This window comes from Anopheles moucheti, chromosome X, assembly GCF_943734755.1.
Source record: "Anopheles moucheti chromosome X, idAnoMoucSN_F20_07, whole genome shotgun sequence".
In the NCBI taxonomy this organism is placed as follows: domain Eukaryota; kingdom Metazoa; phylum Arthropoda; class Insecta; order Diptera; family Culicidae; genus Anopheles; species Anopheles moucheti.
In genome coordinates, this window is record NC_069142.1 from 7,529,802 (window position 1) to 7,809,746 (window position 279,945).

A 279,945-nucleotide genomic window follows, 5' to 3' on the forward strand; every position below is an offset into this window, starting at 1 on the left:
TAACTAGTCTACAATCGCATTTTGTTATAGAAAAATGGAAAAGAACTGAACAAATTTGTTCTCATCGCAGCTCAAAAAAGAGACCGAACTGAACTGGTTCGCTCAAAGAGTTGTCGACACTACCTTTAGCCATATAAAAATTTAAAAAAAACAAATAACTGAACTAAATTACTCCAAAAAAAACCGAAAGCCACTTAAAGTATTGCAATCGGTGCACTAGAGAGTGGTGATGAGAATAAGCAAGTAGTGGAAGGTAAGCCACGACCCAAGTAACAAAAATGAGCTTCAAGAAGCTTTTGCAAAATTGATAATTTATTTATTAAAGAATCTAGGATAATGCTCTATTCCATTCTGATGGGGACGGTTGCCCGTGTGCCTCGATAGTGTTGTGTTGACTTAAAAGGATAAATTCAGCGTGGGAACGATTTTCTTTACAACTAAGCTGATTTCTAATAAATGTTGTAGTTGTTGTTGTGTCAAAGTTATCGTTAAGATCGGTACGATTATTACACCATTTAATATACGTCATATTTTTTTTACATTTTTTTTAACAAGAACACTCAAACTGGCATTTTCTTATTTACGCAATTTGTTTGCTTAAATTTCATGAAATTTTTAGTACTCAGATAAAAAAAACTTGTCATCGAGAGTAACAACTTACATTCAACCCTTTATTAACAATTAATATGATAAGTAAGTGCATTAATAATTGATATTTTTACGTTTATTTCGACAATTGGGTTAATTTTTTTACCAAAATTTATTGTTTTTAATATTAACGTATAACGAATTTTTGGGAAATTTTGAAATTTGACAAATAAAATATTTAATTCCTCATACAAAATTATACGTACGGTCAAAATGGAATTCGCGTATCTCAAAATCGCATAACGCGGGAAATGATTGTATGTAAACAGCATACTATATAGGATTATTTTAATTTTCTCGTAAAAGAAGGAACCCACTAGGTTCATTCCATTCCTTTAGGAATCTTTAAGAACCTGGCTCCGTTTCGTTCCGACAAAACGTGGGGGGGGGGGGGGGAAAGTTGGGATCGTTACTAAAGAGACAAGGTGACAGGTTGTGGCGAAATTTAATCAGTTATTTGGTGTGATAAATATCGAAATTTAGTTGAAAAAATATATTTGTCAAATTACCGTCGCAACATCGGTCTTAAGAAATAGATTCTTAGAGGATCTTACAAAGTGTCGCCTACTGAGCCAAACAAACAAATTGTTGCGGAGGGTCCCCGTGCACTGCAAACCCATTCCGGTCGATGTACGCCGTCTAATGGTGATAATTTCAAGTCGCATTTCGCACCGGCAGACCAAGTTTGGTGCAAAAAAAAAGAGCATACCGGATGCATGCAGACTTCACACACAAAACGGCGAGTGCTTTCTCCAATGTGCATCCCCTCCGAACGCAGCGCGCGGATGCAGCAAAAGCCGTGCCGTGTTAAACCGGCAAACTTTGCCCGGGCTGTTGGGCGATAAGCGTTCGTCGGGCGAAGTGCTGTACGCGATGCGATGCAATGCCGCTAACCGCAACCCCGTGATTGATTGTTCACGCGAAAATAAACGCTACCGCCACGCTTCCCGTCTCGGAGGGCCGTGTTTCCCATTCAACGGCAAACAGGCGGTAGCAGCAACTCGGAACCACCATCGATAAAGCGAAGAGATGCGATAAAATGCGCTGGGAATGAAAATGAACCGGGTCAAGTTCGTAACCCACTAGCGGCTGATGTAAAGGATCAGACGAACGGTATAGCTTTTTTCCACCCTCTCCCTCCCCCTCCTCCCCCTTTTTTCTTCGCCCCACACCCACACCCATTCACAACAGCAGGGCGACGCGCTTCGTAGTTTTCGCACATCACGGATGCAAATCAACCATCCGGTTACTATTTATTGCCAACACATTAATTCTCGAATTGTTCGCCCTTTTTTTTCGGTGCGTCAGTACAGTGTAGAGCGTTTTTTTTTTCTTCTTATTTTCCCCGCTTTCTCATATCGCACCATTATCCTGATTCGTTTGTTTGTTTGTTTTTGTCGGTGTTTTGTGTGAGAGTTTGATTCAATACGGGATGGCAGCATGTAGAATTTGTTTTTTAATCCACTTCAGTGACGTCTCAAGCCGAAGAACAACTTGTTCCATTGCCAGGCACCCACTTTCGGTGCCGCCCCGGTTCCGGTTCCGGTCCAATTGCTGCGGTTATGAGCTCGCAAACATTCCTGCCCCTGTGTACGCCAAATGTGCAGCGTGTGTGCTCCGGGGGGAGGAGATGATGGAACACCGTGGTATTGGGCGATGGTAGATGACCACATCGTTCATCATCCAGCCACCGACCATCAGTTTCCGGGGCTAAGGGTTGCAAACCCCACCTCAAAATGCTCTCATTTCGGCCTTCTCCTCAATGTCTGCCCGGTGGTTCCAGGTCACCCGGTTCCGACATCCACCGGGACGCACCAAACTTACCCTAAACCCCTACCTAACCTGCAGTAGCACATCGAGAATTCACTCAATTTCCCCAAAAAAAAAAAAAAAATAACTCCCAAAAGTTTCCAACACAATCCGTGTTTCTGATGCCGAAACCGATATGGGGGACAAATTTGCTAAAGTTGCGTGGTGGAAATAAACACCCAAAAAAAAATAAAAAAAAACAACGTCACGTAACGCCGCATGCAACCTCGAACGCACTCGACAATGCCATCCAACGGCGCTGACGTAGGCGTCTTAGTAAGACACCCTCAACTCCATTTCGAAAAAAACACACACACACACACATCCCTTGGAAGCTTTTCCGCTCGATTACTTCCTTCGGGGTGGCTTTATTTTAAATTGATTTCCGAAAGCCAACCGGTGGTAGCAACTCGTCGACTCGGCATTCATTTAGACGTGCCCGCTGTCTAAGCTTCACCGTGGGTGTTTGTTGTTTTTTTTGTTTGGTTGTTGGGCCTTGCCGTAATCTTAGTAGACGGCAGGTTTGCTAACCCAGCGCACGTCAGCACCTTCGTGTTCGCGGTGCGAAGCAGTACTTTGTGGCCCTACGCAGCCCCGTCCCATCCGGGTAAGGGCGTTCCATTACTGATTGATCCCGGGCTGGCGCTAGAATTATCAACATTTATCAAAATCTTCAGATAACGGATAGAGCTGCCACGTTTGCTCGGAGTTCCTGTATATATATTTTTTTTCCTTTACTCACCGCCATACCATTCAACCATCGCAGTACTTTTCATTTCGAACGATTAAGCGACGGTGCGAAGGATAATGCCTGAACGATATCTTCGCCTTTTTGTGTCATCTTTTTCTCTCTCTCTCTATTTCTCTCTTTACAGCCAAAAATGTAATCATGTGAATTGGGGAGTTTTAAGCATACCCCCACGGAAAAACACACACACATATATTCGCACACGGTGCCAGCTCAATTATCCTAATCTTTGGAGCATGAGCACAATTCCGGATACGCGAAATTGCTACGTCTCTTATCTGACTCGCAACATTAAATAGCTGCTTCGAATGTGTGTAGTGTTGCCATACTTACGAAGCTTTAGCGCAAATGTGAGGTTGTGGAGGAACAAGGGAGGAGGTGAATGAAATCCACCCGCTAGATACTGCACATTCCGGGCAGGGGAAAATGAAATGGAAGTTACGCGTTACGCTGTTTGTAAGCCGCACAAAACCGAAGCTGGATGATCCGGAGGGTAGTGGTGGAGCAAATCGCACCGGGCGCGCGTATAAAAATTAAACTCCATTAGTGCACCAATTTATTGCCTACCGGGACAACATTTAAACAAAGAAAAAACGCAAACGAAACAAAGAAAAAGCTTCTGCTGGCTTGCGGCATGCATACCTTTCAGCGGCAATCCAGGACTACGTTTCCTGTGTGGACTAGAGATGTGCGCACTCCGTAAGAGTGAGTGAGTGAGTTGAAATCTTCAAGGGAGTGGAAAAATATAATTCAGCAGGAAAGAGTTTTTATTACTCCTTTTGCTACTCTTTTCCGTTCATACTCACTCTCACTCTCTGTACCGACTAGAAACTCACTCAGGAGTGAGTAAAATTGTTTTATCACTCTTTAGATTATAATCACTCTGGTGTGTGGTGGTGGTGTGGTTAATAACTCTTTAAATAATTTTAATATACAAATGTTTTGATTCCAATATATTTTTGTGTTTTTACAATCCCTAAAGCGTGATCATATTCTTTTACTCACTCTTACAGAGTGAGTGATTCAGAGTGATTCTTTACTCATCTAAAGAGTAATACAACACCTTCACTCACTCCTGAGTGAGTTTCTAGTCGGCATAGCGAGTGAGAGTGAGCATAAAAGCAAAAGAGTTTTAAAAACATTATTACAGTGTAATATTTTTTTTAATGAATCTCCAAAGAGTGAGTTAACTCACTAGATGCATTCAAATCACTGAAAAGAGTAATTATTCCCATCTCTAGTGTGAACGGTATTTTCTACCTTCCAGGCAAAGTTTTTCTCACGGGTACAGATATTTAAAGTAATGGTAATAAAAAAACAACAACAGATAATACCCCTCCCCTCCCTCCACTCTCTCTTCCCCCCTCCTCTTCCATTTTCAGTTCGGCATGGTTCGTTATGCCGAAATATGTACACCGGGGCGAGCATAATTTTCGCTACCGATGTCCAAACGGCCCAAAGGCTAAGGGAAGCGGTCAGTAAGAAAAGGGGAAAAAGGGGGAGAGTTGTACATACATAAAAAGAAGGCAACAGACGAAAAAAAAAAAACCCGAAGTGTAATTGCATTAAGCTCGAAAGCTCCCTATGCGCCGTACGAGACAGCGCCATTTTCAAAGATTTGCTTCAAGTTCTTGTTTTTTATTTTATTATAAGGAAGAAGTAATGTAATAAAGTTTGCAAAAGTGCTTTGACGTTTAGAAGGTGCTTGTCTCTCTCTCTCTCTCTCTCTCTCTCTCTCTCTCTCTCTCTCTCTCTCTCTCTCTCTTCCTTAACTGAAAATGATCCACGTACGGGGTGGGTGGTATCGATGGAGGCATGGTAGGGTCGATTACGTATCCGCTCCTCAACAAACTTCCTTAACTCGCAATACACTCCCAATACCAACATGAATGTATAATAGGGTTTTAGAGCTTTTTCACTCTTCCTTCTTACGGTAGCGGTATGTGGTATGCTTTTACTCGAAATGTCAAAAATATTCTGTTTTTGCAAAAGGGGAGAGGAGAGAAGAGAACAAAAAAAAATAACACAACTAAACACACAAAAAAAAAAACCCAACGTTAGGTAAATCCTACGAAACGATGATTGCACGGAAATGGTCCCAGAAAAGGTTTTGCGGTTTTTTGCGCATATATATGCGTTATGTGCGGTGGACTACTTCACCTCCACCCTCTTTCATCTCCTTGACTGTAACGTTCTGTCACTCTCTCTTTCTCTTTCACATTCAGCTTGTGCTTGTCTTGACATCCAAATCTCTAGAGGTTCCTTTTCAGAAGTCAGGAGCTTGATTAATAGCAAACCCTTCCGTTGTCGGTTGTGCGTGCGTGGTCTAGCTTAGCTACACGTTTCTCACTCCCCAAACCAAAGCTAGACAGACAGAGAGAGAGAGAGAAAGTGAACGAAATACAGCGAAGGGAGGTAACCAACATGTATCATCCATTAAAGCCCATTCGGTCACCGGTACATTTATTATACACCCCTCCAAAAACATATTGCAACCTTGCGGGCAATTCCTTGCATGTGCGTTGCTTTCTTTTTCTCTCTCTCTCTCCCCTTGTTCACATCCACAAGGTACAGCTTTGGGATCTGCGCCCGAAACGTATGCAATTGTCATGGCACCAAGTCAAGTAAGTATTTTCGGGCGGTCGAGTAAGTGTAATTAGTGGCCCGTCGGTATGGATCTTCGGTTTTGCACGTTGCACAAGATTAATGAACCTTTATCGTGCCGATCATATGTTGATCCTCCCGGGAAGAAGAAGAAGAACAGTGACATTTGACAGGTGTACTAATTGGTAGTGTCCATAATGACATATGACTCTCTCGCAGCGTGCCTCGCACACAGCCTAAGTTTGATTGCCTTTCGTCGTTTGAAAAGCGTTAATTCACCAAACGGGGGAAAAGAAACGTGCAAAATCCCCAGGTTGACGTTTCGAACCGATCCGTCCATACGGTCGGTCACATTTCCCGGAGAGCGTACGGATCATTGTTAAAAAGTTCTTTCCAGTAGAAACGTTCGACTGCGCGTAACGTAATTGATTGGTCCGGTTTTTTTGGAAAGTTTTCTACCGATCACCATCGTCACTACCTTACTAACTTTTCAGCCAACTCTGGAACTAGACTTCTCGTCCAAAGACGGATCAGTAGAAAGTCAGTTCGTCGCTCAAATGAACAAACGTTCAAGATTTGTGTCAGTTTTTTTTGTGTGTGTGTGCAAAGTTTACTGTTGGAGAGTTGTTTTGCTACTTGCACGCTGACGTTTGTTATTCTCGCCTGGGTGAACTTTGCAATAGCGCTCACCACCTCTCGAACTTCATCCGCCGCTCCTTCCCCCACTATACACTGTAAAGCTTCAACAAGCGCAGTGACCGTAGGGAGGATGTCATTAAGGATATCGAAGTGAAATGAATTTCTCTTACCGCGCGGGAGAACGACACTAACGGCACGGTTGGCCCACCACCCAGCCTGTGAAACGAAAAGTCAAACGAAAACTGTTTGAAAATATCGACATTTACATCTCCATCACTTTCGTGACCCGGTCGTGCCCGGTTCGATAGGAAAATAAAGTCCTGGAGAGCCGAAAGCCACGGACCAGCCCAACACTCTGCAGCAAGAAAGAGCGGAAAGAAACGTTAAATAAATCCTCGTACTTCACCATAAGAATGGCCTAGATCCGTTCTTTAAATTGTGGCGCACTTTGGTCCCGAAACACACACACACACCCACCCACACTGACAAACACCAATTTAAACTGGGTCGAAACACGAGATTACACCAGTGGACTGCGTTTTTTTTTGTTTCTTTCGATTTTTCAGCGCCCGCTCGCATCGGTAATGAATTGAAACCCTGGCGCGCTTACGGATTCGATTCGCTTCCATCCAATTTGGTCGCGATTTCGGTTTCGGTTCGGTAAAGTTTTAGTTGCGCGTAACGTTTGAACGCGCGCGTCCGGAAAACTCTTTCCCCAACTTCCCGCCAGCCGATGCGCATTATTGTTTCGCCTACTTTCGCTCCATCAAAATGAAATAAGATACGATTTTTTGGCTGGATTATGGATAACAGTACTTACTCCACAATTCGAACTCGAAAGTGTATCGATGGAGTGCAGCAATGCAAAAGAGACGGAAACTGACTATTGCTTTCCTTTTATAAATGGATGTGTGTGTGTGCTTTTGTTACATTTATTCAGCTTCCGGCCAATTGAGCAGCTCAGTACATGCAGATCAAGTGCCATCGTTTCACGCGTGCTGCGAGTGTAAATGTTCTTTGTGATAACGTAATGAAAAGTTACCGCTTTAGCGTATTAATTCTTTCGACGGTTCCCCTTGGGCTAACTTTGAAGCATAAACGCCTGAAGGTATGCAACGAGAGTTTAGGAAGCCACTAACGCTTCCCGTTTTGCATACTTTCAGGGGTTCAATAAATAAGATTGCTTTTAACATATATGTCGAGATTCGAGAAACTGTTTATGGTTCAGTTCACTTTAATTTATTAGTTATTATAGTTTATCCTGTAATAAATTATAGCCTTGTGATACTCTCTTTTATTTATTGATAAATTAATATATTTATTTAAATATTTATTGACTTTTTAATTATTTATAACTTTTATTATTTAATATAGATTTATACTATAGCTTGACTTTAGCATAACATTTTGCGATATTACTTACCCGTTGCAAAATAGCGATCTGAACGGTCAATCATTTCGCCTTTATATAATGAAAAATATGCATCGGCAATAAAGTTGTGTGCTGCCCACACCCCAACACACCATCGTACGCTCTGTTGAGATTTTCTTTCCCGGTAGACTTTTTTTTATTTCAAACTACCTCTGTTCTGCCACCCGGTAAACCAACCCGACAGATCAATTCAATAACTCATCCGAAAGATCTTAAGAACATGTTTTCCCTTATGTTTCCCTATCTTCCTCGCCACCGTGTACTGCTGACAAAATTGGAACCATCTGAATCGCTAGCTTTTTCAATAAAACCGGATAGTTTCTTTCCGTTGCACAGGCCTCCGCCGTGATGCTTCTCGTTTTGCACATCTAATGCAGGCACAGAAAGTTCTTCTACCTGCTGCTACAGCCCCACTCACAGCACACACTTCAAGAAAAACAGGCAACAAAAAAAAATAATGCCAGCATGCTGCACCTTAGCAGCACGGAGCCTTTTGCAGTTTGGTGCACACACATTTGCATTTTGATGCACCGCCTGTTCAGCCCCCAACCGGCACACGCCGCTTGTACATCAGATTTGCTTCTATTTTCTCTGTGTGTGTGTTTTGTTTTGCCTTCGTCAGCACAAAACTCTGCACCGGCCAGCGACAAAAAAGCGGAGGGAAGCAAGAGGACGTTAAAATAAAATCGTAACTAAATATTGACAGCGTGGGCCGGTTGGTGAAGGAAAATCTTCTTAGTGCACAATCAGAGACAGATAGCAGCGGTGCAATAGCATTAGAATGCAGCTGTGCGCCGTCGAAGGTAAGGGCGAGGGAAAGCGGGAACGGAGTGGGCCGGTATGGGTGGGAACCGGGTTCAGGGAGGTGACAAGCGTCTGCATGAATATGAAACATCTGCACGCTTCTTCCCCCACCTTGCACCATATGTTTGCTGCTTGGCCGCCGACCGACGACACCTGGGTAGCGACGGCTTTCAAGGTATAGAATGGACTTTCAGTACCATATTCCCTTTTTTTTTTGCTGGTGTATTCGATTTATGTCTCTCTCTCATTTTTTTTTGCTTCATTCTTTGCTCCTTCCAATCAACCAACGCCAGCACTTCCAGCACTTCATTTCATTTTCCTTTTCCGTATTTTTTTTTAATTATCCGATCATATTATGCAAATCGGTATTTTATTTCACCACGACTGCACGATTGCACTTCGAACAAGTGCAGGATGATTTTTTCTTGCCAATTCTCGGACTCTCCCGTGCGCCCGTTTCCGTGTTCCAATTTTCTTTCGTGCCATTTATTTTTCCACCTGATAAGCGACAGAAGGGGAAAACATAAGCATAGAATGAAGGAATTGATTTGGAATTGAACCACTTCGTTGCAGCTCCCGGGAAAAGCTTCTTATATGATGTTGTTTGATGCCTTTGTAAGGAAATGATCAGCAGCTGTCGTCTGAAAGTTAATAATCGGCTTTGTCAAACCAAAGAAGCGAGTTTTTAATTAGGTTTATTATATTATTTAGCTTAATTCACTCAAATATAAAAATAATTATATTTATGTTGTTCCTTCAACCTCTTGTCAACTTATTTATTACTATTAAAGATGGAAAAAGTTATATGATTTTAGGACATTTTAAGCAATTTCAGAGGCCAAACTATAAGAAATTAAAAATCGCATCATCCCTTAAATACGCTCGGACGCTTAATAATTTATATCCAAGTCTTCTTTTAAAAAAATAATAATATTACTGAAAAAACAATCTATTAGACTTTCGGAAATCTCATGAAATTAAACCTACTTTGTTTTATTAAAATTTATTATTGATTTATTAACTTCACTAACACTTGAACCAACACAAGAGTATACCAAAAACTTCACGAAAGCATCACCTTAAATTGGGAGCCTGTGATAAAGGAATAAAAAAAACATGTTAAAAAACGAAACAATCAAGTTAATATTACGATGTAAATTCTCATTGTAGCTTCTTTATTGGTTGGCGTATTGATGTATGAATTTCCTGATATCCAGAACACATTTACCCCAAAGAAATACAGAAAAAAACATGTTTACCTTAAACTAGAATGGCTAAAGGTACAATTTTATCCGAACCTAGTTATAGTCCAGGAGAAAAAAACTTTTCCCGGATAAAATATTTTCATTCGAAATTTATAGGAAGCTATAAAGGAAATATCTATGTGGACATTTCGTTTTACCATTCCCTAACATGCTCCACGATTCGCTAGCGGAATACAAAAGTCAGTTGCGAATTTGTCACAGATCCTTTCATGATGCGATAAATGAGCCATGAAATTCGCAAGAAATAATATTCCGTCCTGCCTACTATGTAAGATGTGCATATGTAATGTGTTTCTTTTTATTTTTTTTTCTGGCCCACCCTTTTATCTGTTTGATTTCTTTGAAGGATCTTCTTTCTTATGAGCTTACACCGTAACATAATAAAAGAAAGGAAGTCGTCGGATTTGCTTCGATCTCTATAATCGAATCCCGTACTACTCCATCCAGCGAACCCCCTCCCCCCGGGGAAGGATCATCGCTGTGACAAAGTTGCAGGCAAAGATTTGTCCGAAAGACCGAAAAGCAAAGTTCGCATGAAGTTGTGCCTTCGCTTGAAGAGTGGTCGTTTTGGAAAGTTCCGATTATTGGACTGTTTTTTTTTTCTCTTTCCGATTTTCTTTACTTTCGCACACACACACACACATACACACTCATACATTGTTGATGCAATTGGTATGTAAATCAAACGATCAAACTTACCGGTTACCGGCTGATACATCATTCACAATCTGAGTGGGATCGAATGCATCTAGGGCAGCGTCTGCAGTGCTCCAGGATTGATTAACGTTTTATTTGAAGATGAGCTTAACTACAAACCAAGTACTGCTTTCTTCGACCGTAAATTTTTAAGAACGTCTTTAAAAAGTTTTTCGATAGCATCGCTTGTTAAAACAGTTGGTTGGCAGTGGGAAAGCACAAGAAAAGCGAATGGTACTTTTTTGTTGTTCGTTCGTTCTTCATCTACCAAAACGAAGTAGAGCACCGTGGCTTTTCTCACCTCTAGCCCCAAGCCACCGGCCATATTATCCCATCTCCATTACATTAAGACACTCTCCGCCAAACCCAACCATTTATCTTCCGATCAGCCGAACCCGGAAGGAGCTTGCTAAAGCTTGCTGTGGAAAACCGAAAGGCGAAACCCTTACCCTGCCGAATACACAATGGACGCTTAATCTCTTTTTCCCAATTTCACCTCCAGAACGAACGCAAAGCGCAAGGGGTGGGAGCGAGTAAAATAAAAAAAAGGTAACTCCACACACCGATCGATCCCAGACGGATGGCAAACGACTTAACGACTCATCCGCCCACCCTCATTTCCATCCCGTTTTCTGCACCCCTTTTTTATACCTTTCTTTATAACGTAAAATAGCCCAACAAAACATTTCCAGCACGGTGGATATAAATGGTAAAGACAGAAAAGGGGGTGAATTTTGGAAAGGAAGGAAGAAAAAAGTGGGAAACAAATAAGGATGAGAAAACGGTGAAAAAACAAAGCGGAAAAAATCAGACAGTGAGACAATGCAGAACGATCGTGCTGCTGGAAGTTGTCAAAGGAGTGAAAAACATATTTTTTTGCTCCTCCACCCCCACCATTGTTGTTTTGCCCTAGCAAAGAAGCAACAGAGGAAAAACACACCCAGTGGGGTGGGCCAAGGAAGAAACAAAGTCAAACCTCAAGATCCGCTCGAGCCTATTTTAGCACCCAAAACCCCTTCACGGGGGTTTACCTTTTCCCTCTAAACCGCCCTCCCTCCCCCTCTCTGCTCTAACTCCATCACGCACGTCATGCTGCAACCCAAATATGGGCCTCAAACGACAAATGATTATGATGCGGACAGGGCATTGTCGAGGTGAAGGTGCGATGAGTGGGGTTGGGGGGTTAGGCGTCGAGAGGGCGAGTAGAAAAGCTTGTGCAAACAAAAACACACAAAAAAGGAAACGAACAAAGCATTCAAACAAAAAAACGCACACACACACACACAACATTAGGGGTTGCTTCCGGAAGATAGAAGTAGATTCGGCAGGCACACAAAACGATCGGGATCGCGAACGCGGGGGAGGGGGGGTTGGGTTCGGAATGGGGATAGGATGGGGATGGGTTGAGATGAAGTAATCAACGGACACATCTGCTGCTGGCTCGAGGCACCAGGCAAGCTGTTCTCGCCAACCCCTTACCTTAGCCCACCCCCTGCCCTTATCGTCGCCCCATAAAATGCCCGTGTTTCGGTCGCCAAAAGTTAACCCTTTTTTTCCCCCTCGCGTTCTTAACGAAGGGGGAAGTGGAAGATGTGCTGCACTGCTGTAAACTAGCGACCATAATCGGGAATCGGGTAATAGACAAGATGAAGGAGTGCAACAACAGGAAGAACAAACAAAACAAAAACGGATACGCACACGGAAAAATCGATTTCCACTATCGGAACCAGCTGCGAGTGGGTAGAATTAGAACGGAAAAGGGATGAGCTTTGGCGGGTAGAAAAAATCATACACACACGAACACACACACACACGTTAAATGTAACGCAGCCATCTTCCCGAACCGCTGCTGGCCAGCTGGTGAACGTTGGGGAAATTTAAAATCGTTTATCCAATTATTTTTCTCTTCTTTTGAATTTTATTTTTCTTTGTACTTTTGACTCACCCTCTGTCACCGTTCCGGAAAGCTCGTACCATTTTGCCACCGCTCCGGGAAAAACCTCCCGAAAATACAAAAAAAACCCGAGCGGAACATACGAACGCAAAAGAAACCGATACCGCGCCCCGCCCGGCTTGGACCGTTTCGTTTTCACGCGCGCCCAAAAATAAACGCAGAAAAGCCAGCAAAACAAAATGGCAACCCCGTCGCACTGTCAATCGTATCCAGTGCCGTCGGAAGCACTTTCCCGACGCGGACCATTATTTTATTTTTGCGTTCCATTTTTCGACCTTTTTCGCGCGTTTTGCTTTCCTTTTGCTGCGCCAACCACCGATTGAGTAGTCATCAATTAGAAAACAGGAACCGCTGAACATGAAAGATGACATTAAACACTCTGCGCTGGAAAATCGAAGGGAGGAAACAAACCGGAAGGGGAGGGGATTAAAAGGGAAAACAAGGGAAGATAATTGCATGGTACGGAAGATGAGAAAATCAATTTCCTTCCAAACAATGACCCAATGGACCGAACTTGCATCGATTGCAGTGGGACAAAGGCGAGCGAATGAAGTGACTTTACTTCCTTTTTTGTGATTTCAAAATTAACGAATCTTTTATTTCAGCTCAACAGAACGAAATGTTTAATTGTAGTTGTATTAATATTTATTATTATTATTTTGATTATTATTATTATTATTATTATTATTATTATTATTATTATTATTATTATTATTATTATTATTATTATTATTATTATTATTATTATTATTATTATTATTATTAATTCTATTGATATTTTCATTGGAAGAAACATTAGGAAAGAAAATAAATATTTAAAAAAAAGCATAACAACGTACACAATCACGCCTGTTGAAGCATAACAAAATGAAAGCTCACAATCGGTTATTAACTATTTATTGTCACATCGTTGTTTATATCGTTTTATTATGACGCAAACAGGGGAAACCCCAGTGTTCGCGGACCCGCGTTAACAAAGAACAAAGCGTGAACCGTACATTCGACCAGCCCCTTGTCCATCCACCCCTGTCCACTAATGAGCAGGAACGATGGATGGTTTTATGTGTCTTTGTGTCCGCGCCTTTTGTTCGCTACCAAAAACAAAAAAAAATGCCAACAGAGTGCGAGTGGTTTGATTACGGAAATGAGAAAATGGGTGAGAATATAATGGGTGGGTGGGAATGGGGAGGGAGGGGGGTTGATTTTAAAATGGCTTTCACTGGAAACGCACCATAAATATGTAATTCAATTTATTCATTTTCACAACTATCCCTGCAGCGGTAATGTTATACAGCGTTTCCCCTCCACCTCCACCTTACTGCATTTTCCTCTGCATTTTCTTCTCCTTCCACGCGGAAAAGTTCAACCCCATGCAGCACACCGACCCCTTTCGAGAAGGTGAAAAGTATGAAATTATAGCTAAAAACACAGCAAAACAAAGAAGCGGTTCAAATCACGATGGCGCACAGTTTTCCGCAATTTTTGAAGAAAAAAAAATATAGACGTCTTGGAAAGCTTACAAAGCAAACAAAACAAGAGGAGAAAAAAAATGTTCCACTTCGGACACCCCTACCTCCAACCCTTAAACCTCGAATATACGGCGTTAAGATTCTTTCTTTGTATTTTTTATTTCGTTTTTCTAGTTCATTTTCCTTCGTTTTCTTATGAGCAATTTATTTATTTTTTGTTTGTTTGTTTACATTTTTCCCATTTTGAAGTGAATGAAACAACAAAAAAATGCACTCCACGAAAACACTAAAAGGAATCGGGATAAGACGGATGGTTTGTGCGCTTTTGCAAAAACAAACAAAGTGCATTGGACAAAACTAAGCAGCAGCAACAACCGGAAGAGGGGAAGAGGAAAAAAAAGGGCTCACTCGATGGTATTTAAATGAAATCTTCTTATCTTTTACACACACACACACAAACAAAAAATCTCGTCGCGAATGCGTCGGAAGCGTGAACGGCATCACCTTCCACCCCGGGAAGGGGGAGGGAAATGGCCGGAAATGCTTTCGGAAAACTCGGCCACCGGAAGCGAATTCGCATCATCATCCTACAGCCCGGCGGCGAGGATGCGCGCACTGTCGCGGTGGCATGTATTGCAATAAAATGAAGGACCAAAACACTCACACACACCCATACACATACACATCTATACACTACCCTTAACACTGGACAGGAACGAATATAATCCGACTAAAGAAGCGAGGGGACGACAAAAAACAAACAAAACAATGATGCCACGATGACATCGGGAACATCTTTGCGGAGCTTTTTATTTACTTATTATGGTTTTCGTACTTTTTTTTTTCTTTTCAAAATAAATTTTCCATTCGTTTCGCTAAGGTATTTTGTCGATTTCTGGACCGTTTCCTTTGCACCGTTTGCATCGTTTCTTTAAGCGCCTTTTGGGTTTGCTTTGTTCGGCTAAGGGGGCACAGCAACAGCAACAGCACGTCAACGAAAAAAAAACGGAACGCTTCCTGCACCCGAACCTTTCGGGAAGCCTGGCGCATCCGATAAGAAATGGCCCGAGTATGGCAGGAATATTAAACATTCATTCATTTTCCACCCATAAACCTATAAAGGATGCTGGCGTAGAAAAAAACCCGGGGAAAAACTGATGCTGCAGTGCGCGGTTCGCTCGTTCGCTAAATGAACGTAGCGTTGTCGCGATAGGGCTGGGATATTTTTTTTTTATTTTTGACGAAAAAAATCATTCGGGGAGAATAAAACCATGCGCCTCCATTCAATTGGTTTCGTGCCATCCGATGGATTCCAAAAGCCCGCGGACCAAGGAAAATCGGCATGGATGCTTTGAACGGAGCACAAAAACGCTATGCGCTAATTTGGTTGAGTTTTTCACCGTCCAAAACCAAGACGGAAGCGAAAGAAGCACATAAATACAGTAAGAAAATAAAGCAGGCAAATAAAACACGAACAACCCCTAAGCCCAGCGCCGTTGTAAATTTTCGCAAGGTTTGGAATACGAGTTGAAAAAAAAACCAGCACCACCATTGAAATTCAATTGCATGAATAAGTAATCAGATATTTTACTCGCTTCACCTTTTCGCTACTGTAAAAGCGAAGCGAACGGGTTAAGGAAACAAGCAGCAAAAGAAAGAGTGTTTATTTTTTATTTCATTTCGCTGATGGTTTGTTGTTGTTGTTGTTTTTTTTGTATTCCATTCCTTCCAGCACTCCACACACACACACACACCCGTTTCGGTGATTTGGTATTTTAATCACATTTGTAAAGAAATCACGCCCAACACCCACCCAACAGACGAAGCCCGGGACACGGGAGTTTGTGTCGAAAAAATAAACAAAAAAACAAACGAACTGAAACGGGACGAATAATGCAACACGTTGCAACTCGTTTACGGTTGCCCTTTGATCCGTTAAAGATGGCAGTTATTTATGAACTAATTTGTGTGACCTTAATGGGGCGCGCTTGAGGTGTTTTTTTGTTTCTTGTTTTTGAGTTTCTCTCTGCTTTGGGGGTTTGTTAGTGTGCTTTACGCTTGGTTGAATTTCCATTTTTGCATGACGGTACTTGCGGTGTGTTTGGTCATCTGTTTTGTTTTAACACATTTTCCTATATTCGTTTACAAACACAATCCCTAATGAATAACACTACATCAGTACAGTGCGTGTCGAAACTATAAGGGCCAAAACTTAATATTATTTTATTAATATGAATTAAAAGCCAGACAAGCGCGATCTTCCACAAATGTGATCTTCTATAAAAGAAAAAAATGTTCTATGTGCTATACTACTTATACAAATACTTTTAACATTTATCTTTATTTGTTTCATTTTTAAAAGCAAGAATTCACAATAAGTTGTAGATTATCATATGAACCTGTAGGTATTTGAAATTTTGTGATAAATAAAAAAAACTCCCCGTGATCATATATTTATGGTAGCAAGTGTATAAAAATAAAATCACAAATTTTATAAACCGATCTCTGATGGAACAAAGTTAGAAAAAAATAAATTGTCCTTGTAACAACCCACCTCGTCCCTTCCTCCTACGCCCCACGTAGCATACAAAATCAATCGATCGGTAGCGGTTGGGTTGAGTAGCTGCACCATAAGCCCATCAATCAGCAACGGAAAACCAATTGACCGGTTCATGCACTAACGTACGCAGCACGCATGCACACAGCTCGATGACAGCTCGGAACGCAGCGCAGCGTGATTATAAATGAGATTTCTCGAATTTCATAAATCCCTTTAACACCTACAAGTGCGGGACAGTGCGAAAAAGGAAGGGGTAAGAATGTGGGCTGGGGACAAGGGGCACATATCATCGCATAAACCACTGAAATCGATCCCCTATTCAATAGATAAACACAGCGCGGGGATGGTGATTGAAGGGAGGAAAGGAGAGAGGAAATATGAATATAAAACAGTGGAGGACGGGACGTGTGTGCGATGCGTTCTAACTAATATCCCACCTTTTTGAAAGCGGTGCATGTTTTGTTTCTTTTTTTTTTGTTGTATTGCTTTGTTTTTTTGAAATTTGAACTGAATTTATGATCCGAATATATCGGCCGAAGCTTTTTTTAGCAGTGTTATTTATTTAACTTTTTTGCTTGTCGCTGTTTGCCCTACATTTGACACCTTACGATACCATCGAGAACAGACGATTTTTTGGCTTTCTATTTACACACACGTACCCGGCAGGGGCTTATAGAAATGCCGTGTGCATCGCGATGGAGGCGCCTGGTGTTTCACGCTAAATTTATTATTTAAGCTCTGTCGCTCACAATTGCTGTACAAAAACAAACGTATATTAAACGCAGTCAAAAATATGCATCGTGTTTTTTTCATTTAGTTTATAAAAATATAAATGAATTATAATTATATAAAAACACAATAATGCATTAAAAATTAATAAAACATGTAAAGCATTGTTAAATTATTCTGACAGCAGCAAAATATAATAGAACTCTCTTTATTGAACCTTCATAAACTTGGACAAGAAAATGAAAAGCACATAATTTTGATACTTATTCAATATGGTGCTGCTTGCCTAATCTACCAAACCAACCATTAATAGTGAAATGTGCAACGACACACACACACACACACATACACGCACCCCTTTTGCACTTATCTCGCTGTAACAGCATTTTATAGCCGACCATAAATTACCTACCTTAACGAGCTGGCTTTCTATCAGCTAATCGAGATCGATTGTTTGCTCGTAGCAAATCGAAATTCGAACAAATGATCACATTTAACGCCATCTCGCACGCTCGCACCCATCGTGAACCGTTGGTTTGGCAATTGAATGAAAAGCCAATAATAAAGGGGAGACAAATGAAAAGCAAGCGGGCCGAAGGATGCGGTAACAAAACACACACACACACACACAGAAGAGCAAAGAAAACGAGTTGTTTGTATGTGTTTGCTACATGCAACGATTGTGCTTCTGCTCTGCATGCTACCCAAACCGTACGGTAAGGTGTACCCCGGAGCATAATTGAAAAGAAGCATGCAATAGAACGAGAAAAAAAACGAGTTCAACCAGCGAGCAAGAAAACAAAAAAGAGGAAGAAGAAACAACATGTCCTTTTCCTTGCATTTTCAATTTCTTGCCCATCTTATTTGTCTTCTCAAGGATGCAAGATCGGGATACTCCCGTGTACCGTGCTTGAGTAGTGTCAATCACATTAATCTACATCACACACTACCACCGCCGTCAGATAGAAACCATTCTACCCCTCTTCTCTCTATCTCCTCCCCTCTCCCTCTCGCCCACGCTTTGGTGACCCCTTTGTGTTCGTTTCTTTCCGTGCTTCTTCCGGCGGTTGGCTTTTTTATTTCTTTTACGCTTTTCCAGCTTGCCACAGCATTTCGCAGTTGCATCCCCGTACCCGGATGCACAGTTGGGACAGTTTGAACCACAATTTATGCGAATGTATCCTTCCGTCAATATGATATTCCCCCGTTTGCCCACACCTTTCACCGGCCGCTTCGATACGGGTAGTATCGCTTTTCACATCTCATTCTTGAGCGCCAGTATAAAATGAAATTTATTGCCCACACTTTCCCACAACAACATCCCCTTTCCCCCCCCTCCTCCCCCTCCATCCCACCGCACCGCCACAAACACCGAACACACTTCAAATCGTTTGAATTGAACAGAAATCGACAGGCAGGTCTAACCGGATGGTGCTGGTGGTAGGAAATGGCTGCAGGGGAAACGGTGTTATCGTGTTAGCTCCGTGTTAGCAACGGCCATTTCGATGTGTTTCGCTGACTTTACCACCTTGCAGGTGCAACCGTTGCGGTGCAGTTTTCGTTGTACTCTTCTTTGCTTTCCTTGGGTTTTTTTTCTCGCCTTCCCTTTGCAAAATATCACCCTGAAGGATGTTGATTACCGGATACCCCTTTCGGGCCCGGCCCGGCTCCACCCGGCCCGGCACGATTCGATCATAAATTTATTTTTAAATGAACCACCCACCAACGTTCGACATCTTGGTACGTGCGAAGACACCGCACACGGACCGTACTTGCCAGGGGGCCAGGGGGTGAAGTGTAATGAAAATGCATAAATAATGCCATCGAGGGGCCAGGCGGGCAAAAAACCCTTGTGCTTCAATCCAGTGCCTGCATGGAATGGGCCTGATAAGGACTAATGGGAGAAGGCGGAACCAAACCAAAGGGAACGGTCGGGTGGTGAAGGTGGTCGGGAACGAGCAGAAAACGGGGTAATGAAATCATATGTCAGCTTCAGTTTAATGCGTTTGCGCACGTGATTAGAGTGATTGATGGGGTTGCATATTGAGCCACCACCGATCAATTAGGAACCCTTTTTTTTTAAAAAACGAAACCAGCAATAGGATACCGGCGCGGCAAGACGAGATTGAAAAATGGGCAAATGGGCAAAAAAAAGGGTTACCGGAAATCATTTATTTTGTTCATTATGCGCTATGGAAAACATAAAAATCACCCGTTTACCCGGTGAATGGGTGGGCCACGAGGGTGAGCAGCATACCTTCACGCGTTTGGGTTGTGTTTCACATTAAATTAAATCTTTCGTTAAGGTGTGCCAATGAAAATATGTCTTAAAATTAATAGGTATTGTTTACCCACCTATCGACTCTGTGGTTTTGCAGGCGATGAGCTTTAACGCTAAATAAAAAGCGGCTCATATAAAAAGCTTCGAATGCTGTTGTTCCTGTTACAAATTTCAAAATTGCCTAATGGGAGCTAATAACTTTGACAGTTCAATAGAATTATAATTAAAACAGGCGCTGACAAACACAAAAATCATTGCAGAAATAAGAAGGGAAAGTGAGTTTTCCATCTCAGTAGGCCATGGAAAACTTGATCACAGTAGGCGCTGACCACTGCAGTCATCTCAGTAGGCTTTGGAAAACGTGAGAACTCTCGAAAAATATTTTTAAAAGTCTCCAAACAGAACATCTACAACAGTTAAGCGTTGAACAATATTTATAAATACAATAGTCGTTGAAAGATTCATTAACACACTCAACATCATTTTCAACCGAGTATATCTGTCGATGTTTAATTTTAATAGAATTCTTAGATTTCTATAAATGCTTGCAGTACATCGTTGTACATCACGTAAATATGTCTGCTGCTCCATTAAGGCATGCATAATTAGCGACCAAAACCCCACCGAACCGAACCGTAACGGGCTGTCAGCTTCCGTTTCGGAGCGTACAGTTTGAAATGGAGCCCAAAAGTTATCAAATACCCTTTAACCCTACACATGCACAACGTCAGAACATTCTTTGCCTCCTCTCTCTCTTGAAACATTCTTTTTTTCTTATTTTTTTATCTTTTTTTATCTCTAAACAAGCGAAATCAGAAATGCTGCTACCACCACCGGGCTGAACGTGAAGCCTATCGCAAACAACCGAGCTGACGAACTTAGTTTCGGGAAATGCGATTTTTCCAAGCCCGTGTGCAAAAAATTTTCCAGCCCATTTCCTTCTCCATCTCCCAGCATGCGCGCTCTGTGTGTAATTCGCTTCTACGTAAAGTAGTTGTAAAATGATTTAAGAAGGGAAATGGAGAAAAAGCAAAGCTTCGCAAGTCGCTCCCGTAGCAGGGCAATAAAGAAAAAAGTCAAAACACATACACTTTCTTGCTGTGCTACGCGCACCTGCTTCGCTATTCGCTACCGTTGCTTTGTTGCACCAAACATAAGCAAACACAAGGGCACCGAAAGGTTAGCCTTAATTTAGTGCCAAAACACCGTAACACCCTCTACACCGTTCCACGGGAGTCCGGATTGCGGGGGGGGGTCCCATTGTTATTCCTCATTGGCCGACCTTTAGCAACTTTCTCATGTGGGCTGGACTTACCACCATTTAGCCCGGTCATTACCCTGCACGGCTGTGCTCAAAGGGATGCCAGCGAACATGAATACTTTCCGTTAAAATTGCACCACCTGTGTCGATTGCCAAGTGTCAAATTGTATAACTGCTCCTAAAGCTGGAACTTTGTCGCGCTGTAAAAGCAGTGAACCGTCATTTTTAGTGGAGGAGGGGAGGGGATGAAAGGAAAAGTGGGCGGAAAACTCTTCAAGTTGGGTAAGAAAAATCTTTCCCCTCCTTTCCCCCCCTCGTTCCGCTTTGCATCAAAATTGTTTTAAGTCGTTTGCAGGAATGCAACACTTCAACTTCACACAAAGAAATAATGGAAGATTTAGGGGTTGAAGGCTGAAGGTGGGGGTGTAAGTTTTAATGAAGAGAAAAAACACGAATCTCAATGGACGTCAATGTCTAGTATCGCCGACACCGTAAAACAGTGTAATACGGGTAATTTGAAAATTTGGATCGCCGGACTGGTTGTTGTTGGTGGAAAAAATTAACTACTCATTGCCACTGTATGCCAATCCCTACCCACCCACAGCAACCCCTACCCATAAAAGGGCTTTTCTTCGGTGTTACTGCACTTTATTTTATTGTTTAGTAAAACAAACAAAAATAACACAACTTAAAATGGGTGCCACCTCACCTTGTTGGTAGCGTAACCAAGCTAGGGCAAGCACTGGTAATCCTTAAAGGTAACTCACCCCTTAAATAAATCCCGACTGAAAACAAAAAAAAAACAACGCAAAATAAAGAAGCGAGCGAGAGAGCAATGAAAATAACTGCCCATAATATGTTAGCGTGCAGCTGTATTTAACTGCGCTTGGGTTCAATGGATTTAGTAACATTTTTATTTATCTCCTCCTACTCCACTAACCTACCACCCCTTCTCCCCCACCCACCTCCACCTTTACCACCCCTTTCTCTTTTGGAAAATTTCACCCCTCTTAATCGTTAACAGGTAACTCGTCGTCAATTAAACGAAGAAAAAGAAAATTACACCCCATCCCCACATAACCTCCCCCCCCCCCTCCTCACACACACACACACTTCCCCTACTAAGGATAATTTATTGGAACATCTGTCTCACCAAACGTGCCGGTACGCGCCCCAAGCTAATCCATCGCCCATTTGAGTGGCGCCATTTGGATGGAACGGCGGGGGTGAAAGGGTGAGATGGGGAGTTATGGGCCGAAAAAAGGCACACACAGACACACACACACACACAAACAAAACCAATGGGAAAACGAAACGTGCACAACGCACAAAGGCCGGTAAACTTTTGCCCAGCCACGCGATGGAAATAGTGTAATAAAATAATCCTACCCCTTCCTTTTTTTTAATGTGATTTTTTTGTGTTCTTATTGCACTATAAGGTGAGTAAGGGTTGGTGGATTTTCTTTTCCTTTTTTTGGTGCTAAATTCCGAAGGATGCTCTACAAGGGCACTTAGCAGTGTTCTAATACTGCCGAAGCCCGAAATGACTGATACGCGCCCGGTTGCAAGCCGGAAAGTGGGGATGACAGGCAACGATGGGGTGGGGAGGGTAACTTACCCCTTTTTTCATTTAATTTTCTGCAACGCGCCCCTGCCTGGTGCGTCGAGCCACTTTACGGTCGTGTGAAAGTTTGCTCACCACTCGGCAGGACCTTACCACACAACACAACCCCTGGAGGTGGGGGTGGGGAGGGGGTTGAAACTCAACCAGGGGGTGGTACTGGCCCGATGGAGGCCCATCATAAAGCAGGCGAAAGTAATGGAGCTCACCCGCTTTTGCGCGCTTTTTTACGCTGATGGATGATGGCTCATCATTATCATTAGCAGCTATGTCGTTTTCCGTCGTGCCGGGCGCTTCTATTCCTCGCTGCAAACGGTTGCAGGATGTTTGTCTGTTTGGCCAGCTACGGTCTGTTCCGTACCCCGGTCCGATTTGGTTTGTATCTCGCTACTTCTCTTTATCTCGCTGTCTTTATCACCACGGTGACGCTGGCAACAATTGCAACTGGGTGGAAGGGGGGTTCAGTGTCTGGGAAAGGCGGATCGCGGGGTGAAGTGGGTGGAAATGGAAAGCAAGAAGCGATGGAAGTGGCAGGAAAGAACCCATCATCATAATCCACGGAATTACTCATCCCGTGCTCGACCTCGTTCTGCGTCGAAATTCCATCGATGATTTATTTTTTTCTCTCTTTCTTATTTTCCCCAAACCCCAAACCCACCCACCCAGCATGTTGTGTTGCTAGCAGACTGTCTACCACCTCCATGTGCCACACCATGATATCAGCACTGCAGCTCCGTACGGATTTTTACTTTACGTCCTGCGTGCCGTCGTAGGGCCCCCCTGCTGCAACAGTGCTTACCGGGGCCATTTTCTTTATCCCTTTTCTTTCGCTTTGTTGCGCTGCCCACGGCCAACAACAAACATGCGGCCTGCATAAAAATGGCCAATGTCCGTACGTTTCCGCGAAGCGTCCGTCGTGCTGCGCGTAATAAGTTATTTTTACTTTATTTGCATTTTGCCTTCGTACGTTCGCCTCGGTAGCAGAAGTAGCTGAGTAATGCGCTTAATGCGAGCTTACAGCGATGAGTGCAGCGTCGCTCCGGTTCGCGGTACGTTGCTGCACGGTTGAGCGCCGTGGCCGCATGATTGGTTTTTGCTTCAATATTCACAATCAAATTTTGCTCTCAATAAAAACGCACGGAAACGGTGGCGGTCGTCGGGTATCGTCGGGATTTTCAATTATGGCTCCACTGTTTGCCCCTGTCGGAATTCGCCTCGCTGGACACCTCCTTATCGTGTAGCAGTTCGCTTCCTGAACAAAGGGCAATCAAATATATTGTTATTTCATTAAACAGATACAATTTTAGACGTTTCCTTGCTTTCATGTTTTTTTTGTACATGTTGCAAGAGCTTTTTATTTATTTCTCTGTGTTTATATTACTTCTTCTATAATATGATACAATTGTAACTGTTTCGCATTATTTTATTTTACCTAAGATATCTGTAAGCACTAAACCAACACGATCATGCTCATTTGCTGATAGTTCGCTACGGTTGTTCGGTGTCATTGTCGACCTTTGCCTATTATTATTTTTATCGATCAATACAGATCGCCCTTACTAGAAGCAACCGTTCAACAGAAATCCTAACATTAGGGCATCACATTAATTGGTTGGAGTTAAATAATTCCACAGTAGTCGAAACAGTACTCTCAAACAACTTATCGTATCCACTCTTCAGCAATTTTCATAAACTTATGAATAATTGAATCAAGTTATTGACTCAGAACCTCGAAAAAGAGCCCGAAAATTGGATATGTCTGAAGTATATTTAGTGAAAAATTCATGTCAATGGGGTTCAAGGTCTCCAAGTAATTCTGTATAACAAAAAAGGGAAAAGTTGTTTAAAGAAAATTTAGCATTGAATATATGGTTACGAACTCCTCGAAGCTGTAACTTTATTGTTTTTCTTTATACTAATTAGAAATTTGAAGCAAACCTTCGACAAAGTACAATAAAAAAACAAAGCCATCCATCAGTTGGTCCATCAGGTATTTAAATGTTAATTGAGGAATAATGCGAAGATGTCTAATTACTTACTTGCTCAGAGGACTCTCAACTCAAGGATTTTGAGGTAGTTGAGGAGTTCTACTACCTTGATGCGATCGTATCTTCGGACAATGCGCATTGCTATGGGGAGTGCCTACTATGAACTCCACAATCTTCTAACATTTCCTTCCAGATGAAGGACTTCCAGCAATAACATACAAATTACAGCATACAGCGCACTCTAATACGTCAGGTAGTCCTGTAGGACTATTTTTGGCGATGACGAAAGGACGTCGGCCACCGAGCGCTCTGCAGGTAAACTGATCTGGAGGGAGAATTCTGCAAACCTGGCCATGTCAGCACGATATGCTCAACAGTGATTGGACCAAGAACGCTCAATGAAGTCAAAAAGCGCTGACCCCAATACATATCAACTAGAGACAACAAAACTCACTGACTTACACTGCTGTAGTGCTGTAGAACATCCTGAAAACAGATGATGAAATTCACCTATGCTCGAATCTACTGGATCCAATTTTATTGCTGTAACTGTAACAATTATTCCTCCAACCCACAAGACTCTTACCAATGCAACCTCCTCAAAAACATCGCCGGAATATTCTGTCTTAAAAACCGACATTCTTCGAAACCGTTTGCTTCCAGTAGGAAACTTGCTGCCGAACCGTTGCTGCTATGTCTCGTCCACACTATTTCCACACTTTATATTCCATACCTTATATCATATGTTTATGTTTATCCCCGGATCCCTACCATCGGACACGCAGCATCGTCAGCAGGACAATTGGCAGTACCGCGTGCATATTGCTCTAACCCGCTCGAAGAAAACATGTCTCTTCGGTCCTTAGCTTCATCCGCACCCCTTCCCACACTTCTCTAGCTCTCTAGCAGGATACTTGGATACGCGTGCAAAAAGGGGTTTTCATGCGAGCTCGGGCACAAAAACCCCATGCGAATCTCACACTACTTTCGAGCTGCTCAAGCATGCCGGTGCTGGAAAATTGGAAGCGGTAGGGCGAAGAAGTGGTTGAGAAATCCCATGAAACAAAGGCGAAGAATTGCCATGAAAACTGGGCAACACACAAATAAATACGGCAACATTCCACTACCGACCCATGCCATTAACGCCTTTTGCCTGTGTGTGTGTGTACACACAAACACACGTAAGATGCATGTTCACGGTCTGGTGACGTACATATATTTTAAGCATTCGGAGCATAGCTGGAATTTTAAACTGTCAGTTCCATTTCCAGTACACTTTTGCGTTTTTTTCCTCTATTTTCCCATCATTTCCCCTCCCTGATGGCATTTTCCATTTGCAGCATTTGATCCTTTATATTGGGTGTGTATTGGGATGGCAAAGTGCCTTATGTGCTCCGCAGTAGTAGTTCCAGTTCGTGGTCCGTTACATAATTATGGTTAATCAATCGGAACCATCCTTTACATGCTTTGCTGCTTAGCTGTCCTAACCACTGCAAAAAGGGGGTTGCTTCTTTTATTGTTTTGCCTGCGAGATTGTACAATGTTCTTGTGCTCGTTCCACTATCCCTGCGTCCACCAGCCGGGTTTTGGGTCGGTTTCTTGCACAGTCGAGTAAGACTTCGGGCGTTCGGGCCACATTTTTCCGGTCGACGGTGTGTTAATTTCGTATTTCGCTCACATATCGTACCGGCATCAGTGGTACTTGCCCAAAACGTGAGCAGGAAAAGGATGTCATCACACCATTGGAAACAAATTCCGAACTACACAACGTTTACTTTCTTTACGATCGTTTCCATTTTTACATTCGTCCATATTACAGCCAATTTCCATCGTATTCCTCATCGTACATTTAAACGCGTACCACTTCATCGACAAAATTGTGCCTGTGTGCTTGTGATTTTTTCTTTATTATTGTTGGTCTATCTTACTCCTGCCTAAATTACTTCCAGATCTAAATTCTACGGTTTTTTAGATAAGAGAATCACTGGCAACAGGTACTTGAGCTAATAGGTGTCCCCATCAATGCCACCAATTGAGTTGTTACCTCTTAGACCCCTTTCAAAATCTTCAAAAGACACATGCGACTGATCTATCAAAAAGTGTTCAAGAATTGGAGATTAAAAAGGATTGGACACGAAGGATTCCTAACAGTTTGATCACTTAGCTTACAAAGCTGCACTAGGAGAGGTCCGGTCTCTCAAACTTCTTGGCTTCGCGGATGACTTTGATATTGACGGGCTTCACCATTTACTGAGATAAAGAAGACTTCGAGACCGCACGAGACCGCAAGATTTATCGCAAACTGATTCGCCCGGTAATGATCCTCTATGGATTCGAGATCACCCTAAGATTACCAACTTCAGGGTCTAAATTCTGATTCACAAGGATAGTGTAGGACTAGGTGGAGTTACCCAGGATATTCGAGCGTCTCAAGGTCATCAACATCAATATCTTAGCTCTGATTTATAGAATATTGTGACACTTGAAGAAGTTATGGCTATATCAGATATAGATGCGAGAGGAGTCAATATCAGGAGTACCAGAGAACCTTGTTTTAACTGTTCGTACTTAATGTCGATCTAGAAGTAATAGAATTCTAACAATTTCGCTATTGGGAGGACTATGTGTAGTAGTAATTTGTGATTTATTCAAACCATTATTTCTATAACTTCAACATGATAGCTTCTAGAGACGACAATCATGACAATAAACAGTACTGGGAGGCACTTGAAAAAAATAAGAACATCAGCTAAACGTTTTAGCTTGGGAAACCACAATTTAGGGTCGAAAGATACACACGCTCACTCCGAACCCAAACGTGTCGGGATAGCAACATTCCCGGTCCCCATTCGTGTGTGGTGTAGCGTAAAATTTTTGGATAATTCGCTAAAATTCCTCACCAAACTGAAAAGCTTAATGGTGAGGCAACGGGCAAGCGTTGCACCACATTAGATGCGCACTCAAAAAAAAAAAGAATTCCTACGAGTCCGTGAAGCGCAAGCACTTTCGACTTTCGGAAATTTTCCCTTTTTTCCCCCCTTGTGGGAGGAGACAGAAATATGTTGCACTGTTTGCTTACCCCGCATTGCCCGATTGTTTCCTCCCGCAAAAAGGGAGCCCTTATTACCCAGCGTGCTTCCGTTCCGATGGCACTAGTGTTTGACCAGCGTACGCAAGCTTTATGACATTTATGTTCAGTGAGCTTTCTTTTTTTTTATTCCTATATCCTTCAGAAATTAAAGGCACCCATTGTTATGGGGAAAGGCAAACACACTTTTCGCAATGTCAAACCGTAAAGCGAATTGCTTTACGCGCTGATGCACACAATTACTCTGCACGTGTGTATCTTGTTGCTTTCTCTACCCCCTGTGATGGCGTACGTCATATAACATTTTTAGTTGCTACACTTTGCCAGATAACCAACAATGGCGAAGGCGAGCGCAAGTAAGCAGTAACAGAAGCGTTATTAAAACTGACACTGATGTTTCCTTCTCGTCTTATTATTTTTTATTTTCGTCTTCTTCGTGGAAGTTTTCTCTACAAAGGAAAATATTACACACGGCTTTAGATGTCCAATTTGTGCGCTAAACAAATGGCATCCTTGCCTTTTGTGAGTTGGAAGAAATTTCACCAAGCACAATGAAGGAATGGATGTACCAGAAAAGGGCACCCCAGGAGCGCAATCAAACGCACCAAGCGCACCGAGTGAATGAGCGCCTTTAGAATAACCGCAATCCCAAAAAAAAAACGTCACAACAGTAAGGCAAACAATGGCGTCCAATGGTTTCGGAACGCTGGGAAGTAATTTTTCTAACAAATGTTTCACTCAACGACTCACTCAATCAGTTTTAGGTTGGCATTTCCTTCTCACAACCGTATTGTTAAACACCTTCAGATGTCCCAGTGTTATTCCAGAGTGAAATAGGGCTTAGTACAACACCTTCAAGGTGTACCAGGAGGTTAATCAATTCTCAATCACGGTTGGACATTGGATAGTTCTTCCACTCCGGTACACGGTGTTACTTAGCAGCCGAGATGTGGCAAAGGAGTGAGAGATGGAAAATCGAAAGGCAATTTATGTTTACTGCCGTCGTCGATTTTTCACATCCATTTTTTCCGCATGAAACACTGCCGAAGTTCATCAACGCAGATGCCAACCATTGCAGGCAGTTTATATAAATATTGTTCATTGCAACCTGCTGTTCCGGTTCTCCCAACGCATTTGGGTAGCGGCACAAGAAGGTAGAAACACATCAAATCAAGCTGCCACACAGCGGTAAATATGAGGCATAAATGTACCAAAAGGAGATGAAAAATGTACACCGAGCATTAACCGTAGGCACTGGAGCCTGTTGTGCTGAAGAGATCTCGGGCAGTACAATGTATCGTACAATTAAAGTTAGGGCCATATATTTCAGCCTAGTAGTGTACGCGTATCCACCGTACCATCACAGCACACACCAGCAGCAGTTTTCGGAACATTTCGGAGGGGTTTTGCGAATGAATTATAGCTGCCAGAATGACCAACTGAGGCGTGATGATTGATTCGTTCACGTCGGCAAAATGGTGGCACTTTCTTTTGGCCATCAGAGAACTGAAGAAGAGTGTAAAAAAATGAATGCCTGTAAGAGTTTGAGCGTAAGGTAATTTTATATAGACATTCTGCCGGGGATCATGCAGTTTTTTGGCCTATATAAATGTCTTCTTCTGAAGTAGCTTTAACTTACATCAAATCTATATCATTTTAAAGTAAAGGTACATTTTTTTCTGGGAATTGTTTGACATCACCTAAAAAACCGGACAGTTAATATAGCTAGGTAGCTACAGGAGTACAGTCCGGATGGGATTGTTTTCCAGCTCTGTCGTGTAAAACAGGTGCTCTTAACAACTAATCCGCCGAGCCACTTTATCCTCCAACTACTGGGCTCTTGTATCTTATGGAATTACTGGATCTCTGAGTTTTTAGTGATCTCCAGGTTCTCCACTATAGTGATGTCAGTGATCACACATACTGCTATAATAATAGTATTGTCTGAGCTCGATATTTACCTATACGCCATAACTACCTCAGATTACTATGAAATGGTTGTGTAAATGACATACATAATTGCAGATATTGGAGACAGTAGCAGAATTCTTGTCCATGGAGACTACATGTATAAGATAAGACAGGAAGAGTCGGTAGAAATACGAAAGAGTCTTCAAAACACCTTTATTTTCATCCCATAACCCCAACACCTTAGCTCGTAGCACTGCAATAACCTGAAAGGACGTTAAAAGGTCCCACTCGGGGCCGCTCCATTGGTAGCCTGCAGCGCAGACAGTGCTGCCAGTCCCTGCTGCAGTACAGCTGATCCACACATTTTGTACTGCCAGATCTGCTGGTGCGTCTCCAAACTGGCAGCACACGCGTCTAGCTGCTGGTTAGCCTCCTCCAGTACGACTGCGACTGCCGGTGCACTTTCCGCCGGCAGACTGGTGGATCGGTTTGCAAGCACCAACAATACCGTCGCCTTATGTTGTGCTGCCTGTTCCTCCAACGTTTGTCCCGCTCCACCATCGGCAGCACTCGGTGCCTGTGCCTGCAATACGGTGCATTCTACCGTCAGTTGTTGATCGCAAACAATTGTGGATGTGTTGGAAACAGGAAGTCATACCTTTGCAGTGGTCCAAATTGCCACAAATATGACAGCTACGGAGAGGATCGTCTTGCCCAACATTCTCGTTTTATTTTCCCGAGGTGCTTTCGTAATTTCAAACCTTTTGCGCTGTGTGCTGATGACAGGTATCCCGCTGTCACACCGCTGTTTGCTAAACTTTTCTAGCACTTTTAAAACCCCGCACCCGCAGATCCCGCGAGTTCACTTCCGCTGCTTTTCGTTATCGCACAACCTGCACTATTCTTTTCGCCTTCGGCACGCTGCAGTACAACGCGGTATGTGTGTTTGGTGTCCACCGCGAGCTTACTCACCAAATGCCAATTGTGGGTGGTCTCCGGAGGGGGAGTGAGGCGTGAGTAACACGATATCTAAAGTAAGCGAATTAAGATCCGACAGAAGTTCCGAGATAGTTTCCCGAGGCGAGCAAAAACTTAATTAAATGCCACGACTTCTTTACTGCTCGTTTATATAGTGGCTTTTGTCATTCCATCCTTACTCCGTTCTACGCACTCCTCTTATCTCACCGCCACCTTATTCAGGTGGGGTTAGTCTTTCCGACCGGTTTACACTAGGAATGACGCGTCGGTGCCTCCGAAAGTCCACTGTCACACGTGCCATTGTACGTGGATGTGAAAAGGGAACATTAAGCAATGGGGAGAATTCTTCCGCAACAATAGTAACTCCACCCTTATGCACCGAAGAATCACGGTCCATTCCATGTGACCGTCCCAACACTTGGTCCACATGGGGCGGTTTGTCGCTCTTTGGGAAAAAAATGCCTGAGGTGTTATCGCTATCTATTGTATTAATTACGATCATAATTTAAACTTCGTCGGTACGCGGTTTATGGCACTTAAGAAAAACACCTTACGGAAGGTGAGTTGCACTCTACTTTTGATTTGTACGTCTTGTAAGTGCAATGTTAAACTCTTAATTATGTCGCGCTATAGATAACTCTTTAAATTCTCGATACGTATTTTAGGTTTTTTAAATATCCTAGAGATAAATTCGCCATTATCGGGGTAAGAGGTGGAACTCATTATCATCCTGATATCATGAGGTTGAAGCTCTCTACGGAACATCACTGTACAATTTTTTAAATCTTTTAGCTACCTTAGAATTTCTCTTCCCAAGCAGACAGTTTAAGAGCTATTCAACATATTAGAAATAAAACTAGACATGATGGTCTACAGTCCTCAAGAAAAGCGCATAGCTACTCGATTACTATTGTTGTCAAGCAATGTTTGACTTCTTCAGTTTATGGTGTACACATATTATTCTCTTGGCATGTCCGGATGAATATTTTAGCACGCCTATCCAAGCAAGAAGCAGCACTGTTACTATTGACAGACGACCTAATGCTCAGCTGTGCCCCTTTCCTTTATCACTAATCGACTGCAGCGTCTTAGATACAGGTGATCTGTGGGGGGGAAAAAACACTCCCACTGACAACATAGCAACAGCTCATCAAATAATCAACACCGTGAAAGATGGCAACAAACGGAACGGTGCGGAAGTAACGTTCCGATAACCGCCAGCGATAATGCGCCCGCAAACATTCTAACACCCTCGGCATACAGCCGAGGGCTAACCGGGCACTTTCCATGGCATCTGATAAACAACTCGGCCCGGGGTATATGTATTGCCGGTCTGCGAGCTACTGCTGCACATACCTGACCAAACACTCTGCGTGACATAATGAATAGCTCCCTGGCCATTTTTGCCATCATGGCATTCGCCCTAGCGGTAGCCCAACAGGTAAGTTGTCTGACATCGCCCCATCGGCTGCAACAGCAACAGGACACCGTTCTAACATACTCTCTTCCCTTAGCCCGAGGAATCGGCCCTAGCCGGTGGTGCCGTCGGTGGTAACCCGAATGTGGGCCGCCCTTCAACCGGTGGTGGTGGTGGTGGTGGTGGTCCCGTAAATTTGGAGCAGCGTACCGTCGACCAGCAGAACCAATTGCTGGCAACGGCATTCGCCCGCGCCTTCCCGGAAGATACACCTGCCGAATTTCAACCAATGGTGGTAGCACTGTACGTCCGTTGCCAGTCAGAGCTGGACAACTGTGCGGACTTTTTATGGGAAACCCATCTGCTGCGGGAGTACCGCAACTGTGCCATGACACAACGGCGGCTCTGCACGCAAGAGGTGCAGGAACTGCAGGCCCAGCTGCTGGCAATGGCCGATGCGAACAACGAGCAGTTTGAGCTATCCCCGGAAGAGCAGGAACTACTGGCGCAACTTGAATACTAGAAATGGACAGCTGAATCACTCAACTAAAACAGCCACTAAAAGCCACAAAACGAAAGAGCAATTGCAATCTAGTCGATAATGTTTATTGCAAAGCATCAATCAGTCCAGTAGCTAGTAGCTTAGTATTTTATATGTACGAAGGATATTGTAATCAATAACCCACTGTCGAAAACATTAAATACACGAAATTTGATCTTTAATTCTTGATTGCTTTGATCCGGAGTTCCTAAATTTCCATTTGCTTGGAAAAGAAACTTGCTATTTAAAGTAGCCTAAACATAAACAACATTTAGAATGTCCTGAGCACCACAGATATTTTTCATGTTTTAATCGTTACCTAAAAGCGTTATTTGCTGTAACTTTAAAATATTTATTCCAAGTAATGTTCTGTTTAGGTAACGGTTGCAAAATTCGTTAATAAATTCAACTCAAATCTGACATCTCGTGTGCCCATGCGTTGCACCACTAGGCACCTTCAAATGTCAAATGACCGCGAAACGTCAAAACGGCTGCTCGTACCAGCAGCAACAATAGCAAAACAACAAGCCGATAACACAATGGACACGCATTAGCAGTGTGCATTTTCTTTTGTCTCCTTAAACATTTATGGAAGTGGTGTATAGTATTAAAAGTGCAATAATGTTAAGATAGAAACAATTGTCAAGCTGCCGCGAAACGTCATAACGGCTGCTCGTGCCAGCAACAAAACAACAACGAGCTGGTAACACAATGTACACGCACTAGCAGTGTGCATTTCCCTTCGCCCCCTGAAACAAACATTCATACCGTGAAAGCAACGAAAAGTGAAATGATATTAACTTAAAAAAAGCACGATCCCAAGCCAATGTTAGCCTCCCGTTTATCACGCCCCCCAAACAGTGTGCTGTTTGCAAACCCCTCTACAGTGTGCGGTAAGAAAGTGAGAAAAAAAGAAAATAGAAGAAGTGTGTCCGCTGCGGATGCACTGACTCAGCATTGCAGAGGAAAAGAAAGGGGTAATTACAGGGGGGGTGAAACGGTGAAACAAAATTAGGCCAACGGGTGCGGGTGGTTAGGACATCATTCAACCTTCTTCAACAATAAACTTTCGTAGCTGCGTCGTAGCGTGTTGATCGATCTTTTCGGTAGTGAAACACAGGCGTCACGATGGGCAATCAGCTGGTGGCACTAGCTCCATCACAAATCTTCCCCGTGGAACATTACCTCACGGGGACGTTCGAGTTTGAGCTGCAGTTTGAGAAAAGGTAACTTCTCAACCGTGCCATTTCTGGTTTGTTAATGTTAATTCAATTGTTAATCTCACTACAATAACGTTACAGCATGGGCAGCACACGATTTATGAAGGTGGCCAAGGTGAAGGTTGATGAAGGTCCAGCGGTAGTGAAGGTCTTTGTGCGGCACGATCCATCCTTACCGCTGGAGCAACACCTCGACCGTATCGAGTACATCAAGAAGCATCTCGCTAACGCGGTCAACTGTTTACCATTCCAGAAAGTGCTGGTAAACCTATCCAAATCAATGACTACGAATCTAATTTTAATTTACATAAATTCCCAAAAAAAACCCTTTTTTTAGAAGCTTATATTTATAATTTTTTTAGAAATTCATAAATCACAAAGGATTCATTTATCTAAAGAGATTCATTCCGTTTTGAAAATTCAGGGATCTATTCAGGAATATTCTTTAAAAATTTATCAGAACGAACTGCATATTGAAGATTCATACGATTAACGAAAAGTTAACTAAAAATTCCTAATTGAAGATTCGTATGAATAACTCTTATCAAAAGATCCATTAAGCACAACAACTGTTACTCACAACCTTTACACAGCTGCCCGTTTTCTTTCCCCTGTCACACAGACGATGGAAAAATCGTGCCTTATCGTGCGGCAGTACGTGAAGCACAGTCTGTACGATCGCGTATCGACCCGCCCGTTCCTAACGCTGATCGAAAAGAAGTGGATCACGTTTCAAATTTTGTGCGCGTTGCACCAGTGCCACAAGCAGAAAATTTGCCACGGTGACATCAAGCTGGAAAACATACTGATCACCTCGTGGAATTGGGTGCTGCTGTCGGACTTTGCGTCGTTCAAACCGACCTACCTGCCGGAAGACAATCCGGCCGACTATAGCTACTTCTTCGATACGAGCCGCCGGCGTACGTGTTACATCGCGCCGGAACGCTTCGTCCGCTCGTCGAGCGGTGAATCTATACAGCCCAAGGATGGACCACTGGTCGGTGATGGGCAGTACTATGCCGGGCAACTACTGCCCGAGATGGATATCTTTTCCGCCGGTTGTGCACTGCTGGAGCTGTGGACCGAAGGTACGGCACCGTTTGAATTTTCTCAGCTGCTCGCTTACCGCCGCGGTGAGGTGGATCTCGTACAGAAACACCTGGACGGAATCGAGAACGAACGATTGCGGGAGTTGGTCGAATCGATGCTTAGCTTAGACGCGCGCGAACGAAAATCAGCCGAACTCTACTTGGACCAGGACCGCGGTAAGCTTTTTCCGGAATATTTCTATTCTTTTCTCCAGTCGTACCTGCAGATGTTTTCCACCGTACCGGTGGTACCGGCCGATGAGAAAGTTTCCCGCTTGCACAGTGATATTGGGCAGATTATTAAAATTCTCACCGGAAACGAACGCGAACGAACGGTCGAACCAGCGCTAGAAGCATCGGAAAGTGATCGATTGTCGCCGGGTTTTGGGGTATCGCGAACGGCCGCCATGAGCCATGAAGCATCCGACGACGATGGGTTGATACTGATTACGAGCGTCGTAACGTCCTGCATCCGGGGGTTAAGCTTTTGCCGCTCGAAGTTACTTTCACTGGAAATCCTGCAAGCCCTCGCCGAAAACACCACCTCGGAAACGATCCTCGATCGCATTCTGCCGTACATACTGCACCTAGCCCAGGATGCAGCACCCCGGGTGCGTGTCTGTTCGCTCAACACACTCACGCGCTGTCTGCGCATGGTGCGCAAGCTGCCCCGAAGCGATGCGAACGTGTTTCCCGAGTACATATTACCTGCGATCGCACCGCTCGCCACCGACAGCTCGACGTTCGTGCGCATGACGTACGCAAGGAACATTGCCACACTGGCCGACACCGCGGTTAGCTTTCTCGAGCAGTCACAGCACAGCTGCACGTCGGAAAACATGCCACCGCCGCATTACGAGACCGAGCTCAGTGCGTTGCACGAGATGTTACACCAAACGGTACTGTCGCTACTGACCGACCCACAGTCGGCCGTGAAGCAAACCCTTATGACGTCCGGTATTACGCAGCTGTGCGTGTTCTTCGGTCGGCAGAAGGCGAACGACGTCATCCTGTCGCACATGATCACGTTCCTGAACGATAAGGAAGATCGGAATTTGCGTGGGGCATTTTTCGACTGCATCGTCGGTGTCGCGTCGTACGTTGGATGGCACTGTGCACCGATGCTGCTGCCGCTGCTCCAGCAAGGTCTCACCGATCCGGAGGAGTTTGTCATTGCGAAAGCAATCCACGCCACCACGATGCTGATTGAGCTCGGTTTGATACAGAAGCAGGGCACGATCGAGTTTATCGACGAGTGTGCGTGCTATCTCGCCCATCCGAATCTCTGGATCCGGCACGAGGTGGTCGAACTGATTGCGACCGCCGCCCGCATCCTAACCGCGATCGATGTGCAGTGCAAGGTGCGACCCGCGATAGCGGTACATTTGCGCTTTCCACTCATTGAAATCACCTGTCCGGAGCTGCTGCTCGACTGCCTGCTGCCACCGATACCGCGCAACATCTACGACGCGGTGCTGCGGTACGGGCCCGACATTGCGCCACTGGTCGGTGTGCTGTGCGAGCGAAAGATGGCGAGGAATCGCAAGCGCACGACCGAATCGGAACCGGCCCAACCGGTGCAGACATCGAACAGCGATGGGCAGATGGCACCGGCCATACAGCAGCTACTGCGCCGCCTCACCACGGAAGGTTTGACGGAGCAGATCGAAGAGCAACTGCTGGCGATGCGTGCGCACCTGATGAAGCTGCACCACTACAAGCTGGCCGAGATCCGGCACTCGCACCAACCGTCCGGACGGATCGTGCTCGAGTACTATCCGGACGTGATGGGCGAGGTACAGCTTGCGACCGAATCGACGATCGCCCTCACGAAGGGAACATCGGTAAGGCACGGGGCAGGCGGCGGCAGTGGCGGTATGGATGGGCTAACGCCCGGGCTACTCGGCAGTGACCTTACCAAACCCTCCGGTGGTGGACGCACATCGCGCAAAAGCGAATCGGACAGCGCCCAGGACTGGCAGCATATGCTCAGTGCGATTGATTCCCATTCGCCCTCACCGACATCACCGACCGCTAGCGAGCTTACCGTGGCGGGTACGGTAATACCAGCGCCAACGGTAGCCGCCACCGGAGCATCCGTTCCGATGGCCGCAGTAGCTTCCGCCCTTCCGCCAATCGTGCACCATTCCACACCCACCTCCAGCCTGGTGGAGTACAGTCTCCCCGAGCGGACGACCGGCTACCAGGAGCGCATGTCCGATTGTCGGCTGGAAATGGAAGCGCTGGTAGCGAAGTTGCGCACCCGGTTTGCCACGTACCAGCGGCAGCGGGAACTACGCGAATCAAACCAAACGATGCCACCGCTGCCGCCCAGTTGGCACCTCACCGGTACGCTTGTCGCCCATCTGGCCGAACATAAGGCCGCCGTTAGTCGGATGGCCGCACTGAAACCCCACACCGGCTCACTGTTTGCGAGTGCCTCGATCGATGGGACGGTACGGTTGTGGGACTGTAACAAGCTCGATGGCCAGCAGTCGGTGAATCGGTCGAGGCAGTCGTATCATGCCAATACGCCCCTGCATGCGGTGGCCGCCTGTGACGCTGGACAGTCGCTAGCGGTGGCGGGCAAGGACGGTACGCTGCTGCTGCTCAAGATAGACACCAACTCGAGCAAGATGGCACTGCAGCAGGCACGCCACTTTGATGCGGATACACGCTACTCCACCACGACCACGACATCGACCGGTGAGATTGGACCGGACGATGGCCCCGTGGTGGAGATGCATCCGCTCGACCAGGGCGCCCAGAGTGTGATCGTGTACGCGACACTGTACGGTGCGCTTGTCGGTTGGGATATCCGCATGCCGGACTACGCCTGGCGGCTGCAGAGCGATCTACGCAGCGGCGTCATCACCACGTTCTGTATCGATCCGTCCAGCTCGTGGTTGACGGTCGGTACGAGCAGCGGACGGCACGTCTGCTGGGACCTACGCTTTCAGCTACCGATCGCGGAGATCAAACATCCGCACGATGCTCGCATACGGCGCGTTTCGCACCATCCGACGGAATCGTCCTGGCTGGTGTCGGCCTCGCAAGGGAATAGTGAGGTGTACGTGTGGAACATTGAAACCGGTCACCGGCAGCAGGCGTACTGGGCCAGCTCGAGCCCACCGCTCTCGAATAGTAACGCTTCGTCGCATTCGGTCTGTGCGCTGCTGCCCGGTATTAACGATGGCCACCCGTTCCTGCTGACCGGCGGTACCGATCAACGGTTGCGCTACTGGGATCCGGTCAACATCGAAAACTGTGCCCTCGTCGTACCGTCAGCACGGGATTACGCACCACTCAACGTTACGTACGAGTGAGTACTATTATGTTTTTTTCCAAACCCCGAAAAATTGCATTACGCCTTAAACTCGCCTGTAACTCCTATTTCCACAGATCCCGACTAATCGATGGTACGAAAGTAATTTCGGAAATACACTGTAACAACAACAGCAACAACGTACCGCTAAATAACAATAATGCCAATACCAACAGCAACAATAGCAACAACAGTAATAATACAGGTGGCAGTGGTAGTGCCGGTAACAATACCAACACGCAAACCGGCGGTAGCAACATTGGCGCTGGTTCCAGCACAGGCACTGGCTCCGGTGAGCGAGGAACCCGTGCGGATGATGATCATCGCGTTGGGCCGGAAATGCCGGCCCACGGTCACAATGATGTTATCAGCGATCTGCTTATGTGCCGCACGGCGAAGCAAACGTTCGTCGCATCCAGCAGCCGTGATGGAGTGATCAAAATCTGGAAGTAAGTATACCGGCACTAAACCCGCGCATCCTCTAGCAGTTTCACAGGGAAGTATTTGTTAAATTTTTGATATTTCTTTCCTTTTGTTTTGATAATCTATTTTGAGCCCTTCTGTGGCTCACCATCGTGATGTTTTAACTAGCAGAAGCAATAACCTTAATAAGGGAGTTACACAGCTCAGCAATGTTCGAAAAAGTTTTGTTTGTTTATTCTCTGCCATTGTTTGTCAAAGTTTCAGAAGTATATATCTGAAACTTCAATTCAATGTATCGACTATTGTCGAAGATACTTCAATGTATTTAACTAATTCATTTTAGAAAGGTCAGAGTTGCTTATACCGATAACTTTATCTATCTTTCAATTCACATTTGTTGGGAAACACATTTCCTTCTCCGAACCGTGAAAGGGCACCATACCCAAAGTGTGCTCGGTTGAAGTTATTTCTATTTAATATACCGACACATGGCGTTTTGCAAATCCGTGGTCAGTGTCTCTAGAAAATCTGAGAGTGATCGATTAGTTTAAGATTTTCTCTATGATTTTCTTTACCACCATTTCTTATTACACCTAATCCCAAAGATATTGTGCACTCTTTCTAACAAGTTTGCATAACGAGCAAATCTTCTATTCTATGAATATATTCCCTTCAAATGGCAAACATATGGCATAATTGGCACTAAGATTGCTTTATATTTTTATTTTGCATCAAAGCATTCTAAAACTATGCTTATGAAATCCTCAACTTGTGTTGTGTGTACATTACGAAACCACTCCTTTTTGCATATCGGGCATACTTTTTCCCGCAAATAATCTTTGCGTTCTGTTTTTGTTTTATTCGAGCTTCTGAGTGTATACCTCCCCATAATTATTAATTATTACGTACAGGTGATGTTATTTAGGATGCACTACAAACCAATAGCATTGAATTTTGTTTGTGTTGGTGATATTTTTTTTTGTTGTTGTACAAATCGCTAACGTGAACAATTTCGAGCTTTATTGCGTGGTTGCATCCTGTCCTCAGCTTAGGTTCTACGCGAACCATTATATATATTTTATTAATACGAGTATGAGTAATAGTTTTGCTTTATTGATTAGCAAACAGCCGTAAGCTGTTTATTTTGCTATAATCTGCTATCGTGTTATAGGCTATGTCCATTAAAAATGAAACCCATCTTTAATCTGATTGCGATGAATCACGCATCGCAAGAGTATAAGGATGTGTGAGATGACTTTTGTTGTCTGCAAATTTCGTCAAGAATAATATCACAGAAATGATGTGAAAAGAGAGTGGTTGATGGGTCTTGGATAAGACAAAACCGATGCCCAAAACACATCCGGACTATTTGTTCAGCTTCGGGTAAATGCCATGCAAATGGCACACCAAGACCTCAAGAGGTTCTAGTATCTAGTAAGAAGTAGTTTTATGAGGATCGTGATTATTTTTATTTTCCGCACCTAATAGCCTATTCAGCATATATAAAGTTTAATCGAAAACCTCTGGAAAGACTTGCTATCCAAGAAACTGGGAAAAACATGCTACACAGTAGACAAAACAGGCTGGGGTACTTACCGCTATACTATCGAGGAAACAGCAGGCAAGAATATTTGCAAACATTACCACATCTTCACGATTCACTGTTCTGTGGAACGATTAACGATTCAAGACGGTGCACATATGGGGAGATATGTTATTACCCAATCAATCAGTATGCAACGGACGCGTGCCTTTCGCTGTCGCGTGTTGCGTCACAACCCATTCCCACAACCTCCGAGCGCATCCGAGATCAGAGCGACGGGCATTTCATGATGCCTTCCTGTCATCCGGACCCGGTTACGAGAAGAATTGTCTTTGCGCTGCCTGGGGGATTCTACTCTCGGCGTGCCAGAATTTATAGTTCGTTCGGCGGCGTTAGACTACTGGCCGTGAATCATAATGTCCTGTTCTGACGAGCGTTTATGTGCCGGGAATGTCCGACAGACGCGGGGATTTTGAGATTCCCTGTTCTGAGTCGGTGTATCCCGGGAACTACCCAAGGTACGTGCCGGCGTGTGTCTTGAGGTTCTTTGCAGCATGTGCTTGATTGCGCATGCCATCCAACACACCTCGGTGCCCGATGCATTGGTTTTTTTTTGCTTTGAGCACTCTTCCGCTGTTGACATAACCTTGACCGACCTGGCACGATCTAATGGCGTCGAGATCTGTGGCGCGAGAACACTCGCATTTATCACGCTCTTCCAAAGATCGCACTGTGTAGATGTCAAGTCTACGACACGAACCACCCTGAAACTCGTCCTAGAATCGTTTGTGCTACCTTTCCCAAAACTTCCAAGCCCCATTAATTACCGGTGTTGGCGCGTAAATGCCGATCATTAGCTGTTTGCCTGCGATCTCATCTTACCCCCGCACGCGGTTGCAAATCTGGTGGCACCGCAACTGTCGCAGTCCGGTGTAATAAAAATGGCCCCACATAGTGTGTCGTTAACCTAAGCCCGAAAAGGAGATCAGTAATTATGAACGTAACGCCCTCCGTCACCGTGGGCTTTAATGAAGGATTTACTTTGCTCTGCTTCTGTTACAGCGTGGCGAGGTTTCGTGTGCATTACCAGGTTCTGGTTTTTCTCGCCCACTTGTGCGGTACCTTTGTTGTGATGTGTATTTTTTCTATCGCACATTACCATAACCGCAATATGGAGTCCGTTGGTCTAGTTGCGACGGTCGAAGGACCACGTTCCTGCGCCTGGCTCGTTTGATTGCGGTAAAGGCGACTTAGATCTTCCCCAAAACCGTGCGCTAGATGCTGGAATATGTTGACCTCCGCCATTAAGACCAGACGCACCCAAGAACCACCCTTTTGTCGGGAGTCGGAGGTTCGGGCAGGCGCTATTAGAATGTACATTACGCGGCGAGTTTTAATGCTGTTTACAATGCACCCTGAGGGGCTCGTACCGACTCGGCTGTGACCGGTAGCACCGGTATCGTAGACACCGTGCGGACGACCTAACCATAAAGCCTATCCACGTTACGGGGACGCATGAGCATTAGCTAACGAATTGGGAACCGGTTTCCGTTTTGATTTATATATTCTTTTTTTCTTCTTCGTTTTTGTTAATGCACTCTCACAATGATTCGTGCACGTGCAAGTGCGCCCTTTCGCTTGTGCGCGTCGGCAGCATGGATACGATGGCACAGGCCTTATACTAGTTTAGCCTCACCAACCCTCCTTCGCGTCGGTTACGCTATTTTTAGACCGCCCGGTACCGAAAAGGGCGAAAGGAAAATCGCCCAGTGCCCATGTTGGTAATGCGAACGCTTACGGAGCTGCATCAGTTACCGTCGGTCGTAATCTGGTCAAGATGGTGCATTACTTTGGCAGCCACTGCTGGATGTTGCCCAGCATCACACTATCATGCAGGTCAGAGGGTGATGCGCACCGAAACGGTGACCGTGAAACAGCTGGTCGTTCGTTCAACTGACCAGCGTCATTTTGAAAAGACGATCGACAGCAGTATCTGTGGCCGTTCTATTATGCGGTGCGATTATTTTATTTGTCGTGTTTATTAAACCGCTAGCAGTAAAAGTCAAGGACTGGTCACTCAGTGCTCTCTGGAACTCTCCGGGGCGGATGAAAACAGCAAAAACATCAGCTCCACTCGGAAGTCATCAGTAAAATAGCGTGACCAAAACGCAGTAACAGCGTGCGTGCAATGCGACTCATTTTTCGGATGTTTAGTGCCTAAGATGGGAGGGGAGTAGTCCTTTCCGAGTTCCCACAACCGCGAACCATGCACCATTATGCTGCACCGCTATTTTGCACCTGTTCCGGTTGGAAAGATTTCCACTTGACCAGGGGGGAGAGGAGAGGAAACACGCTGTTGTGGCGTGTGTGAAATCCCTTTCTCTTTTACTTGAGCCGCGTGTTATCATTTCCGGCGGCGAGCCGAGATGAACGGTTTCAAGGGCAGGTTGTTGAACATTACCGTCTACTTATCACTCTCATCCTCGATCAACAACATCATCTTCATGGTGGCTGGTGGACGGTATGTTTTTGTTGTTTATGTTTTTGTGTGTGCTGTTTATGTTCCGATTTGTTGTTTTCAACACCAGTTACGATCGCCAATGTTGTGTACAGCTCGCTGTGTTTAACAATAATTTCAATGGTGGAGTGTTTTAATTGATTCATAACAGAAATGGAGATTCCCTCCAGATATTGGGAGTTTCGATTAAGAATTCTATCAATTATTGTTTGCCGAAATGATTTGACAATATGAACTTATGTAACTAACCTAAACCTAATGCTGAAGTCTAATTTAGGTCTGAGAAAAGACAACTTAGACAAGAAGGAAAAATCAATTGGACATAAGGAGAGATAAAAGCACGAATTGCACCCAGTAAAGGATCTCTACGTCCTACTGCAATGATTCATTTAAGTATGAAGTAGATGTAGAGATCTAGGAATATCCCCGAGATCCTTCAGTAATTCCATAATGCACGACTCATCAACACGCAGACCTGAGTACAAATCTCAACTGGACAATGTAGTTCTCTTTACGAGAGAGGAAGGAAGATTCATTTCAGTATGAATCATTCATACAACTAGACGTCACATAGATATTTAGGAATATCCCCGATATCCTTCAGTAATTCCCTTCTCAATTGGACAATGTACTTGTATGTATATGACCTGAGGTGACTCACCTGATCCAATGAGCTGAATGACAGGTGTACATGGAAGGTGTCTTTGTAAGGCAGTGTATTGTCTAATATTCTAATCACCTTACTAATTCCTTGGGGCAAAGTTCCCACTGAAATCCGGATGAACATCTCACATTGTCCATTTGAGTAACATCTCAAAGACTCTGTTACATTGGTGAAGTCACCGAAGTTATCACCAAAACTGCCTTTCTTCCTCCAGCATGATCCGCAATACCAGAAACCCTTTACGAAGTTCACCATTAGTGGGCTGGAAATGGAAAAAAAAGCTATCTGGGCAAAGTAGAAACATCAACCAAAAACAAAAAGGAAAATGGCAAACCCCAAGAAGCAACAAACGGTGGGGTTCCAGCTAAAGGGGCACATTATGGCGAACGAATGAAATGGCATTCCGCGCGTACGGGCCCCCGCCGCGTGTGCGATGCAACCAACCGAACGGTGCATTTCCTCATGCCACTCTGTGTGTGTGTGTATGCTGGTCTTGGGTCTCCCACCGCGTCCCTGTTTGCCGACACGCCATTTCCTCGTGAACCAGCTTACGGGGCCAGTGCCAGTTTCGGTTGGTGGCTGGTTTGGCACGGAACCCTTATTTCTGCCCATTGCGTTGATGAATTGAAGTACGCGCGCTCGCGGCTTGTTTTTGTCTGTGTATCGGCTCCGGAATCAAACCATCTTGGCTGCTGCAGCTACGAAAGCGTTTCAAACAGATGCAGGTGCAGTGTGGGTGAATTTGTACTCAAGAATTTGCTTTCAAGAGTCATCACCACATGGTGAAGAGATAGAACCTGATCGAGGTGTGCGGAAGTGAAGATTACAACTTCCGGGACAGGTCGACGCAGGTGTGACTCTGCATCCCAGAAGTCGAACGAAACGCACTCGCAAGAACAGCTGATTGGAGGAATTAAAGCAAACGAGTGAAAATGGCATGCTGCAGAGATGAGGTAGAACCAGCAAGAGAAGGATAGAATTAAGAAAAACCTGATCCTAACGGCGTCTCTGCACGGTTGTAGCGGTGTCGACCTCTGGCAAAGTGCGTCGGGTAACTCCCTGGTCACTGCACTGTTCGCGACTCAAGGTCATTGCGACGCAAATCGTCACCGCACGCAAGAAACAAGAGCAACGTCTGATGCTGTGACGCACCTACTGGTAAAGCGTGTGCGAACTCTGCCCCAAAAGGATCGTGCCGGGATTCTCCACCGCGCGGTCTCCAATTCTGCTGCGAGCGCAGCCATTCGGAGAGAGAGAGAGAGAGATTGTGTTGTGATAGAGAGAGGCATCCACTTGATCATCACATCCCTATAAAAGCACACCGCCACAACGGTTCATTCGTGCAGAGTAACGTCTATAGTTCGTGCGATTAGAAGAACAAACTGAAGTAGACTGTGAACCAACAACCGGGCCCAGCATTCAGAACGATTTGTTTGGTGACGAGAGCGATCAAAAACAAAGCGTGAAAATCAGCTTTATTACACCATTCCGTGCTGCTGCTGTTGGTGTGTTTCCTACTGCAATCAAAGCTATTTCAAATTAGCGCCCTTCGAGTTGTTTTTACGGCTTCTGTGTTTTCTGCTCGCTTGACGATCAACCGCCAGATCAACCGCAAAAAATATAAAAAGCTTTGCTCGGATGTTTAGCGTGCGGCTGTGATAAAAAAGAAACAACAGTACGATACAGCAATTCGTCGTCGTGCACAGGTGTGTGAGGTGTGTTACCTTCCATCGACAACGGTCGTGAACCAAGGGTGTGAAGCCGTCGCTAAACAACCGTAACTGACAAGCCTCCGTACGGTTAGCTTGCTGCTAGTGTTGATCGGAAGGTCGGAACTACCTTTATATTCACACAAAATGTACACGGTCACCTCAGTCAGGAGGTTGGTGGTGATGGCCATGCTGGTCGTACTGGTGACGCTACTACAGTGTCCCACACCCTGCCAATCGTCACCGGTCATGCTCGACAAGCTGTTCGGATTTGCCGCCTATCAACCGACCTACTCCGGCGGCGGTTACGGTGGCAACCAGTACGGTTACTATGGTGGAGGCGGTGGTAGCAGCAGCACCGGCACCGGGTACGGTGGTCATCACCGTGCAACGGCCACCTCCGGTCACAAGCGGCAGGCGAAGGGACGCGACTACAAGGACATCTGCCGGGTGGTGAACCCGGCACCGTACGCCCTGCCCGGGAGGGCACCGTACCCAGCGGCACCATTCTGCCCATACTAGCGTATTAGATTAGGAGTTTGGTTTGATTAGGATTAGATAAGATAGTTTATAAAGCCGGAACGAACCAAGTTTACCTGTGGGGACCAAGGCAGGGTAGGCAAAGCTAGATGTACTTACGGCCCCCTTCCAAAACGCCCAACTCGCAACCGCAAGATGTCGTTAAAGGATGAAGCATTTTAACTGCTACACTTGTGCGAACAAAGTATGCGAATCTTTTGTTGTTTACAGCTAAAGCACTCTTTGCAATAAACAGTGGCAGATATTATTGAACTTTATGTTTCAGAGAAATACAAAGTAACTCAAGAATGAAGCTTAGCTTTTGAAAGAAACCATTTTTTCAAGGTTAATGAAGACGGGGCATTACGAAATGTTACTAACGATAAATTAAATCTTCGAGAGCTTTTGAAAGAGTAGGTCAGACCTTCTGCAGCAAAAAAAAACATATAAAAATTCTAGTAAAACTTCTAGCAACTTCAGATGTAAGCTTACGTATACGTTCGCGAGATTGGTTTATGCTTTCTGAATGTTCTTACTGATTGAAGTTCACTAGAATAGACATTCGGAGCTAACTCCATGGAAATCGAAGATGTTTTGAGCAGTAACACTGCAACACAACAACTACATGTCAAGTTACATATTACTTTGTTCTATATTTTTGCATCCTTCGATCAAATGAGAAAGGCACGTGCAATATCACTTAAGCTTAGCTAAACTTTAGTTATACTTGAAATGAGAATATATCATGCTAATATATTTCGTTTAAAGACGGATGTATGGTTTTTTTTAAACTTATTACGACGCATACTAATATCGAAAATAGGCGTAGCAAAGAGGGATAAAAAGGGGGTTACGTATAGGCATCGCCCGCAGAAAACCCCATTTTGTGTGTTTTCTTTATCACAGTTGATGAGAGAAACATTTGAAAGAGAGTTTTTAAACAACATCGGTCTATAAACATTCGACACCGCTTTCATTGAATTGTGCTCGGCCAGGTTTACCTACTCGCACAAACAATCGCACGGCAGCTTGGGCATCTTGTTGGCCGGCCACGGTAGGTAGCCGGCGGTCTTGAACACCCAGTAGTCGTACGACACCTTGCAGACGAGTGCCAGCAGCAGCAGTATCTCGGTCGCAATCAGATAGTAGATGTAGTCGGTCCAGTCGTGCTGGGACTGGCACAGCTTGCTCTCCTGTATCGTCACCAGCTGCGGCAGGTTGGTGTTGCCCTCGCAGAAGATGTCCTCGTGGTCGGGTACCTGCGCCTTGCGGCTGAGCAGCCAATTTTTAAAACCCTTCGCCGCGTTACAGTCGCACGTCATCGGGTTACCCTCGAGAAAGATGTACGAGCCGAGATCGAGCGATTTGGTGAAGATGTACGATTGGACGGTCTTTAGCTTGTTGCGCCGGATCGAGAACAGCGTGAAGCGGGAGATAAAATCCATACCCTCCAGGTCGCTCAGCGAGCTGATTTGGTTGTCGTCCGCGTGCAGACGGAGCAGTGACTGGTACGGCGGTGTATTTAACGCCTCCAGGCTGGTTATCTACGGTGGAGCGGTGAAATGATTAGCAAAACTCCTAATTAAACCGCTAAAATCTCACAAGGAACGCAGTAATTTACATTGTTGTTGGAGATGTTGAGCGTTACCGTCCCGGCTGGTAGTCGATCGGGGAACTTGGTCAGCCCGAGCCCGGTACAGGCGACACGCGTGGTGATCGTTTTACGTTCCGTATTATTCAGATCGAAGTTTAACCTATCCAGCTCGCAGGTACAGTTCTCCGGACATTCGTCCTGCACGCGCTGTATCGTTTCGAGCTGATGCAGCGGCAAACTGTCCGTCGAGTTAAACCAGTTGAAGGTGCGGTTCGTTAGGCAGAAGGTTGATTCCGGATCCTTAAACTTGACTCCACTTTTAAGCGATTCCAGCAGCGATTTACACAGCATCCCAACGTTACCACTGTGGAAAGCGAAACATTAGCTAAAACACACAACCCCAATAAACCCGACAACCTTACCGTATATCGAGCCGGAACTTCCCGTTTGTGGACGGTATGGTGGACAGATTGTTGTACGAAAGATCAAGCATGGTGAGGTTACGCAGCTCGCGAAAAGCGCGTGGCTCTATTTCACTAATGTTGTTGTTGGACACATTAAGGCAGACGGGCGATGAGAACCGGGCAAACGATGTGCTAATGCGCTGTATCGTGCCGTCGGTAATGGCGAGCGATAGTAGCGTCTTGATGTACCGATTCGACACATTCAGTGCCAGCTCGCGCACGGTCACATTGCGCATATGTAGATACTTCCAGCTGGCCGTTTCCGGTGCGTTTGTGACACACCCGATCGCTTTGTTAATGTCTGTTACGTTGCAACAGTACAGGGCGGCTGGTACGAGCGGATCGATACTACACTCACAATCGCCACTCCTTCTTTCCGCGCAGAGTTCGGGTTGCGCGTGGTAACATTCGATTGACGGTGTGGCTGGAACGGTGCGCGAATTGCTTGATGTGGAGGTGGCTGGCGGAACACCAACAGCATTCGGTGCGCTAGTGGAAGTTGTCGTAGTGGACGTTTGGGTCGTGATCGTACTAGACGTGCTGGACGTAGTGGTCGGTGGCACGGTGGATGAGGTCGTGACCGCGACCGTACTGGTGCTGGTTGTTGATCCACCGCTCGAGGAAAGGGTCACACCAGAACCACCGATCGGTACGGAAGATGAGACCGGTGAGCTACTGGATGCCATCGGAACCGTAGCAGATGGTTCTGTAGCTCCATTGCCGTCACTTCCCGGTTGGTGGTCGATATTGGGCAAATTGGTTGGTTTCGAAACACCTGCAGCCCCTTCGAGAATTCCGACGGAAATTGGTGGCTCACCAACGGCCATATGCATCGGAGTCGTCTGGTCAGCTACATGGGACAGTAGCGGTGGTATATCGGTGTACAACACATTCGAACCAGCAACGTTATCACCGACAATGCGGCCTGCGACCTGCAGTGACCATTCCGGAACGGTGACACCTAGCACAAGCAGCAAAACGGCCACATTTCTTTGCGCGTGTCCCATCACAAGTGTCTAAAATGGGTAAAAGGATGATTAGGACCAAATGCTATTCAGACCGTTTCGACGTAAGTTAGACTAACTATTCAGCAGCGAATAATTAAAGATCAAGAATAACCAAAAATGACAATCCAAGATCACTGAGATAGCAGTTATAATATTATCGGCCAAGTCGCCAAGCAAACCGGCAAAGAGAGCTGAACAACTCCTTAATTAGTCTGTACTAATGTTGTGTATTATGAATCTTTTTAGCAGAGTAGATATGAAACTTTAATTTCAAAATAATCATGAAACTAATTAGATTTATGAATCCCCAAAGATTCATAAATCCTTATAGATCTATAAATCACCTAAGATTCAGAAGTACATTGTATGTAAGAATTTTTGTTCTGATGAAATTATCCTAGTGCTACAAGCATTCGATTGTTTAGGTTAATTGAACATAGTTAATTTTACCAGTAGCTATCCTAGTTTATAATTCTCAGATTACCATTAATAGGGATGAATGAATCCGTAGGATTAACGTAGGTGGGGAAAATCTCCCACCATGATTATACAAGTATCATACTGTCGGGAATAAAACCAGTTTGCCTGCACCTCGTAGTTTTATTGCGTGACCTATAACCGGACCGTTGTAGCTAATAAAACAATAAATAACACTTTCCTTGCTAATAACGGTTAGTTGTATAATAACATCCGACTGACACCATTGTCGTTTTCGTCTGTTTGCCATTACTAGTAGTAAATTACGATCGTTAAGGCAATATAAAAAGGGTTGAATGCACACCTTTAAACAAAGGTAAACATCCTGCAATTAGCGCAGCACTACACGTTGTTGTCGCGTGCCAATTTATCGCATCTGCACGCGCGCTAACTGATGCTAATTTTATTACCAATCGCAGAACGGTTATTGGATCGCTTTGCCATCAATTTCTTACCGTAAACAGATGAACAGGTGATAACAAACAGCAGAGGTGTGTGTTTGTTCCTGTAGAAGCAATTCTTTTGCCGGTAGTGATTCTGAAATAAAATGAAACTTTCTAATGCTGCATCACAGCCGGAAGTAGTAGCAGCAAGGTGAGCGAAACGGAACGTATGACGACGTCATTTCACAGGCCGAGCTAAAAATGGATAACGCGTTACCATTAGTTTGCCATACAGAGAGTTCTCGAAACCGAAACATTCTCTTTGTTAAATTGCTACCTTTTGCATTTCTTTTACTTACTTCTCCTGCGGGATGTATTTAAAAGATATGACGAGTACTGGCGTATCGGTAAAGCAGGTTGCTTTGATTGTAGTCTCAGTGTTTATTTTTCGGTCCAATATCCCCAACCCAAATTGCTTTGATTGCAGCGAATTGAATTTACATAAAATATAAAACCAAAACAACCTGTCTGATCCAATTTGACAGATCGCTCTACGCAGCACTTGTTTTAATATAACTCAGGGGTGTCAAAGGTACCAGGAGGGAAATTTAATGCTTAGAAACAGGTTCACGTTATTTTACACGATTGTTGACACACTTCTATTGTTTCTTTTGAATATGCACCTCACCTAGAAGCACCTTTCAACATGATATATCTAAATAAAAGTGCTAAATTATGCACATTCGTAAGTCCTCGTTTGACAGTCCTGAGAAAGCAATAGAAAAAATGAAACGATCTTCAAATTGATATGCCTTATCGCACTTCACTGAACGGCTGAGATGAAATAAACGTTTTCATCAGGCAAGATGATGTGTCCATGTCCATCGCGTAATAGCGTTCACATTCGCTTCACCATCATACTCTATTTCTAGACCAAATATCTTCAGCAAAAACCACAACGGATGATGCACTCGACGGACAACATTCCAACAAACCGTTCGAAACGACACTTTGGTTATTGCTCGTGGCAGCTTACAAAGACTTCCTTACAAAAATACCGCACCGAAGGCAACGACTTTCGCGGTAAGAATGCTCCAGCTCGGGCTCGTTCGCCAACGGAAGAGGACCGCATTACAAGCGGTTGCTTATCGATCCAGGCCCAACCCTAAGCTTGAGTATTCCAAAACCCCAGCCTCGGCTGATGTTTGCTTTTGCCGTATCTTTTCTGCTGTTGTGTTGTCTGCTGCTTACCTATATCACCCCCACGGTGAAGTTAATTATGTTGTCCGTTGGCGGTAAGCGTGTTGACTTTGAATCATATTTATAAAAATTGTTCTCCCAATAAGGAGGGCTGATGTTGCGTAAGCAAGTGTTGGCTTTCTTTGCAAACATCATTCTCCTGATAATAACTCTAAGAATAGTATCGCCTACTAGCTTGGGAAGGAAAGAGTTAAATGCGCAAACTACAATTCATCTCAAATAGTGGTTTGAAATATCTATTCCAAATATGATCCTCAAAGAATTCCTCAAGGGAGCTTTAAGTCAAGGCCACCCGTAACGACACTTACAAAGTGTTCTCCTTCAAACAATTGTTATCTAGAAATGAGGTACATCCAAAGCCTAACGGTGTGCTGCACCGTCGAGCATACATGGGAATTCTTTACAGCATTTCCTCAATGCCTTTCACGTCAGTTGTTGTCCTTCTAAACCAAAAGCGGCATTTGTTCTCAACCATTTACGGTATGTGAAACAGTTTACAGCATGCCATAGATCTGTTTCGGAAGCTTATAAACGAGCGTAAATTGGTAAAATCACGTTAGTTAGTAAATCCTAACGACCTGCGAGTGCATCTGTGATCTGTGCGTGAAGTTAAAATGAGTTTAGTTAGTATATTGAAAAAAGAAATCAAATGACTCTTCTACCAAAAAGTTAAGGTTTGTTGGTTGTTCAACGAAGAACTTTGTGCAGTTGAAAATATCAACTAACAAGAAGAATGTTCTTAAAAAGGCCAATATATCGCTATAATGTAGCAAGGCAGAATATTTATTTGAAATGGAATGAATCGGCTCTAATCCGACCGTTTGTTCATCGAGTCGTATTATCCGTGCCTTTGAAAACGTAATTTCCTTTTAACCGGGTTGACAAACAAACACACCCAAAATGACATTCACGTCAAGGACTCTGGCTTTTGTTGTTGTTTGCCTGCTTGCTGCTGTGAATTGTTACTCATTTCATGTAATTAGCGCAATAGATTAGTTTGTCGAAAGGTACTAACGAAAGGTGAACTTCTTGTAGGAACTTTGGCTGATGTGAATTTTGTGTCTGGTTTCATTTCTAGCGCGCATCCATTCGGTTCGGAACGATCGGGTGGGCACGATGACGTCCCCGGTGCAGGCCGAAGCACTGCGGGCATCCGAGACGGACGGTTCGAAGTTGTCGACGATGGTCGGGCAACAGCTCGATTATCTGACGCGGACGGACGAACCAAGCCACGAGGTGACCCGGTTGGATATTCTGCTCACCTTCATCTCTATCCTGTTTCGTCTGATCAGCATCAGCCTGACGCTGCTACTTTCCTACGAATACTACCGGCTGGACCGCAAGGTTTACTTTGGACTAACGCTAATCGGGCTATTCATTCCCGCCATCATTACCACCCTGCTAAGCCTGCTGATGTATTTGGACGATACGCGTCGGAAGCGCCGGGAACGGGAGCCCTGCTGCAGTACGCTACTCTGCATCGTGGTGATGCCGTTTTTCTGCCGCTACTGGCACTCGTTGCGACTATCGTGGGCATGCTATGCCGCGAAACGGCGCCAAGATTGGACCGGTCAGAAGCGCGCTTACGAGCTGTTGGTGCAGGAGGACAGTGATGTTGCGCTGTTGCGTATCTTCGAGTGTCTGCTTGAGGTGACGCTGCAGAAGATCCTTCAGCTCACCATCGTTCTATCAACCGGACCCGTCACCGTGCTGCAGATGCTATCAATCATCAGCGCGATGGGTAGTATCGCGTGGTGCATGGCGTCCCATTATCGGTGTGTGCGCTTCGCCCGTCTCGACAAACGTCACATCCCCTGGTCCGGTACGATCGTACACATCGCGTGGCAGTTTTCCGTGACGGTGGCGCGCGTACTTGCCATCGCGACGGTCGCGAGCGTGTTCCCGATCTACACCGCGTTAGGATGTGCCGCGCATGCCGTCCTGATGGCGATTTGGGTGTTTTGCTACGAACGTCCACGCTTCTGCGGTGACTCCATCGCACAACGCAGCCTACTCTCCTGTGCCTTCGGGACCGTGTTCATCTTCAACTATATTCCACTGCACGAAGGACCGACACGGCTACGCTACACGCTGTTTTACGCGGTCTGCTTTCTCGAAACGGTTGTGTGTGGCGTACTGTACGCAATGTTCGTACGCAACGCAACGATCAAGCGTTCGATTTTGTGGACGTACTTATTAAGTTCCTTCCCGACCGTCACGTTTTTGATCGGCATATGTCTGATGGTGGTGTTTTATCGCTACTGTCACCCGAACATTACCTCACGCCAAATGGAGGCCAGAACCACCGAGTGAATCTGCATCAAGGGGTCTGCAACCAAAGAATCTACAGACGCGTTACGGAATAATGGGAGAAATATATCACCGTTGCACAGAGGCCGCTTTAACCACTACTCCCCGAATCGGCAAACGGAACAAACTTGAAGACTGACTAGCCAGAATAACCAGAGAAATTGAAAGTTTTTTATACATTAAGATAAGTATCGTAAATCATGTAACTTATCCAGTGTACATATCGTTAGAAAGTTTGTAAAGAGTAGTATTATCGTTTAATACCGTCACCACCACAGTATGTAGTAGATGTAGGAAATTTGTTATCTTAATCTTTCTTTTTGAAAATGAAGTTATAGATTAAGAGATTAAACTGGCGTTAGATTAGAATGAACGACTCCGAATCTTTCTTCCAGATATTTTTTTGTTCTCAAATGTTCAGGTATCTTCAAAGAATCTATATTGTGAGAGTCATATTATCACTGACGATTTGTTGGGATTTTGGAGCATCGCAATGAATCTTTCATTATGAACAACACGTTTCAATACAATTTTATTAATCTTTATAAAATACGTTAGGGGTTCCTAAGTCAATCCTTTCCTATGAAAAAGTAGCTAATAAACCGCAAACAGAAAATTTTAAATTCAAATAAAAGTCTTTGGGATTTGCCTGTAATTTTACAACACGATCACGAGGGTGGCTAGCTGTGGCACCTCTCGTTCGCTATGAGCACACAAACGAAACCTTCTGTATATGAGCGAAACGTCAAAATTACGACTGATGGGAATATCATAACAAAACAATCGTAATCATTTTCGGCATCGCGCGATTCACCTGCGGGAGAAGAGAAACATGTTGCAAAGCACGAAAAATCTTGTCTGGAATTTGCGTTCGGTAACCAGAATCGGTTATGTTCGTTCGGCGTAAGTTGTTCTATTAAACTATTGATTTTAAATAGTGCTTTTAATAAGACAGGGGTTTTTGTTCCAGTAATTTCCTCACCAGCAAAGCACCGTACAGCACACTGATGGTTGCACACAGGAAAAACAATCTTCTGCACACGGTAGATGGGAAATTGATGCCACACAGCGTATGGAGAAGGGGCATGTTTATCCAGACACAGGACACACCGAACCCGGACAGTTTGAAGTTCCTGCCAGGAGTGTCCGTGCTTGAGAAGGGACAAACTATGGATTTCCCAACCGTGTCATCGGCCCAGTGTAGCCCACTCGCAAAGCTTCTGTTCCGCGTCGAAGGTGTCCGGTCGGTGTTCTTTGGCAGTGAATTTGTAACCATCTCCAAGCAGGAAGATGCCGAATGGCGCATCATCAAACCGGAAGTGTTTGCCGTAATAATGGACTTTTTCGCGTCCGGATTGCCGGTGGTAACGGATGCAAAGCCCAACCCGGACACGCAGTTCAACGAGGACGACGATGAAACGGTGCAGATGATTAAGGAGCTGCTCGATTCGCGTATTCGCCCGACCGTGCAGGAGGACGGTGGCGACATCATCTTCGTGGGATTCGATGACGGGGTAGTAAAGCTGAAGATGCAAGGTTCCTGCTCGTCCTGTCCGAGCTCGATCGTTACGCTGAAGAACGGTGTGCAAAACATGCTGCAGTTTTACATCCCGGAGGTGGTATCGGTCGAACAGGTGACGGACGAGGTGGACAAGATAGCGGAAAAGGAATTTTCCCGGCTGGAGAAACAGATTCGCCAGAAGGATGAACCGACGGCGGAAAACAAAACTTAGTCGAGTCAAGATTTAGAACAGTTGTGAATTCATTTTGATTATATTTCGCTTTAGCTTAGCGTATCTGGTTTTGTAATGTAATGAGGAAATACAGTAATTAACAAAAGGAACATAATACTACTAGATGTACTGATTAGGTGGCTCAATCCGAACATTTGTCAACAGTATCTGGCCGTTTTCGATGGCGGTGACATCGATTCATCGCTGTCCTCCTTTGCAATAGCACTTTGCTCCCAATCATCCGGCGGTTCATTGGATGCACTAGCACCAAAATCGATGTTCGGCAAGGTATAAACTGCTTCCGTTTCATCATGTACGTTCTCTTCCATCTGACATCCATCATCGGGTGATAGCAGCGAATGAAGGTATTGCTTCTTCCGAGTAGCATCCGTTTCATCCGCCACAACATTGAACCGAATGTCTTTTGCTTCAGGCTGAAAGCTGCGTAAAAACTCTACCAGCTCCATACTACTAGCATGCGACGAGTAGCAAACAAACAACAGATTCTTTCTGCCCTCCGACCAAAATGGATCGTCACGCTTCAGATTGCGCCACTTTCTTGCAGACGGCCGTATCAGTAGTACGTGTTTAGGGTTCGCCTTCTCTATACGGCAGGATATTTCGCCCCGCACCGTTTTGCCGTTGCAGGCGTGTACGCGTGTACTCATCCGATCGTCGGTAAAAACGTCTTTAAGCATTTCAAAATGGTTGTACGTTGCGCGCTGGGCCTCATAGATGTGTATACGGTGGTGCAAATGTGTGTACAGTTGGCGAAACAATTCCTCCGTACCGTACGTTGCTGCTGGCCACAGTGACACGATGTTGCGCTGGTCGGCTTCGAGCCACTGCGTACAGATCGCTATGATGCGGTTTATGCTCTCTTGGCGCGTCGGAAAGTACATATATTCCCTTTCGAGGAAGGTTGAGTCGAGATAAATGATTCCGGGCTGGATGCGATCCTGCTTTATAACGGCCATACTGTCGGCAGATGGCCGGAAATCTCCCGTGTACAGCACGCGGACGGTTTTTGTCTCGAAGTAAAACATTACCGAACCGGGACAATGTTCCGCTGGTACGGTGCGTACGCACAGCTCGTACGTACTCTCACCGGTCGGTGCGGTGATTAACAAGGTGATTCGCTCACTGGACGGTAACAGGTACACGGTTTCCTTCGGGTAGCGATGACCGATGATGACCGCCGAGTGAGGGCTCATATAAAGCGTACCGGGCAGTGGCTGGCTCGTAGACAGCCCTTCCATATGATCCGCATGGCAGTGCGAGAGGAAAAACACTCTGGCCCGGTCCCGTACCGTCTCATCGAACCGATCGATCCCAATACCGGGCAGCTCGGGAATATAACCCGGAAAAGTACTCATTTCGCTGATGGTTGCACGGGCTGGCTGATATTAGAACGGAGCTGGCAGAAACTACGGAAGAGACGAATGTTTTAAAAGGTTTTGAAAAGGTTTATCGACGATGGTTTCGTTACGAATTTGAACTCACTACCAAGTCGACCGGGTGTCGTGGTTGAAAAACCTAGAATGACAGCAGCAGAAGCAGTTTGGGGCGAGTATGTTTTTGGGGCGAGAATTGAAATTCAAAGTTAACAGAATTGAGTGGTTCACATCCAGGAAAATGTTTCTTCAAAGGCTGATTTTATGTTTAATTTAATTAACTCTATTTTGACGGCCAAGGGCCAAGGTAAAGCTTGATTATAAACTCAAATTTGAACAAAAAATCGACAAAAAAAAATTGTCCTCGGAGCGGATTATAAACGTTCCCAGAATGTCATCGCAAGCGAAACATTTTCGCCTTCCTTTTCGCCCCAACATACACGCTCCATTTGATTTCCTGGAATTTAGCAAACTTTGTAGGGGCTTTGGTAGGGGGGGTAGGGGCTTTGGTAGGGGCTTTGTTTTCATTCCAAGCAAACAACGAAGCGACAAAGTGCTTAAAACAACGAGAACACGATCAATTTATTACTTACTAATCAAGGGAGTTTCGCTAGTTCAAAATGATAGCAAATTTGATTATGTGTGCATTTTAAACTAAGAGTTTTCTTGTTCAATAAGTTACTCGACTTGCAGAAAAACGGCGCTCTAAAAGTTATATGTTTGTGGCATCTCTTTCACACCAGCAGGGTGACAGGGTTCTCCGTAAAATTGATACTTTTTTATTTTCGTATCCATAAGTTTAGATAAAAGTCACGTAGGTCAGTAAATTGGCGGCCTATACAAATTAGAATTATCTTTTTGATTCCTTGTATGTAATATAAAAACAATGGTTTGCGAATTGGTTACACGATATTTTAGTTATTTTTGAAATAAAATTTTTATCATGTTTTTCTTAAATTTCGTTGATTGGTCCTCTACACTTCAAGTAAGATATTTTTGGAACTGATTTTGTTATATTTTTGGCAAATGATAACACAAGTCCTGCGAACCCTGTAACCCTTATGGGCAAGGGATGCCCGAGTAGCAACCGAGTCCAGGTCTGGCGAACCGTCGAAGAAACCGAAACCGTTCGTCAGTGTGTGCGAGAGCATAGAAATTGCGCTGTGTGCAAGTACGGGTTTTCCTTCCCACCATAATCATTTCTTTTCTTCCCCTTGGTGGCAAGGGTAATGTTTCCGGTGTGGTGAAGGTAGTGACGGTGGTGTATCATCATCTCGGTGAAACGTTGTACCGTTGAATCATAGTGGCAACCGCGACCGTGCCGTGCACAGTACCACGCGTCGTGCAGTGCTGGTCGTATCGTTCCGTGTTACCAGTGAAAGTGCGCGTCGAACATCAAAACAATACGCCTTCACTTCAATCAACCAACAACAACTAGAAACCACCGACCGCACCAACAGAGTAGGTGGTGAATGGACGAGCACAGAACGGAAAAGGAAAATTTCGCTCCGTCACGAGAAAAACGCCACCAATCGTTTCGGTGTGTTTTAGGGGAAGGAAGTGCGGTGTGGAACAGTGGTGGTGTGCAAATTTTGCTAGCAACAACCGAAACCCCACCGCGGGGGTTACATTTGCTCGTCGGAAGAACGGTTCAAAAAAGAAAAAAAAGCAAGGGAAAACGTGTTTTGTTTGCTCCTCGGCGAAAAGAGCGTGAAGATAACATGTGAAGCAGAAAGAGTAAAATTACCAGCATCAATCGTGCGATATAGAAGAATCAACACGCATATCGTATTCAATAAAAAAAGAATAATAAGAGCCAAGGTTGAGAAGGCACCCCCCGAATCGTGCGTGTGTTGCCTTGGCGACCCCTTTAGTATTGCCGTGTGTAGAAGGAAAAGTGTGGGGGCCGATTCCATTCGGTTCCGGAACGCATTTCGCCCTCGTAAATGTGAGGCTTTTCCTCCTTTTTCCAGCCCAGTGTGAGCAAGCACAGTAGCAGGGGGTTTTTGCTTAAAGGGAGTCCCTCCCCTTTCCCTGAGCAGCATCTTTTATAGCCGTGTACCCGTCTGCGGGTGCGAGTGTGTGTGAGTTTTCCACGTTTTCCTCCAGCGGGGACGGGGCGGTCGTTCGGTCGTGCGTGAAAATTGTGTGCACGGCATCATGGCGGCCACGGCCGAAAAGGAACCACCGGTGGGGACGGTGCCGACGGCGGCGGCAACGGTGGCGAACCCTGCACCAGCAACAACCGGAGCGCCCCGTGCACGGTCGGCCAACAACCAAACGCAAAACAATCAACCGGACGAAATACACTACGTCAACCCGTTCGTGCACAAGCTCGTGTGGGATGATCCGGTCGACAAGGCGAAGGTAAATTGCGCTTTTTTGTTGTTGTTGATAAACCACCCCTGATAACTGAATTGGTGTCAAATTGGGCGTCCAAATAGTCCAAGATTCCATAAAAAAAAAACAAGTTATTGCTTTCCATCCCCTCACCCCGGTTTTCGCGGTCGGATACACAAGGGTTTGCTCAAAAGCGCAATAACGAAGAACCACCCTTATGTGTATCTACGTGGCTGTGTGTATATGCGTGTGTGTGTTTATTTGCGTCGTTTCCAGCGCCTTCTCCGTTGTGTATCGAAATTTCGCAGATGTTTTTTTTTTTGACAGCCGGACAGACAACAATACACTGTGACTTATGCGGATGCTGATGTCTCCAGTTCTTCTCATTCTTTATTCTGTTTGCCACAAAGAAGTAACTGAGCAACTTGAAGAGATAATAAGAAACAAGTTACTGTAGGGGTTTCCACTTCCGGTTACCAATGTTAGCAGCGTGTTTAGGTGTTGCATTTCCGCACGGCGGTGGTTTAGGTGTGCGTGGGTGTGCAAGCCATAATAGAAAGTGACGTTTCTGCCACTTCCTGCAAGTGGATCACTTTGATGCAACTCCCTTCCGCCTGGGCTTTTGGTGGCCCCCGGATGTTTCCTAACAAACCTGACGCACACCCACGTAAACGTTCCACTCGAACGGGAGGAAATGTTTTCGAAGACAACCGGACATCTTCTACCCAATATCTGCAATATCGAACACCCTGCTAGTTGAGGGTTTTCTGCATAAAATCCTCATCCTTGTCCATGTGTCGTCCGTCTGTTTTGATGCACTTTCACACCCCAGTCAGCCTTTGCATGATTTTTATTGTAGAAAGTCAGCGATGAAAAGAGAGAGAGCAAGTGACAAGTAAACGAAAAAATAAGAAAAAAACACCTTAGAACATCTGCAATATTCGCCGCACCCACTCGAAGGTCACCAGTTTGCTGCATCCAGAGTAACATATTGCATACGACGTTTCACCAGAAGGTTGGGGAAGGTTTTTGCGCTTCGAAAAACCGGACTATTTTTAGCCATTCGCCAAACGCACAATCGGCGAACCATTTGTTGCTCGGCGAGATGCATACGGGGAACAACAAAGTGCATCCATCCTTCAGGTTGTTTTATAAAAATAGGAGGTTAAAAATATTTTCACGAAGAATTCCACAGGAGTTCCGTCCAGACATTGAATTCTACAGGCTCTCAAGGAACTACGCCGCAGATAATACTGATATCACAAGTGCTACTTCCTTTCCCTTTCTTCACTAGACCGCACTGTTAACGGTGATACTGCTGCCATTCCGTGTCGTGCTAATTCTCGTCTGTCTGGTGGTGGCGTGGGCCCTCGCCAATATCGGCCTGTACGGACTGTCCAAGGAAGATCTGCGCACAAAGCCTTTGGCGGGCTGGAGGCGGTGAGTATTCCACAACTGTTAGAGGTGTAGAACGTTAATCTCGGTTAAGTTACTTCGCTAATGTCACATTATTGCAAGGTCTTCTAAATATCCCAAGGAAAGAATCCCAGCAACTTTAGGTCTACCACGTCTGGATTAAGATTCGTTCCGACACTCTCACTCTTGCAGAAGATCCGTACACAGAACCGTAGCGCGTAGAATACTAACCGAATTGATGTGTAGTATAGAGAGTTGTACTAATCGTAATGTCTATAGCACCAAATACTAACGCAAACGTTGAAGCACTCGTCTAAAAGTTTCAGCTCATAACTGCAATCAAATGGTTCCAAACTTCATTTGATTGGCGTCATACAGTTGGTCGGTATGTCCGGCTGGCCGATGTAAAACAATATCCGTACAACTCACCCTACACCGCAGGTCATCCGGTTGGGTTGAGGTATACGACCCACTGAAGGTACGGGCAGAGTTCGCGAGTTTAACCTCCTGCTCATTCAGTTTGCTTCATTAATTCCAAACAGAACACTCGACCGTGCCGCTGCATTAGCTACGGTAGAACGGTGCAAATGAACATAGGTTCCAACATTTGCCCACCATGCTGACGGATGTACACGGCCATTTTTTATATCTCCGATTGGATTCGCTTTCCCACTGGCAATACGTTTATGTCTCCCATTTACTTCTAACATACGACTAACACCCAACGAGATGTGGTGGTGAAATTATGTGTTCCCACCCGGGAGGATTTCCACCGTCCATTGTTCGATTGCTGCCCACGTTCCAGGGATGTTTTATTTTCCTTTTTTATGTGGCTAACTATCCTTAACACTCTCGCTATGTATCTGCACCAGCAATGTAAAATGATTATTGGGAGTAGCCTCCGAAGATATAATGGAAACGACAGCGGTACCGCAATTGTCTTGCGCCAGCTGGTACCCTAGGGAAAGTAGCGCCATGCAAACTTTGTCATCACTGTTGAAGGAAGTTGACGATAAAAACTTTTTTTTTTAATTAGCTGATCCAGCCGTTCCGGGGCTTTTTTGTCTGGCGGATGACAATTGTTCATGCAACAGGCGATGCGCTTTTCAAACTACACTGTACGCGTCAGTCTAATTAGTTCCCTTACAAAGTGTCCGCTTGCTGGAATAGTCGACAGGTAGTGATGAGTGTCTGGGTGGTTTCAGAAAGGTAGATAAAGGATATGACAGCTTATTAACCGTATCCATTGTGCAACAGGTTTGCTGGAGACAAGTTGTCTGTTGTTTATTGAAATATTGCCGTGTCTAATGCTGACATCGGTTTCAATTGCACAAAAGAAGTCGATCTAGATTTCATTAGACATTTCCGTTGAATTGTTGTTCCTTTTGTATCCCTTATTAATTATCCCAGCATGTTTCGAAAATGAGTTCCCAATGAGTAATTCTGAAATATTGGCGAATTTGCTTTCAATTCACTTAGTAACTCTCTCTACATGTTTCCCAAGGAATTTCTTCTGAACAATTCTAGAATATTGCTAAAATCTCTATCAGTTTACTTACTATTTATCCTGATCTACTTCCAAAGGAGTTCCCAGAGAAGATGTCTAGGATATTGAAGAATTCGCTTCCAGTTCGCTAAGTAACACTCTCAGCCTGCTCAAAAATGAATTCCTACTAAAGAATCCAGGAATATTACAGATTTCCTTATCAGTTTATATATCATCTATCCTGACCTACTCTCTAAGGAATTCCCAGAGAAGATGTCTAGGATATTGAAGAATTCGCTTCCAGTTCGCTAAGTAACACTCTCAGCCTGCTCAAAAATGAATTCCTACTAAAGAATCCAGGAATATTACAGATTTCCTTATCAGTTTATATATCATCTATCCTGACCTACTCTCTAAGGAGTTCCCAGAGAAGATGTCTAGGATATTGAAGAATTCGCGTCCAGTTCGCTAAGTAACTCTCTCAGCCTGCTCCAAAAAGAATTCCCGCTAAAGAATCCAGGAATATTACAGATTTCCTTATCAATTTACATATCATCTATCCTGACCTACTCCCTAAGGAGTTCCCAGTGAGGAGTTCTGAAACATTGGAGATTTCGCTTTCAGTTCGCTTAGTAACTTTTCCTGTTCCTGAAATATTGGAGAACTCGCCTCCAGTTCGCTAAGTAACTCTCCCGACGTATAAGCAAAGCAGTTCCCAGTGAGAAATTCTGGAATATTGAGGGATTTGCAGCTCGTCCGTAAATAGGCACTCTGCCGGATGGGTAGACAACATCCATCAAGTCCAATTTCTCAACCGTTCTTTCTCTTTCTTTCTTTTCCCTCATCCTCACACCGCGTTTAAACTTCTCACATCCTTCCCCGCCTCTCTACCCTTCCATCATCTCTGCAAACATCTCACCATCATACAGACAGCTGCGCCAGCTAACCGCGCTCGTGATGCGCGCGCTGTTCCTGTTCGGCTCGTTCAACTACATCCGGTACAAGGGTGTGCGGGCATCGCCAAAGGAAGCGCCGGTAATCTGTGTGGCGCCCCATACCGCCTTCTACGATTCCGTTTGTGTCGTCCTGTTTGGACCGTCGGCGGTCGTCGCCAAGTACGAGACGGCTTCGCTGCCATTCTTTGGAAGTAGGTTGTGCACCACCGACATTGTTGTCGCTTTGTGTGTGTATGTGTGTTGTTCTTTACTGCTTTCTTTTACCCACGTTCCCAACCCGCATCCTGTCGTCCCCGAACCACACCCTTCTTCCCACCAAACCTTCTTTTCTCGAATTTTCCATCCCACACACTCCCAGCCACACTGCGAAACGGACCGAACCGATGCTGCTGCTCTGAGTGCATACACGTAGGGTGGGTTAGGAAAATGCCTTTTACCCCGTGCGAATGGGAAAAGTTTTCTGGGAAGCCGGATGAACCGGAAGAGTGCGCGAAATGGAAAAATGTATTGAGTAGGGTGAAGCCTTCTTTATCACCTTTTTTGTCATTTAAGTATTGATCCCTTCCTCCCCCTCCCCAGTGGCCCTGGTGAGAGTTACACTCACAATAATTGCATTTTTCATCCCTTATTGCGAGCAGGGGGAAATTTTTCCATCGGGGGTTGGGGACTTCCACATTGCATTTTGATACTGAAATGTGTTTATTAAACGTAGGATGTACGGTGTTTGCGTGCTTGTTTAGTGTGTGTGTGTGTGTATGTGTGATTCAGTTTGAGTTCCAGCAACGTGTACGACGGGATGACTAAACCCATTTGCCATTCGCCATCGATATTTATACATTGCCAATTTATCGCAGACCAAAGCTGACTTGCAAGACATTACTAAAAGGAAAGCAGCCATAACAAAACAACAACCCTCCAAAGGGAAAAAGAAAAGAAAAAATAGGAAACGAAAAAACACCCGCAAAACGAAACTGCATCTCCCTTTTTATTTGCCGTACAATCTGCCGTGCATTCGTCATCTCCTCTGTGCACGAATCTCTGTCTCCATGCATGCACATTTTCTCTTTGCATTTTTCGCTTCCAACTTCTTTGTTTCCTCCCCCCCCCCACCCCCTCCCCCTGTCCCCTTGATACGCGGTTTGCGCTGCTCTGCTCATGTGTGCGCGAACCGGACAGCCATTCACCATTTTGACCCAGAAACATTATTCATCATTCTACCTCATGCTAAATGGTTCGATAAATAATTTACCTTCCGATCGCTCAATAATAAATCAATTCAATTGCTTTTCTACATTGCTGATGTATATATTTTCCATCTGCTCGAAAACTGAAAATTAATTTTGCTACATATACGCTTTACAAGGTACTTCTCCGCAATCGATCATTTTTGGGGGAAAGGCTAGGGTGCATAAGCTAATGTACATAGCAACCAACTCCCACTAACATAATCACTAATCGATATCAGGTTGCTTGTTTCAGTTTTGTTTATGTCCACAAAATGTACATACTTTAATACGATTTTAGTAAAGTGGGCTTTGTTTTAAATAATAAAAAAAGACTTTGATGAGCCTGTGTGAGTGGGTGTGTTTGTACGTGTGTCGATGACCTTACGCGATGGAATGCGTTAGCGAAGGTTTCATTTGTCACCCTTTTGCTGTTGTCTCGCGCGGGGCAAAACATGCGAAAGCTGTCATCGTGCCGCGTCAGCTGTTCGGTTGCACCCATTCCCAGATGGTTTGTGTGTTGTATTGTGACTAATAACTAAAAAAATATATGTATACATCCCCGCTCCGTCTAAAAAAAATATGCTGATACATCATAATTCGCTGCTGCTACGTTTGTTTGCAAAATTTTGAAAACGATTTGTCAAGCTTTTACAGGCATTATTTTATTGTTGTTATTGCAATTGGAAGGCAAGAGTTTCTTCCAGCCCTCTTTTGTCTACCGTACATCTCTACCATCCCGCCATCTTTCAAATCTCTTGGATATGACAGTTTTGACAGTTGGTAGTATTTACAGTTCGTTGTTTTGACAGATTAGAGGGTGTATTTTTTTTGGATTTCGTATATAGATACTTTGAGCCAGTAGGGCTATATTAGCCCAAGATCGATTACAGATCATTGGATATGGAATGTTTTGACAGTTAGTAGTTTTGACAGTTCGTTGTTTTGACAGTTCGGTGGTTGGACAGATTGAAGATTGGTTTTTTTTCGTGGATTTTGTTTATGGAGACTTTGAGCCAGTAGGGCTATATTAGCCCAAGATAGATTGCAGATCATTGAATAGTTATCTGTTCGATTGATCTGCTTGATATATGCGGAAGTAGCAAACCTCATCTTCATACTCGCTCATTCTCATGGCGTATTTCTTTCTCTCTCTTTCTCTCTTTCTCTCTCTTTTTCTCTCTTTCTTTTTCTTTTTTCTCGTTCCCATCATCTGTGTATTGGGTTGTGTGGGTGGTGGTGGATCATCGGGATCCATTTTCGCATCTCTACATCTGGTGGTGCTGTCTAAAACCCCAAACCATATCTTTGCAACGTGGTTTTACTTCCCCTTTCTCTCCTCCCTCCCCCTCACCTCTACGTTTTGGGTATGGATTTTATTTTCGATGCATTGATGTCGCAACATGTGCGTAACCTCTTTGTACATTGTAATCGTTACCTGATCTGACGCAACTCGTTCAACAACAACAAAACACATTGGATCACATACGCATGCACCACCTTGTTAATACTCATCCACACCCATTTCGCTCTTTCTTTCTTCATTTTTCTCTCTCTCTCTCTCATACACACACATACTTGCAAACCGACCATAAACGACCCCGGACCTGTACGATCGCTGGACGGTACGTGGACATCGGACGTAATCGCGACTGTCGAACCTTCGAACGTGGACAACTCGATTGGACCTTGCGGAACTACCACTGGGACCGCGCTCCGCAACTTCTTCCACCCCAAAAAAACATCCCCCCTTTCCTGACTCTAAACTCCACCGGGTCCACTACGGTACGGACGGTGTGCGAATAATGTCGCGCATCTACATAAAACCACCCACACACGAATGCGCGCGCCCGCCAAAAATCCCGACAAACCGGAGCAGGCGCCTAAAAGGGCCGCTCGGTGAGTTCGCCACGCTGGCGTACACGTGCGCCGGGCTCGGCATTACGATCCGCGGACGGCAGGCGAGCCGGGCCGAGGCGCCAGTGCTGGTAGTGTCCCCGCACAGCTCCTTCCTCGACGCGGTCATCATCTACCTGACCGGGTTGTCCAGCCCGCTGGTACGAAACGCTGACCGCAACCTCGGTAGTAAGTGTCCGAACGCATTGATTATTTTGTGTCGATTTTTTGTTTGTTTTCTTCTTCCTTCAATTCTCTTTTTCATCTCCCGCGAATATCCTGCCTTCTTTCTTTTATCTCCCATTTGTTTTACCACCATCCTGCAATTGTTGCAAGTTTTTTCATGCGCCGTAGATCCTTGCTAGTATCGCTAGAACTTTTGATTCTTAAAACTTAGTTTGTGGTGTTTTATCTCAGGAACTTCGGAGATAATGTACAAATCTTCGGAGATCTTCCAAGACTCGAAGATCTCCGGTCTAGAAGGTACTAAATCTTTCACATGTTTTCAATTATTTTCTGCTATTTCATACCCATTTTCTTCCGTATATTTCACCTGAAATTCACCTGAATTTTAGAGTTATTTCATTATTATTTCCACTATGACGGAAAAAGGTCGTATGGTGGACATAGTTAACCGAAATTAAACTTCGGATGATTGATCGGAATTTTTGAATTCTTGCCAATTATTTTGTACTCTGGAAGGACTTTGGAAGGTCCATTAAGGTACGGTTCAGATCTTTTGAGATCTTCGGAGATTTTCGAAGATCTCCGAAGATCTCCGGAGATCTCCAATTAATCTTGCACAGTTAGTAATTCTTTAGTGACGTTTAAGATGTCCATATTCCATTGGAATTTGAATCTTTAAGAATATCACTTTAGATAGTTCCAGTCTCAGAGAGAGTTCTTTGAATGTTACAACATCTTGTTGGAAAAAGACCTCAAATATCGCACCTTCAACATTTATTGTTTTTCATATTGAAATCATCAATTTGTTGTAGATCTCCGGTAGATCTCCTTCCCAGTTTCAAATGTTTCTCTCCCGAAATAGTCATAGTACAATACTACATAGTACATAGTACCAATCATACAAGTTCTAGTTGTAATCCTTAACGAGTTCCACTCTAGTAACCAACATTTCCACCAGGTCCAAGAAATCATCAATAATAGTAACCTACCCTTTGATCCATTTGAGTACAACAAGTTGTTTTCTATTCTGGGTTCGAACCCGTGTGAGCTCTGGCTACTTGCCGAACATTCCCAACATATCCACATATCCATCGCCTCACCTATCCTCATCGCTTTCGCTTTGATGCGTCCCTTCGCAACGCTTGTACACGAAGTGCCTGCTCGAATTTTCTACCGACTGTCTTATCATTTTGTGTGCTTGTGTGCGTGTGACTGCGCGCGTGTGTGTGCTCTTGATTTTGTGTATTGGCCAGGCCATTTGTTAAGTTGTGCACTCCGTGCGGGAACATCCGCAACGTATGTAGCTCGTGTTCGGTTTGTTTCGTCTTGTGCCACGTGTGCAGGCGAAGTGTGTTTGTGTGGGACAGAAAACGGGAGGGTGCTTGCCGGCTAATAGCATTTTCTAACCGTTGTTATTTTTTTTGCTTCCTTTTGCCCCGTGTGGGGTTTCAAACGTTTAAAACGTTTATCCTGACCAAAAACAAAATCCGAAAACAAATCAAAACCCGCCCGCTTTTTAAGAACTGATTGACTATGCCCAACCGATCTACGTGTGCCGGGAGGATCCGCACTCGCGCCAGACGACGATCCGGGAGATTATACAGCGCGCCAACTCGAAGGAGGACTGGCCCCAGATACTCATCTTCCCGGAGGGTACCTGCACGAATCGGACATCGCTGATCAAGTTTAAGCCGGGCGCGTTCTATCCGGCCGTGCCGATCCAACCGGTCCTGATGCGCTATCCGAACAAGATCGACACCGTCACCTGGACCTGGGAGGGCCCGAATGCGTAAGTCTTCGCCTTTGCAAGTGGTGGCAAGGTTTTACAGATGATAATATTACTCTTTCCCTTCAGCATTCAACTACTGTGGCGCACACTGACGCAATTCCACACGTTCTGCGAAATCGAGTTCCTTCCGGTGTACTACCCGAACGAGGCGGAAAAAGCGAACCCGAAGCTGTACGCCGACAACGTGCGTATGCTGATGGCCAAAGCGCTAGACATCCCGATCTCGGACTACACCTTTGACGACTGCAAGATGATGACGTTTGTCAAGAACGTCGGTATGCCCCATCCGGCAGCAATTGCAGACGTCGAGAAGCTGCGCGAAACACTTCGGTAAAGTCCCCGAATTGTGGGAACTACTTTGTTTGTGAGTCAGCTACTGGTGACAATAGAAACTAATCTCCTCCTCTCAATACAACAGAATTGACGTCTCCGATCGGGAGCGTACGATTGTGAAGAGCCAGCGCGAGTTCACCGACGCGAACTGTTTGCTCACGTACGCACAGTTCACCGAGCAGATGAAAATTGATCCATCCGAGGAGGCCGCACACAATCTGTTCCATAAATTGTACAGGGTAACGTATTGCAGCCAAACAACATCCCATCTTTAAGTTTGTATCTTCACATTTGTAGAACTGCCTATTTCTTTTTTTTTTACAGCCTGGAACTCCGGACGTTATCGATTTCAGAGAGTATCTTTTACTTGCCTTATTTCTGGTGACACTGTACAAGCCGAAGTTAGTTTTTGTTGAGTTACTTTTCCACGTAAGTGTTTGGCATGGCATGGTTTAATAGACGGCCTTCACATTAATCTGTTCTTCCCATTTTTGCAGCTTTACGGTGTGGATGGACGCGTGGATCGTAACCAGCTGCACGATACGCTCAAGTATCTCGTGCGTATTGCGCGCAAAGACGTAAACAGTATCTTCCAGCAGGCGGATCTCGACAATCTTGGAACTATTGACTACAGTGCGTATGCGTTACCGACCGTGTGTTGGCCGAGCAGTGGAGGAAACGATTAATTTATCCTTTTAATTGCATTTCCAGATCAATTTCTAAACGCAATCGAGCATAATCCGCTACTAGCAAAGCTGCAGAAAAATAACGATCCCAACAACTTAAGACTGGGCTAAAACAATATTCATACTATCACTTGTGCTACGGGTGTTCCCCATACGGACCACAACGGTTTTTATGCTCGCCGGGGATATATTTTGGCGTATTTCCTACTTAATGTCGAAGCGAAAATGGAGTCGAATTGGAATCTTCAACCCAAGAGCCGTAAAAGTACGGTTCTATATATTTCATCTAAAAAAAAACCGATCTTCTAGGGTTAATTGATTGTCAGCTTTACGTAAACGAGGGAAACAATGTAGAAGAAGCTACCCTCGAGCAGAATTGTAATTATTGTGTGTTCATCCTTGTTACGTTTAGGTCACTGCTTACTTATGCATGAACGCATCCGAGAACATGTAGCAGCACCACAGTACTGTCCAGCGTGTTTATGGTCATGTTTTCAGCGCACCTTTGACGTAATTGGACGTTTATTAATGTTTCGGGGCTGTATAATTTCCTGCTCGGAGGCGTTCCAAAGCGCGAAACGGAAGGACGATTTGTGTCGAGCTAGGCGTAGAGTGAAGCGAATATTGAATGCCAAATGGTTTATCGGACGAGAGATTCATATGTGGTAGGAGTTTGTATAGGGTTTTTTTTTCGTTTCCTTTCACATGTGCGGTTTACTTACCTTCCTCGTAAAGGAATGGTGAGCTTCAGCTGTTAGCAAACGACCCAAAACCCCCATACACCACTTGCACAGAAAATTGCCAATCGTCAAAACGTACGTCTAATCAAAGAACCATATACTTAACAAAAAAAAAACAATGGCATGATAACTCTAGCACAATATTACTTATAGATGGATAATGTATGCGTGTGTGAGAATGTATGGGTGTATGTTTGTTTCGGGCCCATGTAGATCCCACTCTTAAGAAGCAAAACAAAAACAAACGCGCAACTGCAGACAAGAAAATACAAAAACTAGTAAAACTTTGACCGATAGTAAACGTGATAAGACAAAACAAACAAACAAAAAAAGAAGAAAGTCGTAAAACAGCAAACAAACAAAAAAATATCAGAAAGTTTGGTAGCAAATCAAATTTGCAACAAAAAAAAACAAAGCAGCCTAAATGTGAAAGCGTGTACAACAAACAAAAAGAAGTGGAAACAAAACAAAAAAAAAGCAAAAGGCACACACATCAGCAGCAGCAGGCGATGGAGGCGTGACGAAAGATCGCACAATTTGCGTTTAGCGTAAGGCAAAGAGATATTTTGAGTATTTATTTATTTAGTAAGTGTCTAGTTGTGTTTTTTTGTTCGCTGTGCAAAGCAGAATGTGCCGGCATTGCATGCCAGGAAGCTACTTAAATTCAGTATCAAAACAAAACAGAACAAATTACGCACAACACACAACAAAGAAAGCAAAACTACTACACTAAGCTAAGGCGCTGCGAGGGCGAACGATCGCGTAAGAAAAGGGGAAATGGTGGAGTTTTTTTTTTATTAAATATGCTCACCATTAAATCCCACCCTTGCGATGATCGGTTCAGATTTTCATGTGTTATACTCAGTGTGTCCTCAAAGGAAATGGAAACTAGAAAACAAGCATGAAACAAGAGAGAAAACTATTTAGAAGAAATATAACAAATGGGAAGTCAAGAGTCAGTGAAGCGAAACGAAGAAAATACATACATATACAAGCTGTTAAAGTATGTTCGGTAAAAAAAAAAAAAACAACAAAACCAAATCATGCCCCGTGTTCAGTAATAATGATAAATATGGAAAGAACGTTTCACGATTATTTCCCATCTTCTCAGGGAAGATTTTTTTTTTTTTTCATCAGGGTTCTTCCGGACGACTCAAGGGGATTAATGCATGTAATGTAGGATGTATAATTCGCGCAGGGAAGAAATGTTCACGGTCAAGATCAACACACGGGCAAACCGGCGCAAAACGAAACAAAATTACTTCAAACCGTCTATTTATATCACTTTCCACCAGTTGTGCCGCAGTGACGGTTGAGAATTTTCCGCGCTCCGAGAGCACATCAATATCGCGTGCATGTCGCTCTCCGTCCGATGGGATTAGCTTTTCTACCACCACTTCTCGGGCGGGGCACGAAATGGGGCCGGTTCCTTTAAGGCAGGAACGCACGGTGAACGCCGTCCGGGGGCGACACAGCAGTGCTACGCAGCAGCGCACAGTTAGCATCTTGCGCTTGAACCGGACGTGCACATTTCCCATGTGCTCCACACATGGTGGTGGTGTTTTTGCGCGTGTAAAACTAATTTCGTGAACGGTGAACGTGCACATTGTAGCAGCTTCAATCAAACACACAGTCGCTGGGCGTGGTGAGGGGTTGTATAAAGCGAATAAGCGATGGACTTTCAACGATCAACGACCATCACGAGCACGGTCACTCGCATACCGGAAGATGAGTATGTGAACCCGTTCGTGCTGAAGCTAGATCTAGATGACCCATGGGAAAGGCGGAAGGTATGTATGATTGTCAGTGAGATTTCACACAAAAAACACCGCCGATAGCTTATCGTTCATTGGTCTTTTCTATTGTAGACTTATCTAATGACGCTGCTGGTGCTGCCGATTCGTGCCCTACTGATGGGTGTTTGTTTACTGGTGGCGTGGGCGTTCGCCTCCATCGGGCTGTATGGGCTGACCGAGAAGGAGCGTCGTTCCATACCGATTTCCGGCTGGCGACGGTAGGTACCGGGTAAACAAGACGTAAACCTCCACGTGTTCGAACACAAAAACAGAACCAACAGAGAGAGAGAAAGAGTGCCTAGAGAGTGGGATGTATGTACACAACAGCTGAGCAATCGAACGATACCATCGTGTCGGATCAGCCGAGTCTTGCTAGACCTTTGTACCGCACGCACTGTATGTCAACAGCGCGCGGCCGTTATCAGTGCAAAATACGCACCACACATAGCGTTGGATTAGAGCAGCGTAGCAAGCACGTTTCCGCGCATCACGCAATCACTAAAACAACACCACTCACCAGAGCGAGACGAAGCTATTTTTAAAACAACTCTCGTGCCAGCAAGTGGCGTGATCTCGGTGTGTATTCCACCCTTGCCGAAGGCACCCCAGACACAGCGCAAGCAACAACAGCAAAGCAAACCGGCTTGCTGCGCGCGCTTAACCCACTCGCGCACAATCTCTCGCTAAAGAGAAAGGAACTTCCTGCCCCCCAAAAAAAAAAAAAAGATTCGGATATTAATTGTCGTACGAGATGCTGTTTTTCTGCTTGCGGTGCACAATTACAGCAGCAAGCCAAAAATGAAAACTCACTTACTGATGTTAGCAGGATGAGTAATCGCACTCGTTCTTGAGAGAAAAAAAAAACACAACAAAACATTTACTAGCTGCGCAAAACTCGGCTGTGTTGAGAAGCAAACAAATCGTACATATTTTTAGTACACCGGGTGCACAATAATAATGCGGAATAATTTTTGCGACGGTACTTGCCAAGGATTGATACGCCTTGACGGTAGGGAAAGCGAAGTGTGTTCATGTGATCAACGCAAAATGGAGCATCCTCACGTTTAAATTGTTGGGAAATTTGTCAGATGTTGGGTTTTTTTGTTGGCTAGCGATCTATTACCAGTTGTAGCTATGTCTCCCAAGTACGAGATAGTTTAGACTATTCTCTAATATCCTAAAAACGCCACCGTAATCCGTAAATTCCTTTTAGGTCGTCCACATGGACAGAGGAGGTGTAGGTAGACCCAAATGTAGCGGGAGTGATGGATGGATTGACTGCTGGCGGTTTAGAGGACTCTTTCAGCAGGTCAAGACTGCGAAGAGCCTGATAAGTAGTAATATCCATATTATTTCACACAATGTCTAGACGATGATGATGACTTCTCACCCAAAGTCTGGTGTAAGTCTTAATATCTGCTCCAAAATCGCAAAGTAAACTCTGACCCTGAAGTCTATCAGGCAAAGTTCAGAACTACAGATGAAATAAAACACCTTCGGACATTAGATTCAGATTTCAGAGTTCCCGTGAACACTTAGAATAACAAGATCTCCTCAAGGAAATATTTCTATACATCTCTCTCTGTATTTTGACTTCTATAAATCTCGACATATAATTTGGTTTTGGTATGTAATAGTGCGTTCTATATAGTTTTTGACTTATTCTCCAAAATTCTCCTTTTTCAGTGAAATGCGTGAGCTGACAGCACTGGCGATGCGATTTCTCTACTTCTTCGGTTCATTTCACCGTATCAAGGTGAATGGTGTTTGTGCATCTCCCCGCGAGGCACCAATTGTCGTCGTTGGTCCCCACTACAGTCTGTTCGATTCGATCGTCGTAGCATTCTGTGGTCCATCCACCGTGGTAGCGAAGAGTAAAGCCGCAGATCTGCCTCTTATTGGCAGTAAGTGTTGAGCCCCTTCAGTTCTAGTCCACGAATTCGCGTTGTCTTATTTGACTCTCTTCTGTATATCTTCCAGAAATAATCGACATCACTCAACCGATCTACGTCTGCCGGGAGGATCCAAACTCGCGTCACATCACGCGCCATCTTATTATTGAGCGCGTCATCTCGAAGGAGGACTGGCCGCAGATCTTAATCTTCCCGGAAGGTACGTGCAGCAATGGCAATGCGGTGGTACAGTTTAAACCGGGCGCATTTGGACCGGGACTACCGGTGCAACCGGTCGCGATTCGTTATCCGAACCCAATCAACACGGTGTCCTGGACGTGGCAGGGTCCTGGAGTGTAAGTTGTTTACGAGTTGCAAGACTGTATCGCACAACAGCTCACACATGTTTCATATTATAGGCCGGTACTGTTATGGCGCACTCTAACCTCCTTACACACCGCGCTCGAGATTAACTTCCTGCCGGTGTACTATCCCAACGAGCAGGAGCGTAACGATGCGAAGCTGTACGCGCTCAACGTCCGGAACTACATTGCGCATTCACTGGGAATTCCTGGCACCGAGCATGGGTACAACGACTGCAAGCTGATGAACTACATGATCGCCATCGGTATGCCGTACTTTGCGTGGAGTCATGACATTGGAAAGATGCGCAAATGGCTGGGGTAATTTAGAACGCAGTCAACGGCAAGGCATTGCAAAGACATCACGAAACATTTCTGTTTACTTGTAGACTTGCGGATGGAGCCGTCGAACGGAGTGTACTAGACCAGTACGGACCTTTTACGGAGAAAAACTCCCACATCCCGTTGGATGAATTTGCCGGTCGGCTGAACATTTCCGTGGAGAACGATTCGACGAGAATTTTGTTTAAAATATTCAACAAGGTGAGTGGAGGAAGATTTTTAAAACAGAAAATATGCTCAACTGTTGTTGTTGTTTTATTTGCAACAGGATAATGATAGCGCAGGATTGATTGACTTCAGAGAATATCTACATCTTGCACTGTTTATGTCCACCCTGGGCAAACCAAAGCTCGATCTATTGAAGTTACTGTTCAAGGTATGCTATTCCGACATGACCTTGAATATTTGGTATTTATTTAATTATTCTGTGCTTTACCTAGCTTTACGGCGTGGAACAAGGTCTGATAGCAAGAGATGGTCTGTACTCAGCAGTTAAGCATCTATCCTCTATTACGCCGGAACAGTGCGACCAGCTATTCGTAAAGGCAGACAACACCAATCGAGGCCTCATTACCTTAGGTATATGATTACAAGACGATTTGACATATCTCGGAACATTGCTGAGTGCCTATCAATTCCGATTATCGTTTTAGATCAATTTGAACGAAGCATCAACTGTCACCCGATTCTGATCGATCTCCAGGAAGTTAATGAACCAAAGCCGTATGCAGCACCGCAGCAGCAAACGCAAACCAGCTAGACGAACGGGAGACGGTTGCAGACAGTGGAACACTATTATTGCCAATTCCGCCATGCGTGTTGGCCAGTTTGATTTAGTGGTATTAGCGTAATGATAATGATACAGCTACAATTATGTTCCTTCCCCTTTGTATTGTGCACGTGCGCGTGCCTAATCGGTTTCCTGCTGTACGTCACACTCCGCGATTCGGCACACCAGCGGCACATCGATCAACCGCGGCAGGTGACGCGGCGCATGCACCAGCAGAAAATCATCCACCAGCTGTCGGCGGTACCGGTGCCAGAGCAGCTCGTTGAGAAACCAACGGAAGAGCCGCTCGCGCGATGGTTGCCGCTGCTCGAGAAAGATCCTGATGCGGTTCCAGATATTTCCACGGTTTTGCGGTTTCTCCAGCAGCCAGTAGCGCGGTATCAGCAAACACTGGACGTGGGTGCGTGCGAACACAGCCCGGTCGACCATATGTTCACCGATGCCGAAGACCGACCCGCGACTGTACGTAGCAATGTCGACGAAATGGTGCTCGAATTTGGTCGCCTTATGTGTGCTACAGCAAAAGAACAGTAGGAATAGTTAGCTAGGAAGGAAATACGTCGAAAGAGCATAGTTTACAGAAGGTAGCAGACGACAGGAAGAGCAGTTTTAATCACACTATTGTTAAACATCGGTACAAAATTTCTCAATGTACTTAGTACGCCAAGGTAACACAATGGAAATATCAACCGTTACATCTAGCGAAGAACGTTTACATTAATGTACCTTATCAGGCTTCTGACGAAATGGTCACAGTTACTTAGGGTATACAAGAGAGAGTGATGGAGTACATCATGCTTTTTTTAAAAGAGTTTAATTTTTAAGGTAAATTTTAAATCATTCTGTTTGCCTCCAGTGTATTTTCTCAGTTTTGTATTGATGGAGCTCACTAGTTTTCGATCTTGTATCACGTAAACCATTTAACACTTTTAATTATAGTGGATAATAATATTGTGGAATATAAAATATAGACGTGCAGACAACTTTCAGTTACTGTGACGAACGGAATGACGGAATACTTTCATATCCATACCTGGCCGGGTGTTCCGCTGTTTGCGATTGTTCCACACCCTGCTGGCGACGTCGGCGATGGAACCGTGTAATTTCATCCTCGGTCGGTTGCGCCCTGGACAGCCGATACCTTTTCGCTCCGGTGCGCCGATCGCGGCGCCGGTGAAGCATCAGACACTGCAGCAGGCCACACTCACCGCTCAGCATGAAGTGTGCATAGTTGACGGGTGCCTGCCCCTCGATGAACACGGTCTGGTCCGGTTCGAACTGACGGATCTGGGCCCGGTGGCAGCAGTCCCGCCGCTGCTCCTCCGACCACCGATCGAAGTAGGTGAACCGTGCCAGCGCATCCAACAGGTCCTGCCCGTCCGGCGTCAGCTTGGCAATGGACGGCACCGGATCCAGCAGTGCACCTGCCCCAGGACGATGTCGTACTGAGAGGGCTTGGCGCGTGAAAATCCCAACCGAGTGTGGTCGAGGTTAGGCAGGCTCCCACACCCAGGAACCGATATCGCGTGTGTAACAGCCCGGTGCGCGATTGCTGTCGATGTGAAATTTATGCACCGATGGTTTGCAGCGCAGCGAAAGGGCGAACGAATGGAGCATGCTTCCATGGAACGTGACCCCAAAAAACTGGATTGGTTATAGGGGCCTGTCGAATCCGCCCTTGAGCCATGCGATGCGCACCACCCTATGTGACCACGTGCTTGCCTACATTTAGGCGTTTTATTTGCCTCCCAAAATGCAGGGCGAAAGCTGAGACGCAAGATGGGTGCGCTTCAACAGCCGTTGATGTACGGCGAAAGTCACGCGATTTGACGCCACCACCGTGCTATGCTAATGTGACTGGCCATAAACATTGGGCGGTATCGCAATAAATAGCGAGCAGGTAAACGTGCCTCTAAACCGATCAGGTTACGGCAGGCTGGCGAAGTTAACGGTGGACTTTTGGCAGTTATTGGCACTGTCAGATACGGGGCTGAAGGGGATATAATAGTAAATTGTATTCCGAAAATATCTGCAACTTCTACAGATATTATGGCGAAATGCTAACGGCACACCGAAGCGAAATATGGACCACTTTACCTGTCGGTTGTCTCAGTAATAGTAGCCTTGGAGACCCTTAGCGGTGTGACAGTTGGGGTCTCTTAGGGCTTAGTAGTTGGGGCAGGTTTTTCAGGTATTGTTGGAGCTCGGAGCCCTCACGGTCGCTTAGTTTACGTGGGGGGGTATTCCACACCAGCTCAGCAATATCTTTTCTTTCAAACATTCAACACGGTGAAGTTCCATCTCTATATATCTCAATACACTGCTCTAAGATAACCAACACCGCACGGTGACCATGATCTTATTTAAAGTACCATTTATTTGAGAGAATTCCCGATCGATTGAACCGACCGGTGAGCAATACAATATTAAAGAACTACTTAATAATCTCCTAAAGCAAAGCTGACTGCGATTCTGCCGATGCCCAAGCATACCCGCGCAGTGGACTTTCACCACAATAACAGGAGGGTTGCAGCATCTTATCAGCTACCATCCTTAAAGTGGCTCCAATTTGCTTTAACGCCAACACGTTCAGTACGTACTATTATTCTTACATTGCGAATGAATGAATGACGAAGAAGAAAGAGAAAGAGAGGGAGAGAGTTGGTGGAAGCGGAAAAAGAGTGAGATAGAGAGAATACTTTTGTTGCTCGATGAGGATGATGAGGCCGCTTAGACATCTGTGAGATTTGCCATTGTTTATAGTGACCCGCACACCTCGGCTAATGGAAGTGTTAGCGACAGGGGAAAGTGGTAAAAGGACATAAAAGGAGGATAAGAAATGAACGATATGAAGACAAAAACACGCACACGCATACAACTGCGGATTGGGCCCCATTTGCGAGTTGGGGCCCATGTCCGGCAGTTGGGACAATAATAAATATGGCAGAGATGAGGTTAGCTAACCAAACTTACGAGCACCACGTGCTCTCACCCCGGGCACAGACTGCCTAGCTACATCGCTCTCGCTAACTCGTATTAAGAGGGGTGGGTGGGTTGGGGAAAGGGGAGAAGGAAAGGGAGTTTCTGGCTCACTTCCGGAACAACAGTTGCCGCTGCTGGTCGGGGCTCAGCTTGGCGAACATGCGCTGGGAGGATGCCTGCGGGATGCCATGGTTGAGGGCGAGCACCTTCGTGATGATGTTGAAATCTTCCGCCGAGCGGGACGTGATGCCAGACTGGAAGAGCAGATTCTGCAGGTTCTGACTGTCGCTGAGCGCACCGGCCGGTTGCCCATTGAATGCGAGCGGTTGCGACGGTCGGAACGGTGCCTGCTGTGGTGGGCCAACGTTCAGACCGAAGTTACCGGTGACCGGTTCCTGGCGGAAGACCCGATTGCGCTGCTGCAGCGGTGGCAGCTGCTGCTGGTCGAACGGGCTCGGCCCGATCAGCAGTGGTGGCAACACCGGGAACAGATTGAACGGCTGGAAGGGTTTGAGCGGCAGCGCCTGTTCCCGGGCGAGCTGGGGCGGCTGGCTGATGGCTTTCACCTGCTCGACGGAGGTGGACGGGTTGGGTCCCTGTTGCGACGCCTGCTGCTGCTGCTGTGGCGGCTGTTGCGGCTGGAAGTCGACGGCTTCCTTGAAGGGAAGCTGCTGCTCCACCGAGATCGGGATGGGTTTGCCGCCCGGTAAGCTAACGCTCGGGATGAACTGTACCGCCGGTCCCGGTCGGGGCAGCTCCTGGACGAACGTGGGCTGCGGAGCCTGCTGCTGCTGGAGCGGGAGCGGCTGGGGCTTGAACGGTGGCAACTGTTGCACGGAGGGTGGCTGCTGTTGGAACTGTTGCTGCTGCTGGAACTGCTGCTGCTGCTGGCGGAAGAGTCGCTGCTCCTGCTCGAACCGCTGAATGCGCAAGCGAGTCTCCTCCTCGAGACGTTGCTTCTGCTGCTGGAGCTGTTGCTGCTGCTGCTGAATGATGGCCTGCTCCTGCTGGATCTTTGCCCTCAACAGCTGTTCCTGGGCGCGCTGCTGATTCTGCAGCGCAATAAGCTGCTGTTCGAGTAGGCGCGTCTTCTCCTCCAGTGCCCGGGTGCTCAGGCTGATGGGGGACGATGGTGCTAGCGGTGCCAGCAGTGGTTGCGTGGATGGCGCAGCTTGAATCTGGAGAAGCGGCACCGATGGTGTGGCGGATGCGGAAGCGGCTCCACCTACCGGTAAGATCACCGGCGAAGGTTTGAAGTCTTGCGCACCGGGAGATTTCTGCTTGGGCGGTGTTTGGAGCAGTGGGATAACGTTGCGCGGTACACCGAGCTGATCCTGCTGCACGGTGAAGGCGGCTACAAGCGGTGCCTGGAATATCTTGACATCTTCCGACTTTACCTGCTCAATGTTTTCGCCATCCTCGTTGTGCGTCGGAGCGGGCGTGGTTGGTACGGGAATGCCCGTCGTCGTGGACACCGGAGGTTGCTGCGTGCTGCTGCCAGTGACCGGCAGCGGGACTTCTGTCGTACTGGCCTCTACCAGCGGTACGATCTCATTCTCGGACTCCAGCTTCGGCGCAGTGAGCGTTACCTTCGGTTTCGCGATAATAATAGTCTTGATGATTTCGTTCGCATCCGAGGATCCGATCGTTACCGCACCGGTGTCGCGCTGTTCCACCTCGCCCTCGATCGTGTCACGGTCGTCCTCCTGTGCATTGGCCACAAACGTGTGGTAGTCTACACCGGACGTATCACGTGCGCGTGGTGCGTTGCTATCCGCCACCGTGCTCTCCTCCAGCAACTCGTCCAAGATGGTGGTCGCAAAGTTTTCCTCCGTAGTGTTCGCATCGCCCAGCAGCTGTTCCTGTTTCTCCTCCTCCTGGCGCTCCTTCAGGTGGCGCAAGGCACGCAGCAGTGCCTTGCGCAGGGCTGGATCGATGTTTAGCTTCCGCTCGGCCGTACCATCCTTCGCCGTCACAACGATGACCACCATCAACAGCACGCCCACCAGCAACAGTGGTCGGAACATCTAAAAAGCAAAAGCAAAAAAGAAGAGGCGAAATCAACAAAATCACACGGTGGTAGGTATGGAATAAAATGAGATGACGAAAGCAAGTCCCCCCCCCAAAACAACATTCGCAAAACAACCTTAAATGGCACGCAGCTCTCACGGTGGGTGTGTGTGTGATTGTGGTGGCTGCAGACGAAAAATTCAATCTCGACCATCAGAGCATGAAATGAAGCGTTAGTGCACCCCCAAAAATATGTTCGTGCACATCCGGTGGTGTTCTTCTGGCTGTTGCTTCCCATCGCTCCGCTTTCGCTTTATTCCGCCAAAAAAAAAACAAACACTAACCAGATGCGTGTGCGGAGTTCGCTTGGATACTTGCGGTTCCGCTTAATGAGAATCTTCTTCAGCTTTCCCATCTGCCTTATCTCAAGCAGACGTCAATCGAATTCAATCGTTCGTTGTTTACCTGTGCGACCCGGTGTTGCACGATCGCAAACCATCTTGTGCGTAAAACAACGAACTACTTGGTGGAAAGATAACAGTCAACTACCTCTTGAGCTTCGGTGGTTATGTCATTCGTCACTTTGGTACCGTTTGAGTACTAAAGCTTTGCTCTGTTTATGTAGATGGGTTGAGTTCTTAAAAATCTCTCGAGCTTTTGCTAGCACTAAACGAAACCATTCATGCTTATCGATCGTTTATCTGTTGATGGTTTCTTGATTGACTAGTCCGATTGCAAACCGAGACGTATTTAATCAGCTGAAAAACTGTTTCTATCTTGTTTTGCATCCCGCAAACGATAGCCAGCGCCTACAGATCATTTCTTACCAGTCTGGGGGTGTTTTTTTCTTTACCTTTCGGACCTTCAAGACACTTTTCCAACGTCGACAACGGCATCCATTTGCAGACGAAAAGCGTGATGATTTGCGGCAAATGCTAGGGTAAATAGTAAGCGCAACGGCAGCAAAATGCTAATACCGCACATTAACTTGCCGCGCCGGTTAATCAAGGTTTTTTTTTGCGGAGCGGATTGGCGCGTGTAGTTGAATTACCCATCTCCCAAGCATACCGCGAAGGTGTAATTTTGACAGCGCTGGGAGCATAATCGGATAATCTGTGGCGCACTGGTTATTGTCCACCATTTTGGGATACCTTATCATTTTCCCACTGCACCGGCAGGTACGAAAGATATGTCGGCCCGTGGGTCACGTCTTGCAAAGCAGACACACCAAACAAAACAAAAAGCGTTGCCAAATTTTGCAGATCAGCTTTTGGGAGTAATAACCCAACCCCCTGTTGTGCCGTCCAGTGTTGCCAGCGATGTGGATTAACAACAGAAAGAAAGAGGAGACGCACCGAGAGCAACGACAAACTGTTTTTGGGTAGCGAAATGGATAAGATTGCCAAAAGCCGCAACTGTGTTCGGGTGTGTTTGGCTGTGCTCGGTGAGAACTCGCCTTTGTGACAGTCCAGTTCGAGTAAAGGTAAATTATGGGTTTCGGTGATGACAAGCGACTTCATCGATTGCGAATCGTCGTTCGTTTGCCATTACGTGCAGTGTTCGGTGTGGTGCCGGCCGTGTTTTCTAAACGGCAAGTCACTCAACAATTGGTTCAACAGTGAGACAGTAAGTATACGTTTCATAAAGTAATCATAATAACGTTTCGCGTTCAGCTTCGCCCATTTACCAGGGCAGGGAGCATTACTTACTTTAATAGAGGGCACTTTGATTGGGTTTCAGACATCGAAAAGAAACCTTTTCTCTTCCGACCTGACATTTCACTTCACTTGGAGAAACATAACCATCAACAAAAAAAAAGATTTGGAAGGATGTTTACTTAATGTTACTGCCATTGCCTGCGAGAGCGCCCTCTAGGAGAAATTCGATATCTCATCTTTCCGCACGACGTTCGCGACACTCACACGCACCGCAAAGCGGATGTGTTTGTTTTGTTTAGGAAAGTGGTGATAAATTATCACCAGTGTCATGTGGTACCATCATCCATCCATCCACACAACCACCCGAACTACAAAGGCCGCAAATGAAATGGGCGAAAATCTGGCACCGGTCGTAAAGCAGATTTGCAGACAACCGCAACAAAGTGTGTTGCTGGTTAAAAGCCACCATGAACTTTGACACGGGAGGGAGAAAAGAAAACCTAAACAGCGAGTGATAACTCACCAGTACCTCTGCCCGGATGGATGGATGATACCAAGCACATGCGGAGGACTCATTGATTGTATTCAAATTTAACCTCACCACAGCCATTGCCTCCCACTCGACTGCCACTTTACGTAAGCTCATCTCTCGACCATCGACAGCTACGAATATCGCGCGGTATTGAGGTTTGCTCCGCCAGCAGAAGGAGCTCTGCTTGCTTGCTTGTGTTTTTTTTTTGAATTTCAATAAATTTCCTACTACTTCCTGGTACCGAAATCGCACCGGGAACATGAGCAGAAGCCGCACGAAAGAGCCTCCTGCATGCGATCCGGATCGTCAGAAAAAAAAAAATAATCAAACAGCAGGTAGGGCTATTGTGTGGCTGTGGATCTACCAATGTGTCTACGCGGGTAACCGCGAGCGTTCGAGTTTGCGATCAGGTTTTTCGTGTACACCGGTACACCTTCAAAAACCCTCACGTCAGCATTGCTAGGAAGCATATGGGAAGATGCGACGGTGGTGCAAACTTTCTCCCGTGCATCATGCGAAAGAACTGCCCGGCGGAGGGGAAGATCGAGTCGTTCGATTAATGATTACGTTTATCTTCCTGGTAGGATTAAATGGCTGTTCATCAATGGTGGATCGTTTGTGTTGCTTCCGGTGCGATGGGTATTCACCAAAACCAGCTGGCGGAGCAACATCACAACATCACTGTAAGTCATCCATGGGCGTCTGGTATAATCACGGTAGGCAGGCAAAAGGCACCCGCATTTGGTGATCGAACGCAAATCAAAAGGGTCTTGTTTATATTGCTTAGTTTGACGCTTAAGTTAGCTATCAATCTCTGAGGAAGATCTGAGCTTATATGCAGAAACATAGTAAACGTCAATCGATCAATCTACTAGAACAGCGCAACAGGAGAGGCAGTCGTTCGATGTGCGGAATGTCGGCATAATTACGTCCTATTATTTCGCCAAACGCCTACCTTCATTGAAGATGCATCGCATCTCACCTAGCGCCGTTGGAGTTCGGCTGTTGTTTGTTGCTACTCGAACCCATTTGTGTTGCCGTTCGGGTCCCCTATCACTCGGAGAACCACTACAATCCCTTCTCCTTCTTCTCGCATAATTTCGTGTGTGAGATAATGCAGCTAGCGCATCACGCAGCCAAACATTCCGCCGCACCACAATTAGCGCTCCATCGATAGATGTTACACATTCCGTACTTCAAGCGACCTGAAACGGTGATCTACTCGCTGTTTTTTTTCTGCTAGCCTAGCACTGCGAGATGCCTTGCAGTGCAGCTACCTTCAGGCACTTCAGGTTATTTAGTTGCCACTGTTTGACGTTAGAGGGCGCCCCCCCTGAAAGGGGGAAGCGTAGTAAATCCTAACCCATGCCAAAGATAAACAAACGAAGAGTGCCAACGTTAGATAATGAGTACATTAGGTAATAAATCACAGTTCACGACGCCACGGTGGTTTGCTTCTATTTTTTTTTGTTTCGTGGTGACGCTCCGGCTGGTGAGGTGCACACTGTACGTGTCGATTGATGCTTCATTACTACCATTATTCGTTCCCTTGTTGTTTGCGTTGCATTTGACAGCAGTACTCGAACGGATTGATCGTAAGCAAGTGTGTGTGTGTGTGCATACAGGAGAGCTATGGGTGTGTCCTGCACGTGGAGGGGATATTTTTTCCCGGTCGCACCGGGTGACTTACCCGGCAAAGATCGTGTCTTTAGGGGAGCACAAAGTTCAGGACGCTGTCCAAAATGTCAAAAATATAACGCTGGCTTTAATCCAGCCGGCGTTAGTACACCGGTCAGCTGTTCACCTCCGGGGTCAACCATGTGCAGCAGCAAAACGGCATCATCATCATAATCATCCCCATGCCACGCACCCGCCCACTCAGGCATGAGCCTCACCACACCCCAGCGCTCAGCTCGCTTTATGACTGTTATTATCATAATTCACAGTGTCTCGGGTGCCTCCGGGGCGTTTCGAGGTGTCTTGCTCCAACCCCGGTCTGCCCGGGCCGTGCACACTCGCAGGGTGGGAAAGTTTCCACCAGTTTCCGCTGTTCGGTCGCACCATCCGTCCATCACTTCACATCACATTCGGCTCGTGGCTGTTGATTGATTTTGATTTATTGTGCACCGCACACTTACGTCACCAAAGCAACAGCATACGGAATGGACGGAGAAGTAAATCCAACTGGTCACGTAGCAATGGCTAGCCCGTCACTAATTTTTAACGAGCTGTTTATGATCCACGTGGTACATCACACTGCAAACATTCACCGCAGGGTGGGGAGGGGGGTGTCGCGCATGTGGCGCATACCATTGCATGCACGCGAATCGCGAGAAGACGCGCCACAACAACAAAATACCATACCTCACTGTTAGGGTGGGTGGGCTGATTGGGGGGATTCACACATAAATATTTAGACGCAATGAAACACAGCTTCCCGCAGTACCGTACAGAGCGAACGCGAGAGCGAGAGAGAGAGAAAGCATAGTGAGCGCATAGTTATGAAATTGTATGGAAAATCTAAGACGCAACATTTCGGTGCCGATCTTTTCTTACGCGTCCAACGTAAGTTACGCGCGCACCACAGCACACATTTGGCACAAGGTGTATCGCATGGGATGTGTGGCTTTATGTTTGCTTTGCCATTAAATCTCGAATTCGATTTGTCTTGAATTTAAACAAAATTGGTTGCGTGCGGCGACCGCCATGAAAGTGAAAGTATTCCTTCACGCACCCGCATAGAGCAGCAAGAGTCGTCGTCTAAAAAGGGGGTTTTAGTGTGAGGATCTTATTGGGAGTTCGTCTAAGGTATTAGACATTCAGTAGGGGTGAAGATTCTTCCAAACAAAAACCAACCCTGCTGCAAACGTTCTTCAATTTTGAACTACTTCCAGCTTGGAATAAAATGGAAGGCATGAAAATAAAAATGTGTCCGGGAAGCTTTCACTCACCTCCTCTAAATAGCCTTCTATTAAGCTTGCAGAAGGGCAGTGCCCAAGCGGTCTTGGAAACCGTTTCGGGAAGACGATCGAGCTTGATGATGATATGATTTTCTGTGTATTAAAGTTGCCTTTTTTTTCTTTCCTTCATTCATCCACAATTCCCGCCCCTAAAGTGGTTCATAATTCACCTAAAGCCTAAGCCTGAAAACCGATCCGTACCTTCCCTTAATTACCTCGACGTTAGTTGGAAATAGAAGAAGCAGAAAATGGACAACATCAACAAAAACGTACAAAAAAATAAGCCCGAAGTCCCCTGTGACCCAAGCAGGAGGAGTAAAAACGGTGCGAGGAGTTCCCAGCATGGTTTCCCCCTGTTGGAGCTCTCGCGGGCATTGGGTCTCGCAAACCCCACAATACGGGGCGGGATGGGTAAAAGATAAACTTTACGAGCATCGTCGGTGCGGCCGGCGGTCGAACATCCTCAAGCGTACTCACGAGCCCGCCGGGCTGCATCGAGCCATCGGTAGCCCCGGGAGAGTACCCCATCCGTTCAGGCTGAAGTGCGGCTTGTACCTCTTGTGGTTGAAGTTCTGCCCTACCGTTTTGGGCTACGATATTGCCTATTTAGTCGTCGCTCGGTAAGGAGCGGCAGTGTTTGACATTTTGCCGGCATGAGCGTGACCCACCACCATCCACCATACCTTCCCAAACCGAGATGTCAACCAAGATGTCCAAGAATTGGAAGCTGGGATTCCCTTTTTTTTACAGACGACCCCGCGAAAAGGGCCCCCGGCCGGGGCGGAGGTCAAAATGTGAGCTAGCTAGCTAGCCTTTCCTGTGGTACACCGCACTCCATTACCTGGTCAAGCGAAGGTGGATGAAGAAGATGCGAGGCACCTGGTACTCCACCGAAATAAAGTCACCCGGCAGCGGAATACCCTGCGAATACCCGGATCTCTTTCGTAAGTTTGTCGCCTACAGTCGCACGACAGTTTTGCGGCACGGTGTCGTCTTCGTTGGAACTTTCTCCACCTCCTGCTTTCCCAATTTCATCACTCCCTACTGCCCCTCCCCCCCCCCCCCTCCTTTCTCCCATCCTACGTACAAGATGGCAACACGCTGAAGATCTTGGAAAGCGGAATCCTTGCCGCGTGCTCGGTCGGTGCGCACCGTACTTTCCCCATGGCACGGGTTCTTCGGTGCTGTTTGTACCACGCAGCACCGAAAACACTCGACGCCGCTGGTTTTTAATGCTAATTCGGTATGTCCATAGCCAGTACCGGATGCTGGGGAGATGCTGACATTAAATTGTTGAACAAATATGCACGGGGCGGGCATGGACGCATATGTCTGGGCGGTTGGTGAGGATTGCGTTGGTAAACAGGATTGAGTTACATCGGAGATATTAATGGACATCTGAGCGCTTCCACATGTGCCAACGACGAGTTAAGAAGGGATGTTCCAGAGTTCCAGTAGGAGATACAGAAACAGATGAGCATCTCGGAACACCTGACACCTCTAGACTTCTAGACATCTAGACTTCTAGACATCAAGACTTGTAGACTTCTAGACCAGTTTAGTTATGAGTTCCTTCCTGGAACACTTCATCCGAGATCGGTCATTGACATTGAGCCTTCGAACCTTTTCTTGCGACACAAATTTCTTTCTTTCCCAGTTGGAAACTTCAATTCACTTTCCCTTTGTTTGTTTTCCCCCACCTATTGGCAGAACATTCTAACCGGTTTATTGATGTGCGAGTGTAGAGCGAGAAAGGAGAGAGAGAGAGAGAGAAAATGCTTTCAAGCCAGTTCAAGGTCGAGTTGAAATTAAATTCGTTCCGCTCCGATTTGGGGTGTTTTATTTGCTTTGCACCGTGAAAACGTTCGTAAAAAAAGGCCTTCCCACATTCCCATTCCACCCCATATCGGTCTCTTTTTCCGTCAAATCGGGGTTTTGCCCGCTTATAATAGCCATATTTTGATCATTATCGATCTAACAACGGGTTTCAAATGGATTTTTTTGTAGCTGGGGGTAGAAGAACATTTTCCACCTCAGCTGTATGTGTTGATTTGAAATTTTGTTTCCATTCTATCGTTTCACTCTCTCTCTCTCTCTCGTTCTCTTTCTTTCTTCCTATAAACACACTTTAAATTTGTTCCCACGGTCACAAACCTCCATCCTTACGTTCTTGGAAGGGGATGGGGGATGATTTTTTTTGTTCAAACAAAGATACGGCAAGAACCAGCTCGGTGGTGGAAAACCATGACCGGTCGATAACGAACGTAACTTTCTCCACTCCGTTCCACAGCGGACAGAAATGGGAAGCCTAGAATGAAATCGAAACACGACTGTTGTTGTTGCTGGTGCTGTTCGGCCCCAATTTTGTGAAGGCTGTCCCGGGCCGAAATGCATCGTCATCGGGGAAATTTCTTTTTCTACTTTAAGTGCATTTTTCTCTCTCTCAGCGGTTGTCAATAGAAAGGTTGTTGGGGGGGGGGGGGGGAGGTCTTTCATCTACAAAATAAAACCTCCCCGTCAAGGCAAACAAAATGGAAGAATTTTTGGAGGGCAATGTAGAAATGCAACGCATTTAAGGGTAAAGAAAATTATGCACCCCATCTGCCCACTCGCAGCTTTCACGCGTAAATTGTGCTATTTTTGTACGAATCCGTTTTTTTTTTGTTGGTGCTGTGAAGATACCTTCACATTTGCTTCTCTCCAAAAATCAACTCCACCTAGCACTTACAGAACAACTAATAAAAAATAATAAGTCATATTCATCGCACCGAGCGTAATGATGCATCCATGCAGTCGGGCACATTTTCACACATTTTCCTTCCCAATGTGCACACAAAACGCCCAGATCATGGTGGGTTGTTTGCTGTTTTGTTGCTCTCTTTTGTTTCTGTTTTTTTTTGTTGTTGATGATGCCGTTTCATTTCTGGCACGCGAACAGTTGGACAAAAGCGTCATACGTCACTGGTGCGTTGTGCACGCGTTCAGCTCCTACCGAAGCACCCCTTCCCATAACAAAAGCATCCCCGGGTGCGGGTGCGTACGTTACGAAATTGTGTGTACCGTACGCGTTCACACTGCGAGCGAGCGCACAGTGCCGACGCACCAGTGGGGCTGACCTTTCGCTTCGCGAGTCACGCTAATTATGCGATTGAGATGTGTCTGTTTTTTCATCTCTGTTCAAGATGGAAGAAGAAAGCGCAAGAAAAGGGGGAACGATAGGGGGAAGAGGAGTTTGGATGATGCTTACAACGATGTTAAATCACAAAAGCATCGCACCCGTAACAACGGCCCATTGTCGATTCCTCTTGTTTGCCACTTCACGGGCAATGATTGCTTCCGAGATGAGATTTCGGGGGATCCTTGATGATCAAAAACGGAAAGGCTCCTGGAGAGTTTTCGCGGAGATGTGAGTTTAGAAAATTACACCTAATTTAATAATTTTAGCAATAATTTTATAAGGCAATTTATTAAATAACCGTTAAATTAAGTTATTCTTCGCCCGGAAAAGCGTATCTTTCACCGATAAATATTTCACTATATTCTATTCTTTTCATTCCCATTAAATAGCCCTTCCGTAGCCATTAAGGGCGACGGTTAAATACATCTGCTTTCTCGTCCTGTTGCATAACTCTTATGTGCCGCTCCGAAAGCATCGCAAGTAAAAGCGGAAGGTAACGAATAAAAACATTTCAACAAATGACTTGCGAGTGATGAACCTTAATCCCACTGTATTTTTGCCTCCCCTCCCCCTTTTGCTCCATGTGCACATGTACCAGCGCGCGCTGTTTGATCCGCTTTTCATCGTCTTTCGATTGCCCTTTTACGTTGTTCCCTTGTGACCCCCGAACCGTTGGCCCCAGCATGGTTCGACAATTTACACCCGGGCGCGGGCCAGGCAGAGGCGCATTAGAAAACCGTGAAGAATCGAGCATGGAGATGAGCTGGTAGGGAAGCAACATACGAAAACCAGCTCCTCTTCAGCAAGAGTAAAGAAAGGATAGAGAAAAAGAGAAAGAAAGACAGGGATGAAAGTGAATTGTCTTTGCACCAGACACGACTTCTAACGGCTGTCGCTTCACATTAAATTCTTCTACCCGTATCGAAAGGGTTACGAAGAAGGGAAAAGAAAATTAAGAAAGCAAACCGATACATCGTTTTTTTTTTCTTTTTGGGGGGATACGCCGTCGACCTCCATCAAGATGTTTCGGTAGCGCCAGTTAAAAGAACGCAAGCAATGTACGTCGGGTTCGTCGCCTGCGGGGTGAGTCTTTTGTTTTTTCCCTATCTCTACCTTAAGTAGCAATCTCGCCCCCGGTCCTTCCTCGAACGGCTGCAGCACGTTTGTCATCGCATTCCTACCGCTGGCAGGATGCAGTGAGCACCAACGACACCAACCCATCGAAATGAAAATATCCATTTATTTGTGTACGTGTATGTGGGAGAGATTTTTCGTTCCCCTCCTTGATCAAAAGGGGCTTAAAAGGGCTTAGCCTGCCCGTAGCAAAAGGGTTCACTGTTTCAATACGTATCACCCCCCGAGGGCGAGTGCCGCCGAAACCTAAACGATGCAATGCAAAAGAAAATACACCTCGCGCATTCCGGCACGTCACGAAACAGTAATTTCGTCTCCCACCGTAACCATCATGGGCAGCTAGGGAACAAATGCACACAGCACCGCAGCAACTAAACACCCGCCACATTTTGCGATCGATTTGCGTCAAATGTCAACCGCAAATGAGGCGCAGGGAACGATGCTGCGGTTTTGTGTGACTTCTATTCCGCCTTCAGGTGGTTAATCGCATGGCTGGCTGGTAGAACCGAATGGATAATTGATGGGGAAGGAAAAGTGTTTGATACTCATTTTTGCACAGCTTTTCACGCCTGTTGCCTTTTTTTTCTTTACACGCTACGAATCGGAAGCAAATATGTGCACGAACTTCCGTATGGAATGGGAAACGCGAGAGAGGAGGCAAGATGGGGTTGTGAGGGATGGAGCAAAATTGGGCGAATGTAGCGCAAAATTGATTACTACCACTTCAGGCGTGAAATTGGATCCAACGGTAGTGATTACTTGCGATGTGGTTACATTTGCACTCATTTCTTTAGCACGAAAGGAAAGGGTTCAGGGATGACAAAAGATAAAAAATGGAGATAATAAACAAACAAAGAAAGTACAGCGTGCAGACAGCAGAAAAACAAACTGAAGCAGGCAAACAATAAGGTATGCAGATTTATGTTCTGATCAGCATACAAACGCAACACCGAAGAGACCTGAGGTTCGTCGCTTACTGAGTCTTCGTTTTCTCATGCTAATGAATATTCTAGCTAGCAATATAATGTCATACCGAGGTGAGAGACGTTTGTTCCTTATTGAGTCTCTTGATTTCACATCAAATTACCTGCTCTAACTGGCAATTCAACACAACATCACAAAGGCTTAAGGTTCGTCGCTTACTGAGTCTTTCGTTTTCCCATGCAAATGAATATTCTAGCCAGCAAAATAATGTCATACCGAAGAGAGTCATAGGTTTGTCGCTTATTGAGTCTTTCGTTTTTTTTCCATCCTAATGCAAATTCTAGCAAGCACATTGACGTCATATCGAAGAGACTCGAGGTTCGTCGCTTGTTGAGTCTTTTGTTCTAACTTACCATTTTGACAGGTTTTCGTTGGGTTCTTTTATTAATTTCAATCCTTTTGCCGGCAGCTCGCAACTAGACGCCCTTTTCTAGGTCGGGGTTGAGCACGTTGATGTGCTGTTTGATCCCGTTGATAATACCGTTGAGGATGAAGCTGCTGATGAAGGGGTGTTCTAGCACCGGGGGACGGCAAATGTTTCTTCTAGTTCTTTTCGCACACACAAAATTAGAGTCACACTTCCGACAAAAAAAACACACACCAACTGTAAACACTATGACTCCCGTCAATTTCGTTTCGGGACAAGGAAAAATTTCCGATCACTAGGCACAATCGTTCTTTAGTATATTTTTTCTTTTAGCCCGCGTGCAGGAGTTCTAAGTCAATCGTTCGACTCCATCAACCGTACGGGTGCTGTTTTTTTACGCATCCCAAACACCGCCACTATCCTGCACAATGAACCCCGCGATATAGCACCAAATTGTGATTTTTGGTCCTTAACATACACACACACACCGCACACCTGGTAAAGAACTGCAAGTTTTTCGGCTTTCCCTTCGCTTTCAGAGCTCCGTTGCTTGCTCGGCGAACGTCAACGTTCGACTGAAACGGTTACCCGGGTGGGCGAGAGATTTTGTTGCTTGGGAACCGCCGTACGACCCGGGCCTGCCTCCCTTTCGTGCACACGCTGAGAAAAAGAGCCTGCAAGCGGAACGCATCGATGGGGATGTACGTGCGCACGAGAGAGCAAGAGCAAGAGTCGAACCGTCTCGCTGCAATCCGGCGCACATTTTCGAACCGTGCAAGCAGATGCTGCGCATGGAACCGGTCAGTTTTTTGGGGTGGGTACACATTTTCACGGAGGGTGGCATCTGCTCAGGCTCACGTCCCGTGGCCGGCCCCACTGAAGTGACAGACACGGGTCGGCAAAAGGCCTCCGTTTCCAATTAAGCGCCTCGAATTCACGTGCTGGGTGTGGTTCAAATTGTTCGGATGTGGTCGGATTGATGGCTCCCGCTTCGAGCACGATCACGATCATGATGCGTTCGTTTTTCTGTATGCTTATTTTTTTTTTGCTCTTTCATTTGTCGTTTTCTAACCCAAACGTGGACTAACCGTTCTTGCTAGTGGTGCGTTTATGCGATCCGCTTAATTCAACGTGAATAATTGGCTTTACAAACGAGCACAAATTTTTTACAACCGATCGCAAACAACTAAATTTAGAAATCCTTAACCAAATTAGTGCTTTGTTTCTTACACACAATTTCGCATTCATTAATTCAAGTTGTTAAAATATTGTTGTTAGGTTCGTCGCTTGTAATTTTACGTTGAAGTCTTTCGTTTATTTCTCCGTTCTGGCAACGTTTTAATAATTAAAGCTGTTAATAAATCATTGTAAGGTTCGTCGCTTGTAATATTATGTTGAAGTCTTTCGTTTATTTCTCCGTTCTGGCAACGTTACAATAATTAAAGCTGTTAATATATCTTTGTTAGGTTCGTCGCTTGTAATTTTACGTTGAAGTCCTTCGTTTATTTCTCCGTTCTGGCAGCAGTCAACAAAACAAAACGATTTGACTTCAATTTCGGATGCAATTTTGGACGCCTTTAACACATTACGGTCCCCTCCTACTATGTATGTGACCGTGGAAATTGAAGGAAAACGATCAGCATACACGCTGGACTGTTCTGACGAAAGTGCTGTTCGCAATCAACTCAGCATAATATGCCGTGTGTATATTACGTTTGTACTTGTTTGTTTTGTCCCGGGCGGGCGTCAAGTGCTCGAGATCGTTGCCAATTATGCCCATTAGATGCGGCGAGGGTTCGATCATTGCGCGGACGCCCGTTGAAGTCACCGTTATTGCTTCACACCTTCTCCGATACTGTCCCAGGCGTAGCTAGTTGGCGAGCGGTTGCGAGGTGTAAATTTTTCCACGCCACCAAACACCAAGAAGCGGTTCACTTTCGTATCGAAAATGTGGATCCGGTTGGTGTTGTTTTTTTGTTGTGTGTTGTGTTCCCGTGACGCCCCCGGTTTTGGGTTATTTTTAACTACGTAGTTGTCGTCGAGATTGTTGATGTTGTTGTGTGTGCCCAATGCGAGTGGAGGCATAGTCATTTTCCCCAACAAAATTTCATCGCATCCCTTTGCAAGATTTCGTTGCGTGGCGTGAAATATTTTTTGCATGACAGCATCATCACACGGCAGTGCCTGCAGTGCTGTGTTGATGGAAAAGCAACAGCGACAACCGGCAACCGACGGGAAACACGTTGCACAGCTGCTACATAGTGCACGAGACATGGGAGACCGCAAGGTGTTTAAATACTCGTTAGTATCCGCGCACTTACGCGACGGCTGGCGGTTGCATTTGCGATCGAATCGATAAAATGAACAACCATCAGCGCTGTGTATGGCCAGCACCAGCAGCGGGGTTTATGATTGATTAAGTGACGGGCACGGACGGTAAGGGTTGTTTTTTGTCCCGCAAACTCACACACGCAAGCCCGCGGTGCCCGCGGGAGCGCGGTAGCGTGTGAAGGAATGTGAACAATTTCGATTTCGGTACCCACTTTCGACAACGGTTCAGGCCGGGGTCCGCAGCGGCAGGAAGCTGGTGAGATAAAGCAGATGAGCTCACAGGAACCCCCGTGCGCATCCGCCACCTTCCCGCCAAAACCGGGCTGCAACGCTTGGTGACATAAGGCGTAAAGGATTTCACGATTTCACTTTCGTTCCGTACCGGGGTTGAAATGTTCAGCTTAGGGTGCGACTACTTGCACACCAAACCATCCCATTACACATTCCCGGAAACGGTACGTATCACACGATCACGGCAGCGTATAAGATATTCATTTTGTGTCTTCATCCATCCCCTCCCCGAAAAAAAAGGTTTTATTTCAGGGAACAGAACGCAACAAGAACGTCTAGGTCGCACAAGGGTTCACGAAGGTTCAGATTGGAAGGTGTGCCGCCTTCCACAATCTTGATCGGCGACACGCGAGCCACACAATCCAAACCGTGTGGTAGCGTTTCCGCCGGCCCATTCCTCGCGTCGAACGCATTCGGATGGCTTCTGTTAGATTGGTCCAACGAAAGATAAAAAAAGGGTTCTTGGCTTGCATGTTTCAGGGCGGCACTGCTTTTGTGCTCTTGGTTTGGCTCCGTTAGAAATGGAACGGGTTTTGCGTTCGGTAAGCCTGATCGATGGGTTCATCTCGCGATGCCCGGATCAACCTCAACCCTGTCTGATGGGATAATTTATAGACGCTTTAATTGAGCTCTCGGGCTGATCGAGATTTCGAAACCCCTGCCCCTTGTGTACAATCCCCTAAAGGCATTCTTGCACCGTTTACCAGCGTCAGAACCGCTATGCATCCGCGGGGATGGGGTAGATTTAATTCTGGGCTGGAATCGAACATACCGGAATGCATCTCCACCGAGTAGTCTCCTGTTCCGATAGGTTTGGATGTGGGGATCTGTCTGCTCGCCCACAAACACCCTGCGCTGCCGTTGACTGTGGCGCGTGTTTTGCGTGTTACCACCGGGCAAACCGATCGAGAAACGAACCATCGAGAGTATCGAATCGCATTAAAGCTCTCCATCATCCGACATCGAAGGCAACAAAGCCAACAACAGCAACAACCAACGGAGCAAGGGATGATCGTAACATTAAACTTTCACTAGCTGCCCCGGGTCCGTCCGCCGGTGCGGCTTGGCTTTGTGAAAATAATATTACTTTTCGAAGATGAGCGCGGCTGTATCCGCGCGCGCGCGTTTAGGGCAAATGATGTGTGTGTGTGCGCGCAGGCGCTGAAATGGATGCTGACACCCGAACCCGTTGGAATGTAAACGGCATTGCGCGGCAGACGCCGCATAGCGGAGTGGGAGAGACACCATCGCGTAAGTGTACGCGAGAGTGTCCAATTAATGGTTGAGTTCGAGGTTCGAACGATCGGGCGATTCGGAAACATCCCCAAACAACGGATCATCCTGAACGCTTTCTCGCTCCGCCGCACCGGACGATTCGCAGCCAAGGGCTTGTTAAGGTCGTTTGCCAGGTCCAATGGTAGTGAGGGGGGAGGAAGAAAAAAAAAACCTCCCCATATTCGGACCCGGATTAGCATCGTACCGGCGAGATCTTCCCACGTCGGTTTCCCACACTCCCACGGGTTGCTTTCGTACACGCGCAATGTTGGCCGTTTTTTCTTCTTCACCGCGCTCGACACCATCACGAGTGCACTCGAGAACCGGCGGGGATATGAAATGCGCACAATATTGAACAACCGTCGATGCCACACCTGATTTCTTTTTGTTGTGAACCACCTAACAAGACATCCCAATTTCCAACTCCAGCTGTCACGCAAAAAAAGGGCAACCACAGCTGGATGTTAGGATGTACACCACTTGTACTCCGGCCTGCCAAAACTACTACTGCTCGGGACCTCCCAGAGTCTCCGTGTTGTTTTCTATTGTACATTCGATCCTTCCATCTCATTTTACTGTCCGGTATCCCGCAAACATAGGAACTTTCAAAATTATTTCGTTACTTCAAATTGTTGAAATATTGTTGTTAGGTTCGTCGCTTGTAATTTTACGTTGAAGTCTTTTGTTTATTTCTCCGTTCTGGCAACGTTTCAATAATTAAGGCTGTTCATATATTTTTGTCAGGTTCGTCGCTTGTAATTTTACGTTCAAGTCTTTCGTTTATTTCTCCGTTCTGGCAACGTTTCAATAATTAAGGCTGTTCATATATTTTTGTCAGGTTCGTCGCTTATAATTTTACGTTGAAGTCTTTCGTTTATTTCTCCGTTCTGGCAACGTTTCAATAATTAAAGCTGTTAATATATCTTTGTTAGGTTCGTCGCTTGTAATTTTACGTTGAAGTCTTTCGTTTATTTCACCTGTTCAGGCAGCAGTTTACAAAACAAAACGATTTGATTTTAATTTCGGACGCAATCGGATGTTTTCTTTCCTAAACGTAAGCGCAAACGTATAGCGTCTTTTCACAGCTGGATGTTAGGATGTACTTCACTTGTACTCCGGCCTGCCAAAACTACTACTGCTCGGGACCTCCCAGAGTCTCCGTGTTGTTTTCTATTGTACATTCAATCCTTCCATCTCATTTCACTGTCCGGCATCCCGCAAACATTGGGCAAACATTGGAACTTTCGAATTGTTCAATTATCCAATAAAACTTCACCCCAAAATTTCGAACTCGAACTCGAAGTACGGGTTCGGATTGGGTGATAAGAGATCACAATCACTTTCAGCATTCACCTCTTTACAACCACTTTTATTTTCTTGCCCCAGCTGTAGTTGCAGCGCGTGTCGTCTGAGTGCGTAAACAGCTGTTTCACCGCGACAAGTCTCACCGACGCGGTGTTGAAATAGACATCTTCATCGTGTCCAGATGCAAATGATCCAGTTGGTGGTCGGTATGTGTGGCACCGTGCGAGATGGATGGGACATCTTTCGCCCTTAGCTTCACCGGCGTGTGCACACTCTGACGGGCATGGTCGATATGCTATCACTCACCAGTCTAATAAGCTACGCTATCATCCCAATAAGGCACCGGACGCTAGACGCGCATTGTTCACCGATCGATCAACGCCAACGTTGCACAACAATGCGTCTTCGCGGGGTCAATTGATTTCTTTCCTTTCATGACCCGTTTGAACACGATTTCGCCAACGGACATCGTGACGGACCTGGCGTTCGCCGATTCGCATTGCGGATTTGCAAGGATTGTACGGTTCGGATGACCTCGTTGGTGTTGTTTTTCGGCAGCCGGACGAATCAGTGCTTTTGGGGCACCTTTGGATGTTACGCAATATGGCAAACCGCAGTCGAATTCTACACTCCAATCGGGTATGTTTCATTATACCTTTCTCCTTCAACAACTTCAACTTATCAATGACTCTGACGCTTCGTCTACGAATACCGACGAGCTCTTTATTAAACCAATAAAAAAACAACAGCCTCCCCGTTGGAAGATATTGAGCTGATCTACTCTAAACACTTTCCACATGAAGATCGCTGCCCATCCCAAAGACTCCACTTTATCGATCGGCCCGATCGCGCCCATGTTTTGGTTAATTGCATTTGTTGATTAATTTTGCCCTCCACCTCGTAACATTCTGCCAGCTGTTAGTGACTTCTTCACCCCTTTCGTGCGCAAAATACAAAGAAAAACAACCACCCAAAACAGAGCTCAAATTGCCCGAAGGGGTCAAATAATAAAACGCGCTGGCTAAGCGCTTTAACCACCTTACGCAATCAACGCTGTTTCCGTCGGTGTCCTGAAGGCAATCGTACGGGACAGTGTGCGCTCATCTGCCGTACGCTGTTGTGGGGTGTTTTTTTTTTGGCCAGCGGAATGGATTATGGACCGAGGGCTCGATTAAACGAGCAACGTCGGCACCGGCACTTGTTGCTTCCAGCATTCGATTGTGTGGGCTGGAAGGAAATGAGTCGGGTTGAAGCAGGATGAAGACAGCAATCGAAGCGTGATTTTTGGAGATGCATGCCATCGGATGTTTGTGAATTCTCCGCACACACAGCTGTACAACTGTGTGCAGCAGCGGTGGTAGTAGCGTGGGATTCTGCAAGGAAATGTGACCGCAAAGGTGTGATTGCGTAAGGTGTCATCGACGGCTTAAGTTTGCCAAATGTCAGCTGTAATTGGACTTTCTACTATCGCGGTGAGTTCTAGAACTCTAATGGAGGTTTTGGTTTTAGTACATCGTAGTAGTACAGAGGTAGTTTAAGTTGAGTACTAACTGTCAGATTATGGAATAAATTGGATTCAGGTTCAATAGCTCTACAGTTTTTTAATTAAGATTCGAGTTACCATGAATATCTCATCATCTGCACAATTCTCAAACCTTGCTGATGTACTGCAAGGCATCATCCTCTCGTTAACATTCAAGAAACCTACGTAGCGAAGTTCATTAGGGAAGAACTCCTATAATATTTCTTAGTAATCTAAGAACTCTACTGTCAATGGTGATCAGGGTCTTCATCTGGACATTCTGGACTACTAACTAATGACTGAATCAATACACTTCATTTGCCAGGCTTACCTATTCCCCAAGAGACTCTTAAGTTCCGATTAGTCTTAATGCTTTAATCTTAAGTTTTCTTGGGAATTAACCTACACTCAGTTTATTTTAGAATACCCAGATATTCAAACTTTTGAGACTATGATCAATTTGGATATTAAATTGTCAAGTTGTGGAACTAGTCAAGTTTTTTTGGGTCAATATAGCTTTAGGATCTTGCAACTTCATTTGGTTGATTATTTTTTGCGAGACGATAGGGCTTTTATCATTTCATAATTATCGCGACGTAATCCAGCAGAACAACTTCAGGTGAGCTAGTGTCAGAATTGTTTCACCACCAGCCCCAACAGTAGACCAGACACTGAGGCAATCAAGGCAAACATAATACTCGCTTTTATTTATTCGTTCTGTTGCTTTAATTGGCATTGTGCCCACTGGAACCCTCGCAACAGGGGGCACCCATTACATTTCACCCATTTTACTGTACACCTGTATCGCCCTTTACCACCTGCCCGCTAATGCTAGTGAACTATTGCCATATCCGATCCGATGGGATGCTAATCTGACCCTCAAACTTGCCCGCCGCTCCGAAAACCTTCCATCCAAACGCGCACGGCGTTGGTGGCGTTGCGCATAAAGCGGAAAGATAATGAGCTGATCGTGTGCCACCCATGCCCGGGGTCTATATGGGTACCGCACGCAGTATCATGCACGGTGTTGCAGTTTTGTTTCCTTTTGCCATTCACTGCGAGTGCCAATTCTCAGTCAATTAAACCACCTTTCGTTGGTTAGCATTGTTAGGCCACTGCTTTTGCTTCGGTCTTCTGCGACCAACAAATCCCGCTTGCTTGTGGAGTGTGTGTGTGTGTGTGTGTGTGGGTGGGAATTTTTTAAGGGATGAAACGCAATCTTATCTCGTGCGACGATTGTTTGATAGTGGGGCAAGCCAACCCAATAACGATTATCAAGCGCAATCGCACGGATTGGAAACCTAAACGAGACCCGTTGCGATTATCCAGCGGGTGAGAAAAGCTTATCGAGAATAGATTAGATAAGTCATGGCAGCTTGAAGAAAGAGGAGAAGGTAAGAGAGATAGAGAAAATCAATTAGATGAAAATTTTGATTCAAATGGAAACGATTACACGGTGCCATTTTTGGGGAGATGGATGACAGGTATAACCACAATGAGTTATACTTTTGGTAAAAGCATGTACAACTTATTTATGTACTTAGCATGTACTTAGCATCTGATGTTCAAATCAGCAGATTAACTAGAAAAAGCACAGCCAGCTGGATTCTCTATTCGTACTGGAGGATTAGCTCTCAAGGAAGGAGAAAATTTAAATCAATTACCTGATGAAACATGAGATGTATAACAGAACTAAATCGCACTATTGACAGTCATATAACAGTTGCAGAACAGCATATATAACAAAAAAGAGTCATAAGGAGCAGTATGGTCGACGTATAACAGAATGTTTTTAGTACTGATAACGTTAACAAAACCCCATTCATCAACTTAACGGACACATTGATAGATGAGATTTATGACATAACTGATTCACAGTATTACAAACCGTATAACAGTAGTAAAACAGCGTTTATTAATATTAATAACTTTAACTTTATTCTTCCCACCTACTTAAACGACCACCTCATCGATGAAATGTATAACAGAACTGAGTCTCAATATTCTACGCCGTATAACAGTAGTAAAAGCAGCAGTGTATTATTATTACTAACCTCAATATAACGTCACCCATCAACTGATGAGCTCGTAACGCAAGACACAACGTATTGGTACAATTACAAGTCATGTAATTTATTGCCACACGTTCTCCCGGGTGTAGAAACCGATCCACTAGCTCGTTAAAATCAATCGCGCATGAAATCGATCACAATTAAACCTTCATCCACCATTCCGTTCACACGGCTTGTTTTGGATCGTTTTTCTCCTCTCCCATTTTTAATCGCCCGTCCCTTCCTCTTACCATTGTTCCATCAAAACATTTTCCCCAAAAAGAAAAGTCCCCAAGTTTCTTCGTTACGTTATTAAGCTTCCAGTGCGCATCAGCATCCCAAAAAGCGTTACGCGCGTTACCGCGCTTTGACAGCTTATTGTTTTAGTTCGCTTATTTTTGCTCTCTTAGCTGCTTTATTATGTTTTTGCTCATCTATGGGCAACAGCAAAAAAAGGGAAATCCAAAAATCGAAAATAAAAGAAAAAACGGGCAGCAAACGGCAGTTGTCATAACAGTTAGCACCAATTATTTTGATCTTTTCGCATTCAACCCTTTATGTTTTTCGTTTTTTGTTTTTGCTCTGCGCCATGCTCACCCTCACGCATCTGGTGTGTGAGTGGGTTTTTTTTACTTCTCCGCTTTAGTTTTGCGTTTTTGATTTCATAATGGGGCATCATTTACTTGCCGCTCCTCCCGCGTTTCGGTGCGATGGTGTAAGTGGGGTTTTGGGTCACTATTACTTGGCCCGCGCGGAAAGGTGATTTTTTTTGGTGTCTCTCCCCCATCTCGGTGCAGCGTTTAGTTTCCGTTTCATTTGGTAAACAAACCCCGTAAACCGATTCGAGCATTGCTGTAATGGCCCGCTGGTATAACAGTTTGTACGATTAACTCATCATGTTTTTTTATTTAAACATTTTACATCGATTGGGGTGGTTGCCAGGGGTGGTCAGTAGCGTCAGTATCGTCATCACCTTGAGTTCGTGCACATTGATGTGGTTTGAACCGGCTAGAACTGGACTAATAAAGTGTTTTTGTTTGTTCATCATGGCAATATTAATCAATGATGTTTATGTTGTTGTTAGAATAAGATTTCTCTCCCAAACTCCCCCATCCACCCGTTTTAATCGCACCTCTCTGCACGATATGGACAGCATATTAGCATATTATTAACAGTCGGCCCCAACACGGTGAAGATGTTTTATTGACCAGTCCGCCCGCGAGACAGATACGGCGGGAAAACAGGTTTACACACCTCCGGGAAGTGTTCCGTGTTGCAGGATACACGAAGGTCACACCGGTGACCGCTAATGAGCATAACTTATGCTAAACAACGCACACACACACACACACACACAGAGAGCTGGTGACCTTTTTGCCGACAAAAGATGCGTGTTATCTTGAGCGCTTCCTGAAGACCTGAGGCGTATTTTCCTAATGGTGTCTTGTTTCACTACCGGGTTGTAGGCGATGACTTTCGTACTACTTCCATCAGAATGCGAATAGATTTTGAGGCAACTTCACCTTCCGAGAATGCTCTCTGCAGCAATGCCGTCAACTGTTATTGGAGGCTTGCTGTGCCTTGAGGACACTTTCGATGACTTCCCCGACAAATTAAGGCGCAATTCAATTGGTCATTTCTATTGATGTTCACCAACTTCATCTGTCCTCCCTGAATGCCTCTTGCTATCTTGAGGCACAGTTTTGCAAGCCTCTAAGGTCATCTTCGCCAGACTGCCATCGGGATAAATGTCTGGGAAATCAAAATTACCCACAGTAAACGGTTCTAAACGGGCTTATTCGACATTCCGCACCTACATCACACACCATTTGGGTGGTACCTTTGAACTTTTCGCATGTAACCATGCTTTCATGGGCGGTCCGGTCGAACCCGTGCTCTTCTCTCACCTTTGACCGCGACCGCGCGTCTTGCATCCCCATCTTGTCGGTTCCTGCTTTGGGAATCGTTTGCCTGCACGTGGTGAAAACCTCGGAAGGATGTCCACGGGGTAGTGTTGTGGCGCTTCGGCGCATACCATCATGGCACCATCCAACGGTTGATCCAGCTACGAAATAAATAATATAAAAAACCTTCCCCCCTCCCAAACCACCCATTGCATAATTCCCAATGTCCGCACAGTGTACATCGTCCGTATCGTCTTCAAACTTCGATTACTTCATCCTGCCCATTTGTCGGCGTCACACAACACCACCCAACCAACCGACATCCACAGTCCCGTGGAACGTTCCGTTCACAACTCCGAACGACGAAGTAGGGCCGCATATTTGGGCCGCTTAATTTCTTCGATGTTTGCAACCGTTCCCCAGTTGCTGCACCGCTGTGGAGCGTTTTAATTTGTATATTGCCACCCGTTCCAGTCCCTTTTGCCGCTGCCGGTTCATCATCGGTTCATTAATTGCATCCAATGGCGCACCGATGAAGATCCCCGAACATCCATCCCTCTACCGGCAACGGTCACCATTAACGCACGCGTAAAAGAGGGAAGTTGCGACCAGAAAATGGCTTCACCATCTTGGCGAAATCTTTACCAACTGTGGTGCCAAATAAAAAAAAAACAATATGGGCGCACTTCGTTAGTGTGCACATAGCGGCGAGGACACTGCGGAGTTGCGTGAGTGCAAATGAAAATAGTGAACCATCTCGCTGGCAAATCGATTGATCGTGAACCAACACGATTTAATCGACACGGTTTCGCATTTGCTGCTACCGAACTAATTGTAGGTTAGGTTTCTTCCGGTGGCGTCGGCTTCAAGTGGCGCTATAAATGGTGCGAACAAATCACCCTCCATCCACGTGTGTTGAGAAAATCCCACAGAACGGCCATTGTGCCGCTGAGAGCCCCTTTTTGGGGCGAGTTGCCCATTCCTGTAGAAGATTACCCTGCACAAAAATGGCATCCAGAAGTTCCCACCCGGAGATGGACAAAAAACAAATGATCCCTAGTTACGCTGCGACAACCTGTCAACCTGTTAGCGACTCACGATTCCATTCCCACAGACCTCACCGGTGCCTTACCCGTGTGCCACGGCAACGTTAACAAGCACTTGACATATAACGGAGCTACCATTTGCCGTTCCGTAGAGGAGGGAAAAAGTATTTGCAAAACCCAACAGAGCTGGAAGTAAACATCACCACACACTAAAGTGACGCGCACTATGACTTCCTCGCTGAAAAGGAGAAAGAGAGTGAGAGAACGAGTTGGCACAAGCAAATCGCAAATCGTGATCCATCCTCCATATCATCGACAAGTTCCGACTGTGCTTACGCCATTTAACACTGTGCGCACCGGGTTGACAGTACCCCGGTACGCTGTTGGCGTCCTTCGGCAAAAGCGCAATCATCCCCGTTGCGATTTAACTTATGTTTTTTTTTTTTCGCAAGCTTTGTGCGGAATCGAATACCGGATGTGAAGACACCTTTTATCCCATTAGCGAAATTGTCGATGAGAGATCGACGCTCATTAAAGATGCGCACGTACTGCGCCGTCTTGCTGCTGTTCCATGTGTGCTTTACTCTTGCTATCGCCACCTTTGTTTTTTATCTTTTCTGGTGTTTACATGTAGAGATGGCAAAGATTTCGCCACTACTGACCCACCTGGAGGGTTTTTTGTTTGCTTGAAGAGGGCTCGACGGTGCAGAGGGAGCAGCATAATCGGTAAATAATGAAAGAAAGTGCCACATTTGCATACCGCATCAGCTGTGTGAGCGTGTGACGTGTTTGGGCTGGTGGATGCAAGGAATTACAAAATGAAATAACCTCTAACCCCTCTTTCGTACGAGCGCGGGTAACTCCTCACGCGTCGATCGTTTATTATCAGGCGCTTATGTATGTTCACTGCAAGTGGAAGCATGTCCGTGAGCGGAACGGGTGTTTCTTTTTTCTATATTGTTGCTAAGAAATTCTTTCGGAACATTCGCGTTTTTTTTTTAAATCGTTTAATAAAGTTTAAGCTCGTATATCCCTAGCAAATGGAATGGGAATCATTCACGTTTGATACATTTACATTAATGCGCGAACACGATAGCATTTTCTCGCTATATTTATATATTTATAATCCTGTTAAATTCTCTTTCCAGTGCGTGTTTTGTGCTTTGTTTTGTTTTGCTTCGTTTGCTAACAAGAGCGTTTGTTTTTTTCTTTTCCATCGTTGTACGATCATTCACACCTTTATTTCTCGATTTTAAAGCTTTTTTGAAGAGCAAAACAGTTGAATGGTAAAATAACAGAAAACTTAACATCCATTTCTTGATAGATTAACCGTTTACAATAAAACTAACAACAATCAACACTCTAACGATGCGCTGTAAACAGAATCACAATATTTAAATGTGTGTGTGTGTGGTTTTTTCGTTTGTTTTGTTTGTTTACTTACGGGTACCCCAACTGTCATTCGTAGCGAAGTCGTTAGTGTACGCGTAACGCGTAACGCGAAGCGTAACGCTTTGATACTACCAGATGACATTTAGATCGCCTTTAGTCGATCGGTTTGTTTTTTTGTTTCACTTTGAACGAGTGTGTGTGTGTTTGTGTATGTTGCCTACTCCCGACTGCTAGCGCCTACGCTAGCTTTCCCTTTTCATCACTGACTCACTGATCCGTTGTACCTTATATACAATGCGATGGAGATAATGATCAAAAGGATGGATTGTGTGTTATATTAATTGCCTTTCATTCTCTTATTCTTTTCTATCTTTGTTCTCTTATCTTTTTCTCCCTCTCTCTATTTTTCGGTTGTCATTTTCGGGTGAAAGCGAAGCAACTTTGCACTCACTTGCGTTCGTTCGGCAAGTGAAGAAAATTGTCCATCTTTAATTACTTGACTGACTCGTATCGTGTCATGCGTCATACGTCTGTGGCTCTGTTGCAGGAAATAGACCTCGCAGTATGTTATCGCACTTGGCAGGTAGAACACCAGCATCTACCATCTGCATCACATGCAGTGCTCCTAAAGCACGCTATAATGTCGGGCTCTATTTCCTGCCAACTACAGTGACTTCGGTGACTTGTGATCTCTTACAGGTGTTTTTTGCCATGAGATGTTTCGTCGCACTGGGTAAACTGGCATTGGTACAGGTTCTGCTTTAGCGGCGTGATTTGTAAAGCAGATTGTCCAGGTTGAGCTTGTTCTTGTTCGGCAGTGGTGCACCGTGACCCGGCCGGCCCCAGAAGGTGCTCCACGTCTCGAAGTGCTGCCGGCTCGTCTCAAACTCCATCGCCCGCACCGTTTCCACCTTGCGCTGCTTCTGGCTCATCTGATTGCACAGGTCGGTCAGGTAGCCGTCGTCGGTGCGCCGTGCCAAACTGCTGCAGTGCGTTGCCCCAGCCGTGCGTTAGTACATTAGTGCACGGGCGGTGGCCATTAACGGTGGCGGAAAGAAAAACAGAGTTGAAATATGGGTAGATTGTCTTACTGGCTACTATTCACAACAAAACAGGCAACACACGCACACCCTTGGCCATGGGCAGGATGTGGAACATTAATGGGGGGAGTACGTAGAATCTTTTTTTTTTTCTTTGGGAGATGAAATCATTTCGAGCACTTCACGAAGCGCGTCTGTAGGGAGATTTGGAGGAGTCGGTGTTTGGACAGGTTTTTGGGCGGAAGGGTGTGGTTGGTACGGCTAGACGTCTACTACCACTATTACCCGTTTGCGGTGTACTTATCGATCTTGGTGACGTCGGTCGTGCCGAGGCTGATGGGACGTGGTTGGGAGCGCCGTTTGGCGAGCAGTGGCACCAGCTCAACACCACCCGTTATCATACAGTTGCGCGTCGGCGGAACCCGCCCGCCATTGCGCCGCCCACCCCCCGCCCCCGCCTGTTGTGGCTGTTGTTGTTGTTGCTGTTGTTGCTGTTGTTGCTGCTGTTGCTGTTGTTGCTGACTTTGATTGCAGAGTCGTGGAACGCGTCGATCGGACCCTGTTGCTGGTGGTGGCAGAGCCGGCGGTTGCAAACCCGGCGCAGTAGCAGGTGGTGATGGGTGATACTTGATCGCGTCCCGGCCCGCACCGGCACTGCCACCGTGGGCGGGTGCCGGCGCCTGCTCCAGGCTGTTGCTGATGCACTGACAGACGCACCGTGAGCAGCAGTTGGAGAAGCGCTTCAGGAAGCGGTTCTCCTCCTCCAGCTGGCGCTGCATCCTGTTCACCAGCTCCAGGTCGAGATCCTGCAGCGTCTCCTTGTTCGTCCACCCCATCGACTTCATGAAGTTGTGGCCGACGTTCTTCGGCGGACGCCACGGTTTCCCGCCCGGGCCCGGTTTCCCCCAGGGGCCACCGTTCGGCCGTGTCGTCCCACCACCCGGCTGCGACTGATACTCCGCCAGCTCGGAGCTGCGCGTTTTGCGCGCCCGGTTTTCCTTCTCCGCCACGATCCGGTCCAGCTCCGCCCGGTACGTTTGCTTCTGGGCCGGTGACGTCTTGTACCGCAGCTCGTTATCCACATGGTACCGGTTGGCGTCGTTGAAGCTGATGATCGGATCGTCGGTCAGCCCGGTCACGATCTGCCCGGAAGCGCTACGGATCGGGGCCCCGCCACCGCCCGCACCGACACCACGCGTACGTCCCACCGACACCGGATTCCGCAGATCCTGAGAAGCAGAGACGATCGCTAGGTATAACAGCTCACACACGCATCCCGGATCCCCACCGGTACTTACATTCTTCGTCTCCGGATACAAACCCTGCAGCTGTATGTTGCGCATGCGAATCGTATCGTTCGGTGCACCGCCACCCTTCCGTCCCCACGGTGAGTAACGCTCCATCACTTCCCGGTACTGGAAGAGGGGAAACTTTGTCGGTGAATATTTAGTTCCTTCGGGTTACAATGTTTGAACTTCACGCAACACAACAACAAGACAGGAAGGATCGCACAACAAAAGAAAAAGAAATGTTCCAACTCCAATCTTCAGGATTACCGTATCGCCCCTTAACGCACGTTTTAGACGACCTAATTTGTACATTGAGGACCTTTTCAACTTTCAAGGACTCTTCAAGGGGGGCTTAATCAAACGACATCAATATCGTAACCACAAATAGTGGAATATCTCGGAAAGACTCTGAAAGTCCCAACACAAGCGGAATAGCGGGGAAGCCCTTGAATGTTTCGATCCAGCGAAGTTTTTGTCAGTGATAGTACTCGCACACGGTAGCACCGTTTGGGAGTGAGTGGAGTTGTTTTTGGTTTGCGTTTTGGAAGGACTCCTACCAGTAAGCGATGAGCGTTAGGCTTGGTAGGTCTTTATCGGATCGATACTCGTCCGCCATTGCACTTCTCGCTTCGTTGAAACAATCGGCCATTTGATTTCGCCTTAAACTCCCCTTTAGAGGGTTTAGTGTGTGAATAAAGATACAGCTAAACCGTTGTGATCCACCCCGTGTGGACATATCATCCCGTAATATCCGCAATGACAAATGATTTATGTCAAATCACACAACCATTAAGTCCTCTTCAGTGCTATCCTTTTTTGCCGATGGTAGGGTAGGGCATGGTTGCACCGTACGAAACCCAAAGGCCACCAATTTCTTTTCCTACCTCACTCCCTCTCCTTTCCCCTCCCTCCCCCTCTCTGTTCCTGCTACCTCCGCGCATTGCGGTTCATAAAACAGTAAACAAGCGCCGACGAAGGACGACAGTAAGGAAGCCCGCGTGCGAAAAAGGAATTGTTTTTTCCCCCCTCTGGTTCAGCCTTTTGGCAAATGACAACCCGTCACGGAGCAGCCACATCCACAAATGTGTGTCATCCAATATAAAATATCTTTCCACCCCCTTCTACCACTATCGCTCAGCATTCTAGTGTGCGCCCCTAAAGTTAGGCAAGTAATTTGTTTGTTTACCTCTAACCTGTTTTTCGGTTTGCCTTGGTCGGTACGGGAAATCAGGCCACAAAAACCATACCAACAACAACAACAGCACAAAAAGCACGTTGTTCTGGAAGGTCATTACAGAAATGAATTTGAATTTGGGGTGAATTATGGTTGGTGGGGTCGCGAGCAAAGGAATTGGGTGCTACGCCCGCGACTGGAACGGGATGTCACATTTTTCGGTGGAATAAATTATTTATCGAACTGTATCGATGCCCCCTTCCTCCCCCAAACCAAAAAAAGGTAATCAATAAGCCAATCGGTTAATGTGGAATGATCCCCCATTCTGCCCGATAGCATCAACGTGCTTTAGCGTAAGGGCGTGTAATTTGTTATCCCCCGACAACGGGCCGAACGGAGGGATCGAGGTTGGGAAGCAATAGGAAAGTTAATGTAAGCATGGTGGCATGGTTTTTAAGTAACTACAATGCTTTCATTGTCTTTTTTATGTCTGTACATTTCGGACGCACCGTGCATTGCTACACTGCGCTGTGATTAGAGTACCAAAAAACTGCGCCTGAAAGTATGCAATTAGTACGTCAATAGGCCACGTTGAACACGGCGGGTAGTTTACGGAGCATACTTTTAGGCGCGTGCACAAAATCATTACGCAAGGAAACAACACACTGGGCGACCCGAAAATTCGGCGTGCGCGTTTTGGGGGGGGGGGGGGGGCTGCGTTTCGGGGAAGCATAACGTTGTTAACCTGTGTTCCACCGCTAACCGCTAAGACTCGCGCGGTCCAGGAGCTGTTGAGGTACCGGTAGGTTGAGTGGTTGCGCACGGATTGCGGTTGCTTGCTGTCGTTTGCTGATGATTGATTTAAATTGGACACCGCGGAGCGTCACAAATGATCGTCCTATGCCCACAAACCAGTGCTGGGATGCGAACGGGCGAGATGGAAAGGGAGCGGATGCTGCTGCTTGTCACCACTCGTCCCTTATTTTACCGCTGCCAATGCGCGTGTAGTTATGAAGGTGACGAAAAGCTAGATGAATGATGAACTACTGATTCGATGATGGTGTGTTTTTACAGAATAGCGCCTAAATGTAGGCAATCCGTCCAAAAAGCTCGCTGATTGCGTTTTTCGCCCCGAATTCGCCCGCCTGTTGTTTTCGCTTCGTTCCGTTCGCAAACACGCACACACACACTCACAGACACACTGAGCCGTTTTTGCATGGAATGGGGTGGTAGGGCGAGTGGAAATGTGGTGAACGCTTCTTACATGGGATTGCTCCTTCGCACGGGATCGACGCTCGATCAGCTTCCGGTTTTTGAAGTCCCGCAGGCTCTCATCGGCGATGCGCTTACGCTCGAAACGCTTCAGCTCGTCACACCAGAAGATCGGATGGTCGGATAGGTTGTGCGAGCCCATGCGCTACTCCCAGGGCGCAGAAAGTGTCCCACCGCAACTAATCACTCTTACTGGACGTTGGTCCGGCACGTGACGATTGCCGGACGCTGCGACATCAGGAGGCACATGGTTTTTTTTTTTTAATTTCAAACTGGCAGATGGGTCAGATGGGGAACAGTTTGCGGGTTGGAACAGGGCAGACGCTCACACGGTAAGCTACGCGCTGCTGACACACTGTGCCAGTTATCACACGAAACAAGGCGAAACCTAAACGCGTTACAAATCACACTCTGACAGGGCCCTTGTATCCCTTTGCAACCAGCTCGCCGCTCCTTTCAGCCCCTGTCTGCAATTGTTTCACACCTTCCTCAACACACAAAACAAGCGCGCGCACACACACACAATACACACCCACACCCGGAGCCGAAGGCAAGGAGTGCACTGAATGGTATCCGGTTTTTGTCTGTGGCAGCTTTCGGCGGTACCGATCGCACCCAGCGTCGGTGGAAAACTGGCCGTGCAGCAGTCCGTACCGTGAAACGGTAGCTTCTGCTTTACCACCCAAACCAATGCCTGCCCCCTTTTACACCCGGTTTCCCGCAGTTGTGCATGTCGGTCGAGCACCCGTACGGTGCCGTACGGTAAGATTTGTGCTTCTCAATTCCACCCCATCCCGCTTGTGCTGTTTGTTTTTATTTAATAGCGCTTAAAGCTTCGCGATTTGCCTACTATCAGGCGCTCTCTAGAGAAAAAAAACAAGCAAATCAAACCAAATAACTAGAAACTGGGTGGGAGGGGGGAGAAGCATAAAACAAACCCACGTGGTGTATAGTGGGAACGGTGAAAAAGATGGTTTAGACATTTCCTTTTTTTTTGTTTCACAAACAAACAGCAGCAGTAACCTCTACCCCTTCCTTTCAGGCCTTCCCTTCCCAGACTGCATGTTACACTTTCAAGCGCAAACTTCGATCCAACATCAGTGAGCTTTTGCCGTTTTGTACAGACGCATAAACGGCACACAACGTGGAAAACCCCCCATTCCCCGACGGGGGGAAAAAAGGGTTTTTGCTTATAAATGTCGAGGTTGCTTGCCTGGTTTGTTGCACAGGGATGCGGTACCAGCATAACCCAGGCAAGGCAAGTTACGTAGCGGATAACAAGCAACTCCGGCACAGATGGGAAGGACACGCAACGATGTCCTAGGACAGGTAAAGGTAGCACATGCAAAACGGGCGCTGTTGTTGCTTTGTTGTTAGCGGGCGCATACTTTCCCCTTCATTGCCATTGCGTTCGGCACAACTTTACAACCGCCTCCCGTGCCGTCGCGAGTTGAAGTGGATGATGGTGATAATGAGTGGCAAGCGAATGGGTTTGTTTGGCACTGCTTTTAAACCGGCTACAAAACGGTCTAACCTCCAACAGGGCAGCCGGGCGCATTTGTTCAAGGAAGCAGGTATGTACGAAGGACTATTTCAAGGATTTCTTTCGAAGTGACATGCGAACCTTTGCTCCCCTTTACATTCCGAAAATGGTGGAGGTTGGGGTTTTGTGCTTGGGCTTTGGGAATTCTTTCAGATTCATTCAAACAGGATTTGTTTCTCATGAAGTCTTTAAAACTGCATACATGTCTGAAGATACATTAATCTCTCGAGAGTCGTGAATGCCTAAAAGCTTCTGAATATCCGAAGAGTTTTAAATCACTAAACATTTCTTTATCTACGAAGATGCATCAATATCTGAAAGTTTGTGTATCTCTAGTGGTTAATAAATTTCCAGAATTGCAAGAATCTCTGGAGATTCTTGAATCTCTAGAAACACTTATAACTCTTAAAGTTCTTGAATCTCTAAAGATTCATTAACTTCTGATATAAATAAATCCTTGAAGATGCGTGAATCTCTGGAAGTTCTTAAATTCACAGAGATGCATGCATCTCTGGAGGTTCTTTAATCTCTACAGACTCTTTAATCTCTAAAAGTTCGTGCTTCTTCAGAGATTTATGAATATCAGAGATGCATAAATCGCTGAAAAATCGTAAATCCCTAAAGATTAATAAAACTCTGAACATGCAAGAATCTCCAATGTTTCATAAATCTCTGAAGATGCAAGAATCTGTAAAGAATCATAAATATATGAAGAATCTTAAATAATCGGAAAATGCATAGTTCTCCGAATGTTATGTATTGGAGTTTTGGAAATAAATTTATATTTTCTGATAACACTTCCTGCAGCAATATGTAAAAAGGCTGTAAATGAATTCATATATTCATAATGCATAATTCTTCATTATATAAAAATAAAGTATCGCCCAAAAACTAGCTGAGTACGGTTAGTAAACACTTGAAACCAAAACACTAGTAAACATTGCAAAACACTTGGCTGTCAATTTTTGGCACTAACGCACAATTAAACTATTGGTTTCTATCCAAACAAGAACCAATCAATAAGAAAACGTTAACACCACGTGACTGATTTTATATTTATTTCGCTCCTTTCGCTTTACACCCCCACTCCCATTGCTTCCTTCTTGCCAACCATACACACGTCAACACGTAGCATATGTATGTATATTTATTGTATATGTATATATATATAATATGTACGGAAAACATGCTCACAAAAAAACAGGGATACAACAATGTTCCGTTCGTTACCCATCCCTTTTCCTTCCCCATTGTTCCTTCGCTCCATTCGTCCTCTGTTATCTGTTTCTCTAACCGGTTTAAAACCGTGCGCAGCACAGCTTAACGCGTGCGTCTCCACTTAGTTGCTTTAGTAAATATACACTCTCATTCCCCTAATACACCCTCTTTTACACTTTTCCTTTTCCCGCATTTCTCGTCCTGCTCAAATCATCTCCTTTCTTCTTTATCCTTTAACCTTTATCTCTCCATCTTTCTCTCTCCACACTATCTCTCTATCTTGCTCCTTCCGTCTGGTTTGGACATTATTGGTGGTTGAACTTTTCAAAATTCTGCTACCCCTTCCTCTTCTTCTCATCCCTCCTTAAACACCCCCTCCCCTCCCTCTTCTACCCTTCCTCCTCCTTTTTGTTTATTTGTCAACATTGGTTTTTCTCAAACAGCTTCTTTTCCAGTGGGTTTCACTGCAACATCTTTACTATTCAATGCCTGTGTGCCTCCACCCCACACCCTCTCACTTCCTCCCTACTCGCACCCTTCTCGAACCATCCCCCTTTTTCTCCTTACCCCTTCAAGAAAAAAAACACCCTCGGCGACTTTTTGACTTCGCATCGCAGGGACCTTCGAGTACAAGGCATTAGTGTGAGTATGATTAGATGAATATGTGATCGTCTGTGTGTGTCTGTGTGTGTATGTGTATGTGTGCGGTATCAATCTACTTTAACCAAACAAAAAGAAAAGACAAACAAACAAACATTTTCTTCGTATAAACGTCCTTCATACACCGTGCGACTAATTGTTCATATACATATGTAAATGTGTGTGCTGGTTTGTTTGTTAACATCTGTCTGATTTTTATGGTGTGCACGGGAGTATGTATGCACACATACACACACATACGTTCGCTTGCTTACCAATAGGGACACGTGTGATTGTGTCCCAATTGTTTTAATGTAATTTCTTCCACTCTCTTACACACAACTGCGCACTGATTTGTTTGCGTGTTAGTTTACTTCATTTACAAAAGTTTTTAACAATTTGCTTTTATATTTAAGTTTCCAAACGGGGTTGATAGCCGGTCCGCATACGCATATTTGTAAACGTTATATCGGAAGACACAAAACAAACGAAGAAAAAAACGTTCCGACAGTTTGTTTCTGTTGCTCCTTTCTAACCTTGCTACTTTTACATACTTTTACTCGTTTAATTAGCCTACCCGCTCCGGAACCATTCAACTATGATACACTAAACATGATTGCCGTGGTTTTTGTTTGTGGATGTGCTTGTGTGTTGTTTTAATTTTAGCTACAAAATCTTTGTGTGCATGTTTTTAACTCAACGAACGCATCGGCGATTACGATAAAACGATAATTGTGTGGTTTTGTTGTATAAAAAATAATAACTGTGCGTGTCTGTGGGGGGGGTGGGGTGGGGGAGGAGTGTTTATAAGGGCACGGGTACATTTTCATTTCGCATTGGCATGCCATACAAGGCACATTAAATATTCGATACTATGTACAATAAAGGGTATCCCGAAATCTTGTTCACCGGGTCTGGATAACACTGCCGTCCAGCATCAAGGACTGAACGACTCCATTTTGTTCCGTTGTGCTACCATCTACCATGTATGTGTGTGTGTGTGTGTTCGCTTTGTTGGTGCTGCAGCACGTGATTAACGAAACAGCAAACGACACAGCACGGCAGTAAAACAGTATTATTAACGTAATTGAGCAGACTTACATCGATATGGATTGGGAGGGTAAATTGTAAATTAGTGTAAAGTGCCACTAGAACGGCCGCTTACAAAACAACTAAAACCGTGGCGCACCTTCTTTGCGCTTCTATGAGCTATCCCGCCCCCTTAACTATCCTTACACAGTCACGCGCGGGGCGGAGAGGGAGAGCCCACGGGTTTTTTTTTATCTTGTTCTTATCTGTGGTTGGGTTTCTTATTAAGCTACTACCATCACCCTTTTTTGTTACAAAACGCTACACTGTTGCACCCTTCGCGCATTATAGAAGGAAAGATGGAACGAGTTCAGCAACACCACCACCAAAACACCATTTCCCGCACACGCGCGCAACTGGCGATTCGTTTCGTGTTTCGTGCGTACGATTTGTGCTAACATTTGACCGCCTGTTCAATTGTTTACAAATCACACCGTATCTAATGATATTGTTTTGTTTTCTTCTTTTCCTCTACTTCAACGGGCAAGTAAGGAGCCGATGGTGGGCTACATGAGTGGGGTTTTACCTATGTACAAAAAGATCCCATCCCAGCTGAGGGATTCAGTGGTGTTATGCCGCGGTTTGGCGCGTAACACAACTTAACTATTCCTATTTGACACATTTGCTTTTTTTTTCTAGTGTGTGTGATTTTGTGTGTTTGTATGAGGTTTTTTTTTTTGTTTAAATTTATTTATTTGTTTCTCTCTCTCGTGTGCATTTACGATGCAAATCCTGACACCCCACACACTACTGTACAGGGATGTAAGAAAAAAAAATGTGCGCCGATGTCTGTGTATTAGGTGAATAAATAAAGCAAAATCGGTATACAGGTGAACAGTTTGTTGTTGATTATGTGTTTTTTTGTTTTTTTTTGGTAATGCAAAAATAGGCTATTTACTTCGCGTTCGCTAAAAACAATCCCTACCAGCAGCACAATCGTACTGAGGGCTTCCTCGTTCTAAGGGTATCTTCGTGTTATTTTTCATCCTGTGTATAGCTATTGCTTGGATTGCGACACACACGCCGGTAGTACGCTTCAATTTACGGTTTAAAATCAATCATTGCACGTCGGTTACTATTGCTCATCACTAGAATTAACTTCTACCAACACTCTTCTGGTTGGAAAGGAAGAGATTTTGCAAACACAATTTTCTTTTTGTTTTGAAACAAATTACAATTATAAGAAAAACGGAAGAACAGACAAAAAAAAAGGATCGATAAATCATTATACTCACTAGTCCGCACACACACGCACACGCAACATTCTTGGTTAATAAACGTAAAGTAACACATAGTTATAGCCTGCTACCATTTCTTCCTCCCCTATTCCCCTTCCTTCCCCCCTCTCCTTTTCCACTGGCTTAATTTTACACTCATACACACGTACGCATACACGCTGCTTCTTTCATGCCATTTTAATATTTTACGATAATTTTGCTTCCAAAAAACCCCACGATCAGATTTTTTGTATTGCTGTTTGTCCACTCGATGCTACCCTTACGGGGGGGGGGTGTTTTTATATGCTTTCCGACACACATAACCCTACTGCCAACAATGGAAAATTCTAAACATAATTATGCAAAGCTTACAGCAAGCAGACCACACTATTTAAAAAAAAAAAGACCAACAAAACGAACATAGTTTAAAAAAAATTGATCGAGCACACAGCAGGGTTTTCGCGTTTCTGCTCTAAGAAGCTTATATTGCTACCACAAGCAAAACAAACAAAAAAAACCCTTTATCTCAAAAATGTTACCACCATCACCAGGAAGATGTAGATGGGGAAGCGTTGTAAGATTTTATAAACTTAATCTTCCATTGCACCACCAAATGTTCGAGACTATTGCATCGCTTTGCTTGTTTGCTGTGTTGTTCTGTTGTTGTGTATAATAATGTACACTAATATGTGTATATATTAGTACACTACACCGACTACCGTTGTGTATTGCTAACGAAGGGGAAGGAGGAGGAAGGAAAAGGGATCCAAAAACGTGGGCTGCACGATGTAAATTAATGCCTTTCCACATTATGCTGCGTCTGGTGAACTTTTTCTTTTCCCCAATTTCCAGGGAACTTATCCGGTCATCCAGACGCACACATACAACCCCGGATGGTAGATGGTATTGCAGGATGTCATATGTTTCGCTACCGGAGCATAAAGTAAAGTGTCTTTTAGATTTGTTTTTTGTTCTGCTTTCATTGCGCGCTGCCTTTCGATTACTCAATTCCTGAGGCTTTTCCTGGTGATGCACGATGGTATGAAAATTGAATTGAATGGTGAATGTTTTTCCTTTCCTGTTTATGCCATTATCAAATCCATTTTTTTTCTCCTATCGTGGTGTCCTCACATTGCCTTCTCGCTGGTCTGTCTCTTCGGTGTGAGCCATTAATAAGCTTTGTTTAACAGGTATATATATATATATATATGGGTGTGTGTGTATACGAAAGGGCAGCACTGTCCACGGCAAATCGTCGATACGATTCGGAAATATTGGTTCTGGTTGAAACGTCCCAAAAGGTGCCCCTCCCCCACACAGTGGCAGTGTGTGTGGGAGCAGCAAAACGATCACCGTCGTCTACTTCATCCGGTTGAGCACGAAGTCACCGACCACGATCAAACCCTTCTGGTACGGCGATTCGCTGATCTGGGACGCGAGCCGGAGCGCCTCGATGCAGTGCTTGCGGGCAAGGAAGCGGGTCTGCTCGAGCCCTTGCGATTGGTGCACCAGCTCGTACGCTCGCTCAACGTCACCCGGTTCGCGGAAGCGGCGCAGTATCATTGGGTTTAGCTCGGGGAACTAAAATACGAAGGGAGATGGAAGGTTAGCGCACCGTTGGCAGTGGGGCGGCTGCATGGATGACTTACCTTCTCGCAGGCGAACAGTACCGGGGCGGTGGCAAGACCGAGCTTTAGATCGGCCGCCGCCGGTTTACCCATCGCTTCCGAGCTCGACACAAAGTCCAGCAGATCGTCCACGAACTGGAAGGCAAGCCCAAGGTTGCGCCCGTACTGGAAGCTAAGCTCGGCCATTTGTTCGTCCGCGCCGGAGAGTACCGCGACCTGGAAAAAAGGAAAGTGTCACTACCACACGTTAATTTACCGCATGTTCCCCCATTACTTACCGCCTTCAAACTGTTAGCTATTAACGATGCTGTCTTCCGGTACGTCTTGGTGAAATAGTGCGCAAAGCGCTCGTTCTCCGTTTCCTTCGAGCCAAGCTGCATAAATTCGCCCTGTACCAAATCTGTTAGAACCTGTTGGATGCGGAACAATCAAATGTCAATCAGTACGGCATTAGCACGGTTGCATAACGTTCGATTATAGGAAAAGGTATGTCGGTAGCAAACGTCAGGAATGTCCAGCATGGGTTGAGGAGGATATAAACGCGTTAATTAAATGCGGTGGGTTGCTACTCGATTGCGAGTTCACCTTAATGGAATTGCCCCAACGTATGTGCTAATTTCTGCGCAACACGAAACGGCCCTCAATATACAAACGCAAACATGAAGCAGTGGAAAACCCTGCCCCGAATGTTGATCCTCTCGCTCACTGGCTCTAATCAACACTAATAGGATGTAACATAGAGGCAGAAGAAATAAACAAAAAAACGGAGCATAGCGTCGTGGACAGCACAAAACTTTTGAGATATTCCCGAATGCTCTGCACGGCCTCGGCATGATTCACCTTGCCTAATCCATTCACAAAAGTTGTTTGTCCTGCCTACACCCGGAAGATAAGGTGTGATGAAGCGTTCCATTTACAAAAAAAAAGCATTCGGATAGGTGACAACTGCTTAAAACTGCGTTCGGTGTTTGCTTCCACGGCCCAAGCAAACAATCCCAGTACACTTGGTCCTACTGCGAATAGAAGGCGTACTTGTGTTTCTTGTTACCGGTACGAAACAGCTACAATTGTTCGCTTTGTTTGGGAATTGCTTTTTTGTTTACTGTTTAGACGCGGCAGTAGTTGTTGGGAGGAACGAGCACAAGTTCTAATGCAAAGTTGAGCGAATACCGCACGAATATGCACCGTCTGGAGCTTACAAATAAAGCCGTCGTACATCCGGTTCGTGCTGGGACCAAACATTTGTTCTTTGTGCATTATTCCTGTATTGTTTCCTTTTGGTGAATAAAATTCAAGTTGAGGTATTACCGAAACGAATGATCGAACGTAAGAAGTACTGAGCATTGTGGAAGGGAAATAAAATCAGAGTACGTTTAAAATCTGGAAGATATTTTTTTCCAGACTAGAATCTAACATATCTAAGATGACATCCTATAAATAGCAAAAGGATCTCCTTCGGTGAGCTTAGTTCCTCTAATAGTCGATTAAATCAATGTTAATATTATTTTACTGAGATTAGACATAAAGTTCCAATGTCTTCCAATTTTAATTTTGGGCAGTAATTGTAACTTTAACTGGAGATACACCACTAGTGTCTTGCAGGCATTTATTGAAATTCTTTATGTCACACTCTGGGAGATACTTCCATTTGAGATCTTTACCACACGCCTTATCTTCCTCATTATCTGAAGATGCCGGAGTAGCAACTCCATTTTTGATTAAATTCCAAAATGGTATTGGTACACCAAGAATCTTACAACAGAAAGAGGACTTCTGAAATTGGGACTCAGGAGTATTGGGGATGTAGGAGTAAGAGTAGTATGGTTAAGTCTCTCTATGTCTTTCAAAATAGAGAAAAACATCCAAAAGACCTACGTAACCCAGCACCTAACTAACCTCAATATATTCCGAGGTGATGTAGAATTGTGTGACTCCTCTAATAAAATCATCAATATCCTCACTAAAACTGAGCTAGCAGCTATAGAAATTAGTTTTCCGAAACTTCCAGATAGATATCTTTACCACGCGCCTTATCTTAACCATATCTGGAGGAGATGAAGGAGTAACAACTCCATTTTTAATTGATTTCTAAAATGGTATACGAAAACACATCAAGAATTGAAATCTACGACACAATGAGGACTTCTGGACGTTCTGGACGTAGAAAGTCTTAGAGCTCCAGATGAAGATGCATATCATATTCTCTAAGCCGTATGTTATTACCTGTAATTTTCATAAAGAAGAAAGGGTATTTTGTGCCTCAAGATAGAAACTCCTTCCAAAAGGTGACTCCTCCAGTAAAACTACCAATATCTTCATCAAAAATGTGCTTGAAACCATACCGGTCACCTCACAGCCTGAAAAGCCTTCTGCACTCATAAGGCCTGACGCCTGTCCGACATGCATATCGTAACCACACTCGAAAGTAACATCTTTAGAAGGACTCTTGGGCAATCAAGATGCGGCTACAATAAGGGGAAGGGAGCTAAATCTCATTAGAATGTAATGTCTTGTGCATATAGCCAGAAGAGGCACTCGACCGTGAGCAGTTTAGAGGACTTTTTGATTTCTAACCGGTTGCAGCGCCTGATAAGTAAATAAGCAAGTGTTTCCAATTATCCTTTCAATGCTTCTTCCGCCATTCTCTACTTCTCTTACCGAACCCTCCGTGATCAAGCTTTCTGCGAAGTGGCAAAATAAAAAATTAACCAATTTAATCAAACGTACTTGAAAATCGCGACAAATCGGGCGCTAATGCGTGTCTATTGTGTCTGTGCACGAGTCTGCAGTTCTTGTAATGATGATGCTTTTTTTTTGTTAACGGACAGTTAAACACATTTACAACAGCAACAAAAAATCCACCCAGCTGACCGTGAGAACTAAACCAATCCGGCGGCGTTGTGTGGGCAATTACAACAAATCAAAAAAATCGAAAGCGAAACTAATTCAATGATGGCGGTTCGGAACCATTTACCGTCACGGGGTGGAAGTGAAGCCACTGGAGGGATGATTTGTTCTGTTTGTTTCTAGCCGTGCCGAATCGCATCCGCACCGGGTGGGGATCTTGGTAAGACCTTTGCTTTACCTGTACGGCGTTCAGGGTCTGTATGGGAAACCAGTCAGCATCGCATCATCAACGCCGATGTGACCACGTGAGCACCACAGCAGCAACAAAAAAGTAGACCACCAAGAAAAATGAATGGCGGCGTAAATCAGCTTCACTTTTCCCGACCTTTTTTTTTTGTGCTATTGTAACGAGCATTTACCGGGCTTACAGAGGACAGGTTTATTTATTTATGTTTTGTAGCGCCGTGGCACACAAACATATGACACACCTGAAGCAACATTGCAAACGATGCTCAAGCAATCACATCGGGCAACGCGGGCATGCACTTCCCCTCCCTCCGGCACGCGAGAGAGGAAACAAATCGTGCATCAGTGTATCCAGCGCGATATTCCGTCGTCAAATCACCGGGCCAAACCACCAAGGCTTTGGCAGTACCAGCGCACAAGAAGGTCTTGGCCACGAGCAACCAGGCACACACGTTCGTCGACCGGGGGTCCGCACTGTTGATCGTACTAATTAGCGACCTACAACTGCTTCGATCAACACCACACAGGTGCGTACTGTACCACACTGGCAACAATGTACCTCGGAGGCAAATATCTCTGCCCTCCGTTCCTTCTGCTCCCTTCTCTCCGCCCCACCAAACACACGATTGAGAAATGTTTGACAGTAATAACGCGTAATAAAAAAAAAACAAACACACACACACACCAACTAACAAACCGATTACGGAAATAATGACTTCTTTTGTCGCATTATCACGTGCCGTGTGTACCCCTGGCAGAACCGCAAATGAAAAGCTCGTGCAGATCGTGATGATATGTATGCCACCCTGTCTTTACTACCAAACCAATGTATCAACATACGAACAAGAAGATCCGCCACTGGTTTCCTCCTTCCCTTCTTTCGGCTGCGATCATATGATACAAACACGATTTTTCCTTTTTGCCTCCCTTCCCCAAACGGGGTGACATTTCGCATGCAACGAGGGACGGAGGGGACGGAGGAAGTGGAAAATTGGCAAATTTACAAACATAACCACACGCACATTCACGCTGTTTTGGTTTTGCTTCAAGTTATCCCTTAAACCCGTCACCCCCCCACCCCCTCCCCCTGATGCAAGATTTTCCCATCTGGTTTTTCTTTTTTCGTTCACTTTTCCATTTTGCACAACAGCAAAAAGAAAACCAACCCATCTAGCATCATCATCTACCGTCAAGGTCGCCGATCACTTTTAATAGGCACCGTTATATTGCACAGCAGGGCCGGAAGAATACCCACGGCCTGGGGTGGGAGGATGGAGGGGCGCAAGTGGAGGGTGCAGCACGATTACCAAAGGGACGGATGATGGATACATATGTGGGTCAATGATTTTGTGTGTGTTTTTTTTTATTATTATTTTTCAACCCTCCCTCATCCCCCCCTCCGCACACAACACTTCCATCATTTTCCATTCGCGACAGCGAACGGTTGGTGGTTGGAAAATTGCACCAGAGCACAGCTGAACGAACTTTGATAAATCATGGTCACCACCGGGTGATTGTTGATGATTAGAAAAGTAAATGGTGGTGCTTCTCGGTGCAAAATGCATTTAAAAAAAACACACACACACACCCGCAGCAGCAACAAACCGTAAGATCGTAAAGCGCACACCGTGTAGAACGACCGTAGCATGGGTGCAACGCGATCGATGCTGTGGTGACCTTGAGCAGCGCATAACTACCCAAGACCCACCGCTGACATTTTTGTGCGAAAAGCGTTTTAAAACGCAAAGAAAACCAAGCCGAAACGGTAAAAAGGGTCACAATAAAAAAAAAACGCTTTCGTCAAGCGTAACCGATGCTGATGCGTTACAAGCTGGGAACATGTACCGGACAGTATTCTTACGCCTTCCATGAGCTTGCGAAATTATTACCGGTGGCAAAAGATGGCATTAAAGGCAACGCGCGCACCGCTTTACATTGCTGTGTGCGCATTGCGCTCAAATGTTTCCTATTCTGGGTTCGTCGCTTTTGCTCGCCTCGCATTGAAGTCTTTCGTTTCGTACGCGAACCGGTGCCCGAAGCGAACCGAAAATGTGTGATTATTATGATTTTATTTTGGTTCCGTTTCGTTCGAAAAGCAGCAAAAAAAACTGAACACACACACACACATCCGTTTCGGTTCGTAAAGTACCGTAATACGGTACTGGGGGGAGGTACAGTGTGTGGCTACACATTGCAAACACCGTACGAAAACAATTCCTAACCTTGGGAGATTTTATTTGTTCATTGCATCACGGTTACAATGTATTGTTAGGAGGCAAGGTTAAGATGTGCGGAAAAAGATGAGCTTCAAGAATTTTGTGTTGCGTTTCTCGTTTCTTTTTATTCGCAAGTGTACTATACTGTGGGCACACACTGTTTTTTTTTTCATTATTTTATTTTTATATATGGCCCGATCAAATCGTTTTTGTTTCTGCTTTGTCAGTGTTGTTATATTCACCACGATGCCGTAAGATGGCACGCTATTCATAAGCATCATCATATCGTTACAGGGTTTCCCGCAAATGAAAGGATAAAGTGAGCAAACTACGCAATTGCATAAATGTTAAGATAAGCACGGCAATTGATATGGAATGACAGGTACAGTTCAGTAGTTGTGCGACGAGAGATGACGTTTATACATTTCAAACATTTTTCAAACATTTCAAACAAACATTTTGAAGGGAGAATTAAAAAGTATGTTAATTAAACAAGTAACCAAATATAAGATTTTCCATATCAAATGTAGCTTTCCCCACCTATTGCGGAACCCTGTAAAATCATTCTCATTCCCATTCATTCTTAATCGTACACCATGTCGATGGAAACCGCTAAGTACCCCGCGTGTGCCCCACATTGAGAAGTTACTGATGAGAACCGAGACAGCACGACAACTCTCTCTTTCTCTCGCCGATGAAACTGAAAGTTTGATATAAAAAAATGGATATAAAGGTTAACGGGGCATCGCGGTTGACTGTTTGTGAACGGTGGTGAAGGAAAACGTAAAATGCCCGTTGTGCCGTTAATTGTGGCGCAGGCTTCTCAATTTTGGATTCTTTTTCACTATCTTCTGCGAGTTGCAAATGTTATTGAGAACAGTTCCCGTAGAATACAGCGATGTTGCTGAAAAGGAATGTTTATTATTTCGTTTTGCTCTGCCGAAAGGATGCGTAATTATTTGCTGTTTCATTCACCAAAAGAGGAAATCCTTCCTAATGCCAATAGAGCGATGCAGCAATTAAGGTGAGTTATGGTTTCCTTCATTGTGATACACAACATCGTGAAACAACACCGAAAAAATGCTGTTTTGTAAATTACATTTCCGTGTGAAACACACGCACACGCAAAAAACTTTAACTGCTGAAGGTAATCGGTTCGAAGTGATTCGATTCCGATTGTAGATCTTATGCTTTAACCTTCCCCGTGTGTGTCTTTTTTGCTTTTTTGTTTCTCTACCACCGTCCCTGCAGAATGACATGAACGCCATCACTCGACGGAAGCGTTACATCGAGCACCGAATTCATCAAATATTATTATCCACCCTGTGCGCAAGGCATTGTGAGCGGCCCTGGAGCACACGTACGGCGCACGCGACCATTGATTTTCAACAACTATTTTTATCTCCCTCAGTTTTGTTTTCCTGTGCCACTATTATTATTATTATTGTTTCGTGTTGGTTTTTTTTTTGTTCACTCCACACTCTTCTTTGCCACTTTTTAATGCCATAATATAATGCAGTGGCGCAACAACACGGAACGAAGGGGAAGCAACAACAAAAAAACAACCCCCCCGGGTGGGATGATCTTTACGATCCGTCTAAATGAGCACTTAATGTCAGTGAGGTGCGCTCGACGATTCTATTTTACCTGCCACCAGGACGGTGACCACCATCACAAAACCGACCCCATCCTGGCACCTCCACCTTCAACCCCTAATGGTTTACCTTCCTTTCCGTCCCTTCCGACCGTTTTCGGTGCGGCTTCTATTTTATTGATTTTACATTCATTTGCTCATTACTGTCAAGCTTAATGTACGGCCTGTTGCACTTTCAATCGAACGCCGCACGGTGGTTACCTGCACGTCCGGAAGTGAGCGGAGCAGCAGCAGCAGCAATCAGATTGAGCCAACATTAACAACAATAAATTAGAAAAACAAAATTACACATGACACATGGTACTTTATGAGTTGTGACCAGTACCGATTATACAGTGCGTAGCATAAATATAAGATACCTATTTTTTTAGATTAACAGAAAAAGATGAAGACGTAGATAAAAAATACTGTTCTATTAAGTATTACAGAATAAAATAAAATAAACAGTTTTTTGTATATTGTTACGCTTAATGTTACCAGGTTGCAGTCGAGGGTAAAAACCTGGAGTTCATTTATTTCTGCCCTGTACATACTGTCCATACTCATCATTTTTGTTCATGTATTTATTTTTTCTGTTATCCGAAAATCAAGGAGTTTCTTATTCATGTAAACGATTGTAATATTTATTTGTTTATCATTATCATCGACTAATATTTAAGATTTAAGGAAAAAATATTAGCAGCAAGACACGGCTTGCCGTGTCTCTTCTTTTGCAGGATTTTTAGACGACAAAAAAGAATTTAAAAACACATAAGCGCACATAAGCCATCGCCATCACTGTGACATAATTTAGTAATTTGTCACATCTTCGAAAGGCAATTATGGCAAAGCATCGGTTGGACAACCACAATACGGTTGCTTCACTGCTTTGATCTACCAGCCTATTTTTTTGCAATTAATGATTAATGTTTTTTCCCCCCAGCCCCGTGTGTTTCACGTGCCCTTTTGAGCACTGGCTGATGTGTCCCTTTTTAATATGCCACGGGCCAACATAATTCGTGTGACAGTCGTGCTTTTTTTCCCACCCACCGAGCCCTCCAACCGTCGGTCGGCGGGTTTGATGATGGATGCGCGACTAGATTTATTCTCTGTTTGTGATAAGCTGCCCTGGCTTCAGTGAGCAACAGAGCGAAAGAGAAAGAACGCCCGAAAGGGTGAAGCAACATTCCGGCGCAACAACAAGATTTTCCGCGTGCAACAAATTGCGTGACACGCACAATCACCAGAATGATCCACGGCGTATCACCCTGTACCATCTTCGGTACCGAATAGACTGTCACACTTTTGTTTTCCATCTTATTGTGTATTATTTTTTTCAAAATTTTCAACATCCAAACAGCGCGTCCATTCGCACCAATTATATCACAGCACAACCGGGAAAGCTAGACTCTCCTCCCTCCGCCACCTCCCCGGGTGACCGTTGAGAGAGAACGGTACGCTTTGTGACACAACCCCAAAGACCCATCTGTGTGTGTGTGTGTGTTTTTTTCCCACAGGCATCCCACAGGGGGGGGAGATCACATCTGTACCGGTGACAAATGAATTTCCGGCTCCCACCACCCTGGGCACACACTTGTGTCATTGTCGTCGCTGCGAGGGTAGTTTTGTAGTTGTTGGTTTCAAAAGCTCTTCAAGAGGAAGAAGAAAAGACGTGTGGAGTTGTGATTTATTTTTTATATTTTGTTCGCTTCTCCAATACCGCTTCGCACCGTACATTCTCGTGCCGTCTTTCAAAGCCATCTTTATGGCCTGGTTGATGAAAAAGCGGAGGAATGACGGGGGGGAGGTTGTAGGGGTGCGAATTTAACCACAATCGAACGTATCCATCAAATGTCATCTACGGGGTTTGCACCGGTTTCGCAAAAAAAGAAGGAATACCGTTAAGCGTGCGTCATCCAGTACTGCAGCGAAGGTTCGTCGCTTGCGTTGAAGTCTTTCGTTTCCTCGTACGAAACGGGCACGAGGAACCGCTCGTTACCGTGCAAGCGTGTGCTTTATCAGCCGATTTGGGACCATTATTTGCGTAGCATAAAGACCCACAAACAGTACAAAACCCTTTACAACCACCGTAACCACCGTGATGCAATCGTAATCTACCAATTTTATATCGCTTCTCGGAGCGGCGGGCGGAGGGAATAAAAAAAAAGAAATTTCATTAGCATCACCAAACACCAAGCTGCGGTCAGCTTTGAAACCCACCAAGTCCTCCCGGGGGCCAATTGGGAAATCGATTTATTTGTATCACATTTGTGATTCCACTTGGAACGACGGACGGGCACTTGCGTTGGCTTTCTTCGCCATGCAAAAAAAAAAAAACACAGCAACAACCCAGGTTCGTTTCTTAATGCTTGAAAAACGTTTCATTTGCGGCTGGCATAATGCAGTAAGCTGTTACTCCTTTTTTTCTTCTTTGTCACGATATATTGAACCTCTTTAAATGATTTTTTTTGTGTTGAAAATGAGTTGGGTAAAACGGTTAACAGTTTTTACTTCATAAAGGTAAACATTTGTTACACGATGGCTCCGGTAAAAAATGACAAATGTAATTGTAATCCGAGTAAGAACTTTACATAATCAGCGCAAAAACCAGATGTGTATATATATATCGCACGACGCTTCGATTTACCTTTGCTGTGCTTGTGCCTGAAGCAACGCAACGCCTCTTATGTGCCAGAGGCGGTAATCAACACTATCGCAAAACAGGTGCACGATACACGTACACGCTGCATAAAGAAAATGGAGACTTAAAACACTAAAAGCAGAACACCCCCACCCATTTTTGGACTTGGTGTGTTCGAATGGGTGGATGGGGCCACCCATTTGCTTACGTTCCTCCCGGAATACGCCAATCGATCCGACCGGGCAATTCGATACGAGCACAGAGCCAAAGCTTACCCACCACATGATATAACTGTATCGGTTGTACGCGAACAGGATGGATGACTTGAGCACAAAAAAAAACAAGAGTACAACAACCACAACAAAAAAAAACAGATCGTTGTTGACCGGATCGGGTAAACGGTTGCGATGAAACGAAGCGAAATAAAAATAAAATAACAACCATGCACAAATACACAAAGAAACACTACCGCTGATGAATATGTGGAGCTTTTTTTTGCACAATCTTTTGCGTGGTTTTTTTTTTGTTGTTTGTGTTGTCCCCTTATTCCACTGTATTTCGCAGGCAACCGACGGGCCAAAAATTGTGATCCACCGTTTAATGTCTGTGCCATGGCGGCGAAAGAGAACGAAAAACAATACACGTAAAACGCAAGAATGTGACCCCGATATAGGAAGCCAGTGAGCGTGAGAAATTCCTTTCCGTTTCCTGCGGCGTTACAGTGTTAAGCGAAAGTTTTTTTTTTCCTTCCACCCTGTGTTGCTCCGCGGCGTTTATCGCCGCGGAAGCGACCGCTGGCGAGCGCGATAGGAGTGAGCGAGTGAAAGGAAGGAGCTGAGATGATTCATTCCACCGCAAGCGGGGGATGGGGTGGGGAATGAGGAGGATGAATAAAAGTGAAGGGAAGTGAAGACACACGGCCCGACATCTCAAACTCTCCCCGCCCAACGGGAGTCAATCGGGGTAAGGCATTTTTCGAATTCCACAACCATCTCGATGAAAATCTTGATGCATTTCATCAATATCATTTCCACTGCTTAAAGAGGGACTGTTTTATCTTAATTAAAGTTCGCTTATTTATATTACATCTTTCCACTTTTATCTTGCCACAATGCTTAAAATCTTCCCATTCCAACCCCCTAAATCTGGGATGCTATTTATTTAAAGAGGGCAACTTCCAAGCGTATGACGATGACATCAGGTCAGTAGTGTGGCATCAAATAAAGCCCACTTTCACCCACTTTGTGCAAAAAAACAGAGTCCCGACAGAGAGATCAACAATACCTTCGCTGTTGCCCATATCGCGTACAGCTGGCCACCAAGATGCTAAAGATGGCCCATTGTTGCTCAACAGCGCTTTTTGTTTTGTTTGCTTGCACCAGAATAATCAAACTTGCTACGATTACTGCAAAGCTATAACTACCTTCCCAAAGTAACCTACCCACCCCAGGGGCCCACATGCGAACACAGGACGAATCCTGGCAATCAGATCGCAATCGGTGGGAGACAACGAACCCTCCGGGCAGAAATAATTCCAGAGACTCACGCACGCCTCACAGGCGCGGTAAAAAGCTGCACGAGAGAGAGAGAGAGAGAGAGAGAGAGAGTGCTTTCCCCGTTTCTTTTGTTGAGTGGGAGGTAAAAGGGGTGGCAACGGGATGGTGGAGGAAAAATGGGAAGGAGAGGAACAGAGAGCGTTGTTTACTCGGCATGTGTGGCTGGCTGTCACGCAACTTTCACAAAATTCAAAGATGTCGCACAAGCGCAAGCTTTCTTCTTGCTGGCTCTCGTACCAGTGCTCCGTTTACGTGATACTCTCGCTTTTTGTTTTTTTTTTGGGGTGGAATTCACTTTAATCGGTGCAGTTTGCGAGGGCAGTTTCGTAATACGGAAACCGGAATGCATCTTATCACGCTAATAAGGCACAATGTTGTATTCTAACATCGGACTAAGAGTAAGACTAAGCCGCCCCCCCGGGGGATGCACATCCACCCGGATCAGCGGAGAGAGATTAAGGTCAGTTGCAGCTACTCACCTGACTGAGGATGTGTGTCACTTCGTCTCGCTTCAGGCGGGCCAGCAGCATCGAGGCAACGGCAAGGATGTAGTCACCGGCCTGCGTCACCTGCGGGATTGCGTAGAAGAGCAGAGCAGCGTGTGAGTTGCACAAAGGGAATGTGAATGGGGGAAGTGAAGTCTGAACGTCGTGCGTAACCGATAGCGTTAAATAACTGCGGGATGATGAAACGAACAGCGCGCCAAGGATAAACAAGCGGTGCAAGGATGCCGAAACGAGAGTTAAATGTCACGCTAACTGTTCGAATCGTTCCGATACCAGTTACGTTCGTGTAGGTCCACTAATCCGTCGAAGAATTTCCCCACTTCACGCCGATGGTGACGTACATGTGGGAGAGAATTAAATGTCCCTGAGTGTTGACGCAGTTTCGAAAAAAAAAAACAGAAACACAAAAATGGTTTCTCCAACAAAACAAAAAAAAATCCATATTAATGTTGCGTCCTATATATAGTAGAGGATGTTCTTGCTTCCAGCCAAACTTCTATCGGGGCAACGCTGGTGATTAAAACGGCACTTTAAACAGACCCACACACACACACACCGAAGTCGGCATACCAGACGCGTGATATTTCAAGCTTTCCTTCCAGCGCAACAGGTGATTCCGGCGGTTTCCGTGCGCGTCGTTGTGTGCGATCGTATCGGCGTCAAACAAATTACCCATCCCGCACGCACTCCGCACGCAGTGGGTTGGGTAAACCAACAAAGAAAACAAAATAGCATGCATCAATTTCAATGGGTCGTAAATTCACTTTCTTACACCGCATCTGGTGTGGATGTCGGCTGGTACGCGGGTACCGCGTCAGTATGCACCGCCCGTCATTACACGTACTGGCGATACTGAACGTTTTCACGCCTTTAGCACCAGCGCCAAATTTGGTCGAAGAGACCGCGCACGATCGCTGGGCTACCTACGCCCGAGGTTCCCGGCTAATGTTTCAATTTCGAACCATCCCCGACCCGGTGGCTTTGTGGTCCAGTTTGCAGATATCGAAACCGCAAACGCTTATTGCTTATGCAGTGTCGGCATGTCCACACGCGGTAACGATTTTATCGTTACCATTATGCAGGGTGATGTTTGTTGGGGCAGGGTAAGGTGGAATGTTTTGGAATGGCCGAACCTGACCTGGAATGCTGATGCGCTCAACATCACGGTTGTGTGCTGGTTAGCAACAGCTGACCGAATGGATATAAAATATCTCTTGCATATCTGAGACGTGCGATGTCTGACATACTTCAATACAGCCAAGAATTCCAAGAACTCCCCAACTTCTACATATTATCGCGATTACCATACTAATCAAGGTCGTCAGATACGTAAAACATCATGAAAAGGTAGCTGTTTAGTTGGAATTGGGAATTTCCTGAAATGTCCTAAATACCTGAGCAAACCATTGAAGAAATTCTTGGATAATACGAAGAATTTCTGGAACTCCCTAAGATTATCTCGAATATCCTACTAATGCAGGCTGTCAGATATGGTAGACGACATATCTGACAACACGAAGGAAGTTGTTGGAATTGGGATTTTTATCCAAAATCTATGCTTTATATCACTAAAATACCTAAGTAGAACTTTACTGATATACCTTCATACAATCAAGAATTCTTAGAACTCCCTTGCTACTAACTGTTATCTCTACCATCCTACCAATCAGGGACGTCAGATATGTAAATCACCATCTTTAACTATAAAAAAGCAACGTATTCGTATTAATCGAGGATTTTGTTTCAGTTTCTGCTGTACATCACTCATATACCTAAACAGACCATTTCAAATACAAATTGATACTATCAAGAATTCATCAAACGTTCTAAACTCTAGATATTATAGCGACTACCTCATCAATCAAGGCCGTCCGATATGTAAAACGTCATCTCGGACTGAGCAAAGGCAACATATTTTCTTGGAATTGGGAATTGCTTTGCGTGTGACAACGCAGTCTACCTGACATATGTACTACCTTATCGCTCTAATGAACTCAGGCGGATCTAAGTGAAATCCGTTCCCGGTGGCGCATGCGCAAGCGCACCATCCACAGCCAAGGTCGCCACGAATAACATCAGCGGGGAGATGGTCTACACGTAGAATACCAAAACCGTACCGGCACCTTAATTGCCGTGCCAGCCCGCTTAGCCGCATACACAGCAGCGTCAACATTCATCCGGTGGCGCACTTTGCTAATTTCGTACACATGTACACATACGCGCGCGGCTGGTGTTCCCGCAAACTCCAACCCTCGTCCCACAATCGCAAACACGCCCGTACCCGGTTCCGTTTCCGTATTTCGGTCACGATTTGGCTGTTAATCGATTGTTCGCGTATGTTTTCGCACAGAGCCGTCCGCCACCGTGTGAGATGGAACCCATCCGTCATCCGTCACGTAACACGGACACACGACGGTGCGTGTCCGGGGGTGGGGTTAGGTTATTCGCGTGCTTGGGGGTAGGGACTGGATAGGGAGTGCCTAGGAGACGGGTCTGTTGTTCGGTTGTGTTTATTTAAATTAAAATTATTGTCCTTTTCTACCGTCCTGGTTCGTCCGCACTGTCGATCATGTCCAGAGATTTGGATTTCCCCGCCAAACAACTGATGTTTAACTGCGATGCCGCCGATTGATTGCAATTTTAACAACACGCACACACACACACACACGCATCGTACAAGGAAGAATCGCCGCCAGCGCTTAATCGTTCAAGATCGCAACCGGTCGAAACTGACGTCAAACGAATAGAGAGACAACAAATCCGGACAGGGTTTTTACCGGGGAAATTGCACCAAAAGTTCTGAAGAGTTGGGAATTCTTCCCACACTCGCGACTTCGTTGACGTCAAGGCATTCCTCCTGGACGCTGGACACGTCCAGCTCTAACCTCACATCCCGCAAGTTACGACACGGACTTTTCATTCCACGCTAGCTAGTCGGAAATATACATTCGATGAATATTGGGGGCATATGAAAATAGGGGTTTACCTTTTTGTGGTTCCACAGCACGTTAACGCTCGGTTTACCTCGCCTGGCAAACGACTGGTCGATAACGTCATCGTGCACTAAGCTGGCAGTGTGAATCATCTCCGAAATCATTGCTATCTGTCGCTGCGCGTTCATTGTGTTGCTGGGATGCGACGGGAAGAAAATTCCGGAAAAGTGTTGCGAGAGCGAGAGAGCGAAAGAGAGGAGAGTGAGAAAGAAAAACAAAAGATACGTTAGTAGTGGTCTACTGCATGCATTGCTAGACGGTTGGGGGACTGTATCATGTGTCTGGTGGACCTTTTAGCGGTTGACTCACTTCCATCACGGCATGAGGATGAGTAATCTTCGTGTTTAAAGCGAATGTGCGTTAAAATCTCTTTAGTTATCTCATGCCCATTCAGACATCAGACACCTCGAGCCAGTAAACGGCATGTACCTAACCTCACAAATTTAACGTTGTATGATTACAGACAGGTTTATGCAAATCGCGTCTATCCCAAACGCGGGTCTGTGGCCGTGGTTGTGGAAGGTGTGAAATCTTTGCACTGGACCCGCGACGGTGGCCAGCCAACGACATCTGCCGAAACCTCGAAAGGTATAAATATTAATACATTCAACAACAACAGCAAAAAGCAACAACACCAACAACATAAATAGACAAGCGAATCTTGTCCAACCCGCTGGGCATGGTAACACACTCATTTTTGTGGCAGCAAAAATTCTGAAATCTATTGCCCCGTTGGCCCACCTCCAGCATCCTAATCAACATTAATTTTTTTTTATATATATATATATATACCGCTGGCGGGAACGGTTTCAGTTCGCCATTCATCGGGCAATTTATCGTCTTCGACGGCAAACCCTAAAACCGTGGCATAAATATGCATGAGCATTCTCTACTCCCCCCCCGTCGTAGCCGTAAAGGCTTTCTAGGATAGAAAATCCACCGGTCGAACCGGATTAGGTTTGGGGTCCGGTTGTAAAACCGGCCCAAAAACACTAAGAACAACCATCAACCAATAAACCTTTTGTCATCTTTTGCAGATGTCATCCCCCACGGCCCGCCCTTCCGCACGTCTTCCATCCCCCGGTGCCGGTACGAAACGTCTAATTGGTGGTATGTTTTCTTTCTTTTCTTCGGGCGGGGGATGGTGGTTGAAAAATTAATGTCCGGTTTTGTCGTGATTTTTTCGTAGAATTTCTTACGGAAAATAACATTCCGTGCCCAAAACGTACACCAGGATATCATGGGCGATCGGCCGGTATACGTGACTATACATCCGTAATCTTCGTGACGGTCACTGACCCTTGCTCATGTCCACCATCGGTTGCGCTGTAGCAGCACACTTCTTGACGTTACACGCCCTGTGACTCATTGCCGCCGGGAAGATACCGAAGATACGATCCTCAAAGGATCCGCGCGCTAATGATGCGCCCCATTCCAGTTAACCTTCAACTGTACCACCACTAACGTCCAGCTCGTTGCGGGAAGTAACAGCAATAAACGAAGGAAAATACCGTGCGGCTGCAGCATCCAGTGTCATTGGCCGAACGTCCCGCGGGTCACGGTCGGCAACTGCACTCGGTCTTATCCGGGTCTTCAACGAGTGCAAGAACTCAACCCTTAATGTGATTTGGTGTTGCTCGGCGGGTTTTTTTTTTGCTACCATTTGGGATGACATTCAACGTACCTGTCTTCGTTGTGCATATGATAGTTCAGTGCCTTCGCCATCAGTATTGCCACCATCGGTCGGAAAGCTTTGCCCTGTCCATCGAAGTAGTATACGGCTATTTTGTTCAGCTCCTGGTGATTTGTTGCGCGACTGATTTGCTGGTGGTGTGAAGGGAAAACAGGAGAGAAAAAAAAACGAAAAATAAAAGATCAGTAAACTGCACTTAAGTGATAAACCGGGACAACAATAACAGGAAAATGTGACTTTAAGTTCATGTCACTACGAGCAACGGGGGATGAAGTGGATATACCAGTGAATACACATTGCAAGATTACTTTTCTCTCTATCTCTCTCTCTCTCTCTTCTTCCCCCCTCCCTATTTCTTTATCGCTGGGCTATTCTTTGCACATAATTGGGTTCACGCTAGGACACGCATCGCTCGGGCAGGATATCTTCCGGGCTGGTTTTGTCCCGGGGAAAATCCCGACAACCGGCTCCAATTATTTCCACCATCGGGATTGCCCAGTTCATTGCCATGACCATGAAAGTGAACAGTGCCCGAGAGAGGGCGCTGGTATGCTAGGAACCTCCCTCCCGTACGGAGAGTGTTGAACCTTTCGTCACATACGCTCGATACGGTTGTGAACCGTTCACGAACGTTCGACAGAAGAAACAATTTACTACGGCAATCGAATCGGGCCGCGATTGCTCATCTTCGACAACCCGCATGCCCTTCCCAGAGACACGATGATCTCAGCCCGGTACTGTCAAGACCTTGGCAAGAAACTAACCACCCCCTACCATCTCCTCCTCCATTTTGGACCCGTAATAATGGATCCTGTCCGAAAACATTCCAAAATGCAAACAGCCTTGAAGTAGACCACGCCCCGGAGACGACACACAAACCCGACGTCAAACAACACCTTACCTCCGCACGGGCTGCACTTTTTGTTGCTTTCCTCACCCACAGGGCGCTGGTGCTTCCGTGCCTCGAAAATAAAAAAAGCCCAGCGAAACGATATCTAACACCGTGTACGGCACCCTCCATTGCAAGGAGCCGCGACCCTGACCGAGTAATGTAAGGATTCGGCGATGCAAAACATCGAAATATTCCAAGATATCTGGCCAAACGTTTTATCGATGTTTGCCCATCTCCAAAACCCAATCCGGCTGTGTGTGTGTTTTTTTGTTGTTGAAGATGTGGCAATGTTACGTTGCAATATCTCGCTAGCGCTCCACACTGTTCACCAATCGAAATCTTCTTCCCCCAAAGCAAGGTTAAAATTCCAAAATTGCGTGTGACTATTGCTTGATAAAATTGATAAAGCGCACGCAGCGACAGCCTGAACAACGCTGCAGAAAAAAACATAAAGGGAGATGCTTCTTCGATTTGCTTCTTCGGCCTTTTCCTTGCCTGTTTCATGCCTCATTTGGGGCCAACCAGTGATGATGATGATGATGATACCGTGCGTCGCTAATAATCCGTTCGGTTCGAAAAAAAACAACGTTCCGAAATCGGGCCACCGATTGCACAAACTGGCCCGAAAAACCGCGAGCCTCTCCACATCTGCTACGTGCTGTTTCAATATCTCACACCAATGATAATGGCGTTGCTGAGCTTGGAGGAGCGAGTTGTTTTTTTTTTCTTTGGTTCGTGGAAATCAACCGTAAAACGATTATGTTGCGGAATTCGAATCTAACTATCTGTGAATGATGGATCCGCTGTCGAAGGTGCAACTGGTGCCGGTGCCTAAGGCCGTAACACGGGAACACATCCCGGAACCGAGTAGTAAACATGGGCTTGCTAAATTCTACTGATGTGCAAAAAAAAACAAAGAAGCGTGCGTGAAGCTACGTGAATATTAATAATTAATACGCAACAAATGTATATATCTATACATATTCTCCACCTCCAATAAATGAAAAATAGAGAACGTACAGGGGAAAGCAATGTTGCAAGCACGATGACACCCAAACCTCAAACACGGCTAACGGGAGTTGCTGTCATAAATTGGGGCGCAATTAACTAGCAATAAAAACGCGCCACAAATTAGGCGCGCGCGAGTTTCGCATTCTTTATTCACCCGAACGCAGCAAATACCACACGAAATGGAGTTTATGTGTGCGCGTTGTCTCTTTTCGCTATCCCTTTATTTTTTTTTGACGCACCTCGCCGAATCGTTAGTGGGTCCTACCCAAAGGTGGGCAGTGGGCGGCAAAGCTTGCGAATCGCTAGATATCGCTCTTTTTTAAATTAATTTTTAAGAAACTCACTAACACTTTAAGAAGCTACGATACTCGACACGAAATGAGTTCTTTCATTGTTATACTGTGTTAATTAAATTTTGTTAATGAGTAGATTTGACCATTTGATAGGTTGTTTGCAATTTTGACATTAAAGAGCCACGTCTAACTTCAAAATGCCTAAAACATCGATTAATGTTTGGGGTATTTTTATTCATTTTAGATGTCTCAATCTAAATCTAACTCTTCTGCTTCATTGTTTGTTTCTCGTAGCGATTTAAACGTTACTGCTGGCGTAAGACTTTCTCAATAGTGGCACTTAAGCATTAAGTCACCCATTATCAGATCATCAAAAATGGTATTTTAAATAACCTATATTTCAATCTCGACTAGGCCAGAAATCCCAGCAATCGACAAGATCATTCCTCAAGTTAGAAAGCTTAAATCTGTCAGATAATTCAGAATATTCTGATATGCAAAGGATACAGCAATTTGACATAAAAAATGACATTTGAGAAATAAACCTGACCAAAGACTTCATTAAGAAGACAATGTCTATTCCTAGGCTATCTTAGATTAGGCTTCCAAACGTCAAAATGTATATAGAATAACTAGTTGAAAGTATGATCTAGTCCAATAACTCAAACTCTACAGGTTGTCAACCCCTGGACTTTTATGAATAGACTTAATAGTTATGCCACTTTCTTACTGATGAACGCTTCAAAAGACTACGAGGAGACCCTGAATTTATACATCTTATTAAAAGCCTTATCAACAGCCTATATTCAGAATGGGTATGAGAAATTCCAGCAGCTCTTGGGATCCTGCTGACGACACTCACCTGCCTGATATCCTCGAAGATGTATTTCAGTTCGTCCTCCAGCAGTATGTATGGGTCGATGTTGTATTCCCGTATCGGTCCGGCCGGTTGCTGTGTGTGCACGGAGCTGTACCCTCGCATACAGGGATGCAAGTTTGCGGTTGAGCTGCATTTCTGAAATAAGGGAAGCAAAACGTAATCGGTTGGAATTAGCTTGCTCGCAATGCTTACGGCAACTAAAAAAGCAAAAAAGCAAAAAAAAACACCCCAAACTTGCCCAATTGCTCGTGTCTCATTAGCGGTGCCAGCGAAACCAACCCCAACCATTCGCAACCGGACAAACATCTCATTACGGATTCACATTCGCGCGATCACACTCCGCGGAATAGGTAAACATGCGATTTTAATGCTCTTCTTTGGCGCTGGCTCGTTTTGGCTAATGGACAGCGTACCGCTGCATGACGTGCGCGTATGCACGGGACATTGCAGGTTTCTTTGGTCAACGCTTCGGACATCGACGATGCACAACAGCAATCTAATTGAGCGCCCGCGCCGCTGAGCAGCAACACTGCACGGAGTAGAGATTTCGCCCCTCCCCGCTTAGCACTCCAACTCCAACGGTATAAACGGTCCATTCGAGCGTTTTCTTCAAATACCGCGCAGTGGGGCCTACAAAATTCCAAACAACCTGCTTTAAGGGCGACAGCATTTTTGTTTCACTGCTAACCTCTGCAGGGTAGGGGATTTTGTGCGGGAGGGCGGCGTGGACGAGGAAGACTTTAGCCTTGTAATTCTACTGCCCATTATACGTATCATAAAATCAAACCCAAAAACCGGACCCCATTCAAGATCTACCTCCGATAGTTTGATTCGGTATCGTTAAAACTATGATAATCTCCGTCCCATGCTGCTCTAACGCATACGAACATCCTGCCTGCTGAGCAGTGGTTGTTTCAAGAATGGAAGAATTTGAGAGAATTTGGAAGGGGAGTGAGCTTGTCATTAATGTGCCGTCTTCTCGTTTTTCGGGTGAAAAAGATAACCTTGGGTGGCACACGGATGGTCAGTAGAGAAAACTATTCTACCTGTTCGGTGTCCATGTCTGGTGCTCAAACACCATTAGCGCACCTGCTGCTTGGGGGCAGAATTTCTGGCGGTTCCCACAGCATTCCGGTTTCTGCAAAGCGGGATAGACAACCGCCTACGAAGAACCACCAACCACGCAATCTGTAGCCTTTTTTTTTATTCCGATAGCCGCCCTCATCAACAAATCAACGATTATAATTTTTAAAACCCAAAATACTCCATCTTTCTCCATCGATAAGTCAAATCGATTCCCCGCGTGTCGGTATTCTCCTGCACCTACCCCCCGTGCGGCACATCCTTGCGGCATCGCAACGAAATGACGAACGTGGGAGCCGAAATGCGAAACACGAGTGCACACCCAGTCGAATGACAATGACGTTCGGCGATTAAGTAATCGCCGATCGGGTAAAAGGAGGGGGGGGGACGAGACCAGGAGTCGGCGAAAGAGTTGTGTGTGCGTTACGATGGCGACACGTAACGTTTCAACTTTTACCGACCACACCATCCACTGGGGAACGCGAACGCGAAGTGATCAATGAACAGCATACGAACACGCTATGCCTGCGAGGATCGGCCAGTTCCAAATCAAGCCAAACGTGCCTGTGTGCGAACAGGAAAGATGTATCGAGAAGCGAACCAATCGGAACGGCACAGAACTAACAAGGAACATCCGCATACACCAGCAGTACCCCTGTCTTGGGACTCCCCTGCGGGTCCCAAGATCTTTCTGAAAGATATCAGCATGAAACGAATTTTTGGGCAGACTTCACCAAGGAACGTGCGAATATGCAAAGGCTCCCTTAGCAGAGCCCTCAGCAATATATTTGCCGTCGCCACCTAATCTGGATGTACAATTTGGGGACAAAGCAAATACCTGCCCAGATATCAAGTTACAAGCGGTTGTCGGCCAGTTTGACAGCTTAAACTTTTTTTCTTCCCCCTTGGCAACCTGAACACTGCTGGCACTGTCTTGCAAGCGGTACCCAAGCTGACCTTTCCACTGATTGTCCACGACCAGCAATTTCCAATAATAGCCGCAAAAAGGTAAGTCGACGGCTAAAAGGGAACTATTCCCCCAAATGGTGCAGGGCTGGTGAGAAGGTGACGTTAAAACCTGCTGCAGTGTCGTTGTTTTGTCATGTCATGGTGTAAGGTGGGCTATAACTTTACCACCTGATAATTCCCGTTTCTTTGTCTTGCCGATGCGGCAAAATGCTTACGCCCCGAGGTTATTCCGTGCAACTCACCGAAACAAATCCCCCTCCACCTTGCGAGATCTCGGCAGAATTCGAAAGATTCGAAGCGGTTGGATTATTGGCGCAAAGATATAGCTGTCAGAATTAACTCCAATGATCGGGGCGAAGAGGATACCGTGACGTTAGTGAGCCTTAGGTGCACCAAGGACCTACACCGTGCCTATGGGCAATAAGATCCCATGCATAGCTTGCATGCATGCTGAAAGTCTATGGCTTACCGTGCAGCCAGCTTTGGCGGTCTGCGAACTAGTATTTCCAGTTTGCGCGATTTGCGCGTAAAAGACAAGCAGCTCCCACCTACTCCGCATCACCCGTATGAAAGGTACTACGAAAGGGGACCGGTGATGGTTCTCTTTGCTGGTTTTGCTGTTGGTGGTGCCACACTGCAATTTGTACTCGCGCTGGTGCAGATTCCAACTGCGACAAACGCACATCGATACGCTCCCACCCTCGCCGCCGAGACGGAGTTCTCGACGTTCGCAAAACCCGAGTCTGGCGGACTTGGGTGACCGCAAGTCCCGCGTGGGGGAGGGCGGAGGTCGACGGCAAAGCTGCAGTGGCGAACGCATGCCCTACTTGCCTCATTACGTGCGCAGCCACCAGTTTCGCCGAGGGGAGGGGAGCCCACCGGTTTTCTCGGTAGATGCCCACATTCCACACAGGTGCGTGTTAGAGAGCGGGCGGCGAAAGGATTTTCCTCCGAGCGATTGGTCGCGTTGCTCGCTAGGCGGTCAGCGTAATGCGGCCAAACTGGGCTGCGGGTCCCCTCGCGGTACACTATCGGGCCGCGGCGGTGCGTACACCAGCACCAGCAGCAGCAGCAGCAGTAGGTCTGCATTTATATAGCCTCTAAATCGAGGCCTTCGAACTAAACGAGGTCCCCCGTGCAACCTTTTTAAGATCACACAGGAGGAGAAGTGTGACACCGAGGTTAAAGACGTTCTCGGCGTGCATGGTGCAGACATCACGCACTACCTTCCGCGAGAGCCGGGCCTCCCTTGTTTTGGTAATTTCGCTCAATAATATAGCATCACCGCCCTGACTAACAACACCGTGGGTGCTGCATAGCGCAGTGGGCAGGTATTTACCAAAAGATTGATGAGCTAAAGCCGTGCCACATCAGCAACGCCCCGAAACAACAAATTAAGCGTCTCTCGGCTTCGAACAATCGCAGTTTCCAAATGTTCACTTCGCAGCTCTCACAGCATCGTTTGGTACGGGATTGCATCATCTCCCATCCAATGCCTCCTGGCGTGGTTGGACGTTTGCCGCGACATCCAATCTGTCCGGATCTAAAAATCCGCATCCGACAAAACTTTCCTTCAACCCCATTTTTACAAAACAGTGCCAACAACATGCTGGGTATGTTAGGGGCGGCAAGTGTGCTGTGCCCTCGGGTTTGTCCCCGAATTTTAACACTTTCGCTCGTACGCGGCGTAGAGCTTAGTGCACACATTGTTGCGGTGCCGAAGTACCGGACGCACGCACGGTGTGAGAGGCTCGTTAGGCGATGCACAACTTGATTCAACACCATTTTCGGACAGGTGCGAGCAGGAGCAGAAAGCATCCAACAGTGGGACGGGGAAGCGCGCTATAAAGCGTACAGTAAATAAAGTTGACGCAAGCCGGGTAGTTAGTGCACGGCGCTGTCATAACGCAAATTCGCACGTTTATAATCGGTGGTACGGTGCGGGACTATCGTTTACCGCTATCTTTCCACAGGCGGATGACAGTAGGTGGCTTGGTTTGCCGTACGGAAACCTATTTCCCGTGCTAAAACGGGCAAACACCTCTACCTGTGCAGGAATGTGCCGTGAGTACCTTGACTTTGACTGGGAGCTTACACCGAAACGGAGGAGCTTGTTTATCGATCGGTATTTATCTCGCAGTAGGTTCGCACAGTGGAAACGCCTGATGAAGGTGGAGCAGAAACGTCAATATAACGTGTGGCTGTTATCCGACATAGTGAGTGATGAAACTAGTACACTGATTGTTGACAGGTTCGCTCTGTGCAATAAAAATCACGCAAGGTAAAATGGATCTTAGATAATCGAATCAATTGTAGAGAAATCAAGGCACCTGCGTGGCCGTTGTGTGCGTTTGCTGCGGGTGGATAACCCTATCCCTCTCACGCGTGTTTGCTGTCTCTTTCTAACTCACTCACCTGCCCTATACAAGCACGTGATTTGTAATTTTAACACCGCGTCTTTTGTGCGGTAGTGCGTGCCTAGTGGAGTCTGACTAAGCGATAAGGATGTGAGAGCAAGAGAGCAGGAGAAAGCCTTGGGCGTACTGAAAACGGAAAGAGTGAGAGAGAGGGAAAAGGAAAGCTCCCCCAAAAAAAAAACCAACGGTACGCACAGCCGTTTTAAAAGAGAAAGTCCTGTACGGTTCGACGGACCCAGGCCGAAGACATCCAACCGTGTGGTACGGGGGTCTGTGTGAAGTGCTTCATAGCAACGAGCGTACCTCACCACACAACTACCAGCGTGTCTGTTATCCATTGTCGTAAGTCCTAGGATACACGGAAGTAAGATGAGCAAATTTTCACCACCCACCAGCACCAATTTTTTTTTGCAGAAGAATGAGGAAGAAGAATACCCTGAAGGTGGACGTGGAATACTACCAATAGACAGCTGCGCGGTAGGCACACTTTTCGTGCATTATGTATGCGAAATATCTGAGGCACCCAAATTAAGTAAAGTAGCCAAAGTAGGGGAATATATCCGCCCAAGCCAATTATCGGTCGAGTAGCTCACCTTCGGGTGAGATAGCTACAATTAAATGTATCTGCGAAACGGAGAGAAAAGGCAAACTTGACGCAGCCAACAAACAACCTCCTGGGGTTTCAGTGATGGCCTCGATTTGGAGTCGACAAACGAGTATGCCAGCAGCAAATAGTGGCGTAAAATTTGAAACTCCCCATATGAGGTTAGCGAAAGGCGATTGATTTGACTTCCGACAAGACTTTACCGACTGCAATACGGAGCACCGGGATCAATCACAAAAACAAACAAAAAACTTCCTCCTTTTAGACCGCGAATGTGGACTTCTTTTAGCGGTGACAAACTGGCTGCTGAACAATCAATCAGAGAAAAAAGGTTAACTTCAACGGCACTCTAAATTCGTGCCCGTTCTTTGCAATTAATCAAATTACGTTCAGGTTGTCGAGGACTGTTCCATGGACGGCTTTGGTCGAGCTAAAAGCAGTATCCTACTATCTACAGATAGCGTGCTTAAAGGCTTATTCGAAGCAAGCAGTTAAGCGAATGTCCGAAATGTCTTCTACGTTCTTGCTAAATGTCAGCATTGGAATAGATTACCTAGGTCAGTCACCTGAGTTTGAAGGTGTTAGGTACGGTAGTTTAAAATTATATCTAGATCAAACGCAATATTTACCGTCTCAGTTAGACAGCCTCTGTATAATCAAGTGGCAGGTATTGTGGTCACTGGATCGCCATTTTTGTTCTCCAAAAAATAGCCCTCGGCAAAACTTGGAAAGCCCAGTTTTGAGCTGAACAAACGCACCGTATAACAACGCCGTTAAGGTATCCATCAAACTCCCCCACATCAATACACTTTCCATTGCAGTTTTGGAACAAACGATAATGAGCCTAACCCGGTAGCCATCGCTTTCTAATAGCGCATAATGATCAGCACTTGTGCCAACGTACACCGTTTTCGAACCGACTGACCAGGTCGAGTGTGTATGCATACCGGCATTTGCCACGAATAATTAGATCGAAATTTATGCTTTCGTGTGCAATGGAAGGTGTGCGCTGTGCTTTACGTAAAATTTTCCCTCAATTATGTGACTTTGGAGAGGCATAGACGAAAATATGCGAGAGGTGTTGCCTGCAATGCTACGCTTCAACCGTCACTCAGTCAATCAGTAAGATATAACTAACTCCTCAATGAAATATAGTTTGAATATTTTCTACTAGATATCTTAGATCTAGCATTTCCTGTACGGAATGTCAAACAAACATCCTTTTAGACTATGGCTCAATAGCTCGACTGTTGAGGTGCAGCTGGTAAATACTCTCACGTCCAGCAAATTCTAACCGCAGAACCCACACACCCCGTCAGAATAACGCTTGGTTCTCTTCCGAGAACCTAATTAATATTCTGTCTCCTCAGTGGCAGTGGCCCACCAGAAACACTGACACATCAGGGATGGGCAGCTCAATATGTGTATCACGCTCAGCACACTCCCCGTGCAGTATTGCATCGGAGACTCTTCCACGTTGACTTCGAGCTGTGAGCAACATTCCGTTCTCGAACTCATGCGATGTTTCTGTGTGCCTGTTCGTGTTTACGTGGTACTTGACATTCGCGCACCACAGATCGTGCGACCTCAAGAACGGTTTTAAAGCAACAAGACTTAAGAGATGTGTTACCCCAGCCGATCTGCCACTATCAGATGCGACCTATTCGTATACCCCCAGTACACGCCCTGCAGTGCAAAAGCTTTACCGGCCGAAACGTCCAAACCTGGGTCCAACACTATCAGACGGAGGTTGAGCTCGAGGGCTTCAAGTGGCTGGTAAAGTGAGGATCGGTTAGGTGACTCCACTCCAATGCTAGCTTATGCAATCTGTACTGTACCAAATTGCCGGATTAGATCCCGTGCAGCGAAGCGCAGCAGCGTGCGAAGGTCTCCAAGTAAGGGGACGAAACGTCAACCACTAGTGATCGGGGTGTGCCTTTGACGTTAAGAGTGTTATTAGATGGCAATTTGGCTGGCTGAGGTTGGTTGTTGGGTGCACTTTAATGAAGAAACTACCAAACGATAAATAACTCTTCGCTACGCTAAGATGTGGCTATTTTTCAATATCTGAGGTACTTATGAATCTTCAAGCGCCAAACAATCCTAAACATCTAAGCCGTCCTAACCACACACCTTACCCATACATTGTGCCACCTTGTGAGCAGCTTCCTGTTTAATAGCAGGCCGTTAGGTCCACCTCCACAGCTACACAATGGAGACGCCCTGGTGGACGAGAAGTCGTCGATACGGACCAAACCCGCCAGTTAGAGCTCGTTTATCGGGAAGCATATCTTGTTACCGTACCCTACCTCCACAAGCAATCACTCCACTCCAGCACCACTTCGGTGTCTGCTTCCGTGCGGTAGCAGATTACGGTACCCTGATGCTACCCAGAAGCCTGCACTCCAGACGCAGTGAAACGAAAGCGAAAACCCAGCCACAACCTGTTTTATGCAACTGCAAACCAGTAAGTTATCCATTGCTGGAAGCGTATCCGCTGCGTTATTTAATTAAACTCACTTGCCACACACGCGTGATGGTGGTGGTGAAGTCTATCGTGCACATGCAGTACAATATATTCTGACAAATGGTAAAGTACCTCTGGCATGTTTCGACACCAGGTCCAATTCGTACGAATTTTGAGTTCACCGTGACGCAAACGATTCGCCCTGCACGGTGGAGCTCAGAAGTCAAGGTTGAGGTGTTGGGCTGACAGGGTCCCACACATATCGTGTATCTCTCGGTCGCAACAATGGGGAGGTCTAGGACGCGTGCGCATTTCTTGCCATAGCCCGGCCTGTACAACCCAAATCGCAGCACAACAGAAGCATCCCGCGCCAGCAACTAACTGCTATTTAACGATCGTTCAAAGAGAGACGAAAAAAAAGGCTACACGCGTGGCAATTTGACATGTTCATTAATGGTCTCGTTGCTTCTCGTACATTTATCACCCCAAAACCACCACCCTGCTCGGACGTGGCACGGTGAAGAACAATGCACGTGCACGGGGTGTGAAATTGAGGACATCATGCCGGTTTTTTTTTTATTTCTACCAACCATCCTTACGCATCGCATCTCTGGGCAAAAAAAGGGGTTACCCCTCAACCGTGATGGGTTGAACGGCCGCCCCGTTCAAGTAGTGTATTGCGCCCAGTCTCAGGGGAGTTTCGCACGGTACGCAGTCAAAATCAACCTAACCGTGACCTCCTGCTGAAAAACACGGAAGCACTGCATCTTTTGGAGGTTGCAAGCGAAGGTAAGTAACCACCGGACAGTACCAGAGGTGAATTAAAGAAGAAGAGAACATAATAACGCGAACGGAACGAGTTATTGAATCGAGTGGCTCTCCTCAGGTTAGGCGAGTAAGTGTTGTGGTGTACAAGAGCCGTTTTTTTTTGTTTTCGTTTTGGGGTGTGCTTTTGATATGCGCCGATTAAAAAAAAAACACTGTTTGCCGTGAACTACCACAGTCGAAGATGTGTGACCCTGAGCGCACGCGGGAGCTACGAGATGCATCAAATCAACACCACCGAAACCAGAAATAATCGCACTTGCGTTTGAGTCACCCTGTTGTAGACCCTGGACTTTGGACACCGTGCACCTTTAACTTATCGACCAAATTACAATGCTATCTGGGTATGGAATAACAACAAAACAACCCCTATCGCGTAGAGTTTCTAAAATTTCCTCTCCGACATTGTTGCAAAATGTCAATCAATAATGCGTCTCACGAATTGTGCAAGGACACCGGACACCTCGCCCTGGTTGCGTAGGCCGCTAGGAAATGTTTTTGAGCACTTCAAACCATAAGACCATTAGTGTTGGAGGGTTTGGAGTTCATGTTTTCTTGTTGCTGATTGGGAATAACATGCAATACCCCAAGCCTAACCTTCGTTGAGTTGTTTGATTGAGGAACAGCAATACAACTATCACCTCCCTGGTACCGACAGTTGTTTAGACCATGTGTGGGTTTTTTTTTTGTTGTTTGGGTGCTGGAATTCATCGAAAGAGAAAGCCCTCCGGGGTAGTACACGATGGGGCAAAAGAATTCAAATGCCCACCTGGGGCACACATCCGCGTACAACCCGTACACAATCTATTTATCGACCGATGGCGATGATGTGCCGTGCGTAGCGTATTAAAATTCCAATTCCCCCACACGAAAAAAACACGAAATACCCCACCACCGCACGTACGAACAAAAGAAATGTTAAAACGCGTATGTACACCGGACATAACTTCAAGGCACGCGCAGGTGCGTTGCAGGATTTCGGTAACACTACCGGCATGATGGCAACATATGAATTCTGAACACCGCCGGGCATGAGATCCTCGGCACATACGCGACTTACGCGACAGGGTAGAGCTCTGAAAGTTCATCAATATTTATTGGATGCACACACCTAGCGCGATCGTTGCGAAAGCCTCCTGATACCCTGATTAGCATGAAGACGAACTCGGTGGAGATCTATGTCACGTTATCTCAATGCCAACCGGATCGTTTTGATCGGAACGGATTTCGAGAGCTAGTTTCTAGTGGCTCTCTGTCGCTTTGCTTCGTCTAGATCTCCGTTATATATTTCTGTAATTGTTTGACTAATGGTTAGACATTATACAGCTCAAGTCACTGCAGTTCCCACCTCTCTGCACAGCAGTACGTTTGCTGATGGGGTTGTAGTTAATTAGGCATCCCTTAGACATCTTCCAACAATGCAAGTCTTCCAGTGAGCATTGTGCAGTTTGTGTTCGTGCTACTGCAGACAAAAATGTCCGAAAAATCCCATCGTCAATGCCTTCTCCACTTCTCCCCACAAAAAGGCGTCGTTTACGAAACAGAAACAAACACAAAATTTATGACAACAACAAAGTCAACCTACCAACCCACAATATCTGGTGGTGGTGATGATGGAACATCGAGATGGTAGACAGAGCGGGGGACGGGATGCTGTGGTAGGAGGAAACAAAGCAAGCAGTCACGATGCGCTAGAGGATGATGATCCCCAGCATCGAACAGTTACGGGCTGCTAACGGAATCGACATCCTTCTCCGTGTTGCCGTGCTTTATGCAATCGCAGCACTCTGTAGCCGCCATGACACATGCGGTGACATGCGGCTAGCCTTGCATTCCACGGCCGAACCAGTAGCGAGCAGCTAGCGGGCACCACCGTCGTGATCAACGGGCACAGCACCTTCACCACGGTCGATACACACGGTCCACAACCATTTGGTCAATGGCCTTCGCGAACGGTATCCTCTTCCACTGGATGTCTCAGAAGGGGAGGGGGGGGGGGGAGTGAACACACACACACCACACTACCCTGTCCTCATCCCGGATGGTAGAGGGTTGGCAAAAGCGGTACTACTCTGTTGCAAAATGTTTCCTTCACTTCCGACGGGAAGCAGTACGATTCGTATATGGACACGCGTGCGCTGTAGCTGCCCATCGCTCACCAAAAGTGGTGAATGGGAAGTCAAAGGAGTGGCTCTTTAAAACAAGCGCACAAACAAACACCGTGTAAGGGGGTGGTGGTGCATGGAACTCCCCATACGAAGAGCTACCTCAACTTCACTTTCCCCTGTCCGCTTCCTTCTCCACTGCCTTTCCCCCTCTCCCACTCTCTTTCTCTTTCGACGACCTTCAGAAGGGTATATAGCAATCAGTGAAAGTTTTTTGGGCAGATGATGTGCGAGGAATTCACCAGCCCGGAACGCGCATTCGCTGACTACTGATTTCGAGAGGGAAATGCACTAAGTAATACAAGCCTGGATTGTAGGAAGTCAGGAAAGAGTGTAGTGGCCGGGGCTCTGAGAGCAACAACATATTACACACAACAACACACGCTTGAGTGAATATCTTTCTCCCGTTTGAAATTTAACACATTTTTGCATTTGAAGACATCCCCTCCTATAAAAGGGCTACACGCAAAAGATTGGTTTTAGTAAGTGTAGGTGTGGTAGAAGAGGAAGAGAGAGAGGGGGAGAAACCACGTGGGTTTTTCCTTTCCTCTTTTTTCTTGTATTTTGTTACTAAATTATTTGCAATCATAATTAAATTTAAAAGACAAATCTCTCTCTCTCCGCTGTTACGCTCTCTCACCGGAAAGAGAGTGTGCGCTGAGCAGAGATTTGAACCCATGCACAACACACCCATTACTCAAGCACTAAGTAGGCTAAACCACTCGACTACCTGTCTTCATCCGCGGTCGAGTGCTTAAATTTCAATATGAGCGAACGCAATTGCTATCTGTACGCAGCTTTCGCTACGTCGCTGCAACAAACAAAGTGTACCGCGCATTATGACAACTGTCACACCCCGTACCTTATGCAGATGTCCGCGAGTTTTACGAGCAGCGGCACTAGCGCTAGGTACGGTTCGAAATGAAATCCCTCACCTTACCAGCAATAAAATTGGCAAACCCGTACAATGGCGTTGAAAAAAATCCAATTGTCCACCAGGAGGAACCTGGTGGACGGTATGTTTATGGTAACGGAAGTACCAACGGTAAGCGAACGGCGTAAGCTCATTAAAACAGCGACCTGCCTCACACCGTGGCCGTGATTGTAAAGATGCGTTCCGGCTGTACTTCTGCAGCTATATGTGCAGGACAAACAACTGTCGAACGTGGACGGTAAGCGAACATTGATAGCCAACAGGTGACGTTTTACGATGACAGTTACGATGACCCGAGATGACTTCGCACAGCAAGATTCCGCCCCTTTTGCTTTTCCTTCTCCATTTCTGTTACTGCTTCCAGCAAGCTACCTAACCGTGAACCCACGGTTAAAGGGTTCAGCGTTGCAAACAACAGCGCGGCACATCATCATAGACCATATTTTTATTGCATTTGCTTATTGCATTTCAAAACAAAAGCCGCAACGCCTATTCTACCACCCAAGTAATGCGGAGTTCTGTGCAACATGTGTGTCTGCTGCTGTTGCCCGAAAAGTAAATGTTTTATAATTGCAACTCCGGAGCGGGCAAAATCACACACTTCGCTCGAGCTCGATCTAGTTATCAATTGTGTTGCTACCGATAATTTTCAACCCCTCCGTATCTGCCTTCACCTCCAGCTCCGTGCGTGTAAATGCACCTCGCAAGTACTGGACTAATAACGTGCACGAGGGCACGAATCAGTATCCTTTGACCAAATTGATTGCATCCCCGGGGATGGAATGCTACTAGCAACGTTGTTCGGTGGCCAAACCGAAAACAAAAAGAAAACTCCCAACAATAAATCCTCGTGAACGTGGCAGACCCTCTACGCCGGCGACGAGTACCAACAAAACAAAAGTGAAAGGAGCGCGTGGACACGCACAAATGGCGGTTGTCCTCCCGAAGGTTCACCTGGAACGGGCACAATATTCGGGGTCCGGTCCCTTCATCTTCCCTGCCGCCCCCCCCCCCCCCCTCCCCCGGTCGGTAAGCATTCGTGGTGGAATCTGGCCGACCAAAACCATTCCCCTCCTCTCACGAAGGGCATCACAATTCGAATGATTTGATTACGAAATGATTTCGTGCCCGTAGTGGTGGTGGCCCGGTCGCCGGTGGGAAGCAGGGCACACCCCGAAAATTTGTGACGATCTTTGGGCGAACATATGGCCTCGCGGTGAGGAAACCGCGTGCTAGCCCAACCCTTTTGCCGAACGGTGGTACGCCCGAAGCGTTCGAAATTTGTCACCTTGCAGTCGAACGTGGACAGTGTGTCTTCCAGAAAGCGCAAAAGCATGCTAATTGAGAGCGTCGTTTTTTTCTTCGTCTTCTTGGTTTCGAGAGGGGGGGAGTCGCGCAAGGTGATTCCTCTTTTAGCACCTTCCGAGCAGTTCCGTGCGTGAGTATCTGCCCAAACGGAAACAAACTCTTCGTGTGTGTAACCGATTCGAAAAGTATACGAAATTAAGAAGGGAAGAAAAACAGAGAAGCAATACCTCCTTCAGATGTACAACTGATCTGATCCATAGCGGGCAGATGCTTTTCGAGGAACCGATTATCACCAGCTCTCGCTGTATCTTCTCGCTTCAGCAACACTTATAGCAGACCATCCATAATCCCAGCCCAAACATATGTCTGTGCTCAAGAACCCAAAAGGTAATGTCAACGCTTACAAATTAGACAATGGGTTGGGCCGAGTCCACCAACACTGGGATAGACGGTAAGTCTAGGGCTACATTCACCGAGATGTCTCAACATCTTCAACCTCTGTATCTCACCCCTTCCGAAGGAGAAAAAAAAAACAAAAACCGGATCCGTGCTGCTCTGTATCGTGTTTCAGCCAGCTGTGTGCTTCTTCCATTGCTCTTTGCTTCACTCCCCCCCCCCCCCCCCCCCCAACCCCATTTTTCTTTACCTTATTCTTTTTTCGTTCATGAATGAGCGATGTGACACCAGCACAAGTGGACACCTTCAGGAGGTCCACAAGGAGGTCTAAAGGTTGTCCGAGACACCGGGAAGGATGAATGAACGGTATGCAAATTATTTAACCACGTCCCAGCTTGGATCGCGCTTGGACATCCTCCCTCCCCCCGAGGGTGATTCGGGCATAGAACCTGGCAAACCCTAAAGAAAACGGACAGACATTATGCCGGTTCTTCGTCAATATCTAAGTATTCTCCAACAAAAAGAGAGAGAAAAAAAGCACAAGATACAAAGGCCGACGACTTACATTTTCTCATAGCCTACCAAAAAAAAACTTACCACCTCGCTAAAAGCCACTTTGCAGGTGTAGAGATTCCGCCAAGCTGGATGGGGAGGTTTTTTTCTGTTGTCATCCCCCATCCTCTCTCTTTATAGCTTGTTTCATTCGGGCAACATGGGTGGACTTATCAGGTATCGTTCACATGCCATCACCAAAACCCCGTATGGGGCTTTTCGGCGGTACATTGGCAACTTCTTCACGATCCTGCCAACCTGCGCTTCTTCGCAGGTGCCTTCCAAACTTCGGTGCGCCTTTTAGACAGTTTGTACAACGCATGGACATTAGAGACCTAGGTCCCAAACTAGGTCCGGGGGACTCCACCAATCTAGGGAGGTGCTTTTTGTCTGTTTTTTTTTTGTTTGGTCGTTGTAATTGTTTCACGGGTGGCCGCCCCAAACCGGCGCACATGGCATGCGCTAAAACGGTATGATCTCAGCGCTAGTGCAAACACCACTATTCCCTATTGCCTACTTTGGGGCCGGGTTCACGGTTCACACTGTACCGTGCCATGGTGATTGCCAAATTTTTTGTTTCGTTCCTTGTTTTCTTCTTTTTATACTTCTTTTTGTTCCAAACAATCTATGGATGGTACGGAAAGAATTACTTCTATCAGCTTACCCTCACCGCCCATTCATGCCCGTGGAGACGCTTTAGCGTCTCCGGTTGTCTTTTGCGGGAGGCAAATATTATGTCTCGATCAATATTGACACTTCACATGAAATCCTCAATGAACGCCGTATCCGCAATGGCGAATGACAAAAACCGCATCCGCCAGGCCAACCGCCTGGCCATAATGGGAACCCACCGTCACATGGTCACGAAATGGTCACGGAGGTCACGTTGGGTAAGACCGTACGGCAACCGGAAACTGGAGGCAGGGCGCGAAACATGCGATCGCAGGATGGATGAACATGGACCAAGCAACAGCAATAAAAAAAGTCCCATTGGACAAGTCTTGTCCGTAGCCTTGGGCAAATGTCACATTTGCTCCAGCCGTGAGGCGCTTTGAACTCTGCTCTTGTTCACCTTGGGACCTCGGGCATTCAGTGGGGAATTTCTCGTTACTCTAATATTCTTCGATTCTAGCTCAGATTTCTCTTGTGCTTAAAGCCTTCGAGAAGCGCTTAGATCTCTGCTCTTGTTCACCTTGGGACCTTGGGTATTCTTCGGAGAATTCGTCGTTACTCTAATATTCTTCGATTCTAGCTCAGATTTCCCTCGATTGTAAGCTACCTCAAGCATCTGATGTGTAATCTCCGAACTTTGAATGGCCCAAAGCGGAGAAAAAAAAGCGGAACATCCCGAGTCAGCTTTCGAGGTCGTCGTGAGGTGAACGCACGCCAAAGCAGGAAAGCAAGTAATGCAATTAAAATTATAGGTTATCGAACGTCTTCCAGGTAGGTTAATGTTTGTATGAAAGCAAATGTGTGCAGGAAGTGGCATCACTGCTATGTTTTGGTTAAGTGTGTGTGTTGCCTTTTTCTCTTCCATACACTAAACCAAGCGTGCCTGACCGGAGGCACCGATAGCCAGCCCCAAATCTGGGTCAGTCAGCGAGTATCGCAACACCGTAGCACAGTTTCCGAAATTTCTCCCGAACGCACCTAAAAACTTGATTCCCTCCTTCCCTCTCATGCTTCCCTACGTGTCGTCCTTTTGCGACCTCCCGGCTGCTACACTGGCTATGCGCGAGGAGCACTCGTGAAAGCTGAACGAAGCGTGGGCTGGGACACTGTACAACCCGCTTTGATACTCGGAACTCTCGTCCCCTCCCTCTGCGGGACTCGATGCGCATATCAATGAATACGTACCGAACATCTGACGTCTACCTATAGGTGTATCAGAAGGCGGAAGGAATCTTGAGAGTGCAAGCTGCATTCCAGACGAGGACGTCACACCAACCGCAAGTACCACCACGATTCGTCATCGCGTCCAAAAAAAAAATCGATACAGGAAGATCAGTCATCCTTCCATCATCTGGCACAGCGCGGTGTCAAAGGCTTGCTGAGCGTTGTCGCCCAATTTAGGTCATGTTCCGATTTTTGTTCTCTTCCCAATCTAAACCCTACCCTTCTTCTCTTTTTCCTCACTTCTACGAGCTGGAACTAATCTGTCGGCACACTCGCAAAGAAACCCTCCAGACGTGGTGATCGCTGAAATACAAGTAAACTACCGGGATCCACCGCCGTGCCGGTCGCAATGTTCGGCTGCTCTCCAGAATCGAACGGTACGCTTTTCGGGAAAGCGCTTGCGAAGAAGAGGGAAAGACACAAAATGCCGAACAGTATCTTCGGTTTGAGCTGCACAGCTTCTCACCGCGCTGGTCGAACACGACGGTACGCCGCACAAGTTCAAACCCAACCGAACACCGAACACAAAAATGAGGCCAAACATTGAGGCCAACCGAAAAGGTATACACACAAAAAAACGGGCAAAAGGAGGGAAAAAAATTTGGAACCTGTTTCGCCCGTACCAGCGACACTGCACACCGCCAACACCTCCACACGATAAAGTCACCTGGTGATACGTTTGATATAAGACGCGTTTGCGTTATTACGCTGGCATCGTTCAGGTGTATGGAGCAGTCGATCCAGTCCTAGACCCGGCCGGAGCAAACGCTCCCACTGACACCCTTCCCAGTCTACGCAAAAGCCATGCCGACGACACACCATGTGTGTGCGGGCGAGCGTGCGCGCGCCTTTCTCTGTCGAGCAGCAACACTCCGGTTTTTCTCTCCGGTTCGCAATCTTTCCTTTTTTGAGGGCAGCACTATCGCCGCCTGCCCGTGCGGATGTATAACGGCAAATAGTAGCCACCAATATATCTGACAGTAGCCTTAGTAGTAGCAGCAATAGCAGTAGTAGCACTGCGCTTTCGGGTTTTGCTCGTGGATGGTATTGGTATTGCAGTTGCTGCCTGCTGGTACGGAGGCGCTTGCCGAGAGCATGTTGCATGTGTTCCAAAACACTCATATGACAAGATGTCAAACAGGTAGCAGTGCAACTGACAACTCGTTTAGTCATTCTGACAAAGACCGTAGGCGCGACCACTCCTGAGCTATTCTTGGGAAATTGAAGTTACCAACCGTAGGCACGACCACTCCTGAGCTATTCTTGAGAAATAGAAGTTACAAAATCAGAAAGACTACTAAATTACCATAAGCCCTCGACGTGCAGTTAGTTGCAACGCTACGAAACCTTTATTGATGGTTGAAGATGCCCCTTATCGCTTGTAAACGCGTAACCTATGGGCACATCTGTCTACCGTAGATATGCAATCGACATATTGAAATTAGTCGAAATCAAAGCATTGTCAACTCCGTCCGATCTGGGCTCTTCTTCTGGGTTCGATATACGCCAGACACCACCAGGTCCGGATCCATTACTGGTTGACCCAAAATAAAAACACAACATCGGAACGGAAAAAAAAGAAACCGATTAATCCAACCTGTCTGGTGTCGTTCGATTTCAAATGTCATTTTGGACTTCCTTTTCCAAGGCAATCCATATAACCTAACCCGCCCGTACCTAGGGTTGCTCGAGCGCGATGCTGCTGCTCTGTCGCCATCGATTTTGGATAATGATGAGGCGATCTAGGGGTGTTTTAGTTTGTGTGTATTTTTTTTTCGCTCTACACCACCAGGTATATGGCTACTACTAGCGATGCTGACCTCTGAGAAACTAAAGCATGTCAAAGACGTGTGACGATGCGAGAAAAACCGCTCTCTCGCCGCACGCTGGCCACACTGGAAGCGTTTTTTTTTTATGATGATGATGGAACCACGAAGGTGCGGAGTCGCTGATGCTGGGCGCATATGCGCACCTTTTCCCCAAACAGTGCCCCTCCCCAACGGTTCGTCGTGCTTCCTTTTTCTTTTATTCACATCCACTAACCGTGCGCCCGTACACTGTCGAACGGATGTGTGCTCGTTCGCTGGGCGCGATCGCACGAACGCGAACGAGGAAAATTCGGTTATGAAATGGTCGACGACCTCGGGTCAGGTCCGTTAAGTCGGTACCCCGGGTGTGCAAGCTAAAGGGGAAGTTGGGTTATGCCGGGTGGGGGAAAGGTTGATTCCAATAGGTGGAACAGGTTTACCGCGGTGCGTTCAGTTCTTGGGAGCGTTCCAGCATCTTTCGCTACCGAGCACCGACCGCCCTTGACGGTAGAAACTGGAAGGTCTACTACAACGCCTGGTTCCGTGCCGTTATACACTCCAGCTGTGGTTACTTTGTACAGTTGATACTACCCAGCAATGCTCTTACTAATGGAAAACATTAACACGTCCAATTTAGTACGATATTTCCATCCGAAACAAAGATGACGGTGGACTAATCTCTCAAAGACTTGAGCTCTTGGACTATCCAGAAGCTTACAGACGGTCAAAACACGTCGGAATACCCTAACACACTAGGAGTTTCCAATTCTTCACAGTTATTCTGAACTGAAATTCAGATCAGACGGGGGAAACATTCGGTGTTAGCTGCAAAATTCTATTTAGACGAAGTACTAGCTTTTGTAGACAATAACTCTGCTTCAGTTGAGCACCTATGTTTGAGAACTCTCGGCAAGATCACCTGAATTCGAAAAATCGCACACACCTTACACTTATACACTCCCACACTGTACAGCTGTCAAAGTACATGATCTACTAGTTCCAGGTAGTAGATACCATCAACTACACGAAGTCACCCAATAGGACACTGCGATTTGTTGCGCACACTAGTAGACGGTATGGTGGGCATCTTTGAATTGGAGAACTGATGCACTCCCACGCTAAATCCAGCAGGTTAGGCAGGTTGATTGATGATTGAAGTTGCATGAAGTTCGTGCGGGTTTTGTTTTTGTCTGATTTTTTGTACATGATGTTATGGTTCTGTATACGCTGTGTCTGTCACTTGGTCACAATGTTCGCTGATACACTGGTTGTGGTTTGTTTCAACCGCGTCCGCCACCGCGTCTTTGCGTCACTGCTGTCAGGTGCCTTGGACAACATCTCGTCGGAACCCTTATTTTTTTGTACACACGTAGCACGCTGATATGTTTGGAGCCGTCAGCTGTGGGGGAGGTAAACTAACCAGCCACCATATGGGAGAACTCTAAAGAACGCTCCCGTATGGCAAATGTCCGCTGTTGATAGTAGACCAGCTGATCAGTCGTCATTGCCAAGAACGGGGCAGAACCGTCAAGAATTATGGTTACTCTCCCCATCCCGAGATACTGTTTCCAGAGATACTTCGCGTATAGTATCGGAAGTCCTTGCGGGACTCCCGCCCGGTCCCAGCCGTTAGTCATCTTCATTTGTGCCGCCATTAAGGTGAGCGCGAGGCCGGTTGTATTTTTGCGCTACTTTTGAGCTACCATTGCCCATTTCGACCACCAACACGTACCACGCCGCTATATAGTGTGTGTGCGCCTGTGTGTTTGCGATTGCTTTCTCCAGGTTCACGATTCACATTTCTCTTTTGGGGCAGGCGGCAATACTTTCCACGGTTTTCTTCATCCCCTCACGAACAATTTCGCACTCGCTCTTTCGCTTCTTGGCGCTTCCGAACCCCTCCCCCTCTTCCCCCTCTGCCCACAACCTAACACACATATACACACACGCATTGAGCTTCTCGCTCGCACACGGTATGCTAACCCCCCCCCCCCCGCCCCTTCAAACTCCATTCGGCACCACTACCCTCCCTGGACCCCCCGCTCATCCTTGACCAAAAGCATGCATGGGAGGGGGTGAGAAATAGGGGTGGTGAAGATAAGGGATAGGTAAAGGGGTTGGTGGCCATGAAGCAGGAATTCCTCCCATTTCTTATCCACCGAACGCAGGCTTATATCGGCAGTGCCCGGGCTATCCAACATCATAGTTATCCGATGTTTTCTCTCTTGACTTTTCTTTTTCCTCCTCAGTTTTCCTTTTATCGTCTGCTTTCTTCTCTCGCATCCCTTCTGCTGTTTCTTCAGCTATGTGTGTATGTGTGTGGTTTTTGTGTTGCGAGTTGGTTGGCATTTCTTGTTGTTGTTATTGTGTACACCTTTCATCTACTTTCTCTGTTACACCCGTCATTTCTCTACACACACGTCACGCTTATCTCTTATCGTTTTGCTACCACGCGTGCTAGTAAATGAAAGTTGATAGAGTTGGTTTGCCTGTACCAGCCTATTGCTCCAGTGGAAGAGAGCATGAAGATGACCACGGGGAATGAGTCTGAGAACTGACTCCTTGCCCACAACGTCAACCTGATCTGATTCCCGATGTACACAAACCATCCTGAACTCCTTCACAGATATATCTAGGCAACCTTCACAGATATTACTCTTGAGAGTGTCTGGATATATATCTGGAACTCCTACATTTCAAGGTGTGTAATTTACCGAATGTGCCGGGTTGTGTACCAACGAGCAATAATACTGGCAGACCACGACCCAAGGTGTTGATGACGTCCATCAGCAGGTGTCATTATCACCTACGACAAAATTCTCGGTAGCGTCCCAGTACTTTGCGTGCAACATCAGCGCGTCTGAGCAATCTGGACGTGAACAATTCGAAAACCTCCAGAGCTCGCTCCATCTGGAACTCGCTGCAACTGTGACTCGAAACTGCCAAGCTAAAAACAGGGGGACAGGATGCTCCAAACATTTCAATGTCATTGCTATGCATCTATTGTAAAACCGTGGTGCAAATCGAAAACCCCGGATAAACCGTCGCAAAGATCCGTCACACGCATCCGGTCGCTCATCACACCAAAACCGAACCACCATCGCAGGGAAGGATGACAAATTGGGCACGAGTTGTGAAATGGTTCACACACATACCGCTAGATTCGATTCGGTCGTCTGGTCATCCGAGGCAAACCGGAGTCGCAGAATATTGGCCGTCGGGCCGATTATTGGGCCGATCGGGGGCGTTACGTAACGCAACCAAACAGGCCACGACCGTCGAGACCGTCGAAACGGGGTAGCACTCGTCAGCGTCTTGCCACGTAGCCGTCATCGTCAGAGGTTGCGAGCTTCACAACGTAAACACTGCGCGCTTCAAGGATGAAAACTTTCACACTTTCGTGAGCTACATCGGAGCAGCCCGTCCGTTCCGGCCGTCTCCGTTGAGGTTGCTTTTCTTTTTCGTTTTGCTTTTCTTTTATTTTTTTTCATTTTTTGGAACCGATGCTGTGGTGCCGTTGATCGTTGCGTCTGAAACTTTCGAACACGACACGATGATTACAAACCGTACACCGCCGTACAGGCCCGGACAAGATACAGGTTGCCCCCGAAACATTGGATATGTTGTGAGCTGGGGTTTGTGCGCACCTGGGACAAGGGAATACGCACCGCGCTTGGGACATCACTCCGGACACTCTGTGAATGGGACACGTTTCCCTTCGCTTCAAAACCACAACCCCACTTTTGCCCACCCAGGCGAATATACTGGCAGGTTCACTGGTCCTTAAACTTCCCCCGAAATGTGCCCCCCCCCCCCCTCCCCCTTCCCCCCGCAGGTATGTTGGCCCATCGCCACACCAGAGTTCGGTTCACTCACCTGGTTCCGTTCGAACAGCGGCGCACCGACTGGAACACGGACGGATCTGGCCGATCCGAGGGCGACTGATGAAGGTTGAATGAAGTTGCCGCGACCGGTATAGAAGCTGCGTGCGATGCCAATCGAACCACCGACACTGTGCGCCACGGCCGTCACCAGCGGCGTCCCAGATCCGGCTGGGCCGCCACCGAACAGCGGGTACGCGAACCCGGACGACAGCAGGAAGGTCCGTTTGCCGGCGGTACCCATCGGCAGGCTACCGCCGCCACCTCCACCACCGCCAACACCTCCACCGCCACCGACACCATTAACGACGGTACTGGCCACCGGGCCCAACGGGTCCAGCTGCTGTTGCTGCTGCTGCGGATGCCCGAGCGGGCTCTTCGAGACCGCAACTAACTGACACAGTTTCTCCTGCACAACGCGGGCACAGGCCCGATTGGACGAACTTAAACACGCCATAGTCAAAACAATTGTGATCCGATCGATGGACCGCTCGAGCACTCGAAGCCCCCGAAAAGCTTTGCCTGCTTGTCTGCTGTTGCTGCTGCTGCTGCTGCTGTTGCTGCTGCTGCTACTGCTGCCGTTGTTGCTGCGTGCCCCACCAACGGGCGCGCAAACCGTGATCGTTCCCGTTCTCCCTTCCTCCTTCTTCCCCCCTACCTCCCCCCACCCAACGTTTCCCAACCCCACCCGCTATTGCCTTTTTCCTCGGTTCACCACAATCAGCGGTCGTACCAGAGACTTTTCAGCCGATATCACACGATCGCCCGAACGCTGTCACTCCGGCCGAAGATCGTGCGCATGCGTGCCTTCTCCGTTCGACACCCGGCAGCGCGGCGGTACCGTCCCACTCTGCCACGCTTGGTACCGGTTTGTTCGCGAGGGGTGTTTGGCCGAGAGCGCGAACAAAACCCACCGAAGAGCGTACGCGATGCGCGGTCCGGGTCCGCAGCCTCGCTCTTTTTTTCCTTTCTGCTCACACGCTCACGCGGGTATTCCGCCGGTGGGGTCGTCAAACGGACGGAAAGCCGAGATGTTCGCGCAGTGTTTGCGACTGCGACGGTGCGAAGATCGAACCCGCGCCGTCTATCGCTTTCACTCCGTGCGCTAGCAATCGCACGGCCCCACCGACTCCGTTTGGCGCGGGAGAGGGAGGCGGGGGGGGGGAGGTAGGATGGAGGTGGAAGGTTCCTTTACACCGGCACCACCCGCGACCGATTTTCCGAACCGTACCGCGTTGCAGCCCACCGGATATGGGTGGGAGTTGGAAGGGGGAGTTCACCACACACCGCAACAGGTGACGACGGTACCGGGGACGATGATGATGATGATGATGATGATAATGACGACGATACCCGATGATACGCAAGCGATAGAGAGAGCGCGTATGTTAAACGCACGCAACGCAAGATGTAGATCGCTGAAACAAAGGAAAGCGAAGGAATCAGTATGATGCTACAACGGGCAAGGATAGATGGTTTTTCCGTAGATTTGTTTTCATGGTCAAAACATGATGGCGATATCATTAGATAGCGCACTCCTAATATCTTTCGACATTATTACGAATTACAAGCCTAATTATCATCAGATTACTCACTAATAACAAAACTTTTCGTATGACAATATTATTAAAAGGTTCGCTGCTGATGCTCGCGCGCAAGTCTTTTGATTTCAGAATAATATACAACTGCCCTAATTTGTTTACCAGTGAAGAGAAACTCTAGCTATAATTAGGATAACAGTGCAAAAACTTACATTACAATTATCAAATGCTCACACTTCTCGCGCAAAGAAGTTCTTTGTTGGACAATACTAAATTTTGACTTCATAAAAGGTTCACACGGCCGCTCTCGCGCAAGTCTTTTGCTTTACGGATAAATATACAAATGTTTTGTTCCATTGACCTATGAAGAGAAATTCTACCTAGTTTGAATATTAACATACAAAATCATTCATTAGAATTATCAAATCCTAGCTCTCCTAAAAAAACCCATTGCTTGCCTATCGAAAGAAAAAATCTTCATAAAAGGTTCGCTGCTGATGCTGTCGCGCAAGTCTTTTGATTTCAACATCAAATACAAACGTTCTGTTTCATTTATCTAACACTCTCACCGTACTTTAGTAACGTGCATAAACGATAAATTCGGGCCGTATTTTGGTACAACAAATCATTTGCAAATCCTGACAGCCCTGCCGACAATCAACTGTTGATAAATAATCTAAAATAAATAAGAATGTAATTAATTTTTTTTCTCAACAGCATAAAAGGTTCCCGCACACCCTTTTCGTGCAAATCTTTGATAGTTGGTTGACGTTGCTGATTGATCGTCTTTTTCTCTTCTTTTGCACTTACTTGTGTATAGCACCGGGTTATAACACGTGTTTACGATTCTTGCAGAGTTTAATCTCAGCTATATTTCCTTTGCAGTTCTGTCGTCTCTTTTATCGCCATATTCTGCAGTGCCGTCCTTAAAGCACGAGCGTAATAACACTAAAAAGAAAATATACACAGCAAGACGTTAAAACATTCAGCTAACAATCCTCAACGGTCTGCCTGCACGATAAAACCCCGTGCGGAAAACAGCAACATCCAAACGGATGAAGTGCAACCGATACACCAGTGATGCAGAATATTATAATATACTGATATGATTTCGCAAGCTAGAACAAGAATCCCCAGCACGTCATCTAATGACGCAAATACGGGACAGAGACAACGTTTGGCAATAAAAAGCAGGCGACACAGCCCCAAAAATTATGACCATACGCACGGGAACAGAGAAACGGGTCGAAAAACCGATTCCGAATGCTCGCTGCATATTCCACCATACCGGTGGATGTTTTTGGCGATTCTTGCAGCACCGATAGGCCATCGGTTCGAATATTTTAATACAACCTTCGCATGTTCGAATGACTTCCCTTGCGATTAATTAACATAAATCAGACAACCGGACCGGAGTCGCCGTGCTGACGTCAATTCCGGTTCATCATCACAAAACGGCATTTGTCGGTGCGAAGGAAGCATCGGCGATATTGATGGTCCACGGTATCTAGAACTTGGAACTCTCTCAGAAATTTTGCGTTTATCGCACTGTTTTCGTTCAGCAAAAAAGAACCAAAAATAAGCAGCTAATGATATCGAGTCGTTCGGGGAATATTACATTAAACAAATGCGTTGTCAATACAAAAAAGTATGAAACGTTGAAGGTTTGCACGACACAAATTCTGAGGCAAAACATCTTCCAAAACGGTCGAATAACCCGGAATTCATTAGCGTGCAATTAACGTTCGCGAACATTAGGGAAGCGATTAAGCTAGACGCTGATTACACTAATTCTTATGCTTGCAGAGGATGAACAAAACAAAGTATATTGCGGTGCATATGCATGGGGCTTTTCCCACCTAATGTTAACCTTATCAATCTCCGGCGAATTTGAAAAAGAGTTCAGCTCTGTTCGCAGTAACGTTATACACAAATTATGCTAATGCGTATTAGCTCCTCGCAAAACCCCGCAATATTAACTGGTAATTAGGCAACTTCCAGCTAATTGCCCATTCTGGACGCTCTTCACCTGGTGGATCCTGGATAACGCCTTTTAATTAAAGGAAAGACATGGAAGAAGCAGTGGCACCCACATCTTCCCACACGCACCACCTTCATTAGGAATGGACATTACACAATTTCAATGTCGTACCGTGAATGTCAGCAGAATTTCTAATTAGCCTTTACCATCTGCCGTGCCGGGAAGATTCCTGCCTCTCGTACCACCACGTAAGGGTTCGTCGCCTGCATGGTACATCGTTCAGGAAAGGAACAAAGAAAGGTGAATCCTTTGTCGTACGGAACGAAAATCCGTGGCCAGAATGCAAACGAGCATGCAATAATGAATTGGTGGAACGAAAGAAGATGAGAAAAAAAAACCACCAACTCCTCCGTAAGAACTCCCCTTCCGCACCGGCCAGACGATGGTGAGGGATTGCCGCGGCTCACAGGACATTGTAAAGCAATCCGATTATCTAGCAACTGGCCAAATGGCGGATATCTTCTTTCCCCATGCATAACTTATACCGCGGGGGGTTTTTATTTCTGGTTTTGCGATAAGAGACAAACACGGAATAACAATACGGGCACCGATGATTTTCAGCTGACGAATACACCCCGAGAGAGGATGTCTCGTCTATTTTTATACATCCAATCGTTTGAAATGGTTTCGACTATTTATTAATGTTGCTCGATGCATGAATGTTGTTTGGTGGTTTAAAATTAATTCACTTGGAATAAATGGAGCGATTCTGAGGAAGATATAATATGACCTTCGTCTATTAATACTCCGGTTTAGGCTATAGATGGCGCTGGTGTATTATGATCATATGTCCAAGTTTTTTTTCTGTTTCGTTGGGGAGTGGAATGGAATTTTCATTGGAAAGAGGTAATAAAATTTTTAACTGCTATATAGATATATAAATGGTGCTATAGATTCATCCTGCTAAAGATGTCTCGTTGTTTCTCGAATGTTATTTGGGGTATGTATTACACATATATCTACTATACCTTGGGAATGTATACTAAAACCTTAATCTCATAGTATTCTGACATAGGCTATCGATAGTGCTAGTGTGGTCGGCAAACTTCTCGGACCAAGATCAACTTCGAAGATGTCCACCACATCAACAGGTTTTAAAGCCCTTTAAGTTGTTGTCAATCGAGACACAAGCCTAACCAATACGCACTTATTGTAGCATTAACTCATGTTCTGACTGTTCCCAAGGAAAATTTCTAAAATGGCTAGAATGCTAACATTCGTCTTCTTCTTTAGTTGCGCATCAACCTCAAAGAGAAAGGCATTTCTAGCAATTTCTAGCATTCTTAGAGGGCATTCGTCACTCGTAGTTGGATAGTCAATACGAGTACTAGTGTATACTATTTATTGGTCATATATTACAATTATTTTGCATTTTTCGTATGAATTATGCCATAATTTAGGTCAACCAAGTATTGATATTAAAACAACTCGCAAAGCCTGTAGGATCAATTCCAAAAACGGTTGGAAAATATAAAACTTATTAACTTAGTTGCTTAAATTTAAGTTTCTAAAGTCGAATGTAGCCACCTGTCTCAGTCTCTATAAAACAATCAACAAAGATTGTCCACTTGAATATATCAAGGTCATCGTTACACCCCAGTCTCATTCTGGACCCTTCGCCCGAGTTATGGAGCGTCTACCTGGGGGAGCTGTAATATATTAGTATTTAATAAAGCGACAAGGTTTTGATTGTTTTCCTTCGATTTGTTGCACTACTGCTTTGAAGGATATTATTCTCTTTGGCAACCACACACTAAAAAGACAAAACATGAACCAAAATAAGCACAATAACAATTCTGACAAAACACTCTACCCCCTTACTGACAGCAAAGGTTTCGATGCCAACTGTCGAGTTACATAACAATCAGTTTTATCTGCCTAATCGATGCTTCTGCACTTTCCAAACACGCATCGTAAGCGCAAATCACGAGAAAAACCACCAAAACTGATACAGCTACCAGCATAACTTACGAGCTGGCTCGGCACGATCAGCTGACGGGCGAACACAAGAAGCAAACATAATCATCATCATCATCATTGTACATTTTCCATCGCTGCCAGCCAGTGTGAATGTGTGTGATTGTGCGGCGGAGCACTGCGCTTTGAAGATATTTTTTTTTTTTGTTGGCAACCGTTCCAAAATTGCCTACCTTGAGTCGCGGATGCGATGTGAATGTGATGCGATTCCGGCTGGAACGTTAGCTCATATGTCAACATAGATTTTATGCACCCCTACGGCAAGAAAAACCTGCGAACGCTCACAATCTCCCTCCTTCTCATTCTCTCTTTCTTTCGTATAAAACCGGCGCCGAACGGTTCGCTTACCTGCATTGCATTGCAACTGCACTGCCGGTTACGGTTGTTTGGTGCATCCTAGCGGATTTTTGATCTCGGCGAATTGGCTGCGATTGCGAAACAAGAAAAACACTTTTTGCAATACACACACACACACGCGCGTATGCACCCACGAATCGAACACATACGCGCACGACACGGATTGCTGGTACACACCGACCAAAAAAAAAGGGAAAACCGGCCACAGACACGCCAGGGACCTATGCAACACGATCTTTTTAACGTGCAGTCGGCAGACACCACAGCCGGATCAGCGAACCGTTCATTTAGCCGAGTTTTCCCAGCTCACGAGGGGAAAAACGGCACACACTACACACCCCGCCCCTTTCCTGTTACCGATGGCAATAACAGAAACCATATGACATTGACGTTTCCTCGACCATGTGCGTCAATAGGGACCGATTGTTTACATCTGGCGGGTGGCGCAAAACTGACGATGCCATGTAGAAGCATGAATATGCTTATGTAATTTATATCATTCTATATGTGTGTGAGTGTTCTTTACACGATAAAACAATTCACAAATCTTCAGATTTCCCAGAGCACTTTGTTTGAACTGTTTTATTTTCCTCTATTATTCGCGCACAAGAGAACTGTCAAGCACCTTGTTTAACAAAAATTGACAACTGCAAAGCGAACGATGCAACGGGCGTGTCAACCCTACACCAAACACGCGCACAACTAACTACAGTGCAGTTCCGTAATAACGCACTGGTACACTCTCCGAAGATGTAAAAAAATACTACTTTTTAATTAAAAAATATTGCCTAGTATTATATTGATAAATATGCCTAACCATGTAGACCTGTGATTACGGTCTATCGTCAAGATTAGCTTCAACTATGATTATAAAACCTGACTTACATCAACCTGGCAGGGATGAAGAACAGATAGGTAATCGCAACTTTAAAGTCGTCCAAATTTTTCAAATCACGGATATTTCGTACATCTCGTGCTCTCGTATATGGGTTGATGATGTCTGCAGTTCGGCGGGATCACTGAGGCCAAAGCATGGTAGACATTTGTTCATTTGCACTGTGTTTGCTGGCGAAGCTGAAACTCCAACTCCAATTATGGCTGATATCGTCAGTCAATGCCCCATATAGGAGCCGCAAACTTTTTTTAGCGTCAGGTTTATACGCTGAAGGTGAGCATCCAACGCCAATGATTAGCCTTGACATAATGCGGATGTGAACACTCTACCTTCAGGCAGCACTCAGGGTCAAACCAGGGACGTAAGGAGAGAAAATCGTGTAGAGAAACAGAAACAGAAAATGGGTCTATCATACAAGTCTTATTTTTTAGCCATTTGCCTCAGTTTGCGAAAAATTTACTTGAATTCTGATGTAACTACCGAATCTCTCTGAGGACGAAAAGTCCCCAAAAATGCTGGGAATTGTCCTCCAGTCCAAGTCTTGCCATCTCCGTCATCGAGGAAGCGATAGTTAACAGAAACCTCTAGGCCTCTGGCCTGTATTTCGATCTTAAAATGTATCTTTATTTTAAATAACGTAAGCGTGGAGCTTCGTGTTTGCTTTTAGTTACAGGCTGCTACCCTTTGCATGGTTTCAGCACAAGCAGCTTTTCCACATGTTGTAGAACAATTTTCTATTTCTAATGTGTCTAGCAAGTACGATCGTTCTCCTCATATTTGGTTACATTTTGATGATCAACAATTACACACTACATCTTGATGTATCTGTTACTCTCTGATATCTATATTGTTTTTGTTATCTTACTTCGAATGTAATATGCATTTCATCCATCCATGTAATACCGACGTGCTGTAAGGACACTTAATAATATATTATTAGCACGGTTACGATCAGAGGACAACTAACATTACTTCTGTCTCCGGTCGTCTTCGAATGCTTTCCGGTCTAAATATGTATGACGTGCAAAAAGAACGCCCTTAGATGCGTGTTTGTGTGCTTGAAGAAGCTAGTACAATTATCGATTTTCTGTGTTTTTTTTTCTGAAATTCACACCCAATGAACTGGAGGAGGATAAAAGAAGATAAGGAGGAACTCATTTCACGAAGCTAGTTTTTTGTCGTTCTACCATACAATTCCCAAATTTCACACAACCACCCAAATTCTGTTAATCGTAACTTCGCGCACTAAAGAATTTTAAAATTGATACTGACGGAATACACATTCAATGACAACTGCTGCCATAACTGAGCTCCATCGCTCCTGTTCTCGTAAAATAAACGTAACAATTGTACGTGCAATATTGTAAGGGAACAAAACAAAAATAAACCCAACCAACCAATACAATTAATACTTAAAGTCCCAACGAATCACTAACTTCCCCGGTCAAGCACAGTAACTCCTATGGGCGCGATGACGACCGTTGATGGACGCTGCTGATGCCACCGTTGCTGAAAGAAGAATGATAACAATTCAAGCAAGCTCTAGCTGCCATAGCTGATATTTATGATCGTTTCCACTTACGATTTGCTGCACTTCAGGTGGATGATGAGTAGCACGAGTCCGAGCAGCAAACAAACGCCTCCCACAACAATGTAGGCAATGCCAAGGAATGGATTCTTGCCACCGAGAATCGAGGTGGTGGACAGGATAAATTTCTTCGTACCGTCGAATTCAATTACCGAGTATGCTTTATGAAAGTATAAATAAAATAGAAAATGAGCGTTGGCCTCGACAGTTCCGAGATAGACAAAAAAAAAACGCAGTGTTGTTACTCACAGTACTTGACAGTAAGCGTGTAATTGCCTCTCAGCAGTCCCTCCTTGAAGTGTTCCTGCGAGTGATCGATCCGTCGGTGAAGCTTCCTAAACGTGGGCAGTGCAGCCGTACGCATCCACACGATTAGGTCCTCGTTCTGGAACCCATTGTTGTCCTTGTTAGTTTCGTCCAGCTCCCAAAGTTCACGTGTCCAGGCCTTCGGGCGACTGAAACCACGCAGCGCTTCCTTCAGGTCGCCTTCGGGATTGCGGAACTTTATCTGCCGGTCCGAGGGCCATGCAATTTCCGTCTGAAGCAGCGGAACCGGCGTACCGAGCGTCTGCGAAAACAGCTCAAACTTGTCGCTAAACAGCGAGTTGGCGATGGCACCGCAGGGAGCAATCGGTACCCGCTCGTCATCATCTGCGTACGCGAACGGCGCACAGTCGCTCGACGGTATCGGTGAGAGACGCCCGAGCAGTTGATCGTCATCGCGCGACTTTACGTAGCGCCGATGGTTCTGATAGTAGTTCGTCAACCCGTAGTACAGATACACCTTGTCCAGGAAGTCCTTCTCCAGCTCAAAGTTGATGGTGCAGGCGCAGCTGGAACCCGGGCTGTTGCTGATGATTTCCGCACAGCTTTGATTCCCCGCGTCCGGTTTGCAGTGCGTGTAATCGTACACGAATTCATTAATCTGAGGGAATGGACATGTGAGGAAATCAAAAGAATTGTAGCCTAACTTTTCGCAAATGGCCAAAAAGAGCCAAGACTTACTGAATTGGATGACAGCCACAGCAGTACACCGATTGGAATGAAGAGAACTCCGATCAGGAAAAAGGCCGGAAGTACCGTGCCCGCGGTCAGGACGGGTTGCCACGCTGGGAGTCTTTGTTGTTTAAATGCTGAATCTGTAGAAGAAAGAAAAACCATACTCCATAAGGAAACGACCATGTCACTAGTAAAAAAGGGGTAGCACCCGTACCTGAAGGTCGTTTAGATTTGGGCAGTTCCGCCCCGTCCACCGTATCTGGCATGGCTTGGCTTATAATAGCAGCCATTCTTTCGATGCTTTCCTTCCCGATTGATTGATGAACGCACGAACGCAATTATTTGATTGCTGGTACAGATTGAATGCACAGGCAGCTAATATTGATCGAAATAGATGAATTTTCACCTTCTGCACAGAATGACGCACAGTTGTTTTATGTTTTCTGAAACGTCAAAAAAGCTCCAAAGCACTAACGAAGCTTTTTTCGTGGCAAGACTTTTTTAGAACATGTATCGCACGATAGGCATTCCCGCGGACATGAGAGTGTGCACTGGATGACATTTATCAAAAACTACAGTCCAGCAGAAAAATGATTTTGGTTTAAATTGAAATTGTATGTTTTTTAACCCTTTTACAAAAGAATAATGTTATGCAGCTACATTTGACTAATTAATCAATATAAAAATCAATAAATTACATATTTAGTTAAGCCATATTTACTCAACAATGTATTAATTATTCGATTTACATATTCTAAATTCGATCGTGAGGCCTACGTTTCGGAATTGTTCCGTTTTCTTCCAAACACATTGCTTATGTTGATAATATGAAAACTAAATCTATGGCAAAATACAATGCCATCGTAGAAAAATCTCTTCTTCTATCTCATTAGTGCCCTGTGCTAGAATTATACCGACAGAGTCGAGTTTGTACATTCGCTAACACATCATGTTCTTCAAGATGAAATCAATTTCAGATGAACTGTTTTTACAGCGTTTGCACTAATTTATACATAATTAGAAAGCCTCTCTACCACACCAACGGAGTAGGACTCTCAAGCCGTTGCTGCAATTCGGGCAAGCCGGCAAAGACATGCCCACTGGGAATGGCTGTTAAGAGTTTCCGATTCTTTTCGTTCGGCGGTACATTCACCAGCAGCGCACACCAACCGGCACTGGTCGCTCCGTTGTAATCCTCCCGGCACAAATTGCCGATATGCAATGCCTCTTGGGGCTTTATTTCTGGCCCTTTCTGTAGCTGGTTAGCTTTTCGTAGCGCGGTTTCGAATATTGTTGGGTCAGGCTTTTCCACCCCGGCTTCGTAGCTAGTCAGCACGAAATCGACCACCTCTCCGGTCGGTCCAATGCCATTATTGCGTAGAATGATCTTCAACCTTGGATCAAAGTTCGATACGATACCCAATGTTTGGGTAGATGGTGGAGTGCGCAACTTTCGAAGGAACTCGTCTACACCGGGTCGCTGACGCCAACAAACGCGCTTTCCGTCGAAGGTGTAGTCATCTATCAGCTGCTCCGCGATTATACTCAGCAATGGAGAAGGAATGCTGTGGCAATTGGAATTAGCGGCCGCATCCACTATCACTTGTTCCACCAATGTTCGCCACCACCAACGCCAACTTTCATCCTCTAACTCCTGCTGTCCTGTTTGTTTTCGACCGGATCCGAAGTTCGGATACTGCTGCTTCATCGTCCGAAAGCAGAGACCGAACGAGCGACTAATCTGCTCCTCCAGCAGGGTAATACCGATACGCGGTTCCAGCACGCTGTTGATCACATGGGCATAGTGCCGCTCAGGACGCACTGCATATTCCAGAAGTGTATCGGTAACATCAAAGGTCACCAACCGAAACCGGGACAAATTGTTCCGAACTGCAACGAAACAGAGATCGCACACGGTAGTAATTATCGGTGGAAAATATAATAACAGGTTCAACCTACAGTGATTCATTTACATCCGCACAAGAACGCTTGTTGTTGTAAAGTTGTTGTCACTATATTGGCAAGGATTTACATATTACATAATGCGGCATCTCATCATCGGCAAAACAGCATTGTTTGTGTCTATTATCTTGCTTATACAACTGCACCTAACATAAAAGAAATTAACGCGAAGAATTAAATTAAATGAACCTTTTATGGTTCATTTCATTTATGTTTATCAAATCTAAACTTACCAATACGTTGTTGTACTGCTGCCGTGAAGAACAGCTGATTTGTCAAGCTGAGCAGCTGACTGCAATCGAAACAGTGCCCAATCTCTATTTACAATGCAGCAACGAAATGAAATTTGCATCAATGCTTTCCACTGATAAGCGGCAGATTGTGCAAGAAATCAAAACAACAAACTACAATACATTGTGTAAAATTGCTATGTAGCAACATGGAATAAATGCCTATGAACCTCTCTTCTGAAGATTGATGACTCCTCAAAGATTAATGAATGGTTAATTATTTATGAATACTTTGCGACCTATGAATCTGTATCTACGTTAATCTACGAGTTATAATCTAGAATAGTTTCTCATAAATTCTGCTCACATTCTGTTCGATTGGTCTACGCACATCGAATGCTAGCAGGACTTGAATTGCTTCATCAGTACAGCAACTAAATACATTTCCAAAAATTCATGCTTTTTTTGAGAGTCGTCTCCCTCTACTTTAAAAGTTTACATGCATGATTCTTCTCAATTATTCATTATGCACAACGCTATGAGAAACCTCCTTATTCGTTTAGTTTTAAAGTTATATTATATGTTTTCCTGTTTCAAAAACACTCTTGCAAGGAACATTCAATGGCTTTGGACATCGCACAACTCGACCTGGGCGGCTAGAGGGATTTAGTACAGTCCGATCAATCACTTGTAGAGCAACCCGGTCGCAACCTTATCGGCCACCTCTTGGCCGGCGAGTGCAGCACCGATCGCAAGCCCAAAATCGAACGAAGTCGCCGGTCCGAGGCTGGTGATAAGATTATCATCCCGAACAACCCGTCCCAGCGGGGATCCGGCCGTTGGTTCTTCCCACACGTAGCCGGCCTCCGTCATTTTCTCCCGGAACGAGGGATAGGACGTGACACGCCGTCCGGCAAACAGTTTACCGTGGGCTGCTAGTACCGTAGGTGCAGCACATATGGCAGCTACCAGCTTGCCGGCTTTCTGCTGACGCTGGAGCAGCTGACCAACGGCCGTCGCTTGTGCCATCGCTTTTGCACCGTCGAGCCCACCAGGCAGAATAATTGCATCTGGTAATGCATCATCAGTGGCTGCATGCTGCTCCACGTACGCCTGGAGTGTAGTGTCGGCTTTGATGTTTACACCCCGGGAACAGCAGGCAATCAGTTCCTTGTCGGTGCCAGTTTCACCTCCTTGCACCAACGCTACCGTTACGTCGACCTGAAGCGGTGGGGAAAAAACGTTATGCCCAATTTCGGGAAAAAGTGATTCTATAATTATGCATTACATTACAGCGCCGCAGCACATCAACAGTAATAACCAGCTCCATTTCCTCCGTACCGCGTGCAATAAGAGCAAGAGCACGCTTTGTTGCAGCCATCATGACGTAGAAACACTAAAGGCACGTTTTAATCACAGAAACATGATTAATTTCAAGCGAAATAGAGCAGAAAATACAAAATGTTACCTGTTTACAGATGGACTAGCGTGTTTGTCGCTTTTCAACGGTTGAAGGTCAGCGGAACGAAGCTGGCAGAACTTGGAAGCGTTTGACATTTGTCATATTTTGCAAAACGGTCGTCAGGCTAACATTTTGAATTGAAATCCAAATACTCAATGCAAACAATTTTCAGGAAATACGTGCTTGTGCTTTGAGTATAGAGATTTTTATTTTTCCATTAGTTTTGTTGACGAAATCTATTTATTTGATTCCATGTGACTAAACCACGACGTATAAACGCAATCAAATCGTACGGATGATTCGGCCATTCCCTATCAACCGGGCTTTGTCTTACCGGAAAATCGAGATTAAACGATCGGAAACAACAGCAACAGCAGCAGCCACGAGAAGGGGCACCCAAACGGTACGCAAAAATTGCTCATAGTTTATTTTAACCGTGGTTTCTTATCCTTTTTTAAGCACTAGCGACGGCCCGAACACTCTTGTGATCCGGGAAAGATATAATACAATCCGCACGCAGCACAAGCTGGGAGAAAACTTTCCCTCGCGAGATGACTGCATCAAGAAGGAATGCAACGTAGTGTCAATATGCAACCAATTTGCAATAGCAAAACGATGGCTTGTAGAAAATAGGTATGGTGGGATGAAAAAAGTAATCATCTGGATCGTATCTACAAATAGTGTGACCTAGCCAACAACAATCAAACTCCTGGACGCAAATACCCCCATTGCAGCAGGGTGGTTCTTTGTTGCGGTGGTCCCCGGGACAAAGCAAAACCCTTCGCGCATACCAGCGCAGCGTATCATCTGGACAGAAATACATCTCACACCTTACATGGATTGTTGTCGTTTTCGATGGTAAAACAATAGTGAACAGTAGAAACGTATGAAAATAATCTTTGTTTTGCTCGTGTCGGAGTGTAGTGTAGTGCGTACATAAATCGATTGGGGATACTATAAACAATACGCATCTTCCAAAATATGGAGGATGGTGGTAAGTTGGTCACAACAATGAACAATCCACCCACAACAACGATGTGCAATATAGGAACTACTATCGTGTCATATGTGCGACAGATGTGCGTGTGCGTTTGTTTCTTGCAGTGTGAAAGTCAGTGTATGCTTTTATGCCATTCTCCTACTTCTCTTCCCTTTTACCCACCTGTCCCAGACATATGTACATACTTTCTTCTGTTGAAGCATAATTTTTCCCTTCGGCAGTCCCAACTATTCCAGGGCAAAAGTGTGTCAAGCTCCTCGTATGTTTACGCTATTGAATGGATTATGTCATGTTGGAGGGCCTTTAAGGGCGAACGCAAGAAAAGGGTTGGCCTCGGAACAACATTCTTCGCCACAAATCAAATCCCAACACGCATACACGTACAGGTGGTTCCCTAACGTTTCAAACATGCAAGCATGTTTCGAGTGAATGTCATCGACGAGCATTGGAAAAAATGTTACTCACTGCCCCCACTATCGTTTCACGCCTTTGTTATGTTTTCTAAAACGATGCTCATGCTATCACGAATCCCTTCTTTAGCGTTGTAGGTTTATCCACTTATCTTTTACTTCCGTTTTCCTCAACAACTGTGAGTGTGGCAAGGCATGGTGTGTGTATTTCTTAAAGGCATCGTTGTTGTGTTTTGAAGTGATGAAATGCGTATCAGCGTAAAAGTTACCAGTGGTGGGTGATAAATATGTTAGGAATCGGTTAGGGAGACCTTTCACTTGACACGCTTTGAAGGGATAAAATCGTTAGTGACCCAAATAGGACGCGAGTGAATTCCAAGTTACCCGATTCGACGATCAGTTTGGCACACAATTCTCGAAATGGGAATTCTTTGTCCGTTTGCAAATGATTCATGCCCGCAACAGTCAACCGAAACTCGCCAAATCAATCGTACACATCGATCAAATGTCGTCAAATAGCTCTAGCCAGTAAAGAGACATCATTTGATGAAACGAATAAATGTGAATCATGTGCAAAGCATTGAGGAACTGCAGCGTCGTTAGTTTAGTAAATGCTTGCGTGTTTGTAGGCAATATGATCCCGATCGTATGCCTGCCGAACCTTTACTAATTAGCGTACTGTTTAATTCCATCCTTTTTCAGACTCACCCATCGGTGGAAGGGTGGGGCAGATAGAATAGTGGCCCCGATGGCTGCAGCCCGGCCAGAAAATGGCAGCAAGCAGGCCAGCACGACGCTCCAGTCGATGCAACGTCCAAAACCGCCCCACCAGCCAGCACCACCGTCGCCATCCGACCGCTATCCAACGATCCTTTTGAATGCACGGAAACAGGTTGCCCGGTCCCCAGTGCCCCACGTGGTACGCCGGCTAGCCCCGGCCCAACCGCGTCGCCATGTCCCTGCGGTCCCGTCGGTGCTCACTGGCAACGGTAATGGCGGTGCGGCGGTGCTAATCAGTGCGGATAATCTACGCCGCACCGTGTACGCAACGGTTCCTTCCGTGTCGCTGCACGCGACCGCTGGCGGTGCCAATGGGCTGGCAAACACAATCGTAAGCTTTGCGGGTAAACAGGCGATCACGATCCCCGTACAGTCACCGAATGTTCTAGCATCGGCGGTACGGCCCACAGTTCCTACGCCACCCGCTACCATTTACAAGCTGGTAAACGCGACCAGCGGTGGACCAATCGGACGGAAACGGATGCCACAACTCGCACCCAAACCGGCAGCGAAAAATAATGAGCAACCGTTATTACCTTCCCAGCAGCAGCATGAACAGAAACCTACGATCAGCGCACCGAATGCTTCTACCGTGCAGTACAATAATGCTCCCGGTTGGCGGCGGATTCTACGCAATAAAGTAATCGTTTACATTAGGTAAGGCAATGTTGCAACGTTCAAACGAGTCGCGTTGTTTATTAAGCTTTAATTACACCCCTTTATTTTTCAGCCCTTCCAACACTGTGCTTCACAATTACGAGCAGGTAAAGGAATATTTGCTGTCTTCCGGTACGTGCAAATGTGGGTTGCCATGTCCGTTCAATCCGGAACTGTTCTTTCAATTCGACGCGCAGGTCTGTTTTTTTTTTCTCCCGTTGCGTGGTGCTTGGCTTTCATAGATAGTTAACCGTATCTGTTTGACATAAATTGCAGATTCCCAACAAGACGATGGCTTCAAACAACCAAGAAGTATTATGTGCACACCTTCAACGGGCCATAACCGGACCGGAGCGTTCGAAACGACTGCACGAGGAAACGACACCATCCGAGAATACCGCCCAGGAACCGACGGTACAGAGTGCTGTGCTGCTTAAAACGCCCCCATGGCGGAAGAATGTTCCTATGATCGTTTCTTCACCTCAAACGACCCCCGTGACAGAAATGGCTTTAAACTCAACGCCTATTGCGCGTCTTACCAAGTCAAGCGATGTGATAAGCGCACCATTCGCACCTTCCCCGTCCGATGCGAGCGTAAGCGAGAGTGCCCGGGATAGTCCGGAACAGAAGAAACCAACCTTCAAGGATGATCCAACCGGCTACCTGAACCAGCAGACAGCCATCCTGCACAGTTCAATATCGTTCCTGCATTCACCCGATCGCCGATCGCCTTTGCCGTTGCTGGGTGGGCTTAGCCCTAAGCTGGGCGATACAAGCCCGGTCACAAAACCATCACCACCGAAGGAAGATCGTAGCGCGATCGTAAGCCGCCAGCGGACGGTCAATCGCACCATACCGATAGCGGTTGGGTCGCACCCGACGATAGAACCGCAGGCAAAAATTTCCTCCCTTACGGGGGTGGTAAAGTACGAAACAAAACCGCCGAGCGTATCCACAAAGTCATCGCCACCGGCTAGTGCCGGCAGTATTAAATCGTCCGGTACGAACAATGCGTCCAAAACACTACACCCGATAGCTCGCCTAGCGACCGGTGAACGGGGAAAAATGGCTTACAACATGAAAGCGAACAATGCGGCCCGCACACCGCACGGTACGGATCAATGTTCATCACCAAAGGTGCCAAAGATGAACCATTCGCCCGCGAGTGAAACGCTACCGTGTCCGATAACGACCACCACCACGACGACGACCACAACGATAGCGCGAACGAACCCAATCACAGCACCGACCACAACCGGGACGATGTTCGTACCGACGCGCTCGTCCCACGTTATCAACGCGGGTGGTGCGCAAATAGTCGTCATTGATGGTTTGCAGCATTCGGCCATCGGTGCCGGTGCGGAGCTGCCAGGTCGGGTGCGCATTGGTGGGTTTGCACCGGTACGTCATCAGCAGCAAACACCCGGTATGGTGCCGTCTGTGACAAAACCGGGAATCCACCAGCAACCGACCGTCGTCAATTACAGTCTAGCGCGTGCACCGAACGGAACGGCACCGGTACCGGTTCCGGTAAGCGCACTATCCACAACACCAATGCCAACCACTACGACCGGTGCGATGCTTCTGAACGGTACGAATATTATTCACCTAAGCAATGGGTTGTCAGCGCCTACGTTTCATGGTGGTTTGCTCGCACCCGATGCGTCCAACCCTACGGGCACAAATCCATGCCTTCACCAGGTTAGCCCGACAGCAAGCAAAGCTTCACTAACGCTGCCGAACGGAACGCTCGGTTTAGCTTCCGGGTCGACGGTCGTACTCAATCCCACCACGAGCATTCGGTTTGCCGATAATGCCAGCTTCACAACGCCCGGTGGCTTCTCGACCGCATCTAACACCTACCACTACAGCCCATGCACAACCGTACAAGGGACGGACACGGTCAGCCTGGACGTAACCGGTGCACGGAAGGTGAAACGGCAGCTAAAACCGCTCAACGGCACAACGAGCAGCTTAGCGAGTGGGCTGGTGCTACCGGCAACATCGGTAGCGGCACTGGCCCAACCGCAACCGGCCACCTTCCAGCAGCAGCTGCAACCGGGACCGTTCGTACAGATTGCCTCACCGTACGGTGGCCTGCAGAACATTCAGCTCGCCTCGAGCTTATCGGGCATTACCGTGGTGCCTGTATCGAAGGCAACCCCGCTCGTGCAACAGCATCAACCTCACCAGCAGCAACACCACCAACAACCGTACGGTTTGCTCGGACAAACGCAAACCATCCTGCTGCCGGCCGGCAGCATGGTGATGGCATCGGATGCAAACACCGCAACGGCAACGCTGCTACAAATACAGAACATGGCACCGTGCGGTGGTAACGCATCGCTACTAGCTGGCCAAACCGGTCTCGTCCTTCGTCAACCGAAACCACCGTCCACCGCCGGATTCATCTCGACCGTGGGCCAACAGTCGTACCTGATCGGTGCTAATGGAACCACCGGTACGGCACGTGCCCCCACCGTTAGCCAACGTTGCCCGATTGCCAGCACCGGCACCGGTACGGCGCTCTTTGGCAACGGCGGCGGTCTCGGTATCGTTACCGCCACCCCATCGCTACCAGTCGCTAACCTTACGATGCAGCAACCGCAACAGCTTTCGCTTGTGCCACCCTCGCCTACGAACCGTACCGATCCGGCACCTCAAACACCAACAAAGTTAGTCGATGGTACAACCCATCTTACCAGCACGGTACTGTTACATCCCGACATCACAACACCCCACAACAATCAACCGGAATGTAGCGCGGAGAATGGGAACGATACGAAACCCGCTGGTGGTGATGGTATGGCAGGGCGTACCGAGCTTAAAGCGAATGTAAGTGAACCAAACACAGTGGAAGCTTGGTTGGTTTTTCAAGGTTTTAATATTTACTTCCCGTTACCAGTGTGTTTCCATCTCCGAAACCGAGGTGCCTGGGATGCCGTTCACTCTCAAGGGTCCGCTACTTGCTGAGCAGCAGAAAAAGCAGCAGGGTAAGTAGAAATGTGTCCAGGAAACGTTGCTTCAAACTCTTCCATCATTTCGGGTTCTCCCACATTAATTTCCACATTTTAAAACTAAATCAATACTACTAACCTCCCTTAAATCAGTAAGAAAAAATGCTAATTACAAAATCTTCGGTACTTTTCATAAGAATTCAAAGCTCTTCATTCATTGTAAATACCTACACTACAAAACAGATTTTAATTGTATTTGTTTATTTTCGTATGTGCAGGTCCTTTGGCGGAATCATCCAATCGCACCGGAAGGATTGTTTCGCCGGCATCCGGAGGTCGTGCTGGTGGTAACATCGTACGCCGTGGACCATCGGTACAGGCTGTGAGTAAGCAAGACCGTGGCAAGTTAAGTATCGCTATACCACCGACCACGACCGAAGGTTCCACGTGCCTACTGACGGATGTGCGCCCAGAGCAAAGCTATGGTAGGTGTTTGTGTGCGTTTGCTAATAGTTGCTCTATTTGGTCGGCCAATTAACACTGCAAACAAAACCTGCTTATTGGTTAAAATCCATGGACTTGGTCCATAAAACCCGCTAATCCCTTTCGTTTCATCCTTGTTGTATCACGTCTAAACTCTATGCGTACACGTAATCATCTGTCAGGTGCGAAACAATGTTGCGAAACTAACATTTGCGCTGCTGCTTCTTGTACTTGTTCATGCTGGTATGTGTATTGGTGTGTGCTCTGCCCTCTTCAAAACAAACCGCGTCCAAACAACTAACATGGGTTCGGTTTTTGTGCTACCCAGTCAACCAAGGGATCGTTTACTACCCTTTCCCCACTACCATTACCCATCCCTCCCCCCCTCCCCTCCCCAACCACAACAACTCATTCGGTGACGGAACATTCGCTTCGTTTGTCTTCTTTGTGTCCACTAAACCGTTCGTAATTCCTTTTTTGATTTACTTTTATTTTTCTCACTTACGTTTTGTGTCCCTGCTCCCACACCCCCACATGCCCCAACCCTTTTGAATCCATGGTCAACCTTCCGGCAGACGTTAATGCTGCGTTGAGTCAAAAACCTTGCACCAAAAGCCGCACCAAGCGACGTTTGCTGCGGGGTCACAACGATGCGGACGACCTGATGCCAGCGGAACCGAAGGAACAGCAACGGGCGGGCGCAACGTGTCAGTTTCGCGTTGGCGATCTGGTTTGGGGTGCGGTACGTGGATTTCCGGCCTGGCCCGGTAAGGTGCTTCCGGCGCCAACGACGACGACGGCTGTTGGTTGCCAGGAAGCTTTAAAAGCAACACCATCCGCCGATGATACGGTTGCACCACAGCCGAGCGCTGACTCTACACCGGACGCGAATGTGGCACAGCAAGGCCACGTATGGGTACGGTGGTTCGGTACGGGACGTGCCAGTGCGGAACGGGTCGAGGTTGGCACGCTGCAGAGCCTTTCCGAGGGTCTAGAGATACATCACCGAGCACAAAAGGATGCGAGAAAGTGAGACTGAAACCCAATTCCTCAATGCGCGTATACACACCGTAACGATTTAGAATGGGGTTTATTTGTTCCAGGCCCCGGGAAGTGGGAGGGGAAACCATTTGGCCGAATTGTTTATTTTTTTAACTATCTCATACTAGCCTTTCCCTTCATTGATGTTTCTATTTTGCTATCATTTTAGGAGCCGTAAATTAAACGCACAGCTCGAACAAGCTATTCAGCAAGCGATGCAGGAGCTTGACCATGCGGCAACGTCGCCCGGGTTTAATCGATCCGGCTCTGATCCCGACAAACAGCAGCGCCGTCGGCACCAGCGTCGCCAACCGACCTGTAAGCGGCATCGTACCGTCGCTATCACCGGCAATAACACTACCGGCAGCGTCAACAGCAACATGTGCAATAGAAAAGGCGCTAGTATGCGGTATTTGCGCGGTAACAAATTTAAAGCCAAATCGTAAAACCATCGAAGCAAAGCTCCGTGAAATTAGCGGGAAAGGATTCAAACGTAGCGCGGAGAAAACGCAGACGCAGGCGCTCTGTAACGTAACATGACTGTTCTTATTTTTGTTTTGTTTTTACTTGCTAGATTGCGTATCGCTCGACCGTATCGTGGAATGAATTTCGCAACAACAACAGAAAAAAAACACCTAGTTTGTTGATAAGTAATTGTTAGATGTGAATAGGATGCATTCTCGTCCTTATCCTTTGCGTATTTGTGTTTGTCTCCAATCACAACAAAACACAACCGCACACAACCAGTGACGCAACAAGCGCCACAAATGTTTGTTACATCGTTTGTTAACATTTATTCCATAATTCCTTAACACCGTTCAGCGTCGCACGATTTTGACGCGACGTTGAATGTGTTAATATTGTTATTATTCAGTTTTTATTCGCAAACAATTGAGTTGTTTTGCATAACCGATTCTTTCCTAGAAAGCAAAACAGTTCCGTTGGTTGTGGTTAGCTTTCAGTTTGAAAGTGTTTGTCTTTGTTCACTGTTTTATTTTTGTTCACCTTAATTCATAACAAATTTTGCGTATGGCATAATATCAAAAGTGTATCAAAGTTCGTCAATGTGCCCCACGTTTTCGTTGATGTTATTTTCCTAGCAAAATTTTGAAAAAGCCTGTACTAAATAATACGATTTATCTATCCAGATGGGGATAGAGAACGCGTGGACGGAACCGCAAACTGATGTTTTGCGTGTGCATCCAAGCAACTAAACTAATGCAACCTTTTTTATCGGCAGGCGTGATGAAGCCTTTGCGGGCAAAAATGTGGAGTAGTAAATATCGTTCAAACTATCGCAAAAACCTTATATAGGAGCAAGCAAATTGCATCGATGTTCGTTACCAAGGAGGGGTAAAACAAAGAGAAAGGAAAATAAATCAGCATGAATTCGCAAAAGTGAAAGGAGTAGGGGAAGGGGCTGGGGTCAAAAGATAGATATAGGCAAATAAATAATATTAAGGACACGTACGAAGTAAGTCAGTAAGCAGACGATTGTTGCAAATGTTGTATTTTAAGCAAAACAAAACCGGTTTAGTTTTCGACGTACAATTACTTAATTTAACAAAATCTCGAAACCTTAAACAAAAGAGCCCATACATACAGACATACATTGGGTTCCGTAGCTAGGGATAAGTTTGTGTTTATTATATATTTTTAAAAAAACATTGCGTTACTTTTATGCGGAACAAAACAACACTCATTCATCTTTCAACAGCAAAACAGAACAAAAAGAAGAAAAAAATCGTAAAGGCAAATATTCAACCATTGTATCAAATCCAAAAGTCTTTTACCGTACTCCATTCTGTTTTGGATCTGGTTTTATACTTGTTCTCGCGCCAGACGATAATATAAACTAAATGAGATTCTATCGCGTCGCGGTTCTGTTATGTTTTGTTTTAAAATTGTTTTTAATATTTCAACGTAACATTATAAGGATGAGCGTGTATCCCATAGGGATTACAGGCGTAACGTGTAAGCGTGTTAATCAAAAACAACCAATTAATTAATGTATAACTGAACAGCGTTTGCATGGTGAGGGTATAATGTTTGTTTTTATAAATTAATATTATTATTATAACTATCATTAGAAGAAAAACACACAAAAATCGTTTACTAATTTTTGCCGTTCGCGGAGCACACGCGCGTTTAAAAGCGATCTCCGCTTCCTAATTTGGTTGAAACAAAACAAACTGTAAAAAACAACAACCCCAACTCAGCACAACACAGAGTGTAAAAACAGTTGTGACCGTAACAGTTAAGGTTGTGCCGGTTGGCCGAATGCGACAAGTGTACTGTGCGTGTGCTTTTATGTAATTGTTTTCGAAAAAAAAAAAATTGTTTAAATGTTTTGTTTTGTTAGCATTTCTGTTTCTAATTTGTTACTGTTAGTGCGTCTAGTTTATTGCCAACAATTATTCTTGTTGTTGTTGTTGTGATTAAAATGAGTTTTAAGACGGAAAAGTGGGGAAAAGTGTAGAGAAAATACAAAACACATGCGTGTTTTTTTTTCTAGGCGAAACAGGAAAAAAACACAAAACAAAGGCTAGTTTCGTTTCAAATCAAACAGCAGGAAGCATGAAGCATGGTGCAGATTAAAAACAGACAATAACGGTACACCCATCCCAGAATAGTTGCAGCAAGTAGGAGCGTGACCACTAAAAAGGCTATTATACAGAGAGAAAAAAAAACCATAATCGAATACCAGGCAATAGTGTTTGTAAAAGATTCGTTAACCGCAAACTACAACCACCACGATCCGACCATCCCCAATCTCCTCATCAAATGAAACAGTACGATTAAACACAGAATACACGGTCTAATTAATTATATAAGTGATGTACTCAAGGGATAATAAAACAGAGCAGACGTTTAAAGATCGTCGCCATTTTGTGGGCATGTGTGTAGAGGTTGTTTTAGTTAAAACGTGTAACATTATTGTTTGGTTGCATAAAGCAAAATTGTGAAACAGAACAGCAGGACGTTGATTGGGGGTCTCTATAGCAAAGATGTTGTAAGATATATCCGAATATAAGTTTTAAAAATAAGAAATTAAAGGAAAGTTTGCGTTTGTTAAAACACTATTGGCGTTTATCTGCTTATCCGGACACAGTCTTGGCCTGTTGCAAGGGTCTACTAAACCGCCCAGTGTCGTCTCCCAACTAAATATCCTGTCCTTTCTGTTGGACGTATATTTTCCGTCTTGGCCCGTTCACAGTTGAGCACGTCTTGCTGACATGGCCAGGACGCATATTATTCTATTTAAATTTGGGCCTTCCACACCTCCTCTGTCCATGTAGGTCCATGTCCCTAAGGACTTTATGGGTTGAATTAACCGGTGTAACATGACTAGCTAATTCTAATTCGCTAGTGATGATAATGAGTTCAAAGCAATTCCACCGGCCTCTCCCTTGTAATTTCCCACATACGGGAACATGTCCATAACTTGAAAACGCATGAGAATGTCCGGACTATATAATTTTAAATAGTCCAACAACTTACATTAGGATCTCAATACCAATAAGATCTTTTTACGTTTGCTAATTGCAGAACGTAAAATACGATCGGCGGTTGCTAAACCGTTTCTTTAAAATTTATTTCGAACCCGCATTGTACCGACGGAAGCAACACAACAACCTCCGGTGAAAAAACTATCACTCTCGTTCCAATGACGTGAACTGTCATTGGAAGAAAAGAAAAAAACACAAACACGTACAATAACAAACCGAGCGTAAAACATCTTCCAGCATGCGATAGTGTCTGGATCTCATGCTGCAGCAAATTTCCCGTTCCTTCCTCGTACGTGAGGAACTAACTCCGTAACTTGCTGGACACCGTCAACCACCTCCTCCTGCAATCTCCACCCGTTGCTGGTGATTGCACCACCGATAGTAGTACCTGATTGAATTGACATTCAAGTGACATTCTCGGGACATCGAGCGAACGTCGGCGCCGTCAGACATCACGTCCTCCTCGGAACTCCACGGGGGTACGGGTGAAAAATTTCACTCGCTTCGGTCGGATACAGCAAGTTCTTTCATATTTCTCCTTCTCTCTCTTAGCCGGAGAAGTTTCCCAGCGGGAAAGTGTACGGATTCCGGTTCACGGTGTGTTCCCAGGCAACAATCAAATCTGTTACAAATCAAACACTACGCTACAATCAACATCCTTGTGCGGTGGGGTGCGTGACGTGTGCGGGGTCGACGTTGACGACGACGTCTTAGGTGTGACGAGATCGTTCGTGGTACCAAGTTACGGATAAGATTGCTTGGGAAAGTGCGAACGAAATCCCCAAGCAGACAAAATGCGTAGCCGCAGCAATTCGGGGGTCCGCCTCGACTATTACCAGCGGATAGTGCATCGGCTCATCATGCGCCATCAGCAACCGGTGACCGGACTATTTCCGGCCAGCCCACAAACCCAGCATGCTTGGGTAAGTGTAACAAGTCGCCAAGGTCAACCAACCAATTGATTGGAATTGGTTGTGCGAATTGGTACTGACTGACGTACATTTCCTATCCCATCGTTCTCACACACTCCCTTTCTCTTCTCCACTCTCTTGTAACACCAATAGATACGCGACAACGTGTACTGCATACTGGCCGTGTGGGGTCTGTCGATGGCGTATAAGAAGATCGCTGACCAGGATGAGGACCGTGCGAAAGCGTACGAGCTGGAACAGTGCTGCGTAAAGCTGATGCGTGGCCTGTTGATGGCCATGATGAACCAGAAAGAAAAGGTGGAACGGTTCAAAACGTCCCAAAATCCGCTAGATTCGCTTCATGCGAAGTACTCCAGCCGGAACGGCCAAATTGTGGTGGGTGACAGCGAATGGGGCCACCTGCAGATTGATGCCATATCGCTGTACCTGCTAATCCTCGCGCAGATGACGGCATCCGGGCTGCAGATCGTGTTCTCGCTCGACGAGGTCGCGTTCATACAGAACCTGGTGTTTTACATCGAGTCGGCGTACTGCATCCCGGACTACGGTATCTGGGAGCGGGGTGACAAATCGAACCACGGCCAGCCGGAGCTAAATGCTAGTTCGATCGGTATGGCCAAGGCGGCGCTGGAAGCGATGAACGAGCTCGATCTGTTCGGTGCACGTGGTGGATCTGGTTCCGTCATACATGTGCTGGCGGACGAGGCACACAAATGTCAAGCGGTGCTGCAATCGATGCTGCCACGCGAATCTAACAGCAAAGAGCTGGATGCGGGTCTTCTCTCCGTCGTCGGATTTCCAGCATTCGCCTGTGACGATCCTCAGCTAATTGAAACCACACAGGAAGCGATCATAACGCGACTTCAGGGCCGGTACGGCTGCAAACGATTCTTGCGCGATGGTTACAAAACACCGAAGGAGGACAATACGCGCCTCTACTACGAGCGCTGGGAGTTGCGAATGTTTGAGAAGATTGAGTGTGAGTGGCCATTGTTCTTCTGCTACCTGATACTGAACAAAGCGTTCCAGAACGATAAGCAAGCGGTCACCGAGTACTCGCAGAAACTTGAGGAAATACTCGTCAAAACGGAGGAGGGCATGAAGTTGATACCGGAGCTGTACGCCGTACCGGAAAAGGCGGTGGCAGCAGAATACCAAGCACCTGGCAGTCAGCAGCGCGTCGTCGTTGGACGTTGTCCATTTCTTTGGGGCCAGTCACTTTACATACTGGGAAAGTTGCTCCAGGAGGTATTTCGAGTAGCGTTACATGTTTTCATAAGCTACTCTAATGCGCTTTTTTTTTTCTCTCTACACCGTAGGGTTTCCTTGCCGTCGGTGAGCTGGATCCGCTAAACCGGCGGCTCGGTGCACAGAAAAAACCGGACGTGGTGGTGCAGGTCGTTATACTGGCGGAGGATAACGATATACGGGATAAGCTCGCCGAGCACGGCATCCAGGTGCAGACGATCGCGGACGTAGCTCCGATCGAGGTGCAACCGGCCCGTGTACTTAGCCACCTGTACACGTACCTTGGGCGCAACAAAAAGCTCGGTCTATCTGGCCGTAAATCACGTGACGTCGGCATCCTCAGCACGAGCAAGCTTTACTCACTGAAGGATCGCATCTTTGCGTTTACGCCTCAGGTATGTGCTGCGAGGCTTCCAGTTGGAACAGTTCTTTTTTTTTTTTTGTTGCTCTAATTCATTCTAAGATCTTTAAGGAGAGATGTACTGCTGAAAACTTCTCATCAATGGGTTAATAAGTGGTAATGCACACATACACACAGACACATATTTAAACACACAGACACACTTGCTGTGAGCAGGCGAACCGAGGCCATTAAGAACTGATATTTGCATAACAAAATCAATCATTTGGAGCAGGTTTCCGCATTATATCTGACCCATCATTTGGTACATTTGATGATGTCCTGCGGATGGCTCCCATATTGAGGACTCCTGAAACATCCGACTGAATGGGTAAAACAAGCCCGCAAAACCCCTAGCCATAACATGAGAGGAAGAAGAAATATTGTACATACACGCAACGACACAATCTCTCTCCCTAGATCACTTGTTATCTTAGCTTGCTATGCCATCCAACTATACACCTGATTTAATAATTTCGTTCTTTATCTCTTGCACCTATCCACACACTTGTGTTCCCAAATGTGTGTTTCTCTTTTTTTTGTATCACATTCCCAACCTTCAAACACCAACAGTTCTCCGACGTGAACCGATTCTATATCGCTTCCGACAACGAGCTCATGATCGATCTGCTAAAGGGTGAAATTAACTTCCTAAAGTCAGCATGGCAGAATCTACTCGGCCGTCCGTTACTTACGCTGGTGCTGAAAACTGTACATCTAGGTCGGTCAAATTCCTTTACTCTCTTCCTCTCCCTTTCTATCTCTCTCTCTCTCTCTCTCTAGTTCTTTAATTCCCTTTTTTGATCCCGTGTTGCACAACCATTACATCCTTCCAGTAGTTTACACACCGATCCTTTCGTGCCATATTGGCATGCTATTACTTCCATATCTTACGACGTACAGAGCACGCCTCCTTGTACATAGTAGCTAGTTTCCGTGTTTTGTTTTTTTCTACCCTTTTCTCCTGTAGTAGTGGTTTTTTGTTTGCCAGTGTTTTCTTACCCCTTTAGTACACCTTTCCTGTTGACCCGTGTTATCCACTAAAAAAAAAATGCACAAACCCACCCTCAACTACCCCACAACAACAATACAACAACTCGTGCACAAACGTATCCTACAAATATTGAACGTGCGTGAGGTTTTTGGTGTATTAACTTGTTTGCTTTTTGGTGGTTTGATGCTGATTGAGTGAAACTGAACAACAACCAACAATGGGGGTTTGGGGCACGTTTTGTACACAATTACAATACGATTAAGGATAGCTTTAAGTGTTGCTCCTAGGCATGTTTTGTTCTCTCTTCTGTCCCTGCTGAAAGGGTTCAATATGCTAGCCTTTTGGCAACTTTTCCAATACCGGATCTGCTCAATGGTACAGTTGTAAGTTCTTTCTTTTCTCTCTCTCTCTCTCTCTCTTTCCTCACACGCCTTGTGTCAGTTTTGCATTGGCCCTTTATGAATCGTCTATAAATTGTTCACATGTCAGCACCATTATACACGCACACATACATACATACACATCCTGTGGAAGAAAATCAGAGACATTTGCACAAGGTTTTTTTTTACGGGTTCGAAGAAGTGTTGTGCTTCTTGATTGACTTGCCTGAATTGATTTGGATTGCCCGTCATGTCACGACTACCATTCCGCTCTCCAAGGGGCATAATCCGCCACCGCTCTGAGGGTTCATGAATCTTTTGGGAGTTGATGCCAGATTTGAGTGACTCCTTACTAAAGATGCGTATGAATGACTCTTCTCAAAAGATGCATATTACTTCTATCAAAATGCTCATTAAGCACAATACTAATCATTAGCCAACATTTAAGAGATTGTAGCTGTATGAATCCTCAAAGATTCATTATAGGGTTGATTCATCTGTTGAAAAAAAAAAAGAAATCCTTCAAGAATCATAGAAGATTCATACAAGTATTGAGATTGGTGAGTCTTTGAGGATCCATTAAACTTTGAAGAATTTAGAGATTCAGAATCTTTTACTCAGCACAAGGATGCATTCAGATTTAGGTAGCTGAGTCAGAAACACCTTACACTAGTCCTGAAGGAATTGTTGCAAAACGACCTGCAAAATCACAAGAGTCATCGCTTTGTTTGGTTTTCCACTTACCAAACTGGAATTGGAATTTCTGTAAGGCGAATACAAGCTGAATCAAAACCCCCATCATTTGCGAGATTGAAACCACCACGATCTCACGATCACACGGGCTTCGTCCATCCATCCATGTAGGATAATCGAAAACATCAGCGGAAAGCATGGTTGCATACTTAATTATTTCATTTTACAAGAAAAAAAACCAAATCAAATTGTTTCACCAACAAATAATTGGCAATCTTTACCCATTTCTTTCTCTTTTTTCTTCATCTCTTCCTTATGCATATGTTGTATAAAAAAAAAAACTATATTTCATGAATTTATCGGGTGGCTGTTCGAATTTCGAATGCACCAAAACAAAATTGCGCGTCAACCATCGGTCGCTGGTTTGGCCAACGGATGTAAAACGGATAATGTCGGTCGGTGTTGGTGAACAATGGCCCGCTACACGTCCACACTCATTGCCTTCCCCCCCCGCGCGCTACACACTCCACCACCCGCCTCATCTTGCCGTGCAAATTCCACCACCATGAAACAAAAAAAAATATCTTCCTCATCAACACCCACGCGGTGATATGATGGTGGTGGTTGGGACAACATCCTTTCCCCCTTCGAACCCCCCAAACCTGTGAATCCTGCGAATGGCTTGCCGGTTTTAATATCGGTCGGTTCTGGGCCGCTTAGATATTCGATCATGACGAGTACTATACATCGCGCGATCCCGCCCTGCTGGCGAGCAATTTCACCGACATACTAGCCTTCCTTAGCTATAGCTGGCGCCATCTGCTCGGTCGACCTACGATCACACTGATGGCAACCCATTGGCTCTTAGGTAATTATACATCACAAAAACACTAGCGACACATCGCGATACCGTACCATTTCGCATTACCACGCGCATCTTACCGTCATTCATTCATCACCTCATCGTGACACGTCTGCACTCGGTGTTGCTTTCATTTGCATATCAGCGCAAAATTATAGACCAGAATGGCCCCAAGAAAAAGAGATATGTGATTAAAGGTCAATAGATACTGTCCTACCATCATGTTATGTTGAGTGATCTACTAGATCTCCTAGCGCCTTTCATCGCTTGTGACGTTCGGACATTATCCTCCAGTTTACACGCACACCGGTCCATTAGAATTCGAACTCGTGTCTGACATTACCACTGACATTTATCGATTATCCGCTATGATGTTTGTGTTTCGGTTTCGGTTTGGGTTCCGTAATTTCTTGTTTCGTGCCGTTTCAGTTACAAGCTGAAGCTAAATTCATAGCCATTAGTTAGTTTGTACGGTGGTTTGATGCTCTCTTCATGTTGTGTGTGATGCCTTTCGATCGTCCATGGAAAGTATACGCCGTTCAAACATTGTCTCTTATCCACCTTCAGGAACGATAGTAGATAAATTCTAACGTTTTGTTTTTGTACTGACCGCAATAGTGAGATTTGATCATTAATGTAAAGCATGCTACTAAGAAGATAGTAAAGATGTTAAGTGAATAGATTTTTTGACACTAACCAGCACCGGGCGTCTTCGTCTAAACGCATCTCCAGAACCTCCCTTACAGTGTGTTGGTAATTGCAATGTGATCGAACAGCACAACAGAACCTAACGTGTGCGTATATGTTTATGTGTTGTTAACCGAGTCCTTTAGAGTCGTAGCAATAGCAGTAGTAGCATTACTCCACCCGAGTACTATCCCAGTGACGTTTTGCTGTGCAAACACTACGTTCAGTACGTGTGACACTTAACCATAAATGCCATCAAATTAAAACGAAAACAACAATACAAAATCCAAAAATCCTTATCTAACCAAACTTCCTCACATATCCTCTGTGCATGCCCGTAACTATACTTCTATATCCCCAAATCCTGACGAGAGTTGTCTAAGCTTAAAATTTAATGCTATCCAGAGTGTAGCATATCACAAAGATGTCCTTCAATTGTACATGTCTAATTTAATTTTTATCGTCCTGACGCGTCCTGCTGGGGACGCGTGACTTGTCGCGTCTAGACAACAACAAAGTACCGCTGGCAATGATCCAAACGATGAAGAAGCTGAAATCGGGCTACATCAGCGGTACCCGTGTCATACTGGGCAATTTGGGCGATTTCATCAATACGTCGGCAATTACGGATCTAAGCTTTCTTGGCAGCCAGGAGGATGGTTATCCCGACAGTAAGATACAATGTTCTGCTGCACGATGGAAAACCTTACGGCATTAATCGGTATTTTTTTTCTGCAGAGTTGAACCCGGCCGTACAAGCCTACCTAGACGAGCATCTGCTGCGTTCGTTCAGCCACCGTGCATCGACCACCTCGATTCGTTCGTCCGGACTTCGGCCGAAGAATTTACGCCGTCGCATGTCCGTGAAGGGTGCGATCAAGAAAACGCGTTCGATCAACGTCGACTGTATGTATGGAATGGAAGTTTTCGAATGTCCGTATACTTACATTCGCATCATGTCTTTTCTCATTTCATCCAGCGGAAACGCTCGGCATGGAAGGTAATGTGACGGAGCGACGCCTTTCGCACGTTACGCCACAATGGTTGGAACCAAACCAAACAACTGTCGGTGCTACCGCGGCCAGTGCTGCCGGGGCAACCGCGTCCAGTGGTTCGCCAACATCGCGCGACCCGTCACCAAACACCCAGGCGCAGCCACGGTACGGTGAGCGCGTGTCGCTCGATGACGATGGCAAAAAGCTGCACATACAAACGTCAGCAACAGCGGCCAGTAAGCTTACCATTATATAAAGAAGGAGTGTACCAGCTAAATGGACAACTGATATATCCTCCCCTTTGCTTTTATTTCAGTGCCAAAGATACACATTCAGCCGCTACCGAGACATCGGCCCACGACGGAGACTAACTTCGAGAATACCGAGGTGGAGGAGCTGATTGCTATGCTCCGGGAGACGGAGAATCTCGAGGAGCAGGGTGACATTTTGCAACATCTCGTCGATACGCAGGGACTCGATTTTAACACCGGTAGGTGCAGCACAGCTAATATTGCTATGTGTCGTTTGTTTTGTTTTGTGCGTGCAAAACGGTATTGTTGAATTCGTCTACTAATTGCTTAAACTCGTGGTGTGTATCTGAGGCTATTGGCACATGAATCAGTAATATGAGTATCAACTAACATTTGAGTCTAAGACGTTTTATGTGATTGCTAAAATGTAAAGATCTTTTAAGGATCTGACAAATTTAAGTGCTTTAGTTTTGTTACAACTAGTGTTGGGTACATTTCATTCAGATTCATGAATCTGATTGATTCTTTGAATCTGCATTAAAGGGAGATATACACCCAACGGTTTGCCAAGAATTTCTGGATATCGTTTAAGAAGACGCTAATTGTTTGTGCTATAACTTTACCATTACTGATGAGTATTTCTAGACCGAATATCTCTGAGAAATAAGAGAATCAATATCTGAGACAACGAACTTCAAGAAATCGTCAGACTTAAGTAGTCTTACGCGTTGGCTGTATATCTCCCAGTAACAACACAGTTTAAAGCATGCAGGGTTTTAACAAAAAGGGATAGCATTGTTTATTTTACTTTACGCTGAGCGCTTTTACACATTGACACTGATGTTATATTTCTTTCCTTATTTGTTTACGCTGGGCGTTGTTCCGGCCGCATTTGCATTGCGTGTTGCGTGTCCTGTTATGTTTCTATGTGCCGTCCGGTCTGTCGCGGGTTTTCCTGTACTACCTCGCAATATACCATTTTGCCATGCCTGTCTGCCTGCCGCATTTTGTTGACCTCCCCCTCCCCCCCCCCCCCCCCCCCCCCTCAAACGTCTGCTTCGCTACAACAACCACGGGCTTGGATGGCTTGCGTGCGGGACTCTGTATCGCTGTCGCGCTCTGCTGTGCTTGGCTTAACACACCCGCTTGCCTGCTCTCGCACGATCACCGATCACGGAACAAACCAACCGGATTGCGCACCGGGGTATCGGTCACCGGACAGAGTTAACCGCGGGCGTTAATGAAGATTCCCCTTCCCAAGGCATGCTGGAGGAGGGCAGGGTCGTGACGGTGCGCGGTCTGCTGAAGGGCCTGTACGAGAAAGCCTGCCAGCAGAAGATGTGGGGCCTGGTGCGCCACACTGCCGGTATGCTCGGCAAGCGCGTCGAGGATCTGGCGAAGGCCGTCACCGATCTGCTCGTACGCCAGAAACAGGTGAGTGTGTGTAGCCGGGTGAATGTGCGGCTCTATTCAAAATGTTCCCTTTAATCCCGGGGCAGGTTACGGTCGGTATGCCGCCGAACAGCGAGCACACGATAACGGCACCGCTGCCGGAGATGGAACTACGGTCGGTGATACACGAGGCGTACGGTGACGACGAGAGTACGGCCATGCTGTCCCAGGAGCTGCTCGTCTATCTCGCAATGTTTATCCGTACCGAGCCGCAGCTGTTTCACGAGATGCTACGACTGCGCGTCGGCCTCATCATACAGGTGATGGCGAAGGAGCTATCTCGTACGCTCAACTGTGACGGCGAGCAGGCGTCCGAACATCTGCTAAACCTGTCACCGTTCGAGATGAAGAACCTGCTGCACCACATCCTCAGCGGGAAAGAGTTTGCGATCAACAGCGTTGCCCGGGGTAACATCTCGATCGTCAGCTGCAAATCGAGCCGCGTCAGCAAGAAGAGCCAGATCGGTATCGGTGAGCCGGAAAATGCGGAAGGTTCGCTGATTGACGACCGGCAGGGCCAGTGGTTAAGGCGCCGTCGGCTCGACGGTGCACTGAACAGGGTACCGCGCGATTTTTATCCCCGCGTATGGACCGTCCTCGAACGGTGCAGCGGGCTTGCGATCGAGGGCCGCATCCTGAACCAAAGCCTCACGCAGGAGATGACACCGAACGAGCTGAAGTTTGCGCTCGAGGTGGAGACGGCATTGAATACGATACCGCAGCCCGAGTACCGCCAGCTGGTGGTGGAAGCGCTGATGGTGCTGACGCTCGTCACCGAGCACAACATACTCGCGTCGATCGGTACGATTATCTACGTGGAGCATCTGGTGCACCGGGCGAATCAGCTGTTTCTGGAGGATCAGCGCAAAAGCCACGGCGATGCGATGCTGTGCTGCGCGAAGAACAAAGACATCCGGGAAACGACCACCGCCGGGCTGTTGCTGTGCGGCGGTGCCGCCTACATCTGTCAGCATCTGTACGATAGCGCACCGAGCGGTAGCTACGGCACGATGACCTACATGGCCCGGGCAGTTGCATCCGTGCTCGAGCTACCGAAGCACGGCGATATGGACTGTACCATCTCCTAAGACATGCGGACGCTTCTAGTGCTTAATTATTTAGATGTGTGCGTGTGGGTGGGTGGGTTGGTGTGTGTGTTGACTCACGCACCATTATATTTACTCTTGTTAGCCAGTGTGCACGCAACTGTAGCAGTGTTTTACTTAACCACATCGAAAAGAGTCGCGTATAATGCATCGGAAAACGTTATCATGTTTACGTTTCTCTCCTTCCTCCTTTTTACACGTTCTTGATAGTGGGTAGTTGTTGTTTATGCTAGGGGTAGTAGATGGAACTGTTAATGTAGCTGGAATTGCTGAAGGGCGCGAAGTGAACGACGTGTGTAATTGTTGACATTAAATGTTGTTGTAGCGACCCGTTTTCCGATGACGACTATTAGAGATTAGAATGTAAGAAATAAGCAATAGATACCTCTTTCTCCGCTCTCTGTCTCTTTTTCTCTCTATTTTGTTACAGTTTTTCACATTTCACACAAAGCACATTTCCTCAGTGAGAAAGGCACACGTGAAAGAAAGACATCCTTTGCTTTTTTTTTTTAGCAAATCTATTGTTTTGGTTTTGACCTTTACGCATTAAACTTTTTGATTGGTTATGATTTTGTTTGTGTGATTTTTAAAACATTTCAATTATATACTTCCAAAGCAATAATGAAATGTTACGCAGCTTACGGAAATTTAAAACAAAGAGATACAAACAAAGCAGCTGATTGCTCATCTCAATAGTATGACAAATAGATAGAATGTGCTAGTGGTGTGAGTATGTAGGGGAAGCGGGGTGAGTGGGAAAGTCCTAATAAAAGAAAAAGGCAGCAAATAAAATCTAAAACAAGACAGTATATTACTTGTTTGTTATATTATAAACCGTTCGTTCATAGTGATTTATTTTTATTTTTTCACGTGTGGTGTGTGTGCGTGCATTTGCTTGATTACAACTTAGTCGCCAATACATTTCTCCTGCGTGTGATAGCGATTTTAAAACTTGGTTTAACCATACACTCCCGGTTAGTGTATGGTAAAAAAGCATGCCCAATTGTAGTAGAAAATTATAAATCAATAATGTTTGTTTTTTTTTATTAGCGTGGTTTTTCTGCGGGTTGTGTTAGCCGCGATGCTGACACCTTCAAACGACGTGATACTAGAGTACTGTAGTACTTCCCATTCGGAATCGAATTCTTCCTGTTATGCTTTTTGCCTGACCATGTCTGCCTTTTCTTCACTTTTACTGCGACCTCCTAGCCGTATTCAAGTACCAATTCGAGTGGATCTGGTCAGCAAGGGTGACAAAAATTCACCAAAGCTAGAAAACCTGACAGTCCTAAACCTCCTGATGCCGTTGTAAACCGTTCCCATCCGTAGGAAGGATTGACTTAACCGGTTTTTGACGTACACATAATCACCTAACATGTCCGGGCGCGCAGTGGGGTGTCACAGTGGTGCATTTGTCCGTTCCGAGGCCTGACTATCTGGCTACATGGTCAAATAGGTATATTAAGCCAGAAATAGTGTAAACAACAGCTTAAATATAGGTCACTTTATCACCAAGAAAAATGAAGCAAAAATAATGTATTGAACAAACTAAGAGCTATCCGTTCTGCTGTCGACAACAGCGTCTTTCACCCGCTTGTCCCGTTTTTCCACTGCTTTCCATTTCGCTCCCGTTTTAATTAAACGCTCACATCCATAACCACTGGTTTGGGGCTTTCTTCCACCTGTAGAAAGGACGTTAACTCATCCAGCTCTACCGTCGGTGCAGCACGCTGTACATAAGCGTACAGCATTGCGAGCTGCGTCTGTAGTGAGCTATATTCGGGCGACCCGGTAATATTTTTCATATCCTTTAGCAGCATGACTACGGTACATACCGCATCCTGGCACGCCTTCGTACCATTGCCCCGTTCATTCGCAGCCGGAAGTAGTACGTTCCCCAGACACGCTACGTAATTGCTCATACAGTGGCTCACGCAATCGTTTGCGGAGTGTTTCTCAAAGCACATCACCAGCTCTGGGGCTGTGGCAGCCAGAAGGTGGGCGCCGATCTGTTCGTAACGGGCGAGCTCAAGTATTTCCTCCTGTGTGCACTGTGTAAGGATCTGAACCGAGTGATAGAATAGGCGTTTAAGGTATGACGTTAATTATCACTTACGTCGATTAGCAAATGAATGTGCCTACCTGTACAATATAGATGATAATGGAATCTACGGAAGCATCCTTCGCGGGAGGTTTATCCGAAAAATAGTCTGGAGTAAACAATGTGGTGGGTGATCTTTTCTTCCGACCAGCTGTGCTATCAGACAGTGTCATGACCGATTTATCCTTCGCCGTATTTGTTTGTGCGGTTGGCAACGTTAGTAGACGATCAAGCAAGTAGTGCTTGGTGAAGTTATAAACCGTTTCTTGAAGCTCCTGAAGGAATTTTTCCACATCTGCGCAAGTAAGAAAGTGAAATAAAATATTAGTTTGTTTAGACAAGTAAGAACATAACCCACGTGCTACCTTCGTCCGGTAGCTCCACTATCAGTTGATCGAGGGTCAGCACCAGCTGCTTAGTAGCCATCGACACCAATGCCATGTTATGCAGGGGGTAATTGCGCGAAACTGGACCATTTTCGTCCAGGAACGGTGGCGGAAGATCGTACCGCATGCGATCGGATAGTAAGGTCAACTGGGTGGCAGCTTCTTTGAGCAACGTTTGTTTCCGGGTGCTGCTTTCGCTGTCTTTCAGCATCTTCGCGCAGTAAGAAGGCCACACAGTTGCCATCAACGCGAGCAGTGCGTACAGTGCCGATTGATGCTTTTGCTCGTACGCTTCCTTTAAACCTTTCAGCAAAAACTGCTCCATAAACTCGTGTGACGCAAACAGATTCATCTCGAACAGCTTCTGTGCGAATCGTTGCATTGACGACGAATGGCAAACGGCAAAATCGGTTACGAGCAGCTGCGTCAGATGATCGCGCAGATGGAGCTTTGCGATCGTTTTGTAGCGCATAATGATATCGACGATTGCGTCAACCAGCAGGTCCTGGTTACCATTTGGGGCCATTGCAAACATAGATTTTACCACAGTGTTGAAAAACATTTCCGGTGACTGGAAGAGTAGCTTCTGTACGTTCGGAGCGTCGGACGAGTTCTCGCCGGAAGGTTTCTGCAGCCGATTGACCAGCTGTATAATGGCCGGTACCAGGTCGGAACTATCGTACCACTCAAACTCCTTGCCGAACGTGTTGGTTATGTGGATGAGAACGAGATGAAATTCGGACGGTGGTAACTCACCGACGGTATGCAAGATTAGCTGTCGAAGCTTCACTCGCTCGTCCGTCAGTTCGCTATCCTCGATCGGTGTGTTCTTATCGAAATCAATCATCAATCGTAGGTGAGCGGCCGTCAGCAGGTCACAGCACTGCTCAATCACTTCCAGACACTCGGCATTGTCGAACACCTGTTCGCCACGGTTGACAAACTCGTTCAGATATACCATCCGCTCCTCTACCGAGTGGGCACTTTCGAAGCGATTCATGAGCGTGCCCAGGTTCAGCACTGACGCCTTCTCTGTGAGCGTTTTCGGGCGTAGCGCGAACTGTGTCAGGTGTCGCACGATACTGTGGCGGAAGTGTTTATGTGAGTTGAGCTCCTCGCACAATCGATACGCCGATTCGCCAATGATCTGCTGAAGCGTTACCGATTCCTGGCCGTCCTTGAACAGATTAATTTCCGCCCAGTAGCAGAAGCATTCGAGCGACACGTGCATGATGCATATCTCGAGCGTATTTAGCAGGAAGTGATTGATCTTGAGCAGCGTCCCTACCGTCGCCTGGGAATATTCGACCGGTGCCGGTTTGTCCACGTGTACGTCATCCATCAGCTGGTACACAGACATGGCCGGATCAACCGGGATGGCCGGTTTGCGGAAGTACAGATCGAGACAGGCCATTGTCATGCTGAACATGTGTTTCAGTACGAATCCGAAGTAGCGATGTTTGCGCAGCTTTGACCAACCCTCAAACTTGGACGCTTCCGGCGTGTTAACGAATCGCAACATCTCCCCAACATAGTCACTCATACGGGCGAGCGTCCGCTGGTGGTTGACATACTCGCTCCGGTTCACATTCTGCCAGTCGACATCCGTTCGGCACATGGCGAAATAGATCGCACACACCATCGACTCGATCCGTGTCAGCACCTCATGCGGTTTGCCGTACTTGAGGCTAACAATCGCCTGGTCTATGAACTGCATCGAGAACCAGAGTGGTGCGTAGCGCAACATCTCGTAGAAGAAGCGGTCCAGATCGAGACCCCAGATGCAGTTCATTAGCAGGCACTTGGTCAGCTGGGGCAGACTATTTAGAAGATGGTTTACCCGCGGTTCCTGTATCAGGTCATACCGGAAGCTAACGTCCGTGTTTAACAGCAGGTACATCGTGATCCGGCGCAGCTCTGGCTCGAACTGGGTGTTTACCTTGTTCTCCTGGTTGAGATAGTTCTGGACGCGTAGGTACTTAAGCAACCGGGCAACAACTTCGATAATGTAAGGCCCGTTTCCTGGTAAAAAAAGTAAACAGTAGTAGAATCATTTAATGCTAATAGAAAAAAAAACATCGCATTTTCTTACCGCTGTCGAAGACGATCTTATCGAACGGGTGAATATATTGATTGACGGCATTCAGGATAATCTGTAGTTGGTGGAAATCTTCGCAAAATTCCATTTTGTTGTCGTTATTTTTGATATCATTTAGCAACGCGAAAAGATCGCCCATGCCGTTCGCCCACAACGAGGATATCTATACGCCCTTTCAGCTTCCAGCGTTCCTAAAGGGAGGGGGAGGCGTTTCCACACCGGCTTGTCCGGGCTGTGTTCCGCGTCCTATGCTACAGCGATTGACACGATGTTCGCGCTTTTTTCCGTCCCGCACACACACACAAACAATTATGCACGGTGTACACGGTACTGCAACAAAGTTTCGGAGAAGCATTAAAAGTTGATAGATGGGTAGCATACATTAATGTCCTATGTATCATCGATTGGTGATTGTTTGTGGCTTGGTGTAAGGTGCCATGGGCGCGAAAACAGGCATCTTCTGCGAGGAAGACGCATTCACCCGGATTGTGCCCGCTTCAAATTGACAGTCGACCGTAATGTTAGACGCTGTGAGAAAGCGTACCGAACGCAAAACGGTGTGAGGAGCAAAGTTTCCGCAAGGAGATTCACTTACCTGCAGGGCAATTAACAAGGCTTAACTGTACAAAAGGATTTCTTTAGCATGAGAGATCGCAGACCTTTCACACGACAGTGGAACTAATATTCAATGCCGTCTCACGCCGGTTTCCGAAACAAAGTGATGGTTTTTTTCATGCAGTAAGCCATCGAGCTACGGCAAAACTGTCAAACTGACGACCGTACGAATTGAGCTCGATTGACCAGGGCAGAGAGCGTAGCAACGTAAAGGAATTTATTTTAATTTCCATTAAATGTTTTATTCGATGCGTTAACAACAATAATGATTGTTATTGTTTTTATTCGCTGTTTTCCTATCCGTTGATTGTAGGCAAACAAATTCCTGCAGTTTTACTCGAATTTTTGGTCGCACCGAAGCTGCTCGACGCAAAGTACTGGAACTTTCTAGTCATCGACTCTGAAGCCTTACGCACACCACTGTATATACGCACAGCTCCTGTGCATGATCGACTTCTCTGAGTTTCTTTGCGGTGACACATTACCTGTTCCCTTTTTTAGATTGATCTTCCTGGGTGATTTCGGAGAATAGAGATTTCTTGAGAACAAAGGGATCCATTATTCTGCACCAGTTGAAATTTTCTAACGTCGCAAGATGGCGTCGCTGGATGTCTTGTTCGGTGATTTTGGAGAATAGAGATTTTTTTTAAGAACATGAGACAATGGCAAGCATTGTTTTCGAAGTTAGGAGGATTTTTTGACTAAAAAGATACGTAGATCAATAACGCTCGATTTTAATGCACTAGATGCCATCATAAGCCATATCTACATCGGATTTATTTCGGCGAGAGGAGCCTTTCACTAGGAGCAAGGATAAACCTGGTGCGCAACATATTCCAGTTCCTTCTTTTTTCCAGTTTCTTCTCTATAGAAAATTAGAGTTAAAATCATCACTCTTCACTGACATGGTAGCATTATCTTTTTCATGAGTTATTCCGGCGTCATTTTGGACCTCTTTTCTTGTCTTTCGTAAAGTCTAAAGTCTCAATGGCACTGAATGTGTAAAGATAATTCCAACGCGTTTAACTTTACATTCTATTGGATAACGTCAAAGCCCATTAAATGAATACAAGATCCCTTGATCTGGATAAGAAAGCAAATAATTTACTCATGAAATCCCATCGCATTGCTCTTCCATAAGTTTGCTTTTCATCATGTTACATGTTCTTTGGCGAACGAGTAAATTTCTTGTCACTAACACACTCACCTCACGAACGCAATTGTACCAAAAAAGTGTGCAAAAAACGGAGAGAGTGTGTGTAGTGTCTCTCACCTTGCTCCGTGCTCTTTGCATAACTTGCGGATTTTGGAAGAGCAACTCGCAAGAGGATGTTTTAAAATGAAGCAAAAGATGATATTTGTTCTCCCTATCCCAGGTTCCATACATTGAAAGCATCAGAAAAGGAGGAATTTATTACGTTTTCTTGAGGCCCTTTAAAATTTAGTGTAGGATTTCTCATAGCCCACAGCTTCGATTAAATCTAAGCAGAACATACCCAAATAGCCAGATTTGCTTAAGCAGCCAATTTGGCAACGCTAAAGATCGATCTTTAAGTAGGTCGTTTGCAGTAGATAATCAGCCTTGAAGTTTCGCGAACTTTTAAGCAACCTTTAAGCAGCCCTCGGCCAAAACGTCAAAAAATATGAATGCCTGACTACACGGTGGAACTGTTCATATTTATGGCTTTATGTTTCTTTTTTCTTATTTATTATTTATCATTTTATGAGAATCGAACCTAGGGGTTTTCAGAGACAGCAGAAGAACTACTTTACTAATTCGGCCATTTAGTTTTATTACGTCACACCCTACAAAATACATATATAAATGATACCAATCTAAATGGAACAAGTTAACATTTTCGTGTACACAATAACACAAAACAAACGAATGCCACTTATTACCACTTTCAATCGGCGGGTGCTACGAACTTTGCCGTAGTTTGTGAGCCTTAATCACAGAAGAGTATGCGCTACGAACTATGTTGCAGGAGCAGATAACCTCGCGATCGCAAGGATATGATGACTGGAGTACATAAGGAGGACCCTCATCCTTAATCGTACGCATGAATCAGATGCGAATTGGAATCCAGCACGTTGATTTAATACACCTTTACGCGGATTAAAACCATTTTATTTTCACTTACAACTTCCCGAAACGGATGGCGTCGTTTGCGGAGCCGTCATTTGACAGTAGAGCTATCATATTGTAAACAAAGTTCCAACGAGTACCGTGTGCTTCCAAAAGAACCGCATAGTTCCGTCGGGAACCTTTAACCGACTACTTTGGAACTCAATAGTTCCATCGTGCGCTGCGTGCGGTTTAAGCAACCCCAAGGTTCACACACGGTTCGCTTTTTCACTAAGCAGCCCTCTAGCAGCGTTATGGTTCGATTTCAAACGTTTCAGGCTACTTGGGTACCTCAGACGCTCTCACTAACACAACTTCAACACCAGCTTCATCAAGCTATGTCGCAAGATGGCGTCGCTACATGGCTTATTTGGTGATTTCGGAGAGTAGCGATTTCTCGAGAACAAAGGGTTCCATTATTCTGCACTAGTTGGAACTTTCTAGCGTCGCTAGATGGCTTGTTCGGTGATTTCGGAGAATAGCGATTTCTTGAGAACAAAGCGATCCAATATTTTGCACCAGCTGGAACTTTCTAGGAATAGCGATTTCTTGAAAACAAAAGGATACATTACACTGCATCTGTTGGAACTTTCTTAGAATAGCGATTTCTTGTTCGGTGATTTTGGAGAATAGAGATTTCTTGAGAACAAATCCAAGCATAACACACCACAGACGCTCTCACTAATACAGCTGCAACTCCAGCTTCATCAAGTCGCATCTCAAAATGGCGTTGCTAGTTAATAGCTAAAAATTTTCAGGAATGGTAAATCAAGAATAAAAATTGTGGGAGCATGTGCATGTGTGGTGCGTGCTGTTTCACCTAAAATAAAGGTATGTTTTTTTCTGTACTATGAAGAATTAAAATTTTCTTGAATTTGTATTGTATTATGCCGCGGTACTGTCAAGATGCAAAGGTTTGAAGAATCCATCCATCTATCCAGTGTTACGCAGTATTGGCAACATTTTCGGTTGAAATATAGGTTGGAACGTAGGGTACGCTTATTACGCAATGCATCTCTCATTGCCAAATTCTGGTAAATTTCCATTAGTAAATAATGAAGTATACACCCTAATAATAGATTTGTTTGACACATGACGAATACGAAAATCAAAATCGTACAATGCGTTCCAGATGTATTCAAATACAACTCATTACGCTATTGTTCCATTTAGCGAGGGTGCAAATATTTGGCCCTTTTCCAACGAAAATTACTACATCTGTTTTCTATTCGCTACGTAGTGAACACGTTTTGACACGTCCAAACATGGTTTTGTTTTCTGTGCTCCGTGTGAATTTGTAGATGTGCAGCTGGCAGCTGGAGCGCGCTCAGCGAACAAAATTTTCGAGCAGTTTTCATGCGTGTGTGCGTGACTGGTATATAAGTGCCAGACGTCAAGCGCTCTCGTCATTGTTGCTTCAGTTTCCGAACCGAACGGACGGGCGTGTGGTCCGCAGCCGCGTAACACTCGCCGGGCGGGCAGTCGTGCAAGAAACAAAGTGAAGAAGTAAAAAACTCCAATCAGCACAGAAGAAGAAACATACGCACATACGGTGTGCGATCAGTTATGTGGTACGTTTTGCAAATAGTTTAGTCGTGTGAATATTCTTTTAGGAGCCTTCTCCCTTTCACATAAAAGAGCGAGAGTGTGTGTGTAATGACTGTAATGTGACCAGTGTCAAAAAAATACCTATACACTGACAGACGCGCGCGCGTTTGTCCGTCTCGCTTCGTGGTGCACAATTTCTTTTGGATGTGTTGGGCGACATTTTCTTGAAATCCAGTTTGCCTTTTGTGTGGCTCTGCGTGTATGGACTGCGTTGTGTGCGTGAGGGCGCTCATGTGTGTATTTGCGGGTGCGCGTGTGGAACAATCCATTTCAGTTAGTCGGATGTGGGGATTTATTTTCAAGAATTTGTGTGTGACCCTTTTTCATTACGTTTCAAAAATTTTATTTTGCGTTCATTGAAAGGGTTTAATTAGAATTTCGCTGTTTAATTTTTTTTTATTTCTCTTTACATCTTATTGCGTCGTTATGTGGTTTTTGTTTGATTAAGTTGATTAAGAAAAGTTTATCCCGTTCGTTTCCATGTTATACGCCCTTCTAAAGTTTTTTTTTTATATCTAATTTAAAGAAATAATACAAAACGATCAAGGAAGTACAGTCTTTTCCCGGGTTACGCGAATAATGCGTGCCGATTCCCTTGATAATATCGTTAATATTTTGTAATCAGGAATCGATTTTTTCTTTTCACGTTACGAAGTACATTCAATTGATATATTCACGTTTATTTCGGCACTTATAGTTAATTTGTACAAAAAATTATGTTTTTATTATAAAAATGTATCGGGTTTTTTGAAAATTCCAGATTTGCCGAATAAATTAATTTCTACGATCACAAAAATACACGAATTTTCAAAATGTTGACATTCGCGTATCTCGGGAAATGACTGTAAAGAGTTCGTCGCCATCGTTGTCGCCGCCATCTTTCAACGCATGTTTTTTTTTTTACACAGAAGGTTAACCGGAAATTTGTGTTGTGAGAAAAGGGGGGAAAAGAACCAAGTGCGTGTGTGCGTGCGCGCTTGTGTGTGTGCGCACGTCCGCGATTGTAGTGTGATGCCCGTTTCGTGTTCTTAAAGCCTCCATAGCCGTAGTCTCTAGCGGTGTGGGTGTATGTGCCCTTGAGTGACTGTTTGTGTGCGTATCGTGTGAGTAACGGGGAGTTCTATAGGTGCCGCGTTTGGCGCAGCCACAGACTTCCTCTCGAATTCTCCTTAGCCAAGAAATATACCCCGTAAACGGAAAGACAAAAACATTGCGTTGTGAGTGACGTGTGTGACGTTTCGGGTAACGCGCACGTCCCGTAAGTGTGTGTTGGCTGTGTGCGCGCGTGTTCGCGGTTTTCTGTGTGTATTGCACTCGAAGGTGCATTGTGTTGTACGTGTGCCGAGCCCTGGGTGTTCCTGGGTGTCTCCCCATACCCCTACCACCCAATAGACTTTTGCGGACCCGCGATGCAGTTGCCAGAGGGTTTCTCCCACGTTGGCGACGGCCGCCTGTGCATCAGCGAGGAACTCTTGCTGGAGCTGAAGTCGAAGAGGGATATCCACGAAGTATACCAGGTTGCAGACACCTGGATCGCCAAGTACGTATGCCTTCATCATTCCACCATTCACTCGCCAAATTCAACCACCTTCATTAGCCTTTACCAAAAAGCACTGGCACACTATCAACCCAAAAACGACCATCACAAATATCATACCACACGCAAGCGTGTGCAGGGAACCATTATTTTGCTCTCTGATAAATCATTTAAACCTTGATAAGGGTGGCAAGAAAACATGTCTTACCTCTTTTCCTACATTATCTTGCTAAAGGTCGCAGCTGTGCGCGCTTACACGAATACGCCGCAGCCATGTTTGACTGTACACCCTTTTTTGTATGTTGCTGAGAGGTATCGCGAACCACGGCCTATTTTATTACCGTGCGCCGCTCTTAATGGGTTGTTGAGGTTTTTTTTTAAAATAAATCTGGAGAGACTATTTTTTGGTAAAGGACGTGGTTTGGTTACTATTTATATTGTGGTGGTATTTTTGTTATATTTTCTTTTGCATTTTATTTATTATTATATAACATTATATTTATTGTTATAATCCATAATTATTATTGTATAACATTATATTTATTTATAAATTGGTATACACTTGCCTTGATATTGTATTTCGATTGTGTTAATATTATAGCTTTTTTTTTCAATAACTGAATATTATATTATTTTTAAAATTGAATTTTATTATACAGCTCGTAACATATCCAAGAATGGACGTCGGTTTTTGTTTTTAAATTATTAAGAGCAAAACACTAGAAGATACATTTAACAAAAGGTTTTCTGCACAGATTGTGTGTAATGTAGAGTCACGTAGTTGTTCAACTTTTACAACTACCATCACACGTTCATACAATTCTATCAGCAAAACCGTATTTGTAATTCTATATCTTTTGGTTTTCCGTCTTACCTAAAACAACAGCAAAAATCAAGCGTGTAATCATTTTGTGTTTTTGTTACGCACTGCATATAGGTTGACATGTATTATTTTTCATAATTTGTGTATCGTTTTGGCTTTGTCGCAATTTTTTTTTTAGATACAATTGTTGAAGATTATGTGAAAAAGTTATTGCATATTCGACTCTCCCACCCATTTCAGTCCTTAATCGAGTATGGTCAATGGTTTGTTTTTGGTTACTGACGGTTGTTGTTCATTGTTTTCTCATTCTGCGTTGTTTCGTTTAGAAGATTTTGGGTAAAATTGGTCATAAAATGTAATGTTATGGAACTAGAAGTATTATTAAAGATTATGTTTAATCTTTACGGGAAAGTATAGAAAACGCAAATTGATTCGGGGCTAGCAATTTTTGAGTTTATTAATGTTATTATGCCTGGGTTTTATGCACAAAATTAGCTTAGCAGTATCGCACAAATGGTATCCCAATACACCGGTATAGTTTATACAGCATTTTAGTTAGTAAGTACACGGATATGCGCGGTAGAAAAGCCCAATACAATACAACAGCCACGGGTATTACTTAACATCAAACGCACCATCTCATTGTGAACAATACGCACTGTGGGAACACACTACGGGTGTGCTTAGCTTCCCTCCTGTTGTATTTCTGTACTAAATTCAATGTGCTTGTTCCATAATGCAGAGGCATGTACGGCATCGTTCGAGGCGCCGTATCAAAACAATCTGGCATTAGCTACGCGGCCAAATTTCTACGTCGACGCAGGCGGGGCCAATGTTGCCTGAGCGAAATCAATCACGAGATAGCGGTGCTGATGCTGTGCGCTGACTCCGACCATGTCGTGAAGCTGCAGGCCGTCCACGAAACGCGCTCGGAGTGCGCCCTCATATTGGAGCTGTAAGTGTGTGGCGCAAAAAAAACAAGTGGGGAGGTGGGGGCATCCAATTGTCCCTTTTTGTTCCCGCGCAACATACGATCGCGTTTGTTCCGTTTGTAACCGCCGTGTGTGGGTGTTCTTACTTTCCAGTGCGACCGGTGGCGAACTGCAATCACTCATCGATGACCAAGGCCAACTGATGGAGCAGACGACGCGCGTTTGCATGCGTGAAATTTTGCGCGCCCTGCAACATATGCACAGCAAATCCATCGCACACCTCGATCTGAAGCCGCAAAACATACTACTGGTCGGGAAATCCGTTGACGGTAAACTTCGAAGAGCTAACAATAGAAGTGTTTGTAAAAACAAAGTGTGTTAACGTTGCGTGTCTACTTCTCTCACCAACCGCGTTTAGATGGTCTGAAACTGTGCGACTTTGGGCTTGCTCGGTTCATTGCGGAGAAGAACAAGATCTACGAGATCGTCGGTACGCCCGACTATGTGGCACCGGAGGTGCTGCATTACAATCCGCTATCCCTGAAGTCGGACATCTGGTCAATCGGCGTGCTCGCTTACGTCCTGCTGACCGGGTTATCACCGTTCGGGGGCGAAAACAAACAGGAAACGTTCCTGAACGTCACCAAATGCTCGCTCACCTTTCCGGACGATTTGTTCAGAGGAATATCGAGCGATGCGGTCGACTTCATCAAGAGCGCGCTAAGAATCATGCCAAAGTATGTTCACTGGCAAGGGGTTTGCCTACATATGTGTCAACTAACCAACTATACCACATTTTTTTTTTAAATTGTAGGGATCGACTGACCGTCGAGGAGTGTCTTGAGCATCGGTGGTTAAAAGAGGATACGGTTTGGCAGGCAGAGGAAAGGTTGGCCGCTCGTGCCTCAGCGGCACACAATAAATCCGGCACCAGAGCTGTGAATGGAAACGGTATTGCGAGTGGAAGCAATGCAGCGGTGGTAGAGCATGGAAATGGTTACGGCATGCAACCGTTACCGGTGGTAGAATGTGGCGGCATTAATAGGGCAAACGTTGCCACAGAAGAATTATGCGAATTGCTTGAAGGAGACGGTGACGGAGGAGGAGGAGGCATAGTAGTAGGTGGTGGTGGTACAGGAAGAAAATCGTCTCCCCCAGCAGAGCCGAAGTTAACACAGCGTGATATTATCACGAATGGGGAAGAAAATAAGGAAAATGTTATTGTCGGTAGTGTGCGAGTGTCGCAGTCACTGTTTCCCGATGCACCCACCACGCCCAAGGTTAGCCGAAAGACGCTACCGGCAAAGACGCCGAACGAGGGGAATCCCGTTGCCTACCTTCATCGCCATCATTTTCACCACCACCACCACCACTACAACCATCAGGCGCCGCAATATTTGCTTCCGAACAGTTTTATAGCGCAGCAAATCCACCGTGTGCTCAACCATAACCTTTCACTGGCCAAGAGTGCTGGCAGTGATAATAGCAGCAGTAACGGCGGCAGCTTTGCGTTCGCCACCCGCCAAGGTTCATCGTCGGGTGTGAACAATTTTGTACAAAACATAATACCTGTGATGCAGCGCAGTATTGTTGCAGGTAGTTGTAGTAGTGATAGTAGTGGTTGTAGTAGTGATAGTAGCATCGAGGTGATATTTCCACCGGAACTTCGCGTCGAGAACGTGATCGATCTAACCCGCGAAAACCTCACGCCACCGGTAAAGGAATGGAATGAACCCGATGCGGTGAATGATTCCAGCAGCACTACAACAAACGGCTGTACGAACGGTACCAATACTTCGTTACCGATTACCCTTGGCGATGTGGCTGCCAGTGCCAACGACACCAACACCTCTTTCTCTGCGGTCGCCGCATCGACGGTTAGTAGCAGTTGCAGGTCGACGGCAACAACAACTGTAAGGCATACTGCAGTTTTGGACGACGATGATAAGTATGCCTTTACAAAGTTTTAGTTTACCACCTAAGGTAGTTGTGAGTTAGTTGGGGGGATACACATATATATGTAATTATACTAATTATGTTCGTATACGTACGTGAATAGTTACATACATGTATGTAACAGGAAGACGCTTTGAGCGTCGCCTTAAGTTGATCCCCGTTCGTTACGGTTTCGGCCGCGCTCGGCCTGTGTGTTGGGCAGTTTGGTAGAGCCAAATTGTTTGTTATCAAAACTCTCCTAACGCGCGCTAACCGAACGCGCGCGCGCGCGCTTATACGGTACTTAACACAAACTAAGTAAACATACGCTGCCAAAACGTTATAGACCTATTTACGTTAGAAAATTGTTCGAGTGCAAGGCTGAACTTTGCTGGGCAGGGAAAACACCACGCTTCTGAAGCGTTTTTCGTGTACGGACATGCATTTCTGTGCGTTTGTTATGCCCGACACCACTACCCACTGCTTCGAACTCGGGTTGTGAAAAGAAGGATATAAGCTGTTCTTTCTTTTCAGCTTTTTCGCTTTCGCGTGGTTTTTAATCAGTCCGTTTTATTCTACTGGTTAATTTCGAACGTGTGTGCCTCACTCATATTCCGTACAAATTCAGTTTTTTTTGCGGCTATGGCGCGCAAACTTGAACAAATCGAACGCGCATCATCACATCCGCGTTTTTTTGTTTTTTTGAATATTCGGCACCACACTCGAATGGATACATCGATCAGTATATGTGTATGCGACGAGAGTTAAACGAAAGAAGAAACATAAAAAGGAGTTTTATCTTTCAATGGTTCTGCGACTATCAAAAGGGCCTTTTGTTGCGTGTTCGGAACACAGCCAAATGAACGCTTCTAAAAAGAGAAAGAGGGAGAGAGAGGGAGAGAGAGAGAGAGAGAGAGAGAGAGAGAGAGAGAGAGAGAGAGAGAGAGAGAGAGAGAGAGAGAGAGAGAGAGAGAGAGTATGTTTAGAAAACAAATTAAGCAAAGCATCGGTAATGCCTAATTTAACGCAAAATTTAAACTCTGTGAATGCATCAATGCCAGATGTACGAAACATATAAAAGACACGATTAGGCGTGAGAGGGAACCATTAGAAAGCCCTATTAGAATGTCCTGCTAGATAGTTCTGGTTTTGCACACGCTGAAATTGAAACGAAAACAAAAGACATTTAGACATACGCACGCATTGCAACGCTGGATAGGTGTTGTGAACTAAGCAGGTAAATAGCAGTTGTTCGTGAAGCATCAAGGCACACAGTGCCAATAACACCGACATGGTTCACGGCCGTGGAAAGGCATTTGTTTTGCCATGATGTGCCTCTAACAAAAAAAAAACAGGAAAAGAGCTAGGAAAAATGATGGGATAATTTTGTTCCGAAAGGTTTCCAAACTACAAAAAAACATCGTTTTTTGTTGTAGCGCGGGTCCAAGTCGCGGAAGTGCTTTCAGTGTTTATCGTTCCAACTTGATGAACACCTTGTTTTTTTTCTTAATTGAAGGAGTGTTAAAACAAATCGAGCGTTTCGATAGCATTTAATTATCATCTTGTTCAAAAGCTACCCTTAAAAATCCGTATGTCCTTTCCAGTTTTGTTTCTCTTTTTGCATACCGGAAGGGCTCTTCCTTAGCTAGGCAAGCGTATTTATAATAAAGCTGGATTATTTAAAAAAACAAAACAAAATGGTGCGTTTAACAAATATGTTTAAAGCAAGTGAGGCGTCAAAGAGGAGTTATTGGATTTTTTTTCCGTCATGTTAGCGATCGCGCCATATCGATTGATGTTTAGTGAATGCATTAGATTGAACGTTTGCGAGCGGTGTGGGTGAGAGCCAAAAAACATGCGCGAGTGTGCTGTTTTAACTTTGTCCACTCCCCCTCCCTTGTATATCAGTTGAGCTAACTCTGCCGCACAGGCGGAATGAGCATCGTTTCACTAGGTACAATTGTGGTGTGTTGTTGTTTTTTTGCGTTCTTCAAATATGTTCATTGGTTCTGTTTTCTCGCATCGATGGGGCTGAGGTGTTCAAATCGTTTTATGATGATTACTAATCGGTTACGCTTACTGCCATGGCGGTTCCGCGGTTTTTGTTTGCCATTTCGTTTCCGACCAGTATTTTATTCCCGTCCTTAAAGGATGCATGGACGTTTACGGTCGAGGGGTTCTAATTTTGCAGACATATCCCGGTTCAACTCTACCTGTTCTGTTTGGATTGTTTGACTTAAAATTGGCAAATATTATGACTTCTTGACCGTAAATGCGTGCGAATCCGTGTTTCGGCCAATGAGCGCATTTTATTATTGCTGCTTCGTAATTAAGAGAATTGAGTTTCTTGAATGTACACAATGTTAATGCTCTGTGGTTTCTGCCTCGTTCCGGCACGTTAAAACTAAATTCGTCTTTTGGTTGCAGTTTTCCTTCGTTTCCGCTTTGAATAACGTGGTCCAGCGCCACCTACCGCTCGGTTCCTGAAGCTCGTCCGATCCATCTGATCCAAGTTGTGACGGCCGCTTTCAACTGTCAATGTTCGCCGTCTCGCCGGTTCGAGGCGGCTGGGTCGTCCTTGGTGGTCCGGGTGTGCGCTAAGCTGCTTTAGCAGGAATTATAATACACTGTGCATTGCTAACGAACTGACTTACGTTATTTTATGTTTTCTTAAAGCCGCCGGGGGCCACTGTTTGCTGTTTTTAGTTTAGCTTCGTTACATGAGCACCGTTTTGCGATTGTAATAACCTTTTGGTGCATTTTTACCAATCATATTTTGTGGCTCCGAGCGAAGAACCCAACCTAATTGAATTTCTTTTTTGCTAAGGGGTACGGTTAAAGAAGACACATTTTGCCAAACGAAACAATCAAATATTATTTAAAAAAAAAAACGAATAAGAGACGAAAGAATCGGGACACGGATTCTCCGGTTTCTTTTTTTTCTCTCTTGTTGGTAGGATGTATTTCACGCACAAAAGTAACATTGATCCAAAGAGAGAGTGAATATTTGTGGTGGAGGAAAAGATTTTTTCGAATGAGAGGCAACAAAACGAACACGAAAAGAGAGTGTGAAGCTATAGTTATTGAGTGATGGGTTTTTCTTTTTTTTTGGTCCCAGCGTCGTTGCACTTTGTTTGGGTAGGGCATTGTGGTTTAACCATAATTTTTTTTGTTCAAGAAAACGGGTTTATCCATCAAGAGGTTTGAATCTTTGGTACCCGCTCACGGATGTGATGTGGTGCCGAAGGGTGAAACGGAAGGGATGATCTGGGGGAGGGGAGAGGGGGGAAAGCTATAAAACGTGGGGCTCCTAACTGTTCGGACCGAAACACGTGTTTGTGCCTTTGGGCGCCGTCCTGGGAAGAAAGAGGAAAAATCACGGACACTCAGAACTATAGCTTTTTTTTTAGCTAGCTTACAATATTTTAAGTTATTCATACTGTAAATAAATATTAACAACACCCAAATGTTAGCAACGTTAGCAACAATAATAATAAAAAAAAAACAAACAAACGGTTACGAATATCCGAAACCAGCGAAACGAATTACGCCTTTTGCTATTTATCTATACATTTTAAATAAACCTTAGATTGTTAAAGTTAATTTAAAATAACAAAACAAATCCAAAGCATTTTGAGTTTTTTCGTTGCTTTATTCGATTTACACACTATTTCCGTTTTCTTCGTACAAGTTCGCTTCGTAATATAAGATTTCTTTCAAAGGATATAGTCTCTCTAAACGCTGGGTTATTTTTTCTTCTTTTAGTTAAGTTAGTTTATAGTTTATTAAGGCGACTTTAAGTAACTTATACGCTTGTGATGACAAAAAAAAACCTAAATTGTTTAGAATAGTCCAATCAGTGACTTATACATTTGAAGTTTACTCACTTAACCGTATTAAATTGAGCCTTAATTGAATAAGCACTTTATAAAAAAAAAGACTAACTCTCGCTGTTTTCGTACGTTGGGAAGGATTTTCTTTGCATCTGTGCTGTGTTATAGAACTGTTTAATCTATACGTTTATGTTACAATTTCTACAAACACTCCTATAAGCATCCGTCACAGTATGTATGACGGTGAGGAGACGAGCGATGCTGCCGTTACCATTGGGTCGGTGTTGTTTGGCGATGCGGCCGACTGTGACACGCTTTTCGCCAGATTGTAGTGCGTTGGGCGCTGAAACTCAGCGTGCGTGAGGGCTGCGCTGCGGTTTAGCTTCTGCGACGCGTCGATCATCTGCCGTACGGTGTCGATAATTTCGATTTGTTGCGCCGGTGGTAGCGTCGCGACGCGTTGACCCATCGCCTTGAACAGCTGTACGGTTTCCATGCTCTGCTGTGTGGTGACGCTCGTGCGTGCCAGACTGTGACTGTGCGCTGTGTGTGCAGTTGCGGGTCGTATTTAAAGACGCGTACCGTGCTTTAGTGGGATCTGTTCAAAACGGGTGGGTAATGATTTTTAGATTTTGTTTTGAATTAGCAAGGGGTATAAAGCTTACATAAATCGCTCGGGGTACGTGCGTTGTGACCGTTGCATTCTAACCGTTGGGTAACGGGTAAGCTCGTGCATGTACGGGTATCGATGAACAGCGTCCGATGGACGCTTCAATCGGTCGTAAAGTAATTCGAGGGTAAATGCAACCGTGGCTAACAACAGACCGACTATTAGCAGCAGGTAACTGCCGAGTAGATGGCGCACCTCGAGTACCTCCGCCTGCCCGCTAGCGACCAGCGTTGGACGCTCGAACCGCAGATCAACATTCTGCCGATGCCAGCGGGCAATAAAGCCGGTCGCCTGTATGCGCCGGATGTACCAATCGAATACGCCAGCAATCGGGCTCGCCCGCTTAAAGTACATCGCAAAATGAAACGTTAGCAGCGTTTCGTCCGAGGTGCGATAGTTTAGCGCCGACCGGTTGCGTTCGTTAAACTTGATGATCTCTTCGCGCGTGTAGGCAAACGCTATCCGCTCACCGGTACGGATTGTGCGCTCGAGCAGTGCGGGACCGTCGGCGGACTTGATTAGCTGTACACGCCCGTCCTCGAAACGGTGCTGTGACTTGCCAAACACCTGATGGTAGATGGTTTCCGTCATCGCGAACCGGTAGTCCCCTTCGATAAGGACCGCCAGACTGTGTATGTCGTTCAGCGGTGTCGCCTGTGTTAGGAAACCTACCAGTGACCCTTTGTAACATTCGCGCAGCAGTGTGGTATGCATAATCCAAAGCAGAACCACGAATCGTACAATCGTACGGCGCGGTTCTGCCGAGCTGGGCAACGATTCACCAATAAACGTGCGCCAGAAGCTGAGCGTAATGGTGCCGGGCCGTAATGTGGCGAACCCGACCACAAGTTCGAGGGCCAACAATAGCCAGATGGTGAGATGGAATGGTTTGAGCAGCTGCTCGAGTGGGCTTGTTGTCGCTAGTGTTTCCGGCACGGCCATCACCAGCTCGGTGATGTAGTAGTTGTGGGATTGTGTCGTTGTGGACAGCAGCTTCGGGTAGGGGAAATAACCACCAACGGTGAAATGTACGGCACCATTTAGAAGCAACCCTAGCGCACCGTTTGCCGACCCGTTCGGATAGATCCGACCCCACATGCGTCCATCCGTGGGTTGTACGATCGTTACGCTAAAGTTAAGTTGCGTTGCGAGCAGATCCACCAGATTTCCTTCTATGCCGGCAAACCGTTGGGTGGTGGTCACCGTACCGGGGGTTTCTTTTCCCTTGACAAAAGTCATAAACGGTGCCCGCTCGAAGCACGCGATGCGCAACTGACAGCCGTACAAATTCCGCTCGAACCGATCGTAAAGTGCATTCGCGTCGGTCATTAATTTACCCGCACGGCACTGGGTTTGCAGCTTCGGTCGGCTACATCCACAGCAACCATCCGGCCCGTACGGATCGTACACGTGCAAATCGATCCGGGACGCATCGTGCCCGATCGCTAACACCACATTGTGTATGCGCACTTCCCACAGCCGGCGAAACATGGCCGCAATCGTCACTTGAGCGTTGCTGATGCTTTCTGGCGTTTCCGCTACATCTTCGCGCGGTATTATCAGCAGCAGGAAGTAACCGCGCTGCTCCACATTTTTAGCAACCAGCAATGGCAAATGTTGGTGAAACTGTTGAAGGTTGTCCATTAGGATCAGCACAAGGTTTTGCTGATTGTAGTCAACGGTACGGTCGTACGGTGACAAATTGAAGGTGAATATGTGCGCTGCACTAGTGGCGCTTGTGTTGTTACTGCTGTACGCCACCAATGCTGGCAGCAAGCGATCCAACACATCGCTTCCAAACTGATGGCCGGTCTCACTTTTACTGAGTGTGTAGACGTTCAGCTGATGCTTTACCTTGGCGGCATTCCGGTGCACTATCTCACCGATGCACGAAACCCACCGGTCGGTGGATTGTTGATCGCCGCCGACCGTACCATAGCTGCCTGTCCATAGTGTTGCCAGTAATAGAAACACTAGCCTGCTTTGGTCCACTGCCATCGGGTGTTAGGCTCCGTACAGGCTCCTAGGTCACGATGGACACGCTTCTGTGTGTTCCGGACATGAATGTACTTCATTTTTACAACGACCTTCTCCTTTTTTTAATCGGTAGCATCAACGATGCTTTTATTATTCATTCATCTTGATGAGTGTGTAGAACGGTTGATGATGCCATGACACAGCGAGTACTTCCATCATGTAAAATTCATTAATTTGTGGGTAAGCAGCATATTATGGAAGTTGTTCTGCATATTTTCATCGATGGGACGTCCGAAACCTTCGTGACCATGAAAAACCTGTGGAGCCGGGTTGTCGCTAAATCCTTATCGTCACGGCATGTTCCAGCTGCGGTGGTAATGGGAAACAAAGAGAACCATAAATTTGAAGCCGACACTTGGGAGCGAGGGTTTTCGTTGCAATAGGTGATGAGCAAAAATTTGGGATGAGCAAAGCAAACCTCAGTCCTGTTTTAATGTCCGCATATTTGTGTCTTTAATTACGCCATACGCCTCAACCAGGTAGTGCGACACCGAGATGAACTGTTCGAGAATGGTTTATTTGTCCGGTACTTCGGCAATGTGAGAGGTTGACGGTTGAGATGGGTTTAGACCCTCGGCGGTAATGCAATTTGGAAGGATCCCAACGCTCTATCTTGCCAGCGTAGCTGGTTTCCCCCTTCCGGAAGGTGGGTTTAACGAAGTTCATCTTCTCGAAAAAAAATCAAAAAGACGCCTTGTCTTGTTTGGAACAGTTAGTTTGATTTTGCTAGGCACCTTTTCTTCACTGTTTATGAATATATTTTATTATACATTAAGAACGATTTATATGCTAAAGCTTGTCGTGTAATATCACTTTAAAATGCCACAGAATTTCAATGAGAAAACTTGTTTTGATGACGGCTCAATAAAGACAGTTAGATTCAAGGTTTTTATTGCACAGAAAGAATCAAGGTTTATGAAGCAATAAAACGTTTCGCGTGCGGTGCACGTTGTTCACATGCGCGACCGCCCGATGACAGTTATGTGTAGTACAGTAGCATACGGATACGCTTCTCGCCCAACATTCTTTTGCGCTTTCGGTTGGTTTGTGTGAGCAGAGCGTGCCGGGTTGTGTACTGGGCAAGCGGGGTGGTGCACGACGCAGATGTCACGCTGACAGTTGCGTAGAGTACTTTTACCATGCTTCGTAGCGAGACATCCTTGTTCGGATGGTTGGTGCTTTAATGTCAAAGACCACTGCTGTTCATTGAGAATTTTCGACGTTATCGTATGCTATTTCAGCTAGTTAAGCACACGAAACAGCTTTAGAGAAAAGTTTGTTTTGCGCAAAATCTTTAAAGGCTATTACACTTGCTTAACTTTATAACCAATAAAAGTCGAACTGGTTCTGCAATTTTCTTTTTTTTTGTTTTTTTTTTCACGGATAACCCGTCCCCCCGGTTCATAAGCACCCGGATAATCGAAGATCTGGAATCAATTCTCCTAAAAAAGAAACAAAACTCAAACTCAGCAAAACATACATTTCACAATGAAAAAAACATAAAATTGACACTAGAGCATTAATAATCACAGCCAAAAACACTCGTAATACGAGTCCTACATATTTAATAGACCTTGGGTTACAATCTTCGATCCTACGCCAATGCGCAGGTGCAAGAATGTACGCACGATTTCACAAATTGTATGTGAACAAACTCCTTCATATGTTTCACACGAAAGAGATTTGACACTACGATGTTGGCGCGTACATGGAATAGGCGTTATGTTTATATTGGGGGTGGTATGCAAGGCATATCCCCCAATTCTCACTCTTGTTGGGTTTTCTACGCTTCCCAGTTGTTTAGAGTTCCGTAGCAATCCATAACGAAACTATTTCATTACAATTTATTGCAAGAATCTTCGCAGAAAACAACAGTGAACGCGAATGTAAATATTTTCATTTAACGCACACGCCAACAACGGCCTCAGGTTTGACAACTGGTGTCGATTTCAACAATCTACTTTTTGTGTTTTTTTTCTACAGCTCCAATGACAAAAAGTTCTTCATAAATACACCTCCAATTGTACACACTTTAATGAATACGCTTTCTACTATTCCCTCCTTGATGAATACTCTTCCCATTTGCTGAGTCTGCTGGTGAAATGTTTTAAGTTATACACGCCCATCTTGGTTGAAGCTTACAGCGAAAAGCCTTTATTCATGGTTGTTGTCCCCACTGTTGTCACTTTATCACTTTATATCGTTTTTCTATCTATGTGTCTAGTTCGACTTCTCACGCGATTTCCTCTTTGGATATTTATATTTGGATTGTATAACTGTATATAACTGTGGAAACCAGAAGCGAATATTAGCTTTCTTTCCAATCGGCGGATCAACTCTCGTCATTTTTTTTAATCAACACTGACTGTTGCGAAGGTCTTATTAGTAGTTCGGCCAACTGTTGGTGTCTTGAGGATATAACGCCTGACACTCTAACCAAGTGTTCACAGCGCGGGCCCTGGGTGGGTCTTCGGATGTACCCGTAAGGCCTACTACCGAAATTGTTATACGCGTGCGGGTAACCCGGTAGTAGGTTCTGAGGCACGGGGAGAGTTTAGTCCGTAGGTGCTTGGGCAAATCGGACAGTACCCAGAGTATGGTGCTCCCTGCTCGACAGGTCTTCCCTTCTGGAAGGTGGGTCCCTATGAAGGTTCTCTCCTCGGTAAAACAAAAATAAAAAAAAAAGCCCGATCACCAACCTTTAGTTGCTCGATCTCCTCCGGCTATTCGTTCATTCTCTTCGCCATGTACCTCAATATACCATCCGAGGGAACTATATTGTTCCGAACAGATGTTTGACTCTCATTGGCATGGAACGTATATTTGAGTGTTAATGTATCAGCACTCGTTACCGTAAGTTGGCAACTTGCTGACAATCATGATTGTTTGCCTGTTGGCCATTGTTGTCCTTGGAGACGTGTTCGATTCAAACGATGTATTTCCGGTATATGCTTTTTCAAACATGTTCGCCATTCGGTCGACTGATCGAAGGCTTGTGGCGAGCGGATTCCGATGTCAGAAGTGCTGATGGCCCCCCTTCACTACTGGCCAAATCGACCATGGATAGTTTGACATCGTTCGTTTGTGTATCGAATTGTTTAACACCAATAGAATGATTGATCGCATGATTAAAGATGTGAGGTCTGTGTTCGCAGTAGTTCGATTCTGGATTCTGCACCTACCAGTAGTTGATCAGTACCGATCCTGCGGGGAAAAAATACCGTTGCAGAAACGATAGAAACAATTCCAGATAGGCGCACCAAAGGAGTTGTGAAAGTTTAATACTGAATTCTCGTAGTTGGAGGTGCTTTACGAGATATGGTAATGAGCTTGCTTACTAAAACTGGACCTCTTAAACTGTGTGAAGAAGGTGCGCACTTTGTCAATATGCGTGGGTTAGGTTTAGATATACGTGGACCCCGCTACTACTAATGTTGCTTCTAGCACTGAACAATCGTAACAGGATGCAGAATCGTACCGATGCGAAGCAGACCCCGCATCCTTAATCATGCGGTCAATCACTCGATTTTTTGGATAACAATACGGTACACAAACGAACGGTGGAAGGCTGTCCATGGTCGATTCGTCCGGTAGTGAAGGGGGATTGCCAGTGCTAAGGATATCGGAATTCGTTTTGGATGAAGATTGGATACCAACAAATCACTGCATGTCTTCTTTAAGCCGGCCGAATGATGAACATGTTTTTTTTAAATCATGTACCAGCAGTCCACCGTTTGAATCGAACACGTTCAATTAAGGGGAGGCAACACTGGAGGTAATCTTCGAACAATAATGATTTCCAACACCTAGCCAACTTTCGGCAACGCATGTTGAAGCCAACACACTCAAAAATATACGTCGCGTGACAATAAGATCCGTACTGACTGTGCGGTACCATATAGCTCCCAGTTAATGGTATATTGAAGTGCATGGTGAAGAAGAAGAGCCAAAGAATAGTTACGGGGGATATGGTGGTGAAAATCCTGATCTTCTGCCTCCTCGCGGCACCACTGGATGTCGGTTCGAACACTGGGACTCGTCCGTTTCAGTTAGTAGAGCCTAACCGAAGAAGCAGGCTGGTGATCGACAAAGGTCACCAGGATTGATAAATCGTAAACCTACCCATTTGCGGCCCCTACAGCTCCAATTTTGTTAGTCTTGAGGGCGCTCGCTTGGAATCCTAGGGTGTTTTTATTGAGGTTAGTGATGAAACACCGTAACAACGTTTGGAGCTTCTCTGTTACTTGGATACTCTGTCACAAAAATAGAATACATGAAAAGAAACGTTTTGACCACTTCCGCCGAGGTGTTAACTGTCAACCCTGTTATGCCATAATTATTTTATAGCTGCGCAGTACTCCGCTCCTGGACCGGTATTAGCGATATCGCAGATGGACTATAATTCTGCGTTGTAATCTCGTAACGTCGGTCGATATGTGATCGTCTTTCTTTTCTGTCATTTTACATTAGATTCTTGCTGCCTTCACTTTACACAAAGCTGCACCGAATGAGCATTTCTCCGCAGTATCCTGAACGATGTACATGCGTGCTTGAAGGTCATGGCGATTTTTATCTAGCTAATGTTAAGTGTTCCATTTATTGTGCACCGTCGTTATCGATTGGTGGGTACAGTACACTCATTATCCTGGGCAAACCTCACGCCATACATTCGTACATGGCCAGCAGCTCACCATGAGCCGTTTATTTATCTATTTTCGTTTACATCAATCAGCAACTCCGCGACAAACGCCACTGAGCTTAGGCTCAATCCAATCAGCAGAATAATAAACGGTCCTACCATATCGGTGAGAACGATTTGTTGCCGGCCACGGTACTTGTACGGGTCGACTAAAAACTGTAACTGATGGTATTCGCCAGCCCAACGGTTAAGCAATCCGGAAGAGACAAAGATCTCCAGCAACTTGTTGAGTGGCCCGAGCAGTGGTGATGTTCGCTGCGTGTAGATGGCTAGCTTGGACACGTACACCCGCTTCCGACTGACGCGTAGCAGTTGTCCTTCCCGGGTAATGTTCCGATTGATATAGGTGACGGTTTCGAACGGCAGCAGCACGCTCAACGGAGCACCAGACATTTGTAGCTGTTCAACGATCGTTTCACGGAACTGTGTCGCTGTCACTAACCGCATGCGTTCCTTAATGGTTGGGTAGGCGTCAAAAACGAAGCTGTAGTTGCGGTACATATACAGCTTGTACCCTTCCTCTATTAGCGCCGGTATATCATCAGGCACCGTACGGTTGCGGCCCGCCTGCAGAAACCGAAACATTGAGCCGGTGTAGGCGCTGCGCAGCACTAGTGTGCCAGCGAGCCAGCACAGCAACAGTGTGCGAGCAAAGTTGCGTGTCGGTGGTCTTGGTAGGCCGGCCCCTAGCAGGACGCTTAACATGCCGTACCATGCACTGGCGGGTGTACGTCCGAGCACTAGACGTTGGAGCGCTACGGTACACTTGCGGCGCAGTAAACCGATCACGAGCAGTTCGATTGTTAGCGAGACGAGCAGCAGCGACCAGATAGGGTTGGCGAATGGGCAAAACAGTAGTTCGAGGGAGCTGTATGGTACGCCGGGTGCGATGGCTAGCACCAGCTGTGAGGTGTAATAGCTGAAGCTGTTTGCCATATACCGGTTACGGTGCAATGTAGTCGCCCAATAACCGATGGTTAGGTTCGCTCGAAGATGTCGAATCTGGAATTTGGAGGATTACATGAAATGTTGCACATCCGCAAGTTGCAGTTAGGCTTACGTAAGCTGAAGCACCAGTTGATTGTTCCCGTGGACCAGCCGTTCCCCAGTCGGGCGGTTCAACGATGATGACCTCCAGCCGAAAGTTCAAACGTTGCATTAGTGTGCGTAACAACAATCCTTCAATCCCCACCAGCTCATTGTTACCACCATCCGGGGCCGGGATGATGAAGGGATACACTGGGAATGTAGCAACCGCCAGTGGGCAGTTGTAAAAGTTGCTCAATTTGTGTGGGAACAGGATGCGGTCGCGATGGATAAACCCAATGCTCGGTTCGTACACATTCCATACGACCGGCAGGGCACGCTCACAGTAACCATCACCGTACGGGAAGTACGTGTAGAGCCGTACCCCGTTGGTGGTGGTGTGATTCGTCGGTTCTATCAATACGATCGCATTCACGATGTATAGCGCCCAAAGTGTGCGAAGAATTGCCCCGGCAATCTGGAGACTACGTTCGTTTGGCGTTGCTACCACCACCGTGTAGAGGCCGGAAAAGTCGTATACCTCATCACTAAACCCATCCACAATACGTTTGAAGCCTTGGTAATCGGCCACTATCAGCAGGTTCAGTACACGCATCTGCTGGTGTGGCCCGAGAACGGTCGGCACCTGGTCCACGGGTTGCTCCGGGTTCGATTCGATTAGAACCGTCAGATGAGTGATGGTTCGTTTTAGTAATTCATCGGTCAGCTCCGATGTACCTTCCCAGCGCAAGTACAGCTGCTTGCTGATGATCGTAGTGTAGTGCTGGTGAATTACTTCAACCGTTGCGCGCACAAGTAGCTTGCTACTGGATGTGACAGCCAATGTCCCCGGTGGACATTGGAACACCGTTAGCAGCAGCAGCGATTGAAACAGAACGCAGGTGCACGTCTGTGGTAAGCGCATTGTACGGTTCGTCTGACTCTCGTCTGTACCATCCGCAGTGACGCTGGAAGTGACAAATTAATGTCACGTGACCCAATGCTCTTATTATCAACGCCATGCTCTTTTAGCACGCGATGAGTTTTAAAACTATTTTGTCTCATCAATTAATCATTTACCCCGTTCGTCCGGCAACCGGCTAGTCAAACCGATTTCGATTGCTTATTACTCTGATTCTAGCAATCCGTTTGACTTGAAATTTGTATTGCGTGAGTAATTCACGATTATCTGTCTTCTCAATTATTTTTTTGTAGAACTTTATAGCTGGGACTGACTCTACAGCTACGTGGTAGTAATAAGCCTGGCCGTTCTTTTTTTTTTTGTTAACGGGGAGGGAACCTTTAAAAGGTGCCCACCTAGAGGGAGAGGGGCTTATCGCGGCTAGACACCGTCCCTCGAGATGGGTTATGTGGGATTCATCATGAAGCTTGACCCGTGAAGCGAGTCAAGCAGCCGATGCGACCGCACTAAACCACTCCTCGACTTCTCCTCGACCCTGCCGATGCGCTGATGTGCATAGTGCATAGGCTAAGCCTGGCCGTGCTAAAATAGTAAAAAGATCTAGGAGCTTCTCTTTTTCAACCCAAAAAATTAAGGAACCCTCATTGATAGTTTTGATTAAACTCGCCAAACTCGCATACATTTTTATTACACAACGTTCAGCGCTGCATTACCCAAATTTGGGCCGTATCGCCCAATACTGGCTGTTGTGCTATACAAAAAACCGCGTAACCTTTAATAGCGTTCCCACGGTAACCAATGCCTGTTGTAAAAACTCTGATCAACTGTCTTATGATCAATAAAAAAAAGGGTTCGAGGCAAACTTTCCCGTTGATTTATGGCTGATCACGTCATAACATATTCGGAGGTCCAACTCTACTCCGTTTTCGAGTTTTGAGTTTGATTATATATTTTTTGTTGTTGATAAATTTGCAAACGATACGATCATGAGCAGAGTGGAATTTATTTTTTTTGTCAGCCGAGTTGTATTGTATCACTAATTGGAAATTTTCGCATAGGCTATAAAAGTAAGCTATATAAGCACAGCAAACCGGTTCATTGTACTGCAAAAGATCCGGGGACCACCTAGGCACAAAATGTAGGATCTGTTGTTGGGTCTCTTTTCTTTGGTCACGTAAGCTATAAAAGTAAGCTATATAAGCACGACAAACCGGTTAATTGTATTGCAAAAGATTCGACTGCTACGTAGGCACAAAACGTAGGATCTGTTGTTGAGTCTCTTTTCTGTGATCGCTTTTTCAAAATTTTCACCTTCAATGTGAAACACGCACCATCGACCGAATTGCGGTCGTCTCATAATGAGCCGACGGGTGTAAATTAATGAAAATGAATATGATAGCAAATTGTGCAGACCAATGAAGTTTTTTAGTATTTTTCAATAATATTTGAGATTTTCTTAGTTTACGGTATTGAACAAAGATACATTTTTTTAACTTGTTTTATAGATGATTTTTTTTATTTTCACAAAAGTTTTTAAAGTGCGTCAATATGTTTTATTTCTACGCAATGAAAAAAAAAGTTACTAAAAACTGTTTCATTTATTTTACCATAAATTTCATGCAGGCTTGACCAGTGTTCAAGCAAGATTGACAGCAGTGCTGTCAACCACCGACTCCATGTTGAATCTGTGGCGGTGTGCGAACGGACGCCCTTTTACCGTGTCTTGAAGGGTCAGTAGTATATAACAGTGCATGAATTATTAGTGTATTGATTCTGTGTTTGTGTTTCGTGTTGTAGGTGTTTTAGGCGGTACAAATGAGTCACACATGCAGGACGGAAGGAAAAAATGTGTAAACACCAAGCAAGCGCACATCTGTTTGCCGGTAAGTGCTAGAACGATAAGTATATACAACCCAAGTTTAGAAATGCTTGTTGCGTCTTAATTAATATACTCTTTGAGTGGTGGAATGGTTGGTTCGGAAATGGTTCTCGTGCGTGTGTGCCGTGCCCAACCAAGCTCAGCGAGAAATAATACGGTTGAGGTAAATAGCATTACGAGCAGGAGTTGAACTGCACCGGCGATTTGCCCCAGATTGATCGGTGTCGGTTCGGTACGACGGTCGGATCGTCGCGAATCGAGAAAATGATAATCACCGTATTGGCCAGACCAGTATTTGAGCAAACCGGACGAATCGATCCGCTCGACATGATCGTTGAAGCTGTCGGTGAGCATGGACCGCTTTGGGTATAGTATGGTGACCGTGTACAGGGCCATCATTTCGCGCGCAATCAGCAGCTGTTTATCTCGACTGTGCTGCGCGTTATAGTAGGCGACGTGATCTCGCGTACACATCGCAACGTTCGGATCTTCCGGATGGGAACCCATCCAGCGCAGCCGGGCAGCAATGCTGTCCGGCACGCTCGGAAAGTAGCGTAACCGATGCAGCCTTTGGGGAAACTGTTCGAAGAAGCGGCGCGCCGAATCGCTGATGTGGTACAGTGCGCCGGAACGATCGATCTCGGCCAGCGTCATCATTGGTGGGTGCGTTGAGGTACGCTGAAGATACTGAAACATCGAACCCTGGTAGAGCAGGTTCATCAGCAGGGAAACGAGCATCCATTGGATTAGCAGCGTGCGTGGAAAGGTACCGAACGGGTTGAAGGGTAGCGGCACGGCTAACATCACGCGCACAATGTTCAGGATGGGTGAACTGAGCGTTCGTTTGCCGGTGATGTAGCGGCGAACGGTCGCGCGGGTACCATCGTCGGGCAGTAGCCGCAGCGCGACAACCACGGCGAACGCGGTACCGGTGCAGAGCCCGATCGTAAGCCAGGTCATATCCTGGAAGGGTTGAAACAGTTTCTCGAAGGCGGTGTAGGGTATACCGTGCGGTACGACCACCACCAGCTCGGTGGTGAAGTGTGTCTTGCCCGCCTTCAACATGGCAGTACGCTCGTACGACACCCCGAGACAGGATATCCCGAAATCCACCTCCTCGGTGTAGATCATCCGCATCATGCCGGTGCTGTTCTCGAACGCTGCATCACCCCACTGTTGATCGCGCGGTGGCACACGCACATTCACCTCGAAGTTTAACTGTTCGGCCAGGCTTCGCAGCAGATCACCCTCGAACCCGGACAGTACGGGCCCGACCCCTGTCCCGTAACTCACCGAAAGGACCGTAAATGGACGCGTCTCAAAGCTGCCAACCCGCAGCGGACAGCCATGGAACTGGACATTCTTCGGCGGGTAGAAGTTCACACCGTACAGGACGGTATCGTTTGGCCAGGTGAACAGCAGTTGCGGTTTCGGGATGCGGCATAAACCGGGCGAAAAGGGATAGTACGTCCAGAGCTGTACCGGATCGTTTCGATTGTCGGTGGGTTGCAGCGCGACCACCACGTTCACGATCTGCCGTACCCATAGCTCGTTAAAGATGCGATCGACGGTACCGAGCGTTACCGGTGCGTCCTCCAGTACGATAAGATAGCAGCCGGAGAAATCGAACCGATCCAACGTCAGCTCCGGGAAGATGGTACGCAGCGCATCGTAACTCTCCGCCAGCAGCACAGTGCGCGACCAGGGTGGTTGCCGATGGGTGCCGGTTCCAATGGCTTCCAGCTGCACCACCAGCTGGCCCTGTCCGTGGCGAACCAGCAACCGTTCGAGTAGATCCAGCAACCTCCATTGTCCTTCCTGGGTAGCGCTTCGCACCGTCACGAGCGTAGTGGCAAACGGTGTGCGGAAGTGCGTGTGCAGTATAATACCCACGATGTCAGCCATGTTTGTACGGGTAATCACCGGCGGCGACAGAAGTCCGTAGCAACACCACCAGGTTCCGACGAGCAGCGCTGTGATAAAGTGTGCGGATCGGGACACCATTGCCGGAATACATATGCGCCAGCAACGTCATTTACTGCAGCCTTTATAAGCGCCGTGGAATGCAATAGATGGAGTCGCTTAATAGGGGGGAAATTGCTATGATTTGTTTTGGTACGGCTGTACAACAGCCGAACAATGGCTAATGAGTTGCTGATGATGAGTTGTAATGTCCGCTGTTGGAGAATAGGTACAAAAGGTCCTTTCAGACAAGATATTTTCAGTTTTTAAAGCGATGGCACTGCTACTGGTAACCTCACTACTGACGACGATGTTGCTGCTTTGCGTGGCTGGAGCTCCACTTGAAGGTGACCAATCAGCCACAAACCAAAAAATGATGCTGCTTCCGGAATTGATATCCAACGTACTGATGAGTTACTTCCGGCATCCCTACCAACCGGTACAGTTTTATCTGGCAGCACACGATGCGGTTCATCAGCGGGTACAGCTGGATGTAGTAGATATGGTGCTGCGCTACATAAGTGGATACTGCACGGTGACTTTTACGAACTTTGGAGAATACCCTCGACCGGGGACAGCAGTACAGCGGACGAATGCAATCCTGTTGGGACAGGACGTCGGTGCGTTTGAGCGACTGTTGGAAAGTTTCAGTACCACCGCGAATGATTACTCCGGGCGTTATCTGCTTGTACTGACCACGCTCACCTCCCAGCAGAACATCGAGTGGCGTTGGCTATTCAAGCTACTCTGGCAGCGCCACATCGTACACGTGAACGTACTGCTAGCGACGTCGAACGGAACTGTGCGGGTTTACAGCTACGAACCGTACTCTCCGAACCATTGTGCCCACCCGGTGGTGAAGCTGGTGACGGTCTTCAGGCACGGTAGCGTCGAGAATCGGCACCATAACCTATATCCCCGGCGAAGAATCACCAGTCTCCATAATTGCACCGTGCAGGTTGGTTCGTTCGAAGCGAAACCGTACACCTTTTTCCAGCGCAAAGTTGACGGGTTTGTAGAACTCGGCGGGTTCGAAGGTGATCTGCTCCGTCTGCTCGCCCACCGTTTGCAGTTCCGCGTGAACGTGACCGAGTCACCGCATCAGTTGCAGTGGGGTGTAATTGGACCGCCCGGTAACAGTACCGGTACGATGCAGCTGGTACAGGACGAGCTGGTCGATCTGGTAATAGCCTGCATGGCGTTGGACGTAACGCGATCGTTCTATCTGAAGGCGGGCATTGCCCACTATACGTCCCGCATTCTGTTTGCCGTACCGCAGGGTCGCCCGTACAGTGCGTTCGAGAAGCTGTTCCGGCCCTTCGGGGCCGATGTTTGGGCTGCTTTGGGTGGAATGTTGGGTGTTGTCGTGACCGTCGTTGGGGTGCTCAGCTGTGGCCGGCGGCCCCGTACGTGGCGTCGGTTTGTGTATGGACCGTCCGGACGTATGCCACTGCTGACGGCACTGTACCTGCTGTGGGGCGGTGCGGTGGTAGTCGTACCGAGACGCAACTTTGCCCGTTCGCTTCTTGTCCTTTGGCTTTGGTTCACGTTCGTGTTGCGCACGGTGTACCAGGGTTCGCTCTATTTGTATCTGCAGCGTAGCGCGACCTATCCACCGCTCGCCACGCTCGACGAGATACATCGGTCAACGCTCCACTATCACATGGTAAACATTGCGATGCGTTTCTTCGTCGATCGGCCGGACATTAAACCGCGCGCACGCTTCATACCAGCCGGGCTGGATACGCTGGGTGAGCTGGTGGCCGCGATGGCCACCCGCTATCATGATCGGGTCGTCGTCTGCCCGCAGGATATGGTCGCGTACAGCAATAAGAGGTACCGTCTGCAAGGTGCGGTCGAACTCGTACAGGTGACGCGCGAATCGGTCACACACTTCCCGCTCACGATATACTATCCGAAGAAATCATTCCTCACGCAGCTGTTCGACCGGGAGGTAAGACACATCGTGGAGAGCGGCCTGATGGACTATTGGGTGCGCAACTACGGTGATTATGACTTTGAAGCGAATCGTCGAACACCGCAGAATTCTGGCGAACCGCACAAGCTGACCCTGAAGCACCTGGAAGGTGCTTACCAACTGCTGGTCGCTAGCCATCTACTTGCAACGGTGGTTTTCCTGCTCGAGCAAGCATCCTTGCGTTCGCCAACGTTACGGCGCGTGTTGGAATTTTGTATGGATTAGACAACTGTCCCCGCGGGAACTCTGAGAGGAAGCAGACTCAAGGCATACGTGTGTGTTAGACATCATTAGACATCAAATAAATATCTACACCTGCGAGAGAGATGATTCGCACAATGAATGCAGCCAATTACACAAATTTTCCAACGTCATGTACCTCGTCATTTTCCAATTGCAGGGTTACTCGTGGTGCATTTTCCGAAAGCTTCCGAAGGAGATGTTTGACGGTTTGGAAATACCTTGGAAATGTGAATTCAATATCATTTTTTTTTCTCATCGATTCTTTCGGGGTTTTTGGTTCGCCGCTCTGTCGCCACTAAAATCGTCCCCTCCAGCTATGTTATTTTATATTTAAAAAGCATGAGTAGTGTGTTTGTCTTTGTTTTAGCTGTTGGTGGAGTTCACATATATAAACACCACACCCATTCGGCCGGCGTTTATATCCTGTGTGAGTAAACCCCGGAGAGATATGGAATTTTTATTGGTTGTGCTAGTAGCGTTGCTGTCCCCGGTGTCCGGTGACATATCGGATGGTAGAATTAAACGTTTGCTGGTGCGTGAAACGGTTGGGAACCATTTTTCGGAGGTGATTGTGGATGCGCTGCACCGGTACTATGTGCAGAACCATTCGTCCACGCTGCTGATGCGGTTGTCCACCGTCAGCCGGCAGACGTACGACCTGCAATCGGACATTATGGACGAGGTGATGCAGCGTACGTCACACAGCATTGCTTACGAGTACCGGTCGGTACCGTACGATCGCCCATCCCGACGTCCACGCATCTTTAATCTCGCGTTCATAGACGGGTACGATGCCTTCGATCAGCTGTTCCGTTCGCTTGATCCCGCGCAGAACGATTTTTCCGGCTATTATCTGATCGTGTTGACGACGCTGGATACCGCCCGGCGGGAAACGCTCGCCGATATGTTTACGCTGCTGTGGACGTTGAATGTAATCAATGTGAATATTGTTACCGCCGACCTGCAGGACTACAGCCACTGGCAGGGTGTGCTGATGTACACTTACTACCCTTACACGCCGGCAGGTTGCGAACGAAACGTGCCGCATCTGGTGCATCGGTTCCATAAGGGTGGCCGTTTGGACCAGCGGATCGAGCTATTCCCGAACAAACTGTCCAACCTTCACCGTTGCGTGATCACGGTCGGTACGTTCCATTTGCCGCCGTATATGTTGCTGTCCCGGCGGGGAAGTCAGTTGCGGTACGGTGGTTTCGAGGGTGATCTGCTGCGGGCGCTCAGCGTGAAGCTTAACTTTACCGTGCGCTTGCTCCAACCGGAAGCGGGCGAACTGTGGGGTCGCATACCGGCCACCAACGGGACGGCAGCCGATGCGTCGGGATGCGTACGGTTGGTGCTTGCCGAGCGCGTTAATCTGACGCTGGGCCGCTTTGCGATCCGGGGCGATCGGAACCTCGTGATGAAGTGCAGCAGAAGCTATTACACCGTGCGGATGGGTTTTGCCGTACCGGCCGGCCGTGAATACACACCGTTCGAGAAGCTGTTCCGTCCGTTCGCCCGTTCCACCTGGGTGTGGGTATCGCTGTATCTGTCCGCTGGACTTTGCGTCATCTGTATGATCCGGTGGTGCGGGGTACCGCATGTACGCGACTTTGTATACGGGCGTGGCGTTACCACACCGATTCTCAACCTGCTCGGCATACTGTTCGGTGGTGCAGTGCAACAGCTGCCCGTGCGCAACTTTGCCCGCACGTTGCTACTACTCTGGATGTACTACTGCTTAGTGGTGCGGACCTGCTACCAAGGCTCACTGTTTGAATATTTGCAGGAACACAAAAACTTCAGCCCGGTGCAAACGGTGGACGCACTGGTGGATCACAACTATCGCTTCTACTCACTGCACGGATCCTCCGTCTACCTTCAGCAGATGCCCAGGATACTGTCACGGTACGCCTTTTAAAACTATGCCCACCTACAAAACATTTGCAGATTTTGTCTTTTACTAAACTTTCTATTTTTCTCCTCTCCGTTGCAGCATTACCTGGCTAGAGGATGGAGATGCATCGATTAAGCAACATTTGGCACGTGTGGCCACCAAGCGGGCACCGGCCACCGCCCTCTTCACCGATATCGAGCGTGTTGCCTACTACAATCGCTTCCACGCCCGGGACGGGCTCGTGCACGTGGCGAACGTGGTACTGGTACGGCTGCCAATCGGTATGTACTACCCGAAAAAATCTTGCCTTACCAATCAGTTTGATCGTGAGATCGATAGCCTGCTTACATCCGGCTACGTTAGCTACCGGCTGGAACGGTACGTGCATTACGATGCATTGCAACGGCATGCCACCATTCACCATGCACCGATACCGCTCACCATCGATCACCTGGAGGGATGTTTTGAAACACTGGTGGGCTTACTGCTGGTAGCCATCGGTTTGCTGCTATTTGAGCTCCTATCGCACCGGATCGTACCGTTGCACTGCTTACCATTTTGCAGACGGTATAGGAGGGCCGTGTGAGGATGTTTTCTACATCCCCGGTTGGGGTGAACGGTACACGTTTGTCGTATAGCCTTCGGTGCGTAGTGCGATTGCGCGCTATAAAAGCAAACCGTTGGAGGGAAATGTTGCTATAAAAAGAAACCCGATGTACCGGTGCCGACCAGCGGGAAGCTTCCGTTAGTTCCGAATCAGTCGTGTGACCGACGCTGGCTAACGATGATGTCCGTGTGCAGGTGTTTGCGTCTTTGCCTAATGTAAACCGTCAGCTTTCGCTGCCTTTAAAAGCAACCGTCACATGCATGCGTTGCTTGCCTTATTTAATTTAACCTTGTTTCGTTTTGTATCTAAATCAGTTAAATTATCAAGAGTGCTCACACGGTTAAAGTGCTAGTGCATAAACGCCAATGCGATGATGAACACAGTGATACATGGTACTCGTTAGCGTTTACCCAGCCTCGGTCGCTTGGGTCGCGATAACGTGTGGAGTACCACACTCACCGACTGACGCATGTGGTTTTGAATTAGCCTTTTGATGTGAGCACTCTGAAAGTAATACTAACATTATATAGAGAGTGTTCGAAAGCAATATTATCATGCATTATATAATCAATGAAGTACGTCCAATTATTTGGAGATACTTTCGAACATTTCCTATCGTTTCTATTATCATCAAGTAATATTCAACTATTCAGCGATACATTTGCTCAGTTTACACTCGAGCTGGTACACTTCCATTCCATCTCTGATTTTTAATCATATGGTTGATAAGCAAATGTTGTAAATTTCGTATAATATATCTACATTCTGTTACTCTTTGGAGGGGTAATTTTGCGTGTTTCGTGCGATATGAGATGTTTGCATTGTTCGCCTGTTTCAAGTGCAACAAGCTGTTTGTGTGATATTTTTAACATTCATAAAAAAAAACGGTTTAACCGTTCTTCATGCATTAAAAACATTTACATAAACCTAACCTATAAATATTGGTTTGTTAAAGATGAATCATTGGGCATGTAATGCCTGGAAGCTTGATGTCTTCTGGCATGAATGGTCATTCGTTTAATAGAGAAACGAACTTAATAATAATAGTAATGTTTTTTGTTTATGTTATGTTCCAGATAGTGTTCCTTTTGATGGTTCCATTAAAATATCGCTCTTTTGGTTGTTTATGTTACGGCAAAATTTACACATGTTACACGATGCTAGGATGCACCGACTCTGTAGGCATTTGTGTGACATTCTTTCCGTTATTTGCCAAACCCTATTATTCACCACTAGCGGCATCTGGTTCGGAGTTCGGAGTGCCCGGTCTTTTGTTGCCATTTTCTTCCGTTGTTGCGCCCATTCCCTGGTATCGAACGGGGTGGGTGAACGTGGTGAAGTTTAATTAAAAACTTTTTAATTACGTAACCTCAAGGCCAGTTTCAACAAGTTTCTGTACAACTGTGCGTCCCATTTTGTTCGCTTCTGTTCCCCCCCCCCCCCCCCCTTCCCCTCAAAAAATGTGCAACATTTTGACAATTGTGTGCAATCGCGCACTCGGTGGTACGCATTTTGCTTTTCAAGCAGTCGGCACAGAAAACGTTGTTTTTTATTTGTAGTAGCGCTCAGACGAGAAGGTATCCACGATTCGGTATGATAGTTTCGTTCGTCACTGCGTTATGGCTTATGGCGTGTCCCATCAGCACTGGAAAAAGGAATGTTGACCACAAGAATTCTTGCGCGACTTTGGGCGCGCACTGTTGCATCTGTTTGATGCCGTTTGGTTCTTGTTAGGCTGATGCCGAAAGAAGTGTTAAGGTGGAAACTGTTGCCCATCAAACTGGGTATGCGGCAATGTGTATCAACTTAAAATTTAACTTTTCGTTTGATTGTTAAACGCTCCCTATCTGGGATGGCAAGAGTAAATTGCATCTGTCACGAAGTGAAATATCGACCACAGCAGCCCATTCGCAGCCCGCAAACGCAAACTACATAAAATTGCACTATTTAGCAGCGCAGATTCAACAGAGAAAGGCAATGACGTATGTTTTTGGGTGTGCTGTTGCTCTCGCGGTTCAAATTTTTGGTGCGGTTTTTTTTATTTACATGAGTTTATCCCGTCAACTGTAATGGGACGGGCACTTGATGGCCGGGTGGCCAGTCGGTCTGTCATCGGGTTTTTTTTCCCCCGCTGGTGGGCCAGAAAAACCCCCCGTGGGGGGGTGGGTTTGTGGCACTATTAATTCGTCCTTGATGAGGTTGAAATTTGATGGGACAAAGGGGCGTAGAAGAGAGAGAGAGAGAGAGAAAGGGGCAGCAAAAGGGATTCCATTGGAGACAATTGTCCGCGTGCGTTGGGTAATCAAGTTGTGCATACGACACGACTCTCCACACACAGACACACACGCACATACACACAGGTGCATGGCGGGACTGGATGGCGCCCGGGGACAAACGAATTTGTGATGAAAATTTAATCAATATTTACTGTAAATCGGCACCCTTGGAATTGGTGTACGGGGTTTTATGACGGGCGTTGTGTGTTACTATTAATGTCCGTACTATGAACCACACCCCACCGCGCTCTACCCGTAACGCACGGTGTACATGGTAAATCATCCCTGTATCGTTATTATTACCGATGTTTTTGGTTTTGTTATTGGTTTGTTTGCCTTTTTGCACTCCACCATGCGGCGGGGTGGCATTCATGGTGTGCTTTCTTTTTTTTTGTTTACTTAATCGTAATATTTTCATCCCCCCCTCTGCCTGTCGTCGGCGTGTGTTTTTGGATTTACTCTTTTATTAGGTGTATTTATTTTCACATCTCCCGGCGCTGAATGTGCATCAGTCACGCAAACGGGGGGTGGGGGGGGGGGGGGAGGGGGGGGCGTGCATAATGCATGCAACCGGCACTTGTTGGTGTTAGTTGCTTTTTGGCGCAAGTTAATGACTTTTTGTGGTTCATTGTTAAAATTGTTCACTACACACACACATGCATGCATGCATGCACGCGCGCACACGTGTTAATTGTAAGGGTTGTACTTTTCATTGTAGTAAGCGACATGATTGTCTATCCAAATTAATACAGGAATGATTTGTATTGTGCGTTTGGGGATGGCTTAAAAAATGAAAATTTACTTACTAATTTACTAACCCTAACGCCCCTAACCTCACTAACCCTCTTACTAACCCACATAACAATTTGCTGTATCTACATATTATCTACAACTTACTTCGTCATCATCGGATCGGACTGAATCGGACCGGACCGCTACGTTCAAAATTAAAAAAAGTATAAAGAGGAAAATATTACTGCACCATGATCACACTTTTGGTGAATTGATTGAACATTTTGCTGAATTTATATGTATAAAACGTGAAATTTGGGCAGTGTTATATGATTCTATATTTAATTATTCATCAGCAAATTGATTAAACGAAGAGTACTCAAAGGTTAAGCGAGCCGTCCGCCGAAGAAGAGAACGGACTACCGTTTATACGTCTGTAATGTTTCCGGCATCATTACTGGGAACATGGCTTCTGCTTTCCATCATTAATACAATTGTGTTACTAATTGGGTGCTCTTCTACACTGTTACTACTAACACTACTACTATTAGTAGTTGGACTTGTCTATCCAAACCATTACAGGGGGATGATTTTTCTATTGCGCGTTTGGTGATGGCTTAACCAATGGAAACTTACTTACTAATTAACTAACCCTAACGCCCCTAACCTCACTTACCTATTTACTAACCCTAATGTCCTAACCTCACTAACTATCTTACTAACCCACACAACAATTTGCTGTATCCACATATTTGTATATGAGTAATTGTTGTAACCGAGGGTATGCCTTCTAAATTCAACTTACTTCGTCATCATCGGATCGGACTGAATCGGACACCGCTACGTTCAAATTAAAAAAAAGTATAAAGAGGAAAATATTATTATTGCACCTTTTAAATGATCACATTTTTGGTGAATTTTTTTTGGCTTCGTTTTTGGCCATTTTTTATTCAGTTGAGTTACTACTTGCTACTGCTACTGCTACTATTGCTGCAACTGCTACTGATGCTACTCAAACTTTAATTACTCAAATTAAATTAAATCAAACTAAATTAAAAATTTAAATTAAATTAATTAAATTACTTATACTGAAATCACTCAATTAGTAGTGTCAGTTAGAGTTTTTTTTTTACTAAAACAGCTAGTGAATAAACCCATGCAATGATGAACAGTGATACATGGTACTCGTTAGCGTTGACTCAGCCCCAGTTGCTTGGGTCACGATGACATGTACCTGACTCACCGACCTGACGCATGTAACTTCACAATAGCTTTGTAAGTGGTAGCGTAATGAGGTCACCCTGTCAATGATTAATTTAATTTCCATCCAGATGAGCCTATTGGCGTTAATATTTGGATTTAAATTTTAATATCCTGCTAAAGTTAGTAGAGGTCTAGGTTTGAGTTTTTTGTGAGTTTCTTGAAACGTGCAGACGCTACTCCCGAAGACAGAATCTTGCTTGCGGGATGCGTTCGGTACGTATGGTTAAGGGTCTTTGCAAACGCATTCCTATACCTTAACTATGCACTTCCATCGTGCATCAGGCATCTGTTTCCGCTTCTATCACGCTTGTGAGTAATCGATATCGATATATCTCCCCACCCGGCAACACAATGAATTGCCCATAGAACAGTGGAAAAAGGGTTGTCTTGCCAAGGCCCAGCAGTGCTTTGGATGCGAGAAGGAACGGCAGTGGCAGTCAATTAATCAATAACGTATACGTGCAATCTCAATGCGCCTGCCTTTCAGCATTCATCCCTACGGATACACACCCACACACAGAGCGGCTTTCTGGCTTTTCTTGTTGCATATGGAGGGGAGTTGACGAATTCATTCATCTGAATGAATAAACACCGCATATTCATACGCAACGGCAAGTGCACGAATCTGGTGCATTATCTATACGGCACCCGGGGTGGTAGTAAAATTGTCAAGCTTAATGTCACAAATCATTTGCCTATCGGCAGCTGCTGCTGAAGAATGTTTGTCTTTTCCAAACGATTTAATCGTACGGGAAAGAAATCGATCCTCTTATCCGTTGCGTGTCTTGGCCCTTGGCGGGCGGGCATTATTCGGCACAAATCAACCAATGTTGTGTTTAATTTATATTTAACACGTCGGCAAGATCTTCCCGGACTCGCAATCATCCTCAACCTCTCAACAAGGACCCGTATAGTGTGGGGTGGGGGACTCTTTGCATAGGCTCAGCCATTTGGCGATGGGTGGCCCCTGTTTACATCTTTCGGTCTAATGAGATCCCCACGATGGGGGGGTGGAAAAGCATTGTGTTAAAACACGCATAATTATGGCCACTTTTAGCTGCAACATTTAATCGGTTTACACTGTGCGGGAGAGATGGCGCCCCGGCATTCGTAGGGGTAGTCGTTCCCATCTTCGTTCCCGCATCTTGTGCACATTTAGGGCTGCTTTACACCAACCAAATGCTAATATTGTTCCGGATGCGACTTTCTTCCGTGAGTGTTGCGGTGTTGTTACAATCCCATCCCACCCACCCCAGCGTAGCGGTTGTTGTTTACGTGACCGAAGAAAGTTTCGCAGCATTTTGGGATGTTTGACGTGTGCACAAATATTTGTTTGGGACACGAACGGCGAGAGGGTACCTTTCTTTGTGTGTGCGAGTGTGGTTTACCGCAATATGGCTGTAAAAGGAGATACAGCTTGTTGCATGTAGTTTTCCAAATCGAATATTGTGTAAGCAAAACATTTTAAATTTGCAATTTTAACTACAACATCCATTAACCGCAGTTGGTTGCTTAGTATTCATTGTCTCGCACATTGTGCATAAAAATTATTAATATTATTTACACTTGAAACATAAATTTCACATTTCATAATAATACTAAAACACAATTAATTTCTTTGTTTACAGCGGTACGTATAGATCGCTTTACACTTTGCATTCTATATTTGTCATAATTTAATGAAATTTAATTATTATGGATTGTCTTCTAAAATAGCAATGTTGTGGCTGTTATTGGAAATTTTTAAAGAGATTTTGGAAGGTTTGGTGTGATCGTTTCCTTTATGCTGACCGTTTTAGGGTTAAAAAAAGGGGCTCCAATAAATATTGATTCATCCATACAGCTTATTGAATTTCGGACATTTCAACGGGTGCGGTTCAATCATTCCTTGACCTTTCCGGTGATGGACGCACCACCGCTTCCTTGAGAAGCCCCCGTCTTCCTTGAGAAGCGCCACTGAATCGCTTTTTTCACGCGGCATCGCTTGTTTAGCATATTTGCTGTGGACACTATCTATCCTAAATGTCCACTCAGTGTTGAGTAGCGCAGTCAGCAGATTTAAAAACGCACCGTGACACACACAGTGGCGATTCCCATTGATTCGCTCATCTCATCATCGTGCCTTGCACGCTTTGCAGAGGAAATTATGAGGTACCCATTATCTTCCACCTTCCTCTGTCTGCTGTGGTGGCTTTCGATATTCACCCGAGCAGAAGATTAATGTGGGTGAAAGTGGGAGACATCCTTTGTGCCACGCGGCATTGGGGCACGCGCGCGCGCGCTCGTCAAAAGGATACTTGAAGCACGTGGCATTGGCTGATAGTGATAGAAGATGGGCAAATTGCTCCATCAGGCGACTGCCGAAAGACTGGCGAAGTACCTTCACCAAACTCCCTGTCCCCAAAATGGCTCCAACGACTAACAATAAATGGTTATGGTAATAAAACGATAGACTGGAGAATCTCTTAAGTGCATTATTATCATCATTATCCTCTGCGAGCCTGGGCACCATGAATTTGATTAAATTTCGTCCGGGAAAACGGGATATGTCACCACGCGGCCATCGGGGATAAGTTGTGGTTACAGCCACTATCCCGCAGATGCATCGCTCCCATTTGTTCGAATTTCGTGCAAACAAATTTTGGAAAAATTGGAAAATTGACCATTTTTTTTTCAAATTATTGCATTGCGTACACGAATATTACGCACTTTAGCAATGTTTTTGTGAAGTTCTTCACACTTTTACTGATAAAATAGTATTTTTTTTTCTATTTTTTATGTCAAGTGTAAAACATGCTAAAATTAAAATAAATTTTTCAATCTGATGGAGGCGCCTGGTGGTTCACACGATCACGCTAAGAGTTTCGCAATTAATTCACGAAAGTACTGCAACTCCACTGTGCAAAAGTCAGATTAGACTCTGGGAATATTACGGAACCCTTTAAATTCTCTAAATATGTTTATAGTTAAAAATTTACTTAATTAATTAATTAATCTAGTAGCTCAAAAAGGAATTTTTTTTAGAATTTCTTCAGCAAAGCTTTCATATTTCTATGATAAAATGTAAATTTTATGCCGTTTTATTCCGGAAAAGTAAGTGGCTTTCCGCCGCAAAGACTACACCCCTGTTTTGCGTTGCTACGCCTTTTCGAAGGGCACGAACTTCCTTTAGTCGCATGTGATTTTTCACTCGCATCGGTTTATTAATCGTCTCGTACAACTGCAACCCGTTTGTTGTACCAGTGATGTCCATTTTGCTCATTGAGACCCTTTATTGGGGGTTTTGTGACAGAAGACTGTGTTACAAACCCCCTCCCCCTGATTGCATTCTTTCATGTTTCCCCCACTAACTCTTCACACGCTCCCTCGTTTACCCTCCTGATCCCGTGTTGTGACGAGCGGAATGTTTCACCGTAGGTAGAATGCATTGAATGACTCGTCGTAGCTGTAGAATGCTTACCGACGTATCGCCCGCACAAAGGGCGAAGATCATAAATATTTCACAAACATTGACCACGGAGACCGGCCGGCCGGCCGCCGCACAACCGGCAGGGGCAACCGAATGTTCGCAGCCATGTTGTGCTGTTGTGCGCTCATTCGGTGCGTTCGTGGTGGTACCGCTTCGAACCGCAGTTGCGCCCAGAAGGCTAACGGTTGACTCATAAATAAGTGACGCTGTTGGTGCACACACAACAATGGTACTGTCCAGCGTCGATTATACGGCGTGCCCCGGCACACGGGCACAAGCAATGCACTCTCCTGCTGTTCCACCGGTGGGGCAGGGGCAGGACTGGGAAAAAGGAGGGGTAGGGGGGGGGGGGGTGGTTTATGTCAGTCTCAATGATCGAGGCAATGATTAAACGCTTAGCCGGTAATTGTTCGCTGTATCGCTGTCAAGGTGAGGCCGGTGCCGGATGAGACACGCGTTACGTTGTCAAACCATGCTTTTATTCAGCTCGCACGGCTAGTAGGGGGAGGGTGGAAATATTGGAAAGTGAGTTCCCGTAACGGTCGGTTCAATAATGTTGATTTACTATACCACCCCCCCCCCCCCAGCCACTGCTAGTCGCATTGATTACCTCAGCGGCAATAAAAGGGTAATGGAGAGCGTAGGCACACCTTTTCTGGATTTTTATTCGTTTATTTCCCTTCATAAATGTCGCCACGAATCGGAAACAAAATTCCGAGAGCGCAAATGGCAACGAGCACTGCAAAATTAATTGGCACGCGCGGTGCGCTGTGTACCTACAGGCAGTGATGGTGGAGGGGGGCCTCATCATTAAACGCTTGACGATTTTTACAACCTTACTGGGGTTTTTCCCTATCCCGGCAGGCAAATGAAATTCCTTCGCTGACTAACGATATGAATCATCACAGCGGAGGGGTGGTACAAGCTATTCTCTTACTGCAAAACTTGGTGGTCTTGTAATGGTGGCCCCTAGCAAAACAAGACAAAATGGAAGAAGATGGAGGGAAGAGACACATCCGCGCCAGTGTGGATGGTTGTAGCCCAACTGTGTGGCATTGGAATCCGCGTCGCACTTCGCTGAATGGTGGCTTTTGTTGCACATTCGCGCGTTTTTTTTCCAATTCCCCTTTCCATTTTAAACCATGGCCTCTGTCCTTTGTCCAGAGCTATCCAACGGGCTAGCTTGTTCAGATTGTAAAACTCAGCCTCTAGCAGCTTTCCGTTCACGACAACCAATGATTTTGTGGAGGTTTTTTTTTAAAATATTTTTCCGTTAACAAACGTATTTATAATTCTTTGCATCGCTCGGTTGTTGTATAATTTTTCGCAATTTTCTGACTAATAATGTGCCTCAGTGCTTTTTCCAAGTTGCTCGCTGCACTTGCGAGTGGATGCCATTTTTTTTTTGGGTAGAAAAATGTAACTTCCCCAATAGGTTATACAAAAGATTAAATTATATTTTATGTGTCGCAACTTAAGAATTTATTTGTGATATAAAAAAAACCCCTGTTGGGTTGGATTGGATAAATTAATTCTAAACAAATAGAGCATACTTTTACGAAGGTTGCGAATAGCTTTAGCTGTATCCCAAGAGAGTTTACGGGACCATGGACGCAGATTATCCCGAAGAGCTAGAGATACAGACTCAACTTTCTTGCATACAGGAAGGAGTTATAAAAACGGATCGCGTCTACATTAAATTAAATTAGAAGCTGATCTATATTAGATTAATCTGAGAAAGAGAAGAATGTTTCTGTGTTTGTTAAAAACACATTAGCGTTGGGTTAAACTGATACAGATTCATAAACCTGAATCTCTTTATCGAAGATTCCAGAATCTTTTTTCGCCCTGTTCAAGCGTCAAGCCCAAATCAAGCGTGTTCTCTTCTGCGGTTGGCTTGTTACTCGGCCCCAGTTCACCGGATTCCACGCGTGTCCTCCGGTCATCGCCTTTGCCAACAGGTCATTCCCTTTTTCTTGGTGTGTGAGTGAGCGCGCCGGACTTTCTCCACGCAGGGCTAGATTCACTCACGCCCGGCTGTCATCGACGTTGATGTTTGTCAACACGCCCATCTACCAGCGTCGTCATCGTCGTCGTCGGCGTAACGAGCTTTCGTCGTTATTTGTATCAACCATTGTATCTCATGCTTTTACTTTTAAGTTTTGGATTTATTATTGGCTTTATTGACATCAAAAATATCACTCTCCGCTCTCGCTTGGGTGTGCTGTCCCCCAAGAATCGTTCGAGTGGCCACACTGGTCTCACGATATCGATGATGATTTCTCTACAGCCTCTACTTTTTCCCAACTCTTTTTCTATGGGATGCCACACTCAACGCCCTTGAAGTGGGAGCCATCTCATTAGCCAATATTTCCAATATTATTATATCCCAATAAATCCCCAGCCCCTCTTCCGGCCAATATTTCCCAACGAACTTGTTCCGTGTTAATGCTACTAATTTCCGTCAGATATCGCTTCTTAGGATAGTCAAATCCTTGTTAAGTGGGGATTGGTCCAGATGGGATTTTTCCTCGGTCCTGTTGTATGAAGACCCCACCCCAAAGAGCCGTAATCATTTCCCAAAATCTTTCACAATTTGTTACTATTCTAGGGAATCATGAATCTTCTGAATATCGATTTTTAATTTGAATAACTCCAGATTAAAGGCTATTGTTAATGATTCTTCTCAATCGACTCATTAAACATTGAAACGAATAGTTTTGTAAGCGATTGTATTACAAGCAACGTCTTTAAACTAGCTTGAAAAACGGGGAAAAATATGTTAGACGCGAAGTTTAGCGTGCACACTTGCTCAGGACCGTGCAACTCCCCTCGATCGCGCATCGCTGATGTCATCGCTTCGCGTAAAAATTCTTCCCGCCCGAGAGAGATCGCATGACTCAATGGGGTGGTTATGTTTTTTTCCCCCATTCCTTTGTCTCGCTAGCCAACACCATCGCACGCTCGCACGCTCGTGTTGCATCCCTTCGGTTCCAGTTCAGTTGGCGTACGTGACAATATTTGCTTTGCCACAGGAAGCACAATCTCGGATTTTTATGTGTGTGTTGTCTGTCGAGTGTGTGTGGTTTGGGTCTCCGGCGGACCGTGTTCCGTCCGATTTCGTTTCTCGATTGTGGATAAAATAAGGGGGCAAACAAACAAAAAAAAAAGACGCCGTGGACCTTAGGGGGCCACACTTGTGTATGTATGCAAATAGAAACTAACATCAGATTGGATGCGCGAGCGAGAACCTTCCGGTCCCAAAACGCGTGACAAAGTAAAAACAGATGGAAAATTTCCGTTATTAGTTGGGTTTGAAATAGTTTGCTCAGCTTAAAACAACCCTTGTTCGTTACATCTGCACCCCCTATTCGTTTAACGCATGTTAAGATGTTCCAGATGAGAAATAAGCAATTAAAAATTGGAGCGTTCAACAACGGCAGCGGAAATAATTTTCCCAATGTATCTAAGAGGCTCCGAGAAGACTCGGAGACTTAGAAGTCTATTAACACGTACATCAACGATCCCCGATGCCTGTTGGATATCAGCTTTGTATATTTGTTCCCGTTGCTCGTTAGTGCCAACAGCAGCACAAGCTCCTCCCTAGCGCCTAGGTGTGTGGCCAAAAGTTGATAAAAATCCCCAACAATCCCATGTTGACTTCTCATTTTACCCGAATTTGTCGAGATTTTACGCTAGAACACTTGTCCCCTGCGCCACTTGAGAGCATCATCCCGGACGCTTAATGTGTTTGAACAGGCACAGGGATATGAAATCTGTCATCTGCAGGGATACACGCGTATGCTAATGTTGGCCGGAAGAGGAAACCGTGAGAGAGAGAGAGGTTGTGACGTTAAGCGTGAAGGGGTGAACCTCTTGCAAGATCACGATTGATATTTGTGTGTTCCCCGTGTGTGGTATTGTCAAGTTTCCCACCAACAAACAGGAAAGGCACCCTTTCACCACACACACACACACACACACACACACACACACACACACGCGCGCATTGTGTGCCTTAACGAAACCAATTTTCACCCTTGCCCTTTAAAACCCACATTCGGACATCTTGAGAGCACTTGTGTAATATAAGGGAGTGGTGGTTCCGACTAAACCCTGTACTATTAGTCATGCAATGACTGATCCCTATTTGTAGGAAATTCTATTGTCACGCAGTTTTATTGAACCGAGTTCTGTGTCTCTACTCTGTATTGCGCAACCAATACGCTTAAAGTTTATGACAAAGAAATCAATCTTCCCTTGCGTGGTGCCTATAGCAACAAATATCATTTTCCTTGTTTTTTGCTTATTTAACTTTACACGTAGCTTGCTTTTGAAAGTCAGTTGAAAGTCGTCGCGATTTTTATTGTCCCCCCCCCCCCCCCCCCCCATACGAAATATGTAAATGGTGAGTAGCCATTTTATGCCACCGTCGCGATTGCTACACGATTCCAAGGAATTCAGCGTCGTCAGTCGATCACGTCAACCGGTTGCCGGATACAAGCGATCGTGTTTTAGTGGCGGTAGGCAGAAATGGCGACCCTCGGAAGGTTAGTCCTCCCTTGCGCGTGTGAGATGGCGTCATCAGTGTGTTGGTGTGAGTAGATCGCACAACGTGAGGGTGTGTTTGTGAGATGATAGGAGGGGTTGTCGGATACAAACGCTCGTGTATAAATGGCGAAGGTTAGTCCTCCGTGTGAGATCGCGTCATCAATGTGTTAGTGTGCAACGATCGCACATCGTAAGTGTGTGTTTGTGAGATGATAGCACCAAAGAAGCTACCAGCAGCAACAGTTGGTTGTTCAGTTCTCCTTCAGTTTTCAGCTTGTGCAGACGCAGATCGCTTAGTGGTAGCCGTAGTGCGAACAAGACATTGCTGTATGATCAGTGGACTCTCAAAGTGTGATGTGTTTGAAAGTGAAGTGACTTTTGATAAACTTTTTCTTTTGCCAGACGGTGTGTTAGTAAGAAAAATTATTAGTTTTGTTTCCCCTTTCGTTGACTTAGTGAACTAGTGGCATTGTGAACTTTTTTATATTTGCCAACTCGAACCAAAATTCCCCCGCTTTTCCTCTTCCCTTTCCTTAATGGTTCCCTTCAACGGTAGTTGTTAGTGGTACGCAAAACGAATTTCGTTATGATGAGTTATTGGACAATTGGTGCTTTTTTTTTCTCAAACGTATGTGAACGTCTGTGAACCAGTGAAGTGAGTTAGTGATATTGCAAAAAACTCTCCGTGTGTATCCTAGACATTATGAACTTTTCTGCACCGGGTAAGTTACGACACGCCGGAAACGACCATTCAACTGTTTCAACCCACAACGTCCGTGCTGCAAATCCAGTGGAAATTGAGTGAGCCACAAGAGCGAGCAAAGGTGAGTGAATATCATTTTGTGTTTCTTTTTTTTCTTCTGCAGACTTTGTACTTCTAAGTTCTCGCGCTTGGAGGAAAAAGTTAAGAACTATTGCATTTTGCTTAATATGTACCTCAGTATAGCTTACATTTTTGTTCATTTTTTTTTATTTTGTTTCGCATGCAACCATCATCTACACATCCAATTGGCAATGAAATTATCGGTGATTAAAGACGGGTGAGTGATTTTGTTTTCCACTTTATTTGCTCCAAACTGATTGCTTTTTGAGAAGTACAACGATTGCTGGTGGGAGCTTTTTGCGAAATACTTTTTCAGCAGCTAATATTTATTAATTTGATTTAATTAATCTGATATTAAAATTTATTTAGAATGCATTTTTTTCAGGCCTAAACCTAACCTTAAAAAACCTAACCAATGAATCTTGGATGAAAATAAGTCTTGGCATATTATAGAATTGGGAACAATTTTTGGGGTTTTTTTTTTTAGCAGTTACATGGTACCTTCTTTCCAGTGAGGGGTTGTTGTTGCAACATCAAGTTGCATGTCACACGGCCATGGCAATGTGCGACACTTGCGCTCCTCGTGCAATTGCAATTGGTATCGGATGTGTATTGTGCCACGAAACTTATCCGATTATCATTTATAGCAAAATCGTTACAAGCTGTCCGAAGTTGTAAGATGCAACCCCGCCTTTTGCTCACTCGTTTGCTTAACTTTTGCTTAACGAAGGCTCAAAGGAAGATAGCCGTTAAGCATTAATGCAACACATTCATGAGTGACCGTGAGTGACTTTGAGTGCCGTGAGTGATTTTTGCTCTCCTTCCCCTTTCTCTGCTTTTATTTCATATCCTCCATGCCTCTACATCGCGAACCGTTTATAGCGCAGGATGAAACAACTTAGTTTAGATTAATTCCTTGTTGGCTGCGCAACTTTTGGCGAGGTGTAGAATCTGGAAATAATGATATAATTAATTTGTTAATTAACAAACATCGGCAAACCCTAATGACATTCTTACCTGGATGCGGTACTGCTGCTGCTCCATGATTTGTTGTTTCGGGTCCCAACTTTCAGTCTTTTTCATACAGATTTGTCGTTGAATGCTTCATGCCTATTAAAAAAAAAACTATAAAAAGACGAACAATTATAAAGGAAATCTTACCTAACTAAGCTGAAAACTTCCTTTTTGCACGTAATTTTGTTTTGCACAACCCTTTTCGATCACTCAGACATAAACTGTCAAACAAATACCATTGCATACATTGGGGTTGGTCAGTTGTGTTGACAATCGCCGTAATGACACCGCTCGAATGTCATTTCGCATTAAAATTTTGATCCAATATAGAAACAAATTGTTTAAAAATTCGTATTAGGTTTTAATTACTACTAAAAATAATAACATGTACTAAAACGACACAGAGTGTATCACGGTATTGAAAAAATGCAATAAATAATTGAATTGATTCGAAATTTTCTTCAATGCGACAGTGCGGCTCATGGTTTTCTGACATTGTTTTTTAAACTCTGTCAATCCACTTAAAATCGCCTAACATGCTGCTTCGAAGTTTGTTGATAGTTGTAAACTTACTTTTGAATTGGAAAAATTATTTCTAAAACTCAAGTAAGTAATACAATTCAATTTTATGTTTATTCATCAACGTTAACGTTTTTTTGTTCATTCATTTCAATTTTTCAATTTTTGTTCAGGACATGGCTAATAATGGTAATAACATGCCAGAAACAGCAGTTATTATGCAGCAGTTGAGGCTCATAAAAACTGCAACTCAAGCAAATCTTGCGCAAACAGCACGGTTGTCCACAGTTGTAGCTGGAGTTGCCGTAACATTAAACGATGTGGTAGATGTGATTAATAACCAAATGATCTCCACAAATGAAGGAAATCGGCAGGGCATAGAAAGGAATATCCAACGACCTACGTTTCATCCCGCGAGCGTTTCCAACAAGAAAGAGTTGGACTATTTAGAGTTCAGTCTTTGCATGGCGAATAATGCGGAACTGATGGAAAATTGGTTAATAACGAAAATTAACTGTACAGAGAAGCTACCAAAATTGCACGAAGCTTTTTATTTGCTGTTTCGTCGCAATTTTGTAGTGCAATGCAGCTGGACAGGACGATCAAAGGACGGTACAAACAAAGTGCCTTTGGTGGGATATAGAAACGTATTGAACCTGATGGAACGAGTAGGAGGAGCAAATTTTACTGAGGTTGAGGAGTTCGTAAAAAAAAAAATGAAAAATGCTAAAAGCGCATCCCTAAGTCAGGGTATAATTAAAAGTGTGCTACACAAGACACACAAACGGAAAAGTAAAAGACGAGGAAATTAAAAGCACTAGCACTAAGTAGGAAGTAGTTCAATAACACGGACCTTATGTTTATTTAGGCAAACGATAACGATCCTTCCACAAGTTACAGGTTAAATGCATTGCTTTTGAATTAATAATCAAAATGAGTTTCGTAACAGAAATATCGTCTCGTTCTCAACAGGTCTCGACATTGACAACACGACCAAATTGACATATTATTTTTGGGAACAATTAGAATGTCATTCTTACAAGTTCTCAAGGTGCAAGTTTGTTCCAAAATCAATGAGATTGAAATTCAAAATGTGCAAAAACCAAAGGTTGCAAAACCAGAGCTAAGAACACAAGCTGACATGCGACAGTACGGTACATGGGCCAGAGGGGTATAACGTATCACGGAAGTAAGGAGAAACACTGCAAAATTGAGTTCCGCGAGTGGGGGGTTCTCATATTTTGTACAGCCGGGAATCATCTCACCATCAGCAGGCCAGCGAGGGCATGCATAAGTGATGGCGTTTAACGCAGCAATGTATCGAATTGCCGGCTATATATGTTGACGGGATGGAAAAACTACTGCAACGTTGCAGCGATTGTTAATTATACAAAATCGTACACATGCGGGAGGGGGTGAGGGGGTTGCTTTTTTTTTGGGGTTGCTTATGGTATCGTAATTGGGGTGGCATTCTAGAAACTTGTCAACTCGGTGGATTTATCACAGCGAAGCCAGTAAGAGGCGACTTCCTACCAAAACAAAGTTGCTCTACCCCCTTGCTGTGGGGGGTGTGTAAAGTTGGTAAAAGGGGTGAGGGGTGACTAAAGATGAAGAAGCGTTACAGGGGTGGATGAAAGGTAGGTTATTTGATGCTACCGGATGTCTATTCGACGGTGTTCGGAGCTTAGGAATGAGACACACACACACACACACACACACACACACACCACAGGGCGCACACCAAACGAGAAACGATGGTCATCTAAATGCGTAGTTGTGAAGTGCATCTTCATCCACCCCTAACTCCCCACCCCCAACACGCTGACACGAGTGAGGATTCGTCAACCGGTTGAAGTTGGCATACCAGCCCTTGGTTGACTAAAAATTGATGGTTCCCCCTTGTATGTATGTATGTATGTGTTGATGCGTAGCATTGAAGTGCAGTGAAACCACACCATCTCATTCGTGTCTGTAGTGGATTGGGGACACACACAACCGAACCGTTTTGTCGGAGCCTGCAGAGGGAAACAATCATCACCCCCCCCCCACTCCCCTTCGCCACCACGACGACCCCCATTGTCTGTACCATTACCACCGAGATATCGTCTCTCTTCCTCGTGCCGCGTCCATTCCACACACTGCATGTGGTGGTGGAAATGTGTAAATTATTCCCAAATGATTTGTTATTCAAATTTTTGCCGAGTTTCCCCGTCTCCACACGATGGGGAGGATGGATGGATTTCATCGCCGTTTTCATTTGGCACCAACTGTGTTCGGAGCAGCAGCAGCAGTACCGGCGTGTGTGATAATGGTACTCCTGGAATTATTCTGTGCGGCCCTAGCCGGGGTGTGGGATTTTTGCTCGGCTCGGTGAATCAGACATGCGATCCGTGCGGAGATGATTAGATAGTGATATAGCGCCCGGTATGTATGTGTGTGTGTGTGTGTGGGGGGCGAGTAGCATCGTTTAGTTTAGGCTCAAATTAACATCTACACTTGTTTTATTACATGATGTGGTTTCTCTCCCGTTTCCTGGGTTTTATTTGGTGTTGTCGATGCGCGTCGATGGTTTGGTAGAAGTGAGCTGGTAAATTGAATTCCCTCGTACGCTATTCAGAGAAGGTCGTCTTTTGGAACTCATGCGCTAGAGGGCGAGTGATGTTTCGGTAAAGATGACTGCAGTCGCACTGTACTTGCATACCAGCTCTTCCGCAGTAGATTCCATTATTAGTGGTATTAGTTTCCAATACTAATCGATTGATGGTTTCATCATAGTTCAGACATTCTACTTACATATAAAAGCTCAAGCATTAAAGGAGTTGCATTTAAGCTGCCTTCATTCTCAGCCTGTTGAGTTCTCGAACCTCGAAATCCCCTCGATTTGGCCGAGAATCACGATCACACCCACGGAATGTGATTGTTCGACGATTGCGAACAAGTATTAATGGGGGAACTCACTAGGTGAGTTCCATTCTTTCAAGGTTACGCACATCCTGATCTCATTTACTGATTAAGTTTCTCAACATGAGCTACTTGTTTGGTAATATCAAATTGATCGTGAATAATCGTTGAGTGAATCACTCCTTCGCTTCGATCTTCAGTGATGTGTGTCAACTGCTGCAGCATGACTGATAATCGCTTTCCCGCTGTTTGGTTTCGGTTGGAAATTTTAATATAATGTAATTATATAATAATACATAACTTTATACTTACTATTGAACTTCTTCCTCAATTCACATATACTATTGATGTTGTTGACACTTTGTTTTGGTCGAAAACAAAAACGCCCCCCTGGGCAAACAAGTGCTCATCGGGCTTCGGCCCATGTAATTTTGAGGACGTTTTTTTATGGGCTGCGGGCAAAATGAGGAGGTTCACCTATGGGCATGTGTGAGTGCGCGTTTGCAGCACAAGGATCTCCCTAACCCCACTTTTTCACCCACTAAACCTTAAAGCTATGCACAACACATTCTGGAACACCTTTTATCATACTTACGCTAATTAATTCACTATATTTAGTATACAAAAACGATTTAACTTACCAAAGATCTTCTCCGTCGATGCCGGCACTGAAACTGTACCGGAACACGCCAATGCGTTGAGTTTTACGGCGTTTCTTGTTTCTTCGGCGACGGCCCAGATGCTGGGATGGTTCCTACTTCCATTTTATCCGTGCGGAACAATTCGTTTGCTAAAAGATATAAAATTTAAGTGCGGATTCGTGATTGTTATTGTTTTGCTTACCGGCTTCCTTGGACTTGTCAAATTTTCAGCAACTCGCGTTTCACCATGCACCAACACAATCATACACGTGAAATCACTGTGTACAGACACGTTCGGGTGAATCGAAACTGGTCGTTGGTCGTCTTTAGAGTAGGACCGACATATTCGAGAAAGAGAGGGCAATATGAAATCTTGTGTGCGACCAGAAATGTGTGGATCAAGTGAGGTGCGCGGGTAGAGGAACGTGTGAAAAACTACTCGAAATGTCTAGGGGGGGCTGTCAGCGTTAGTAGCAAATATTTGCTCCAATACTTCACCTTATTTCGCTTCTGCTGTTGCTGTTGTTGTTGTCTACATGATCGTTGTCATGATGACTGGGATTCGAACGATTCCGACAACGGTTTCGATACTATTGTCTTCTCTTATTTCTATCTAATAATTTTAAACTAAATAATATTAAAATATTCAGTTATTTCGGTACGAAGCTGGCTCGAAAGGATCAGTATTTCGACTGGAACTCGTATGTCCATACATCTCCGGATGGCCATATTCCGAACTGTGTGGATATGTCCATCCCCCGGGCACAACGGATTTTAGGCATGGAACATCTCGCGGTTCTCAGCCTTCCCATTTAGCTAAGCCTTACGACTTTTTTTGGTCGGAAAAAAGCTGTCAAAGTGTACAAAGATGGCAGAGTTCCTCTACTACCTCGAGGATGTTGCCGTCGATTGATGCACTACCTTGCAATTGAGCCCTATCATGGGCAGAACCTCCGACAACCAGGTTTTTCATCTTCGTCGCATTGATTCTCAATCCAATTCTCTATGTTTATGCTTGTGTCTGCTGTACGGCTTACACACCTTCACTGTCCCCTGTGAGATTCGAACGATTCCGACAACGATTTCAATACTTTTGTCTTCTCTTATTTCTATCTAATAATTGCAAAATAAATGTACTGGAGTGGATGTCTGGCTTATCTGTCCCTCACTGTCATTTGATAGTGGTTTGTGGGGTTGTTTGTCTTGTATGCTGTGTCTGTTTCGCACTGTCAGTGGTTACGTTCACGTGCCATTATTTTATTTTTTTTTAATTTTCAGCTTTCTTCCAACGACTTGTTGAACGACTTACCTCTCCGTATAGCGGTTCACTAATGAACCTGTTCACGTTAGTTACTAACAAGAAATATTGCTTTTCTTTTTCTGTGTTTCTCCTTTTCGTCGTAGTTAGCATAAGTTGTTGCCTTTTTCCGGAGGGCGGAACAGAAGCGGATCAAACACACACAGGGACACGGTACAAAACGAAACTGCAAGAGCCTCATCGGTGTTTCGGTGCAATAATCAACTCAAGCATTTGTACATCATTCCATTCCCTCGTTCATCGCCTCATTTTTCTTGCCATCGCAACTGTTAGCTAGGTGCAATGTGGGGTATCACACGATTTTATTCTCGATTGAGTTTTGTGACCAACATGATGGGAAATATTTTCCCTTCCGTTCTATTGCGTTGTTTCCCCTTCAATATGTGACGGGGCGGGTCGTGAAGTTTTCTCGGCTAACAAACAGTTTGCAAAGAAAAGCAAATTCAATTTTAATGATGTAGTCAACATCGATTGATGCGACGGTACGATGAGAGGGAGATAATGCACCCCATGACCGTCCCATGTAGGACCATACACACACACATATACACACACTCACATCGGTGTGAATTTGGTTTAGAAAAAGGTGGTGGAGGAAAATGGAGAAAGCCAGTTTGTTTTGTCACAAGTTATCGCTGGTGTCGGTTTGGCTCGTTTTGGTGCAACTTTTTTTGTTAACTACACCTTTAACATGCTAACCTAACCCCTACAGGCTGTTCGATGCTTCAACGAATCTTCCACTTGAATTGGTGTCATCTTCACTATTCGATTCGATTGATTGGCAAATTGATCGATATTCTTCTGTTCTGGGAGTGGTACAGGTAAACCAATCCTTTAAACGCATATTGGGCGCGCGTCCGCCGGCCAAACCCATTAAACAAAACAAACAGAGTCTAAGTCTTTATAGAAATATAAGCAACAACGCAGAGTTAGCTCCGTTAGCTTTCGTTCCCGATGAGGTGTGAAAGATACGCTGTTATGCTGTGGACGTTTGGACCAGTTAATGATTTAACACGAATAAGGGTGTGCTGGCAAATTCAGGTCCATCCCCATTATTATTTCTTTAACTATGAAAGCATTATACTTAACAGGTGGGCTGATAACTGTTTGGCCTTTGACAGTAAAACACTTTTTTTGGCCAAATTATTTTTTTAGTATTCAACATACGTGTCCCCCACGGTGCGTTGTCTTGATGAAACAAAATTTTTTTCTTCTTCAAATGTGGCCGTTTTTTTGGCGATTTCGTCCTTCAAACGCTCCAATAACTTGATTTAGTAGTCGCTGTTAATGGCTTTCCTTTTTCGAGATAGTCGACGAAGATTATTCCTTTCGAATCCCAAAAAACTGAGGCCATAACCTTGCCAGCTGATTGTTGCGTTTTCCCCCGCTTTGGAGCAGGTTCATCGCGTCCAGTCCACTCGGATGACTGTCTATTGGACTTTGGAGTGAAGTGGAGAAGCCAAGACTCATCCACGGTAGCATGCTGACGCAAAAACTCGGATTTATTTCGCTTAAACAGCTCCAAAGACTGCTCCGAATCATCAAATCGTTGTTGTTTTTGTTCAAATGTAAGCTCGCGCGGCATCCATTTTGCACAGAGCTATCTCATATCCAAATACTCGTGAACGATATGTCCAAACACGTTCCTTAGACATCTTTAGGGTGTCAGCTATCTCGATCAACTTCACATAATGGGCGCTCTTAATAATTTTGTGATTTTTTTCAATGTTTTTGTCTGTAACCACCTCTTTTGGGGCGTCCACTGTGTTCACCATCTTCAGTGCTCATTTCACCACTTTTAAATTTAGCATACCAATATCTGATGGTTGATTTTGATAGAGCAGTGTCCAAAGATTCTTCATCAAGCCAATTTTTGGTTTTAACTATATGTTTCCCCTTCAAAAACCAATATTTTATCAACACGCGAAATTCTTTCTTTTCCATGATTACTCAAAACACAAAAGTTGCGTCACACAAAATGCTCTAGCTCAATAGATTATGGCCCGAGTGCTGTCAAATTTGGACAGAAATTAGTTTGAAGGTTGGTACAAACGAAATATGATATGGATATAAATCTTTTAGTGCGCTATATGTGTTAGGCCAAACAGTTATCTGCCCACCTGTTATATTGCTAGGGAATATTAAAACGCATTTGCACATTTTCCACTAAAAGGTATGTTAAATAGTGGGCAACTAACAACGATATGAAAACTATTGTTCTTTGCAATCGCTCCAAGGAAGATTCGTACAAGCGGGGACGACCATTTATTTACATACGGGTATTTTCCATTTTATTTAATTAATTAAGAGACACCCTTGACTCGACCTTTTTCCCGGTACAGGAACGAAAGGGAAAAGGATGCGATGAGGCGATGAGCTCTTATTCATTCTTCCTCTTGCGCTCCCTCTCATTCTTTCTCCCCCTCACGCAAAAGAGCCCGAACAAGAGAGGGTGATGCAGCAAAGTACCCGGCGCCAACCGTCACTTCGGATACACTTAATAGGCAACTAAAAACTTTGCAATCGCGTCTCCTTACCACTACGAAACGCGCCAAGGGTAATGGTGCGCTTACGGGGGGGGGGGGGGATGAATAGTTTGGAGAGTTGAAAGTTAAATTTGTCTTTTAACAAACATACAGCCCACAACACCCCACGGCTGCCTCCCTGCTTTCAATCTCTTCTGCGTTTTAACTAACTGCTTCTTGTTGGACCCGACTCCCGGAAGCATGAACTGCAACTTGCATTTTGCTATTGAGAAGTGGAAATAATAATAATAATAGCAGCCAAGAAAGAACAAAACAAAAAAAGCAACACGAACTCCCTCAAGAACGCAACCGAGAAGCGTAAACGGAGCGTAACGGGTCTGCCGGTTTCGGCTGGTGTTCGGCTGGAAAAAGCTACGGAAGAAAATTTCCTCACAATCAGAACGCTCACCCTTTCCTAAAAAACGTAACTTGGTGGTGAAAATTGTGTGGTTCAACTTGCGCACCAACTCCCAGAACCAAGGGCCCCCCTTAACAGTGAAAGTGGATAAGGCGAAAGGAAGGAGGTTTGATAAAATGTAAACAAAACTTTTACATTGCGACCAGAGTGCGACTCCTGGTCACTTTGGAATCGTGAGACGTTCACTGGAGACGTCAAGCAGACACACGTCACATTTATTAGTGTGCATTTTCCCATAAACGATTTCTGCTGGTTAAATATATTGTGCAGATTAAATTAACTTGAGTTATTGGCCATTTCTGCTGCCAATGGCAATGATGGTTTATTTATGGTTTGCCTCATGCATCGTTTTATACGGGTTTAATTTGTTTCGGGAAATGTGGAATTCGCAGTAAAAAACCATACCGTAGATGAAGTTAGATGAAGTACCTTCTTCCTAAACAATTTCTTCACAACTTATTGAAAGTATGATCTTACGTAGACCGGATACTTCCCGGTCCCTACTCAGATATATATTCCCTACTCAGATACTTCAACTTATTCAGCAGAAGATCAATCATTAACTTGTATGATTTCCGTTCATTCTAACAATTTAGAAACAGTTTGTAATTAACCAGAAGTTAATGTAAAATGTTTTACAAAATTCATAGAAAATGTTAACAAATTAATTTTTAAAGACTGCTTTTCTTAGAACAGCAAACACACTAGCGCTATCAGTGAAGACAATTTTAGATTTGGTAGAACATCTCTCCACAATTGCCTCTATGATCAACACTGTTGGCTAAACGTTCCTGATCTAAACTAAACGTGTTTGATTCCAAGTTCAGATATTTACCAATTGTGAAGGATATTTGGCACTTTACGACTTCTTAGCGTCTTCATTTATCATAGTTGAAACTAAGTGTTGTCTTTATAATACTACATTCTGCTCGAATGTTTTCCCTATCGATGAACCGACTCTCAAACTTCATCCAGCATCCAAGCAAACTTTTGAATTGCTCGTTTGGAATTTCGTTTGATTTTTTGTTCCCTTGCTATCTGCCAACCATCGCAATCTGGTACGAAACGGACCAAGATATGCTTTACATCTGGCAGATGGAAAACTTCAATTCCCCACTCTATATATTTCTTTCACTCTCATCCTCCTGGGATCGAATGACGGAATGAGAGGGGAGGGGGGGGGAGTGTTTTTATTTTGTGGTTTGGTTTTCCATTTTGCATTTTAATTGTTTAATTTTGCACAATTTAAGGGCACACACATACCCTGGCCTGGTTGTGTAGAGTTGAGAAGAGAAATGGGTATCTCGATGGCACAACCGAACGGTTTTACCGTAAGCGAAGCGTATCGTACCGTGTTCCTTCCACCCCTTTCTCTCTCGGTTTTTTTTTACAAACCCTCCCTCCCCCCCCCTCCCCCACCCGGAAAAAAGGGGGTGGTACTTTGCTTCGAGTTTCGCCTGCTTTTGTTTCCCGCTGCTCTGGCAAAGCGATACGAGAGGCAACGATAATCTTACTGCGTTTTGGGCGAGAAGGAATTGGTGAGGTCGGTCGGTTAGGAACAGAGACCAAAACTTTAAATTGAGATTGATCTGTTTCGTTTAACCGCAAATTTCCATTTTCTCAGCGACTTCACCTATTGGGTTCGTGATCGTGAGCACCGTTTTTAGCACTCTTTCCCGGTAGCTCTCGAATGGTAACGGATGGCAGGCGGGTGACATCGAAATGAATTCGAAAGTCTCTACCGCTGTGTTAAGGGTTAGGGTTGGGAGGGGAACCCATGGGAAATTGCAGTAAAGCTAACATTTTCATTGCCGTAGCACGATGCGAAAGAAAATCGCAGTGTGCAGTGTGTCGTTGCCCGCCGTGCCCGTGGTGGAATAAATTCTGCACGTTAAATGACTGAACATCTTAAGTGACCTTCAATATATGCAAATAAATCCATAAACATTGGTTTAGTTTTAGGTGGCGAAAGGTACCGACCCGGATGGTTGAATTATTATTCCCACAAGATGCATCCCTAGCGTCACTGCAGGTTTTTTGAAGGTTTCGAACTTTGCCATTGCTTACGTTACGTTACTGCTTGGTTACTGTTTGTCATGGATCTTCTTTGTTCACGTTTGCAACAACCACTTAAATTTCTACTAGTGCTATTTTGCTGATGCTTAAGCCTGAGGCTTAACTTAGGCCAAACAAAGACAACTTTTGCCTAATGATATCAATTATTTTTTTAACCGACCATGCCCGGGATAAGGCAAATCGCAAGGAGGAAATGCCTTGTGTCATATTTTATTTCCGCTCAACACAAGCGGTGTTGAAAATACGGCATTCCCGTCGTAATCATGTAATGATCTTCATGAACAATGAGTTCACGTTGGCAACAACCACTTAAATTTCTAGGCAAAATATGCTTAACTTTGGCCAACCAAAGACAATTTTCGCTTCTTTTACAATGGCCATGTTTCGTATTAATTATATGTCCAAAATAAATTCTCCAATAATTTAAAAATAAATAACGTGATCTTCATGAACAATGAGTTCACGTTGGCAACAACCACTTAAATTTCTAGGCAAAATATGCTTAACTTTGGCCAACCAAAGACAATTTTCGCTTCTTTTACAATGGCCATGTTTCGTATTAATTATATGTCCAAAATAAATTCTCCAATAATTTAAAAATAAATAACGTGATCTTCATGAACAATGAGTTCACGTTGGCAACAACCACTTAAATTTCTACTAGTGCTATTTTGCTGATACTTAAGCCTGAGGCTTAACTTAGGCCAAACAAAGACAACTTTTGCCTAATAATATCAATTATTTTTTTAACCGAGCATGCCCGGGATAAGGCAAATCGCAAGGAGGAAATGCCTTGTGTCATATGTTATTTCCGCTCAACACAAGCGGTGTTGAAAATACGGCATTGTCGTCGTAATAAAAAAATAAATAAAATTAAATAAATAATATTTTTCTAATGCTTAAGCCTTAGGCTTAACTCCGGCCTACCAACGACAATTTTCACTTCTTTTACAATGTCCATGTTTCGTATTAATTATATGTCCAAAATAAATTCTCCAATAATTTCAAAATAAATAACGTGATCTTCATGAACAATGAGTTCACGTTGGCAACAACCACTTAAATTTCTAGGCAAAATATGCTTAACTTTGGCCAACCAAAGACAATTTTCGCTTCTTTTACAATGGCCATGTTTCGTATTAATTATATGTCCAAAATAAATTCTCCAATAATTTCAAAATAAATAACGTGATCTTCATGAACAATGAGTTCACGTTGGCAACAACCACTTAAATTTCTAGGCAAAATATGCTTAACTTTGGCCAACCAAAGACAATTTTCGCTTCTTTTACAATGGCCATGTTTCGTATTAATTATATGTCCAAAATAAATTCTCCAATAATTTAGAAATAAATAACGTGATCTTCATGAACAATGAGTTCACGTTGGCAACAACCACTTAAATTTCTACTAGTGCTATTTTGCTGATACTTAAGCCTGAGGCTTAACTTAGGCCAAACAAAGACAACTTTTGCCTAATAATATCAATTATTTTTTTAACCGAGCATGCCCGGGATAAGGCAAATCGCAAGGAGGAAATGCCTTGTGTCATATGTTATTTCCGCTCAACACAAGCGGTGTTGAAAATACGGCATTGTCGTCGTAATAAAAAAATAAATAAAATTAAATAAATAATATTTTTCTAATGCTTAAGCCTTAGGCTTAACTCCGGCCTACCAACGACAATTTTCGCTTCTTTTACAATGGCCATGTTTCGTATTAATTATATGTCCAAAATAAATTCTCCAATAATTTCAAAATAAATAACGTGATCTTCATGAACAATGAGTTCACGTTGGCAACAACCACTTAAATTTCTAGGCAAAATATGCTTAACTTTGGCCAACCAAAGACAATTTTCGCTTCTTTTACAATGGCCATGTTTAACCAAGCGTAAACGCTCACACGCCTAGCTCACGCATCCCACCAATTATAGTTATGGGTACCAGTGTCAGCGACGTCCACAGACGTATTATAGCTGCGAGAGTAGTGAACTACACTACAAACCAAACTAAGAAAGGCATAGTGGTTACATTCTCGTCAGCCGACGACTTCCGCAAAGTTAAAAATTTATTTGAAGAACAAAAAGTATCATTCTTCACTCACCAATTGGTTGATGATAGAACGACAAAAGTGGTAATCTTCGGTCTACCAAACATGGATATCAAAGATATCCAAACAGCCCTCGAAGAAAATAACGTCAAACCAATCACGGTAAAGAGTTTGACAATCAGAAACAAACGGTACAACGACCAAGCAATGTACCTACTACATTTTGCTAAGGGCTCGATAACGTTAGCCGAGCTGAAAAACATTCGAGCGATAAACCATCATCGGGTCTATTTCGAATATTATAATAGAAAAGATGGTCCCATACAATGTATGAATTGTCAAAAATTTGGCCATGGCAGTGCAAATTGCTTTCTACCATCGGTATGTGTGAAATGTGCCGGCTCGCATACATCCAAAACATGCCCTCTTTCGGAGGCCACACTTAACCCAGACGGCAAAATCGCAGAAAGCAAACTTCGTTGTGCAAATTGCAACGAGCACCACACAGCAAATTACAAGGGCTGCAAATCCCGTCCTACCACTAACTCACGGATCAAAAATCAATCCAGCGCATCGTTCTCTCTGCAAAAAGAGATGTTCCCACCTCTACACAAACAAAACACACCTGTGACCCCGTCAGCCTCCTCAGCTGGTAGAGCTCCTACCTACGCCAGCATGTTCAACGAGCACAAAAGAGTGCAATCACCCAACGCAGACCCGTTTTCTATGGACGAAATAGGTGAGATAATTGAAGATGTGTTCGCACGCATGAGCACGGTTCGCTCAAAAAAAGACCTTATCACCGTTATCATCAAGGTAACTGCTAAGTATTGCTTTCCTCATGTCTGAAACACCCAGAATACTTAAAATCATATCGTGGAATGCAAACGGCATTCTGTCAAAAAAAGACGAATTTTTCAATACGTTAACAAAAAGAAAAATCGATATAGCCACAATTAGTGAAACCTTCCTCAAACCCTCAAACCGTTTCACACACCCAAACTTTACCATACATAGACTAGATAGATTAACCGGTGATAAAGGTGGAGTGGCGATTGTTGTCGCAAAGAAAGTACCGCATGCGCCATTACAGTCCTTAAACCTAAAAGCCATAGAATCGATTGGAATAACTGTTAAACTTGTCTCTGGTCCCTTAACAGTATTATCTATTTACAATCCAGGATCTAACACTGATCATGTGCGTTTCCATCAAGATATAGTAACGATGAGTAAAATCAAAGGCAAATCACTAATCTGTGGAGATTTCAACGCTCGACACAGATTATGGAACTGTATTAAGGGCAACAGTATGGGTAAAGCCCTATTTGACATAGTTCAAAGAGGAACCTTTTCCCTCCATAGCCCCGATGAACCCACTTACATTCCCAGTTGTCACAAACGTTCACCATCCACGCTTGACTTAATCCTTGGAAAAGGCCAATTAAGTATAACGCCTCCATCCACCTTAAAACTCTTTTCGTCGGACCACCTTCCTGTTTATTTTGAAACTATAGATAACAAAATTATCAACAAACCCCCGTACGGATTACCCAACTACGCGTCAGCAAATTGGTCACAATTCAAAAACATCATAAACAACAGTATTAACCTCTCAACCTTAAACTTACAAGTCATATCAAACTGTTCCCAAATTGACACTATGATTACGTACCTAACAAAACTAATCTCTGTTGCTCACACAAATGCAGTTCCACTGTTCTACCCAGTCAAATTTAGCCTTATTCTGCCCGATCACATCATTTCTCAAATCAAACAACGAAACATAGCGAGACAAAGATGGCAAAGAAACAGAAGCAACTTGCGTCTTAAGAAACTCTACAACAAACTTACTAATGATGTTAAAAGGAATATATGGGAATTTCGTAACTTATCCTGGTCCAGACATTTGGAAAAAATCAACTCATCCCATAACAACAACAAACTATGGAGATCCATTAAAACCATTAAAGGTTGCTCTGCCACAATCCCGCCCTTTACAAACGATGGAAAAATCCTAATAACACCAAAAGAAAAATGTGAGGCGTTAAAGTCCCACTTTGCAAACGCAAATAATACTACTCTTAACAGTGCTAGCCCTCTTGACAGCAAGATTAGACCCGTATTAACCCAGTTTTTTACTTATCATTCGGAAAGTGAAACCCTCACCTATCCTAACCTTGTTAAACCGAAAGATATCTATAAAATTATCAAGACTCTGAAATCAAAAAAGTCGATAGGACCCGATTTAGTTAGTAACATGTCACTGAAACACTTACCAAAAAAAGCGGTTATCTTACTAACTTTCATTCTGAACAGCTGTCTCAAACTGAACTACTTCCCCGATGCGTGGAAAATGGCAAAAATCCTACCAATAGCAAAACCTAGAAAGGATCCGAAGATTCCGTCAAGCTATCGTCCAATTAGCATACTAAGCTGTATGGGAAAAATTTTCGAAAAAATAATTTTTAAACTCCTCGCTTCCCATACAAAGACACACAACATTATCCCAGATTACCAATTTGGTTTTCAGCCTAACTTATCTACCACACACCAACTAAATAGACTCACTAACATCATCAGATCGGAACGTAACTTAAAAAAATCAACTGGGCTAGTTACACTGGACTTAGAAAAAGCGTTTGACACGGTATGGCACGACGGTTTAATATTTAAATTATTAGAAAATCACTTCCCTCCCAAACTTATCCTACTAATTAAATCCTTCTTGCACAATCGGTCTGGATCTGTCCATCTTCCTTCCCATAATTCTGAACCCTTCAATCCTCTTGCCGGTCTGCCCCAAGGAAGCGTTTTGTCACCAATCCTTTTCAATATATTTACAAGCGACATACCTAATATGAAAAATGTGAAAAAATATGCATTTGCCGATGATTTTGCTCTTAGTTCATCCAATGCCAATCCAAAAACCATAATCAAGAACCTGAACAATGGTATTCAAAAATATGTGAAATTCTGCCATCTTTGGAAACTAAAGATTAACTATGGAAAATCCGAGGCTATCTATTTCACAAGATGTTACAGCGCAAGAAAACTTCCAAACCGTACACTCCACATCACCAACAACATTATTCCTTGGAGTAACAACATTAAATATCTAGGTGTAGTTTTAGATAAGAAACTTACGTTTCAAAAACATATCGAAGAGAAGTTAATTAGTAGCACAAATGCCATTAGAATCCTCTACCCGTTTATAAATAGGAACTCTAAATTGAATATTAAGAACAAGCTACTTTTGTACAAATCATTAATCAGACCTCTTCTTACCTATTCGTCACCAATATGGATAAACAGCGCAAACGTACATATCAACAAGATCCAAATATTCCAGAACAAATTCCTTAAAAGAATTTTAAATCTACCGCCTTGGTATAGCACGAAGGCGATACATAGAAAAACAAATATCGATATGATTGTCGATCACGTACAAAAAATTGTCTCGAAATACCACACCAAATGTACAAATAGTAATATTAAGACTCTACAAAAGCTTGTAGAACAGCACTAAGTTAAGCAAATTACGTATGATAGAATTCTCCACTACTCCTCCCCTCCCCATTATTGTTACTCTTCTTTAGGTTATAAGCTTGATTTTCATGTACATAGTTGTTCTTCTTCCTTTTTATCATAATCCAAAAAATATTTATACTCTAAGGGGTTTTTTTGTAATTTTTCCCCATGTAATGCATCAATCCAACAATTTAATTTTTCCAACAAAGCCTCAGGCAAAAACTTCCAACTATCGCGTTAAGGAAAAATCCGGCACCGATCAAATCTACCTATTGTAAATATGCTCTATATCTTATTATGAAATAAATCAAATGAATGAATGAATGAATGAAACAATGGCCATGTTTCGTATTAATTATATGTCCAAAATAAATTCTCCAATAATTTCAAAATAAATAACGTGATCTTCATGAACAATGAGTTCACGTTGGCAACAACCACTTAAATTTCTAGGCAAAATATGCTTAACTTAGGCCAACCAAAGACAATTTTCGCGTCTTTTACAATGGCCATGTTTTGTATTAATTATATGTCCAAAATAAATTCTCCAATAATTTAAAAATAAATAACGTGATCTTCATGAACAATGAGTTCACGTTGGCAGCAACCACTTAAATTTCTACTAGTGCTATTTTGCTGATACTTAAGCCTGAGGCTTAACTTAGGCCAAACAAAGACAACTTTTGCCTAATAATATCAATTATTTTTTTAACCGAGCATGCCCGGGATAAGGCAAATCGCAAGGAGGAAATGCCTTGTGTCATATGTTATTTCCGCTCAACACAAGCGGTGTTGAAAATACGGCATTGTCGTCGTAATAAAAAAATAAATAAAATTAAATAAATAATATTTTTCTAATGCTTAAGCCTTAGGCTTAACTCCGGCCTACCAACGACAATTTTCGCTTCTTTTACAATGGCCATGTTTCGTATTAATTATATGTCCAAAATAAATTCTCCAATAATTTAAAAATAAATAACGTGATCTTCATGAACAATGAGTTCACGTTGGCAACAACCACTTAAATTTCTACTAGTGTTATTTTGATGATGCTTAAGCCTGAGGCTTAACTTAGGCCAAACAAAGACAACTTTTGCCTAATGATATCAATTATTTTTTTAACCGACCATGCCCGGGATAAGGCAAATCGCAAGGAGGAAATGCCTTGTGTCATATGTTATTTCCGCTCAACACAAGCGGTGTTGAAAATACGGCATTCCCGTCGTAATAATGTAATGATCTTCATGAACAATGAGTTCACGTTTGCAACAACCACTTAAATTTCTACTAGTGCTATTTTGCTGATGCTTAAGCCTGAGGCTTAACTTAGGCCAAACAAAGACAACTTTTGCCTAATAATATCAATTATTTTTTTAACCGAGCATGCCCGGGATAAGGCAAATCGCAAGGAGGAAATGCCTTGTGTCATATGTTATTTCCGCTCAACACAAGCGGTGTTGAAAATACGGCATTGTCGTCGTAATAAAAAAATAAATAAAATTAAATAAATAATATTTTTCTAATGCTTAAGCCTTAGGCTTAACTCCGGCCTACCAACGACAATTTTCACTTCTTTTACAATGTCCATGTTTCGTATTAATTATATGTCCAAAATAAATTCTCCAATAATTTCAAAATAAATAACGTGATCTTCATGAACAATGAGTTCACGTTGGCAACAACCACTTAAATTTCTAGGCAAAATATGCTTAACTTTGGCCAACCAAAGACAATTTTCGCTTCTTTTACAATGGCCATGTTTCGTATTAATTATATGTCCAAAATAAATTCTCCAATAATTTCAAAATAAATAACGTGATCTTCATGAACAATGAGTTCACGTTGGCAACAACCACTTAAATTTCTAGGCAAAATATGCTTAACTTTGGCCAACCAAAGACAATTTTCGCGTCTTTTACAATGGCCATGTTTTGTATTAATTATATGTCCAAAATAAATTCTCCAATAATTTCAAAATAAATAACGTGATCTTCATGAACAATGAGTTCACGTTGGCAACAACCACTTAAATTTCTAGGCAAAATATGCTTAACTTTGGCCAACCAAAGACAATTTTCGCTTCTTTTACAATGGCCATGTTTCGTATTAATTATATGTCCAAAATAAATTCTCCAATAATTTCAAAATAAATAACGTGATCTTCATGAACAATGAGTTCACGTTGGCAACAACCACTTAAATTTCTAGGCAAAATATGCTTAACTTTGGCCAACCAAAGACAATTTTCGCGTCTTTTACAATGGCCATGTTTTGTATTAATTATATGTCCAAAATAAATTCTCCAATAATTTCAAAATAAATAACGTGATCTTCATGAACAATGAGTTCACGTTGGCAACAACCACTTAAATTTCTAGGCAAAATATGCTTAACTTTGGCCAACCAAAGACAATTTTCGCTTCTTTTACAATGGCCATGTTTCGTATTAATTATATGTCCAAAATAAATTCTCCAATAATTTAAAAATAAATAACGTGATCTTCATGAACAATGAGTTCACGTTGGCAACAACCACTTAAATTTCTACTAGTGTTATTTTGCTGATGCTTAAGCCTGAGGCTTAACTTAGGCCAAACAAAGACAACTTTTGCCTAATAATATCAATTATTTTTTTAACCGAGCATGCCCGGGATAAGGCAAATCGCAAGGAGGAAATGCCTTGTGTCATATGTTATTTCCGCTCAACACAAGCGGTGTTGAAAATACGGCATTGTCGTCGTTATAAAAAAATAAATAAAATTAAATAAATAATATTTTTCTAATGCTTAAGCCTTAGGCTTAACTCCGGCCTACCAACGACAATTTTCACTTCTTTTACAATGTCCATGTTTCGTATTAATTATATGTCCAAAATAAATTCTCCAATAATTTAAAAATAAATAACGTGATCTTCATGAACAATGAGTTTACGTTGGCAACAACCACTTAAATTTCTACTAGTGTTATTTTGCTGATGCTTAAGCCTGAGGCTTAACTTAGGCCAAACAAAGACAACTTTTGCCTAATAATATCAATTATTTTTTTAACCGAGCATGCCCGGGATAAGGCAAATCGCAAGGAGGAAATGCCTTGTGTCATATTTTATTTCCGCTCAACACAAGCGGTGTTGAAAATACGGCATTGTCGTCGTAATAAAAAAATAAATAAAATTAAATAAATAATATTTTTCTAATGCTTAAGCCTTAGGCTTAACTCCGGCCTACCAACGACAATTTTCACTTCTTTTACAATGTCCATGTTTCGTATTAATTATATGTCCAAAATAAATTCTCCAATAATTTAAAAATAAATAACGTGATCTTCATGAACAATGAGTTCACGTTGGCAACAACCACTTAAATTTCTAGGCAAAATATGCTTAACTTTGGCCAACCAAAGACAATTTTCGCTTCTTTTACAATGGCCATGTTTCGTATTAATTATATGTCCAAAATAAATGTAGGAAAAAATAGAAAAAGTAACTTTATTGGACAACCGTTTCCAGTGACGTTTCGAGGGAGACTGACTCGTATCGTCATTCTGCTTCCCTGGCAGCACAATTGTACTAATTGGGGTTGCCATCGCGCAACACAGGGTGTCTCATTTCACATATATCCTACACGGCCCTTCCTGACGTTACATCCGGCCCGGATGTACCCATGGTTTGATAGCAGAACACGCCGTGGATGTTCGCGATGGTCCCTCAGCGTCGTCGTCAAGTTTACGCAAACGTAAGCGATCACGCTCCAGAACCTCTTCTACGACGTATGGACCATAGAACCGCTGCCGATATTTCCTTCCCGGTCCAAACTGCGTCACAGGAAGCGCCACCAAATCGCCTTCTTTATACTCACGTACCGGCCGCTTTCGTAAGTTGTATCCCCGTCGATTTTCTTCTTGGATGGTCTGGATCCCATCTCTAGCCAATCTGCGCAACTCCTCTCTGTCGTTTTGAAAAGACTGCTGCAATTCTGCTTCGAGTAAGGCGCGGATTGAATTGCCGTCCGCATCCTTCATCTTAACTCCGACTAGCAATTCAAACGGACTGGTCCGTATTGCCCTCTGCCAGCTGCTGTTGATTGCCTTCTGCACTGCATTCACGTGCTTGTACCACTCTTCCGGTTTATCGATCGATAGCTTAGTCAAAACCGGAATGATGATGCGATGGACTCGTTCTACTTGTCCATTGCCTCTTGGAACCCCCGTGACGATCGTGTGTAGCTCTATGTCACGCTCTTCACAATAACTCGCAAACATCGACGATGTGAAAGCTGCTCCCTTGTCGCTAATGATTCGTCGAGGATTTCCAAATACGTCGGAAATTATTTGTAGCTTCTTCATTACTTCATCGCTCGCCGTTGATTTGGTGGGGAAAAGCCACGTAAACTTGCTAAATGCGTCAATCACCGTAAGTATGTAATTGTACGATTTCTTTGTCGATGGTATAGGGCCGAGATGGTCGATATGGAATGTATCGAGGGGAACCTCGCCCTTCGGTATAGGATGAAGAAATCCTTCCGCCTTTCCCCTTTTTCTCTCACCAAGTATACACTTCACACAAGATGAAATACATCTTTCAATCTTCGCATCAACACCTTGAATGTAATAATCATTCGCTAAACGTTCCTTAGTTTTCTTGATGCCGAAGTGTCCTTGATCGTGCGCGTTCTTTATAATTTCTGCTTCCATCGTGATCGGCACACACAAATTATATGATTGGGTGTCACCTTTATACAACACACCATTTTTCGCGAAGTAGTCATCAACCTGCTCACCACTGCACAGATTTTGAAGAATTTCCGCCAACTTAGCGTCGCGTTGCTGTTCTTTTCTTATACGCTGACATATTTCGGTTGATATAGACATCACACCAGCTCGGGACAAAGCGTCCACATGCTGCATTTTTTCAGCACTTCGATGCTCCACTTCGAATTCAAACTCTGCTAGGACCACCATCCAACGACTAACTCTTGCGTTTGGTATCTTCTTAGTCATAGATTGTTTAAATGCGAAACAATCGGTCACTACTTTGAACTTTTGACCCAATAGATAGCAACGAAATTTCTTTAACGACTCTACTACCGCCAATGTCTCTAGCTCAAACGAATGATAGTTCTGTTCCGCTTGATTGGTTAATCTACTGTAGTAATAACAGGGATGATACCTGCCATCGTCTGTTGAGCGTTGCATTAACACTCCTGCCAATGCTTCTTTACTTGCATCCGTGTGTATCTCAGTATCCACGCCAGGTTGAAATATACGCAAAACCGGATACTTAACTAACACTGACTTTATCTCTTCGAACGCAGCAATTTCCTTCTGACTCCTAATACACGCTTCAATGCTGTAATGCCCACTTCCTCACAGATAGTCGGAATAATTATGTCATCGACAAATGTTACAATTATTCCTTCGTTGATCAGTTCTCGTAACGCGAAATTAATAAACCTACAAAACGCGTTACCACTGGTGCACAAACCGAATGGTGCACGACAAAACTCATACTGCCCTTCGTGGGTAATGAACGCGGTATATTTTCGACTATCCTCATCGATCGGTACGTGAAAGTAGGAATTCTCCAAATCCAACGTGGTGAACACTCTAGCCTCCGCCAATTGCTCGATTTGATCCTCTATGTTCGGAATCGGATATTTATCCCTAATCATCTTCTTATTCAGTTCTCTGTAATCGACGCACACTCTGTGTGTTCCATTCTTTTTCGGAACCACTACTACTGCGCTAGCGTATGGACTATACGATGGCCTCACAACGCCCTTTTCGAGCCACTCTTTTATTTGCTCCTTTACCACTCGCTTTTCCAACGGAGCTAATCTACGCGGGTTTTCGCGAACTATACTTTCATCATGCAAACGGATTGCCAACGTTTCGACTGATCGGTGTTCTTTGTTTGGGTTATAACTTTTGATCATACACTCCACTTGCTCGCGATATTTTGAAGGGATCGTCAATTCTTCAACATCAGTAACTGTTATGTTATGAATCCATTGTCCGTCGTTTTCCAGTTCCTGCACTTTCAGACCGTTATTCGTTATCATATAGTTTGTCGTTTGCAAAACATCCATACCAAGTAGCAGTCTCGAATTCATCGAGTTCACGGAAACAATAAACACGTCTAACGATCGCTTCACATCATCGATTCCTAAGCTAATCTTTGTTTTCCCCTGTGGTTTGCTGCAGTTTCCACCGAATCCCCGAAGTGAGAAACCCGTTGTAATCGGCACTATTTCTAGAGAAGGTAATTCTTCGAAAAAATCTTGCCGCAACAGTGACACTTCGCTACCTGGATCGATAAAAGCCTCACACACTAAACCATTTACTTCCACGCTCTTCGTAATCAGCCCACTTCGTTTCGAACCCACTGTATTGTTTGACGTCGTATCAGCTTTTTTCACAGAAAGAACATCACTATTATTCTTCGGCGTAAGTGACGAATGTCGTTTTGCCTTTTTCGGGCATTCCTTCGCACGATGCCCGAACTCACTACACTCAAAGCACTTGGGTCCTTGCTGCTTATTTGCGCATGTGCGCGTTTCATGTCCTAATTCGCCACAATTAAAACAACGTCGTTTCTTGGGTTCTTCTTCTTTGTCTGAAGATCGACGAATTTGCTCTTTCTTCTTCTCAGTTTCATCCTTTTTCTTATCCGCTTCGTCTTTTTTGTGGGCGCGTTCCCAAAATAACAGCTTTGATTTGAGGTCCTTTATGGTCGTTGCCTCGTACAGATTTGCACGAGTTCGAGTGTCCAAGGTGACCCCGTCCACGATGTATTCTACCAAACTGGCTTCGTCTAATTCTATTCCTTGTGCGATGCGTTGCATAGAATAGATAAACTCCAACGTGGATTCTTCCTTCTTCTTCTTTCGAGTAGCCAATTTGCGATGTATATCGCTTGCTCGGATGATCTTGCCGAACTCTTCTAACAAAGCTGCACGCAACGCCGGATAAGACTTCGTCTCGCGGTTCAACATCACGAAACTTTTCGCTGCACCCACTAGCTTTTTGCGCATCATGACCAACATTTGGTCATGTGTCCAACGCGCCATCTTTGATACATCTTCGAACTCGTTCAACCACATTTCAAAATCCTGCGTTAGATCGTTTCCGAATGTCTCTAAACCATCTTCAACGTCACGAAATGAATACGGTTTACGCACCACATCCGGTTGCTCGGGCAATACCACTTCTTCGGGTGAAGTATTTTGCGTTTCCGCGTCTTCGTAATCGTCCGTATTCATGGTCTCATCCATCGTTTCGACGTTCCCTTCTTCTACCAATCTTCTGGCCAACTCTTCTTTAGTGCCTGTGGTAGCAAGTTTTCGAGCGGTACACCGTCTCACCAAACCAGGACGAGTTAAATCGTTTAACAACACAAGGATCCGCGCTTCGTTGTCCATTGTGTTGTATTTTGCACGCATTTACACGCGTTTTTAACCTCGTATTATTATGCACGTCTCACACACGGGTAGCGTTTCGTCTTTTGCACTCCTCGCGCACGTCTTACACGCGGGAAGCGTCTCGTCTTTCGCACTCTCGCGCACGTCTTACACGCGGGAAGCGCTTCGTCTTTCGCACTCTCGCGCACGTCTTACACGCGGGAAGTGCTTCGTCCTTTCAATCTCGCGCACGTCTTTCACTCTGTCCTTTTTTAACACTTTTCTATCCCGGACGAGCCCCCATGTAGGAAAAAATAGAAAAAGTAACTGACGTTTCGAGGGAGACTGACTCGTATCGTCATTCTGCTTCCCTGGCAGCACAATTGTACTAATTGGGGTTGCCATCGCGCAACACAGGGTGTCTCATTTCACATATATCCTACATAAATTCTCCAATAATTTCAAAATAAATAACGTGATCTTCATGAACAATGAGTTCACGTTGGCAACAACCACTTAAATTTCTAGGCAAAATATGCTTAACTTTGGCCAACCAAAGACAATTTTCGCTTCTTTTACAATGGCCATGTTTCGTATTAATTATATGTCCAAAATAAATTCTCCAATAATTTCAAAATAAATAACGTGATCTTCATGAACAATGAGTTCACGTTGGCAACAACCACTTAAATTTCTAGGCAAAATATGCTTAACTTTGGCCAACCAAAGACAATTTTCGCTTCTTTTACAATGGCCATGTTTCGTATTAATTATATGTCCAAAATAAATTCTCCAATAATTTAAAAATAAATAACGTGATCTTCATGAACAATGAGTTCACGTTGGCAACAACCACTTAAATTTCTAGGCAAAATATGCTTAACTTTGGCCAACCAAAGACAATTTTCGCTTCTTTTACAATGGCCATGTTTCGTATTAATTTTATGTCCAAAATAAATTCTCCAATAATTTCAAAATAAATAACGTGATCTTCATGAACAATGAGTTCACGTTGGCAACAACCACTTAAATTTCTACTAGATCGATGTCGTCATCATCGTTCTCGTCGTCATCTTCGTCATCATCGTCATCATCATCACCTTCCTCGTTCTTACCACTGGAAAGTGTTTGGATTTCTTCGCGGTTGGCTGTCGTTTACGCAATATGTCCACTCTTGGACGTACCGGCATTGGTCAATTGATACACTTTCACAGAGTCAATGGAATCGACTATTACTGCTACTGCTGTTGGAATCCGCAGGTCGGTAGACCTCTAGAATAGACTGAATTTTCTGTATCGCTTAAAGTTTCAGCATACCACTTTGCGACATCTTGTTTTAACCAACGTTTTAATCTCTCGTGCCCATTGTCAATTTTAAGGGCGAGTGATGGCATTTCAGTTTCAGTTTCAATTTCCGCTCCATCTTCAATATCTAATATGGATACAAAATAAGTGTCCAAAACGGTTCATCTTCAGGACATGCAATGACAATGACGTTCCGATGATGATTATTCAAACAAAGTTCGATTTTGATGTAACGCTTGTCATTTCCTATGTCCGAACCGTTACGGTTCCCCTTCTTTCTGCTGTCAATCTGGACAGTGGCCAGTGAGTGGCATTTTATTTGGTGGTTTGGTTTGTTTTGTGAGGAGATTTAAATAAAAAAATGCTTGCAACAGCTGGTGCGCAGCTCGAACGAATAAAAACACTTGGGACTGGTTCGGTGATGGTTTCGTGGTTTATTTAGGGGGGAAGGATATGATCCCACCCCCGTTGACCGTATGCCATATACCCAACGGTCATATTGGTTTGATTCTTTCATCTACATTGAGTTCATTTCTGTTCATCCAGCTCTCATGTCCCTAATTGATTTCCTTTACTTAATCTCGTGCGTTCGATAATTTCCGGCTGGGGTTGCCTTGTTTCGTACCCCAACTCATTTAAATTTCCCCTATTTTGCATACAAGCAGTAGCAAAACCATCAGTTATGCATGTAACGTTTAATGATTTTGTTTGATTTTTGACAAATTAATGTCCTTCGTTCGTTATCGTTCTAAATTTGATTAATTTTCGCATGTGGTACACTGCGTTAAGTTAACAAATAATAAGTTTTGTTTTTCCCATCATCTTGCGCAATTTCAAAATAAATAACGTGATCTTCATTGTTCACGTTGGCAACAACCACTTAAATTTCTAGGCAAAAATATGCTTAACTTTGGCCAACCAAAGACAATTTTTGCTCCTTTTACAATGTCCATGTTTCGTATTAATTATATGCACAAAATAAATTCTCCAATAATTTCAAAATAAATAACGTGATCTTCATGAACAATGAGTTCACGTTGGCAACAACCACTTAAATTTCTACTAGATCGATGTCGTCATCATCGTTCTTGTCGTCATCTTCGTCATCATTTTCGTCATCATCATCACCTTCCTCGTTCTTACCACTGGAAAGTGTTTGGATTTCTTCGCGGTTGACTGTCGTTTACGTATTAATAATAGCTGATCTTGATATTTTACTAATGCGTGCGTCCGATAATTGCCGGCTGGGGTTGCCTTGTTTCTTACCCCAACTCATTTATATTTCCCTTATTTTGCATACAAGCAGTAGCAAAACCATCAGTTATGCATGTAACGTTTCATGATTTTGTTTGATTTTTGACAAATTAATGTCCTTCGTTCGTTGTCGTTTTAAATTTGATTAATTTTTGCATGTGGTACACTGCGTTAAGTTAACAAATAATAAGTTTTCCCATCACCTTGCGCAATTGTTTCAGTGCCTTTGGTAGGGAGGAAGGTGTGATAGGTTTCGGAGATGGGGAAAAAAACGGTGTGCCGCTGACGCACAATAACAATTTCACCCCGCGCCCGCTTGTCTATCGGGGAGGTATTTTTTTTGCTGTTGCTTTTACACACAGTCAGCATTCCTATCAATCAACCGCACGCGCGACGCACCGTGTGCGTGTGTGCGAGTGACGAACATTGTGTCGGGAGCGGTTGGGTGTGGGGTGATGGAAATCAATAATAATAATAATAAAAAACAGAAATCATACATCCGAGGTGGCATTCCGCCGGAAGTAGCTGAAACTGCGTGTGCCAGAACAATGCCACACGTGGGGGTGGAAAAACCCGGGGAAATGTGTTGCGGTTTTTCGCGTTGTCGGAAACCATCCCCCAAATCGGAAAGGGGACGAAGGGGGTGGGTGGGGTTTGAGAATGCTGGTATTGCATTCCTTCCACCGCTGAGCATAGGATAGTGTACTGGGGGGGGTAGTTGAAAGGGTCGATCACAAAATGGTGCTGTGATTTTGTTTATTTATTTATTTAAACCACCCTTGTCAAGGCTTGCGTGTTGGGTTTGATTTAAATAATTCGTTTATAAATTGTCGTTATTTTTGTTTTGTTGTATTTATGGCTATCATGATACGACCAAAACTTATTCGCTTAGAAGACTACGTCTCCCATGCCCAGGAACTCTTGTTTTTTGTGTGTTTTATTGCAAATTTATATTAGATCGGTATGATTCTCTACGCGCCCGCCCTAGAACCGCTTTGCGTTGCGCGAATCAAATCATAACCAAAATGAGACGCAGGTGGAACTGCAAAGGGGTAACAACGGCCGACGTTTACGGCATTGCAATCATTTTTGCCAACGTCCGGAAGCGCCAACAGGGAGGAAATCAGAAAAAAAATATTCACCACCAACCCCCGCCCCGGTGGGGAATTGGAGACGGGAGTGGGATGAATATCAGGAAACAGGAAACCAACCGACTGCCGGTTTGGAGTAACGATGCGCGAGCATGTAGAGCAATTTCATTAACGATGACTACAACCCCTTTTCGCCCGCGGTTTCGCTAGATTCACTGGTGTACGGTTTTTGTTTGGTTGTGTTTGTTTATTTTTCCTTTCTGTAGCTGTCGTGGTTCTTTTTGCTTTTTTTTTTTGCTTCCTTTTTGGTGATATCAACTTCGTTCGGTTTCGATCGAATTGTCGGGGGTTTGCATCGCTGATCGATGGATGATGGTTTTCAAATTTGACAACCAACCCCCATCCCTTATTTCATCTCAAATGTAAATGGGGTTTGTGAGTTGAGGGTTGAGAGTGGGGTGGTTGGGAGCGAAGGGGCTATCATGAACTAGGGGTTTAAATGAAACTATTGGTTGGTGGTGGTGGTGTGGGAAATGAACAAACATTCTCATCCCCTGCCCCCAGCGGTCATGTATCCACCAACACCACGGGTGCGCACCAGGATTCAATTTTCAGCAGCATTTGTGAACCGCACAGAGGGCCCCCCTGCAAACTATGCACATATTATTTAGGACTGGTGATGATTGTGCATCTGTTCGAGCTAATCGGATTATGCCCAGCCATACCCCACCCTACGGGGGATGATGGCGGCAGGGACAAGTGGGGTAGGAATTTGAAATGCCTACAATGCCCCGGCCAGGTGATGATGCCTTTGTACTATGGAGTTTAGAGCATTTTAGCTGTTTTAGAGCATCGCAACTGCAACAATTTTCCCTTTTCATCTGCCTTCAGACCTTCGCTACATACACCCCCTGTACTTTGTTTGCCCAAACGGACCAAGCCCCAGGTATTAACTGGTGATGACAATTAAGTTTACAACTTCGACTTTCTCAATCTAATCGCAACGTGCCTGCTTATCGAGAAGATCAAGCTTAGCAGAGGAGAAACAAAATTTAAAATGGCATATTATGGCTTGCAACAATACCCCCTTTGGCGTTTTGGTTTCGTAAACTTTCCGGTGTTGTTTCTTCATTGCTACGTTCGATTTCGGAACCGACCAGACATTCAAACGTCTGCAGACACAACGATTGCGACGTTTTATCGGAGCTGAATGTAGGTGTCAAGCTATTAGACAAATACAAAAGGGACAAAATGTACTGTTCCGCACAAGTGGTGGGTAGCGAGAAACGAGCCGATAACCCAATCACAATAATACAACACGAGATGCACCTCGTTAGACACTAACAAAAAGGAATAGTGATGGCCGGCATTGTGGTGATGGAATAACGCAGCTACTAGCAGCTAACACTTACGCACTACAGCATGGCAGATCCATTTATACTGACAACGCGCAATTCTACAGCTAAATGTCTCTGAGTTTTATAGACTGCTACCGCTGCAAATAACTGCACCCGCAATTATGCTGTTTGGGTAAGTAATATTAACAAAACATGAAATGAATTTTATTTTCTAATTTGGACGTTGTAACCTTATTTTACAGACGCTCCCAATTCTTCGACAGACAGCACTAGTGATAGTACTGATGGATCAACCAAGCAACCAACCAATTGTCCTTCAATCATACTAAACGTATAGTACAGCTGTTGGTTCATTGTGGGTAAGTTAATCATTTCTATTTTATATGAAGCTCGTTGGGAATTTTACAATTTCATTTAAAAAAAAACTGTTTCTTTCTTTATAGATCATGTACTGCCATGCGATAGCTGCGATGTTGGTGATGATGGATTACAAAATGGTGACATTGCAATACTAAAAGGTGTGTGTTTTAATACGTGCAAGATTCTAAATTAGCATATTAAAGTTTAATTGTCCTAAAAATATTCTTTTTTTTTCTTTTAAATTTCCAGAGAAGAGGAGAATCATCTTAAAAAAACTCACATTCATTCGTGTACAATACACCCAGTAAATGTGCCAGACTTTCCACGCATCTCCAGGTAACACAGTCACCTGAATCCCCGAATTCTATCCGCCCAAGATATTGTCTGAAAAACCAATAACCAGTAAGGAGAACTGCGTTAGGGAAAACATCGTTTTCAAGCTCCAATATTTACGACTCCACATTCGAGTTTCACACACACGTAATACTACTGAGCACACGGGGGGGATATATCTACCTCTCAGGAATACCCGCCTCATTCTCTTCATCAGCGTGAATGTGCAACTAGCATGATACAAGCCGGATTGTTAAAGCTAGTGCGAAAAGCTTGATGCACCACAGTTCTATGTCTTTCGAATACCTATTGAAGGCTTCGTTGGAATTCGCAATTCGATTGTTGTTTGATAGCTAAGTCCCAATTCGAACCGCCCAAACGTATCTTTGCATGAAATGAAGAGTATAATATGGGGAAGTAGTGAAGCTAATACGCGCAAATGTCGATTTTGAAACTATTTCGGCCAAATTTCGCTTGAATGACCTTCCGGTGTGTAGGCATTGTTGGGCAGAGGTTGCTATTCGCACCTTTGAAACTATCGTACATTCTTTACAAGAAGCTCCAGGTTGTAAATACCGTTGTCTCCAACCTGGACACTAATGCGCGATTGTTTATTCGACAACAGCGCTTTACAATTTCTATTTTTCCAGTATTAAAATTCACGATAAGATTGCATCAAGCTAAGAATGTAAAATCTGTGAAGGTTCTCATTTGCCTTCTGCGATTTATTTAATCAATGCTGGTAAACTTCCATAGCACAATTTGGTTTCATATCGTGCCGTAAAGGGTGTCTTTTAATAATGGATATGTCTAGTTTTAATATTTCTATTTCATTGTAGCAATATTCACCCAAATAAGCTTCATTTACTTTTCAATTTCGACATCGAATTATAATTGATTTGATATTTGATTATTTCTGGACAAGCTTTTCAGCCAATTGCTGGTGTATTTTACATCGTATTAACACAATAGTGTAATTTCTTGCGCAACTGTTCGCATCGTTACTCACAAATAAGAAACAGGTGACTTTCACACATTTATTGTGTTGTGTATCGCATTTGTTTCGTGGCATGGCTGGGACTCCCTACTCCTTACAGCTTCCTACCGTGGGGCATATTTACAGGATACAGGATGACTATTCTTGTTCTTCCTGCTTACATTGTCGACCAGTTCATTTATGCTTTGGTCCAGCAACATTGATGCTCCTTTCGTGTATTACCCTATATACACCTGGTCCTGGTCGTCTTACTCCGGATCTATAGAACGTCAAAAAGTTGTCATCCACGCGATCTTTTGACTCTCATGGCACTCAGTCAAGTCTTCTCTCATTTCTTTATTATTCAGGTGCGACTATCGCACCGTTGGTTACAATTTAAATTGTACCAACACGCTGTTACTGATTATGATGATGTTTGTCAACCAGTTCATTTCTGTTTTGGTCCAGCAACATTGATGCTCCTTTCGTGCATTTCCCTATATACACTAGGCATGCGCGCAAAGAATCAGAACCGTTCGATTCGCTCCCATCTTTATACTGAGTGAACGAGTTCCGCACAATATTATTGAAAATAGCGATTCTTCCGCACGCTACACGTGCGGTGACTCTTCCGTACGCATGCCGTACGATGATTCTTCCGTACGCTCTGCATATGGTAACGATTCAATGTGCGGCAATACATGCAAACCAACACTTCTGTGATTTTTGACAGACAATACATTCGACGATCCTTCCGTACGTTTTCCGTGCGGTGATTCTTCCGTACGCCACCCGTACGGCAACGATTCAATGTGCCGACTACACGACTTCGGACGGCTTCGGGTTTGTTCTTTTCTGTGTGTGAGTCACATTCCTTGCAGACAATTTCGTTTTACTAATTTATAGGTGGTAGTGAGCAGAAAACTAACGTTCATATGCGCAGATAACTTAAAGGACGTGTTCGTGCATGTTTAATTGTTTTTTGAGAACCTTAATAAATCTGAAGAAAGGTTCACATTCTCCTGCAGTCAGTCGGTTGTCGAGCGTGATTGAAGTTCAATATATCGTTGTTATAAATCTATACTTATTTTATTTGAGTTTGCAACGCTATAAGGTAAGTTCCTCATCAAAATTGTGTTATAACAGCGAAGAACGATAAGATATCAACCGAATTTTTCGTTTCCTTAACAATATGCAGGCTTTTATAATGAATTTGGCAAGAACAACTAGCGACATTTGGAATCATTTTGAAAAAAAGGAGCATGCAGGAAAGTGCCATTATTGCTCCAAAATCATTCAAATTACGAAAGGATCGACATCGAATTTGAAACGTCATCTTACAACAAAACATATCGGAATCCCGTTTTTACGAACAGCCACTGGTTCTTCTGTTGACCATGCTAATCCTTCGGAAGAATCATTACCAGATCATCCAGGAGCTAGTTCAGTGACTACTAGTGCAATCGACAAATATTTTGTATCCATGAAACCATTATCTAGCGATGCAAAAGGAAAGCTAGACGAATTTTTGTTGACATTAATATGCCAGGAATGTCTGCCATTTTCTATAGTCGAATCTGAATCGTTTAAAACGTTTTGTAATGCTATGAATCCGAACTATGAGATACCAAGCCGCAAAACTGTTTCGGAAGCAATGCTGAAACGACATTACGAAAAAAGCTTACAAAAAATCATGAACGTTTTGTCAACCACAGCTCAAGTAGCTTTAACATCGGATGGTTGGACAAATGCGAACAACACAAGTTTTTATGCGCTCACAGTGCATTATATCAATACAAATAATGTGTTATGTTCGAATTTGTTACAATGTTCGGAGTTCACGGTGCAACATACGGCAGTCAATATTGCAGAATGGATTAAGCAAGTGATTCAATCATTCAATTTGACAGATAAAGTAGCTGCTATTGTTACTGATAATGCGGCAAATATGAGAAGTGCTGTGAAAGAACTAAACATGGAACATTTTCCATGTTTTGCCCATACTTTGAATTTAATTGTTAAACATTCTATTGCAGAATCAATAAGTGTATTAGTAGAAGAGATTAAACGCATTGTAACTTTTTTTAAAAAGAGCAGTACGGCCGGAAACAATCTTATAAAAGCACAAAAAAAATTTAATTACCCAGTTCTAAAACTAAAACAGGACGTAATAACTCGTTGGAACTCGACCTTCGATATGCTCGAGAGATTCCACAAGAACAAAATTCCAATCATGTTTTGTTTAGATTCCATCAAAATGCACACTTCACTCGAAATCAAAGATTGGGCTGTAATGGATCAAACTATCAAAATTCTCCAAAACTTTGACAGTGCCACAAAAATAGTTTCATCTGAAAAAAATGTGACGTTATCACATATGGATCTCGTGGTTCAAATTTTAACAAAAAAAACATCTGATATACTGGCTGAAGATCTGGATGATTCCGTGCGCAATTTGGCAAAATCACTCTTGGCAGGTCTTTCGAAACGATTTGAGCCAATTAGTCGAAACTCTATTATAAATCAGGCAATATTACTCGATCCAAGAATGAAAGTACGCAGTTTTGGCAATGAAAAAGATAGATACCAACAAACATACGAAATAATATTAGAAACTATAACACCATACCACATAGATACTACTACCACGAATCAAAACCAAACCATTTCAGATCCTCATCGGCAACACTTTTATAGTGATTATGGGAACGAAACATATGTGGTAGAAGAATGTATAAGTCAAAGACACAAAGCCCAAATGGAATTAGATGAATACGTGAAAGCTCCTTACATAGGGTTATCTGAAGATCCACTAGCTTGGTGGTCTAAAAATCAAGCCCGGTTTCCTTCCTTATTCAAACAAGTACAACGTATTTTCTGTATACCTGCTACATCCGTTCCTTGCGAACGAGTTTTCTCTAAAGCGGGACAAATTTACAACGAAAAACGTTCGAGATTGAATCCAAAAAAATTAACAGAATTGTTATTTCTACAACACAACGGATTTTGAGTATAGAATTTAATTTGAATGTTCCTATTTTGCACAGCAAAAAAACAATATTAAAGGAAAAGTTTAAAACATAAATATAAAAACAATCAACGAATGAATTACAAAATGCCTGTTTGGATAAGTTGATAATCTAAAATAAATTATCTTCGATATTTAAATATTTTGCTCACCTCAATCATCATTTAATTCATTTGTCAAACTATTTTTGATTCACTTATTCAATCGAGGCCGCTGACTTGAGCATAAAAGTTATCCGTGCATTTAAAATCTTTATTTGTCTCTCTAGACACATCATACAGGACTAATTAAAACTATTCTGCGACTGTTGAACTGTCGGATGGCATGTGTAGTCGGCACACTGAATCGTTTGGTATTGTATCATAAAAGAAATATAAAATAAATTAAAGAATTCGTATCATCTGTAAAATAATTGTAACTCACTGAATTTGCGATTCGTATGTGTCAGCGGGCCACTGAACAGTCGCCACGTTGAACCGCACGTACGGCGTGCGGAAGAACTGCCGCACGCGCTCAGTTCACGACACTGAATGAATTGGACCGCACTCAATCTTTGAAAAGAATCGTTTTGCCCATGTCTAATATACACGTACCGGTCACCAAGCCATTAAGGCAGACGCGTATGGTATTAATAATAACAATAATGGGTAAGGTGAATGTACTAACACTCACTGTACTTCTTTTTCTTTTGGTTTGTAAGAGGAGAGAATCTTCATAGATAGTCTGGGCACTGCTTGATTCTCCGAAGCCACACTCAATGTGCTTTGAAGTTCAGGTGGTGTTTCCTAATACTTGCCCATTTTGTAAGATTATATTAGCATTAGATGCAACTGCATGAAAAGGGTTCGAAACGTACGAATCTGCTGCTACGCACGTTGTTTTTCAAAAGTATCATTTAATATTATAGAACCGCTTTTGGGGGGGGGGGGGGGGGGGGGGGGTTTAATGGAGGATGTACTCATATAGCACCAAACATCAAATAAATGAGCGTATCATCGCTTCTGGTATTAGACGTTTACAGTTGGAACGAAAATTGATAGGGTTGGGTTCCCATTTTTTTAATTATCTGTTCCCAATCAGTCGTGCAGACGTCCCAAGCCCGTGCAATGTGAACCTTGCGGGCGTATGTGGCGGCGTTATCGCCAATCTCCTTGAGCAACACTCGATCCGTCCCAGGTTTTGCAGAGGAAGTCTATTAATGCAAATTGTGTGTTTATTTTCGTGTACCGCCGAAGCTGGGTAGATAAGAAATCTCAACCCACGCACGACGGGGTGCGGATTGCGTTTTCCATTCGCGTATTGTACGCATCTAATCTCGTGGGTTGTGGTGGTGGTAGCAGGCCCGCAAAGAAGGGAAAGAGAGGTGGTCGTGTGCTGTACAAACATCACCCCGGGAACCTTTAGATCAGAAGGCAAACAACCGCAGGATGATGATAGCAGAACTTTCCGGCGTTCGTTCCCGGTGCGTTCCGAAGGCTTTCTCAATCGAGCATAATAAAACATACATCCTCTTCTCATCCTTGACGCCGGCTGCATATGGGGGTGGTGTAGCTGACGGTTAAGCCACACTGCCAAATTGGTAGCGCCGCCGCGGCTCTATGCGGTGAGAATCTGGCCGAAATGGATGGCCTAAGATCGGATGGAAAGAAGCGAGCGGTGGAAAACCATATCAAAACCTCACCTCACTCTCTTCACTTCCAGCACTTCTGGCATGCGTTCGCTTCCCGCGTGCCCCCCCTTTGCGTACGTTCGCGAAATTGGGCAAAAGAAATGAAAAGAAATTAAAGAAGCAAGCAAAGTGAATGGGAAAACTTTTCTCCTTTGCGCTCGGTGAAATAAAGTGAGTGGTTAGCCCCGCACGAAAATGAGTGCGCGGACCGCGCACAGTGTGAGGGGCCGTATGGAAATGTTCGTACGTTCGTACTGGACGGGACAGGGTGTTTGGAAGGGGCGGGATACCAGCGGACGAGAAGTCATAAAACGTCCAAAGAAAAAAGGGATAAAAACTTACTCAAACCTACAAACTTTTCTCTGTCGTTTCTCGCACGTCGTTCACTTTCGCATTGGCTTTCGTCGTTCTTCTTCGGCACGCAGTTAAGGGTTTTAGTGGGATATTTTGGCCCGGTGATAGAGGAATGCCGGAGTGAGTGGATGGAGGCGCGAGATGGTGAGAGGAAGTATTCTCACGTACGCCCCTTTCGGCACCTTACACCGGCACCTGCCTCTGTTCCTGGCTCGTTTCTCTTCCCGCCATAGGTATGTGACTTGCATATAATGCTCCTGTGGTAAAGATATTGGCATGTCCACACTGCTTGCTAACCTTCACCGGACCCTCGGAGGTAGGGTTGGTTTGGGTAGGGAAGAACCTTGGGTTACGGTGGAAAGCAAAAAGAGTCGTAGGGGGGATTAGATAAGGCGTCGAATATGTGGCCGAAACTTTTTCGATCAACTTTGGCCTCGATAGCCCTACCCTTGCCATGGGAGGGGAGGGTGGTGGATATGTCCTTAAGGAACCCATCACGAAAACAGTTCCTAACCGAGGTCTATATTCCGGGAACTTAGGAGCGTGCAACGAGATCTGCAGTAATGTTTGTAATCTTCCACGAAACTGCATGCCCCTTGCCAGTCTCTGGATGTGTTTGTATTGTGAGAGCAAAACAAAAAAAAAATCCTCGCAAAATGAGCCAGCTTAGCTCATTTGCACGATTGTTTGTGAGTAGGGGAAAAGTTATTAGCATCTGTTAGTCTGTCACAACTTGCTCATGTTGAGATATACAGTTGTTCGATTCGGTAGCATTGATGTTTATTGTTGTCTTTTTAAATATCATCCTTTTATCTTAGAAATTGATGCTGAATTTTCACTATTGAGTGCATTTTATGAGTGGTATAGCATTCTAATCTTGACTAACAATAAACTCAGTACAGACAATGACTCTTGTTGTTCTTACAGGCAATACAGGACTTATTGCTTTGAATCGTGATGTTGATCTATAACTTCCGTATCGTTGATTATTTCCTAAGTATTTTGATTCCTTTTCGAAGCTGGTTGTCTTACAAATTCCACCTTTCGTTTTATCATGTCACTATCCGTCTGATCCAGCTTCGTCTTCTGATCATTCAGGTGCGACTATCGCACCGTTGGTTACAATTTAAATTGTACCAAAACAGTGTTGTTGATTGTGATTGTGTTGTTCTCATTCTGATACCACTCAGGAGCCACATATTCTGGAAAAGTGTATGTCTAGGAAAAGTACACACGCCTTGGAAAGGAGGAAAGGAAGGAAAGGAAAGTACACACGCTATAATACAGCTCGAGTACTTCTGGTTAGCTTCCAAGGTGTTTACAGTTTAAATTTGAACCAACACAATGTTGCCTTGCGTGTCATGATGATGGTATTGATGATGCAGTTTTTAATGTGTTAAATCGAGCTGCCGAGTACACCCGGGATAAGGTGACTTTTCACGGTTCGGAGGAGGAAATGTCTCCCAATCAATGTGAATCGCATTTTAGATTCAGTGGCTATCAAGACGACCTTGTCGTCTTGCTCTGGGTCTCTGATCTTTTGACTCTCAAGGCACTCAGCCCAGTCCTCTCTCATTCTCTTTGGGCGGTGCTGAATCTTTCCTTTATTATTCAGGTGCGACTATCGCACCGTTGGTTACAATTTAAATTGTACCAACACAATGTTGTTGATAATGATGATGATGATGATTTATAAAAATACTTTCAAAAGAAATTGTGGAAGTCAGTTGTGCTGTTGAAATTTTGAAACCAGGGTCTATTGCAAACATTTGTCGGTACAATCGGTAGATGGAACTGCCGAGTACACCGGGATAAGGTGACTTTTCACGGTTCGGAGGAGGAAATGTTTCCCAATCAATGTGAATCGCATTTTAGATTCAGTGGCTATCAAGACGACCTTGTCGTCTTGCTCTGGGTCTCTGATCTTTTGACTCTCAAGGCACTCAGCCCAGTCCTCTCTCATTCTCTTTGGGCTGAGCTTAATCTTTTCTTTATTATTCAGGTGCGACTATCGCACCGTTGGTTACAATTTAAATTGTACCAACACAATGTTGTTGATAATGATGATGATGATGTTCTATAAAGGTACTTTCAAAAGAAATTGTGGAAGTCAGTTGTGCTTTTGAAATTTTGAAACTAGGGTCTATTGCCAACATTTGTCGGTACAATCGGTAGATGGGACTGCCGAGTACACCCGGGATAAGGTGACTTTTCACGGTTCGGAGGAGGAAATGTCTCCCAATCAATGTGAATCGCAATTTAGATTCAGTGGCTATCAAGACGACCTTGTCGTCTTGCTCTGGGTCTCTGATCTTTTGACTCTCAAGGCACTCAGCCCAGTCTTCTCTCATTCTCTTTGGGCGGTGCTGAATCTTTCCTTTATTATTCAGGTGCGACTATCGCACCGTTGGTTACAATTTAAATTGTACCAACACAATGTTGTTGATAATGATGATGATGATGATTTATAAAAATACTTTCAAAAGAAATTGTGGAAGTCAGTTGTGCTTTTGATATTTTGAAACCAGGGTCTATTGCCAACATTTGTCGGTACAATCGGTAGATGGGACTGCCGAGTACACCCGGGATAAGGTGACTTTTCACGGTTCGGAGGAGGAAATGTCTCTCAATCAATGTGAATCGCAATTTAGATTCAGTGGCTATCAAGACGACCTTGTCGTCTTGCTCTGGGTCTCTGATCTTTGGACTCTCAAGGCACTCAGCCCATTCCTCTCTCATTCTCTTTGGGCGGTGCTGAATCTTTCCTTTATTATTCAGGTGCGACTATCGCACCGTTGGTTACAATTTAAATTGTACCAACACAATGTTGTTGATAATGATGATGATGATGATTTATAAAAATACTTTCAAAAGAAATTGTGGAAGTCAGTTGTGCTTTTGAAATTTTGAAACCAGGGTCTATTGCCAACATTTGTCGGTACAATCGGTAGATGGGACTGCCGAGTACACCCGGGATAAGGTGACTTTTCACGGTTCGGAGGAGGAAATGTCTCTCAATCAATGTGAATCGCATTTTAGATTCAGTGGCTATCAAGACGACCTTGTCGTCTTGCTCTGGGTCTCTGATCTTTTGACTCTCAAGGCACTCAGCCCAGTCCTCTCTCATTCTCTTTGGGCTGAGCTTAATCTTTCCTTTATTATTCAGGTGCGACTATCGCACCGTTGGTTACAATTTAAATTGTACCAACACAATGTTGTTGATAATGATGATGATGATGTTCTATAAAGGTACTTTCAAAAGAAATTGTGGAAGTCAGTTGTGCTTTTGAAATTTTGAAACCAGGGTCTATTGCCAACATTTGTCGGTACAATCGGTAGATGGGACTGCCGAGTACACCCGGTATAAGGTGACTTTTCACGGTTCGGAGGAGGAAATGTCTCTCAATCAATGTGAATCGCATTTTAGATTCAGTGGCTATCAAGACGACCTTGTCGTCTTGCTCTGGGTCTCTGATCTTTTGACTCTCAAGGCACTCAGCCCAGTCCTCTCTCATTCTCTTTGGGCTGAGCTTAATCTTTCCTTTATTATTCAGGTGCGACTATCGCACCGTTGGTTACAATTTAAATTGTATCAACACAATGTTGTTGTTAATGATGATGATGATGATTTATAAAAATACTTTCAAAAGAAATTGTGGAAGTCAGTTGTCCTTTTGAAATTTTAAAACCAGGGTCTATTGCCAACATTTGTCGGTACAATCGGTAGATGGGACTGCCGAGTACACCCGGGATAAGGTGACTTTTCACGGTTCGGAGGAGGAAATGTCTCTCAATCAATGTGAATCGCAATTTAGATTCAGTGGCTATCAAGACGACCTTGTCGTCTTGCTCTGGGTCTCTGATCTTTGGACTCTCAAGGCACTCAGCCCATTCCTCTCTCATTCTCTTTGGGCGGTGCTGAATCTTTCCTTTATTATTCAGGTGCGACTATCGCACCGTTGGTTACAATTTAAATTGTACCAACACAATGTTGTTGATAATGATGATGATGATGATTTATAAAAATACTTTCAAAAGAAATTGTGGAAGTCAGTTGTGCTTTTGAAATTTTGAAACCAGGGTCTATTGCCAACATTTGTCGGTACAATCGGTAGATGGGACTGCCGAGTACACCCGGGATAAGGTGACTTTTCACGGTTCGGAGGAGGAAATGTCTCTCAATCAATGTGAATCGCATTTTAGATTCAGTGGCTATCAAGACGACCTTGTCGTCTTGCTCTGGGTCTCTGATCTTTTGACTCTCAAGGCACTCAGCCCAGTCCTCTCTCATTCTCTTTGGGCTGAGCTTAATCTTTCCTTTATTATTCAGGTGCGACTATCGCACCGTTGGTTACAATTTAAATTGTACCAACACAATGTTGTTGATAATGATGATGATGATGTTCTATAAAGGTACTTTCAAAAGAAATTGTGGAAGTCAGTTGTGCTTTTGAAATTTTGAAACTAGGGTCTATTGCCAACATTTGTCGGTACAATCGGTAGATGGGACTGCCGAGTACACCCGGGATAAGGTGACTTTTCACGGTTCGGAGGAGGAAATGTCTCCCAATCAATGTGAATCGCAATTTAGATTCAGTGGCTATCAAGACGACCTTGTCGTCTTGCTCTGGGTCTCTGATCTTTTGACTCTCAAGGCACTCAGCCCAGTCTTCTCTCATTCTCTTTGGGCGGTGCTGAATCTTTCCTTTATTATTCAGGTGCGACTATCGCACCGTTGGTTACAATTTAAATTGTACCAACACAATGTTGTTGATAATGATGATGATGATGATTTATAAAAATACTTTCAAAAGAAATTGTGGAAGTCAGTTGTGCTTTTGAAATTTTGAAACTAGGGTCTATTG

At 45.0% G+C, this 279,945-nt stretch overlaps 25 protein-coding genes and 1 long non-coding RNA gene across 33 annotated transcripts; 11 read left to right on the forward strand and 15 right to left on the reverse strand.

Moving 5' to 3' along the window:
* Window positions 1-29,703: 29,703 nt before the first annotated feature.
* On the reverse strand, window positions 29,704-30,573 carry LOC128307231 (uncharacterized). Its single transcript, XM_053044985.1, has 2 exons — window positions 30,166-30,573; window positions 29,704-30,090 (listed from the first exon to the last, which is right to left on the reverse strand). Exons 1-2 carry the CDS (start codon window positions 30,226-30,228, stop codon window positions 29,782-29,784), a joined length of 372 nt encoding a protein of 123 aa, XP_052900945.1. The 5' UTR covers window positions 30,229-30,573; the 3' UTR covers window positions 29,704-29,781.
* A 1,273-nt stretch (window positions 30,574-31,846) lies between these two features.
* On the forward strand, window positions 31,847-32,670 carry LOC128307261 (uncharacterized). The gene is made up of 2 exons (XM_053045022.1): window positions 31,847-31,926; window positions 32,000-32,670. The coding sequence occupies exons 1-2, from the start codon at window positions 31,867-31,869 to the stop codon at window positions 32,423-32,425; spliced, it is 486 nt and encodes a 161-aa protein (XP_052900982.1). The 5' UTR covers window positions 31,847-31,866; the 3' UTR covers window positions 32,426-32,670.
* Window positions 32,671-33,039: 369 nt separating this feature from the next.
* LOC128307409 (phosphoinositide 3-kinase regulatory subunit 4) lies at window positions 33,040-52,394 on the forward strand. Of its 2 annotated transcripts, XM_053045230.1 has the most exons (7): window positions 33,040-33,669; window positions 33,745-33,925; window positions 34,286-35,114; window positions 35,172-36,574; window positions 36,734-38,073; window positions 38,154-38,209; window positions 38,357-39,701. In XM_053045230.1, exons 1-7 carry the CDS (start codon window positions 33,572-33,574, stop codon window positions 38,527-38,529), a joined length of 4,080 nt encoding a protein of 1,359 aa, XP_052901190.1. In that variant the 5' UTR covers window positions 33,040-33,571; the 3' UTR covers window positions 38,530-39,701. The 2 variants fall into 2 exon arrangements, with proteins under 2 accessions (XP_052901190.1, XP_052901189.1); XM_053045229.1 differs by adding an exon at window positions 51,716-52,394 and having other exon boundaries at window positions 35,172-38,073; window positions 38,154-38,525.
* Window positions 44,532-45,846, forward strand: LOC128307412 (uncharacterized). The gene has a single exon (XM_053045233.1). The coding sequence runs from the start codon at window positions 45,081-45,083 to the stop codon at window positions 45,453-45,455; it is 375 nt and encodes a 124-aa protein (XP_052901193.1). The 5' UTR covers window positions 44,532-45,080; the 3' UTR covers window positions 45,456-45,846.
* Window positions 46,087-50,077, reverse strand: LOC128307410 (protein halfway). Of its 2 annotated transcripts, XM_053045231.1 has the most exons (5): window positions 49,737-50,077; window positions 49,450-49,632; window positions 47,469-48,526; window positions 47,074-47,410; window positions 46,087-46,996 (listed from the first exon to the last, which is right to left on the reverse strand). In XM_053045231.1, the coding sequence occupies exons 3-5, from the start codon at window positions 48,515-48,517 to the stop codon at window positions 46,454-46,456; spliced, it is 1,929 nt and encodes a 642-aa protein (XP_052901191.1). In that variant the 5' UTR covers window positions 48,518-48,526; window positions 49,450-49,632; window positions 49,737-50,077; the 3' UTR covers window positions 46,087-46,453. The 2 variants fall into 2 exon arrangements, with proteins under 2 accessions (XP_052901191.1, XP_052901192.1); XM_053045232.1 differs by lacking the exons at window positions 49,450-49,632; window positions 49,737-50,077 and having other exon boundaries at window positions 47,469-48,614.
* Window positions 52,395-53,740: 1,346 nt separating the features above from the next.
* On the forward strand, window positions 53,741-54,789 carry LOC128306942 (NFU1 iron-sulfur cluster scaffold homolog, mitochondrial-like). Its single transcript, XM_053044622.1, has 2 exons — window positions 53,741-53,850; window positions 53,918-54,789. The coding sequence occupies exons 1-2, from the start codon at window positions 53,780-53,782 to the stop codon at window positions 54,678-54,680; spliced, it is 834 nt and encodes a 277-aa protein (XP_052900582.1). The 5' UTR covers window positions 53,741-53,779; the 3' UTR covers window positions 54,681-54,789.
* Window positions 54,698-56,310, reverse strand: LOC128306941 (protein artemis-like). The gene is made up of 2 exons (XM_053044621.1): window positions 56,184-56,310; window positions 54,698-56,107 (listed from the first exon to the last, which is right to left on the reverse strand). The coding sequence occupies exon 2, from the start codon at window positions 56,054-56,056 to the stop codon at window positions 54,839-54,841; it is 1,218 nt and encodes a 405-aa protein (XP_052900581.1). The 5' UTR covers window positions 56,057-56,107; window positions 56,184-56,310; the 3' UTR covers window positions 54,698-54,838.
* Window positions 56,311-56,615: 305 nt separating this feature from the next.
* LOC128306990 (lysophosphatidylcholine acyltransferase-like) lies at window positions 56,616-68,667 on the forward strand. 3 transcript variants are annotated; one of them, XM_053044684.1, is made up of 10 exons: window positions 56,616-56,627; window positions 57,300-58,441; window positions 59,709-59,854; window positions 62,246-62,463; window positions 67,099-67,366; window positions 67,433-67,696; window positions 67,785-67,938; window positions 68,024-68,128; window positions 68,197-68,332; window positions 68,411-68,667. In XM_053044684.1, the coding sequence occupies exons 2-10, from the start codon at window positions 58,235-58,237 to the stop codon at window positions 68,494-68,496; spliced, it is 1,584 nt and encodes a 527-aa protein (XP_052900644.1). In that variant the 5' UTR covers window positions 56,616-56,627; window positions 57,300-58,234; the 3' UTR covers window positions 68,497-68,667. The 3 variants fall into 3 exon arrangements, with proteins under 3 accessions (XP_052900644.1, XP_052900643.1, XP_052900645.1); XM_053044683.1 differs by lacking the exon at window positions 56,616-56,627 and having other exon boundaries at window positions 57,172-58,441; XM_053044685.1 differs by lacking the exons at window positions 56,616-56,627; window positions 62,246-62,463 and adding an exon at window positions 65,375-65,580 and having other exon boundaries at window positions 57,172-58,441.
* A 1,930-nt stretch (window positions 68,668-70,597) lies between these two features.
* Window positions 70,598-75,277, forward strand: LOC128306931 (lysophosphatidylcholine acyltransferase-like). The gene is made up of 9 exons (XM_053044604.1): window positions 70,598-70,915; window positions 70,994-71,139; window positions 72,608-72,825; window positions 72,902-73,169; window positions 73,233-73,496; window positions 73,565-73,718; window positions 73,786-73,893; window positions 73,958-74,096; window positions 74,171-75,277. Exons 1-9 carry the CDS (start codon window positions 70,799-70,801, stop codon window positions 74,275-74,277), a joined length of 1,521 nt encoding a protein of 506 aa, XP_052900564.1. The 5' UTR covers window positions 70,598-70,798; the 3' UTR covers window positions 74,278-75,277.
* Window positions 74,428-77,221, reverse strand: LOC128306585 (uncharacterized). Its single transcript, XM_053044133.1, has 3 exons — window positions 77,176-77,221; window positions 75,341-75,761; window positions 74,428-74,821 (listed from the first exon to the last, which is right to left on the reverse strand). The coding sequence occupies exons 1-3, from the start codon at window positions 77,219-77,221 to the stop codon at window positions 74,428-74,430; spliced, it is 861 nt and encodes a 286-aa protein (XP_052900093.1).
* Window positions 76,771-79,316, reverse strand: LOC128307127 (putative uncharacterized protein DDB_G0291608). The gene has a single exon (XM_053044859.1). The coding sequence runs from the start codon at window positions 79,314-79,316 to the stop codon at window positions 77,397-77,399; it is 1,920 nt and encodes a 639-aa protein (XP_052900819.1). The 3' UTR covers window positions 76,771-77,396.
* Window positions 79,317-103,607: 24,291 nt separating this feature from the next.
* LOC128306882 (uncharacterized) lies at window positions 103,608-108,243 on the reverse strand. The gene is made up of 4 exons (XM_053044519.1): window positions 107,997-108,243; window positions 105,568-105,699; window positions 104,555-105,498; window positions 103,608-104,213 (listed from the first exon to the last, which is right to left on the reverse strand). Exons 1-4 carry the CDS (start codon window positions 108,144-108,146, stop codon window positions 103,991-103,993), a joined length of 1,449 nt encoding a protein of 482 aa, XP_052900479.1. The 5' UTR covers window positions 108,147-108,243; the 3' UTR covers window positions 103,608-103,990.
* Window positions 108,244-110,595: 2,352 nt separating this feature from the next.
* On the reverse strand, window positions 110,596-156,685 carry LOC128306801 (all trans-polyprenyl-diphosphate synthase PDSS1-like). The gene is made up of 8 exons (XM_053044414.1): window positions 156,046-156,685; window positions 134,728-134,880; window positions 131,661-131,800; window positions 129,970-130,111; window positions 126,957-127,046; window positions 115,617-115,748; window positions 115,360-115,554; window positions 110,596-115,291 (listed from the first exon to the last, which is right to left on the reverse strand). Exons 1-8 carry the CDS (start codon window positions 156,505-156,507, stop codon window positions 115,070-115,072), a joined length of 1,536 nt encoding a protein of 511 aa, XP_052900374.1. The 5' UTR covers window positions 156,508-156,685; the 3' UTR covers window positions 110,596-115,069.
* A 503-nt stretch (window positions 156,686-157,188) lies between these two features.
* Window positions 157,189-162,134, reverse strand: LOC128307294 (uncharacterized). The gene is made up of 3 exons (XR_008287617.1): window positions 161,958-162,134; window positions 158,402-158,539; window positions 157,189-157,468 (listed from the first exon to the last, which is right to left on the reverse strand). It is a non-coding gene; the product is annotated as an uncharacterized LOC128307294 (long non-coding RNA).
* Window positions 162,135-163,476: 1,342 nt separating this feature from the next.
* LOC128306908 (cell cycle control protein 50A) lies at window positions 163,477-165,877 on the reverse strand. Its single transcript, XM_053044567.1, has 5 exons — window positions 165,663-165,877; window positions 165,455-165,588; window positions 164,699-165,374; window positions 164,444-164,609; window positions 163,477-164,370 (listed from the first exon to the last, which is right to left on the reverse strand). The coding sequence occupies exons 1-5, from the start codon at window positions 165,736-165,738 to the stop codon at window positions 164,322-164,324; spliced, it is 1,101 nt and encodes a 366-aa protein (XP_052900527.1). The 5' UTR covers window positions 165,739-165,877; the 3' UTR covers window positions 163,477-164,321.
* Window positions 165,878-166,165: 288 nt separating this feature from the next.
* Window positions 166,166-168,078, reverse strand: LOC128306703 (rhythmically expressed gene 2 protein-like). Its single transcript, XM_053044289.1, has 3 exons — window positions 167,644-168,078; window positions 167,408-167,556; window positions 166,166-167,338 (listed from the first exon to the last, which is right to left on the reverse strand). Exons 2-3 carry the CDS (start codon window positions 167,415-167,417, stop codon window positions 166,479-166,481), a joined length of 870 nt encoding a protein of 289 aa, XP_052900249.1. The 5' UTR covers window positions 167,418-167,556; window positions 167,644-168,078; the 3' UTR covers window positions 166,166-166,478.
* Window positions 168,079-168,211: 133 nt separating this feature from the next.
* LOC128306704 (protein dj-1beta-like) lies at window positions 168,212-169,186 on the reverse strand. Its single transcript, XM_053044290.1, has 3 exons — window positions 169,109-169,186; window positions 168,929-169,036; window positions 168,212-168,861 (listed from the first exon to the last, which is right to left on the reverse strand). Exons 2-3 carry the CDS (start codon window positions 169,022-169,024, stop codon window positions 168,325-168,327), a joined length of 633 nt encoding a protein of 210 aa, XP_052900250.1. The 5' UTR covers window positions 169,025-169,036; window positions 169,109-169,186; the 3' UTR covers window positions 168,212-168,324.
* Window positions 169,187-171,260: 2,074 nt separating this feature from the next.
* On the forward strand, window positions 171,261-178,019 carry LOC128306998 (mucin-4). Of its 2 annotated transcripts, XM_053044696.1 has the most exons (7): window positions 171,261-171,949; window positions 172,023-172,146; window positions 172,226-174,784; window positions 174,855-174,942; window positions 175,185-175,391; window positions 175,965-176,418; window positions 176,600-178,019. In XM_053044696.1, exons 1-7 carry the CDS (start codon window positions 171,261-171,263, stop codon window positions 176,874-176,876), a joined length of 4,398 nt encoding a protein of 1,465 aa, XP_052900656.1. In that variant the 3' UTR covers window positions 176,877-178,019. The 2 variants fall into 2 exon arrangements, with proteins under 2 accessions (XP_052900656.1, XP_052900657.1); XM_053044697.1 differs by lacking the exon at window positions 175,965-176,418 and having other exon boundaries at window positions 176,600-176,753.
* Window positions 178,020-180,504: 2,485 nt separating this feature from the next.
* LOC128307443 (probable phosphorylase b kinase regulatory subunit alpha) lies at window positions 180,505-190,340 on the forward strand. Of its 2 annotated transcripts, none has more exons than XM_053045290.1 (10): window positions 180,505-180,862; window positions 181,004-182,119; window positions 182,191-182,514; window positions 183,093-183,240; window positions 186,642-186,806; window positions 186,874-187,041; window positions 187,115-187,366; window positions 187,447-187,620; window positions 188,604-188,815; window positions 188,881-190,340. In XM_053045290.1, the coding sequence occupies exons 1-10, from the start codon at window positions 180,734-180,736 to the stop codon at window positions 189,919-189,921; spliced, it is 3,729 nt and encodes a 1,242-aa protein (XP_052901250.1). In that variant the 5' UTR covers window positions 180,505-180,733; the 3' UTR covers window positions 189,922-190,340. The 2 variants fall into 2 exon arrangements, with proteins under 2 accessions (XP_052901250.1, XP_052901251.1); XM_053045291.1 differs by having other exon boundaries at window positions 188,643-188,815.
* Window positions 190,341-191,094: 754 nt separating this feature from the next.
* LOC128307444 (uncharacterized) lies at window positions 191,095-195,233 on the reverse strand. The gene is made up of 5 exons (XM_053045292.1): window positions 195,120-195,233; window positions 194,519-194,854; window positions 192,406-194,448; window positions 192,082-192,335; window positions 191,095-192,002 (listed from the first exon to the last, which is right to left on the reverse strand). The coding sequence occupies exons 2-5, from the start codon at window positions 194,661-194,663 to the stop codon at window positions 191,577-191,579; spliced, it is 2,868 nt and encodes a 955-aa protein (XP_052901252.1). The 5' UTR covers window positions 194,664-194,854; window positions 195,120-195,233; the 3' UTR covers window positions 191,095-191,576.
* Window positions 195,234-198,700: 3,467 nt separating this feature from the next.
* LOC128306714 (calcium/calmodulin-dependent protein kinase type IV-like) lies at window positions 198,701-207,369 on the forward strand. 2 transcript variants are annotated; one of them, XM_053044302.1, is made up of 6 exons: window positions 198,701-198,838; window positions 199,784-200,415; window positions 201,978-202,190; window positions 202,321-202,496; window positions 202,586-202,904; window positions 202,982-207,369. In XM_053044302.1, exons 2-6 carry the CDS (start codon window positions 200,285-200,287, stop codon window positions 204,135-204,137), a joined length of 1,995 nt encoding a protein of 664 aa, XP_052900262.1. In that variant the 5' UTR covers window positions 198,701-198,838; window positions 199,784-200,284; the 3' UTR covers window positions 204,138-207,369. The 2 variants fall into 2 exon arrangements, with proteins under 2 accessions (XP_052900262.1, XP_052900261.1); XM_053044301.1 differs by having other exon boundaries at window positions 198,715-198,838; window positions 199,787-200,415.
* An 819-nt stretch (window positions 207,370-208,188) lies between these two features.
* On the reverse strand, window positions 208,189-221,172 carry LOC128306586 (uncharacterized). Its single transcript, XM_053044135.1, has 6 exons — window positions 219,242-221,172; window positions 216,402-217,335; window positions 215,441-216,343; window positions 214,765-214,895; window positions 208,601-210,583; window positions 208,189-208,478 (listed from the first exon to the last, which is right to left on the reverse strand). Exons 1-6 carry the CDS (start codon window positions 221,170-221,172, stop codon window positions 208,286-208,288), a joined length of 6,075 nt encoding a protein of 2,024 aa, XP_052900095.1. The 3' UTR covers window positions 208,189-208,285.
* Window positions 215,304-216,368, reverse strand: LOC128306664 (uncharacterized). The gene has a single exon (XM_053044243.1). The coding sequence runs from the start codon at window positions 216,275-216,277 to the stop codon at window positions 215,348-215,350; it is 930 nt and encodes a 309-aa protein (XP_052900203.1). The 5' UTR covers window positions 216,278-216,368; the 3' UTR covers window positions 215,304-215,347.
* LOC128306663 (uncharacterized) lies at window positions 216,285-217,292 on the reverse strand. The gene has a single exon (XM_053044242.1). The coding sequence runs from the start codon at window positions 217,290-217,292 to the stop codon at window positions 216,285-216,287; it is 1,008 nt and encodes a 335-aa protein (XP_052900202.1).
* Window positions 221,173-221,404: 232 nt separating the features above from the next.
* Window positions 221,405-223,333, forward strand: LOC128306588 (uncharacterized). The gene has a single exon (XM_053044138.1). It carries the CDS (start codon window positions 221,405-221,407, stop codon window positions 223,331-223,333), a length of 1,929 nt encoding a protein of 642 aa, XP_052900098.1.
* A 466-nt stretch (window positions 223,334-223,799) lies between these two features.
* LOC128306590 (uncharacterized) lies at window positions 223,800-225,883 on the forward strand. The gene is made up of 3 exons (XM_053044140.1): window positions 223,800-225,256; window positions 225,345-225,745; window positions 225,810-225,883. The coding sequence occupies exons 1-3, from the start codon at window positions 223,800-223,802 to the stop codon at window positions 225,881-225,883; spliced, it is 1,932 nt and encodes a 643-aa protein (XP_052900100.1).
* Window positions 225,884-279,945: the final 54,062 nt, after the last annotated feature.

Bases quoted from the DNA above. Each gene is read 5' to 3' on its own strand.
- LOC128307231 (XM_053044985.1), bottom strand. From the start codon at position 30,228: ATGTTGGGCAAGACGATCCTCTCCGTAGCTGTCATATTTGTGGCAATT. The intron at 30,091-30,165 runs GTATGACTTCCT...ACCGTATTGCAG, and splicing joins CAATTTGGACCACTGCAAAG to GCACAGGCACCGAGTGCTGC.
- LOC128307261 (XM_053045022.1), top strand. From the start codon at position 31,867: ATGAATAGCTCCCTGGCCATTTTTGCCATCATGGCATTCGCCCTAGCG. The intron at 31,927-31,999 runs GTAAGTTGTCTG...CTCTTCCCTTAG, and splicing joins CCCTAGCGGTAGCCCAACAG to CCCGAGGAATCGGCCCTAGC.
- LOC128307409 (XM_053045229.1), top strand. From the start codon at position 33,572: ATGGGCAATCAGCTGGTGGCACTAGCTCCATCACAAATCTTCCCCGTG. The intron at 33,926-34,285 runs GTAAACCTATCC...CCTGTCACACAG, and splicing joins TACCATTCCAGAAAGTGCTG to ACGATGGAAAAATCGTGCCT. The intron at 38,526-51,715 runs GTAAGTATACCG...TTTCATTTCTAG, and splicing joins GGAGTGATCAAAATCTGGAA to CGCGCATCCATTCGGTTCGG.
- LOC128307412 (XM_053045233.1), top strand. From the start codon at position 45,081: ATGTACACGGTCACCTCAGTCAGGAGGTTGGTGGTGATGGCCATGCTG.
- LOC128307410 (XM_053045231.1), bottom strand. From the start codon at position 48,517: ATGGGACACGCGCAAAGAAATGTGGCCGTTTTGCTGCTTGTGCTAGGT. The intron at 47,411-47,468 runs GTAAGGTTGTCG...CGCTTTCCACAG, and splicing joins AAGTTCCGGCTCGATATACG to TGGTAACGTTGGGATGCTGT. The intron at 46,997-47,073 runs GTAAATTACTGC...GCTCCACCGTAG, and splicing joins TCAACATCTCCAACAACAAT to ATAACCAGCCTGGAGGCGTT.
- LOC128306942 (XM_053044622.1), top strand. From the start codon at position 53,780: ATGTTGCAAAGCACGAAAAATCTTGTCTGGAATTTGCGTTCGGTAACC. The intron at 53,851-53,917 runs GTAAGTTGTTCT...TTTTTGTTCCAG, and splicing joins ATCGGTTATGTTCGTTCGGC to TAATTTCCTCACCAGCAAAG.
- LOC128306941 (XM_053044621.1), bottom strand. From the start codon at position 56,056: ATGAGTACTTTTCCGGGTTATATTCCCGAGCTGCCCGGTATTGGGATC.
- LOC128306990 (XM_053044684.1), top strand. From the start codon at position 58,235: ATGGCGGCCACGGCCGAAAAGGAACCACCGGTGGGGACGGTGCCGACG. The intron at 58,442-59,708 runs GTAAATTGCGCT...TTTCTTCACTAG, and splicing joins ATCCGGTCGACAAGGCGAAG to ACCGCACTGTTAACGGTGAT. The intron at 68,129-68,196 runs GTAAGTGTTTGG...CCATTTTTGCAG, and splicing joins TTGTTGAGTTACTTTTCCAC to CTTTACGGTGTGGATGGACG.
- LOC128306931 (XM_053044604.1), top strand. From the start codon at position 70,799: ATGGACTTTCAACGATCAACGACCATCACGAGCACGGTCACTCGCATA. The intron at 71,140-72,607 runs GTAGGTACCGGG...CTCCTTTTTCAG, and splicing joins CCGATTTCCGGCTGGCGACG to TGAAATGCGTGAGCTGACAG. The intron at 73,719-73,785 runs GTGAGTGGAGGA...TATTTGCAACAG, and splicing joins TGTTTAAAATATTCAACAAG to GATAATGATAGCGCAGGATT.
- LOC128306585 (XM_053044133.1), bottom strand. From the start codon at position 77,221: ATGGGCCCCAACTCGCAAATGGGGCCCAATCCGCAGTTGTATGCGT. The intron at 75,762-77,175 runs GTGCGTGTTTTT...TCACGCGCCAAG, and splicing joins CAATCCGCAGTTGTATGCGT to CCCTCTCAGTACGACATCGT. The intron at 74,822-75,340 runs GTATGGATATGA...CTTTTGCTGTAG, and splicing joins ACAGCGGAACACCCGGCCAG to CACACATAAGGCGACCAAAT.
- LOC128307127 (XM_053044859.1), bottom strand. From the start codon at position 79,316: ATGTTCCGACCACTGTTGCTGGTGGGCGTGCTGTTGATGGTGGTCATC.
- LOC128306882 (XM_053044519.1), bottom strand. From the start codon at position 108,146: ATGGGCTCGCACAACCTATCCGACCATCCGATCTTCTGGTGTGACGAG. The intron at 105,700-107,996 runs GTAAGAAGCGTT...TCACCGACAAAG, and splicing joins GTGCGAAGGAGCAATCCCAT to TTTCCCCTCTTCCAGTACCG. The intron at 105,499-105,567 runs GTAAGTACCGGT...TCTGCTTCTCAG, and splicing joins TGTATCCGGAGACGAAGAAT to GATCTGCGGAATCCGGTGTC.
- LOC128306801 (XM_053044414.1), bottom strand. From the start codon at position 156,507: ATGGCGTGTTTAAGTTCGTCCAATCGGGCCTGTGCCCGCGTTGTGCAG. The intron at 131,801-134,727 runs GTGAGTGTCGTC...TCACACCACCAG, and splicing joins TCTTCGAGGATATCAGGCAG to CAAATCAGTCGCGCAACAAA. The intron at 115,555-115,616 runs GTAAGTAATGGG...CCTTTTTTCCAG, and splicing joins TAGCTAACAGTTTGAAGGCG to GTCGCGGTACTCTCCGGCGC.
- LOC128306908 (XM_053044567.1), bottom strand. From the start codon at position 165,738: ATGGCTGCTATTATAAGCCAAGCCATGCCAGATACGGTGGACGGGGCG. The intron at 165,375-165,454 runs GTAAGTCTTGGC...CCATTCCCTCAG, and splicing joins TGTGGCTGTCATCCAATTCA to ATTAATGAATTCGTGTACGA. The intron at 164,610-164,698 runs GTGAGTAACAAC...ACTTTCATAAAG, and splicing joins CACGCTTACTGTCAAGTACT to CATACTCGGTAATTGAATTC.
- LOC128306704 (XM_053044290.1), bottom strand. From the start codon at position 169,024: ATGATGGCTGCAACAAAGCGTGCTCTTGCTCTTATTGCACGCGGTACG. The intron at 168,862-168,928 runs GTAATGCATAAT...CCACCGCTTCAG, and splicing joins ATGTGCTGCGGCGCTGTAAT to GTCGACGTAACGGTAGCGTT.
- LOC128306998 (XM_053044696.1), top strand. From the start codon at position 171,261: ATGGCTGCAGCCCGGCCAGAAAATGGCAGCAAGCAGGCCAGCACGACG. The intron at 171,950-172,022 runs GTAAGGCAATGT...TTTATTTTTCAG, and splicing joins AAAGTAATCGTTTACATTAG to CCCTTCCAACACTGTGCTTC. The intron at 176,419-176,599 runs GTGAGACTGAAA...CTATCATTTTAG, and splicing joins GCACAAAAGGATGCGAGAAA to GAGCCGTAAATTAAACGCAC.
- LOC128307443 (XM_053045290.1), top strand. From the start codon at position 180,734: ATGCGTAGCCGCAGCAATTCGGGGGTCCGCCTCGACTATTACCAGCGG. The intron at 182,120-182,190 runs GTATTTCGAGTA...TCTACACCGTAG, and splicing joins TGGGAAAGTTGCTCCAGGAG to GGTTTCCTTGCCGTCGGTGA. The intron at 187,621-188,603 runs GTAGGTGCAGCA...GTCACCGGACAG, and splicing joins GGGACTCGATTTTAACACCG to AGTTAACCGCGGGCGTTAAT.
- LOC128307444 (XM_053045292.1), bottom strand. From the start codon at position 194,663: ATGGGCGATCTTTTCGCGTTGCTAAATGATATCAAAAATAACGACAAC. The intron at 192,336-192,405 runs GTAGCACGTGGG...TTACTTGCGCAG, and splicing joins AGTGGAGCTACCGGACGAAG to ATGTGGAAAAATTCCTTCAG. The intron at 192,003-192,081 runs GTAGGCACATTC...CACTCGGTTCAG, and splicing joins TTATCATCTATATTGTACAG to ATCCTTACACAGTGCACACA.
- LOC128306714 (XM_053044302.1), top strand. From the start codon at position 200,285: ATGCAGTTGCCAGAGGGTTTCTCCCACGTTGGCGACGGCCGCCTGTGC. The intron at 202,497-202,585 runs GTAAACTTCGAA...AACCGCGTTTAG, and splicing joins GGTCGGGAAATCCGTTGACG to ATGGTCTGAAACTGTGCGAC. The intron at 202,905-202,981 runs GTATGTTCACTG...TTTAAATTGTAG, and splicing joins GCGCTAAGAATCATGCCAAA to GGATCGACTGACCGTCGAGG.
- LOC128306664 (XM_053044243.1), bottom strand. From the start codon at position 216,277: ATGGCAAACAGCTTCAGCTATTACACCTCACAGCTGGTGCTAGCCATC.
- LOC128306663 (XM_053044242.1), bottom strand. From the start codon at position 217,292: ATGCGCTTACCACAGACGTGCACCTGCGTTCTGTTTCAATCGCTGCTG.
- LOC128306586 (XM_053044135.1), bottom strand. From the start codon at position 221,172: ATGGTGTCCCGATCCGCACACTTTATCACAGCGCTGCTCGTCGGAACC. The intron at 217,336-219,241 runs GTATATTAATTA...TGTCACTTCCAG, and splicing joins ACCATTCCACCACTCAAAGA to CGTCACTGCGGATGGTACAG. The intron at 216,344-216,401 runs GTAAGCCTAACT...TCCAAATTCCAG, and splicing joins CAACTGGTGCTTCAGCTTAC to ATTCGACATCTTCGAGCGAA.
- LOC128306588 (XM_053044138.1), top strand. From the start codon at position 221,405: ATGGCACTGCTACTGGTAACCTCACTACTGACGACGATGTTGCTGCTT.
- LOC128306590 (XM_053044140.1), top strand. From the start codon at position 223,800: ATGGAATTTTTATTGGTTGTGCTAGTAGCGTTGCTGTCCCCGGTGTCC. The intron at 225,257-225,344 runs GTACGCCTTTTA...TCTCCGTTGCAG, and splicing joins ATGCCCAGGATACTGTCACG to CATTACCTGGCTAGAGGATG. The intron at 225,746-225,809 runs GTTTGCTGCTAT...ACCATTTTGCAG, and splicing joins CTTACTGCTGGTAGCCATCG to ACGGTATAGGAGGGCCGTGT.